At 39.4% G+C, this 288358-nt stretch overlaps 1 protein-coding gene across 14 annotated transcripts; it reads right to left on the minus strand.

Annotated features, from left to right (window-relative positions):
- Nucleotides 1-29179: 29179 nt before the first annotated feature.
- Nucleotides 29180-185562, minus strand: THRB (thyroid hormone receptor beta). 14 transcript variants are annotated; one of them, XM_058832717.1, is made up of 11 exons: nucleotides 185248-185428; nucleotides 184556-184820; nucleotides 155079-155108; nucleotides 114090-114160; nucleotides 79064-79128; nucleotides 48909-49009; nucleotides 44942-45089; nucleotides 43337-43542; nucleotides 40441-40587; nucleotides 36091-36349; nucleotides 29180-34656 (listed from the first exon to the last, which is right to left on the minus strand). In XM_058832717.1, exons 5-11 carry the CDS (start codon nucleotides 79068-79070, stop codon nucleotides 34415-34417), a joined length of 1110 nt encoding a protein of 369 aa, XP_058688700.1. In that variant the 5' UTR covers nucleotides 79071-79128; nucleotides 114090-114160; nucleotides 155079-155108; nucleotides 184556-184820; nucleotides 185248-185428; the 3' UTR covers nucleotides 29180-34414. The 14 variants fall into 14 exon arrangements, with proteins under 14 accessions (XP_058688700.1, XP_058688701.1, XP_058688696.1 ...); XM_058832718.1 differs by lacking the exons at nucleotides 184556-184820; nucleotides 185248-185428 and adding an exon at nucleotides 185471-185491; XM_058832713.1 differs by lacking the exon at nucleotides 184556-184820.
- Nucleotides 185563-288358: the final 102796 nt, after the last annotated feature.

Consider the following 288358-nt stretch of genomic DNA (forward strand, 5'->3'; position numbering starts at 1 on the left):
GCTGGGTTTGCTCAGCCTGGAGGAAAGAAGGCTCAGGGGAGACCTTGTCACTCTCTGCAGATACCTGACAGGATGGTGTAGCCTAGTGGGGGTTGGTCTCTTCTCCCATGTAACAACAGGACAAGAGGAAATGGCCTCAAATTGTGCCAGAGGAGGTTTAGATTGGATATTAGGAAAAATTTCTTCACTGAAAGGCTGCCCAGGGAAGTGGTGGAATCATAATTTCTGAAAGTGTTCAAAAAACATGTTGATGTGACACCTAGGGACATGGTTTAGTGGTGGACTTAGCAGTGTTGGCCTTGATGATCTTGGAGGTCTTTTCCAACACAAATGATTCTTTGAGTCTATAATTATTTACAATCATTTGCCCTGTGCCTCACAGAAGCTCTGTGCTACAATGCCAACATATCAGGAAGCCCAGTACTACCACTCAATGGCTGCTTGGTTTTAATACATCTGCATGCAGCAAATGCTGTGATAATCCTGGGCACAAAAGGACCATTTTTCATATGCTTCACCTGTGGAGAGGTCCTCATTGTTTTCTGAGGCAAAGTGGGGTGTCACTTCTTAACTTCACACATCACTTTTTAACTTCACCATAAAAAAGCCTTTTTTGGTAGCTAAATTCATGTAAGCTCTGCACAGGGCTGTTCTTGCACAGGATCCTCGCTTGAGCATAGGTGGGCTGAATTAAAGCACTGCTGCAAATAGCTAGGGGGATTGCCTGCCAGCAATACCAGGAATTAACTTACACCTGCAGCCAAAATTCCTTGGCATGAATGAGCAGGCTGTGGGCTCAGCCTTTGCTGCTTTGTAGGTGTCAGCCTCCCCTAGCTGCCCCAGGCACCACAGCTTCTGATCCACGCTCAGACTGAAAATCTGGCTCTGAGAAACCTCCTAATGCACTGAAGCCAAGACAAGAGTGTGCCTCATTTGGGGGGTTGGAGGAGATGACAAACATGGGATGGGCCAGGATAATAAGGCTTGGTGACTGCATTCACAGCTAATAATTATTTTCAAATCATGGAGAAGGTCCCTATGTTTGCCTCTTCCCACCCGCCAGGTGTCTGCAGGTCTGTAACCAGGTCAGGATCTTTAAAAATAGTTCTGGGCCTGAAGAGCAAAGTGCTTGCTGGCTCTGATGTCCATACTGTGCTTGTCTGTGTGAGGCTTTCCAGTTGTGTCTTGGCCTTCAAACAGGCTCAGCACAACCCCTGTATGGCAGCTGTGGTATTTGCTTTGCCTCTTCACCCATCTTAGCCCCCAAAATGGTCAGAAACAGTTACAACAGAGTTAAGTTTGCCTTAATGCCACAAATTTCCTTGTTTAGCCCTATTGCTTCATTAGAAATAAGAGAAATAAAACTGTAAGACCCTCAGAACCAGGACAGAGCTTTGTGTGCCTATTCACATATGTCTGCAGACATGCATACATACCCTCACTGTCATGTAGTTACTGATCACAGAATCACAGAATCATAATCATAGAATCATAGAATGGTTTGGGTCGGAAGGCACCTTAAAGATCACCTCAATGCGTGGGCAAAGACGCCTTTCACTAGAACAGGTTACTCAAAGCCCCATCCAACCTGGCCTTGTACACTTCTAGAGATGGAGCACCCACGACTTCCAGGGCTGGGACATCCTGTTCCAGTGCCTCACCACCCTCACAGTAAAGAATTTCTTCCTAACATCCAGTCTAAACCTACCCTCTTTCAACTTAAAGACATTAACCCTTGTCCTGTCACAACACACCCTTGTGAAAAATCCCTCTCCAGCTCTCCTGTAGGCTCCCTCTAGGTACTGGAAGTCTGCTGTAAGGTCTCCCCAGAGTCTTCTCTTCCCCATCCCCAGCTGTCTCAGCCTGTCTTCACAGGAGAGGTAGCTGTTTTACCACCTTTGTGGCCCTCCTCTGGACTCACTTCAACAGGTTTATGTCTTGGATGCAGTACTCCAGGTGGAGTCTCATGAGTGCAGAGCAGAAGGAGAGAATCTCCTCCCTTGACCTGTTGTCCATGATGCTTTTGATGCAGCCCCGGTGCAGTGACTGCCTCTTGGCTCACAAACTGGCACAGTTTAGGCTCAGTAGCTAGTTCAGCCCCGTGACCCAACCACAGTACTTTGCACTGCACAAATCACCTGATGTCTGCCAGCTGCTGAGGTTTCCACAGAGGGGAGATCAGCTTCAGCCTCATCCTGCTGGGGTGCAGCCGTATTTCTGTGCCGGTGCTCTCCCAGCACAGCACGTGTGCATTCCTGCGTGCTCCTGAGGCTGGCTCCGGGACAGGAAGGTGCCCTCAGTCAGGAGTGTGCATCCCTTGGGAGCGTGCATCCCTCAGGACTGCACATCCCCACCTGAGGCAGCAGCGTCAGTGCCTCAGAGCCTGCAGTGCTGCTCTGTCTGGCCAGCCTGGCAGTGGAAGAACCTGAATGAAGGCAACTGCATGGCTGTGGGTCACATTCCTGGTGTTACTGCAGCTATGGCTTCAAATGATAAACTGGCATGGTGAAGGCAAGGCCTAGAGAGGAGCAGCTTTAGTCCCTAGTCTGTCCTTTACTCCCTGTGTTCTCTTGGACACGTTGTGTTCCCTCGCTCTTCCCTCGCTTCCCCGGCTGCATAGCACAGTGCTTACCATGTCAGGATACCATGGCCTCCCATCCCATAATGATGGGACAGCTCTGACAGGAGCCTACATCCTTCCCAAAGTGCTGAGGAGCTGACATGCATTAGCAAGTGAACTTCCCACCCTGAAACTTAAACATGCAGCTGCCAGGGGAGGTTTTGTCTTCTTTGGAGTGTCTTAAAATATACAAGATACAAGACACAAGAAAGAGAAAGACTCCAGGGGCTTGTTAATACAAGAGGACTTTATTGAAGTCTAAAAGGAGTGCCTTGAAGGAAAATGGTTTTTCTTATATTAATAAAGTTTAATAGCAATAAGAAGAGTATTTGAAAAGGATTGCATACATTTCCCTTACACCTGGTGTTACAGTTTCAGACTAACCATGTGTGTTCATGCCTCCCTGGAATGAAGTGTGGACAGTATGTTTCCTTCACATTTCTCTTGATGCAGGTACGACCCCAGCCTCCTCTGTGTTGAGAAGAGTTTTAATGTGAAGGTCTGTCTTAGTCTCTGTGTTCTAGCTTCAAATGGACAAATGTTTTCAGCACAAGCACTCCAGAGAGACCTGTATACACTGAGCTGCTGGGGTCAATTCAGAGTTCAAGCCATATTTCAAGGTCTAAGTCATTTTGTTGCTGCGAAAACAAACCATTTGTGACATTAGAGTGGTGACAAGGTAAGCACTATTCAGCCCCCAAAAAAGGCAGGTTAATAAAGTATCATATTCCTCTGTTCCACTCACCTCTCCACCCAGCAGTATCCACCCTGTGTCTCCCCCAGAAAACACTGGGAGGCAATGGCTGGCTGTGCCACCCCACTTCTGCACAAAGGCTAGCAGCTCCCTCAAAATCCATCTTTACCAATCCCTTTAAACTGAGCTGCCAGATTTTGGTCCACAGCAGCCAGAGACCAGAGACAAGGCCCCTGAATCCTTCCATTCATGCCACCTTGCTGATCCAAAAGGTGTAAGAATCACAGAATCGTAGAATCATTAAGGTTGGAAAAGATCTTTAAGGTTAAAAGTTCAACCACTGACCTAACCCTGCCAAGTCCACCATTAAACCACGTCCCCACGTGCCGTATACACAGTTTTGTGAGCATATCTGGGATGCTGATTCCACCACTTCCCTGGGCTTCCTGGTCAAATGCCAGATCACACTTTCAGCAGAGGAATTTTTCCTAATATCCAATCTAAACCTCCTCTGGTGCTACTTGAGGCCACTCCCTCAAGAAGAGACTAATTCCCACCTGTCTACAACTTCCTTTCAGGCAACAAGGTCCCCCCTGAGCCTCTTTTCCTCCAGAGATGCTGCAAGAGAGGCTGTTCCCTCTGTAAGGGACTGGACTGGCTAGCTGAGAGCAGTCTTAAACCACAGAGTGAAATTTGTCAGTGTCTGCCCAAGCCCAAAGCCCAAAGCCTTGACCAAACAGAAGCCACCTGCTTGGGGTGGAATTAGCTACTGCAAAGGGAAAAAATGCTGTCCTGCAGGAGGGTCACCTCCTCATGCACAGCCTGAGCATGCAGAAGAACTCTGTCCCCAGCCCACCACCATTGCAGACCCTTACTCTGAGCTCTTAGCTGGAAGGATCAAAGTGCAAGTTTGAAAGAGACAAAAAGAAGCACCTGAAGGAGAGAGAAGCGAAAAATCCAGTGGATAAAGGGCATTCCCTCAGCCTAGGAATGTACTCCAGAAAACTTCACTTCCTTACACATCATTTACAGCAGCATCCTTTTAGTTAATCTCATTTAAATACCTGAATATTAACCTGTGGCTAGACCCCGAGCCGCAGTCCTGCCTGGCTGTGCTTTTTCCCCTAAAGGGAGCTGTGTTATTCCTCAGTATTTCTGGAAGGGGGCACTCTGTCTCCAGGATTGCAGCCCAGCGCGCTGCTCTCTGCTGCTGGTTGTTGCTCAGCCCAGAAGGGACACTGTTAGGAAAAAATAAACAGTTCATATCCAGCTTTGAGACAGAGACATTAGAAAGAGAGGGATAAACTGCTGCTCTAGGGACAAAGATAATGTAGAAGAGAATTTATTGAAATGTCAGGGAAAATGGGAATGACATAACCAAATAATCAAAAGGGGGAAAGAAAAGAAAGTATCTGAGATGATAAAAAATTAAAATGGCAAACACAGCACGACAAGGAGCAATTACCCTAGGCTGGAAGCAAAGAAAATGTACAGCACAGAGATATACAGAGAGTAGTGGTAGAGCGCAGCTCAAAATGAAAACAATAAAACAAAAATATAATTAAGAACAATTCAAGCCACCCAGATGCATTTGTAGTTCAGCTCAGATGCCAAATTCAGTTAATAACTGCTTCCAGCTGCTCAGCAATGCACAGCCATTTCTCACCGCAGCCTCTGCATCTGAGCTGGGCAGAGCATCAGCCCCACAAACAGGCACAAGCCCTGGAACACAGCAAGGCAGCAGGAGGGAATTAGGAGATGGGAAGAGCCCCAAATCACTGCTGAGCATAATTGGGATGCAGTGTGGTCTACTGAACTCCTCTTGTGGTGAGCATTTGGTGAGGGGAAGCGGGAGGTGTTGCAGCACTGGAGCTGGAGCATCAAAGTGATGTCTCTGTAGGGTCTCTGCCTTTGCCTGTTGTTCCTGCCCCACATCTCCCCTCTTGGCTACTGTTTTTCTGGTGAAAGATAGAGGCTGGTGTTGAGTCCTGTTCTGTACAGGGCTGCTTGCTCTTAAGGCTCACTCCCGCATCTATGCTTCCTCTGGGACCTGGAAATAATACCAGACACCTTTACCTTTTCTCCTTTTCAGTTACTGGTTTTGTTTTTCTTTTTTATTTTCCTTTTCCTGATTTTCTTTTTTTTTCTTCCTAAACCCAGGAGGGCACACAAGTTAGCTTTCTCCTGTTTAAACATAGAGATTCTACCTGGCCAGCCACTGAGTGCTCCTGCACACACACACACACACACACACACACACACACACAGATACAAACCCTCATGTGTGCACATGCACACACAAACACAGTTCCAGCACCTGGGATTTGATGGAGACCCTCAGCTGCAGGCATGCAGGCATGGACTTGCAGCATGAGCACCTCCTAAGTTTCCCAGAGGATGATGTTGTTGTTGTGTAAGACAAAACAGTCTTCATATAATCAAATAACCTTTAAATCACTTCTGGGAGACATGGAGACCGCCAGCAAAACTGAGAACAAAACAAAGAGGCACAAGGGGGAGCTGGAAAACATTTTTTTCCCTCTCCATCCCCTTTTTTAATTACCATCAAGCCTAGTCTGTGATGCTTGAAATGCCTGTGTTTGTTAATCACAGCTCATTTGGTTGTGTAGGAAGGTATAAATAGAGTTTCATGTGTGACTGATGGGAGCTGTGAGCCAGCCCCCTGGGTTGTTTGCACTGCTCCCATGAATAGCAGCTCTTAATGTGTTTATATGCCAAGCCTCAACTCCAGAGGATTCTGCTGGAGTCTGCTGTGGTTGGGCTTCAGCTGAGAGAAAGGAATCCAGCTCTGCTATGCTTCTTCTCAGGTCCCATCTCCAGCAAAACCTCCTGTCCCTGCCAGATGAGGTAACATCAAGGTTTACGTGGGGTCTTCTACAGCTCACTTTGTTCCTGCTCTGCCACTTGCCGACCAAGGGGCAGAGACCCCTGCTCTGATCTTCTAGCACCTCCAGCCACACATATCCCCTCCTTTCCTGAGACCCCTCCTCACCTCTAGTAGCCAGCTGGCAGGTGTGCAGCCAGCTTCAGACTCTCCCCCACGTCCTGCTGTGTCCTGCCTGCCTTTTGGGGCTGCCTTCTTCAGTTCAGCTTGCCTGATTCAGGGCTGTTGGAGCTTCCCTGCTCTCACTGACACTTCCCTGCTTGTTGCTGATCATCTCTCCTTCCCCTCCTTAATGAAAGTGTTCCCTTGCAGCCTCACCCACCCCACCACCTCATGACACCCTCAAGAATTGGCCACAAAGACAGCTTGAATTTGCACTGAGAGCCTGATTTCTGCCTGGGAAGCCCAGTAGCGATCAATAGCATTTTATTAAACACAGAGTGATCAAGAAGGAGAAAAGAATCAAGGGGTGATCTGCCATAAGACCAGAAAAATGGTTACCATCCACTGAACAGCATATGACTGACAGCTCAGTAATGCCAGAGACGCAGCTGTGTCAGCCACAGCTTTCAAGCTATTTAAGCTGTCAACCATTTGAAGTATTTTGGTTTCTCTACCTATTGACTCAACACCAGGCTACTGTACCAGAGATCTCAAAGATTATCTGTTCAGGTGGGAGGGCAAGAACCCAGCTCTGCTCCATTTAACTCCTGCCAAGACAGCAACTCTGAACCATGGCAGGCTTTTAGAAAAAGGTTGTAAGTGCATTTTCAGGACCAGTCTTGCATTTAAAATCTTCAGACTACATTGATCTTTAGCTGTGGGGAAACCCAGGTCCTTTTCTTCCTTGTTTACATATACCCTGATTCAGCTTTGAGATGAACAGTAAGTGCATAGCTAAGCCTGGCCCTCAGACACTCTGTGTGTCCCTGCTAAACTATTTGCACCACTTTGCTGCTGGTGGTGAGTGAGCCACGATAATGGCATTTTCATCATCTCTCATCTAAAGATGGAGAAGGAACTGAATAAACCCTGGCTGTAAATTTCTATTTCTCTGTCTCTGTCATATCTGAGCCCACAAGAAAGACGCTTGGCTGCTGTGGGAGAGCTGGGGAGCAGCCACTGAACAACGGACAGGTTATGAATATAATGACACACAAGGCAGCCTTTGCTGAGAACTTTACTGCTTGCACCCTTCCCTCCTGGCATGGGATCTCCAGGCTGCACTGTTGTGTCCTTGTGGCTGCAGAAGCCTCCGTGGTCTCTTGGAGCCTGGCTGCTGCTGTGTGGCCAGGGGGACAGCATCCCACAGTGAGCAGTGTGAGCTGTTATCTACGGTCAAAAAGAGGGATACTTAAATTCAGCCTCATTGCATGATTGTAGATGAGTATAAGAAAGCCACCAAGGGTTTGGAGCTTACGTGTTCTCCATCTGCACTGTGCTGATTGACAATATCATACCCTAATCCTGTGCCTGACAGAGGTTTTACATCAACAGGAAGGATTTTTTTCTCCATCATGCCAAAACTATTGTGGACTACCTCAGATATTTCAACGCCCTCAGTGATAAATGTCCAAGTCATGGAGATGCTCAACTATTTAGCAATATGTGTATGTGGCAATAAAGTTGTACAAGGCTAAGAATTCCTGCCATGTGCTTTTCATCAGTGTAATAGGAAGAATTATGTAGTCAATCAAGACTAATAGTGATTATGCATCTAATTTTTGTTCAGCCAAAACAACATCAAGGACAAGTTTTTCAAGAGCTCTTGACTATGGCAAAGAAGTGCCAGCTCCTTTTTTTTTTTTTTTTGGCTGCTACTCTCATTAATTAACATGATTTGTGCTTGCATTGTGATGAGAAGCACTTCAGAAAGATGCCAAATATAAATATAAAAATTAACAGCAAAGTGAGATCAAACTAGAAGGCACTGGTTGAGGGAGACACAGCTAAGTTTCCCCACACCATTTTTTATTTAGTTGACCCTTCTCTAGGGTCATAAATCCCTCAGAGAAGAGTAAGCCTTACTGCTGAAGCTGCTGTTGTGCATGAAGGTTGCTGAATTATCCCTCAGCCTCCTTCCTTATCTGCAGAATATGTAGAACACTTTGAGGGCTGGGGTAGACTATGAAAAAAGAAAATGCACCTGACAGTTTGGTTTTAAGCCTCTTCAAAGGTAATCTGTTTCTCTGAACTTTCTGAAACAACAGAACTGTGCAGGAATAATATTAAAACATGGTTCAAAAGCATCCAAATCCCTCTTCAGACTCCAAAGGCCTCTTCAGACTACTGCTTGCATGCCACATATCCCTGAAAACCACTACATAGCTGCACAGGATCACATGCCCCTTGGCATATCCTGCAGCTCATAGTTTGAACCTTCGGAGCTGTAACTCATCCATGAAGCAGTCTTTTTTCTAAGCCTTCCTGGCAGCCCTTCTGTGTGGCACCCCTGACTAATGTAAGCAACCTTCATTATCTTTATCAAGAAATAATATATATAAAAAATTAACAAATTTTACTAATTTTATTAATTAAAGTTTAATAATAAATTTTAAAAATTAAAAATTAAATTTAGTTTAAATTTAAATAATTCAAATAGCTTGTTAATATCCTTTTCCTGTTCTCATTCTCTTCCCCCTCAGAAGTTCATATCTTCATCTTTTCAGTCCAGCAGCCTTAGAATAGTTGTGTGTGTACATTTTTTCAGACCTTATTCATTGCTGCTAAAGAGCATATTTTGTGTTTGATAATAAGAACATAACAAGGGGTGCAAAAACTGTTGAGAATGTTGATAATAATTAACTGTGACTCCACGTAATCTTGAAATGATGCACTTCCACAATGTGGGCATTCATCCTCTTTCTCCCTTTTTTCTCTCTGTCCCACATGGAACCTTTTCTGTGGAATAAGCACTGAGCTTGTTTTTTGCCATAGTAAGGGGAACAGGACCTCTCCTTTGACCTGAGGCCTCTTATCCAGCACTCTTGAGATTTCAGTTCCTCGAGAAAACACCAAGAGTCAAAACTTACTGATGAGAGGAAAGAGTAAAATCAGTGGGGGTACATAAAAACAGAGAGAGAGAGAGAGAGAGAGAGAGAGAATGAAAGCATGTCTACAGGCATCTTAAGAAACTGGCATTTAAAGCAATAGTGTCTGTACATTTCCTTGTCCTTCTTCATTTATTCATGATGCCTCCATCATATTCCTGGTGTTTTCAGGGAATTAATTTTGCTGTCCCTTTCTGGACACTAGTAGAAATCAGAGAATGGCTCTGGGCTGACACACACCCAATTCCCATCAACACTCCACCTTCCATATTTTTTGCCTTCCACCATCTCCATGTGCTATATCTCACATCGGGCATGAAGATGCCAGTCTCTTAAGGAGGCTAATCTTCTCCTGAGGTAAAACCTGTGACCACAACTTACCCAGGCTCCTGAATGGTTGAACAGTAAACTTGTCCTTGGACTGAACTGGAGAGGTTATCCTTCCAATTACTGCAATGAGATCCTGAACCTACAACTCATAAGTATTTCTTCCTCAGTGTAAATTCATATCCATTAATGCAACACCCAAAGAAATCACAGACAAAATATAAGTGGAATTTATGTTACTTGACCTGTGGAAGAAAATACCAAGTGTAGCAGAGCAGGAGCAAGCTTTCTGTTCCACATGGCTCACTTTCATGTCCTACCTGCCAGGAGGATACTGAGAAGGCAGAATTGGAGGGGTTCAAGACACTTCTGTCTGCCACAGACATAAAAAAGTGAATGGAGAATGAGGACCAGGCTGTTCTTTGTCTGGAAACCAGCAGGTTTTTTACTTCATTGCTTTTGCTCCTCTGTCAGAACATCACACCCACTTGCAAAATACCTGTTCTTGGCAGAAGGAAAGGTCTTGCAAGTCCTGGGATTCTTTTCACTCTGTTCAATTAATTTTATTAACACCCTATAGACTCAGTCCTCAGGACTTCAGGTGAAAATGTTTCATCATTACAAGTGTTTCACAATAAGAGCCCCACAAAACCTACCAATGTTGTGTGTGTGTTACTATTAATTACCCTGTCAGAAAGCCTAGGAAGGCTTGATAAAACGAACTGCATTAAATCCACCATCCAGAGGCATTCATTCAAACAAGCAAAAGTGACTCAGGCAATTGCCAGCAGTGTTGTATACAAAGGGTGACATTCAATATGACGTGTATGGAAGAGATCAGACTGTCCTGCACTGCTCTAAAAGGTGCAAATATGACTCTAATTATTGTGCTATTTCTGTATCATCAGTGCTGTAGGAAGGCAGAGTTATGTTAATTCCTTTTTGCAGACAATTTATCTCAACACTTATGCCCGAGATCACGTGGGGGATCCTGGGCTAAGGTGGGAATGTGTTTTGGATCTCCTGAGCTTCAGTTCCATCTTCATCAACCCCTTTCTTGTCTCATTCTCAATGGTGAGCAGGGTCTATACACAAATGGCAACTACAGTGTACCACATAACTCAAGCCAGAAGTCAGAACAAGATGAGGGACAAGTGGCTAAGAGGTGACACAGGCTTTAGCCCTGAGTGTGCCTCCAGAAATGCAGGCAGAGAAGCTGGAGCTCTGGGAACAGAATTCACTTGGGCTGGTTGAGTCCCAGGAACTGAATGAGATGCACATGAAGAAATCCCTATCCAAGGAACCTCCCACTGAACTACACTTCTAGATTCCCATTTACAAACCATATATTTGAGACAGAACAAATATTTCTGTCCTCCCCCTTCAGCGCTCATTTTGTGACAAGCAGGTAAGCAGGGAAATGAGCAAGGTCAGCTTGGGAAGTGCAGTGCTGTGGGGAGAATACCTGATACAGGATGCAGTAATGAACATGTACTAAGCACACAATGTGCTGTAAGACTCAAGTGCTCAGCTGATGTTCAAAATCTTTGTGGTGTAGGACTCTAAATTTTCATAACTCTCTACTACTAAAAAGTACCAGAGAGATACCAAAAATGTCATGGGAAAAATTTCTCTATTTAATCTAGCAAATCTTGTGAAATCAGAGGGATAAATATGAAGAAGTAATTTCTGAAACCTGTTCACCATATAGTCTGGCAAGTTCCTTAGCTTGGAGTTTGGAGTAATTTAGATTAGCTTGAGCCCTGAAGATCCAAAGAAAACAACATAAAAACTCTATGAGCTTCTCAGAGCATTTCGGGAGTCCTCAGAGGGACAACTGCGGGCTTCATCCTACAGCCCCTGTCTAGAGACTGTCATTTTTCTCCTTGTTACATCTTGGCTGAGTAACAAGAAGATTTCCAAGATGAGTCAGTAAAATACACAGAGCATTTTGAAGCAGGGCAATCAATCTGTTAAGGGAAATGTAACCAACATTTGTGTCACGAATACTGATGATAGGCTGACAGGGAGATGCTGATACCATCAGTCCTGGAACAGATACCAACATGGTGATGATGGGATGCTCAATTTGTCCATCCTGGGTGTTCTCGTGCTGGCAACTGAATGCACACTGAGCCTCCTGGAAACAAGTTAGACATGCAAGGTGTGATCCCAACAGCAGGCTTGGCTAATTGTCCTGCTTCAGGCTGTAGTGATAAAGGGCAGGTACCCATGGACAGCTGTGCTTACGTCATTATCATCTATTAGGCCTTTTCCCATGTTTCAATCCTCCTTTCTCCACCCTAGTCTCCTCCCAAACAAACAAGAAAACCCTAATTACTTTTTAATTTTCAATCATAATCTGGCTGGATCCATATCCAAATTATGTACTTCTGATAATGATATGTAGATATTCTTAATCTTGCATGTCTCACCTTGAGTCGTGTGTGCAGTTTTGGGCACTATAACATAAAAAAGATATAAAGCTATTAGGGAACATACAAAGTAGGGCAACAAAGATGGTGAAGGGCCTGGGAAGGAGGTCTTATGAGGAGTGGCTAAGGCCACTTGGCTTGTTCAGCCTGGAGGAGACTGAGGGGAGACCTCGTTGTGGCTTTCAGCATCCTCATGAGGGGAAGCGGAGGGGCAGATACAGATCTCCTCACTCCCTGACAATGCTTGTCATGCCAGGCCTTTGCTCATGTCATGCCCAGTGGTTTCTGATGACCTGCTCAGTCACTTCAAAGGCAGGTAAGAGTACAGTCATCTGCCTGCAGATTTAGAAAACACTACGTGATTTTCAGGCAGCCCATGCTGTCCACACCAGCTTGTGTGCTGCAAGAAACATGTACCAGTATGAAATAATCCAGAGAGAATTGGACTGATATCACTCTGGACTTACAGAAGTTCTGACAGGAGACCAGGTGTGTTAGGACTCATAGCCAGGCTGTATTTCAAAGCAGAGGGACTTGAGGTTATAAATGGTTCCCCGCATCAATGTACTGGTATGTCTGCCACAAAAGCTATTGTTTGTGCTGCACAGGTGCAGAAAAACACTCCCAGCTCAGTGAACCGACCATTTGATGGAGAAGGATACTCTGAATGATGGAGGTGCAAATGTTCTGCCCCACAGATGCCATGGTCTGATTAAGCACCCAGCCTTCTAGTCACAAATCACACCTTTGAGACAAGGGCAAAGTTGGACTTTCCCAACATCCACACTTCCACTTCCTTTGCCTTTTCTGTAAAAGCAACAGACAAACTTTACCTGACGAAGAACACAAATTTTTGCAATTGCAGTACTTTTATAGCAAGGATGGATCCAGGAAAGACATCAATTAGAGCAAGTCCAGAGGAGGGCCACCAAGCTGATTATAGGTGTGGAGCATCTCTGCTGTGAGCATCATCTAAGTCTCCTTTGAAACTCACAGAGAAAAAAAGATGTTTTCTTTACTTTATCAGTAAAATCAGGGGAATTGCAAAACTAGTCCTGAAATAGCCCTTTAAAAGTGCAGCACTGCAGTTGCTGGCTCATGAAAACAATTCTGAAACCTGTATTATTAGTCCATCCTCTTCTCCTGGCCTAGACACCTATCTTGTCTTGACATCTCCGGGTTAAAATCCTTATTACTGACTTCCACAAAAAAAGAAAACATGGGGAATATTGCTAGCATGTTCTAGAGCTGAAAACACTGTCATCATGACCAGTTCAGCAAGAACCACACTCATGGGAAAGACGGAGTGCAGGTGCTGTCTGAAGCCAAGGCTAGAGGCAAATCTGATCAGATCAGCACAGCTAGAAATGTGACAAGCCATCATTAGCATTAGGTGATCCCCTAGTTTCACTGCTGATTTCTTTAACAGAACTTGAAATAAAAATGAAATTAAGGAGAATCCCACACCTCACACCCCAAGCGGGCTCGGTGTCCTTTTCTGCCCTGGGTTCAGACCAGCAGCCAAGCCCTGGTGCTGGAGCTGGAGCTGGAGTGCAGTTCCAGCAGCTCCAGGCTCACAGGGCTGTGTGCCTGGCAGCTGCTCGAGGCACGTGCTGATTTCACCATGGCTATTCCCAGCCCAGTGTGTTCCCTTGCTCTCAGCACAGGGCAGCCCAGGACTTGATGCCATCCTTGGCTCCCAAAATGGAACTGACCCAGAGGACCTTTGATTTAAAGGGCAATGAGGAAAGCCTGGGGGATGCTAGCTACTGCTGGTCAAACCAACAGTGCTCCATTAGCTGCCCACTGTGTCCCTCTTCTGTGTGCCCTTCAAAATGTCCCAAGCCTCACAACACTTTCTGATGTCCCAGGCTGCCCTTACAGTCAGCAGAGTTAAGTGTGGGATGGGACTAACTCTGCTGTAAAACCTGATATACACAATCCAAGTGCAGGCTGTAGTTCTTTCCCCACACTTTTGCCAGCCCTTTCAAGTGCCTTTTTGCTGCACGGTGGTCTGGCAGACTTGCTCTGTCACATTCTGGAAGCCCCTGCAGACATCCTTATGCTATTTTTAAAAAAACACAGACTTCACTGCTACAAATGAAAGCTGAAAATGTTATACCCAGAGCACTGGCATCTGTGGGAGCAGAACTATTTCTTCACATCCAGTAAACAAGTTCTTACACACCAGATTAATTCCTCACTCCAGAGCTGCTCTCTCGGTGCTAACCCAGCAGAGGTTTCCCCACGCAGGAGCCTGAACTGGAGAGCTTGAAGGGATTCCATTTAAGGCACAGCAGGGATTTCACGCTTTCCCTCTGACTCCTCACATACAGCTCCTGCCTTTGAAGACAGCCCCTCTTCCCACAGGCCACGGGGGGAACAAACCCTGGAGGTGCTGCCACAGCACTCCCCAGGGACAGGAAGGCCGGTGTCAGGAATGCGCTCCCAGGGGTGCAGACACAGGGAGCTGAGGGAGATCAGCATCCCTCGGGAAGCTGCCAGCACCTCCTGTGGAAGGGGACCAGGAGCAGGAGCTGGCAGCCAGCCAGTAAATGCCTGTGGGAATCACCGTGAAACAAGAGCCCAAAGCAGGTTTGCCATCTGGGACAGGCCAAGAAATTGTTTTGGATCCAGGCAATAGGCCTGGCTTTATTTCCTGACGAAAATGGAGAATGATTCAGAATTGCAAAGGAATATGGGAACAGAGATAGCATCTGAATGAGGAGACCTTTTCCATAGGTAGTGCATCATGAAACACATTTGGCAATGCAGGAAGTCTTTTTCTACTTGAACTCTTTTGTATTACCCTTACCCAATCCTTCTGTAAAGGTTTTAATTAAGAATATATTTTTCATATATAAATACCTCTTCATCCAAGACTGCATTTAAAGGTAGCCTGATGCACTTAATTTTCAGCTTAATTTCACTAAGTAGCTTTCCTTCAATACTTGCCTCTTGAGAGATGGCAAGTGCACAATTCACATGCCTTTTGGAGCTGCTGGGTCTTCACTTTCAGGGACAATTATGTGCATTCAGTGTGCTGCGATGATGAAGCACTTTTGACAACACCAGCAAGTGGCTCAGAAGTTTCTCCTGTTTAAAAACGTAAGGTGTGATGGATCATTATGCACTTAGGATGATTCAGGCCAACAAGGATCTGAACAGATTATGTCTGTGAAGGTGCCAGACAGAAACCTCCAGCTGTGTGTCACAGAGGCAACTTTCAATTAAGATTAAATAAACATTTACACGGACACTCTTAAGATCTATTAATCTGCCCTTCCAGTTGCCTCATCCTGGGTATATCTTGGGAAAATACTGGAGTTACATTTCCTACAGTGCCCTTCTCTAGCCCTTCCAGTCCAATTGCCTGCCATTTACACAACTCTCCCATTGAATCTGCTGTCTTTTAGTGGTCCATGACACACCCATCAAGTGCATCCTGAGTTCAGGGATCCTTTAAACAGCAATGCGCAGTGCACATGTTTTTTGGTAACACACTGTAAATTGGCCTCTTTTCACTTGAAAAAAGTACCTCCCAGCTCTGACACTATTTTGTCCACACAAGAACCTGCAGCACACACTTACAAAAGAAAACAAGCCAAAAAAAAAAATAAAAATAATGTTTTGATCATATTTGGAATCTGTAAACAACTAGAGTGTTTGTTGGGAGCTTTCTAGAAAGGCTTGGATGGGCCAACATATAGTTACCAAATAATCTCTGTTTAAGCCATCCTTCAGAAACGAACTCATGAATGTATTGCTGATTGAGAATTCCTCCAAACTACAGCAGTTTGGGAATTTTAGCTGCAGGCCACATCTGTTTTCTAAATAGGTTTTCTGAATCTTTTACTTTGTAACAGCTGTTGATTACATAAATGCTAGTCACACCACTGAACAATAGTTGTCTCTATTGAACTGCTCAGTAGATAATGAAAATAGACTGCAGATCTAAGAAACCTCATCTTCAAAATCTTCTGTTCTGCTAGGCATCTCCATTCAAAAGGTCTATCCTTTACTGACATTAATGTACCCTTTTTATGATAATAAGTGAAAATTGCTTCATGATTACTTCAAAAGCAGTAATTATGTTGTAGAAACAATGCCTAATTTCTACTTAGACTTGTTTACTTTTGTCTGGAGCCATTTTCATTATGGAAACAGCATTGTCAGACTCTGGCAGACCTCTGAAATAAAAGGAGAAGGCTCATTTCTGTTACTATCAACCTTGGATTTCACATCCAAATGTTTCACCATCTTCAGCAGTAGACAGTGGAAATTCTCCAAGGAAAAAAGTTAGAATTTAATGAATAGCAACATTTTTAGGGCAGTAAACAAGTTGTATTGCAATCAGAAGGATAAGTATATTGTGTAGAATTTTCAAATATAAATACAGGTTAATAAAAGGTACTTACACAAAACATGGGATGACAGAATCATAGAAGAGTTTAGGTTGCAAGTCCCACTCTCTGCTGTGGGCAGGGACATATTTCAAACTAGACAAGCCTCTCATGCATTGAGAAGGGAAACAGCAGTTATTTATGTGGACTCAGTCCTTGGAAGGGCTATATTCTATATTTTTTGTTTCTTCAGCTCAAAATCACTGCCACTGTCTGCATAGCTTTTGCAATGGTGTAAATTAATTTATTTTGTTTAACTTATTCTTGATTTACATAAAAAAGTTGGGATTCATTTTCCTTCTGTCAAGTTTCTGTGGGAACACATTTCATTAATCCAGTGTAAAGATCCCCCTTTGAAATACATGATGATACCATAAAGAGTAACAATCTCTTAAGCCTTCAATATGAAAAATGATGAGCAAATTAATTAGTTAAATCCTCTGCTTTAGCTCCTAATGTCACAGAAAGCCAAAACAGCATTTCAGTTTCTCTTCTTTCCCCTGCTCTTCCTTCTGTCCCCCTGCTCATTCTTCCTAACTCCTCCAAACATGTACCAGCCTCCTCCTAAACACAAAAAGCACCACAGGCTTGGGGAAAAGAAAGGTTCTGCTGGATGCTACAGAACAAGTGCCCAGCACAGTAAGGGTTTTATGATACCGTGCCATTACCTTCATCATAACACCTCCTAAACCCTCCACTGTTTTTTACCACAACAATTGGGCATATCCCCCCAAACAGTCGATACTTTCAGCTCAAGTGACTCTCTACTGTAAGCCGATTTTTTTTCTCTAAGAAGATGGTGCTATATTGTATCTGTATTCTGGAACTCAAGCTACATGCTGTTGTGTGACACATGGTGCACAGGTGTGTATATATATATATATACATTACAGGTGTATATATATATATAGCACCTCCATGGACTGTATGGAGTGCTTTCAAGTCAGAAACTTTATTTTCCCAGCTGAGCAACGAGCTGGATCTGAAGTGTCCTGTCCAATGTTAATCACCTGCTTTTGTTGCTCCCATGATCAAATTCTTTGGATTATAACTGGAATGAAAGCATTTCTGTTGGATCTTTGTAACAGGAATTAGTAACACAGTCCTTTGTAGAAAAAGATACAGAGATTTTTACTACTTTTGGTTATTCACCAGTTTAGTGTAAATAGGTAAGTAAAAGATTAATAAACTTTCTCATCTATTTATGGAGGAAATTCAAAATAAGAAAATACATGCAGGGGTTATTACATAGATCAGAAACTGTTGTTTCTTCTACAAAAATTTCTTCTACAAAATTTATTATTAATGTTTTAGCATATGTTTGTCTAAGTTCAGGAAAAAGCTAGAATGCCACAGATATATCCTCATCACATGGCACTGTTTATATCTATATCTATATCAATATATCTATATCTATATATCTATATATATATCTATATATCTATATATATATATACACCCATTAACAACATTGATACTGTGAGTAATTCAGTAGTAACATGTATAGTGTTATTTTATATAGATATATATATATATGTATATATGTATGTATGTATGTATGTATGTATGTATGTATGTGGAGTGAAGAGAGAAACATAGACAACAAAATGTATATTTGCACTTCACTTTTTCTGGACTCCTCCATGGAATGTATATCTTTAAATTATCCATTAGGGATGCACACAGAAACCTGGATGCTGGAGGCACAGTGCAGTGCAACAAAGACCAAGAATATCAGTGACAATGCTCTGTGTCCACATTGGCATCATATGAGTTAAACGAAATCCTACAGCCTAAAACTGCTGGAGTTGGAAGTTCTCCAATGACAGTTTGATGCACTGGATTTTTGTGGGACCCAGTGCCAGATTTGTATTATTTTAGCTGCAGGTGCAGACCAGCAATCACAACAATTGTCACTTGGTGGAGCTAGATTTCTCTGCAAAGGGACAACACAAGCGGAAAAGCTCTCCAAGACAGGATTTTTAAACAACAGATTGGAGAAAGAAAGATGGGAATCAGAGGACTTAAATGTTTTGAGAAGTCAAAATTGTTACAGTTCTGCTCTTGGTTACCCTGTCATAGCCTTGCCAGCTGAGGAAACAGTCACTACTAGGCAGTGAAATAGGACAGAAATGAAGTTGAGATACATTTGGGAATTTATGTGCAAACATGTAAGATGCAGCCAAAAGCTGTCACTTTTTGGTTTTGTACAGTTTAAACAAGTTCAGAATGTTGATGTTAAACTGTTGCTAAACTGATGCTAAACTGATGAAATCCTGCTAGGTTTTTAAAATACATCTACGATTCTTTCCCATTTCTCTCTTAATTTTTCTTAATACAAGTAAGAAAGGACAGAAGGCATTTTTAGTATAACAGACAGAACAACCTAAGAGGAAAAAATGAGAGGATACTAAACTATAAACATCTTCTCTACACTGTGCTCACATTAGCATGTTTCTTTTCTTGACCACATGTATGGGACATTTTAATTAAAGAAGTGTGATTAAGCAAAAGCTTCTCTGGCTTCCGATTTTCTGTTATATTTATTGTAATTTCTGTAACAGAGCTCAGGGAACTTGCATTACTCTCTGCCATCTTGCTTTTCAATGATCAGGAGATCATTTTATGATCTTTACCAAGAATGGCCTGTGTTGAATGGGTCCTTAAAGATCCAACCCCCTTGCTGTGGGCAGGGACACCTTTCACTAGACCAGGTTGCTCAGAGCCCCATCCAACCCGGCCTTGAATACTTCCAAGGGTGGGGCAGCCACAATTTCTTTGGGTAAACTGTTCCAGAGTATATGTTGTCTCTAGCATGTTTGTATCTTCTCATTACATAATTTTTCTCTGCACTGAATTGCTCCAAACCAGTGAGATAAGGATAGATGACAGGTCTGCTTTTGTGGGCTTGTCCTGACTGGCACATAAGCAAAGTCTTACCTGTTTTTCCATACCTTTTCCAGACCTGTCAGATCCCACACATTGGGAACAGACTATCAGTTGGCTCCAGCCTGCTGGTTGTCTTCAAAATATATTGAAAATATATTGAAAGAATAAAATAGAGCTTTTGGTAAGTGACCTTACCTGCCAGAAAAGGCTGGCTCAGTCTGCCCGTTGGTGTATCTTACAAGCAGCACAGAGAAGAGAGGTCAGGGTCCCCCACAGAGCACTGGGGACTGTGGTTTGGTGCTGACCTGGAAAGCCATCTGCTCCATGACACACTGGAGAAAATGATGGTCATGATTTTCAGACATTGGCCAGCCTGGTACACAGTCTGGTTGTAACAGGTGCTATTCTGTCCTACAAAAAGGTGAGAAAGAACAAGAATTGCTTGTGTTACAGATACTAAATTTCAAGTATACAAGAATATTGGACATTATTAAGTCCTACCTTTGCTTTCCTAGGTAGTTAATTTACTCAATTATTTCTGCATAAGTCCCACTCTTTCAAGCTGGATGAGCACATGATCATAAAAACAAATTATATGTGATGAGAAATTTAATTTATTACTATGGGTAGCAACAGGACTTGTATGAAGAATTAAAAACTACTGTGTTGCCTTTGTCAAGGAAACCAAATAGAACAAGTGAAAGTTAAACAACACACCACATTTTAGAGAAAAGCAGAATTGAGTTAGAGATGAAAATTAGCAAAGATCAAAAAATGTGACTATGTGAAATAAGGGTGTGACTTTTCCATGCGCAGAAGGGCAGCATCATCTCTCTTAATGCTGGAAGGAGGAGTAGAGGCAAGATGAAAATGGATCATTGGTTCTGCATACCTGAAATAGCTGGAAAGGTGCCCTGTGATGGCACAAAGTAGGAATTAGTATTTTTAACCAGCAAGCTGATGGTTTTACTCTCCCATCACGTGTGGCTGGAGCTGACAACAGGGTGGGGATCTGTGCCCTGGATAGGAGGAACAGTCCCACAATTGGCCATGGAGGCCAGGGAGCCTCACAGAGTCGCCGTTCAAGTCGGAGAGGTCTCCTATTTGTGCTAGGCCTGTTTGGGCTCCCCCACAATTTGGGGAATGTATTTGTGTCTTGGTGGCATTTTCAGAATTGAATTTGTTAAAGGGGGAATTGATGAACAATATTCCTGTGTGGTCCCATGGAGCTGACCACGCCAGGATCTGGTGCAGGAACTCCAGACTGTCTCTGTCTCTTAGGTGCAGTGATGGAACGGGGTCAGTGGTGTCAGGTCATGCAGCACATTGAGTTTGGGCTTCAGGTGGGCTCATCTGTTGGACCTGATGATCTTGGAGGCCTTTTCCAACCTCAGGATTCTGTGATTCTATGTCACTCTCTTCTCCCAGCTAACAAGCAACAGGACAATAGGAGATGGCTTTGTGTTGCACCAGGGGAGGTTTGGACTGGACATTAGGTAAAATTCCTTCACTGAAGGGGTGGTCAGGCACTGGAACAAGCTGCCCAGGAAAGCAGCAGAATCACCATTCTTGTGGTCAAAAGACATGTAGAAATGGCATTTTGGGATGGGTTTAATGATGGCCTTGGCAGGGTTAACAGCTGGACTTGATGGTCTTAGAGGTCTTTTGCAACATTAATGATTCTAAGATCCAAGAGCTGGAGACCTAGGAATGGTTGTGTGTCCCAGCCTTCAACCTGGCTTTGGAAGGTTTCTAAAACCCAGAAAACAATGATGTGTGGCAGTCACTCCTTTCCCAACTCTCCTGCTGCTCCTGCTGCCCCTGCCCATTTCAGTTGTCTTGACCAAGCTGGCCAAGTGCAAACATTCTTGGCCACGGGGAGGGGACGAAGGTGTTGCTCCTTCCAGGGCAATGCCAGGTCCTTGCCTCCAGGCTGTGCAAGAACTCGGTAGGAGCCTTTGTTCCTGGAAACCAGAGCCCTCGTGCTGAGGCTCAGCCAGCCCCTGCTGAACAGCCAGGTGGGCACCGTGTGGGGCTGGGCAAAGAGCTCAGGGCTGCCCACCACAGAGCCCTCAGCTTGGCCTGAGGGATGACCAGGGAGGAGGCAGCAAAGACCGAGGCTGTGACAGGTCTATTCCTGTGTCTGGAGGGTCTGTTTAATATTCAGAATTCAGTAAATGAACATTTTCTGGCCCTTTGGGAACAACTTTGCCATTCCTTTTTCAAGCTTTAGAGGTCATATTAAACTCAGTATGCCATGGAGTTCCTTAGCTTGTGAAGCCTTAAACACTTTTCCTAGGGTTTTTGCATAGTTACATAATTTTAGATTTCTCCTCCCAAAGTGCAAAATAAGACTTTCAGCTGGACTTCTTATCTTTTCTTTTTTTTTTTTTTTCTTTCTTTAAATGGATCTTACATTCTCCTTTCTGAACATTCATCATTCTTATTGCCCTCAAGTCAATATTTAGCGTTTTCCAATCAGTGAATCCTCTTTAAACTGAACATTCAGGATTCCTGTGGTGTAGAAGCTTCCTGTTTTTCACTTTAGGCTCTCCGGTACTTTTTGCTACTGGTTTGGGCAAAGCTCCTGTATTTAATCTACAATCTCCCTAGCAAAACTTGTGAAATCAAATGATTGAGGGGAGGAGGCAGAAGGCTAAATATAAGTCAGTAATTTGTGTAACCTGTTCATCAGTCTGGCAAGCTCCTTGACTGGAGATTCGCTATAGTTTAGATTAGCTGTATTTTTCTTCTTTCTCTGACTTTTGCAGTTTTGGCAAAGCACTTTGAGAAAGAAAATAGTCGAAAGAGAAGCTTTAATTTGGTCTCCCAAAGTTAATCAGGAATGGCAGAGATGCTTTCTAAAAGCATGTGCTGTGGATTCTGTCTCTCCATTCTCCTGCAGGGGAGGGGTCTTCAGAGTTTGGAGCTCATTACACATTGGCATTGTGCATAGAAGCCAGGTGATAAGGAATTGGAGGCAGCCTGGCTAGGGAGATAAGCTTTGGAATGTATGGCTAGATTTCCAAAGGCCGTTTCGTGTTGTTCCAGCTGAAGGTGTTAGTTTCTGAGGTTTCACACCCATGCTGAAGTCCCAGGATAAACTGCAATCCTATATCTGAAGAAGAATACCTGAACTGCAGAATCAATGAAGTTGATGGAAAGAAGAATGCTTTTACAAAACATCTAATTTAGTTGGAAAACCAGCTTTGTCTCTAAACCAGTTTGAAATGCAGTCTTCCAAACAGCCCAGTGTGCATTCACAAGTGAAAATCCAAAGGAAACAACCACCTGTGCTTTCAATGCACTTCTCTGCCCAGACTCCTCAAAGGTACGAGCTCAACCTGTCTTCATGGCCCGGTTACAAAGAGTGTAAATGGTGCTGGTGTTGTGAATAGGATATGATTTTCAGGCAGAAAAATTTCCTCCCTCCCTCATGCATGTGCTCACCAGCTGCGTGCTGTAAGAACCATGGAGCAGCTCAAAGAAGAGTGTGCAGAATCAGACCAAAACCACCCTGGTGCTTACAAAAGCTCTGACAGCAATCCTGGTCCCTCCAGACTGACAGCCAGGGGATATTTCTCAGCAGAGACATTTTAGATGACAAATGGCTCCCTGAATCTGTTCATCAGCATCTCTGTCACACAAGCTACCACTTATTGTCTAGCTGCAAAATCAGCATTGACAGCATAATGCACCACCTTTTCCATGTGGGAAGAGTCCTGACATTTTAAACAACAGAGGTGCCAACACTCTGCCCTGCTCTACAGCTGGCAGGGTTTGACCAGGCACTCAGAGTGCTAGGCTGCTGTCACAAAATCAGGGCTCAGGAAAAAGCACTTTATTTTGTAGCTTCATTTGTGTATGTGCATTGAACCTATGGTTGGAATGTGGTGTTTCAAACTGGATTAGCTAGAAAGTTGGCTTTCCAACCAAATGAGATGCTTTGCAAAGCCCAGTTCCTTTGGGATTTTCCCCCCTTACACAGGCTCTGAGCAGAGCAAAACTGGCAAAAAATGCCAAAGTTCCCTCACTTTTTGTTAGAAAAGTATACCACTTCTCAATGCTGTTATTCTCACTTTAGGAAAAAAAAAAATAGATGTTTTAATCAGAAAGATTATTACTAAAATATATTTGGGGATCACTAACTTACATGCAGTATTTCTTTCTATATCCACTTGATCTCTGAACAGCTTTAACAGCTTTTGGGTCTGAATCCAAACACATCATCATCAGTTAGATCAGCTCTTTAAATAAAACAAACCTTAAGCTATCCCTTCTCTCTCTGCTTACTTGTAGTAGGCTATAGTTGTCATATTTTGGTTACCCCATTTGCACTTAAAAATCATACTGATGCTCCAATGCAGAAGCAGTAGGAAATATTTCTGTATTGGACAAGGCATTTTATACAGAGAAGAGAAATAGAGGGGTTTTCTTCAAGATGTGGAATTTCAAAAGCAGCTTTAAATCTTGGGTCTTATTAGTCACCAGTTTGCATTGTGCAAAAATTATTCCATCCAGTGGGTCTGAAGTGACAGAGTGAAAAAAGAAGGGGAAAACTCAGTACAGACTAGTCAGCACCCATTTCAGGAACATGATGGATGCTTAGAGGGAAGGCAACAGATTCCTAAATACAATGATAATAGGCCAGCTTCTAAAACAAGTGCCAAGTGAATTAAAGCTCAGAATATGTTCTTATGGTCAGCACTAGACCACTCCAAATATGGTCCAAGAATAATGCAGTCCTGAGCTATCTCACAGCTTGTAAAAGGAAAGAACAGCAAGGTTTTCGTAACTGACCCTTAACTCATGCAACAGGAAAAATCTGCACCCTCTCACAAAGAATATAAGCCTTTGCAGTACTTTCAGAGTGATGGCATTTCCAATCTACAGAGAGCACTGGCAACCACCCAGAGCAACACTCCTTCTTACAAGCTCTTGGCACCTGACCTCTGATCCAAGGGCAGCAGCTACTATGGCACACTGGAAAGGAAAAGGCCCAGGAGTCAGCGTGTGCACGTGGGTGACATGTAGGAACGACCATCAAATGGCCAGTGCAGACAAGTATTCCCTATTGATCAACCTTTCTACTTAAAATTTACTTTGAATAGGAATAGAACTTCATCTGCAGCAGAGATAAACATCAACAGCTGAGAGGGGCTCCTTTGACATTGAAGAAGTCAAGCATCTTGGCTCTGAGGAAGGCAAACATCTCCTAAGTCTCTTCTGGAGGCCCAGAAGAAGGGAAAAAAATCTTACCTCCTTGATGAAAATGAAAATCTTACTGGGGTCAATCTTCTGGAGCTATGGATGGATAAAAGTGCAGCATCACAGGTTATACAAATGATTTTGAAGCCTGGCTTATTAGTCCAGCCTCTTCTCCTGGCCTAGACACCTATCTTGTCTTGACATCTCTTGTGTAAAATCTTTATAAACATTTTCCACCATTAAAAAGGAATGGATATTGCAAAGTTTATTTTGAAATTAAAAACACTGTCATCATGCCCAGTTCAGGAAGAAACTTGTGTGGTAATAATGGAGTGTAGGTGCATTCAACTGCCTGAAGCCAAGGCTAGAGGCAAATCTGATCAGATCAGCACAGCTAGAAATGTGACAAGCCATCATTAGCATTAGGTGATTCCCTAGTTTCACTCCTGATTTCTTTAACAGAACTTGAAATAAAAATGAAATTAAGGAGAATCCCACACCTCACACCCCAAGCGGGCTCGGTGTCCTTTTCTGCCCTGGGTTCAGACCAGCAGCCAAGCCCTGGTGCTAGAGCTGGAGCTGGAGTGCAGTTCCAGCAGCTCCAGGCTCACAGGGCTGTGTGCCTGGCAGCTGCTCGAGGCACGTGCTGATTTCACCATGGCTATTCCCAGCCCAGTGTGTTCCCTTGCTCTCAGCACAGGGCAGCCCAGGACTTGATGCCATCCTTGGCTCCCAAAATGGAACTGACCCAGAGGACCTTTGATTTAAAGGGCAATCATCACCTCCGTTTGAACACAGGGCTTTAGGGATATAGCCAGGAAATGGCTTGGCCTTGTTTTGCTTTTTAGCCCTGTGTTGAGTGCAAAGTTGAGCATATGCACAGAGTCACAGTCTGCAGGGAGCTCAACCCCCTGTGTTTCTGGATGGAAGAACTTCCTCCCCTCATAATCTCAGTTTTCCCTTGGGCCCTGGCAGCAATGCAAACTTAAAACTTCAGTGACAGGATACTTCTGATGGGAACAAACAAGTGAATATTGGAATTTTAGAACCAACAGATGCCTATTTTATCACTACAGAGTTCTGTCAAAGAGTACTCTGCTCCTGAGCTTTGCAACAGGCTTTGAAGGCCACAGATCTGTTCCTGTTGTCACCACCCATTTCCTCCAGGGAGACCTTTGTGATGATCACTCCATCCCTGTAGCTCAGTACCTGGTGAGTAGAAGTCTGTTCTGGTGTCATTCACCCCATGTCTGGTGTCTGCAGGACTTCCAGAGGAGTCTCATGCCTCTGGGGTACATTCCTTCTCCACACATGCTGCTGTGGAATGCTGGATGGATGTCAGGACCTGCCTTCACAGGCCATTAGTGGGAGCTCTGGGAGAGCTCTCTGTTCTCTCTGGAAGAGAACAGTGTCTAGGACCGAGGTGATCAACACATGATAGACAAAGCAGGCACTGACTGAATGGAAAAGTGCCTTGTTCACTGTCCAGGCAGTCACAAAGACAGGCTTCACCTCCAAGGGTCCCAGCTGAGTCAGCTCAGAGCGTGCTCAGCTGTTTCACTTCACGTGGGAGTCTCAGGGCTAGAGCCAGGACTGTGGGCACAGAGAGCAAGGAGTTCACTTTGGCAAGAGGGAGAGGTCAGCAGTTTTGGTGTGTGCTCTGGCATTCAGGAGAAAAACTTACCCTGCTTGCCCCACCATTTTTTGGGAAGTCTGAAAAATTTCCCACCACAGTCACAGAGCAGCCAGGCAAAGCCACCACACTTGTTCCCTAGGCAGGAGGGGAGTAGAGCAGTGGGAGGGCAAGAAGACATCCAGGTTATCCCACCTCATCATGGAGGCTTTAAGGCACTGGTACCTAATGTCTGTCAGATCCCTCTGAGTCTGGACTTCCTGCCCAGAAGAAGTAAAGGAACTCCTGGCAACACAGTCACATTGAGTTAGATGTTTCCAACTCCTCCCTGACTCAGTCCTCTGGGATGTTCATGGTTATGCCTCTTGCAGGCTCTCTGCTCCTCACGGTCATGGGTTCTGACCCACTTCACCAAGAAGGGCTGGTTTTAACGTGTGGGTTATGTTTCTGTCTCAGGTGCCAAACACTTCCTTGTGCCTTTTGTGAAAGCAACAGACAATACCTGTGAATCCTCCTACACTTTACTGGAGCAAGGAACAACTTCCCTCCCTTCCTCCCTCCCTCTCTCCCTCTCTGAGATTTTACCTGGGACATGTTTTCAGCCCTAACCAACTCCTGTTGCAACTTCATATGCACACAAAGATGTGACCCAGCTTTCCTTTCCATTTTAAACATTACATCAGGCAGTGAAGCTCTTTGCCTCTATGGTTATCCCAGCAAAGACTTCTTCCCCTTTTTGTTCCTATCTCTGAGCAAGGAAATACCAAAGGCCTTGCAGCCACATATAACATTTTTTCCCCTTTAAATATGGCTTGTGTTTGGATTTTGCAAAACTTCTTTTATTTCTTGTAACTAGAATATTTCTGTTCAGAGAAACACTGCTTGAAGCTAACCCCATACTCACTCAGACAGCCTTTTGCAAATTCAAATTCCAATGAAATTCAGAAAAGGACTCATTCTGGGTTTTCTTTTGATTTGCTGATGTCCGTCTCTATTTTTTACACAGTGTTTTCCAAATACAATCCACTAAGGATTGTCTTGTTTTCCCTGTAGGTTCCCCTCCAGTTCTGCACAGCAGGGTACAGAGATCAGACCACTTTTCCAAGTTTGTAATTTTTCAAGGCATCGCAAGATCAGGATGACCCAGGAGACATTTCATTTCTCCCTTAGGGACCTCTGACTCAGAGACCCCACAAACCTTTCAATATTCCTTGACCGTAGCAGTCTCAAAGCTCTCTCAAATGACACAAAGGAGCTTCCTCTGTTTTTTTTTCTAGTTTTTCTAAGGGACTTCAGGCATATCATTGTGTATACCAAGGCAGCTTGTACCTGCAGGGTCAGTGCTTCCACCAGGCATAGGCATGAGAGGAGAGATGCTCTGTGATTCAGTCTGGAAAGGAGTTTCCTCTACCTGGTAAACAGTAAGGAGGGCTGCAATACGAGAAAACAGAATGGAGGGACTTTTGTATGTACCCTTTTACTTACTTCAAAGGCGATGTGTTTGCAGTCATTTTTAATATGCAAATTTTCATTTTGGAACTACTGATGCTATGGGGAATACCACACAGCACATGTGACCATGAGTATGACACACATTTGTTTGTTGTTAGATTCCCAAGTTCATGGAGAAAATCCTTCAGACATGGCTCAGTTTTCAAAGACAGAAAACCCTCACCACTGTCACCAAGTGGGCAAACTGCACATGTGTTCACCAACAGGCTCAGGATGCAAGAGGCAGGCCACAGGGCAAAAACACACTCCTGCTTTAGTGCCAGAGCTCCAGGGGAAGAGCTACCATCTCTTACATTGTTCCCTGCAGTGATAAACAGTGATAAATATGTACTGAAGCAAATTTGTGTGGCTCTCAGAATTCACAGATATCACACTACTTTTTGAAAAACAGATTTCACCACTACAAATGAAGCCTGAAAATGTTATACCCAGAGCACTGGCATCTGTGGGAGCAGAACTATTTCTTCACATCCAGTAAACAAGTTCTTACACACCAGATTAATTCCTCACTCCAGAGCTGGTCCTGGGGGCCAGAGCAATCCATGTTGCTGCTCGCTTGGTGCTAACCCAGCAGAGGCTTTGGCAAGGCTTCCCCACGCAGGAGCCTGAACTGGAGAGCTTGAAGGGATTCCATTTAAGGCACAGCAGGGATTTCACGCTTTCCCTCTGGCTCCTCACATACAGCTCCTGCCTTTGAAGGCAGCCCCTCTTCCCACAGGCCACGGGGGGAACAAACCCTGGAGGTGCTGCCACAGCACTCCCCAGGGACAGGAAGGCCGGTGTCAGGAATGCGCTCCCAGGGGTGCAGACACAGGGAGCTGAGGGAGATCAGCATCCCTCGGGAAGCTGCCAGCACCTCCTGTGGAAGGGGAGCAGGAGCAGGAGCTGGCAGCCAGCCAGAAAATGCCTGTGGGAATCACCGTGAAACAAGAGCCCAAAGCAGGTTTGCCATCTGGGACAGGCCAAGAAATTGTTTTGGATCCAGGCAATAGGTCTGTCTTCTTCCAGGAGGGAGTGAAAGAACTGGAGGAGAAATAAGAACTGCAATGGAAAGTAAGACTAGAGAAAATATCTGAATGAGATCTTCTCCAATAGGTAGGAGACCAAGGTATGGAAAGTATGAAAAGATGGGAAGCGTATTGCTCCTGTCACACCATCCCTGTTTAGACGGGGAGTGGAGAAGGAAAGAAAGGGCGTTCCCTTAAAAAATATAATTGAGTGAGACATAAATCAAGAGTCGGTTCACTGGAGTAAATTAAGGTTGGCTGCTGTGAAGAGTGAGGAAGTGAAAACCTTTGGTTGGCTGCCCAAGGGAAGGGAGGAAAGGAGATAAGATATGAGGTAAGTGATGAAAGGGATGCAGAAGCACAGAAATGTGAACAGGTTAGAGCTGATAAAACATTGTGCTCTAGGTCTAACTTTTCCCATTCCAGTGGCTTGGAAGTGTGAGACAGAGCTGACAAAAGATCCTGCAACAAAGAGACAGAGACACCAGGACCACTTTTCAGTTATAAGCTTTTTCTTTTTTAGAATTCAAGCTTACACAGTTATCTATGCCCACTATATTCATAATTACATTTTAATATCTGCATACAAAAGCTATGTAAAAATTATTTTCTTCCCCAAATATACAAATTTTCTCTTTAGATAGTTTAAAACATTTGTGATCACAGATTTTTTTTTTAATATATTTTAGGCTGAAAAAATATTACCAATCTAGCATAACTCTTAACACTGTTTGCAAAAAAATACATCATCCAAGGTACTTTGTTTTTTACTGTACGGTGTAATGTTTGCCTTACCCTCAGGGCATGAAACTGATATAAAAAAATAAAACAAATAAGCAAAACCCACAAACCTCACAGACAAAGTAGAAAGTCCTCCCAACCAATTTCATAAAAACAAATAAACAACCCAAACCACCCTCCTCTTTAAAAAAATTATGAATGACTAATTTGATGTATTTATGAGCAAACTGAAACTGTAGAGTGCTAAGGAAGTAGAAAAAGAGAAAAAGAAATTACAGTATGTCAGCTAGTTCATGCCCTGATACTATCTTTACCAACATTAAATGTGTAATTAAATAAAGTGTCTTTTAATGTTTTATATTGTGCTCAGTAATTTACATAAATTTAATCCACACCTGGGTGCTGATGTAGATTTACATTTGATTGTCTTGTGCATAAACAAGGTTAGCTTTTAAAGAAGGTAAACTGTGCAATGGACAGTCACAAACAACTTATTACCTGCACAATATTGCTTTTTGAAGGCGACATCAGTCAATGTGGATACACACAAATAATGCATACTCTTTGCATTTGCTAACATCTATACTAAAACTTTGTGATAAGGCCAAACCTTTTTTTGTTTTGTTTTTAATTTTAAAGCAAAAATATACCATAGTAAAAAAAAAACAAAACCAAAAATGTTCTCACACCATTTTGAGTCTTTAAGTGGAAAATAAATCTCTATCACACTAGAATAAAATTCTCTCTATAAAATTCAAATACAGATCACTTCATTACTATATCAAAAGGAAAAGTCTGGCAATCATTTCCAGATGATCACAATAACAAGACACATTAAGAGGTTCTGTTGCCTCTTCCTTTGTGAAAAGATAAATGTTGAACACTTTCAATTGCTCTCACAGTGAGAGGAAAACCTTCCTTGGTTATGGACTTTGATTCTGTCAATGAAAAAGGTTTAGCCTTAGGAATGCTGGCTACATCTCAAAACCATAAGACTGATTTTTAAAATTTATGATTCATGCAGCAAGAAGTCAATATGACACATACAGATTAGAGTTCCATAGCATAAAAATACATCACTAGCAATGACATGCTCTGCTTGTGATTAACAGCTCTCTCTTGGCAGATTTCTGATATAAATGGTCTTTCTGGACAGTTTTTTTCTCTTTCTAATACCTGCCTCTGAAGAAGCAAGCAGTCTGCTCAAGGATGATTTTGGACCTGGGAGGTCTAACTCTAACGTCTACATTTTGGCAGAATGTAAACAAAAATCATTAGCACACACTATATATGTTATAATAAATATCACAACTTAACTGAGATTACACATGAAATGAGTATCTAAATGCACATGTTACTCAGGGCAATACCATGAATGGTGACAATCAGGTTTGACAGAAAACCTTCTGTGTAAGACCCACATGTAGACCACAAAGCAAACACAAAAGAGCCATGTGGCACCAGCAGAAACAAGACTCTGGACTGCACTGGAAAGCACAAGTTTGTTATTTCACTCAGGAGTTACTACAAAGGGTGCTCCCTGTGACACTGGTGTCTGCCACTGAGGTGGTCCCTCAATGGCTTGAGACCACCGATATTTAGAAGTACATCTTTGCAGAGCTAAGGTCAGTTAGTTTTGCTCTCACGATCACATAACTCAGCAGTTCGTACTGAGGAAGTAAAGGAAGTGACACAAAGTAAGACTGGTAGGAGATCAGAGGCCATTAGATGTCAGTACATCAGATCTGTCCAACTACGAGCTTGGCCTTAATTTTCAGATAGGGAATACTACTAACTCAGTCTGTTAGTTACTACTAGACTCCAACTTAACCTGAAAAGCTAGAAAAACATATTGATGTATGTCCTTTCTGCTTAGAGCACTGCCAGAACTAAGTCAGTTGCCTGAATTTAGGCACTTCAGTCCATCTGCAATCACCTAAGGAAGGAGGCCTGATTTTCTGAACCCTGACTAAGCACAGCTCCAATCTGCGTTGGTATTTTGGAACAAGAAGAGATGTGATGCTTCCTCTCCTGGGTCTCACCTGCAACACAGTCAAAAGCTTGAATGCTTACTCAAACTCACATTAAGCAAAGAGGTAAGGTACTTGCACTGGCTTCAGAAGGAATTTCATGCTCAGATCCATGGCAGAACAGAGCTTCAAAAGACACGCACATTTCTCTTTTCTTTGCAAGTCACTGTGGGCACAGGCACTGATGCCTAAGCTTTTCATATATTTGTCATAGATTTGTAGCTTTGTAGATTTCTAATACATGGCTGTAGCTCCCAGTACTTTTCCTGTCCCTTTTCCCCTACATTTTAGACCAATAAGACCAATAAGATAACCTTCTAAGACATATCATGCTACATTCCTGAAATATTATTTAGTCTTGCCTCTTTAGTCAAGGATTAAAAAGTATTAAGCCAAGGATTAAAAGGAGTCTTATTTCCTTTTACCATGTATCCTAGACATAATAAATATGGGGCTAGAAACTCAGAGTGGCTCCAAACCACTTGGTTTGGTTGGGCAGAACCAAAAGGGGGGATTACTTAAATAAATGCTCTTCGAATTGGACATTATTGTTAAAAATGCTAATTTGTTAAACTTATAAAAATTGTAGAATTTATAAAACTTATAAAATTGTAGAAATCCCGTATCATGTGAACATGTTGCCATATTCACACCTGGAGACCTCTAATTCTGCTTTTATATTCCTTGCTATATTAATATTGTCTCAAAAGTGTGTTGTTTTGTTTCTAGATTGTGAAGGTATCAGTGTAAGTATGGGATCAGCTGCTTTTCTGAGTTCTCTATTACATGCTTTAAGTCCTCCATCAAGTCACCCCAAATCACCTATCCAAAAAGCCAGTTTCTGACTCTTTGTCCCCAGGACAGTGCTCTACAAGGAATTTGGATAGAGGTGTTGTTTAGACACATGCCTTAAGATGGAGCCAACACAGCCAATAAAAAAGGTTCTACACCAAATATTTAAGAATTTATCTAGCTGCAAAAGCACTCCTAAGCACGCCAATGTGTTTCATGTTCTGACAAAAAAAACCCTAAGTGATAACATTAGTGCTCATAGCTCATCACAGGTGCATATGATATCAAACAACAGGGAGAACAAGATTCCACATCCCTAAAAACATGCCCAGTATCACTCTAAATGCTTTACCAATGATGTAGAGAAAGAAGGGTAGAAAGAATTTAACTCCTGACACACATAAATCGTGTCCCATCTACAAGTTTTCCTGAGTATCCTGTTTTTATGAGGGGATAAACACATAAGACATGGGTTCAGATATGGGCCATGAGCTTTGAAAGCCAACACATCCACTCTAACAATGCCCACAATTTGCCAGGCAAATGGGTCAATAAATAGCAGAGAAAGAAACTGGTACAAATCAATGCACAACATGAAAGAATATAGGGTATGAGGCAGTGCAAAAAACATGAACTAAGTCTCTGGTGCCCAGGAAGAACAGAAAGATGTTTTAGATGTGTCATACAAATTCAGAGGATGGTTTAATATCAAGTTTATAAAACCCAGGGACAGCATCCCTGAATGGAGATGGTGACAGAGAGGAACCTCTACCTACAATGTCCTCATCACTGGCCTCCAAACATTTCAGGACCGTGAGAACTGGCTTGCAGACTTTGGCAGCAGGACATTTTGTCATTGCTCAGTTTGGTTCCTGCTAGTGCAGTTAGTGGAAATAAATTAAAAGAATCAAGAGAGCATCTAGCCTAATGAAACATATACAGACACACCAGTAGGAAGGGAGAACTCAGCTGATTCATGCACACACACACAGGGCAGAGTCAGAGAAAAAGAGAGAGAGAAGATAAAAATATGGAAATATGTTTAAGACATCTGCTGAAGATTTGTAATTATATATATATAAAATTATATATATGTGCATATAAACTTTATATATATATATATATATATATATATATATATATATAAAAAACAAAGAATTACTGCTGAGCAACACTATCTGTATTACTGGGATAAAGCTCTACAGTCTTGAGTGTTGTTAATAACGTAGTTGGTTTCTGTCCCATCTGAAGATCACCCTGTATGTTTCATTCTCCTTATCCTCATTCTATATGAGCCCTCATATCCCTGAATAACTCTGAGACACTGCCTGCTATCCTGATAGAGAGCCTTCTCCCTCAGAGTGATGGATTTTCCACACACCTTGGAAAAAACAGACCCCTCCACCATCAGGAGAAGCACCTCAGATCAAATTTCCCTCCTCACTCCAACAAACCTTCCAGTGAAGTTTACCTGGAGTCCAAATTTAGTAACTTAAGATGTTAATATCTTGTACACATGGAAAAAAACCACTCAGTCCCTTCTAACACTCTGCATTATCTTAAGTACTTGATTTATGGGGCACAGTTAAACTCATCTGCAACTGCATCAGAGAATGATGGGAACATGATGATGATGAAGACCCTAAATCATAGTGGTAATTGTTACAAGAGAAACAATCACAAATACCAGAAATTTCATATTATGATTTGGTCAGTTGTACCCTGCAAAAGGAGGTAATACAAGACAGAATTGTCAGTGTCAAATTAACAGCTGTTTTATCGTGAAGGCAAGTTTATTTTTCTGCCACTTCAATCTCTCTCCCCTGTTTTCCAGGCAATAATGGGTGTGAGCTGGTGACCACACAAATGCTGGTGAATGAGATTGGTCTGTTCCTATTTTCACTGTTAAGCTGTCAAAGCACTCACATCAAAAGACTGAAGAACAAATTGCAATAGTCACAAGTACCCGCATTAAAGGGATGTTTTCATCCATGTGTATACAATTGCCCCCCAGTAACCCCAAAAGAAACCCCAAACAAAACCCCAGCCCCGTCTCAAGAAACAGAAGACCACGAAAGAAGAAGAACAAACAGGTGAGAAGAGCTGGGCAACGGGATGAAATGACAGCCAGTAGTGCGACGGGGGTGTAGAGAACCACTTCAGTCTCTCTAATCCTCAAACACTTCCAGGAACAACGGAGGGAACAGTTCTGTGGGGCACTCCACCTTCATGTGCAGGAAGCGGCTGGCATGGCAGGCTCCGATCATTCGCAGGTCTGTCACTTTCATCAGCAGTTTTGGCCAAAAGTGTGCAACATGGTGTTTTCTGTAATTAATGTAGTGTTCGAACGCCAGGAGGAAACCCTCTTGACACTTCTCTATTCTCTCGACGCAAACAAGGCCTGGGCGATCTGTAGATACAAAGCAGCAGAATTATCATTTTTATTTGCTTTAGCAAATGCCTGATTATAAATCAGGAAAAATAGGATGATTCTGATGCTAGGACAGAAAGGAGAGAGACCAGGGGCATCTGTGGCTCTGCCAAAAACTTCTTTCACTCCAGTCAACTCACTTGTTAGTTCAATCCCTGTTAAAAGAAGATAATCCTTCCTTTCTTCATCCTTTGCCTGCTTTCCTCACTTAGAGTGTAGCTGTTTGGGAAGTGCTTCCTTACAGTGACTAGAGCATCAGATCCCTGATTTCAGCTAAGGCTTCTATCTACGTTTTTCTGTAAAACAACTAATAAAGAAACAAAAAAATATTTCCTTGTTAGATATCTAAATTACAGTCACTTTCTATCTGTTTTCCTACAATCTGACCAATGGTTTGATCATGATTTGATGCCAGGTGGGCTGTTATGGAGCATCAAGGAACAACAAAGGCCAAAAATCTGGCTGTCTCAACTGGCACCCAGACAGGGACTGCGAAAGCCCCTTTCAAAAGCCACTTCTCAGGAGACACTTCTGGGAAAGCAGGTCCTTTTTGAACTGCCTTCTGAAAGCCCTGCTCCTGTATCACTGTGTAGGGACCTAAAAATAAATCAAAATATTTTGATAGGGAAGATGAAGTGCTGTGTTATGATTAATGTGGAAACCTGTTTATCTCAGATGAAGTTAATGTTGTAAATTACTGATTGTGTATTGTTATTCAGTGCCCAATGTTCAAAGCCATCTTAAAATAAAATCTTGCCAAATCTGCCACTGCCCAAGAATGGAATTTCCTCTTTGGGCTGGCACAATCACTGGAAGCAAATTTAAAAACATACTCAAATTGAGAAGGTTAGAAACTCTTTGGAAATCATAGGAAGTTGTCTGTGCTGCTTTTGTATCATGACCAGTTGCAAATGGTCCCATCACAGGGAAACAGCACAACTCGTAAATGCCCATTAGGTAGCAATGGTGCTGTTAAATATGAAAACAAGAGGGCAAGTCAAACTAAACATGAGACTGGTGGAAATGTCTATGAACGCTCAGTGCATGACATTACTCAGGGGAAGAGGGAACTTATCATAAGGACCAATGTTGCCAAATTATCCATTTTACATTTAAGGCAAACTGTCTCAGAATCAGAACTGATTTTTTCTTGATGATCATCCCTGGCTCATTCCTAAGTATCAAATTAAGCAAGGTGTGTTACCAAAATCACTTTTATGTCCATATCTCCGAACACCCTGAATTTTTTTCCTAGTATTCACCAAAATGAGGGGTTTTGAGAGAAAATTTCTCACACATTACTCTAGTCAGCACTACAAGATTTAACCTACCTTATTTCTTCTACAAAGACGCTTGTGACAAAGACCAAAGAGTTTCAAAATTGTTTGGATCTCAGTATATTTCTGTTCTCACCTGATGACATGAGCAGAACAGCCTGAAGAAGGGCAACCTCGGTGTCATCCAGGTTAAATGAAGAAAGAGACATGCCCAGGTCAAAAATGGCATCAGACACTACGCCAAGACCCCCATTTTTCAGCTGGCCCCTTGTCACTGCCATCTCCCCATTTAGCGTTAAAGTCTCACTCTCGGGGTCATAGCGAACTGCTGCTCGGAGGGACATGATCTCCATACAGCAGCCTTTCAGAAGGATGATCTGGTCTTCACATGGCAGCTGCATAAATTATAAACAGCAAAGAAAAATGCATGTTTGTCAAACTGAGTGGCTTTTACAACTACAGTAAATCCACAAGCATGAAGTTGCAGTTCACAGCCCAGGACACTGCCCCACAAAGTACAGCTCCCCTCCAAACATGCTGTTCTGCACAAACCCCCAGGATCTTTGTTCCTGCCCTCAGGAACTGCCAGCAGGTTAACATTCCCTGGTTAGCATCCCCAGACACCCTCAGGAAATCTAGAATAACACAGCTATTGGCTCCCTCAGCTTACAACTTATCACAGCAGAAAAAACTATAACTGGGGCTGGTGCAGACCCAATGGCTGGTGCCATCCCAGTTAAGTTTACTACCAGCCATAGTTATTTCTTACCTGACCAGAGGAAAAGAAAAACTTTTGGGAGGGTCTTTAAGAATGGACTGTGTTTTAAATAAAAGGAATTAAATATAGGTTTATATTTAGAGGATATACCTAAATCAGTGAAGCAGTAATTCTCACTGCCCATTTTAACAACAGAGAATTTATTAATCCATTCTTAATCTAGTAAGGCTGTTCTCCCTGAGCTCCCTACATTATTGCTGGACAGACAGAAAATCTGTGGTATAGCTACAGCTTTAATGCTGGTGTATAAGCTGTGATCTTCAGGGCACGTGTCATTTCCATGCCATTTAACAAAGGCAAGCTGTCCAAATTGTTAGATGTATGTTCTGTATTTACAGCGTATAACCAGGATGATGACACATGAGCAGAACGTGTTCTATAAAGCATGTCTTTATGTTTTCATAGATTATTCAATGATAACAAAACACACCAAGACAATTTTGAGACTGTTCACATACATGAACAGCAAGGGTCCCACATATGAAAGAGGAACACGCTTCTACTTGGCTTGAAAGGAGGCAAAAAGCCATTTATTTTTGATTTATATAGAATTATTATACTTACCTGTTTTGCAATTCAAAATGAAAACCCCTATGAACTATAGGTTCACATGGCAACAGTGTTCTTGCAAAGCAAGTGCATTGATTTGGTGGGAAATGATGCAGAGCTACCTAATGCAAGTGGAAAGCAGTTCCCTGTTAGAGAAGAGTTTTAAGCACAAAGCTAGCCATGGTCAGGAAAATGAATTGAGTCATGCAGCTACTTTTCCAGCAATGCCAGCTTCAGGTGTGAATTGTTTAATACACAAGAAAATTGACTCATCCTGTTGAGGACAAATCAGTTTCCCTACAGATGACCCTCAGCTCAGCAGCAGTGTGGGGAAGACTGCACAGGCACAGCGGCAGTCTTGCTACCCAATGACAATTCCACTATTTGGCAGCAGAGACTGAAGTAGGGAAAGAAACAGAGTTTAAAAAAAACTGAAACGAGAATAGATATGTGAGAGGAACCATGAAGAGATACTGGAATAAGCAATGGCAGTGAAAGAAAGGACATAAAAGAAAGGAAGTGAGAAGGGATAAGAAAAGAGAAATAAAAAAAACCACCAAGCCTATAAATAGAAGGATAAATAGTAGAAAAGAAACAGATAATAGTAGAGAAGATATTTTGTGATGTTTCACCTGTTTTGCTAGTAAGCCACAAAACTAATGAGGATTTCTCTTTCTACTTGATCCTTCTTGAAACTTCTTTGTGGTAGTGGTGGTCTGACTATGCCTGTCCTTCACCTGCTTTTCTAATTCTGACGGATGCATGGGACAACTGTTTCACAGATGCCAGGCCCCAGGTCTTATCTGCCAGCAGCAGGAGTTACCAGAGACAGAAGGCTTGAACATCAGCTCTACTCCCAACTGTGCAGATTTTAATGCCAACTACACTCATCACTTGACTGTTGCTACCAGAGCATCTTCCAGTAGCTGGATCAACAAATGTGACTGAAACTCTGCCCTGTGTTGTCCTTTCTTCTTTCTCTGCAGGGAGAAAAAGCACAAGGCAGGAATCTGAGGTGCTCACCCCTGCAGGACACATGTGCAGTGCAGCACCATGGAATTGAGCTGAGCTAAGCGACCTCACAGAGTATTTACACAGCTGCACTCACTGTGGAACCACTGATGTCTTGACATTTAAAACTCACATCAAACTTAATTACATTCTCCTCAATCTTCATCTTCTAAGTAGAAAGAAAAGCAGGAAGGAAACAACAGGAGAAATGCCGAAAAGCAAATGAAGTTTTCCTTATAGGTTGATTACTCTGGAACTGGATACTTGTTTTGAGGTAGGGGTCAGTGGGTGCACACACACTAAGCTGGGCACTCACAGTGCTTTTCTGGCTTCTACATGTGTCCAAAGATGTGAAAAAAAAGGAAAAGTAGCCATGAAAATGTAAGTGACCATGGATGTTCCCTGTCATGTCCCTCTTTCATAGAAATTTACTTCCTTGTCAGACAGCTTCTGGAATTAGGAACTGAGTTAATGTTCTGCAGGTCCTATGGAAAAAAAGGAGTGCTTTTTTCTTGTACAAAAATCTACAGCCCACACAGTTTTGCTTCTGAGAAAAAGATATGGGTTAAAAATCATAATGAAAACAAAGTCAACAAGAGGATGCCCCTTCAAAAAGGAGCAAACATTTGTCATTTCCTTCATGTTACAGCAAATGCTATATGACAATTTGGAGGAGAGCTGTCCTATTCTTTTGTGTTCATGAGGAGTTGTCCCTCACCCTGCCATCAGATCTTGCTGTATATGGGCAGGTGTCAGATTTACACAGTGGCTCAGCTGCAAACAAAGCCTGTCCAGCTGAGCCACATAACATACAGAGGTCATGCTCAGTGATGAATTGAATTCTTCATCCATGATTCCATCCTAGCTCTGACACAAGTGGGCCCATAGTAGTCAGGAGGGGTAGATGTCAGATGGGCACTGAAGTCTGTGTGTGACTGGCAGAGCTTTCTAAATTAAAAAGACTATCTTGGTATGTCACTGCAATTTCCCACCAACAAATGCCAGATCAGAGGAGACAGATTCTCTCAGATGCTAAATGCTGTGGGTGCCTCATGATCTATGGACATATTCCTCATATTTTAAAATCTTCATGCTTGACTATTATTTCATGCTTCCTTGACTGATGGTGCCAATGCAGAGGCTGGCCAGGGTGAGATATTTACACTATGACAACTTGATATTTACCTCTTCTCATTCTGTACTTGCCAGAGGACCATATATAGCTCTCTCTGACTGACTTTAAAGAAAAGTTGCCAGCCACAGGAGAGTAAAATGTTATGGCTGCCATGCCCTTCCTTCCTAGTAGGGTGTTGACCTCAAAGGGTGCAATGGAAGGTGTTCCTGCCGAGGGTAGGATGTTGGAACCAGACGATCTTTAAGTTCCCTTCCAACCCAAACCATTCTATGATTCTATGAAAATTATTTATATTATTAAGACTGAAATATTATTTCAGGCTGCAGTAGTGACACCATTTGTTAAATTGGAGAAAAAAAAATCAGCCACTGCACCTGGTCTTTCAATGAAAATGATACCTTGGTACAAATGAGATCAGCATAAGGCCTCTGTATCCTATGTGCAACCAAGCTTTTGAGTCTATTTACTGTATATTTACATGTGATTATCTACCTGGAATGACAATCCGTTTTCATAGACTCTTTTATGCAAACATCCCCATTGAGAAAAACCAAGCCAAGGGAACCCAATGAGGTAAATGCCACTCCTGGACCAGGGGTACTTTCCTGAATTTGAAGAATTTCTTACTGCACAGACCCAACTCAACAATACTGTACCTGCCAAGGAACCAAAAGATACATAGGGAACCATGTGCTGGAAGATTTTATTAAACATATCAGCGATGCTTCTAGACAGTATATTTTTGTTCACTTGCTTGGTTCAGGGCTACCTCCAAAGTCATATCTGAGTCTCTAATAAACCACAATGACTTCCAGATTAACAAACTCAGGGTTTCAGTAATCACAGGAAAAATAAAAGTCATGAAAATCCAGGTTATTCTAGTCCCATTGATTTTGAGTGTCTTTAATTTTTTAATTTTAGACACACTGAATTTTTAAGTTTCATGCCAGAGTATTTTGACTAGCTTTTAACAACAGGCATATAAATTGAGGAGTGCAAGAAAGTCTTCTTACCTCACAAAACATAGGCAACTTTTTGGCAAAATCCACCACTCTTGTAATCGCTGGTGTGATAATTTTTGTAAACTGGCTGAAGGCTTCTAAATCCACTTTCCCACCTTCTGGGGCATTAACTATTGGTGCCTGCCCAATATCTTCTGGCTAAGGATATAAACAAAGATATTTAAAGAAGCAGTCTGTCTTAGAGCAACTATTTTATACTCTAAAAAGTCTTGCTTGGTGATGGAAGATACACTAAAATAAAAAGCAACACTATTTGCTTTATAAGTAAAGTCCATTTACATCACAAAATGTGAATTTATTTGTAAGGCATTTGTGAAAGAGGTGACTGCACAGAGAAATGGGTGACTGGTATGCTTCTACCCATTCTTCATGGACAGCTGGACTGTTGTGCACACAATTTCTTCCTTGTGTCTCTATCTATGTATTTTATGGGTGAAGCACATGCATCTTTTGCTTAAAAAACACAGGCACATTTTTCCTTACAGGAGCTTAAAGCTTCTCTAAAAGCAAAGAGCATTGGAGAGACATGTTACCCCTGAGAAGATGCTGCAAGCTTTTCAGAATTAGGCTCTTTCACCTACTCAAAGCTTGGAAAGTCTCCCCAGAACAGATTGCCAGGTATCGCAGGGCCCTCCCAGGTAATTGCCAAGGTCAATTTCCAAAAGGCTAAACCAACTTATGTGCAAAGCTAAAACAACTTATGAGCAAGAACAGGCTAACCTAAAGGTGTCGTGAATAATGCAAGTAGAACTCATCTGGGTAAAATTTTAATTGAAAATTGCCTGTTGGATGATTTCAGCTCAAGGCTTCTCCAAATGAGAAACAAATCATATTTTGAGGATTTCAATAGGGATATACAATGAAATAGTTTGAAGCAGAATCTGTAATAAGTGGTTTTTTTATTCCAACTGCACTTGAACTTGTTTACCTGGTTTTTACGCAGCTGGTCAATGTTACCATGTATTATAAAAACAGGCACATCAAAGCTGTTTTGTTTGTTAAGTGTGGCTTTGTAATTACAAAACACCTGCCAGACACCATGGAGAGTTTTTATTCTGTTCCCATTAAGGTCAAAAACTAGATAAAATCCAGAGAAGTAGACCTTTAAGACCAATGGGCCCCACGACATTTATATAAGACACTTATACAGGGGTGGTGTTGAAAGTGCTGTCTGTAATGAGAACCTGTGTTCAACCACTTTTTTGAAGAAACACATCATAAAAGATCCTTCCACAGCTCTGTAACCAATCTGAATCCAAATCTAACTTCTTATAAGAAAAAGCTCAGCAATGTGCTAATAAAGCAAGCACCAATTGTAAAGGAACAGTGAAGAAGACTGGGCTCAATAATCTGATGGTTTCTACTAAAAAAACTCAAACTAATTCTTAGGCTTTCTCCCTCCCTGAATCTTGGGTAACTAAACCACATTGTCTGTGTGCTCATGATAAACAACCTTTATCATCCAAGCAAAAAGACCAAATGCTTAAACCCACATGAACCATTGGTATGGAGAAAAAGAAAGAGCACAGCATTTTCTCAGGAAAGGCAAAACCAGTCAGGAGAGCCAGCTAAAGCTAACACACTGGAGAGGAGCCCTTTCCACCTACCTCAACAGGAGAAGAGGTGTGGACCCCAATGAAGTCCCTGTTGTCAAAGAACCAGCTCCAGCCACATAAGGACAAATCCATAGCTCCTGGGGCACTGTCAGCTTCTCCTGCTCTTCAACAGCTCATGTGCAGCCCCAACCTTGAGCTCCCTAGGTTTTATCCCAAACCAGCTAATACCCAAAGAACAGCACTGCTGTCTAAGGAACCAAAAGTACTACTACAGCTGCTTCTTGATCTGCTCACACCTTGCTCCAAAACACCCCTGAAAGTACGCTCTCTTGCCTCTTGTCCGTGATGACTGGCTGTGGTTTCCTGACTGTAGAGTACTATGAACATGAGCCATTCATATAGAAATTTAGATGGTATCACTGGAATTAAAAAAACCCCAACATTATAAAAGAGATCAGCTGATCTGAATACATATTTTCTTTTAGCAATTCAACAGTGAGTTGAAATTCCCATGGTGAATTACGCAGTAGGAGCCTAGGCTTGCAAAAAGATGAGTGTGCTCTATCTGATACACTGACTGTTAAAGACCCTTGTGTATTTCTGAAATGCAAAATGCTGTACAAGCACTTTGCATTCTGCACTTATTTCCTTTACAAATCAATGTATAAAATTCAAATAAATCCTTTTTTAAGGTTGAGCATCACAAATTACCAGTTATTTTCTGACCCAGAGTTATGGGATGAAAATTTAAGTTGTTTTGTAGGCTGCAATCCCAGTGGTATAGTGTATGTATCATCCTGTTATCACTGAAATTAATTTTCTTTGCCTATTTTATTTTCATTAATGTATCCACCATTAACCAAAAGAGGCAAAATCCCTGAGTTATTAACAAAAAATACCAGCTTTTATCTAGAACTTTATATTGTTTTAACATTTAACTTTCAATATGTTTTATGATAGTCCCTAATAAAGACAGCTATCCCTAGATAGAATATATTTTAAAAATACAGTATGCATTATAGACTGCTTCTGTTCTCAATCAGGAGTGAAACAATTATTCTACTCTTTCTTATCATGGCACAATAAAAGTATCCAGCTGAGTAAGCCTTAACACAGCAACACACTGATTTATCTTTTGAAATACATGGTCTGATCAAACACTCTGGTTCAGGCATGAAAAATGAAGTAATAACTATACAAAATCATCCTTTTTTCACAAACATCAGTAAACTGGAAATAAAATCCCTTTGGGGTTGCAATGCTGGGAAGGTGCTGTTGAAGAAAGAACAAAACCTAGCTCTAAGAGCAGCGTACAAGGCTACAGCCCTTACCAGAAATTTCCTTTTCTGCTTCCAGTGGCTTCCTTGTGCATTGGTGGCCACATGGGCTTCAGTAACAATTTTGATGAGCTCCCATTCCTCATCTGTTGGCTCTGGTTTGTGCCCAATGGTTTTCTGCAACTCTTCCCGACGCCTCTTCTCTCGATTTTCTTCTATCAGCTTCCTCTTTGCCAACCTCTTGCTGTCATCCAACACCACTAGCAGGGGAAAAAACACACAAAAATAGCAGGAAGCTCTTAAGACTTCAGAACTTTGGTCTTTTCTGTGCCTGAGGTATCAGTTGCTTACAAACACCTTAACTAATCAGTAAGGAAGTACCTTGGCAAGATCCGCAGTTGAGACAGTTCTCTTATTTCTCCCTTCAAACTTCTTTTTTTCAGAAGCCTGAATAGCAAGGACTGACTTATCCTCCTGGTAATGCTTTGTATACTGCCCTTGCCCTCAAGGGGTTATTCCATCAATAAAACTAATATTCAAAAGCTTTGTGAGGTGTCCAAGTGCTCCTGTAATGGACTTGGAGTACTCCATACCAGGAAAGATGCACTTCTGTTTTCTATAAAGTCTTATCAGCATGCTTACACTCACTGCTCAGAAGTGCAAAACATGTTCTTGGATGCCAGCAGAAGGTAACAAGGACTGAAGAAAGGGAGCACTTATTCACAGAAGGCTCATCTGCCTGAAGCATGACACAATCAGACCAACATGCCTTTGGCTCTTTCCTTAATCCCAACAAGTGGTGTTCCTGCAGACCCATTACTTCCAGTGGCTCCAGATACAGAGGCCCCAGAGCTGCTCTGCTCACCACTTCACTGGTATCCAGCCTCTCTCCTGAAGGTCTACCTGGCCACAGCGAAATAGTCTCCTTTATTCTATTTCCCTCTAGACAGAGGGCACTGTTATACATTATATTAACAATGAAAATAGTAAGTTAGACTATTTTTCTGCTGTTTACTGGGCCTGTTTTCCTGTCAGTTCTTCTGCAAAGGATTATAATGGCAACAACCATGAAGGCACAAAGGGGATTTATATGACTTCTGGGGGTTTTATGTGACTTCCTCCTATTTGTAGTAATTGAAGTTATTGGTGTAAATCCCTGTGCAATGGCAGGAAAAGAAGACCCCTAAGGGTTAATCTTACAGCCATATTTTCTACTTCTTTAGAATGAGAGTCGAAATCTTTGCAGCAGATAACTTCTTCAAGGCTAAAAATAAAACAAACAACTGCAGGATGACTCATACAATGACATTCAATTTCACATCCTCCAGAATTTTCTAAACAAGATGTTTTTATCTCAAGCAAAGTGTCCATCCAGATGCATTTCTCCCTCCTCTCCTCCAAAGAGTGAACATTCCTACTGTTATTCAGCTTGGTAAGGCCAGGAGAAGGTGCAGCTTGATGAAGGATAAACAAAAAATTACAGCCCTGTGAAAGTGTCTTAATGCAATGAGTGCAATTCCCTGGTACAAGTTATTAAAACCAGAAAAGGGCTGGCAGTTCTACTTGACTTTAACAAGCTTCATCAATCAACATACTTTAAGCAAACACAGACATTGAAAAAAAAAATAAAAATAAAGAAAACCAGGAAAATATACTTACAATCTGTTGCCATGCCAACAAAGATACATTTTTTGAAGCGACATTCCTGGCACTGATTTCTTGTTACTTTGTCTATCACACATTTTCCTTCATATTTACAGGAATAGGTTGGATGGAGGTTCTTCTGAATGGTTCTTCTAAAAAAACCCTAGGTTCAAGAAATAAATACATTGGAAAGCATTAACAGTGAGCAATTTTTAAAAATTGGGAGCTACTTGGTTTGTTAGGCATGTACCTAAGTATGCAAGATAACACACTTCATTCCCTGAAATTCTCAAAGCTTTCAATCCAGTTTTATAGTGTTTGGCATTTCTCTTGATTTTCTGTAATGATTAAAAACATAGAGACATTTTAGATAAGTAAAAGTGCAAGTAATGCTGTCTTGAGGCACAAATACAGATGTCCTTCTTGTGTACATGCCTTCTTGTAGTCTTACGCTTTACTATGTTAAATTTTTTTTGCATATGAAGTATTTAATTTTGAGCCTCTTATCAAGCTCTGCAATAATTTTGAAGGATATTAAAAGGCATATACATAGTTTTAATGAAAAGCAGCTTCTGCAAATAGTAAGAATGGTGGTGTGTTTGTGCTATTAAAGGCTTGAGTGCAAATAGTTCCACTCCTTTCTTTCCATAAAAGTCAAATAATCAACCAATGAACCAACCAAATCTGGTCAAGACAAAGATTTTGCAAATACAATCTACACAAACCTTTGAGTTTGGTTCTAAACTCAAAGGATCCCTAATTTATAAATTATTTGTATTCCTGAGAAGCAGATTTAATTTGTATTTACCACAGAATTTCAAAAGCCCCATCACCACCAAAGATTCATCTATTTATATATGTATGTATGTATCTATCTGTCTATCTATCTATCTATCTATCTATCTATCTATCTATCTATCTATCTATCTATCTTATCATAATACAGATCTATATGGAGAATTTAAACAGATCCTAACACCATATGAACTAATGCAATCCCACTGAATTCATTCTGAATTCATTCATTTAAACACCTCATAAAACCTCCCTGTAGGTAACAAAGTCAGATAAAATTTATCTCTGAACATTATGGACAAAATCCTGGTATTAATTTCAACATGATTTTTCTCACTGACTTTTGCAAGGGCTGGATAAACTCTCCAAGACTGCAAGAAATGAGTAAGACAGGCTGTAAAGCAGGAAATTTAGACTTCACTTTAATTTCAAGTTTCACCATTATTTGAGACTGTCTAAATTCAGCAATGCAGCTCAGGATTGACGCAGAGTGCACACTAACACCTTGGTCCTGTTTGACTGAGAATGGCTTTAGTTTTAGTCAAAACAATGGCAAAATTCAAGTGAGATTTTACCTTATGAATAGTCTCTTCAGCTTGGATTTTGTCTAATGAATAGTCTCTTCAGTAGACAAAAGTTTTCTTTTTAAATCATGTTAAATAACACCCAGTAAAATCTTACAGCAGTGCACAATTTCTTTTAACACAGAATGCTGAATTAAAATGTACAGATAAGTCTGTCTTTCAGCTTGTACTCCTAACTCCTGTGAAGACAATGAAGAGCCTTGTCCTCATTAGAGTTTTACCTTACGAGGTTCAGCTTGAGCTAAGAGTACAACTCTTTCTTCCTTAATTACGTTAAGACCTGAAATGTTAATTAAACTGAGTGGCATAAAGCTTGTGTGTGAGCCTTTGTAAGAATGGGACCAGTTGTGTTGAGATAAAATCCAGGAAATCACAGGCAAGATATCCTTGTGTGGGGTTTGGAATAAGTTTCATACTCTCATCTTCTGAGCACCCGGTTTTGTTTCTGTTCTCAACTCTGTGATGAATTCCTAGAGTCACAATCTGCTCCTCCCCTTCCTGAAGACCTAAGACGGCTGTGGACAACCAGGGTGACAGGGTTATCAGTAGTTATGGCAAGAGATGGAAAATCTCTTCTGAATGGAAAATCTACTAAATCTCAGCGAGTGAGTTTCTGTTTTCCAAACCTTGCACGGGATTTAATGTAGCTGTAGCTTTATGATGGCAAGGGTCTCCATCACCTCTGTTGGGACAGCCCATTTCACCTTCTCATTTCTTTGCATTTCTCTGAAATATTTTGCAAAAAACCTTTGTTTATCTCAAGGTACATGTTAAGGAAGCTGCTCTCTATATCTGTCCAAACACTTCACCACAGAAGTGCTATTCTCATCAATAAAAGAAAGCACATTGTATTGTAGGCAGCAACTCTTCCTAAACCCCTTTACTACGTACCTATATAGCAGTATAAGCAATGGATAAAGTCTGGAAAAACATTCTGGTGATGTCAGAACTCATTTTTATTTGTGTTTAAATTCCTCACAATTTACTCTTCAGAAATCAGGTGTGAGGATGAAAGCATTGATTATGCTTGTTACAAAACTAAAGTGACTTTGAGTGGAAGCAACTAATAAACCACAAATTAATCAAAAATTGATTATATATATATTGTGTATTGATAAAACATATAACTTAGTTGATATATCATAGAACTTGAAATGTGTATGCAGCTCCTCCAAGAAATTAATTACTTTTTGCAAATTGTTATCTCAGTTCCTTGTGCACATAAGCATTATTTTAAACTGTGCATCAGACAGAAGAACTGTATGTGAAGATAAAAGCAGATTTTTATGCTATGTCTCTAAAATAGCTGGTAGGCATAAAAAGAACTACTTGAGTTGAAGTAACAAAAACCTTAGCAGGAAAGCTGGCAAGAGATACAGCTGTTCAGCTGGGAGCTAAGCATTCTTCATAGTGCCACAGTGCTGCTTACTTTGCATTATATATAAATTAAGTTGCATCCATACATGTTATGTATTGTTATCATCTGGTATTCAGGATTCAATTGCGTAAGAATCACTTGCACAGCTCCACAGTCCTTTTTTAAAGATATATGTACTTTTTTCAGACATTGTATGTAAATATATGTATAAAACCATTATATATGTTACCATGAATCTGCTACACATAGGGTATTTAGGTCTCCGTGCATTTCATAAATATATCTTAGGACAATGATGTACAACCAAAGGAACTACTTCAACACAAGAGTTATTGTGATGAGGAGCTCTAAAGCCAATCCAAACCCAAAATCTCAGATCCAAATGTTCCAGACTTTGCAGATGAACAGAATGAGACTTTCGTGGCATAGACTCATGACATTAGTCCAAAACATGTGTGGTCCCATTTGTTTAGAAAAACAATATTTTTTTTTATTTTCTGCGAGAAAGAATAGCTTTCTTACAGAATCTCAAGCTATTCAGGCAAATTCATGGCAGGGAAATCATGTAAGATATGCCTTATTCTGTTACTCAATTTCTTTATTTACTTGCCCAAAGCAATCTCTTTTTAAATTTAATTTTGCATGTAGTCTTGGAGATGCATTTTAGGGCTGAAAGCACATTTCAATATGCTTAAGTTAAAGAAATAAAAATATTTTTGAAACTATTTTAATTGAGTGTCACTGTTTCCCAAATTGATGTATGTTACTTTAGTATGAACATGCGGACAGGATTTTGATTTTTGCTTCTTCACCAGGATAGTGAGAGGCACTGGAACACTGTTAATCACTACAGACTCTTCATGGCCATAAGCAGAATCTCAGCTATTGCATAAACAGCTTCAGTGGAGTAGCTGGGAACATGCTGATGTACTCTGGCTACAGAAACATTAAAAAATGGAAATTCAAAAGCTAACTGTTAAACAGCAACAACGACAATCTAAATTTCTTGTTTTCTTTTCAGAAGCTAACATGGCAAAAACCAGCTATATTCCTTATGCATATAAAGAACAGCAGCATGGCCAGATAGGGCTTATCATCAGTACTGGATGTTCTTATTAGCTTCTAATCTGTCTTTATTTGATTTGACAGCACAGTTCAGGAAGTCTGTATAATGGAGGAGCTGGAGAGCTATTTCTGATTCCCACTTTCCCACCGTGCCATTTACCTTGCAACCTTCGCAAGTGATGCAGCGATAATGATATCCGGTGGCTTTGTCCCCACATACTACACATAGCTCATCCTTGTCTAAGTAGCTGGGTATATACCCTGCAAAGAAAAAGAGGATGTGGCATGTAAACTCCATACAAAATTATATGATTTGATATAAAAAGATTGTATTAAAAACAACCACAGATCTTGTCTACCAGTGCCATACTTCTGAACTCACTGAATTTCCTGGATAAAAGTTTGTACTATGTTACAGAGTATTCATACTGTCTATAATATTTTATATTATAATTATAATATAAATTATATAAATTTGTATAATATAAATTATTATATAATGTATACATTTTATAACTTTATATTATAATTATAATATTTAATATTTACAGTCTATAATATTTTCTGTTCTTCAGACTGATTCAATGTCTACTGGTCAAGAGGGAAAAGTTGGAACATGATTTCTTCTGAGTGAAATACTGCTTCAGAAAATATTCATTACTTCAAAAGATTTCATGTAAAATAATAAAATAGCAGTGAAAGCATACAATATATTTCTGTTCTATATATCAGAAAAAAAACAGGTTTCAGCGTGACTTGGGGACTCAGCAGTAAGAAATATTTACTGACAGATGGTTTGTTTTAAAGCAGAGAGGTACTAGCAACATATAGTCCAAGCTGTATTGATCACACCTGACCTGGACACGTTCCTCAGAGTACTTAACATTGCCTGAATTTAAAGCAAAATATGTGGACATTCAAATATGTGTGTGTGTGTGTACATGTATGTTTTAGAATGAAATTTTCTCTTCTGAGAAAATTTTCTGGTGAAGTGGTTCACCAGATCCAGCCAGTGAAAATATTCCCACTGTGAAAAAAATTGGCAATGCTTGGTTATTTTCCCACAATGACATTTGTTTTGAAAACACAAACATATTTTCAATTTGAGCAAAAACCCAAAACAATTCTGATGGCAAGCAAAAAGTAATCGTAACTACAACTTTCAAACAGGGTAAAATACAAACCTTTCAAATCAATATTTCCATGACAAATAACTAAAGGGGTTAAGGTTCATAACTTTACCTTCTGAAAATATCTCGCTGTGAAGATAGAGATCTTAGATTCCCTTTGAGGAAAGTGCAACTATATGTATAACTGTGTAAGATTGTGGAGTGTAGTGGAGTGTAGTAAACAGAATCCCACAATGGCTGAGGCTGGAAGTCACTTTTGGAGGTCAACTGCTCCAACACCCCTGCTCAACACAGGTCCACCTAAAGCCAGCTGTCCAGGCCCATGCACAGACAGCTTTTGGGTATCTCCAGGGATGGAGACACTACAACCTTTCTGGGTAATCTGTGCAAGTGTTCTGCTTTGTCACCTAGTGAAAAGAAAATACTATTTTATTATTCTCAGAAGGAATTCCCTGTACTTCTATTTGTGCTCATTGCCTCTTGTTCTGTCACTGGGAACAGCGAGGAGTCTGGCCCTGTCTTCTACAGTATGGGGAATCAGCTGTTCACACACACTGATAGGCCCTCTTGAGCCTTCTCTGCTCCAAGCTGAAGAGTCCCAGCTTTCCCAGTTCCTCCTCATAGAAGAGATGCTTCATCATCTCTGTGGCCCTTTGCTGGGCTTACTCCAGGATGTGTGTGCCTTTATTCTATTGGGGAACCCAGAACTGGACCCAACACTGCAGATGTGTTTCACTAGATTGGAACAGAAGGGAAAGATCACATCCCTCAAGCTGCTAGTGATGACTTTCTTAAAGCAGACCAGATGCCGTTTATCTCCCTTGCTCCAAGGACACACTGCTGGCCTATATGCAACTTGCTGCCCACCAGGACCCCTCAAGTACTTCAGTGCAAAGCACTTTCCTGCCAGCTGGGCCTGCACTGCTGCATTTATTTCTCCTTCCATGGTGCAGAATTTGGCCTTTCCCTTTGATGGACTTCAAGAGATTCCTCTCATCCCATTTTTCTAGCCTTTATGGAGGCTGGTGAGTAAATCAGGAGAAAATAAAGAAGGCATAAAGTATTTGTATGGCCTAGTTTGAGTATAATTATGAGAACCTCAAATGATAGAAGAACACATATCCCTCTTCTCTGAAACAAGGAAGCAGTAGTGCTGTGAAGCCATTCATGGATACAGGCATGTCAGGTCTGCCAATATTCCTACTGACATCTGAAAGGACAGTGGGGGAACAATCTGAGATCTTAATGTTGTATCAAGCCAGTCTACCAGACAGCAAAAGACCAGTTATATTCAGGCTCCATTTCTCCATGATGAACAAGTTATGCTTGGATAGAGTAGTGGCCATGTGACATTGAGGGATGGGACACAGCAGGGTTTCAGCTCTAATTACATCACTGACTCCTAATAGACACTATGCCAGTGGGGGATTAGCAGAGGCTATTATCTCCATCCTGCCCCCACTCTGCTCACACCTGCCTCTGCAACACATACACAACACAAAGCTGACAGAGTGGGCAGAAGATGCAGCAAAGGGATACAGAATTTTCCCCTAAATTTATCATGAAGATCAATGGCTTCTTGTTATTGCTGGTAACTGGTATTCACGAAATAAAGCCTTTGCATAACATAAATAACATCCTCAAAAATTCAGTATCCCTGGTTAGCTTCCTCAAGAATTGCTTCTGAATTAAATGCCTTGATGTTTCATTAGTTATACAAGCTAGTTAGTGCTGTTTATGTAATGGCAGCTTGTTCTACTGGAGGAGCAGGAGGCCACTTGTCTAAACCGCTTCCTTAAATATATACAGTAGGTCATGCATGTGACCACTTCTGTCTACCTCCTTCCTGGAGTTTTGTGATTTTATCCAACACAATGACCAATTTCCAGTCTGGCAGAACATACAATCTCCTAGGGGCACTCCTAGTCAGAAATTAAAAATGGTGTCTTTACATTGACAATCTTATTGCATCAGATGCATTAAGTGCCACCCACCTAAACTACGCAAATATTATGTTCAGTACTTCTGCAGACTGAGTCCATATCACAAGGGAAGTACACACATGGAACTCTTCTAGTGATTGAACAGGAAACATGAATAGAAAAATCTTATTCCAAGAAATCACCGGCAACAAAAGTGTGCAATACACATATCTTTTCTATTACAGTTTTCTATATTTTTAACACTTCCAACAGCTAATGGGGTCAGAAGCAGCTAGACTGGGAAGATTGGACCTTCAGTAGTATTTTTAGCAGATATAATTCAGACAGACATCACTGCAAAAGGAGTAAGTGGATTTACATTCAGTTCTTACAAACCCTAATGTCCATTCCAAGTAATTTCTAGTAGTTGCAAATATCCTGTATGACCTCTGTATAAATTCAATACAATTTCATTTGAAAGACGTGCAGCTAAACAGACTCAGTACATTTTTTCTGCTTCTCAGAGTTAGAAACAGCATTAGCAGGAAAAAATTCAACACTGTGTTTCTAAACATGGTACCAACATGGAAGAAATTAATAGTGCAGTGGAGATTCTTGGGGAAGCCATGGATGGCAGCAGAGTTCCCAGTTGGATGTTTTGAGGAGGGGAAGAACAACAGACTTGTCTCACTCTGAAGCAAAGATAAAAATGCCTGTGTGGAAAAGCAGATGCTCTCTGGACAGAGTAACCTTGCTGCTCTCTTACTAAAGAAGAATGTCTGGTAAATCTCATGAGAACTTCAGGTAGGTGCCTATTTCAGGTGGTCATAATTTATCTTTTATTTCTTGGTCAAAATCTTTTAAGTAAATAGCTGAGAGGAGCCGTTCAAGAGCAACATCAACCTCACTGAATTGTACAAAAACAGCCAATATTGTCCCTTGCTGTTTTAAGTCTGTCTGCTGTATTCAGCATCCTCATGGATTGTCATTTGTTGCATCCCGTATGATCCTTCAAGTTTATTATCTGTCAAGAATGACCTAACATTGTTTATCGCAATGCCCACCTTGGATCTTTGTTCTGAGTGGACAATAATGGCGAATGACCTTGATCCACCATGTCTGGTGTTTCCCCTGTAGCCTAAAGTAACTCCTATGGTCCCCAGACTCCCACCTGCCAGTCTGCCTAATCTTACTGTCTTGGCAAGGCTAAGCACCCAGCAGGACCAGTTGCCCCTCTCTAGTATGCCATATAATCCATTATAGCCAATCTTGAGAGCGATTTAAATCACAACTGCAGCTTTGTAGAGGCATGGCAGAAAACAATTCCCTTCAACAGAAAAATGCACAATGCGTCTGCCCCAAGCAGCCATAAGGACGGAAGGAGATCTGCTAACCTATGCAGTCATCTGAGGTACTCCTCCATTAATACTGTATGTATGCACTCTTGAATTACCATTTGCAGGAATGATGCCTTAGAGCACCATATATGACCCTCCACAGTGTAATGGGATGGAGAGAGACATAGAAGACACTCAGTGGCTATTCCTCCATGCAACAAGGCAAAGAAAAACTATTTCAATTATAACAAACTCCAAAAAGTTGTAGTGTTTCTTTTTCCTCTGTACCTGGTACACAGTAACAACAGCAACACCTAAAAGCATATTTTGAGAAAAGCAAAAGAACCGATTTCAGTTTTGTTAAAGTATCATTGCGCATACTTTATATTTCCAGGTCTGTACAGATAATGAGATATTTGCCTAGGGAATTAAACCACACATTAAAAAAATTGTAAAACCAAATGGTATTTGACTACCAAACAGGGATATGAGTAACACCGATGCAAACAAATTATGCCTGTCTGCCAGATGTTCATTATTAGCTTGTTCCTAATCCAACACAGATTTATAGCTTGCAGGCAGAAAATGCCATTTTTTGCTATTGCAGGAGGACAGTTACATTTCAAGACCATTATTCAGTATTTAATTTTCACTACACACTGTCAGAGTCATGTATTAAATATATTTCCTGAAATCTTGCTTTCCCCCATCTGGTAGGGTTTGCATGACTAGAGACCACTCACGAAAATGAGGAGCTAGGATTTATCAGTAAGCTGGTATTCACTTACTAGACACTGCAGTACGAAAATGAAAAAGATTAAATTAATTACTACCTTGAGAATCCTCAACTATATAAAAACTGAAATGTAAATTTGTACTGCTGTTCTACTGCTTTCATAGTCACATTGAACTCTTTACTAATTATAAAAAATTACAAAGACTAGCCATACATCATCCTTGACATACTTGTGCAGAAAAAGCTTAAATGGAGTGTTTGCTGGTGAAAGCATAGAGCCAACAGAGAAAAAGCATACTCCATTCTTATTTGTGTTATTATCAACATTGATCTGAAAGGCTGGGCAGATACACTGATCCTTGTTTCCCACTTTCTTTAAATTACTCCCACTGAGAAAAATGGCTTACTTCTCCTTTGAACTTGGAAGCACTGAGAATGTTGCTGAGCAGATTCACACTTTTCTCGTTAGCTAATTGGCTTGCATGTCCTCAATTTTGATCTTTGTTGACATTCTTTGATTTATGAAGTTACTAAAATTTGGCAAAAGATTCTGCAAAGATCAAATCTAAAACATTTTATAGTCCCTTTTCTCTCAATGACTTTTCAGTTCATTTGCTGTGTTCCTTCAGCTGAGTCAGAAACCTCATCAACAACACTGCTTTTGCAGAGAATATGCTGAAAACATTTTAGCCCAAACTATGTTGTCACTTAAACTTCTGCGATCAGTACTGTACCTGCAGCCATTACCAACTACAGGTTGAGGTTGACTTTGAGGGTCAGATCATGCAATTTTCCCAGCCCCCAAATTATTTAAATGTTTTTAGAGACAATATCTTAGTATTGAAAGAAAGTTACTTGTTTAGAAATCTAAGCTTCACTGAACAAAGCAAAGTATAACCTACTTCACTTTCTCATCCTTCATCTGATTGTGGAAAGGTGATGAAAACACATTATTTCCATTGACTTTTGTTACGAAAGAAACATAACTCCAAATGCAAAATGATTTATGCAATGGATTATGCAATTTTTTCTTAGTGCTGTTTCCTTAGATGGGTGGTCAAGAGCAAAATGAGTATTTTTAAGCCTTGAATAATCGTTAACATACTGGGAGCTGCTCTGCTGCAAAGGCCAGGATGACAAATTCTCAGTGTTTCTGTAAATTGATTATATCCATACATATTCCCTGCATTGATGAAATGACATTTTGGCATAAGCTACACCTTACTTTTTCTTAGCTATTTAGAAAGTACCCTAATGTTCTCACACTGCTGAGAATTCAGTTTGAGCTAATTCAGTTGCATACTCTAGCACTCATACACTACATACTCTCAGCTGCACGTTGATTGCCTGAGAAAATATAAGGAGAAATAATTGTGGCAAATACAGTTATAAAAACAATAACAATAATAACAGCTTTCAAAGCCCCATTCTCCCACCATACCAAGAGCCCTTCATAACATGGCATTAACCTCACTGATATCTCACTGTATATCACAGTATCTCACAGGTATCTGGGAAGGAAGGTTAGCTGCAGGGATGAGAAGCCAGCTCTGTAGCTGGCTAAACAGCCTAAACTCAAGAAATCCCCCCTGCAAACCCTTGGCTTGGGGGGCAATCTCTGCCTACTGTTCTCTGCCCCACAGAATCTGAAGTTAAAGCCTAACCTCACAGACACCTGTGGACATCTTTCATTAACATCATCCAAGAAATTACCATGCAAAAGGGAGGTGAAAGCCAACTCTCATCCCAGTGTTAACTTGCAGACATTCCTCCCATGCTGTCCAAATGTCCAAAACACTGTGCAGACGCCAAGTGTGGGGACACTGAGGTTTCTGGACTTCTGTACATATTTCTTTTGTACCTTCCTAGCTGCATTATCTCTTCCCTGTCACTGGGTACTCCTCCTCACAGTATAGATGGTGTGAGGAGATCCAGGGACATTTTTGCCTCTGCTCAGCCTCTGCATCAGGGCAGGAGGGTACAGGCTCCCCCTGAGCATCACCCATCCAGCGGGCACTGCTGCAAGCTCACCATGACTGGCAGCACTGTATGAGGGGAAAAATATTCCAGTTTAAGTTCTCTGTGACACAACTGAGAATAGCACCTCGTTCTCACGACGATGAGCCCTGTTCTGCTTATCAGGTTTCACAGCATTATGCAGAAAACAAAGTGTATCTGGCTGCCTGTTTCCTAGGGCAGGATCAGGTCCAAAAGGGCTTCCTTAATAAAATAATAAGTTCTTGCACAAATGTTGTGCTGTCACCTTTTAACAGCGTACACCAGAGAACAAAAGGTAATGGAGCAACAAGTAGATGCAAAGCTAAACCCACACCTCCACCTCTTGATTTTCTGGACTAGTATTTTTTTCTTTAAAAGTTAATTCTTTCATCAGCATTTCTGACAGTCAGGAAATAATAGTTTTTAATATACTGTAATAACAGAAGCAGCTTTCTGGTATTTAGAATAACTGGCTATGCTTTATAAATGCTTATGTTTTTTCCCTTAGCTACACATTGGTCTTTGGTTGTTGTTTTTCAAGTAATTTTCTGAATTCTTTCAAAGTGACATAAAAATGGAGAAGTAATTAAATACCCTTTCACAAATTATAAGCCTTCCAACACATAAAATGTTGATTTTTTTTCTTTCCAGAGGGAAAACAAGACTTTAACCATTTAGTAACTAGCAAAAGTTCTCATAGGAAATGAGTCCATGTGCTACTGTAAAGTACAATCTGATTTGAAGAGCATATTATTGAGATTATGACAAATTTCAGGGGACTAACAAAAATACCAACTGCAACAATCAAGACTCCTCATGAACACCTGTTTAGGGACTTAATTTTGCTTTAATGGGCTATTACCAAGGCTTCTCTAACAAACTCACTCGCTCCCCCAATCAATTCTGGATCAATACAGACACACATGCCCTGTGAAAAGCCTTCTGTTCTTAGGACAGGATTAAAAGATTCGTTAGTTTTACGATAGCTTGCTTAAAAGATAGAAATTAAAAAAAAAAAAGAAAAAAAAAAAAGAAAAGAGAAGATGCACATGTTCCACACAGTTTAGATCTCTTCTGCTTAACAAACTCAACATTTGTGAAGGTTTGACAGAAGGGAAGCCACTTTTTATTGATTATCACAGTAATAAGGCTCTAAAGAATCCCAAAACACGTTGCTCAGTCTCTGTGAATGATCAATTAAAAGCCTGCTTGAGAGCCGGCATCCACGGAAATTCACCGCCATTTCTTAGGGAAACTGAGATGGTAGGAAACAAGGGCATATGAGCTGTTTTTAAAAACAACTCTGTAGTCTTTCAAACAAACAAGTTCAAAAACTTTACACAGGGCAGATGTCAGGTGTCTGAATACTGAAATAAAGCTCTGATCTAGGTGAACCAAGTATTATTCATAACCTTTAACATTATAAAAAATGTATTCCTTCAATGACTTTGCAACAGCAAGTCTTTATTTTTTCTAATTTAAGCCTGAGATAAACTTTTTCTTTACTCAAAAATAAGACACGGAAAAGTCTACAAAGGCTATGAATTCATTAATTAAAACCCAACAACAGATAAACAGCCTTAAAAGACATTTAAAATGTTGCACAACAGAAAAACATGCTTTATCCACAACTACATTTAGCCTACAATTTGATCATGTTGTTAGAGCTTGCAAGAAGGATTTAAAAAATCATTTTCTTTGTTATGAAATATGATGCTGTTCAATGTATAAAATTAAGACATTTTTCCATCAATCACAGAGGTTTGTTGCATCAAGGGTTAGTGAATATTTTCTGCCCAAAGGAAAATACTTGAGTTTTCCATGCAGTTAATAAAAATAAACAGTATACTTTTCACTACAAAGATACTTCAAAAGTACTAAATAGTGGTTTTTTTATCTCTATAGTTACATCAGATACATCTGGATTTCAGAAAACTGCATACAGAAAATCTGGTCTGATCAGAAAAGGACATTATTTTGCTATAACATACAGTTTATTTTTCTTCTTTAATAAAGCGATTTTAAAGAAGCACAGAGAATGTATACTTTGTATGCGTCAGTTTGGTTGCTGAGTTCAAAACAAACAACACTTAAAACATTTCCAAGTGTTTGCTAGTATTTGGGGCTCTTTTTAAGTCTCCTTTGATTACTTGAAAGCAAAAGAATAAATTCTAAAAACTGTCAATGATTTAACCCCTAGGGAGTAGACACTGCACTTGTCTCACAAACATATTGATTAGATCAACCTTTCGGATGCAAAGTCATCGTTCTTGCATAGATATATTCTTGAATTTTCAGTCTTTTTTGCTCTGCATAATCAGAAACTTGTGGTTTTCACTTAGAAGACAGTAACTCAAACACAATCATTTCCCGTACATATTTAGAGTCCTATTTTCAAAATCTTTCGCCTGAGTTGCTGAGCAAACAGAGTTCACATTTACTGAAAACACTGACTTACACAGTTTGTATGTAACCAGAAACATAGCTTTAAGATGCAGAATATATAATGACGACATTTCAGGAGAGAAACTTTCTTATCGAGCTCACTGGTGAATAGCAAAGGAACTTAATAGCCCAGGAAAGCAGAAAAAAAAGCAATATACTTGCAAATGTCTCTTATAGATTAAGAAAAAGTGCTTGGAAATCCTCATCGCTCACTGAAAACCTTACAATCACCTAGCAACCTATGTTACTGCTGCTTTCAATTTTGAACAGGCAGCCTTCACATTCAAAGATGCATCTGAGCCAACTGATGCAACTGTAAGTTTAAAGCAAAACAAAAACAAAAACAGAGATTATTTTTTTTTTGTTATTTAAATAAAATGCCCCTACCTTTCTTCTGAGAGTACGATGGCGATTGCACTTGAGAAAAAGTAGGTTTTTCTTCTGTGAAAAATTCAGGTTGGTTGTACTGATTCAGGGCCATGTCCATGTCAGAGTACTCGCTTTTAAACACGTTTCCAGGGTAACTACAGGTATAAGGCTGATTCACCGCCCAGGCCTGTTCCATATATATGTTGTTACTGTGCAGGACCTGAGCATCACAACTGCTGTAACCCTGATTATCTTCGATATATGTGCAATAATCAGTGGACTGCATGTAGCAATTGCTACCAGCAGCTGGGTGCACTTCATATATTTCTTGCATACAGTAGTTCATTTTGTTAGCCTATCTCAGCTTCTACTTTACGTACACACACACATGCATACACACGCAGGCATGCATACACATGGATCGGGAGAGGAGCAATGAATATACACCAACAAAGTCGACTGCAAAACAGCCCGTTTTACTTCGGAGCAGCACCTGATGTGCTAAAATCCTATTTATATTGGGACGGCTTGTGAACTCCCCTGCCAGTCAAACATATTGGGAAGCAGATTTATGACAGTCAAAGGTCTTAATCTGTGACTGTAAGTTAATTCCAAGGGAAGATGGCAGTCAGGTAGCAATGACCACCAGACAAAGAAGCGACATCCTGACAACCCTCCTGTTCCCCCGTTTGTCTGGAATAATCATTTTATAAACCATTTCCAGCCTTTTCCAATATGATTAGAAAACGATTACTAAGGCGAGGACACAGTTATGTCACTGTAGTTGTCAACTTAAGTGTGAAGAATTATAAAGACTGCTTAAGAACTCCCAGAGGGGATACGCTGAAAATCCTAAAATCAATAATCCTGTTTTTCAGCATTAAACCATAGAAAATCCAATAGTGCTGTGCTGATGACCCAAACAGAAGTCTAGTTTTACAAAATTTAGCAACTTAATCTGTCATCAGCTTTATTGATTTTGTTTTACAGAATTACATGCATGAATCTCCCCAGCCTTCCACACATACACAATCCTCCCCACTGCCTGGTAATGAATTTACGGGAAAGAGGCTTTTCTAAACTTCAGTGATTGCAAGAAGTAATTTCTATTGAGTTCAACAGGTGGGAAACTTCAAAATAATATAATCAGCAAAAAGAACACTGCTTAAATATTATCAGTAAGCTAATTGCTTTTCTATTCTGCTTTGTTATCTTTTCTGTTTCAGTAATGAAGTATTTTTAGAAGAGCTTTTTTCTGATAACAGAGTGAGAAAAGGAAGGAACATTTTTTGCTCATTTTGGCTCACCTAGGAACTATCAACATGACAATGTCACTGCAACAAAAACTGCATCATATTTTAATAGCTTAATGCACCCCAAATTTATATGTTTAAAACACCTTCTTTAATCGGTCATTATTTTTTTATCTAAACAAATATTTTACTTTTAACTTCTATTAACTGTTTGTTTTTTTTTTTAACTAGGAAAAACATGTTTCTTCTTTACAGCACAGCAAAACAGTAACAAAATATCCCTTTCTAATATCTGTTCTTGTTATTAGCGAGCTGAGTTACTACTGATTTGATGAGAGCTTCCTTATTTCACTTATTTTAAACTATAGGATTGCCAAAATGACCGTGTAACTTGGCCCTTTTTCTTCTAGGATCTTAAGTATTCATCTAACAATCTTGATGAACATACTCTTAAATAGTCCTCAAAAGTTCAATGCAATAGGTAAGAACTGGACATGACATGTTTGGATTTTTTTCCTATCTGATATTGCTAAATATTTCAGACTAATAAAACCAGCCAACAGAGAAATGTACCTTCCTACATACACTGTATCTAACCTATCTAAATAAGCAGTTAGTGCCTAATTAACTACCAAATCCAGGACAAGTCCTTCCAATGATCAGAAAAGTTAAAATTCATACTTGGAGTTCTTCTTCCCCCTCTAACTATAAAAGAAGCATCTTTAATGTGCATTTCTTATCAACTTGCTCATAAAATAATAATACATTTAGTAAGTCAAACTGAACTCTGTTGAGATCACTGCTATGGAAGTTAATGAAGTTGCCTCTAAAATTAACTTATTCTGCTAAAACTCTAATAATTTAAACATTTTATTTCATTAAGATCACAAACAGTTATTGAAATTCAACAAATAAAACCCTAATGAACCCTCATTAATTTACCATTGTCTAACTCAACAAATACCACTGTAAAATACAGCGTGAAAAAGCACACAATAAAAGTTAATATTCGTTTTAGTTCAGGCCCATCATCTAGATTTTACAAACAGTGAGTTTGTCTGCGGTAAAAAACATGTATCATGAAGGATCTGATTTTTCAATGATGGATGTTCAGCTCTTCATAAAAAATGCCTGTTTCATTCAAGAAATTCTACAACAGTTGTTTATACCGAGACCCCCAAACCATTCCCACTAAGGTGATGGGTTGGTAATACTGTGGTGTGTGTAACACATAGAGCTTGCTGAGTTTACTTCACACTTCCAATAAAACATTCCCAAGTACAGTGCCTGGTTACTCATTGACCATAGAAAGATCCTGAGTACCGCCAACAGGAATTTATGTAGAGCTCCCACAGAGGTGAGGCTGTGTTTTACAGGTTAGCAGAGCACAATATCTTGATACTTTTACACCACTCAGAAAAGCTTTGGAGAGCTGGACTTTAAATTCTTAGTGAGAATTTTTACCATGTGGATTTGCTTTGTCAGCAAAGTCAAAATTCCCATTAATCTTTTCTTCTCTTGATTTTTCCCCCCTCTGACTGGATTTATGTTTGTTTCTGAAAAACTAAACAGAATTGAAAAATCTTGTGTAGATAGAGTTGTTCCAGCCAGGAAGGCACCTGAGGAAATAGTATTTCAACATGGCACAGCCTGTGACTTTCTGTTCCAAAATAAATCCCTCAAACATTTCTTATTTTCTATTGCTGTATCAATAATGCTTAGAAATGTGTCACATGTACTATTTTTGTCAAGAGTTCCTTTAATACCACAAGGAAATGAAATTACATGAAACTGTGAAGGATGAGGAAAAAATTAAAAATGAATGTAAGACTTTTCCAACAAACAAACAAAAAAAAAATAGAAAAAAGATGAACACTGCCAGGGAATGTGGGTTCTTTACCTGTGATATGCTAATATTAAAGAGATTTATAGTTCTGCATATTGTTCCCTTGGAAACCAATCAGTTAAAACAATACTGCAAAGATTTTAAAAACTGAAATATTCCTAAAATATTTTCATTTTAATCTTTTAGGGTCCAATCCTGTAAGTTAATTTCATGTATGCCTTTGAATTAAATTGTCTGATGTAAGACAGTCAGACAGTGTCTATATCAAAAGTCTGAAAGTGGAGTAGAATTATATTAACAGTTTTTCTTTCTTTTGTATTCCAATTTGAATATTCGTGACTTTACATCATGTCATGTTGAGCTTTTGTTGCCTCCAGCAATTTAATATCACATTTTGAATTTTATTAGTTCACACATGTCAGATTATGTGAATACATGGAGGTTAATCACCATCAGAATAAACCCTTCAAGCAAACAGGCAAACAGGGATAAACCAGAAATTTTGATACTGTAACAGCAAAGGATCCAAAGCGTGAACCTTTCACATTCTAAGGTGTTAGTCCATTGCTCTAAAAAAGGCAGGTATTCCTTTTTGAACATGTGTCTGGAATGCCCCAGAGGTTTTTATATACTCACCCTGGTGTAAATCAGAAGTCTAGCGCAGTGATATTAACTAGGTAGGCAGAAATCAGGCCGAGAATGCCTGAAAGGGGGCTTCAGCAGAAGAGACCGCCTTACGCTACACCATTCAGCCCTTCATTAACTCCCTTTTTACAAATTATGACTAAGACTTTTAATTACAAACAATGAAATACCCCCATTAAGATGCACTTACTTCTCTAGTGACTTAGCTTGGTTACAAAACCCACCAAAATGAACCCACAGAAATGTTAAGGAAAGACAAAAATCCTGTGGATGACACTACAGCCTGGACACTACAGCCCAACCAACAGAGGTCCCTGAAAAAAAGAAGTCTAATGCAGTACAATTTAATCTGCTGCGGCATATTACCTGCAAGAGTCCTATTCTCCTGACTTTTTCCAAACTGTTCACCCCTGGTCTAGAGTCCTGGGTATCTCAACGCTGCAGACAGGGCCCCTGCACGCCGTTCTAAAAGATTCGGCAGTGTCGATACGTGGGAGGTATTGCAGAGCCTTCAAATCCGTAAGGGCAGAGTGCTACTTCTGAAGGACCAAATGGAAGGATCTTATGTTGGTTGCTGTTCAGACACTTCATGGATAAAGATGAATTAAAATACAGTATTTAGTAAAAAAATTTTGCACATTTAAATGTGTAGTTGCAAAGATTAAACAATCTGTTCTGAGCTCCTCACAGTTTTGTATGCCTGTATTATCAGTTCCTAGTTGTGTAAAACAAATTTTTACACATTACAAAATAACCGTTATATTTCCTATTTATAGATTTTATTGTTGCCTGAATTGTCTCAGCCACCTTTGATGGTTTTGGGAAAGAAAAACGAAATAGATCACTGCTTTCCTGAGCAAACACAAATCTGCACTTTCATAACATGGGCTACATTCCAGACTGATCTTCCCATATCATAAGGAAAATATACTGAAAACTGCTACAGCTTTTGAGCAGAACTACTAATGTGGCTATTACAACACACGTATATTGTCAAATACCACTATCTCAGTGCCCAAACAATGAGTTACCATCTCTCTTTAATATATGTATTTGCACCACCTTATTCATTCACCTTGCACACTCTTACCAAAGATGCAAAATGGTCTCTCAGAAGTAAGGCTGTGCAAACTCACTGTTAGAGATTAAGCTAAGAAAACCTAAAACATCAGAATCCAAAATAAAAACAAGCATTTACAAAAACAGAAAATTAACTCCTCATGGTGTTCATCTTATTTTGAAAACTCTACGTGTGACTAAATCACAAGGTACGTAGGATTATGGAATTCTAGCGCTGAAAAGTCACAACAGCATTTGACAGTTCCTGGAGTATGTCTCAGTGGAAGATATTATATCACAAAAATTGTCATTTTGTCTATGCTGCACTTATAGTAGCAGTTGAAGGAAAAAAAAGATAAATTTTTCTGACATAAAATGATTTCCTTTGGTTTGAAACAGATGCAGGAAAATTCAAACTAGTGGTACAAACCACAGGAAAATCTTAGACAATAGCACACCTCTTTTCTCTACATGTACCAAGTTAGCGATTTCTCTAAAACTGTTCCTCTCGCAAACCCCAGTGCACCTCGGTTATGATATGACACTAAATTTGTCTGTGACTCATAAAATGCCAGTATGATGTGCCTTTTATTGAAATACTTCAGACTCATTAGTCTGCTTGAATAACAAAGAATGTCATAGTTTATATTTAAATGTTCAGATTCACTACAATTCCAGTTATCCCTCAAAATATTTTCGACACCTTGAATAAATTTAGTAAAAAGAGAATGGAGCTTGCTCTTTTCTGATCAGGACTCCTCCAGGGTTTGTGCTTGCTTCTTCTCGCACATGGATATGTACTGACATGGATAGGTAGCACCCAGTCTCGTCAGAAAGCGTTTGCTGGTTGAGACATCGGCCAACAAATGCGCAAACAAAATTCTTGAATAGTTTTGACAACTTTTAAGATGGTCCCTGAACAAATATTACTAAGAGTAATTATAGACCTGTGACCCAGACAACCCAGTTTGTTAAGCCTCCTCATATATCATAATTGGAAGACCCTGTTAGCAGACATCAGCTAATTATAGAGCTTATCTCTTGAGAAAGTAATGGACAATACTTAAAACATGTACCTTTTCTGAGTCATTCCCTGCCTCAACTTCACATGAAAACATCAAGTTAAGAAGTTTCATTTGCTCAGAAATAAAACCAAGCAGAAAACAGGTTAATTTAGCTTGGCATAACATAATTAGCAGGCTCCTGGATAGGACTGTCTGGGTTTGGTAGCCTCCTGATAGCCCTTAGTAAGACGTTAAAGCGATCAACACCTGACATCTGTTAGCAAAGAGGCATTCTGAGGTAAAGCACAACTAAATCTAAAGAAATCAGGTACTTAGACCAGTTTAACTTTTTCATGAGGTGATATCCTGCCTGACACTGTAATCTCTCTTCCTGGAGTGACGCAAAACTTAAGTAAAAGAAAACAACTTGTAATCCCCACCTCCCAATATAATTATTTTTTAGGCAAAGAACAATAAAGAACTATTTATCCAAGTTTAAAGAGGAATAACTTAAGCACTTCATTTGTGTTAATACCTTAGTAACTGTGATTCTTAAAAGGAATTCCTTAAATGCTGTGCTGATGTGAACAAAACAACCTACCTCAGAGAAAATGGTTTATTCTCCTGAATAGTGAGGCAGAGAATATTCCTAACAAGAAGTCCCACTTGAGCGCTCTATACATGCACTTACTGAGGCTCTGGGTATGGTTAATAACAAGAAAGAAGGCAAACAACACAGTCACAGGTGAGAGCTGAACACCCTGGAAGTAGAAAAGAATACTTTCTTTTGTCTTTTCATTTTTAATATATCAAAGATATGCTGCATTAAAAAAAGGCCAGGTTCAGAAAAGATTTTTGATCAGCTTATAAAGATCATAATGAGAGGAACAAATGCTTTTTAAAAGCTCAAAAATAAGAGATATTATTTTCTATTAGGTATCACACAGAAAAGCCCAGTAAGTACTAATTGCATTGTCATAAGGGCTCTTCACAAAGCTATTAAATTTAATAGAAAACTAAAAACCACAATTACCACTGATGAAAAAAAAAAATTTAAAAAAGATTGGTAGCACGAAAACATCCCCACATAATAATGCTTTTACCAATGGCCAAACCCCTGACAGTAAACAAAGACATAACCTGGTTTTGCTTTGTCTTGTTTTTTTTCTAAATACAGCATTTTCTGTGCTCTGCATGACAATGTCAGTTACCTTTACACTTTTTTTCTTCTTTTTGGTATTCCTGGGCACTTGACATGATTTGAAAGTTTGCTTTTGTATGGCCTGGCTGTAAAATTGTACTAGTCCAAGTTGAAGCATGTAGACATTGCGGAAGCTGCTGTCCATTCCTCTGGATATCATAATTTTTGAAGTGTCTTTTCCTACAGAAACGATTTTCTGTGCCCACTACATTCCATTTCTGATTTCTGTCAGGAAGGTGAATCAGTCTGTCCCACAACAGGAGGCCACGTCCTGGATGTTTGGCAAATACTGCAGGGCTACGAACTGTAGGCTTTGCCAAAATCTTGCTCAGGTGTGGAGTTTTGGAATGCAAGTGGTTCCCCAGCTCTCTTGATGCTGTGGTATTCTCGCGCATCTCCACTGGACTGCACTGATACGATGCAGAACCTTTCAGCCATGCCCATTCAGCCACCATAGTTCCCCTTCGGTAAAAGTGAATATAAAATTTTCCTGTCTGAGAATCCTGAAAAAGCAGGCAGATCTATATGGACAGGCTAACACTAGATGTAACTTTCACAACATCGCAACTACAACGTGGGCCCCAGGGCAAGTTACCACAATTTATTGCCTTGCTCATATGATCATTTGAGGTCTTGTAGGTCGAGGCTGGTCGTGAACAATTTTCAGATACTTAAAACACAAAACATCAAGGATTCAGCCTTGTTTGACTTTGCTCTTATCGTAGGCTGACCTGAGGGACACTCTGTTACCTAAGTGTGACATTCTTATGTGGGCATGCTTAGCAGTTCCGCTTTTGCTACCTACTGCCTTTCTCTGCCTCTGGTCACAGTGGAGTATCAGAGATGCTAATTTTATCACAGGAGCACGGACACTTGGCTCCAGTGTGGATAATGAACACTACCAAAGCTGCATGATTTTATCTAATTGGTCATTGCTTATTCTTTGGTATAGAAGAAACTGAGATACCACTAGCTGACAAATTTGTAAAACTAACACAGCCCAATTTTTGTTTCTGGGCAGCAAAACTAAGTCAGTAGAAATTATCCATTAAAGATCATATTTTGTATTGAAATAAATTATTTTATTTTGTATTATATGTAACAAAATTCAAATACAAAACAGCTGTTTAACTTCTATAAAGAAAATAGCAAATTCCAGACATTTGTTGAAAGATATCCACAGTAGTTTTAATCATAGTAAGATTCTGCTGTTCTAATCAACCTAAGAATTTTACATACATTTCACTCAGTAAAGTAACATATTAGTAAGTAGGTGCATATTAAGTCATTAATTTCCAAAAAAAAAAAAGGATTCAAAGTAAATTTGGATTTCAGTTACCAGATCTATCATAATATTGCTGTTTCTGAATCCTTTGTCTTAGGATTTCTCTTAAGTGGAATATTGTTAGTACAGGATAAATTCAGAAAACTTAATCATGGTTAGTTTAAAATACTGTTATCCTATGTTAATTCCTGCATGTATAGGATATATATATATGTTATTTAATTTTAGATGTAAACACCTTTTTTCTGCTAGGAATACAAGCTCACCTGACATTGGAAGCTACAATTCCATTTCTTCTACTCTGTTTCAGCTGGACATGAATAACAAAAAATTTGAGAAAGTACCTGGCATCATGGACTTCAATGTAAAGGGCGGGTAAGTTACCTACATAATTTGCCCATACTACTTCCTTCTAGTTTTATAGATCTGCTTTTAGTTCAGACTTGATTTTCTAAGTAAAATTAAAAACTAATTCTAAATGCAGGTAACATGGCAAGAGAATATCACCTGTAGGAGGATAATCAGTTTAAAATAGAATACTGAAAGTAACCCAGAAGTACGAGGCAATTTTAAAAAATATATAAAAGAACAGAATAAAAAACTTTTGTTCATAATTTGAACACTGATATTCTCTTGACTTCACAAACTTAAGCTCAGAGGGAGAGATAGGATTTCTTTGGTAAGACCCTCTGGGAACTGAGAACTTCCCTCTAAGATCTGAACTTAGATAACTCATTTTTTGTGGCACGAAGGGGAACTATGCACTACAACCCACCCTTCCTCTAGACTTTGCACAACCTCGAACAGCGTACCTGGCTCAGTACAACGCTACTCTCCCTTGAGTTCCTTCACAGCCTAATTATCTCCCTGCATGGATGATAATTCATCTTCACAAAATGTAAGTCAGGCATGTGAAATATATATATTAAAAATATAGGTATTTCTATAATACACTTATAAATAGATCCATGCTTTATCAGCTCCTTGAGCAGGCCAGTGATGCAACACAATTCTTGATCTTGTTTAGAAAAGTCAGTTATATATCCTCAGTTACTCAGGTCTTGCTATTAGTCCTCAAGATCAGAGATTCATAATCCAGGCTGTTCAACATCATCAGGCAAAAATATCTATATCTTTCCCCAAATTTATCTTTGATATTAAGGGCCATCTTTGCTGTCTTTTAGCCCATGAGGATGCGTGTTACCTTTGATTTTAATTAAAACCCATACATTCATGACTATGGTAAAAATTCTGTTCCCCTAGAATTCAGACAGGGTGTCACACAAGGTTTACAGATTTTCACCTTTAACAAGGAATTTCAAAACCCTTCATAATTTAAAAAATAAAATCAAAACATATTTTCCAATTTCTTTGTTTGCAAAGCATCTGCGGGATGTTGAAATATTATTATACACACATTTAAACTATGAGGAGAAATTGATTCTATTACAGTTTCCATCATTTGGAATTTACCCAAGCAGAGTTTACCAAGGCTAGCCAAACATCAAGAAGCTGTATCTCTCCTTTCCTTTTAGTTCCCTCTGAAATTTGTCTCACTATTTTGTCTGCCATGTTAGCTACAGTTAATTTATTTTTACAAGTTTCCATTTTATTTCACAAATTCTCCTCAGTCACCCGGGGCATTTCACATTCAAGTTTTGCTAGTCAAAGATTAAATTGCAAGGAACTACCACTGAGGGCTTGTATATTTTGTGTCCTTTTCTTGCACTTCATATACTGTGGCACAGCATATGTTTATGTCTTAAATTACCATTAATCTTATTATAATGTTAAATTAGTTTCATGACAGGACTACATTATTTATTCTACTCCATTGGTTTTAAGATATACTGCCTGAATTTCTCAAAGTATTTTTAAATTTTTTTTAAAAAATTATTTTTAAATTTTTTTTAACGAAAAGCACAGTTGAAATCTCCTGCATCTGCTCTTGGTCTTGTCAACGCAAAATCTTTGATAAAGGATGGTAATGTAATTTTGTCTCCACTCCTTACTTGTAGGAGAAGCGTCTCTCTCTCCCTCTAGATACTGTTAAAATGTCTATAATCAAGGCAGGAAGCAGTACAGCCTACTGGGTTGAACCATGACTAAAACCACAGGCCCTGTTTCAGTTAAGAGGGACTAACAAGCTGAGCCAGAGCTCTTCTCATCAAAGAATCATCAAGCAACTTCAAAATGTGCATTGTAGAAATAACAGGCATCCCAGCAGTCAACAGGTCAAAAGATTTCCTCAATCTCCCATCAGAAGGTTTTTTTAAAGGGAACTTTGTTTTTATAGAAGGAGAAAGGTTTTAGCAGATGAACTGCCCATTAAGCTTTAACTAAAAGGATAACCAGAATTCTTTTATTGCAGGCCAAAGCAAATAGTCCTTAATGGGTTGGCCTGTTCTCAGACATGCAGTGTTATCTGAATGTGAGTATATAAAGGACTATAAAAAAATATGGAACAATCCATTTTTCATCTCAGTTATATGGGTTCTTTTCCCAATACTCTACTAATATCTGCCTTCAGCAATCAAAGGAACAAGATATAAAAAGCTCTCCCATTTTTAGCACAACTCAAGTGGAGAGAGGCATTAAGTTGTTTCTCCAGAAAGATATAAGTTGGTGGCCAGCCAGCCAGGAGGACAGTGCTTCCTGCTGGAATGAGCTGTATACTAACACTGAACTCTAATCCTGATAAAAACTCGGACTGCACGAAATAGGACAAAAACCACCCTGAAAGAGTGCCTCTTCCCCATGCTCACAACAACCTTAGAGGCATTGCATTAAATTCCCACTGCTGTGCCCTGAGAGCTACACTGATTTTCCTTGCTTGGGATCTGCCCTGTTGCAGTCAAGGCTGGATTTGCATTACCATTATTACTATTACTGCTTTATACCACAGTAGCTCCAGTTAACAGCTAGATCCATAGGTGATGAAAGCTGCTGTGACCACACAGGCAATCAGTCCCTGCTCCTCAGAGACTGACTACAATTGCTCACACTTTTTGGGGGAGTGAAAACATTTATTTTTCACCCTCAGCAACAGGCTGTCACTTAGGCAAAAGGTAAATTAACAATTCTGGGATGTCAGAGGATTGCTGTTTTCCCAGTTACAACGACACTTCCTCTAACAACAAAAAGTTATTTTACCTTCCAAAACTGCTCACAGCAGAATTTCCACTGAAATTTCTCTCTATACAGTATTTCAATTTGCAGCTGATCAAAACAGTGGCAAGTGGGAAAGCAACTTAAGAGATCTCTGAACTGTCATTAACTTACTTGATTGCAAAACGTACATAATAAAGTTTTGCTTTTTGGATATTTGAGGTTTACTAAAAAAAAAAAAAGAACAGCAAAGACAAAAGCACTTTACTTGTTTGGGGTTTTTGTTTTTCCATTGAAGTATGCAAGCATATAAGGACACTGAAGTGGGTTGGCTTCAGAGAGATCAACTAAGGCAAATGTAATCAGGATTAGGACTGAGGGGTGCACAGTAGGTTGATGAACCAGCCTTGCTTTGTATGGACCCAGTAAAATAACACAAGAGGATTTTTACTTGATGATTTGATGAGAGGAAAAAAGCAAAAAGCAACCAAGCTACAATTAAAGGACATGTCCCCAGTAAAGTTAACACCTAATTCATACTTTGTTCCAGCATTTTAAACCACACAAAGTAACTATAAGTAAAAGCACATAAAGTTTTCATGTGTGTTTGTGCTGGGAAAGACAAAACCATCTGTGCAAGACAAGGTTAAGGTTTCATTTCTTCTCATTAATCTTGCTGTCAGTTCACAGCATTTTATTTTTCTCTCATTTATTTTGCTTCTTCTCTCCTACCCCTCCATTTTCTCCCCAAAAAAAGCACAGCATTTTCTCCTTACGCTTCCTTAAAAAAAGAGGCAAACACTTCACAATCGAGTTTCACAACTTTTAAACTAGGCTCATATGATCACTGAATAAGCAGAAGGATGGAGCCCAGCTCACACAGACTAGCCAGACTCTTCTTAAATATGCAAATTCTGCCTCTGTAAATGTGCTAAATGAAACCTTTGAGAACGTGTGTTTTCTTTCCTAAATTTTTAAAATATAAAAATTACAGTGCCTATAAGAAAAAAATTGTAGACTGAAAGGAACTGTAGCAGGTGGAACTAGCAACGTCTACTGAAACCATTAGGTGGTTTTCAATATTTCAGAAACATATGCATATGTGTATGTTTGTGGAAGTAAACAGCCAGGGTTATTTAATCCAGGACTGTTGTCCTGCTACTTGTTTTAGCAGTGGCAATATTATAAAATATTTAAATATTACATTTAGAATATGGATTTCAAGATTAAATTTCAATATTTTCAATCTTTTGGACAAGTGTTAAATCACCATGAAAGAAGAGCACACCAATAATTACAATAAAGTTTGTAAACAGTTTCTAATGTGTAAGAAAAGGCAATATTAGGAAACTTGTAATAAACAGTGCAATAGCTTTATCCTCATTCTTAATATATCTTAATGAGCTTCTCTGTGAATCAGTGCACTTTTTAAAAACACACTAAATGTCCATTAACTTTTAAAGTAATATTACACATATCAAGAGCTGAGGTTGACATTATGCTCAAATTTCTAAACAAGAGAAAAAATTCATCAGAGAAAAAGAACACCCAGAAGAACACGAAAGTTCACCTGTAAGTTAATCAGAGGCAGGTTCTGAGCACAGAAAAGCAAATGGTTCAGAGTTCAGGGTTTTGGTATGTAAAGAGCTCTCTGAAAATCCATCCTTTGAGAGATGAACAGGAATAGTATAGACCAATATAAAATCTTGTAGCAGCAACAGATAAAACAAACTCACCAAACGAAATGAATGAACAAAGCTACATAGGGAAAAGCAGCAAAATACCAGTACACATCATGGAACTAGAACAGTAATGCTAACCAGTACAGCCACATAGATGCTAAATGCATTCTTCCCTCTCATAGTTCTGCATGACACATGGGAAGTAGTTTTTCTGAGAAGAAGCTATACCTGAACCACAGGGCTCACCTGGCTGCTGTTCTCCAACAGGAGTCATAAGTGGATACCCAGGGAAGAGAAAGAAAAAAGCAAGCACATATGAGAGTTCTCACCAAGAGTATCTCAATCCCCAGCTACTCCTCAGCCCAAGGAACTGCCTGAGCCCTTGTGGCCTTTCTAAAATGTAGCAATACCCAATAGTTCTCTCTTTGAACTACAGCCCAGTCTACTCTTGTGCACATTTCTTGTATTCACAACACTCTCTGGCAAGGAATTCCAGTCTCTGTCTCTTCATGTGCAGAACCACCTCCCTCTGTTTGTTTTAAAACAACATTGATTTAATTCCCCACAGACAGCAATCCACCTCTCCAGGGCTCATTTTGCAGACTGCTGTTTGTGTGAATACGGGAATGTTAATGGATGTTTACTCTCTTCATGTTGTGTTAGATAGTTCTTGTAATGCCTGGGAACCTACGAAAATAAATGGGAGAAGACAAACACCATTTTCAAAATATGGCTCAAAATACATAAACCAGATCTTTAAAAACAAGTAAGTTACAGTGAAACCATTTAGGAAATCACTCAAACTACTTCCACAAATCACTTCAGATCACTGCCACCTTTTTCTAAAATCCTGATTTGAATATTATTTTCCTCATGAGCTTTCAAATCAACTCACATAGTCTTCCTGTAACCTCCCATTAGACCTTCCACTTCTTCCCACTGGGGAGTGGACAGCATATTTGGCTGCTGCTTGCTAACAAAATATTGGGGATACATGCACATAATTGAAGCTCTTTCTTTTTTGAAAGTGGTGAAACAGTTTAAGCTATTTTGTTTCTAAAACAGCTTACAGAGATAGCCAGTATCTTGAAATAACACCTCCCAATGAAGGACTGAGGTTTGAGTAATGGGCAGGTAAAACAAACAAAGGTACTAAGCTAGCAGTCTTTACAAATATGTAATTTGTTAAAGACAAAAAAAGGTAAACAAACAAATTTTGCACAAACAATGCAGTCAAAGCTTCTTCAGAAAGAAAGACAAACTTGGATGTGAGGAGAGAATTATTTTAACTTCAAATAAATTCAAGCTTGGTACAGGTCTAAACCATTTTCAGAAACACAACAAAGCAATAGTGAAAGATGTTTGTGTACAGCAACATTTACACATTTCCTTAAATATTTGTCTTCTTTTACAATAAGCACTCTAGCAAATCTGATGTTTTTAAAGAACATAATGAGAAGTGCATTTAGTGAATGTAAAATGTATTTTTATATGGAAATAACTGGAAAATGCCTGATTGGATTGATCCCACAGTTTACCCACAGCTTTACAAAAATTTTTTTTCCCCAAAAAAATTACAGTCCTTTCTATAAAGCCTCTATATAGGGATCAATAGCAAGGACAAGCATTGTAAGCTCATTGTTCTGACATACAGTTATTAGAACTAAACAGCAGCTGTGGTCAGCTTTTGAAGATCATAAAATGGCAGACTGCAACTCCTGTTGGCAAGCAGAGCCAAGAGCTTTATTTTATAGGTTATTGGAGAAGACTTAGGAAAAACAGAAGGACATTTTACTCCTTCTAAATAACTACTCTAAAAGCCTCTTGCCTGCAAAATGAACAAGTATGTTTTATGTTGACAACACTTTGCAGTCCTCCTAACCTGATGCCAGTACACAGCTACACAGTCTAAGAAATACACTCAAAATTTCAAAAACAACAGTCTGCTCCCACCAGAAATAAATATCAGAAAAATGAGTTAACCACAGAAACAGGTCTGGCTTAAAACTACTATAGAAAGGGACTAAATATACTGTTAGATAATCAAAAACAAAATAGAAAAAAACATATCAGCATTAACGTAATGAAATGTACCTAAAATTACTAGCAAATGCTACAAAACTAAAAAAATACTGCTACTACAAAAAAAAAAAAAGCTTTTTCTCTCTGTTCTTTGTGAAATGTAATCATAACCCCCCTTTTTTTTCTTTTTTTAATGTGTCATCTTTTGTGAAAAAAACAGCAGGTATTCAAAAGTTGGAAAGAAAACATAATATATTAAAGAATAGCATAAAATTTGAAACATTACGAGAAGTCTCCTAGACTACTTGACTTTTGTATTTATATAGCACTTTTACAAAGCACTTTCAAAAATATTAAATTTTGAACAAAAAAAAAAAGGTAAAATTAACCCAGTGTCTGTAACCTAGAACTTAGCAAGTGCGATATTTTTAACTGCATATTCAGAAATACGCTTCTAAGTAATAAGAGCCATCATGGAGTGATTCATAGCTTCATGCAAAAACATCCCACAATATAAATCTTGTTAACCTTTTGAAAATCCCCAAAAGCTCATTACAAAGCTGCTGAATCCTGGCATAACAAAACCTTATATTAAAGTATTTACTGTCCTCCTAAAAAGTCCATTACTTAAAAGAAATAATACACTTGAGTTAGTCGGATTTTATCATGGTCTGGCAGGCAAAGAAGTGTCAGACAGTGATGTATGGCAAATTAAATTATCCTAGGAAAATCATTATAGAAATTCAAGAGAAATAATTTCTCAGCTGATGTAAAAAAATAAACTGTTCTCCACCTGAATTAATGTCAAGTTTACAGGGTAATGAGCATTACAGTGAAAAGACTCATGAAGAAAATGTGGTACCTTTCCTATTCTATTACTTTTCCCAGTTCTTGGAAACTACGTGCAACACCCTTGGAGACACTGGCTTTCAAATGGATTTGTTGCACGAAAGCTGATTAATTTTCTTCTCCAAATGAGGAACCTGTTTCAAGAAATGTTGCATATTAAATTCTACTTACTGAAAATATGCATTTATGACATTTAAATTATATTCCCCAATGTAAGCACTTAATTTTATTATAATTCCTATCTTGATCTAACTTTATAGTCATTACCAAATAGAACAATGTGGATATTTGAGTAGAAGCACAATGACTGAGTTGATTTTGAAGCTCCCAAGTAAAAGCAGAGTAAAACCCCAGCCTTACTGAAATCAGTGAAAGAATTGCTGCAGTTTTTACTGGAACCACTATTACACTCTTTACCTTCTCTCTTCATCCGCCATGAAGGAAAAAATTATGAGATTTACTGAATTCTACAAACACTATTTTCTAGATTCTAAAAACCACTCTTGAATTTCCTCTTCGGTTTTCACTCTAGTAAATAAAGTAAGATGAAAATATGACTCAAGGTTTGTCCTGCATTTTGGGAGCAAATATTCAGAAGGGAGCCTTCAGTGATAGATATGGCCAAGTGAATAGTGATGCTAAACCAGAAGCTTAATTACAGTGCTAAAATAGAAAGAAACTTTTAAAATCATTTTACATATTTATTAATTTGGAAGTACTATTTTTCTCAGTGAGAAAATAATATTACTATTCTATTGTGCAAATGTATGCACATGAAAGAACTTGATTTATTGCTAAGATAGTGCTAATTTTATAATGCTGATGAAGTTCTTTTTTTCTCAGACATTACTCTGTGGACAGCAATTGTTGGTGTCAGCTGTAAAACTGCTGATGAACTGTTGTTGCAGCCCAGAAAACCAATCATACCATGGGCTGCATCCAAAGTAGTGTGGTCACCAGAGCAAGGAAGATTCTGCCCCTCTATTCCCCTCTCATGAGATCCCACCTGGAGCATCCAGCTCTGGGGTCCTCAGAACAGGAAGGACATAGATCTGCAAGTCCAAAGGAAGGCCACTAAGATGAACACAGGGATCAAGCACCTCTCCTATAACAAAAGCTTGAAAACCTTGAAACTGTTCAGCCTTGAAGAGAGAAAGCTCTGGGGAGACTTTTTTGTGGCTTTTTAGTACCTGAAGGAGGACTATAAGAAAGATGGGGACAAATATTTAGCCTCTTGCAACAGGACAAGGGGTAATTGTTTTAAGCTGAAAGAGGGTCAATTTATGTTAGACATAAGGAAGAAGTTTTTCACAATGAAGGTGTTAAAACATTGCAACAAATTGCCCAGGGAAGGGGCATCCCAGCCCTGGTAACACTCACATTAGGCTGGACGGCCATCTGAGAAACCTCATCTAGTTGAAGATGTCAAGGCTCATTGCAGGGGGGCTGGACAAGACCACTTTTAAAGGTTCTTTCTGACCCAAGCCATTCTGTGATTCTACAGAAGACAACCCACGTTTAATAAAAAAAAAATTTCAAAACAGAAAAGCTAAACTTTCAGGTTTGCTTTGTTGCATTTAAGTGTGTGATGGCTCATCTGAAAACTATTTACCAAGGTTCAGTTAATGAGAACAGAATGCATCTATCTCAGACATAATACTCAAAGACATACTATGTCCACTTCTCCTGAAGCATCCCTTTATATCAATGTTTGGTCATCATCTATGGTAGTTGTAAAAAACCAACTGGTTAGGTAAGTCTTGACACCTACAACTGGCAGAGTTGCAAAGGCAAACTGATAAAAATTGTCTACAAAGCCTGTAGGTCCAGCTTTTCACTTGTCTGCTTCTTAGGACATAAAAAACCCAATATTAGTTTGTTCAATAACTCTGTCTGTATTGCTGGATGAACTCTAACTGCATTCTCAGGAAAAGGAAGAGTAGCTTTGATTTCACTAATTTAATATTTGTGTTTCAGTCTAGCTTTTTTGCATGCAGATATTTTACCTCATACATTCACTCTGTTATTAATTTTATTAACTTTTAAGTAAGGACTTCTATAATTCTGAAACCCTTCCATAATACTCAAAACTTTGAAATTTCCAAAATAATTTTGGCAAACTAGAACCCTCTCTATTAAAACTCTATTAAAAGCTATAAGGACATAAAATAATCACATCAATATGTATTTTTAAAGATGAGATGTCAAAAGATTCAAAATATTTTTCTTATGGAAAATGCAAATGTACTAAAACCTGGCTTTACTGTCAAGGTCAAATTCTACAATTTCTCTAGATTGCACTAGAACCAGAAGGCTTTCAGGCAGTGCCTACAAGTGGAAAATACATACTGCAGTAGAAACATAACATATGGGGAGAGGAATTATCTACCAAAAATACAGAATAATACAGCCTGTTATTTTAGCCAGCTGGTTTGGTTTTGTATTAGATTCTGCTCCCATATTCCAGTGACTCAGTAGTCGAATCTAAACTTCCATTATCATTCATTAGAAAAGGACCATTGTCTAGCTCTGGATCATGGTATTTATGAAGTTTTTATAGTGTTTGAAAGATTTTCACTGCATCCATGCTTGTCTTCACATTTACACTCATGTAGGGAATGTCATTCCTATAATCAGAAACAGAAAATATGAACTGCTCATAAAAAACAGTGCTGGACATCTACAGCTGAACAGTCATCTCCATCTCAACCTTTTTCTTTTTTTTTTCCTTGACGATAATTTTCTTTCCACATTTTGTTCTGCCATCTTCTGTCAAAAGAAATTCAGAAAATATAGGTCCTTCCAATTAGGCTTTGTGTTTCTCTGAGCTTAGCAGAGCTGCTCTGCCAGGGTCAAGTCCAGGGAGACAGGACTGATTAGAGTGCTAGTGGAAAATCTCCACAAACCCACCCTCCACAGGAAGCCACAACAGATAAGGTGAGGATAAAGTGGGTACACTGCGTTTCCTTCCTCATCTCTTGCCATCACACAGCAGAAGCTGTTAACTGCTCCCTCCAAAGCCACAGCAATGTCAAGCCCTGTAGTAAAATGCCATAAAACACAGTTTAGCATGAGACAAGGGAGAGCACAACAGAGAGCTAGAAGAGACAAAGTTGCATGCCAGTGCTTTAAATTCTTCCAAAACAGGTATTTGCCAAATGAAATCACCATGCTCAGAATGCCTGCAGGACAATGCAAAACTACTCTAGCAGGGCCTGCAAATGCAGCCTAAGGACAGTAACGCCTTCCCAGTCCTCATGTGGCAGTGATGCTAAGAGCCTGGCACACCAAACAGGGGTCAGTATTCCACTTCATTCCACAAAATGCCTCAACGCTCTCTGCTTCCTTCTTATATTTGTCTCTGCTTCCATGGTTAGCAAAGAAACCATAAAAAGACATACCTTTTCATATTGTCAAATAATACATTTTACTCTGAAAGCATGTATTTACTTAATACTTTGTTTCTTCCCATGAATTTTACCCTCTACCTCTTATCTAGAAACCTAAAGTCAGAAGACCATCTTTGTGAATGCAGCTGTTACCCCTTGCTGGCCAGTACAAATGGATGGGAGCCTTCTAGGAAAAAGGAAAAGAAAATTCATCTGCATAGTCAAGTAAAAATAAAGTGTTCCTTGAGCAGAACACCAATACAGGAATACAGTCTTGTTAGTGAGGATTTTTCCTATGTAGCACATGCTGTATTTTGCAGGTTTTTAAAAAGTCCTATTTATGCGTTTGGCTCTCGATATACACATTGACAAACAGTATCAATAGAACATTTATTCAGGCAAATTGATGAATACTAAAATTCTGGAAGTCTGAAATTCTTTGGCCTTCTACATCACCTCCACATAATAAGCATGTCTTTCTAGATACCCTGTTCTGGGATTAGATACATGGGGGGTTCTGACACAGCTAATTTATGTGTAACCTTCAGATGCTTTGCAACTGGCAGGGATAAGATGGTTAAGCAGGCTTAAAATGGTTAATGGTCATGTCAACTCTGGATCTTCAGCCCACTTGCAGACCTAGTCAATAATTCTCTGAAGTGTACTTGGCAACCTATGTAAAATAAGTTTGTCTCATTTGAAGCTCAGGGGATATGTCCATGTTACAAAATAACTTAGAGCAGGAGCTGAAACTGTCCCTGTGCTGGCAGCCTCAATAGGAAGGCTGAAGTCAGAATGTGCATTCCAAACAAAACACAACTAGGTTCTGGAAGGCAAACCAAGGACAATGAAAGTTTCAAAAGTGTTGGGGAAGATTCCTATGTGTCCCATGTCTCTGTGCTCTGGATGGAGAAAAGATTTCCACTCCCAGCACCAATGAAATTGTTAAAGAAGCATTTTTCAATAAATATTTAGCAATAATCACTCCAGAAAGGCGAGAAATATTGAACAGATGTTCTTATTAAATATGATTACCTGACATACTGCTGGGAGTTATGGATATGTAATCATTCTTGTCCTTCTTCTGTCACCAATGTCACCTGCCAAAAAAAAGGAAAAAAACCCATGTAATATGTTCATAAATGCTTGTCTGCAGAATACCATTGACATTTAACCAAGACAGAACCTTCTGGATCTTGAATAGCATGGTCCATGTCTGATGGCTTAACGCATTAAATTCAAAGCACTTTCCTTAGCTACATGAGATAACAAATGTAAATCAGGTCCAAAACATGGTGAACTGGAGGGGCTGTGGTTAACAGGGACTTGGAAGCAATGTCTAAAGGCTTGTGCCTACTGATGCTGAAAGAAAAAAGCTTCTGCCCACTTCATGGAATACTTTCCATAATTTTTTTGTAGAAGTTCCTCTAAGTCTCGTATGTGACTTTAGGAGCTAACTGGTTTCTACTTTACAGTTTCTACCATTACTCTCGGGTTCAGTAAAAATTGAGGACTCAAAGGAATTAGAAATTCTCTGTCACCGTTACACTGATTCTTACTCAGTCATTTGAAACCCAAAAGTCTACTGACTTTTACAAAGTCCTGAGATGTAAATCGCAATTTTACTCATATGGTAGAAAACTAATCTACATGTACTTAACACTTAATTTTTGAACAATGACGTCTTCTATTTTATTAACAAGACATCTGCAGCTGTGAAGAACTGAATCTTCACACACACACTGATATACTACCTATACTCTTTTTCTGTTTGGTAGCAAAGATCAAAGCCCTGCAAGCTAATTTGGTGCCAGGAGAGAAAGCCATGGATACCAGTTATGACAACATCCTTTCAGCTGTGTCAGTATTTCTACCAGCACTCACGTTTTTCACACAGAGGCATCACAGGCAGCATGCCCTTGTTCAGCCATCCCTGCCCAAAACACAGTGCCCAGCTGGATGATCCCAGCTCGCTCCCTAGTTTAAGCACCAACAATCCAACCCAAGCAGAGACAATCCTATAGGTATTACTCCAGAATAGCGACAAGATCGCATTAGAATTTTTAAGTAAGAAATCCCGGGTCTACAAGTGACCCCAATAATGCCTGTGGAAAACTAGTCTGAGAAGAGTCACGCTCTCTGGAACATGGCCCTGTACTCAGCACTGGTGAGGCCACACCTCAAACACTGTGTTCAGTTTTGGGTGAGTTTTACCTCACTTAAAAAAAGAACATTGAGGTGCTGCAGCATGTCCAGAGAAGGGTAATAAGACTTGTGAAGAAAACACGTCCTAAGAGGAAGGGCTGAGGGAGCTGGGGTTGTTTAGCCTGGAGGAGGCTCAGGGGGAACCTCATCCCTCTCTACAACTCCCCAAAAGGAGAATGTAGTGAGGTGTGACTGCAGTGAGAGAGGAAATGGCCTTCAGCTGAGACAAGGGTGATTCAGATTAGATAATACATAGAATTTCTCACTGTTAGGGTGCTCAGGAATTGGAATAGGTTACCCAGAGACGTTGTGGAGTCACCATCCCTGGAGGGGTTTAAGAAGCATCTCAATCTGGTGCTGGATTATGTGGTTTGGTGGTTTAGTGGTTACTGTGGTAGTTCTGGGTTGATGTTTGGACTGGATAAACTTAAAGGTCTCTTCCAACCTTGCTGATTCTACGAACAGAAAATACCGCTCTTTTAATGTTAGTGTGGAAGTGACATTTTAGAGAGGAAGTAGAACCTCTCTTAAATTGTCCTGATCGTCATTTTATGGTAAGAAACTGGTGTTTATTAACAAAATTGTGTATTTTATTTCTCTCCATCCATTCAGTGCCACAGCCCTGACTCTGCTTCCTCTTGGCCACCATTTCCTCACACAGGGAGCCTTTCCCTTGAAATCAATATCCTCCCCTAGCAGCGGGCTGAACGTCGAGCGCATCTGCTGTGTTCAGGCAGGGGTCAGAAGGAGAGAGAGCAGGTAAGCCGCAGCACCGAGTAACTGCTGGACGTGGGATCACCCCAGCCCATCGGCCTCCGCCACACCTCAGGCCCTGCTCACGTACACGCGGCGTGGGCGGGACGCCACTCGAGACGGGGTGTGAGGCAGGGCCGTGCTCTGCGCCCACCGAGGGCTGCCTGCGGCCCGGGAGACACAGGACATTGCGGCAGGGAAGGGGCACAGGGAAGGGGCACAGGGAAGGGGCACAGGGAAGGGGCACAGGGAAGGGGCACAGGGAAGGGGCACAGGGAAGGGGCACAGGGCATTGCGGCAGGGAAGGGGCACAGGGAAGGGGCACAGGGAAGGGGCACAGGGAAGGGGCACAGGGAAGGGGCACAGGGAAGGGGCACAGGGAACCGCGGCAGGGAAAGGGCACAGGGAACCGCGGCAGAGAAGGGGCGCCGGGAGAAGCCGCGGCCTCCCCGCCCTCCCACAGGCAGAACCCGCCCGCGGCGCGGCAGCGCCCCCTGGCGGCCCCGCGGCAGCGCCATTCCCGGGCTTTTCCATTCACTCCGCGCCTCTTTGCTTAACCGGGGATATCTGCGTATCGCTTTAAATTAAATTAACTGTTACTCCAAAGGTCGTAATTCTTCATGATTAAAAAAACCCAAACAAAAACAACAACAACAACAAAAACCCTCAAAAACTAAACCGAAAAATAAAGAAAAAAGAAACTCCAGCGAACAACAACACACAAAACATCCCCACAAGACACAAACACACATACACCCCCTCTCCCAAATAAAAAAGTAAGTAAAAACCCAAAGAAATCCATAATCATAGATCCAAATCAATCCAAATCCGGAGCTGGAAGGGAGCCTCCAGGATAGTCAAGTTCCAGCTCCAGGCCAACTCCAGGAATGGGATCCTGATGGGTCCCTTCCAGCTCAGCAGGTTCTATGATTCTGTGATTCTGCGGATGGCACCACATGCCTGAGAGCATTGCCTCGGGCTCCTGGAGGCTTGGGAACGTGACCACTTCCCTGGGGAGACAATTTATTTTGTCCTTTCTAATTTCCTAGTAATCTGAAATGATTTCTCCCTCTAGTATATTATGTTGAATGGAAAGTACTGACTTCAGGATAATAACGTTCATTGTATTTGCAAAGCAAGCACAATGCAAAACTTTAGTACTAAAGTTTTACAGAAGGAACTTCTTTATATGAGGGATGCAGAGCACTGGAACATGCTACCCTGGGAAGTCATGAAGCCTCCCTCTCTGGAGACATTTAAAATATACCTGGACATGTTCCTGTGTCACCTGTAACCTGCTCTAGGTGACCCTGCCTTGGCAGGGGGGTTGGACCGGATGATCTCCAGACATCCCTTCCAACCCTAACAAGTCTGTGAACTGGAAAAATATCCTCCAGCATATTGTGACAATGTGGTTTTTTTACCTTGTCTTTTCTCCCAAGAAAGCCACCTGAGACTTCATCTGGTCTCCTAAAAAAGACGTAATCTCTCTTTAATCTTACAAGGGAAGAGCAAATACTCTGCTTGCTATTTGCCATGTACAAACCACACAACCAGATGGGACCATGCAAGGTCTTTCTTTTTGCTGCTGACATCTTGTGGAACTTCAAAATCCTTCACAGTTTGTCAATCCAGACTTGGGAGGATACAAAATTAGATCAGGCCTCCAATTAAAATCAGACTCTGACCCATCCCACCACGTCATGGGATGTCGTGAATCTCAACAATAAGCCATTTCCCAGAATTTAATTGTGGTTTGGTGACTCAGTGACATACTTGAAGCAAACAATTGAGTGTTTTAAAGAAAAATTCTGCCCCTCCTGTAAATAATTACTTACTAAACCTAAAATTATTGGTTTTGCACCAACCTATTAAAAAGGATGATTAAAAAAAGGATAAATACAATGTTCTTCAATGAATTCTGTATAAAGAGAAAAATTCTAGTTATCCTGGGAGTTTTGCCATTTTCCCTGATGAGACTAGGATTTGGCATAAAAGCAGCTGTCACTTGTGTAAAAAAACTAATTATGAAATAACTGTAAGAAAAGCTGGTCTTTTGTTTTGAAGCATTACACTAACATATCTGGCTTTGGCAGTCTTTTTGTGTGCACCAGTTTAAAATGGAGAGTGCACATCCTCTTTTTCTCCTCATACCTGCCTAGAGATAAAGTTTCTTGGAGCAGGTCTTGAAGCTGCTGTAAATGTACAGCATCTTGCCCATCTGGCATCTCCACTAGGTCAATTTAGCATCCGCCAAGAGATACACAGTAACTGAGCCCATTTGTAATAGCTGCTTTGAGATGATGATTTCAATTATCATTATGATGATTATTTAAACCATTAATTAAAATAATAATAAGTAATAATTAAAATCATAGTGATAATTAAAACATTTTATGATTTTAATAACCTTCCCAAATGTCTTGGGATCTTTTCTAAAGGATGCTTTTATACTGCATTTTCTATGCCAGAAGTAATTTCCTATTTTTCTTTCCAAGGAATGTGGCCCATAGATGGAAACATTGTGGAAATACAGAACTATTTATCCTTTCTGGCACATACATAGCACAGTCTTCTGAAGGCACAACACAGCTTCTGCTTCACATGAGGAAGAATATTAAGTGGCGTCTACATAAATTGTAGCCAGCTCCTCTTGAAGGCATAGTTGTGTAAGATGTGGAGGAAATTGGGTTCTTTTTAAGAGTCTACAGCTAAAAAGTCCATGAGCAGGCACAAATGGGAAGGATGCGAATGAGTCACAGATGAGTCTCCACTTCATCAGGCCGGTAATGTCAGGGGGTCTTTATTGACACTGCAGAATAAGATTCTTTCTTGCCAGAAGTGACACAGTTTTTATGGCTAAGCTTTGCTGACGTCACAGGGAGCAGGGAGCAGGCTTTGTTAGATTATCTTTTGTGTGCTGAGCACTTACTTGCCCACAAAAGAGCTACCCAAGGTCTCATGGTTCTGAGTCACAGTCCCTGAGCATGCAGCATCAATTCAGAGGGTGCTATCTCACATCCCGCATGACCTCCCTGCTAGAGTTGCAGCAGCAGACTGGGCACTGTGCTCCTTCTCCATCACTGACGTTATACCCTACTTTTTCTTTTCCTTTTTTTTGGTTTTTCTTTTTTTTTTTAGACAAGGTAGTCCTCATGATCATACTGGATATCTCAAATTAAAGCAGCAAAATGCATACTGCATCCTGATACGGAGTTTTGTTTCAGATCTACAGCCCTGCACCAGGAAAATAATATTCTTATACTGCCCCTAAATAAATTTTTAAAAAGAGACATCTTTGGAATCTTCAGCTCCTCCGGCCTAAATAGGTATTTGGAATTAATTCTCAGGCTCTGGTCTCCAATACAGAAGCACTGTCTAGCCATACTGCCAGTTGCTACACATCCTTACTTTTTCCATAATGAAAGGTAATTAACCAATTAGCATAATCAGTGTAGTTAGGTGTTTTCCCACTTTCACCAAGTGCCTCCTCCTTCACATGAATGCATCCGATTAACCAATGACTATGTAACAGGAGTTTGCTGTCCAGGGGAAGAGGGTGTTTTTGACCGTATTCTGATGCTTCAGATTTAAATGGTGGCTGCCAGTCTCCTCTGGGCCAGGGCAATTTTGTGGTTTGAATCCTGGTTCCTGTCCATACCATGAACCGCATACTTTGTGGAAGGCCTCAGGCTTCCCTTCCCACTCATCAAGCAGCTGCACAGGGTGGACAAGCACTGCTGCCTCCTGTCTCTTCTCAAGGCAAGAACAGGTGGGAAAAGCAATTTTGCACCTTTCAGGAGCACTGACAAGCTGCCCAGCTCCTTGCTGGACTGCTCTTTGACATCCCTTTTCAAAAGCCAGAGGAAGGGCCACAGGGCAAGCTGGCTCATTTGCACAAGTCCCTCCTGTAACCCTACCTGCAATTCCCCATGTCCCTGGCTTATCCCTGGCACTCTTACACAACCCTTGCCAGGAGCTGGGTTGCCTCCAGGGAGGCTGGGAAGAGGGATGGGCTGCTGACAGACCCAGGGATGGGGGGGCGGGGAATGCCTGCCCAGGTCCTGGGAGCTGACGAGGGCACTGAGCAGGATAGCAGAGCATGTAGGTTTTGGAACCGGACACAGGGGGAAAGCTCCATCACAGAGCAAGAGCCGCAGGACACCAGCCCCTCATGCCCTGCCATTCCACAAGTTTTGGCACTTCTTTTTTTTCTTGCTAGCTATCTTGGCTTGGGGGTGATGAATTATCTGAATATTTTGTTCTGTAAACTCTGTGGAAGTCGCTCTCACTTTTAAATTCATCTTTGGTGAAAAATCCAGAGTAGCAACTCCACATCAGGAAAAAATACAAAGTAGCCCACAGGCTGTTTTGATGCCTAACTGAATTTTTAAATTTGTTTCAATATTTAATATTAAACAGCAAAGCAAAATTAGTATTTTTGGAACAAGTTATACAGAGGATTTTGCAAGTTATACATATTCAGTATATAATGTACCAGACCATTGCTTATGGTACATGATATATTTATCATGAGCAAGCAGTATTTCCTCCCTTGCAAAACATAATGAACAACTGTGCATTGCATGAGAAATAAAAATCTGTCTAGTTTCCCAAATATGCTTAATGAAAAGCACCCATAAGAACTAACTTGTAAGCACAAGCTCAGAAGTGGGCTTTGACTCATGCTTTTTATTGCTAGTATATCTCAACTCACGAGGACACAAAAACATGCAGTAAAGCATAAAATCAAAACCACCGTGCACTATCTGTATAAACATTTGCAGTCTATCCTGGCACATAAGAACAAAAACGCAAAGAGCTATTGGGCTTTTTAATAGGAATGTCCAGTAATTCTGTGTAATATCCTCCTCACACAGATTCAATTCATGCTCGGCTCTGTGCAGGCATCAGCAAATTTTTTTACAGCTCAAAAGCCAGAAAATTACTTTACGCAGACAATAAGTGTCATAAAAGATAATGGTAACTTCCCTGTTTAACAAGTTTTTGAAATGTCTTGTGTTTCAATAAGCAGATCTGCAGGACAAACACTACTGAATTAGACAGACAAACTGATTCTTTCTGTAGTCTCATTGTAGTAAGGCTTTGGATCTCACATATGGTTTGCAGGACAGCCTGAATGATAAAGCTGTTCATTTGAACATAGCTATACAAAGAAAAAAAGAAAGAGACCAGCACCGCAAAATAAAGTAATGCAAGATAGAAGTTGTTTTTATGATTTCATCAAAACTTAATGGCTTACTGTACTGGGGTAAATATATCTTTATATAAGTGAAAAATATAATAATGAATTATTATGCATGGAAAATATAATAACGCATATATTCGTAGGCAAAAAGGAACAGAATTTTAGGGTGTCTGTCGGTCTCCCAGTAGCCTGAACAGATTAGAAAAGCAGTTTCATAAGTATCATTGAAAGAACACAGAGGGAGACTGTAATATTACCTTTAAACTACCTGGGCATCAAGCAGAAAATGGAATATATAATTCTCCTCTTGCCCTGCACTTACAGAAATGAGTAATTTTATCTCATTTCCAGGGTATCTCAAATCACTTATTATCACAATCTGGAGCTGCTGACTGCCTCTGAGATGTAAAGGCTCTAAGAAATCTACTTACATTCAGCTTAACAGTAGGTCAGCGTAATGGGCTGCAGCCTTCACTTTGCTTCCTCCCCTATCAGAAATGCCAGCTCTCCAGCACTTTGCTTTGACCTACTACGTGTGTACACAGGAGGGCATGAGAGGAGCACAGAACAGGAGACAGCCCTGTTGAGCCACTGTTCTCATAACCAGGGTCCTATTGCCTGTGAGTGATTTTCTTAACATGAAGCGCTACTGCCTGAGCTAGCCAGCTTTGCTAAAGAGTAGCTGATCTGTAACTGTGAATTATGTGATGTTTATATCATTAAAGATTTAAGCCTTAATCCATGAAGACCTCTACCAACTGGAATAAATATTCACTTGAGTGAGGATCCTGGAGGGCCGGGAACGATAGAAAAGCGAAGAGAGGGTTATACAAGAGATCTCTAATTTGAGTGATAATTTTGTGGTTTTGTGAGATACTTCATGGCTTTTGTGTTTTTTCTCCAGCACACGGGTGTTCCATTCAGACAACAGCTTTGACATAAAACTTTCCTTGTTTGTCTGTTCTGTTCTGTCGATTCAGGAAACATTAGCTCTCCCTGAAATTTCAACAAGGGACAGTTTATCTTCGATGCTAATTTCTCTTATTACTCACTTAGAAGTGTATATTAGATGAAGGCTGTCTTGAATTACCTACCTACTCTGCAACTGACTGATGTTAGTTAATCCCAAAGAAAATAAATTTCAAATACTTTTCCTTGAAACTCCCCTTGAATTTCCCCCCTTATGATGGAATATATAAGGAAAAGGAATATATTCTAAATGTCAAGAGGGGAGGTACCTGGATGAATCTCATTAACATGAATGCATTTTGTCAATGCATCTTATATATGCTGTACCTAAAAAAATCAGTGAAGCAGAAATTAGTATGTTCTAATCTACAAATGTCACTCTGAGTAGGGATAAGTATTACCCTAAAGATTGGTACTGAGCTATTTTCAGGGATTCAGATCTGAACAGCAGAATTAATTCAGCTTTAGGCTTTCTGCTTTTCTTTAACCAGAGCTTCAGAAAGTCACCACTTAGATGAAAAAATAAATTCTGCAATAAAAAAAAAAATCTAAATGAAAAATTGTATTGCAGGCTTCGAGTTACAGTGTGCAAATATATAGAACTTTGCAGAAAACTTTGGAAAACAAAACAAGAGATGTTTTTACAGCTATGGATTTAGGCTCATGGGTTTTGTCTATTGTGACTTGATGAGTTTCCAAATTTGATTCTATTTTCCTAAAAACTGATAGCTGAATTGCCAAACCACTGAATTCTGAAATGTTAGACACAGATTCCAGACCTGAAATATATGGCTTAAACTCAATTATAATTGGAAAAAATTTTGGAGTTGATTTTCAACAAAATCAAAGTAACAGACTAGAGCAAGAAGTAAGTTGTTTTCTGAAATCTATATCCCTAGCCAGCAAGAACTATGGTGGGTGAATAAAGTCTAGCTAAGAATCTGTGCAAGATCCTTTCCACGAGTCAGACTGGCAGACCTGGAGCCTTTGCCTGCCACTGCAGAAGTGGCTCAAGGGACAAGGGCATCAGAGGGTTGCTGACACTGTGACACACACCAAAAGAGGACAGTGCATCCCTGGATGTGTAGGTTCAGGCTTTATAATCAAGCAATAAAGCAGAAAACATCCCTGAGGCACACTGAAAGCACACCAGAGACATAAAAATGTATGGCTAATAGAAAGGGAGGGACAAACATGTAAAGTTAAATGATTATGGGGCTGAACTGACAGATATCTGTTGGGAGTTAACTATGGCTTGGTGAAATGATGAGGAAGTGAACACAGGATAGCCATGCTCAAAAGAGAGCAAGGAATGATGAAAGAATGTGACTGCTATGGGAAGTTTGGTCAAATTACACTAATGGTTACTGGTGACATGTAATTAGGTTAGCAGGCAGCTATATTTAAAAAGAAAAAAATCATGCCTGGTTTTAATTGATATTTTGAAATGGAAAACTTCATATTGCTATTTCTGAGGTTCACCCAAAAGCTTATTTTTCAAAAGAAAAAATTCAATGACTTCAGTAAAAATTAGACTCAAATTGGAGAAAGCTTTCTGCAAACATTCTCTCTGAAATTTCAAAATACAAACCACATGTTTCATAGATACAAAAATACATTTATAATTATTATAAATAAATAAAGAGTTTCAAGTTACCTGGCAATAAGCTAGTGGTCATAAAATATGACTATATTAAAACTATGTAAATGACCATTTGCTTCTGGTTTTGGGCAGACAAAAGTCATGGAGAGAAGGAATACTGTTTGTAAAAATGAAGCAGAAGCTCTTGTTTCACTTTTTTTTTTAAACAGAAAATTGCTTGTACCCTCTGTAATGGCTTTGTCTGTATAACCAGCACTGCATGTAGTTAACTGGATTTCAGCTGAGGATTTTCACAGCTCAGAAGTTACCGTATTCAAAGTCCTATTCCCTTTGAACTTTTTCTTTCTTTTTTCTTTTTTCTTTTTTTTTTTTTTTTGTGAGCAAACACATTATGGCATATTCCCAACTAAATAATTCACTGATTTAATCCTTAAGGCAGGCAGAGTTTCCTAAGAGGTGTGTTCTAATCTCTATCACGTCTTATACCCTTTTTCCAGACCTCACTGGGGGCCCAGTGCAGAACGGAGAGGACAACTACTTCTTCTCCAAAGAGGTATATATATTTACATTAAGTACAAACATCATAGATGTGTGCCTGCTTTTGTGTGCAGATTGGAAATAAATCACATAGCCTAAGTGTTAACAATAGCCTTTCAGTATGTCTGATAAAACAGAGATTTCTTCTTATTTTTTTAGACCTCTCTTCTTGTTTGCTGCCTCATTTACAGCTAACAATAATAGAATTAGGCCCAGAAATTAAAAGAAAAAGTTTAATCGCTGATGATTTTGCTATCTCTCCCAAGCAAACAACAAAAGTCCACAACCTTTTAACCTTTTCCATCCTATTTGCTAATTACTTATTTTCTAATTAACCCATTATGCATCTGTCAGTGTGTTTTAAATTAAATCACTTTAATTGCTAGTAAGTAGGGTTTATTTAGTTCCTGGTATGGCTGTACGGGGTCATGAGTGGGGAGCTGTTGAACCACTCTGAGTTACAGGTGGCTCTGCAAAACTGCTGAAGTTGCTGAAGATAAAGAGGAGTTAAGCTGCTTTCCTTAGGTGATCTGATTTTAATGTCTAGTGGCATATTTCTAATGGATGAAAGTTTACTGCAAATACAGGAGGGCATTTTTTATTCCTAGTATGTAGATCACATTGGACATTAATTTGTTGCTTGAAATAATTTTTAATAAAGGAATAATTATGCTAATAGTTCTTGAAAATGCCAATACCACAATGCTTACTTTGCTGTATAGCACAACTCTTTGAAATGCAACACAACTATATATTAACAACCAAATTTCAAAGTAAGAGAATAAAGAAGGCCTAATACATGGGATACAGGGAGTTTTGAGTATGAGGCTAACAGTCAACCCATTAAAAACCTTCATGCAAAACACTATAAAAACTGGTGATAGCTTTAAGGATAGACATAATGTTTAATTAGGACAGACATAAAAGATTTTGTTCTCAGTAGCACAGCCCCCTTCTACCCCTTGCATGACCTGACTCGCTTCACTGACCCTGCAGAAAACACCCACTTTTTGCTGGGTTAGTTTTGTGCTGGGTTAGGGAGCTGAATTATCTCTGTGAGGTGGCTGGTGACCACCACAGCTGGCACCAAGTGGCAGGAGAGCTGCTTGGAGGCAAGGGGAGGGAGATGAGGTTCAACCTGCCTCAAAATGGCATGTCAGAGGAACATAGGATGGATTGATGTCTTCTGTAATAAACTAGGGTATTTATGACTCCATGCATTGAAATCATTTTTTAATTGTTCAATTATTTCTGAAGCTTTATGAAACACCTTTGAAGACTGTTAAGTCTTGCACTGTGAAAAGAAAACCCCTGAAGACAATGTAATTCATTAGAACACTTTCTGTGTTTAGATCCTTATACACAGAAGAAAGGCACTTTTTAAAAAGTGCTAGTTGTATGTTCTGGAGAATGACAGTACGAACTGGTAAGGTCAGTATTTCCTTCAGCACTAAGTAAAGCCATGAATCTAGTGCTACTGAGACATGAGAACAAACTTCCGTCAAGAACCCAAGTCCACATCATTGCTAAGTTACCTAAATGTAACAGTGGGTCAAATAAATAATAAAGACCACACACAGGAAAGACTTATCTTACAGAGTTAGCTAGCTGAACTTGCCACACAAGCTTTGTTCTGAAAATTTGTGAACACCAAAATCCATGACCACCCTAGGTGTTTTCTTCAGTGTTTCTACCAGAAAAAAGAAAGTGTATGAAATCAGGAATAAAATTAATAAAAGAATAGAATAAATAAAGTAGCTTATGGACACACCTGAATAGTAACCCATCCAAAAGACAATCTTTCTGAGCAGTGAGGAAGCTGCACTTTACCTCTTCAGCTTGCTATGTCATCTATGTATTTCACCTTTGGCTACAGGCTACCAAGACATGGCTGGAAGATTCTGGTGCAGCATTTTGTTGCTGCCAGATTTCTACTACTGCATTGACCCTGATGCCCTCCTCGCTGATCTCAGTAGCTCCACACCTCCACAGGCAGCCTGCCTGGAAAGCTCGCCTTGCCAGCCCCCAGTCTTTGTGCCACTCCTCAGCAGAATACCCCATCCCTGCACTTGCTGTGACAGCACTTCCACTGTGAGACAGCTCACAGGTGCAGAGGAGCAACATGAAGGGCTGCAGAATGATGTAAACAAAAACAGGAGACTTTTAATTTTTAACAAGGAGCTTTTGGATGGCCTTCAGGGACAGCAAAGCCTGTCTGAAAGAAGCCAGGAAAAGCTCCACAAAATAATCTGCTGTACAGAGTGAGGATACAATCAGAAAGCTTACATTTGCTTATAAAAGGTAAAGAATCAAAGATGCAGCAATAGAAGTGCAGTAAGACTCAGAAAGCTATTTCTAACAGCTGATTCTGAACATGCTTTAATATTATATGACCCATCATAAAATGATCCATATTGACCTGTCCTGAGGTGATGAGCCTTTGGGCAGGTATTCTAGAAGCTTAGACTGATAGAGAAAGCCAAACCACTGAAAGAAATGACAGCTTTAAGGGCGGCCTGCTTGGAGGTGCACAGAAGCATAGGCCCATGCTGGAGACAACACAGAAGGAGTCCGAGCCTCTGGAAGCATGGAAAAATCAAGCAGGGGAAATTCCATTGTAAGGCTCTGTTCAGCACCACCTGCTTCCCCTGAGCTGTGAGTTGCACATTTGAAGCTATTTTGCTTTCCCTGGTTTGTCAGTAGTTGGCTTAGATTTTCCAGTTTCACTATTGCCTGAATTCAACCCCTATTTATGACTTAGAGCATGTATTTATCAAAGCAGTAAAATTAGGGGTCTTTAAAGGCCAGAGGGAGGTCAGTATGGAAGCAGCATCCTCCCAGTGTTTGAAGCAAAACCCTCGTTTGAGCAGATGCACTTTTCCCAGAAAGCGCACTAAAAATCACATGCAGAAATCTTATCCACCTCTTTTATTAAGTTCATGAAACTCTCAATACTACAGTGCTCCATGATGGCTCTGTGACTGATACACCAAGGTATCAATCCTGAGTTTGTTTGCTCTCCTGAGATAGTGGGATGAGCCAGGCTTTTCTTTGAATATATAATTCTCTCCTTTCTCCTCCTTTCCAATTTTCCAATTAATCTCCCCTTCTGTTCTAATTTCACATCTTGTTTGTGTAACTGTGCAACAGGAAAACTGGATGTTGCATTTCATTCCTGAGGGGCTCCACTACCAAATGCCAAAGCCATGGCCCTGATGACTCCATCTCTGTGCTGCTCCTGTGCATCTGCTGCCTGACAAACAAACAGATCTTGAAGAACATAGCTGCAAGCAGGGGAAATCACCATTCAAGGAAAACTTTGTTTTAAGACACCCAGCAGAGATGACTTCAAAGGCTAGCAGGAAGATGCTGAATCCCACCTGGTATGGAGTGCCAGGGGCAAGACCGTGATGAAGCAGGGAGTGCTCGCAGAGGTGCAGCACACTGAACAGTTCCAAGGAACTGAAGAGTTTTCTGGTTAAAGCTCTACATAAACACACTGTAGTGGTAAGGGATGGAAGATACAAAGGACTGAGGATTACCCAAGTCACGTTACCAGATGAATTTTTTCTGCTTATCTCAGGAAAGATTTCCCTGAAAATAAAGACAATAAGGAAGCCAAAGAGAGTCAAGGGAGAAGCCACAAGCAAAATGAGTCCCAAACACAAGACAGATGCAAATCACTACTTTTTCAGTAGATTTCAGTCCTCCATTTACCACCATTTCTATTTAACTAATACACAGTTTGATTTTAGCCAGACACTCAGAGACAGTTTTTATGCCACTCACATCAATCAGGAGAAGCAGAATGGGAAATCATCCTTGTATTGCTGATACTGAGGCTTCCCATGATTTATCTTAGCAGCATCACATGGATATTAAAAAGGACAGTGAAAATACATGATCTTAGAAGTGATATTCCACATACTTCCCACCAGGCTTATCTGGAAACATGCTAAAATAAGCATCAGAGACATTATTTTCCTGTTGCTTTCCATAGTGTCTCAAGCAGAAAAAAATTGTGAAAAGCAACACACCAGTCTAAATTAAGGATGTGGGCATTTTCCCATCCAGTAATGGGAAGGAGCTATCCTATCACAGCAATTTTAGAATTAATAAGTTTCATAAGTATTAATAGATGGATCTAATCTACGTTCAATGTTATCCAAATTACCTTGTGCTGAAAGAACAAGTTCTGTATAATGAAGAGAAACAAACAAAGCTCACAGAAAAATAATTAAAGCTGGGGAGTTGCAACGGGAATTGGAGTCAGCACTGCCTCATGTTCCGTGTTGAAAATTCATTCTTACGGTTACCCAGCTTCCTCACCCATAAGGTGGAGATGATAATACTCGCTTCAGTTCCAACAGTATGCCAGTAAGATCTACAGATAAGCCATCAGAACTGCTATTATTAATATCATATATGCTTGGCATGCATTTTTTACTTCAAACATGCATTTCTAGTCTACTCTCAGTGTTTACTTTTTTAGACTTCAGGAAAGTTATTCTCAATTTATTTACAACACTTGAGCATATTTCTTGCCCTTGACTTTAATTCTGTTTTACAGCTTATTAGTTTTATGGGATTCTGTTCTCTGTACGATGTGAGAACACAGGAGCAGAATGATTCAACTAACATCAGTTTTACCAACCAGCCAGATTTAACAGGCTATTTCTTGTTGTATCCTATAAACACAGTGAGCAGCCAATCTGATAGTTAATGATGCAAACCATAAGCAGAGGTAGTGTTTTGTGCCAAGTTACAATATGTGGAGATTGCAAAAGCTCATAGTGAAATTTCTGTGGAAAAAAAAAAACCCAGCATGGATGATTCTGTTATTTTGTGCAATTCAAAACAGAGTATCTCTGCTATGAAAACCAGATAGATTAATTTAAAAAACCCAAAGATATTGACAGAATGAGAGAACACTTTATATTGTTCATGGAAGGTATCCGCAACCAGCTGCAGGAAAACTTCATCAGACCAGGATCCCCAGATTTATTTTCATGCTGTGCCATCCACTAAGAGACTTTGGTCTAAATGACAAAGCAGTTTGCGTATATGGGAAGCACAAAATGTACTAGGGCTTATTTTTTAGTATCTGTGAAGTTGTTGGAGAATCTTACATAAGAAGTTATTTATAATGACTTAAAAATAGAATTTTCTTTGAGGTATCCTATCCAAATTATAGAAAAAAAAAAAGACTTAAGAAACAGGATGAGATGTGTTTTTAAACCAGCCTTCTTTTTTTTTTAAAAAAAGAAACAAACATCTTTGTAAGGCTCTCAGAAGGGAGACCGGTATACTATCAGCATTTTCTGAACTGGCACAGAAGCTACAGGGGATAGTGGACTATAAAATGCTGTCCTTGACTACATACAGACAATAAAATGAAAAAAGAAAAGTCTTAAAAATTCAGAATGAAATAGCAGAGCTGGCAGTAATGACCTGATTCACAGTTCCTGAGTGCTGGAATTTCACAGTACTGGATCATTAGAAATGCCTCAGTAACACAGACATTTCTCCTGAACAAACTGACATCGCTACAATCCATAAATTTGCTGGAATTTCATAACCTCACTGGGCTTTATTTCTCAGGTATTGTGGTCAACAGCTATAGCCAAAATACGTGTGTCTCTTCCAGTTATGTTTTTTTCAATCATATATCCTTTTGTTACATTTTACAAGTATTTCTTCATTTTGATTTTATTCATCCTTACACTTTTTTATAGAATAATGGGCTATAATTCATGAAAAATCTGCTCAGCTGTAGAAATAAGTATTCTGTTCGATCCTTTATGACAGGTTTAAGATGTCATTGTCAGCTTTAGGATATCTGTCTGTATTAGTCATCCTGCCAGCATTAAGACAGTAAGAGAAAAGGGTCTGGTGGAAGGCCCATGAAGCCAAGGGAGTCTTTCTACTGACATCAGCTATTTTGTACCATGTTCCTCTAGCAAGGGATTAGGACACAAAGAAGAGCTTCTCATGCCAAATTCTGTACTTCTTCATTTACACTCATTTCCATTGAGCAGGCTCAATAAAGTCTACTGGGACTGTCACTCCTGCGCCCTTTATACAGGTTTCAATGATTTCACTGATGGGAGAAGGGGAGCTTGCCAAGAGATAGCCAAAGACGGGGAAAGGGGAGGGCAGAGGACCTGCTGGGGCATACAGCCACACATGGCCATCAGGAACAATCATGTCACCTGAGGCCTGGTTTACAGGGTTGAGATGGATGTGGAAAAAATGGGATCAAAGTGGGAAGAAAAGCAATTAAGGGTTGGTTGTTTATTGGGGAGGAGACTGGACTGGAGAAAAAGAGGTACAAGGGCAGCAAAAAGGAGGGTCAAGAAATGGCAGAAGTAGTAACAGCAAACTCAAATGACATTAACCAGGGCTGCTTGGGGGTAACAACGAAGTGGGGGGTGCACTTGAGTACTGCAGCCTGTTGTCCCAAATTGGAACAACCAACCAAGCCTGTTGTTCTGAGCACATCATATGTGCCGACCTGCTGGCGCACTCAGGAGGACTGAGTGGGATGGGCGCAGGGGAACATCCAAGGCGGATGGATCGAGCATTCAGTGTCGTTGTGGTGGTGCATGTACCAAGCCTGAAAGCATCAGCCTCTTCTTGACCTTCTCCTCACATGCACACCAGCAGAAGGAAACCCTCTCCCACCAACACTGCGTCATCTCCCCGAAATGGCATCAGCTAAATTGATAAAGGCGGCGGCACTTTTCCATTGGCATAGCTTTGTATGTATTAGGGGCTTTGCCAGGATAATTTCACCAGCTAGGAGGGGAGGATTATTTTTAGATGTCTCTACACAACATATGCATGCTGGAAAAATCATCTGAAGTCATTTCACTGCTTGCCTAGTCCCAAAGAAGGAGTTAATGTCTTCAAATTCAGTAAGTGGAAGAGCAGGTAATGAAACTGAATTGCCCATTTCTTCACAAAAATGCTACATGAAATTATTGAATTCTTACATTGAAAGAATTATTTTGGAGATAATAGGGACTTAGCTAGAAAAGTAGGCAAAAGTATCTTCCTTCCAAATTGTTTTTTTCCCTGGTGCTTTTCTAAAATAGCCTTTAGATATTTTTTCAGTTTGTTTCATACAGAAAAAAATTTCCTGTAAGTATTACTGCCTTTAGATATAGCACAAATTATCCTTAAAAGGAGTATATAGTGTATTAACCTCACAGATAGCAAATCCAAATACCTCCAGAGTGTAAACTACTGATGTTGAAATAACAACAGCTTAGTTTTCCAGCAGACAGATGCTCTGTCTTTGGGTGCCAGCTGTGCTTCTGAAGTTTAGTTCAAATTCTGAAGTGAGATGCCACAGAGCAAACAGAAATCATATATGAGAGTCATTACCCTCAGAAACAAAAGGGAACTCTACAACTCTCAAAGAGAACTAGACAAAAAGAAGAAAAAGGGGCTTGCTCATTGAGAAGACTTAATAAAATTCAGAGACCAGTCTGCAGAAAGAAATCTGATTGGCTCCATACCATGACATCTCTACCTACAGTAGAGATAAACCCAGAAATGTCACTAAATATATTAACTCTTACTAATGACAAGGTTTTTTTATTAAAATCTGTTCCATTTTTCAGACAGTGACTGAATGTCTAATGAATAACCACTGAAAAATGTCCACTTGCATTCATAACACATTCACAACTGAGCAAAAGCACTGTTCAATGCTACAAAATGCAAACAATTGCACAAAGATCAGCATAATACTGGAGAATCCAGGCACTCCTAGGAGGAATCAGATTTGGGATGTTAGTCATTGCCAGCATATTTCTTGCTTGGTTTAGCTACTAGAATATTTAACAGTACCATACATTTTTTATTAATGTTCTCTCAGGAAGACCAGTATTTTATACATAATGTGTTTGTTAATAGGGAGAAGATTTTAAGCTGCTAAACAAAAAGTTTTATTTGTTAGGATTTGTTCATCACTGAAATAGCCAAGAGTTTGGAAATAGATCAACCTGCATGCAGTGTCAAAAATCACATTTACAAGGTAAGTAACAAAAGAAGATGTATGCTTTTTTTGTTGTTACTGCTCAGTGGGGAAAACTTCTAATGTGCAGGTAAAACTGGGGTTTTTTTCTTAATTAAAAGCTATTGTAATTCCCAACAAATTTTAAAATAATTAAATCAGATGGAAAGAACTTGCACCAGTTTTATTTTTTAAAAAATTATGATGAATATATGGGCAGATGACTTTCTTAGGTAGTGGTAATCACAGTTCTCCTGGTCTTTGGTGTAATACTCATTTTATTTGAGGCCCAGATACAACATTTGGCAGCTGTACACAAGAACGATCTCAAGTGAAACCCTTTTTACAATTATCGTCAGTTCCCTGTTTCAGGTGGTTGAATAAAGATGACATTCACCTGAAATACTTTGACTTTGCAAAAACCAAAAAAACAACAAGCAGTCTGATCCTGATCCTGTTCTCTTTTCACTCGAGAGAATTTTTCTCTACCCACTGCTTATATTCTTTCATGGAAAAGCAGAGATAGCTCGAGGCAGCAGGCAAGGTAGGCAGCAGCCTGGAGCAGAAAGCTGCCTACACCACCCTGGAGAAGAGGAGCGCGGTGCTCATTTGCAATTCCACAGCCCTCACTGGTGCACTGTCTCACAACTCAGATGCACTGCCTGAGATCAAGGCTTTCAGTATTTCACCAGTGTATGAGTACCCACTGTTTGTAAGTATCAGGTGCTCTGGAGCTGGACAGCCGATTCCTGAAATATTCTTCTTTCTTACAAAATTAGTACTATCATGTAAATCATCTGAAGAAATCTATGTTTTTACATCCTCACCAAATGAGCCCTCACTTGATGCTGGGCAGTGCTTGCTTCTCTCAGTACTTTTTCACAGCTGGTAGATGTTTTGTTTTGTCTTGGTTTGTTTTCTAAATCCATGTAAAACAACTCCAGACAGATTTCAGTTCCACGCTGCACAGATTTCTCACAGAAAAGACTGATAATTTTCTTTCTGTGTTTTCAGGGAATATTTAAATATTTTATATAAAAAGAAAAACTGCTTCAGCAGAGAGACCCACACTCTGGCTAATTCTACTTACCTACCAAGGAAGCTCAGAGTCAGAGATCAAATCAGACAAGATGAGAGACAGAAATAGGAAAGCCTCAGTGCTGCCAACCTGCTCTGTTTTATATCAGGCATTTCCTCCTGGTTTTGGGAGACAGGGAGGGATACAACTTGCCTGGCTCTAGAACTGAGCACTGCCAGCCCCAACTCACCAGCTTAGGGTAAGACTTTGCTTCCATTCCTCTCCAAGGCATGTCTCACTGGGGGCAGCTGGAAGGGGTTTGTGTATCAGTGCAATAAGGAACACCAAGAATTAAGCCTGAAATAACCTTCATAATCTGAGAAATAGGTGTCACAAAGCAAAACCTTCATGTATTTACCTACACAGTAGGCCTGTACTGCACTAAGCTTTTTGATCTCAAATGAACTCTCTGGTCTCTCCAGTGTGCGGGTGCTCATCTCCTTGAAGGAAGGTAGGTTAAAGCACATACTCAGTTTGTTAGTCTTCTTTCATCCCACTTCATTCAGCCTCCTAACATTTAATCTTTCTGGTCTTCCTTAAGAGTCAGGAAATATAAGAAATCAGTGGGTGTTTTAAAGCACTTTAGATGCCAAATTATGAGTTGAATGGTTATAATATGTGATTCAATTCAAATGAGTCTCTTTGTGTCCTCACACTCTCAAGATTATCCAAAAGATTACACTTCCTTAGAGCTGTCTGTATCACAAAATCAGAAACTTTAGATGAAAATCAGGTATTTGCAAAGTATTAGTCAGAAAGTATTCCAAGTGTCATTAGCTTTCCAAACTAAAGCATTTAAAAAACAATTTCACCATTACAGAGGAAAACTCAGCAGGAATCTATTGATTAGAAAACATCAGAATTAGTATTATTTAGTTCAGGGGGCTTGTGTGATAATGTTTTCTTGTTAAAATGAGGTAGATTGTTAAAGATCAGAAAATTACTGACAGGGACTTAAACAAGGACAAAATACCCTTTTATGTTGCCGAGTGAACTGGGAACAGTTTTGGAGGGGAGCATATTCTGATCTGTTTTCCTATATGGGAATATTTTCCCAAAACAAGGTCAATGGCAAATTCCCCCTTTAGGGCTTCAGTCTGATAACAATGATCAGTCCCCAGTGATTTGCAAAAATCCTGATTTGCAAATAGAAACCTGAAGTTTTTTTCACATCTATTCCTGTGGCTGGTTGCACAGGATTTTCCTATCAGTACAAAGGTGCATTGCAGACTATGTGCTAATGCTCTCCCTCCTTCTCTATGCTGTTCTGACAAGGCAGTGTGCTGGTAAGGAAATCTGGGCTCGTTAATCTTGCCAATACTCTGCACCATGTCATGCGCTGCTCATTAGGAGCTACAGGCACCCAGATTGTCTCAGCCCATCAGTTACAGAAGTTACAGGAGCCTTTCCCATCTTGCTGGTAATAAAGACATGAAGTCTGCCACTATCACAATTGTCTTCAGAAGAAGAAAAGCAGCAAGTGCTAATTAAAGGAGGTGCCACAGTAGGCTGTACATTAAACATCATTCAGAATGAACACTGGAGTGTGAAGGATGGAAAGCTTGCCTCCTTTTTTCAAGACACATAGCTGAAAGTTAGACACCGAATGACCTCTCTGAAACAATCTGCATCTATTTTCCCAATTTCTGTACAGTAATGAAAAATCCTTAAGCCATGCATTAAGAAATTAATTGCAGCGTTCAACAGGCTTTTAGCATTTCAACAAGTTCAAAGTTTGTTCTTTCAGTGCAGGATCAGCTCCAGTCCAGCAGTGGAATTACTTCATCTGTCCATATAGATTTGCTGTTGTAATTTGTGAGCAGGATTTGCTTAAGTGCAGGGTGAAATAGTGAAGGACAGTAACAATCTAAAGGGGTTTCTTCTTACAGGGGTTTATACAAATTTTGGCATACTAGAGGCTACTACTATAGCATGTCTCACCCAAGACAAAGTGAGCACCTCACCAGTTGTGATTAAAGGAGGTCTGCCAGGTGGTGTATCTCTCCTGCAAACCCAGTCCCATTTATGCCAGCTTCAAACACCACACCTACCCCAGGAAACATCTCATATTGCTCATCTCTCCCTTTCTTTCAAGTGCTTTTCCCAGTACAGGGTTGTCTTACTACAGACACAACTGTCAGTGTCCTGCTAGATCCACAAGCAATGCTGGCTCTCCTTCACAGCTAACTTCTGTCCATTTCACAAGAACTCTTATCATGATCTTCCCAACCACCTTTTCACAAAATTAAGCAACTGTGCTTTGCTAAAACCTTACTTAGAATGCAAGCTTCCCATGCCTTTGGAATTTGTTGATACTCCTGTCTAGATTGTCTCCTGTTGCACATTCTCTCTCCTACAATACTAAACTGGAGTAGGTGCTCCACCTGGAACCTCAGCAGGTCAAAGTAATTACGAACATATTTTGCAGTCATTACTTAGGGCAATCTACACATTAACTACTCCAGCTTATTCTCCCTGAAGTAAATCTGCTTTCAATTTACATTAAACTATGCAGCGATCATAACGGAAGAGAAATAAAAGCATCCATTCACGTAGCTCACCTGGAGTAGCTGCTCTGTCTCAAGTTTTGAAGTGATATTTTTCCAAACTATAATCATCAGCAGATGCACTCATGCAAATGTACACATTCCCCCATTTTAGACCTGATGTCTACATCCATCCTGCATGAGATTGTTAAACTTCCAACAATTCTGCACTTTACTGAGAGCTACCAAAGACAGAAAATGTCAGTGAGCATTTCTGAAAACAAAACTTAGCTTTGTAAGATCATCTTTTTCATCTATCTGGAAGCAATCTAGATTTATTTTATTTTTGTAATGGACATTTTTATTGTTGTAATAGAGTAGATGTCATTCTTGTTCACCAAACAATATATTTAAATGAAATATTAAATGTTATTTTACGGGACTAATCGACACATCACAGCATCAATTTTCATTCACAGTGCATAAAAGGTCAGTATGCAAATTGCAATATGCTAAAAATGGATCTGCTCTGCGTAATGCCCAATCAAGTTAGTGAAACTACATCCTGAAGACAAAGTTTGGCTTTTTGTTTTACCTCTGATATTTTGAATCTGTTCTACAGACTAATGCGGGATTCAAAATGTCAGGGAGAAAAATGAGAAATTAAGCAATGTAGAAATAACATTTTCTGTCATTATGCAGAATCTATTTATACAGTAGAAATCTTTGCATTACTTTTTCTGTGAAAAAAACACTTTTGATTATCCATTGGGTTTTCTGCTTTTAATTTCAATCTTTTTCTATTTAAATTTATGTAAATTGTAAAATTACTTATTACTCCTATATATACATATTAGATGAACCTTACAACAACATTAGCATCATTTTTTTTTCTTTTTTTAAATCAGGGAAGCAATGATAATAATCCTTTAAGCTGTTTAAATACACCTATATAATTCTGAAGAGTGGTGTGGTCAGTGTGATCTCAAGCTTTTTGTAGGTGACAAAAAATACTGTAAATTTTTTTTTTTGTCAGTAATTGTGAAATTTTAACATCATATAAAACCATAAGTAAAATGATCCAAAGACCGATGCCTTTCATGAATGCATGATTAGAATATTTTTCTTCTCTTTAATATATGAGATCTTCAGATGGATGGGGAGGGAAAAGTAGAAATCATTACTTGCGGTATGCGTCACATACTTCATGTGCAAGTTTGCAACCAAGAGAACAATTGAAATATATACAAAATATGTAGCAGTTATTGTACCTGGAAAGTACCTGGCAAACTGGTTAATTTTGCATATTTATGGCCACAATACTGGTGCTTAGTACCTAACAGGCATAATTTTTGCTGGGTAAAATTGCTCTGGAATAAATGGAGGATTTGATAGGTACATCAGTTATATATATACATACATCTGAATCCACACCTTCAAAGAGTCCTTTGGGACTAACCCATTCAAGAATAAAACATTATGGAAGACAGGCATGTTACGGCAAAGTCCCCAGCAAAACTATCTTTATTAAGGAGGGCTTCTGTTCGACATAAAGCTGTTTACATTTGTAATTTTTTCCAGCTTGAAATTTCATACAGGCTTCACTCCTTTTATTTTTCAGATATGGTCTTGGTGTTTTCCTTTCTTAATTACCAGTAGGAAACTCCTAGATGCTTCTGTCGAAGTGTGACAATGTTGGTAGGCATTAGTCTATCTTCACTTGTTTTTCATATTATAGGGTTTTTAGATCATGTCAGAAAAAACATGCATCTGAGGATGGAAAATACTGTGATGGCATACATGTTTTAATACTACAGACATGAAAATCTGACAGGTCAGAACAAAGACCATGTTACTTGGATGCAGTTCTATGTGAGTGAAACATGGAGAATATGACATTTTTTTCTGTCCCCTTCCTAAAAATTCCCATATGATGGACATTCAGCTGTTACCTTTATAAAAATATATTAGACACCAGCACTTTTTTCCTAAGTGGCCATAATCTCCTATGATTGCAATTCTTCTCCTTTTAAAGATAATAACATTTATTGTGATTGATTTCCTCTGCCATCGTATTGCTCAGTCACACTCATACTGCAAAATCCTTGTACAATTCTTCCCACTTGACTCAAGCACCACCATCAGGCTTTATTAGTTCAATATTAACCCCTTTTTCCTTATGTTGGATTGATGCCTTACAGGATTCCCCTTCTGTAAAACTTGATTATTTACTCCCTATTGTTTCCTAACTTTTAACCTGCTATTAATACACTACAAAAGTTTCCCTTTAACAGCTTTTAGCAGCTTTAATTCTTTATAAGCCTTCAGGAAAGAACCCTATTAATAACTTCTGGAAATTCAAGTAGATTAAAACTGGATCATAATTTTTACCCAAATCATTGCCTTCCCTGAAGAATTGGGTAGACCTGTGAATCTTGACCTCTTCCTGTTAAGCCAGGCTGTTTAGCCTGCCTGACAAACAACACAATCCTAAATTATAGTTGACTCCTTGTTCCCATTCATTTCATGCTGGAGCACTAAACTGTAGCTGTGGTTTGAAAGCACTCATCCTGACCAGCTCTTTATGCACACGTGACTGACAGTCTGGCTGTCAGAAAATTATAAGTTCTGAATTGTGGAAATTTTTTTTACAAGACTGTTATTAACCATATCCAATTTTCATTTTCTTTTATTTCTCCGATGCAACAAAAATGAATGAGTCTATGGGAAAGAGGAGAAAGCTCTTGAAAAGCAGAAGGTAGCTTTCCTAGAGTTCTTTGCTAAGGAAACCAAGAAGCCTAATACTAATGGAGTAGCCCAAATTGAGGGCTTCCTAGCTCAGAAGGGACCTCAAACTTTCAGGGGAGAGAGGAGAAAGACATCTCCAATGAAAGTCCCTTAGGAAACAGGTGATTTCGCTTGGTGCTCCAGCATAGTGATAAAGCAATTTTGTCACAGTGTACCTGACACTGGAGCAGTAGGTATGGGCTGATGATTTAATATTGAGCTTTTACTGCCATGTATAGAGAATTTTGGCTGTCTGGTAAAGTGGACAGCAGACACAGGCCAAAATACAGTTTTATTCACACCCAGTTTTATGGTTTGTTTTTTCTCATGTTGTGACATGAGACACAAATAGCACAAAGGTTTCAGTCTGCTTGAACTGACAAATGTAGGATTCCTAATACAGAAGAAAAAAACCCATGGTGATATTACCAAAAGTATTGCAGTGCTCGTATTTTGATATAACTATTCAAATATATTCATAGATACAGGTATATGTACACACAGAAAAAATGAGAAAACCCTTATGCTTTACTTCAGATAAAAATTACAATTAGTAAAATAGTGAAACAATAGTGAAATGGTGAAAATGGCTCACTTGCAACATCCTTTATGGAACTATGATATCCTTATAAGTGATTACTTTGTTACAGATTCATATAAATAAATTATAAACAAATGTGCTAGTGCTGCTAGAAGGAATATTTTTTTCCTGGTTTTGTAACTGTCATTTTACAATATAATTCTTATGGCTCAGTCTTGGTAAAAACACTCGGAGGCAGGGATATAAAAGCCACAGCCACCTTTCCAAAAGATGTTTTCTAAGCAAAATCCAGGCTCCTGTTCCCTGGATTCTAACACTGGCAGGCAGTTACTTTTCCTGTAACAGGCTGAGCAAGATCCCAAATCTGAAAAAATAACAAGCTCTAAGGATATTCAGGTCTAGAAATGCATGTTCCATGAGAACTTCGAACTAACCTTCAACTATACATACATTTTTAAAGAAAGTAAAAGCAAGGTCTGAGCAAATCTAAGTCCAAAATTGGAAGCAGAGGGGGAACGGAAAAGCTTCCACAAATTAAACTGTTATGCGCTACAGAATTTTGCACAGACGCCACAAATAGGTAGCTTAGAAAACAAAAGAACATGAAAACATTGAAAAGTGAAACAAAATAGGTTTAAAGAGCCAAGATTAATCATCTTGCTTTCCTTTGAAAAAGAGCATTCCAAAACGGCATCACCAAAATGCAAGTAAGATGCCACAATAAAAAGACTTATTATGTACCAACAAATACTTAGTGTTTGAAGAGACATCACAAAAACTGCATCACAGCCTTGAAATAGATACTTAATTCCACAGACAATCCTTAGTTTAAATGGGTACAACAAAAAGTGGTTTAGATGTCATTTTCTCTGTTTAACGCACAAAAATAGGCATTTAAATTTCTTTTTCTGTGGTAACAAATCTAGAAGAAATAGGGTTATGCTTTTCTTTGTACATCAATGCATACCTTTGTTACACTGACCTGAAATAATTTTTTATCCTAGATCTTTGAGCTCCATACACAAATATCAGAGAGGCAAATATCACAGATAAAAATGAACCTGGTTTAGAAACAGAACTTCTGCCATGACGTGTCACAAAGGAGAATTAACATTTTTGCTTTCCAAATAAAAAAAATTAAATACTGAAACATTCTTTGAAATGTTAATATATAATTCTTTAATAGCATCCTCAGAGACTTTCCAACTCTCACCTAATTTGAGGGTAATAGGTTACAGCAATTTTTATTGCTGCACTGGACATAATTCTTTTTTGGTGTGCTTTTATGTGATGCCAAAATTGCCTGAGTGCATATGAGTAAGTTTAGGTAGAGGGAGGGGGTTGGTTTGTTGGTTTGGTATTTTTTTTAAGAACATGTACACATTTGAAGGAATGCTTTTGCTTTCTGCTTTGGTTTTTAACAAGCAACATTTCTGGCCATGCACCATCTCACTATTGTTTCTCTCTGTACCCACTGCATCTGCTCTGCAGAACTTCCCAATTTTATTTTTTTCCTGTAAATCACATTGTATTTTGTACGCAAACCTTACACAGAACAGAAAAGAATGTAATGAAATGTCCTCCACAGCCCATCACAGAGCTCTGATCTGCATGTGAGAAGGTGGCAGTGATCTGACCCTGGCTGGGCTCTGCGTTTGCCTCTCCCTGCCCTGTTCTGGCAGAGGAGAGCCCAGAGGAAAACTGCTGGCTTCTTTCAAAAGACTCTCCAAGTGCCACATCTTGAAAAGCATAAAAAGGAAACTTACGCATTTAGAAACCCATTTACTGGCTGTAGCAGAGCCTGAAAAGCAGCAACAGAGAAAAAGCAAAGACAGGACTCACCAAGATACATCCTGATGTAGGGGGAAGAGTTTTGGTAGCAACCGTCAATAGTTTCTGCTTCTCTCCTCTTTTCCTTTCTGAGTCCCCCCCACTCCTAATTTCCCCATTTAAGGGAGAAAATAACAAGGAAGAAGAAGCCAAGAGACTTTCATGACATAAACAATAAGGCCTTCCTGTGCCAATATTTCCTTTAAAAACACTTGCCAATAAAGCTCCTGGAGGCCAGCAAGAGAAAGAAATGCCGAAACAGCCATGACATGAACTTGGCATATTTTCTGACTCACTCACTTCCCTTGAGACAATTCTTCCAAGAGAATGTTGAAGGATAATGGGAAAAGAAAATTTCTTCCAGTGAAAAGGACTTCAGCTGCCCGTGCATACAAGAAAACTGCCAATTAACTTTATTTCTGTTTACCTACAGCCTTGCTCACACAGCCACCTCCACTGACATGTTTCCTGACTCACACACTCATGTTTGTACGTTCATCTTGTGAGTCTGGTGTCTGAGACAGACAAGGAGATTTAAAAAAAAATTAAAAATCTGAGAATTCTTGACTCCAAACAATTTCTGAACAGCAGAGAGAATGATCAATAAATGATAGAGGGTAGCCAAATACTTGGCTGCTTCACATATTAAATCCATATTTCCCTTTTCTTTATCCCTGCTATTTATACTTCTTTTATAATTTCTCAGGGCCAGACACACTAGTCTATAAAACATTAAGAATGCTCATATTCAGATATCTATAATGAAAGATTGTCAAGATTATTGTGTCTCATCGACCTATCTTATTTTGAGTAATACCATGTTTTCAAAAATAAATGGCATGTTAAGAACCAGAAATTAAAATCTCCTTGGAAATCAGCATCTTGCACACACGTTCACTCACTCACTCACTCACTCACTCACTCACTCACTCACTCACTCACTCACTCACTCACTCACTCCTGGGGTGCAGCTGGCCCCCCACCTGTGTCTTGTGGGCAGGACAGGCCTTGGCTGTCTCCTCTCATGCCCTCATCTTCACTTCCAGTGCAGGGGACCTTCCCCAGGAGGCCGGAGCCCAGCTCCTGAGGGGGACCACAGGCAGGAGGCAGACCAGCCCTGTACTGATTGCAGGTTGCAGTGTGGATTCTCCTCCACCATGGCATCACAGTGGCTCCCACTCTTCCTAGGGCAGGGGAAGGCTGGCAAAACATGTCTCTGGCCCGGCTCTGCTCCAGGGCTGCCACCCCTCTAATGCCAGACCGGGCAGAAAACCCCACCTCAAGCCAGACCAAGCAGAAATTGTTGTTGCTTTGAGGGGGAGCTGTTTGATTACCAGTCCCAGTATTGCGAAGTGGGGACACCACCTCTTCCTTCCACATGTGCCTGCCTTAGGGGACCATGCAGGGACCCACCTGTCCATGCCTCTCTGGGAACCTTGCGCCCTGTCACTGCATAAGCTTGTGCTCCCTCTCTGTTTCTAGGAAGGCAGAGGGAACTGCCAAGTGCTCCTCGCTCGGCTAAGGGCTCTCATTGTTGCTGGGGTTTCTTTGGTTTCGCATTCAACTCCTTAGATTAGCATCAGAGTATCACATATCAAAATAACCACTAGTGAGGATTTGCTGGCCTGCTCAGAAGAGAGGGTTCACCATGCCTACAGCTGCATAATTTTACTGTAATGTAGTCTGATATCATACACCCCTGGTTTCTACTCTCTAATAACCTGCTTGCAGCTTTAGCACTAGCACTTATGCCACACTCGCTAAGTCCTCAGACTCTCCTCTAAGAGCCCTCCGACCCCTGAAGACGCTCAGCAATCACAGCTAAACCAGTGCCACCATACTGATTATATGTGGAATTTTTTTTTTCCCATTTTAGTAATTTTTGGGGCATTCCTAGCTAGTATGGCTCTGCTAATAAAATATATAAATGGCATAGGATGCTATAATGGATACAATCTACATTAGGAGTTACCCACTGGCTCACCTTTATTCCACCATGACTGCTGGGCACCCTGTCAAGTCACACACAGATACACACCCCATATGATTCTTTTTTTCTTAAGTATCTTTTTCTGCTCACTTACAAAGCTAACACTGGTTTGTTTTTAGGTTTGTTTTCAGCAAAACCTGAGAATGTATGTATTTTTTTTTGTAACACCACCGGGGCAAGCCATCTGTGGTTGGCTGGCAAACTCTGAAATTCAGGGCTGGGGCAGAAATATTTAGGAGTCAAAAAAAGCTGACTTGCTCAAGAAATTAAAGCCCTTCTGACAATCTTCCAGAGAGCCCCTGAGGAAAAGGGAGGGAACCAGAGAGAGACTCAAGGAAAATGGATGGGAGCCCAGCATTGAGATTCACGCCAGAATGGTTCCTGGCCAAGAAGGAAGGTTGGCAAGTAGACAAATACAGGCTTTCATAGGCAGCATTGTAAACAAGACATTAAAAATATTAATCCATTTAGATTTCAAGCACTGAGATGAGATTTACTTGAGAAGCAGAATTATGCTGCTAATGGCTCCTCAAACATTTCAGCCGAATGTCAAAATTTTTGCTCAACTGTATCAAGTGAAAATACAAGGAGCTGTTGACACTACAATATTCAAACATTCAGTCATATGGCTGGGCTGGAAAAACACAGAGAAAAGCAAAGGAATGCAGAAACTCAAGCCCTCTCAAGGAAGCTGCATCCACAAATTATTTTTACCTTCATTTCTCCATAAAAATAATAAATTGAAGGGGTGAAATGTGTTTTTTAAAACCAAACTCCCTTTCAGAAATCTTTTAAAATCAAACATAAATTACTTCTACCAAAATACTTTGCTTCCAGGTAGACATAACCATGTAGAACAGAACGTCTTTCGTGTGAAAGAAAGTTTAAGTAAACTTTGAACACCTAGACTTCAAAAAGTTTCTTCTCTCCTGCAGGAATCAGCATGTCTCCCCTTTTCCCTTTAGAAAACATACACTTATTCTAAATGATCAACTATTTGGATTTGCTTTTTAAATGTACTGGATAAATCATTTCTCACCAAAGCAAACAGGTGCTCAGGAAAACTGAAGTAAAGAAATACATGCTTTTTTGGTGGACGTGGGAAGTGTCATGTCACCTTAAGCCTGTCACCACCAGAAGATTCACAAATCTTCTTTTACTGACTGGTGAGCAGGGGACTGCATGTCAGGAGAGGCCCACAGGAAAGATCAAGTGCCTTAAACAATGAGAAATATAAGCTGCAGTTACTGTATGGGTTTCAGTAATTCAGTCAAGCATCAGAAGATTTCCGTATTGGGTTAAAGACTAATATTTGTTGAATTAATGAGGTTGATCCTGCATACAAGTCCATGTGCACTGCCTGTGCTCAAGAGAGGTCTTTTTCCCTCTCTGAGTAGCACCAACAATCATTGTAAAATGCCAGACACAGAGGAACTGAGGTATCTACACTTAAAGTATTAAGAGTTCAAAATCCCCATTACCTTTGGTCACTTAAAAAAACACCCACGTTAACTTTGTGAAAAGGACAGGAAGGAAAGCATCCCATCTCTTGCAACCTAGGATATACCATACATCTCCCAGAATTATATTTCTTATAAGGATCTTTAAAAAAAGTAAAAAGAAAAGCAAAAAGAAAAACAAAAAAAACAAATAAACCCAAACAATCCCACAAAAAAACCAAAAAACAAAACAAACAAACAAAAAACACCACAAAAACAACAAGCAAAAAACCCCCACTAAGCTCTTTCAAAATTATCTTAAGCTCTCCACACTATCTGAAATGGAAGATCTGAGCAAAGGAAAACCTCAGAATAGATTTCAACAAGGAACAATTTCATTCTGCTTAAGAATGAAAAAAAATATATTAAAGTTTAAAGAATCTTCAATTTTATAACAGTTTAAACATTTAAATGCAAATTAAAGTAGCAACACATGAATTACAGAAATTCTGTAGCACTCCTATATTATGAATCATACTATGAAATTTGCTTTCTGCACTCTCAATGGAAACAGAATGAAATACTGGCATCTCAGGGATTTTGAAATGATATACTAGCAGCACATTTAATAGCATCAATTTTAATAAGTTAGCATCCTATCTCAGATGCATATTCCAAAATGTTCTAGCTGAAGGTATTCTTATGCAAGCTATTTGCCTATTACATACCACAACTGGTGTAACTTCACCATCCAGGGAGGCATTTTCATCCCATGGAAGGAGAAGCCATTAGGGAAACGCTGTTTGGCTAACAGTAGCTCACACACTGAAGCTGCAACATTATCCTGGCTTTCCTACATATTAAGCATAGGACTATGTTCAAAGTAAACATGTGGTCATAATTAAATAATAATTATGACTAACATTTGTGTAACACCATTCATCCAAATAGTTTAAAGCATTAGGTAAATCTGTAAACAAAAGGTCTAATCCTGCACCCTTTACTCACATAATGCCATGCATCAAATGGGCTATGTAGATCTTGTCTATGCACAGACCTAATTGTTCTCAATTAACTCCATGTGTCAACACTTATTCCAGTGCGTCGTGTTCCTGTTTAGCTTAATTCTCTCACTGCTTACTACAGGTGAATGTACTGTTTCTACACTCTCACTGATTTAATATCACTTCTACAGACACTTTCCTACATGGATCCCACAGGGCTTTTAAAATATTAATGCATCTTCCCTTCTCCTACACACTTCTAACAGGACAAATACTCTTTTATAGATGAAGAAGGTCACTTTTTGCTACTACACTTCAGGGACTGACCGTCACATCTGACTTGCAACTGTAAACCCAAGACCTACAGTTGCTATTCTCCTACCTTAATCACACAAATAGCCTTCTTCATCCATCATGCTCCAGAGTAAAACCACAGGAAGTGGTAAGAACAGGGGAAAAATTTTCAGTTTCTAAAAAAAAAATATATTCACAAGCAGACGTGCTCAAACCACTTTCATGCATCTGTAGACAAATGTTGTCTGTCGCAGAGAACCAAAGTTTCTAACTGCTAAAAAAAAAATCAGGAACAACCTGCTGACAATTTTGTATCAGTCTGCCTTGACAGTCAAGCAACTGGAGAACAAGGAGAGAGATCAGGAATACCTGAGTCAGATTTCATTTTGGCCCTGCTATGGACAGTTAGTTAAGTTCTTTGCTTCAGCAGCAGTATCTGCAAGTCAAGCCAAATCATCTCTTTCCCTTATAGATCTTTTGAAATTCATGAAAATCCCTATGGCTCTTTGAAGACAAATACTGTTTACCAGCACCAGCTGTCAGTTAGCTTTTAGCATTTTTCATCTTTTATCTTAAATTTTGCATAGAAGAAAGTCACTGCCACAACCCACTCACACCACAATTTAGTGTATTTTCCTTCCAATTTTAAATCTCCTTTGCAAGACATATAATCAATTTTAGCTTTTATATGTATTCCATGTAACAGGCATAAATCTGATTTTTTTTTTTTTTTAGCACCAAACAAAAGCACTGTAAAACATCATTGACTGCTGAACTGTCAATAGAGCTCACACCACCATGGCAGTAAAGCAGGGTGTGTTTTTCCTTTTGTAATTTTCAGATGAGTTTAGACATTTCTTCAATGTGTTCATTCAAAAAAAATCCAACAAAACAATAATTGTCTCATCTAAGCATAATGTGGTTGAACCTGAAAAGAATCTAGTGTCACAACAGCAGTCCCAACTAGAATCCACAATCCTGAATTGCAGAAGGATTTCTCATGAATTCAGAAAATGCTGCACAGTAGTTAGCTAGTAGAGACACAGTTCTACAACTATGCACTCTTAGTTGCATATACAGATAACATTTGTGGACCCCATATGAGTGAAAATGTGAGTATTAATGGTTTAATCCACAATATGTTAACAGCTCTGTTTTAATAAGCAGTGAAAAGGACATGTTTATATTAAACTGCACTGTCTTCATGTGCAGGGGAGGGGATGGAAAGGTTTGCTTCTCCCATCAGTTGTACACGCAGCATCCGTCAGCAGCACAAATGAGCAGCAGGCAGGTGAGTTCTCTCAACCTGTCCAGCCAAGAAAGCAGTAGAGGTGCTATGCTGTCTCTTGCCAGGACACCCAGGGCAGTGCTTCTGCTCAACAGCACTTCCTCATCTACTTCTGCAGTGCCTAGGACAGGACAGCAGTGTGAGCCAAGCAGTCTCTCTCCCTTCCCATGGATCAGATCTCGACAGCTGTGCAGAGACCATGCTTAAGATTGAGCCAAGGCAGAGAAACCAAGGGCAACTCCATTCAAAACTGGGCTGTAGTTTCCTCTGTTCCTTATCTGCTGCCCTTCTTCTGGGGTCAAGCCAAAATGAGCCCATAACCCTGCTGGCAAGAGCACCTCTGGCACTGCTCCACATCTTCACTTACAACAGGGGCGGACAGCACAGAGCCCAGAGAGGGAAAGGATCCTGCGGGAAAATGAGTGTCATGCTGCTGGGAACCACGGGGCTGCCTATAAATACAGAGACTCCCAATGCTACCTCTTAGCAAATCTGTAATCCCGGAGAATTTGTTCACAGTAAGCTGAAAATCACGCCACACAGGATACAATTCACTGATGCACCATTAAGCACAGCACTGGAACAATTAGAGCAAGGCTTTGATAGGGGCTTCTTGTGGCACTGAATTTCAGCCAGGAGGGCTAAGAAACTATCTGAAGTGAAAATGAGCAGTACATTAAAGGAAAGCACACAGGACAAACAGGCTTGGTAGTTTGAATTTCCAGAGCTGATTATGTGTGAAAACCAATTATCAGATTTGACACAATGGCAGGCTGGCCCATGCTTTCGATTCCCTTGCAGTGGTAACTGCCACTTGCTTGGAAAACTCTTATGTTTAATGCTAGAAATGCAAAATCAACTCTGCCTGAGATACAGGGTATGACAGTTAAAACAGACAAAAAAGTTGTAGTTAACATTATGGTAGGTTATAAACTGCAGTATCTCAGGACTGTTGCTGTTAGGAAAAGCAGCAGCTCCAGAGGATAATAACCATCTCAGGCATCTTAGCTGAATGCCCATGAGTCACTATTGGCTATAAGTGCATGCAGAGAAGACAATAAAAAATGTTCAGGGACAGAAAGCAAGTCAAAACATTTTCTGAACCTAATTAGGACAAATCAAAGTACAAACTTTTATTTCCCATTAGTTTTTAAAACAGTCACTTCTTGTTCCTGTAACTGACTCTCACTATCAATTCCATCATTTATTTATCACATGACTCACAAACACACACTAGTACTATCCAGGTTTATCATACCACTGATTTTAAAATTTCATGCACTGCTATTTTGGGGCTCTTGCATTCCAGAAGACGTAATACTCCAAATGTTTGCAAGCAGAACATGAACATCCCCATGGTAGATCTTCCTGAGATGGAAGTAAATACAACAAACAGTAAATATGCAACTGATACCAAAACAGTTCTTCAGACCTGACCAAAGCACTGCTTGCACTCAACATCAAACAGGCAGAAGCCATTCTTTTAAGAGACATGACATTTCTGAGTGTAGAACACTGAACAGCTACCGCGGAGATCCTTTTCTTCGTCTAATTTCACTGGCTCTGATAGATTTTCTCTGGGCCGAATGGAAAATGACTATGGCGATTTCTTCAGGTCGCACATCTGAGCATAGCATGTTCTATACTCTTCTCAAAGTAAACTTTGAAGAAGAATTTTATTCTGGGGTGTAGCAATCAAGAGAAAAAAATCCACCAGCATCCTCAGGAAATTCCTCCATCATTAGGGTGCAGCAGAGGCCATTATCCATAAAGGAGTGGCAATTCTTGGCTATTTGTCTTTGAAATGCTGCTTACCATGACACCTCAGACCTTCACACTGAAAACTTTCATGAAGGACAATCTGATCGGTCCTTTTCATTGGATGAGTATACTTCAATTTGAAGCTGATAATAAGCTTACTTTCCATTGAGATACCCCTTTCTTTACAAAAATGTATGTAATCTAAAAAGGAAGTCTGAAAATTAGCCTAAATTTTAAATTAAAATATAAAATGTGATTTCCTACCTTATACCTTTATCACCTTCTAATAAATGCCATGCAGCTGTGGGAGGGCATTTTCAGAAGGGAGGAAAGTCCTAGGAGACAAAATGCTTTTAGTAGAATTCTGAATGGTTTCATTGAGTATTTTTAGCTTGGCCTCTTCAAAAGCTCTGCAAACATTTGCAAAACTCTAAAACAGAGCCAGGCTTATGTCACTATCTTTGGTACAAATAATTTGTTAGGAACTATTTTGTTCTGGCACAAGGATATATCAAGAGAGGATGAGAGAACTGGCTTGTTTTCTTTCGGATTAATGTTGTTTGTCAACTGAAGGTGTCTTTATGTGGAAAGAGCAAGGTGCCAAGAAGCACATTTCACCATGCCAAAATTAAAGGGAGGGGCTCAGAAACAGTCTTTTATTACCTAATTAGTTTTATCAAATGACACAGATCAACTAACAGGAGATAACTAATAGGAAGAAGGGGTCTAATGAAAAAGTAAGTTATCAGCTGGATGCTCTCCAGAAAACAATTATCTCCCCTAGGTAAACAAGTACTACTGTTGGGAGGTCAGACACAAAACACAGGGAATGGAGGTCTTCTCAGGATACCAACCCCTGGTGGAGTTGAAATGGGTGAAAAAAGTAGTGGGATAAACTAGACTGAGAAGAAGGGATGATTTGTTATTAAAGAAGCTAATATCTTCAGATAAAATTATTCCTATCTGGCCTACACATAGCCCACCAGTTGTTTTTTGTTGTTTTTTTTTTTAAACACAAATCAAGTACAGCCTGCCAAATTAATATCCTTATTCAAAATGAAAATTAGGACTACAATAAGAACACCCATGTTCACCTACTCATGAGCAAATTACCAGAATAAGTTTTTTACAGCTTACAGGGAAAATGGCAGTTCATAGATCTTATTTTTATCTTGATTAGCCCTTAAAACTGGAAAGGATTATCACAAAAAGAAATATGCAGTTTTAGATGATATTCTGCTTTATCCACAACAACCAAATGTACCACACATACTTATATTTCCTCTCCATTATTTTCCCAATTGCATGAACTAAACTAGCCAAGCAATTCAAACTCATGTGGCTCCCATTCAGATTACATCAACTTTAAATTCCTAATTTGAACCATACTTTCATGATTCCCATTATTATTTGCTTATCTAGTGTATACCTAAAATATGAAAAACTTATCTGATTATTTTAGCTGGAAAAGTAACACCAGACACATATAACAGCACAAAGACATTTGAGAAACCTTGCTAAAAAAAATATAAAACTCTAAAAATGAGAATTTAATTGATTAAAGACTTGTGTCCCCCCAGCAGCTTGAAGAGAAGCAACATCAATTTTTAGGAACATTTTAAGTGATGCAATGGGGGAGTTTTATTATACTATTCTTTCTTTTCCTCTTCCCCCTCATCCATCACCAGTTAATTTGAAAACAGACAGAGCAAGGAATTTATGGGAAAATGCTCTGTCTCTTGGGATCTTCAGTTCTACCTTTATTGCAGAGCAGTGGGAACCGCAGGAGAGTTTCATATGTACTTTTACTGTATGCTTCAGCAAGAACTGCTAGATGCAGAACTAAGAAAGGAACCTAAAAGTCAGTCCCTCTAACTGGAAATACCAACCACTGCCATCCCAGAACTACGTCAAGAGTGGGCAAAAGATGTTTAATGAGGACTTGGCACGTCCTGGACAGGGCTGAGCAGCACTGCTGGGAAAGAGCAGTCCTGTTAGCATGCCTTTCCCTGCCCGGAAACGCGGAGTTACAGAACAAGTCCCAGTTCACATAAAACACCCTGATGACCCCACATGCAACTGAGAGCACCTGCAGGAACAGAGGCTTCAGCCTAGACTTGTGTCGCTGATCCAGACTGTCATGACCCTTTCTAAGGTCATCCCCATCAGCCTGCTCACAGAACGTGTATCCCCATTCCTCTGTGTCTCAATGGACTTAGTAGGGTATTGGATTGTGGGGACCCTACAGTAAGATAGCCCAAAAAAATAAAAGAGCACATTAGAGGAATGCAAATCAGTGAGCTCATGGAGGTATAAATAGAAAACAGATTTAGTTGAGGAGTAAAATAACCAGTAAATGAACTTATTTCATCTGCCATCCAGCTTTAAAGCCCTGCAAAGAAAAGACTCTAAGATTCATAGCCTTCACAAGATTCCAAGTGACTCCGCAAAGAGTGGGGATTCTCTGCCAAAACCAGCCAGTCTTCACTTTCCTCCAGAGTCAGTCCTTGGCTGACAAGCTCTAACCACTGTGATATCCAGGCTTGCATATGGATGAGGTCACTGACCATGATCAGTATATGAGCATGTGTGTGGCAGATCTCCATACATATGAGAGCCAGCTTTTCCCCTAACGTGTGATCCTTCATTCCCACAGAACTGGGCAGTACCACTGTAATCTCTTTTTTTCTCTCCCTGCCCCACTACTGCCACCTTCTTCTTACTTTTTCCATTATTTCCATTTACTCTGAAACAGACTCCAAGGCATGGTGCCATTGTAAAATCCTCCTCAGCTCTGCCCACCTTGAAAAGACTGACAGAGGAGGAAAAACTGGCCAAGCCATGACAGCAAGCAGAACCAAAAAAGTAACCACTGCCACTCTCACCATTAGCACCTGGAGATTCAGTCAGCCACCTTCTTCTGAAAGAACCTGCCTGAACAACAAATTACTATTTTAACTGCACTTTTTTTCTCTCACAAAAGGTTTCTAGCAGACTTTGATCATATGTCCTATGCAAAGATACTGGATTTCTGAATTCTTTGCTCACTTTTTTTATTCTAACCCTTTCCCTCCTGTGTGCCCTAAGCAACAAGTACCTACCCTACCTACCAGAGAACTAAGTAGCAGAGATTCCCAGACTCAAACTCGTAACTCTTTTTACTGCTGGCCAGTGATTTTCTGGTTCAGTTAGGCCACTTAAATTTATACAGTTCTACCAATAACATTGTGAGAAGACTCCTCCCACAAATGGGTGTATATCATCCCAGGGTACAGCCAGTGCAACCTCCTGAGATCACCATTCCTCCACGCCTACAGCATTCCTGCAGATGGCTTCTCTGAAAATTATAAGCTTTAAGTTAATGTTCTCTGCACACCACCTTCCTTCTCCATGTCTCCCTGGCAAGTTTCAGCCTTCCTGCCCAAGCATCCCTTACATCAGACTTGTTCTGGTGGCACAATGTGAACCCATCAAAACAAACAAGCTGAAGGAAAGGTGTCCATGCTTGCTGCTGTTTTTCCATAGCACACTGGCATTTTCCATCTGGTCCTAGGAGTACTCAGCCTAGATGCACTGCATCGCCAGCCTGCAGCCACAGTAAATACCGAGCCTCCTCCACACACACAGAGTTGGTTTGGGAGGCATACTTGAATATAGAAAAAAAATTATTATAAGGAATGTGGGCAAGACAGGCCGTCCAAACAAGAAAGCTTCACTTGACCAGATCACTGACCTTGCCTAGGAATGCAGATACTGCATACAGGAAGAGTTTTCTGTGCTACTCAAACTGCAGTTAACACCCAGATTCATAAGCTGTCTTCCACAAGAAGCTGTGTGTAAGGTCAGAAGGCAATAAATCATGCAGCATTATGGATCAGCTTATTGTTTAGGACACACACATGCAGAAATATCAAAGGCCTTTTGAAATTAACAGTGAGTAATTATGTGAGGCAAATGTAATGAAAACACAACAGAGTTTCCTAGCTAGGGGTAGAGAATATTCAGCCAAAGGCTTCCTCTGACTCCCACTGCAAACAACGCAGTATGGAAATAAACAAAATTATGTATTAGGAGAATGAAGACTCAAGGCTTTGCACTAACTTATTGTTTTCCTGAACCATTAAATTGCTAGACAGCTTTCTGTGTCACAATAGCATTTCAATTACTGAGCTTTTATATTATAAATTTGCTGTATGTTTTTCAGGACAGACAAAAATTTTATAATAATTAAAACATGTCTAACAGGAACAATTATAATGGATAACTGAGCATTTGGTCCTCCATTTGCTGTCATAAAATGCCATCTATGCAAACAGATGATAAGCAATTAACAGGTTTAACACCACATGCGATTAGCTGCAGTCATATTTAGATAGAGTGATTCTTATACATGTTAAGTGGATTATTTATTTAAGTGATATGCATTTCAGCAAAATACACTGGATGAGAGTGTGTGCATGTTGAAAAGAAAGCAGTCTTGTGAATTCAATACACACAGGTAGGATCTGTGACACAGACGATTACTAAGGATAATCCAATATATCCTATAAATCTGATTTTCACTTGCTTATAATTTTGCCAGACTAATTGTTTGGGCTGCAACTTTCCATACTGGATGCATGGTTCAGGTTATTTTTTTCTTACACATTAACCAAAATGGTTCAATTATTTCCAAGACAGAAGCCAGGAAAAAGAAAAGGGCACTGTTTTGCAATGAGAAAATATTATCTTCAAGAATTCAAATATCCCTCTTGTTTAAAATAGAAGAGAGTATATTTTACTGGGAAGTGGCTCTTGCCAGGCCAGTTAAAATAATTTCAAATGTGATGACATGCCAAATGTCTGCAAACTTGTGAGAGGTGCTAGATACCGGGTTTAATGCTGGCTTCCAGTGGTGAGCATTATCCTCATGTGAAGACAGGAAGGTGAGATGCCTTTGCTGCCTGTGCCACAGCCCAGATGGAGGTCAGGAGTACAGAGAGTGGGACCAGGCTGACTCAAACTCCATCAGAGAAAAACTGCTGGAAAGAGGAAAAATAAGGGATATCTGGCCCATACAGACCACTTAGGCAGAAGAGAGTAGGATCCCCTGAAGAAGAGATTAAAAAGAATAAGATTGAGTTGACTGATAATGAGTTTATGATGAAAGGAAATAGGGTCATGGGTGGGGTACAGCACTTGACTTTGCAAACTCTGTTTGGTGTGTGTGTGTGCAGAACTTAAGCAAGAATAAAATGCACTTAAAAGGATATAATAACTTTTAAAGTCAGAAATGTACAACTCAAAGCTAATGTTCTCAGATATTGACTAAAACATACTTCTAAATATTTAGGTAACTCTACGCAGGTATCCTGCAATTGAAACATCCCCAAAACTGCAGCCAGAAATAAACCTCTGTTTATCAGGAAAAGATCCCTCTTTTTAACATGAATATAAAAATGCACCCCCTGTTTCCATTATTAGAAATGTACATATAAAAATGAGAAACATGGTCTGAGGTACCTCTTACAGCAATCAAGTAGATAACTTTACAGAGTTTTTTAAAGAAACATGCCTTTGAAAGTCTTCCCTGTTTCCTTACAAATCCAGCTACGTACAACTTCATTTCATCAGTCCTGTGGAGAGGACGCTGGTGCTGCTCATCACAGAACAAAACCCTTTGGAAGGTCAAACTGCGTGTTAATTTTGTAGCTACTGTGTAGCCTGGCCCACACTGCCTTTTCCCCAGCCGTAGTAGCAGCAGAGAATCCGTGTGGGCAAAACCCCTGTGCCTGTGCCTTCAGAGCAGCCACAGCTCACACCCTGCCCTGGTGAGTTTGCTCCACCACAGCTGCACCATGCCAGCACACCCAGGGTCAGAAGGCAGTGGCAAGGACACAGCAGCCCTGAACTGCTGTCCTCTGTGGGCAGAGAGTGGGATGGGTAATCTGGGAGAATTTGCGATGGTTTTCACTGATTTCTGCTGTGATTTTTGATCAGTAGCCAAGTGTTGGTTAATTATTGACATTTCTTGTGTTGGTTGCTCAACAGAGAGAGGGTATTGCGTGTACAACTACACCACAGTCTGGAGCTGAAATTGAACAAAGTAAGGCAGAAAACTTCCGTGACTGGGGGTTCAAGGTTGTACCCAGTCATTAGCCTTTGAAAGATACACAGATTTTTTTTCTTTCAATTTTCGGCTCACTCTCTATCTCCTGTTCTCCTTTCAACAGTAAATTCGACATTGCACAACTAGCTGGTTATGTGCTGAATTAGTCCTAAAGGCAGCAGATGGAGAAGAACACTGGCTGTTCAGTTGCACCCCGCTTTTCTTCCTACCCCCTACAGTATTTATTCGCACAGATAGAAACTTTAATATCCATTTATGACAACACTATTTGCATGGATTATATCCTTATCAATGCCAACTTTCCTTCAGCAAGGAAAATCACCTTCTTCCAGGAGAGACGATTTGCAATTTCATAGTAAGTGTGGCATCTCTTAAGTAGTAGTTCTAATTTTAACAGGACAAAGTACATCTTGTTTTACAAGGACAGTGGAGCCATTACATAGCACACCACTACAATCTTTTCAGAATGCAAGCATTTCCTTAGAAGAAAAACAGATCTCATTCTCTGTGAATTATTATTTTCTTATTATTTAAGAACCGAGACATATTAGAACTTGCCATCCCATGCATTTAAGAAGACAATTTCATAAAAGCAAGAGATTCTGAAAAGTTAGAACCTTGAATTACTTTCTTCCATCATTTTAATATAAACTATTAGATAACATTTGAAGAATTTTAATGGCAAAAAGGAGCACAACCAAAAATTCACAAGAGAGGTATTTGTCAAAGACAGATCATCTACTCTCCAGTCCTGTTTCTCCATTTCATAAGCCTATTTCCTTTTGAGCTGGCTGATGTGGCATATGCTCCCAATAACACAGTAGAAAAATGGCCTTGGTGGACACGTAGTTTCTCCTCCCCTCCAGTTCTGTATGTATTCAGTCTTAATACTTGTCTCTGTGATTATCCCTTCCCTACAAGATTAACTCTAGACATGACAGAGGAATTAAAATATAACTTATACAGCAACTTCGTGATTTATATATTTGATCTAATTGATCAACAGCCTGCTAGAAACTTGCTAGATCTGGTCCCAAAATTACCATCAACAAACTATGACAAAATATGTGTTGCTGCACATAAAGAGAAAAGAATTGCCTCAGAAAAGCAACACAAAGCACCAAGTGAATTGGAAAGAGTCTGTGAAAGGCAGAGGGCATGCACTGTAGCTCTTTCATGCTCTGGTTGGTTTTTGTGGACTTGATTTATGTATAATTAACCATTTTTTCCCCCGCAAACAATTTCATTTGAAGCTGTGCTATCATTTTTACCCCCCATTCTCCTGCCACAGCCACATAAAACAGTCCAGTTTAACATGATGACAACTGAAACACGCTGCCACAGCAAGAGTCCAAACTTATGTGTTTGCATAAAACCCCACTCTCATCTCCCTCCTGCTCATCCTATCATCACAAGAATGAAAGAAATTCATAAACTGTAACTCTCATCTCTAATAGAGCCTTGGCCAAAATTCAAGCTTGATAATTAATTACATTCTGTCTCTCCAAATTCCCACACTAGGCTGACTAAGAGAAATAACTCTTCCCCGCCTAGACAACAACGTTTTATATGGCTAATGGACAGAATATTTCACCTCCAAGAGAGCTGGGAAGTTAGCTAGAGAAAAACAAGAGACACTTATAACACTTGGATAAGACAACAGCAGTAGATTAAAGTACCGTCCTAAGTTTTTAGTGTATGTCAAACCAAAAGCAGTCATTGTTCTCTAATTACACTTTCTGTCAGAGAATAAAAGCACAGATGATCATACAAGACAGGCAGCTGTGAGGAAGGTGTCTGAGTGACTATAACACAAGCTGAATGATTTGGGATAGGAGCGTATTTGAGACAATTCAGTTTCAGTTATGAAAAACTGATAAATAAGTAAGGTAAAATACATTTACGTATAGCACAAGACCTCAAAACACAGAAGGCATCTAAACCATTTCATTCTGAAGAATATGAAGCATTAACACTACACCATGATCTTAGACAGCCATAAAACAAATCACCAGCTCATGCCACTATTCAGTAAATTACCAATACATCAAGAGAAAAAAACTATTATGATACCTGTACTGCACACATAACATAAACCACTCATTGCCTGGGGATTGTAATTGGACTTTTCTTCTGAGCTTGACATATGGACACTGTAACCTTAAGCAGCACTCTTACAAGATTTTATTTATTGTGTATTTCACATGTATTTGTAACGGACTTAATTAAGTTCTTTCCCTTCTGGTACAAAAGGGTGTGCATCATGATTGAAAAAAATCACAAGGCAAGGCTGGCATGAACAGTCTTGCTTGTATTGTATGCACTTCACACTGACAAAAACCAGTGCAATTCTTTCTGAGTACTGGAGGTATCATCAATAAAACCTGCATCATCCTTCCTTAGTCTGGTCTGTCTCATATTTGCTGTCCATCTCCATTCACTGTTTTAAATAATATGATATGATAATAAGATAATATGTAACTTTGAGGCTGTACCCATGCAAGAACGAGACATTAATAGATGACATAAACTACTTTTGTATTGGTCATATCACTATGGAGAATATATGCAGTGGATGAGACAAAAGCATAAGACTGTTCTCCAATTACCTGATGGTAAATCTAGACCCTGTTTCTGTTTAATTAGGGTTTCTAAAAACTTCTCTACTCCTAAACCAGAAGCAGAGTAATTTCAATCCAGTTACACTTGAAAGCTCGTGTTGGAATAAGTATTCCACTCATATTCAATATGTAGGGCATAAACCCTCCAATATTTTTATACGGATAAGGTCCAAGACACTACAAGCGTAACAACCATAACATACACTCATGTTCTGATGCACCCTGTGAATGCTCTTGAGATGAAGAGGCTCATGAGGGGAGGAGGAGGGGCAGGCACTGATCTCTTCTCTGGTGACTGGTGACAGGACCTGAGGGAATGGCCTGAAGCTGGGACAGTGGAGATTTAGGTTGGATATCAGGAAAAAGTTCCTCACCCAGAGGGTGGCTGGGCACTGGAACAGGCTCCCAGGGAAGTGGTCACAGCACCAAGCCTGACAGAATTCAAGAAGCATTTGGACAGTGCTCTCAAGCACATGGTGTGACTCTTGGAGATGGTCCTGCACAGGGCCAAGAGTTGGACCTTGTGAATCTCTTCCAACTCAGCATATTCTGTGATTTTATGAGATTTACTGCAAGCAGTTCAGGCACCTAAGCCTTGGAACCCTATCCCCACATCACCATCAATGTACTGGGCAGAGACAGAAGAAAACAGCTCAGGCAGAATAATTAATGTCATCAATTTTGCACAACAAATCAATCCTGTTCACCAGCAGAAATGCTGGGTCATTACATATTGGCTGAGTGAAGCAACGAAACCTCAAATCTTTTTGAGCACAGAAATGGTAAGCAGAATGTTTGTGTGAGTGTTTCATTTATTTTTATTTCATGTGTTGACTTGGCAGTAAGCATAGAGTTTAACATTAATCCTTAAAAAAAAAATATCAATAGCTGCATATCTTAAGCTTTCACACACACAGAGAAAAAAAAAAAAAAAAGAACCCAAACCAAGAACATATACATAAACTTGTACATCACTTTTTAGAATGGATTATCACACAACACTCTTATAAGCACGGTCATCAATGTTATGGTTTTCTTGCTCTCTCCATATTACTTTCATCTAGGGGAGATTCGCAGCACACAGTACAAGAGCCCCAATACTGATTTCAGTGTAAAAACTAATGGAAAGCATCCCAAATCTTAACACTGTAAATCATACTTCCTTCCTCCTCTTGGTCACAAAACGTAATTACAGCTGAACCCAAGCACAACACACAAATTGTTCTCACAGTGTTTTGCATGGACATCAAGCCTTTCATCTACACATCCGCTCTCCTTAGATATTTGAATTTAGGTCTGAAGCGTCCCCATAATACTCAGCTAAGAGAAATAGATTAACTATCATTGCATCAGGGGACATAAAAGTTCTTTACTTCTTTACCAGTTCTTTACCAGTTTGAAGAGGATTCATATAACTGCTTTTTCAGGCAATGTACTGAACAGCTCCCTCACTCGTATCTGACAGCTCAGAGACATCCTAAAGGGAATTTGTGCTCCTAAACTCATGATGATGAAAGTAGCCTCAAAATAAAGTGCAAAAGCTGTTAATTCACCAAGCTACCCTTAGCTCTAGCTGGATACCCTGAGCAGGAGGAAGGGAGGCAACAGGAGCAATATATGCACTTCCCTAACAAAGGCATTTAGGATAAGTCTTCTCAAGATCAGACCTATTCTCAGAGCTTATGCAAAGAAAAAAACACCTTAAAAAGGGGAAAAGAGTCTGTTACAATCCCATTTATCAGCTCTCATCTAGGTGGCCTCTTAAGAATGCTGGACTTTTACAAAGCATTTAAAGGAATGAGGGATTGGACTATCATTTCATAAGTTATGGAAGTCACATCCCTTAAATAATCAACTCATACATAGATCCTGAATGTACAGATACAATATAGATATACTTTATAGGTACATTACACCACATAGATACTCATCTACTAATCCTGACTGATTGATCCTCAGCTTCAGCATGCATCCCAAATCACTGCAGAATCCAGGACTTTATTTAGCAGTTCTCCCTACATCTCTGAAATCTTTGGTCAAAGGTCCTAGTTCTTCCCAGAGCTGGAAGCAACCCTTGAAATCTGTCACACACTTGAGGAACAAAGACCAAACTACAGCATATCCTTTGGGTATTAGAAGAACTTTTGCTAACCAGTAAATGCAATATAACTGTTTCCTTGCAATGCTTCCTTTGTTTAATTCAGTAGCAGTTTTCATGGAGGTTATAGCTTTTGAGCTTAATTTTTTTTAGCTGTTTATGAACTTTACAAAACATTGAAGATCCTCTACTTTTCTCTGAAGGTCTTGGGACTCCGCATGAATATGGTGATAATTAAGTCAATGCATTAATCTGAAATAAGAACTGAGACTTCAAAACTTTGGAAGGAAATGCATAAAAAGAGCCCAAAACATAACAATGATAACAATGAAATTCATTACAGTAAAATGGCCAATCTGCTTTTCTAAGATTTCCAGACCATCTGAGATACTGCTGAATCTTAGCAACTTAACTAGCAACAGTCTGATGTAAGTGATATGAGCAGGATTAAAAAGCTTTTTTGGTTTCAAAGAATAGACTGGAACATCATCTGGAAAAGCAACTCTTTGGTAATACAAACCTACTGATGATTTTCATTTACTATATATATTTTTAATGTGTATGATTCAGTTCTCCACTTCCTCATTAATTTTATATCCTTTGTCATGAACTGGCTGGTACCACTGTAAAGCAAAAAGAGAATCAGTTTTGCAGATTTTAACTGAAAGGCATCTAGTAATAAAATAAAATATACGAACATCTGGATCAAGAGCATCTTGAACAGGAATTTAAAAATGGCTCACACAATGGAGCCATTAAATTACAGAATTACTGAACATTACACACATTACAGAAATGTTGCTTATATTTTGCTTTACTGACATGGTAAATTACCAGCCTTGTTCACTGTAACACACACTTTTCAATTATCTGTTCAGATTTATCAGCATAACTGGATTTATTACACACATGTAGACACCTGTTTTATAAAACCAACCAACTGTGCCAAAACGACCATGCTGGAATCCTCTGGATCTCATCCAAGAGGAAACGCTTTGAAAGCGTCACTGAACTGCCCTAAGAACCCTTCAGTTTTATAATGAGGATATCAGCAGCCAAACCAGAAAATAATTTATGATTCGCTAATCTCTGCATCAAAAAGACTAAAGAAAAAATACTGTATTTTTATCATTTGGCCATTATTACACATCATGAAGACCAAGACTAACAATTCTTTCCTTGTGAGAAGTGGTTTGTATCTTTGCTGTCAATCTAGTCCTCTTCTACAGGAACACTTAAGTTCTATTTATAACAGAGAAAAAAGTGAAACGCAAAAGGCCGAAAATGGAAAAATTCTCAAATTCTCATACACATTCAAATAACTCAAGGCTCTCCTGACAGAAGGGCTTTTTTTTCAACTGCCTGTTTCTAAGTACCACCCCAACATTATGGGGTATCTCCCACAGAGATACCCTTCCTTCGAGGCCACTGCTGGAGGCCAAGGGGGACACCCTCTGTGACATCTCAAGTATCACTGGGCATCAGCGTGTTGGCAGCTGAACCGAGGCATTAATTACATCCCCAAACAAGAGGCTACAATCAATCAAAGGCACGCTTCATGATTCACATTTGGTGTTGAAAAACCTTCTCTGTCAGGACTCTTGTGGGAGTAGTTAATGACAATAACCCCTGGGGGATTCCACACATGCCACACCACCAGATTAAAGGATGCTTCCAAAAGGTTTCTGTGACTCTGCCTACTAAGATATTTGTTTTGATCATTGCCTGCTTTGGTGCTGTTGCAAATGGGCTGGCCAGGATTCTTCCAAGTGCAACAGTCCAATAAAATTAAACAAAGTTCAAAAACTGAATTAAATTTGCTTTTACTTGTTCTTAAACCCTTCTGACAGATAAAGTTTTGATCTAGGTCATCTCTGTGGTGAACAGATGACAATCCACCAGAAAAATTTCAGGTCTTCTCCAGCTTTGAAGTTCAGTTACTCCAGGTCTACAGCCAAGCTCTCACACTAACCCAGAAATTCCTTAAGAAATTTTCAGTGATTAAGAAGGGTGTGCACATGCAGAGGAGTTAATATCATTGTCTCCTGGACAAACTAGTTAAAACAGCCCCTCTTCACATTTGTAACTTTAAATATTTCACTCATATGGTACCATCACCTGTCCCAAGTCAGAATTGTTCAGATAGAGGAAAAGAGGGAAATACGGACTCATTACGGTGTGGTGCACTGGCCTTTACCACATATTCCAAATTCTTCCGGTAATGTCAAAAAAGGATGCTAAACATCCAGAAATTGTGTCAACAATGTTGTTACACTGAAGACTGAGCACATGGATTTCTCTGTAGAAGTTCACAAGCACGGAAATATATTTCCATTCCTATTGAATACGAAGATGCTTTGTTTACTTAGTGCTGAACTGAACAACGAACCAATTCAGTCTCGGGGCAAGACTGATTTCCAGAGGTCTTGAAAAAAAACACTTCAGTGGACAAGTATTTTGAGGTCTCTGTGTATGGGTGGAATAACCCCAAGCCCAGGAGAAGTTCAGAAGGAAGTGAAGACACCCCTGTGGTATAGTTATTGCAGACTGAGAAAAAAATGAGAGAAGTGGAAAAGATGATTTTGGATAAAATATTGTTGAAAGCAGGTGTAAGAAATCTCCTCTAAACAGTCCTAAAACAGGTTTAATGGTAGAGCTTTTTTTTTTTAATCCACCACATTAAGAAAATAAATCCCTCCTCCTCCTTTTTACTCAACATTTGTGAAGATTGTAAAGAGCAAATTTTGATACAAATAAACTGACCACTATAAAGAATGATTGTTACATATTAACCACTGAATAATCCACAGATAGCAGTGACATATATCTAAAAATTATATGCTTCAACCTTAAGCAAATAAATTCAAACTTCCTTTTTTTCTTTTTTTTTTACAGTGCTCACAGAGGAAATCATTACCAATCTAGATAAATATTACAAAGTCCAGTTCAGTTAAGAACTTTACTTCAATTTTAGACTTCAATTTGCTTTTAGGCTAATTTATCTTATTTCCCCCCATTCTCTTCCCAAGCAAGCCTGTATATTAAAATTTCATGTCCTTTTTATACAATAATTAACTGAAAAATAGAAAAGAAAAAGAAAAAGAAAAAGAAAAAGAAAAAGAAAAAGAAAAAGAAAAAGAAAAAGAAAAAGAAAAAGAAAAAGAAAAAGAAAAAGAAAAAGAAAAAGAAAAAGAAAAAGAAAAAGAAAAAGAAAAAGAAAAAGAAAAAGAAAAAGAAAAAGAAAGAAAAAGTGAAAAAGGAGACCAATATGATGGTAAAAGAGAAAATATGAGCAGGCTGCCTCTCACTACAGAGATTGCTTTGGAAAGCTACCATATAAGAATGAAAGAGTACCATTATTAATAAATTTAGCAATGAATAATCACAGGTCTAAGAATTATCATTATCTGGTTGTGCTTGAGCTAATAAGTAGGAGTACAAAACATATCATTTTTGAATGGCACTGTCAAACAATTTAAAAATATTTTCACGTGACTCTTAAGAGTTTTGTGGAAACTGGAAATGGGAGGATTTTCTTGTCAAGATTTTTCCTCTGTTGTGTACACGCAGTAACTACACTTCAGTAGTTCTGCTGAATAATTTCAAACCTGGTGTTTGCTATAAAACTCCAACTGCAAATCTGTGAACTTCTCAAAACATAAGAAGAAATAAGAAAACTGAAATCAGATACTTAGCAACTCCAAGGAGACCTTTTCCTATCCCAACAACTGCACCTTACATATATCATCATAGTCACAATATAATTATTGTTCATTTTGCACTTTTACACATGGGGACTATGTCAGAAGCCAATAGCCCTCACTCTCAACCTGTTTTTTGACATTCATAATCCTTATAATGTAAGCTCCTAGGACTTCCTCAAGCATAGCATAGCAAAAATTGCATTAATACCTATTAAACTAGGTAACTAAGTTCTGGTCACGACAAAGATTTTATACATATTCATAGAAATTTATATCTTTTCATAGAAAACAATTTTTTATAAAACTGTCAAAAGTTCACTGACAACAGAATTCTGCAGTTTATTTTTTTTTTCTTTTCATAAAGAAAATAATCTTTTGCAGTAAATAACAAGATAACACTGTATTAATCTGTGTTACTCAGTTTATTTACTAAGGGCTATTCAGCTATTTGTTGTGAGATGAATCTGCATCCTCATGGCAATCCAAGAGTCATGCACAACCTTGACACCTAGGAATGGTAAGTTCTAGAAAAAAGAAAACTGGAAAAAACAGCAAGATGTTCCACATTTCCAACACCATCAGGGAAAGTTAACGTAATCATAGCAAGGTCAAATATGCTCATGGTTCAAGCCTAAATCAAACCTGCAATTTAAGTAGCCCCGATCTAGATGTGTGGAAAAGGTAATAAGTGAACACTGCTCCCTTTAACTGCTTAGGGCAAAAAGTATTATTGCATTCCCATTTAATCTCATTTGTAAATAAATCAATCTCAAAAAAATTATCTCCATTTCAGCAAACTCAATTTGATTATCTTCCCAATAACAGTGAAAGCACTTTTGTCAGCTGCAACTGAAATGGCTAAAATCCAAATACTAAAAACTTCGGTAAAAAATTCAGGTTTTATATTCAATTACCTGGCAAGTATCTCAAGAGCAATAGTAGTCTGTTTCTTGCTACAGGATGCAGAAAATGTACAATCTACATAACACTATACAAAATCACACGTGCATAATTATTACTATATCTATCACAAAGCGCCTTTCAGATCACTGTAAATTTTTAATGAGGTAATGAAATTGCTTGTAGAAGTACCAACAGATGACATAATATACCATTACCCTACTGATGTATAATTTGAATGCTGTGCAACCAAAAGAGGTCTGTCATAACAATCCCACACAATACAGAATAGTCAAATGCTTTATTCTTCCTGTCAAACAATTAACTCCTTCTATTTTATTTCTGAAAATGAGCAAATAAATATTTTTGCAAACTTGCAACAAAATGACCTGGAATTCAAATTTATGCTGGACAAATTCATAGCTAACATCCATAACAATCCAAACAACTTCTGCTGTAGAATATAATAATTAATTTTGGGGAAAAATAATTATTTATTAATTATTAATTAATTTTAATTAATTTGGGGAAAAAAATTAAAAATCCCATGCCCAAATAGAAGATAGAGTCTCTGTAATGCTTGCATTGGATTTATTTTAGTCTTGTTTCCCTTGCATGAAACAGCACAGTTTCAAAAGAAAACACCAGGAAACTTCTGAGCTTCAAGGACAAAAGCTGGAATCAGAAGTAAAAACAAAAGCAGCATTTTAGTTTCAGAGCTTTTCAAGAACCGAGTTTGCTCTGTGTTTTCCTTACCAGCTGCTGACCATGGGAAACACGGTTATTTTCAACTCTGCTACTGCAGCAAACAGCTCTGGTGATTCCCTCTGAGGTGCTGCTGCCACACTGGGATGGTGTCTCCATTTTCATAAAAGTCATCTCTGACTCACCATCATCATCTTCCCAGGGGTGGCAGAGGTTGCCCCCTCTCAGCACAGCCACCAGAGCTGCCTGTGGGCTCTGTGGGATTCCTCAAGAGGATTCCAGCAGCCCCTGCTCCCCAGCCCTCCTCACCAGGGATGAACTTCCTGGAGCACATCACGCCTTGGTTTCAGCCTGACCGCCCAGGTGTACAGGAGACAAATCCAAGCCATATTCTAGCACCTAAGTCTAAAACACCCAGGTCGTGGTTCCACCACAAAGTGTAATCACACTGCTGCAGGAGGTAATCACCTCTTAACATAGGGACCCCATGGAAGTTATATAATGGAGACAAGAATCATTTCATGAAAAAATTAAGAATAAGGGGGAATTTAAAATTAACCTGTCTCTGATCACTAAAGAAATGCTGTGCTTTTGTTCTTCCTTTCCTTAAACAAAATGGCTGTGGACATAAGGACCAGCACTAGCAAGAAAAAACACCTCTTACATGATCGTGAGCAACAAAACTCTCTTGGCAGTATTTAACCAGTTCTAATCAGAAGATAAGAGTTTTAAAATACCCACAAAATCAAAAAACCAACTCGCTAAAAATCAAATTAAAAACCTACCTCAGAACCAACAGTAAGTAGTACCATCCCAGTGAAGTTCATGGTTACAGCTTTTAACTCAACTATGAACTTTCCCAATTATTTCCAGCACCGAGTAACATCCTGAACTTAGCAGCACTGATCTTCACTTCTGGTTCCCTGCTGCAATGCTGTTTTCTAGCAGAGAAGGAATCTTCAAATCGGAAGTATAGCACATACACAATGCAGACTTCAAACAAAGGACCATTGTCACAATGAGGAGCCTGTCATGAATAATCTTGTTATTGCAGTCATGAATGATCTGACTCATGGAGCGTCTGTAGCGATGTTTCAGGCTACAATCACTTGCTTTTACACAAAGCACACCTGGCTATTTCACACCCCTCCAGCAAAGAGATGCTTAGTAATGCTATTTGGTTTTATAAAAAGCCTCGAGACAGTACATCCAGAGTTAAGAGGAAATTATTTCTTCTATCATTACGTGTTTCTCTTCCCCTTCTTTGGGAAAGGGGGAGACATACCTCACATGTTTTGCTTTACACGTTAGGATAAAACTCTTCAAATACTTCAGAATACAACCAGTGCAACCTCACACAGCCCTAAGCACCTGATACTCAACTCTGGATACTCAACCCAGCTGGGTGGGCAGCACACACGGGTCACCTCCATCACCCAGGTACCCAGCAGAGCACCTGCCATGGCCACCCCTGTGACACCGCGGGCACCAGGACACAGCCACTCACACAGGGGGAGGGAGGCTGCCCCATGCCAAGGGATCTCACAGGCCCTCGGAACAATCCTGCTTAAAAAAACATGCTGGTGACACAGCGCTGCACAGGAACGAAGCTGGATGAGCCCTGCTGGGCTAACGTCAGTTTTCAGGGTCCTACCAGCTTTGGAGGGAAAATCATCATTCTCAAGGATTAATACTGGAAAGTAAACATCCAGTTACGTAAATATTCACAGAAGGGGGAGAAAAAAAATGGTGCAAGGAAGTCAAGCTACATCCTTTATAAACAAAAATTAACTGCAGAATTCAACTTACCAAACCTTTGCCAGCCCCAGGCAGCCTGGGTAGGCAGGAGTCCAAAGTGTGATAAAATTATTATTAAAAAAAAATAAAAAAATTGAAACTTATGAGAATACACAAGTGTTTCTTAATAAGGCAAATTAAGTTTCTTTATGAGGATATTCCCAAGATGAACACACATTTTAACTTGAAATAGAGGGAATGCTTTGTTAAAGCATTATGTAGATGTGAAAGCTGCTTTTACATAACTCAGTTTATCAGAGAAACATGTTGTATCTTGCTGTTAAAATATTATAGAGATAAAAGGATAATAATTGAAATATTTGCATATGATGTAGTACAAAGAAATAATGTATGTGAACAGACTATTTGTTGTCATATTAGCTTCAAGCAAATAAGGAAATAAGGGTTGATTTATTACTGTGTGTCTGGGGCTGTAGGATGGTAAAATTCTACTGACTGTAGTTTAAATAAAGGTCTAGAAAAGTAATGGAAAAAATCCTATCAATAATTCAGGACAAATTAATGGTACAACATGAGGTCTTTAAGTTTATTGAAATAATTAAATTTACTTTGTTTATTCATAGTATTTAAAGGACTGACTTCTAACTGGAATTTCTTACATCTTCACTTTAAAGAACTGTTGACATGTTGAGGGTTGCATACGGTACCCTTCATAAATAACAAACTAATTGAATCAGTTGTTCTGCAAATTTTGGCAGCACTCTGCCTCGGGAGCCTGGCGCCCAGCCTGGGGTCCTGCTGCTGCACCCAGCCACATCTCCTGGTGCTTTTCAGTTTGACTTTTGACCCCACTGTTATCACTGTGACCCCTTCCAGAATCTGACAACTCTGATTGTTATCTCCCAACCTCTACACTTCAATGAACTGAAGATGATTAGGCTCTCCCATTGCAATGCTGGCCCTCCTCAACTAAAACAATTTTCTTCCTGGTCTCGTGCCTCACTGCAGCAGGCAAGGTGAGCAAAGAGGAGAGGAGGAGGAAGGGGAAAATAAACTTCAGCATGCACAAACACATATGTGTACACACATATGCATAATTTGGTATATAAACACATACTTAAGTATATACAGTATACCTAAAATAAGGCTTACAAATATGGGATGCAAATATAACCAGGAAATAAAGGTGGAGCCCTGAATCCAGAGTCTCATCACTGCTTTGGCTAATGGCTCCAATTTTTGCTCCCTTTTTGTTGAAGCTCACTGGTAAATCATATTCAACAGCTTTGGTTTTATTCAGGAGGTTGGTTGCACCCAAAAGAGTCTTGTGACAATTCTCTCCATAGCACCCGATGCCCACCAAGGGCAGCAGGAAAGGGTGTGCCCACTGCTGGGGTCAGTGCCAGGCAGCAAATGAAACGAGACAGAAAAAATTATCATATATCCTTAGGTATATGCATAGTAGGATCATATCTGAGAGCACTTAAGAGATTTAAGGAATCGCTTTTAAAATATTTTCAGCTTTTTTTTTTTTTTTTCCAGAGATGGCAAGTAGATTAAAAGAGTGTTTATTTCAAGTTCTATAGCTAAGGCTCTACAATTCCATGTATAGATATCCCCTAGGGAAAGAATTCCCTTCTGTAATTGAAGCCAATCTACTGTAAACAGATCAGACTAAAACCAAAATGAGACATTCTCAATGAAGTATTAGACTGTCAGCATATTCCTTCATAATTCCATAGGTATTTTGGAATGACCATCCACAGATAAATAAAAGAAAAAGCAATCCTCAACTATGCATTCGTAACTATTTTCTCATTCCCTCCCAATAATAAAGTAATCTTCCATAAATGCCATGGAATTACAGCATTTTATACTTCTCAAAAATAATGGGGATGTTTCTGGGAAATAATATTTGTGGAAGTATTAGCAGGCTATTGCTGGATTCGTGTTTAACTTCAAAATGAAAAATTTCAAATTTTAAGACTTGTAGAAGTTTTGGTCTAAAGTTTCTTAATGTCATGCTACCAAGAAAAAACCTGTACACTCAAAAAAAAAAATTGCTGACATAGTCTTAAATCCCAAATAGCAGCGAAAAACCCTGAATCTAAACTAAATAATAAATTTTCTAAAAATAAAATTATTATGAGATTTCATAACTTAAGTCATAATTTGTGCTAAGATTTGCAGTGTATTATGATTATTAAGCAGAACACAATTTTATCTGAGTGTAAAAGTTTGGGACTTTCCTCATATGACCTTCCTGGCATACTGCCAAGGCTCAGCTCTTGATGACATTTAATCCGAACATAATCCCTGAAATCTCTGCGCCATTACTGGGTTGCATGGGAATGATTCCCCGACAACGTACACAGAATTGTGCCATAAATTTTATTTTCAGCTCATGGCTGTTCCCCTTCCTTACCAGCTGTTGCAAATTATTTGTTTGAATAAAACTAAATAAACTATACCTTTTATTTGCTATAGAACCACATAATACCTAACATAGAAAACAAGTCCAGCACTTCTCATTTCAGTTGGTTTTCTACTGATGACTGCCATATTTTTAAGGGAGTAAACTCCAAAAAACAAATGATGCTCAGCAGCTGATGAAAAGCCTGGGTAATGAGTTGCAGTGGCCCGAACAACCCCGTTGACTGCAAACAGGAGCAAGACCACACTGCAGCAGCGGGTTCCAGCTGAGGGTACTCACACTTGACTGCGGTTTGAATGAGCAACTGCCTTTACAAAGGAAGAATACACTTAAAAGAGCTTTTTTCATATTCCAAGATGCCTCTGATCTCTGAAGCCAACTGTCTTTTTGTCATGAATGCTGTGAAAAATCACAGTGTCCAAGATTTCCACATCTGTGATTTTTGGCACTTGTGCAAGGGTAGGAACTGAATAACTGATGTCTGAACAACACCAACAAAAATGAGACAGAACAGCAATTTGTCCCACAGGAAAGTGTAGAAAAGTCTCAAAATCACTGCAGCAAGGCAAGCATGGATCTCCTCTTTGTTTCCTGCGTGCTCGGGATTTCACAAGTATTTTTCTCCTGCATTCCCCGCAGGAAGGAGCTAGGCAGGCAAAGCAGCACTGACTTTAATCTTACTAATGCAGGTCCTAAAAGCAGTGAATCATACAGCAGTAAGAGCTCCAGTATGGGACGCAGAGACCTACCCATTGACCTGCATACTTAGTTCAGTAACAATCTAAGTGTCATTACAGTTCATGGGAGCTAACACCAGTCTGCCTACATTTGCTGTGGTCCATTTGCTGCCTGAAGCAATGATTGGCTCTTATTGAGATTTCTTGTTTACTGAGTGATCCCCAAATTCTCCCTTTCCTAAGAAAAGTAAATAAGATGAACAAGAAAAATAATTATTCCCTGAAAAAAAAAAAAACATAAAATTATAACAGATAAAGTAGTTTTATGTTTTTTAAAACTCTTAATTTTCAGCAGAAAGCTTGTTTTGTTCAGTGGGATTTTTTTTCCCTGTACATGAACCCCTTCTTAGAAACATCTTTCCTACACAGAATTGACCAAGTTACCAAGGACCATAATTCTGTTGGAAAAGAGAAAGTCCTCTAAAGCACACATAAAAGTTTATTTCATTACTTCTAAGTTACTTTTAATGCTAACCTCTTTATACATGTAAACAAGTATCCTATTTCAAAGGTATTCCTTGAGGATGGGGTGCAGAGGATCTCTCAGTTCTCCTCTTTAAGAAAGCTAAACTCCAAGGAAAAATAGGAACTAGTCCTCCAGTCCTTTGATTCCTGAAACAGAGTAGGCTTGATCCAACCAAGAGCCACTTAAATCAATGGGGAGCTGTTAATGTTTGGTTCAGGCCATGTAAGAGTGAGAAATTGAGAAACATGTTTTCACCTGGCCTTCATCCAGGCACAATGCCACCACTAATGAACGGCTGCTATTACGAGACCTTTTGAAAGGGTCATATGTGAGATGAATTAATGAACACAATGCAAAGCTCACATCCATCTCAAAGAGGGGCACAAAAATCACTGCAGTTTACCATAAATATGTTTAGGTGTTCTGCCTACTGCCAAAGGAATCCAACGACAGGGAAGGGCAAGGTCTGTTTGCAGTGCAGTCCTCCCCTGGGAGATGCATTTCACGGCTTCCAGCCAAAGCCTCCAAAACGCCTCCAGGGTAGCAGTTGGGCTGGAGCTGCCCCATCACGCCCTTCCACTGCAGCCGGATTTGCCTATTTTTGCAGCTGGCACCACCAAAGGCTACAGAAACTTGTAGTCAGCACAATCTCTTCCAGACTGACTTTTCAGTGCACCGACTGGCAACAACTGTTAACAGAGTTTACACAGGAGACCCTGCACCTCTCGCGGCCTTTCTTTTTCCTAACAATTTCTGTGACTGTCACCATCATGGCTCTCACTAGCCTCAAACCTGCCCACCACACCAGTTTGTAAAAGCACCATTTCACCCAGCACTAACACAACAAAATCCCTTTTGCTCAGTGTTTCTAATCCCCTCGATAACAGCGCTGTACACAGACTGTCACGATGAAGAAACCTACACTGGTTAGTCCAGTGACTCAGCAGTGGTTTCTTCCTTTGCTGCTCCAGTGGCACCAACAACAGGCTCAAGAGCTTAAATCTTGATGATAGATACAGGCTCACTATGCAGCTAATCCTATCATTTTCAAGACAAAAACCCAAGTCCGTGCAGCCTGTAGCTACTGTTGATGCATGTCCTACAAACATCACACCATGTACTACCTAAATAAAAAAATATTTGCAACAGTGGGCAAGAGGAAGACGATGGTTTTAATAATATCTCCATTTGCAAATGAAAATCAGGCACTAAAAATGTAGTCAGAAGGAGAGCAATTAAGGTTTATAAAGAATATTTCATACAGAGGTGCACCTTATATAGACAATTTTTGGAAAAACACATTCAGCCAAAGCATTAGCAATGCTCTGAAATTCAATGATCCCTTACATAACAAAGAATTGCAGAGGGCTTCACAAACTAGAAATCCCACAGGGGAAAGTAAACATTCCCTATTCTCATGTAAAGTGCAACAAACAAAGCCCGAAGAGTGAATTATAGGTGGGAAATTAAAAAAAAACACCTGTGTGCAAGCAAATGTACAATCTGTATGTGCAATCGTCATGACCCTGTGTGATAAGCAAATACATACATACCAGAACAGCAATTACTTATCTAACTTGCTGCTGTGGGCCTGTGACAACACTGCCTAAGTGAGCTACTGCTGTACCTCTGTGTGCAAATATGCTGCACGATGGAAGACCACTCTCTGGAAAGCTCACTCGGGTTCAGAGGGACTGCTTTTGTTGTGAACTGGCTTGACATAAAACTTGAGTTGTGCCCCTAACCTGACTCGTATTCAAAGATAAAAGATCTTATCACCATGGAAGTGTTGCTGTAAGCCTGAGCAGATGGCCCACAGGGAGAAGGAGGAGGTGGCTTGATGTTTTTGTGGATAACAGCACCTAGCGATGCAATGAGGAAGCAAAAGTTTGTATTTCAGTATCTTTTGCAAATGCTAAGATCGAGAGAGACTGGTCCTAGTGCATAAAATATATCAGAATCCAGAGGCTTGGGGAGAAAGGCAAAGCCAGTTCCAATCCACACCTTTACACCGTTTTCCCCTGCAAAACATGGTTACCTCTTCAATAATGCCTGTTGAGAACAGTCTCTCTCCCACGCCATCCTGCCACTGCTGTCATCTGGGAGTGTGCTAGTTGGCACGGACCAAAATCATGTCATGGAATGTGCTAGAAATTAAACAATATGGACAATCATAAGATACAAGTCCTGGCCCTGATTAATTTACCCATGCAGACAAAGAAGTGGTGAAGTAAAGTGGAAGTGGAGTCTTTTAAGCCCATGGCTGAAGTTAAAATACAAACATCAGAAACAGGGTGGCACAGCAGGCCCAAAGATTAAGACTCCAAAGTTTAGCCCCGTAGCCACAATGTGATCGTGTTAGTGCCATAAGAAAGCAGGAAGCACAAATAACTTCTAAACACAAAGTCAAACTTTTCTCTGAAAATAAAGAGGCCAGAAGATGAGTGCTGCAATAGATATCAGGGTGCTGGCAAAGGCAAAGTGTGAAATGGATCCTTTCCAGTATTCAGTTTAGGAAGACAAACATTGTTTCACAAATTCACTGTAGCCCTGCTTATTTTCCAAGCTCCTTAACTCATGCCAAAGGCCTGGACTTTCTGAACATCCTGTTCTGTTTCCTCCACTGCTAGTCTTAGTCCTCAGTACTAAATGTCTTTACTTCAGAGCCCCCTTTTCTATCATTTTATTCCAAACTCCTCCCTCTGTAGCTTTTGTATTTTACCTCTGGGTAAGAGTAAAGACAAGCAGATTAATGAGAAGTCTGAACAGCACATTAAATTACACCTATTTTAAGAGTCCTTCTCAATAGGCATCTCAAGGCGCTGCATAAAAATAAAATTACATCAATCGCTTTTAAAACTAACAAGAAGCTTGCAGATGCTGGCATGCCTCAAAGCATAAAGATTGATGGTTAAATGAGTCCATGATTCCCCAGAGTCTCAGAGTCCCATGAACACAGACCATTTTATCTGCCATTTGCTGGATGCAACAGCAGTCTGCTTGGATGTAAAGTTAAGGAATCTTCATGATGGCCTACTGGCAGGAAACAATATTTCTGCCTGATGAGGGCAGGAAAACAGTTTTAGTTCATAAGTAGTAGCTGGGCATTTTGGGGATTTCCTATTTGACAAGCAGCAATGCCTCCTCCACCTCTCAAAGATGAGAGAACACATTTCTGCTCCTGTCTTTGCTCCTCCAGAGCTGCAAGAAGTCCAAGGTACAGGTGGTCTCATGGCAATGACTACAGTAGCACAGGCTGGGACAGAGACAGGAACATCACCTCTCACATCTCATCACGTCAGCTCCCAGACCTGCTGCTCTTGGGACCCCACAAGGAAGGATACCAAGCACCTTGACATGTCTGAGGTACATCCTGGGCCCAGCTCATCTGTCCGTACAGACACAGCTCCTGGTTGCTGGAAAATGACGCAGGAGAAGCGTTTCTCTTGGTACAGAGCCACTGCTGCCTCAGAAGTGCCAGGAAACCTTTTGCTACTGGTGATGTGCACACAAAACTTGTCCACTTGTCCTACCTGTTTCCAACTTCTTTGCCATAAGAATTCCTATCTTGCTTCCTTCCTCTTCCTTCCCACAGCAGTGTTTCAGGCTGAGACCAAAGCATGCAGGCAGAGTTACAAGAAATCAACTGATTTCCCTTAAATAACTGCATTTCTACACTTCATCTGTCATTTCGAGCAGTGTACAGATAATCAGCAGGTCCTTACAGATATATACTTCCCTTTCTTGAGACACTTCAGGACAAAAGAACCATATGATGCCCTTGCAGCCCCTTCAAACAAGTAGTGTTGGAAGACAACTGCGGCCTGCAACCCCTAACAAACAGTAACGTGGCTTACACTACATTCAACCCTACCTTAAATTATGTATCTATTAACACACAAAAAGGGGGAGAAGGATCTAATAGCACAAATTAAAACTGCACAGGAAGCTGCAGTTTCAACACTGAAGTCAAAGCTAAGGCCTGAGGACCACCAAAACTTAAAGCTATTCCAATTACTTTGTGAGCAGCTGAGGTGATCAATAACACATCAACATAGTAAAACTAATTAAACTAGAAAAAAAAATTGTTATGGGCTGCCAACATAGTGACTTTTGTGAAGAGTATGACTTTAGTAAGTTAGCAAAACCAGAGCTACCATCTTATGAGGGGGACATAGAATAACATCAAAGAACAGGAGGTCCTGAAGGATATTGGAATCACATTTTGAAACCAGATAAGGAATATGTACACGAACTCAATCAAACAGACAAAGCTGATGCCATCAGTGAAGAAGGTCTGAACAGACATGCCTCACACTGCTCAAGTAAGGAACACTTTCCTTACCATCTGGCTTAGAAATCACTTGGATTCCACAGTGGCCATATAATGGCCAACAGGAAAGCAGGGAAACTATTTTAAGTAAGCATCACTAAAAATAAAATGGGAGATGCAATGGAAGCGGAAAAAAACAGGGGTCAGTGATAAATACAGCATAGAGATTTTTCTATTTACAGTATTAAAGCTATTTATATTTGAAAGTTTTCATTTAGAGACATGGAGGGCTTCCACATTCATCAGTCTGGTATATATTAAACTACACAGTATTTATAGAAATACGTAAAGGCCAACAAAAATAATAAGACATTAAAATTACCTATTTTCACAATTTGGGGTTGTCAATTCACATTCACATAGAGTCACACACAAAGAAAACATTTCCCAATATTACACTAACATGCATTTTGAATGCTCTGCATGAAATCCTGCCCCAGCAAGAGGGCAAACCAAGAAAAAAATAGTGCAACAGTTTGACACAGTGTGACACAACGCTCCCCAGAGACAAGCTCCTTCAGGTGAACTTGCTGTGTGGCCATGATTTCCCATGAAGCTGAACCAGGAAAGCAGCACAGCACCTGTGGTGGAGACCATGGAGAACATATACAAAATCAACTCTCAACAACCTAAAGGGCAGAACTGAAGAAGGCTCTAGGGACACCTTAGATCACCTTCCAGCACTTATAGGGGGCCTACAAGAGATCTGGAGAGGGATTTTTTACAATGACATGTAAAAAATGTATGAGGACTAGGGCTTTAAACTGAAAGAAGATAGGTGTAATTTAGGAAGAAATTCTTTACTGTGAGGATGCTGAGCACTGGAACAGGTTGTCCAGAGAAGCTATGGATGCCCCATCCCTGGAACTGTTCAAGAACAGGTTGGATGAGGTTTTGAGCAATCTGGTCTAGTGAAAGACCCAACCCAAATTACTCTATGATTCTATAATTCTGTAACTGAAGAGGAAAGGATTCATGAGTATAGGATGACTACTGAAAGACTGATGATACGCTGGAGGAGAACTGCCAAATACCCTGCTCAGTCCTTTCCAAAAAGGTTGCATTTGGCTCTTCAGAAGCTAAGGCGTCCAAAAGGAAAGTGCAAATCCTCCTGATCATCTCTGAAGCTCCTCACAAAACTGATGTTGTGCCTGGTTAAGAACAGGTCACGTTCACAAACCCATTTAGAAAATGTGAGCTGAGATGAATGCTGCTTCTATAAACATGAATGATCTAACTTTAGTTTCAGGGACAATTGACTGCTTTCTGCTAAAATTGATATCCGTTACTGACTTTGTTCACGTGTCACCACTGTTTAGTTTTATTAACCAGCCTTCCTCTGTACCAGTCCCTTCCTTATTGTATTTATCAAGGAACTATCTTATCACACTCTGGGTGTCACTTTGCTAGCCTGTTCTGCTAAGATAAAGGCTCTCAGCAATGGTTTTCTTGCTGTTCCTGTTTTAGTTTAAATCATTCCCGAATTCAAAATCCAGAACAACACATGAAATTTCATTTTGCACATTTTTCTACACTAACTGCAAAGCTTCCATGTCTCCATCACCTTTACATTACAGCTATTCCATAGATCTATAGATTCTAGATCCATATTTATCTTATCTGTTTAGGTCTGGAGATTTGCCTTGTTTTTACACATGTTTAAAGAACTTTAAAAAATATTTCCTCTACTTTTAAATTTTTGGGTTTCTTAGTCCAGCCCAAACCCTACCAACCTCACAACCTTGTTTCCTTAATTTCACAGCCTGCCCTTCTGTGAGTTGGAGTGTTATTTATGACCCATGTTTACTTATGCTTGTAGAATATTTAAATGGAAATAAGTAAATGCATGCTTGTTACAAACTTACTTTGTATCACCAACTCTTGTACAATGTCATCCTACTCTGTGAAAACAAAATCTGATGGCACATCAACATCACAGTTCAGCAACATTTTAAAGAAGAAATCATATTCGCTGCCTGTCACAGCTTGCATCAAATATTGCCGATGTCCTAAGTTTCTAAGGGATTGCATCTACTGAGCCATTTACAGCTCTATTTCTACAAGCAAAATAAACATGTCCAAGAATGTTGAGGCCAACTGGCACAGAAAGGTGCCATGCTAATAAAGTCTATCACCCTCCAAAACAGGGTGGTTGCTTTCAAACTGCCTACTGGGAACAATCCCAAGATAACTTTCAAACTTTACCTGGGAATAGTTCAGGTGAGTTCCCGTAAGTATGCACCAAACTAGGCCAGGGACAGTCAACAGTAGATACATTTAATTTCCAGGGCCAGGGACTGCTTCTAGTCTCATTTAATTTACTAGTACAGACATGTCCATTGCATGAAGACTTCTTCATGCCTGCATGACCCTGACTTGTTCATGCCTCTTGGTACATCCTCATTAGCTTGTCATTCACCCACCTTCCTTCTCAGACACCACGGTAATTCTACTAAAACCACACCAGCCACAGATTTTAGGAGAGTTTTCTCTGGCTGGATATATTAATCTTTGTTTTGTTCCAAAAGGGATTCTGACATCTTTGTCTCTAGTTTCTTCTCCAGGACTGTTTTTAGTTTTATCTTTCCATAGTGTTTCTTTGGTCTTGGAAAACAAAACACTGCTCTTTCCCCAGATAAACTCTGCTGACAGATGTGCCTTTCCACCTAAAGAAAATGAGTCTTCAGACTCACACACTTGCATCTTTCTCATGCCACTAGGAAACCCCATTTTCATGGGGTTTGGGGTTTTTTTACTTTATTCCCAGTTGCTGCCCAACTACCTTACATTTGCTGTCCTCAGTTCTTTAATCACATCCTTCTTCCTTCTCAGCCTCAAATCTCTACTTATCTCCCTCTTTTCCTCCTTTTTTTTCTGGTGTCAGTCTTCTTTCAGTCATCTGTTTCTCACTTTTTCCTCCTGAGTTCTCCATCATAACACATCAGTCTTTCACTGGATTTATCCACTGCCAATTAGTACCAGCTTCTATGCTGTGATTACAGCAACATGCAGTACGTGGTCAGCTTCCTCAAAGACCTCTCCCCTTCCATCTGCTATTTTTATATACAGCTGTGTATTCAGATCACCTCAACTGCCTCTTCTACTCCCTCGTGGCTTTTGCTCCCTGCCTCTAGCTGCATCTAAACTACTTGGATATTCTCTCTCCTGACTTCTGTCAGGTGACATTTCTATATAAAAATAGATCTATCAGGTAACACTGAAGAAAGTAAATCTCCTTCTGTTCCTGCATCCAGTCTTGGTGTCTCCTCTGCTATCCTTCATTCAGTCCTGCATCACTGCACATCCTTCCTTATCTCTGCCTTCAAGGAAAAATAAATAGCACAGACAAAACGCATCCAGACTCTAAATTTTCATTAAAAATGCTGGCTTCCTCTGGCCACTGACTGAAAGGCAGTTACTTGCCTGAACTAAGCTCTTCTAGGTGCAACTAGTTGTGGTCAAAAACAGGAAACCTCCCCCATCTTCTTCAGCTATAAGTTTAATCCACTGAAAACTGCAAATTGGTCTTGCAAACACTAGGGAAAAAAAAAAAAAAAAGAAAAAAAAAAGAAAAAATAAATAAAAGAGAGAGAGAAAGAGTAATTACAATGTAGGGCAGGGATTCTTGTACATGAAGCTTTACTAGAACTTGAAGAAAAATGGAGGCCTACCTAAGTGAAAGAAAATGGAAGAAGTTGCAAGAGGAATTTCATGTCAGAGATCACAAATGCAGTTTGAATAATCTTATTTTTCTGACACAAGGCTAGGTACTAACAAATGACTCCTCATGCTTATGAAATAGAAAAAAATAAGTTTACATGGACCTCATACAGAACATAGTATTTTGAACATAATACTCTGCAAAACTGGAAATGATTACAGAAGCATGTGGCTCAAAAGAAAATACAGTTCAAGGATTTAACAAGGATATCTTTCTGCTAATCAAAGTACAGACTCCAACCCAACTGATTATTCCCATCAAAGTATGAAATAACATTAAGGGATCACACATCCTAAAACGCCCTTTATTGTTTCTTCCCCTTTAAACAACACAGATTTAATAGGACAAATATTAAGGAGGGAGCTTCAAAGAGCATGTGGATGTGTAGGAACAGAGTACCAAGAGAAGTGCCTTCTCAAGACTTTTACTATATATAAAAAAACCAGCACTTTGTTTTCAGAATTGGAAGCTTGTCAGTCTCACTTTCAGTGCAAGACTTTCCTGCATATCCAGGCATGCAAGAGGGGACAAGCAATGAACAGCAAGTAAGCCCTGTGCCCTTAATGCTTTGGTTTATCTCCAGAACTTAAAATCCAGCAATGCTACTAAATAAACAAGGCACACTGAGACACAAACAAAGAGCATGCCAAGTGTTTTCATCTGAACAAGTAACAAGGCATCAAATTTAATTGTCAATAAGCGGGAGGATTTTCAAAGATGCAAATGGACAGTAAATGCAGAGTTCAAAAGGTATTCAGGGTTGGCCTAAATCATCTAATTGCTGCTGTAAATCTACAGTTCCTGAAAACTATGAAGTCTCCTGCACTGTTGTTCAAGATTTTGGAACATGTATCCACTATAAACACTATACTAATTACAATTAATTACATTAATTTTCACCTATAATTTACACAAAGATTCTCCTAAAATGAAGCAGGCCAAGAACACATCCAAAGAAGTATTTCCTCTACTAAGGCATAAAAGCATGCTGTGGTACCTGGCCTCTTGATTCTGGATCTTACATAAAACCTGTTAAAACCTTTCTGTCAGATCACAGTTATCTGTGGCCTCTGTTACAAAGTACAATGCAGAGTCTGATCCATAGACCCTGTGAAAATAACAAACAAACAAACCACCCCAAACCAAATAAACAAACAAACAAACCACCATGCCACCCCTGAAATATTTTAGCTGGCTTTAAATTAGGGTAATTTTTACATTAATGATGCAGGCAAAGGTGCAGTCTCTGTCTAGTGCTGCCACAAATATTTTTTAGAAGGATATATTAGAGTAAAACAAACAAGATGCATCAGAGCAAAAACCCACAACATTAATTCCATACTTGTCATAAAATGTATGGAGCTAAAACATAGCACAAGCCTTTCACAGTTCCTTCTAAAACTTCAGAAATCTTCCTCCAAATTCCCAGTGTTACTTTGACTTGCTTTGAAGACTAAATCTTTGCCAGAGGTGCTGTATAATTGTTTATGTCTCATCTAACCTGAAGTGGAAGCTGAGATTCAACAAATAAATATGTAAATATCTCCTAGTGATTTGTACTTGCTAAATATAATCCAAATGTTTATTGAGATCCTATTTAACGATTTCCCAATGGATGCATTTCTTGCAATAGATTAAATGACAATAGGATCAGAAAGCCAACAGTACAGGGCTAAGAAACAAAGTCATTCTGTTATGAAAAATATTGGAAATAGTGTGCTTAGCACAGAAATGTGACTGACTGGCTCAGTATTCAACTACTTGTCACACATTTACATCAAGGAAAAACATTTTTCCCACCAGTGGAAGAGTTTAATTACATGGAGTGCGGGAAAAAGAAAAGAAAATCTGCTGTGAAAGTCCTCCTTCACTGCTTTAAAGTGGTTATCTTAGAATATGTCAGCTGGACAAACCAAAAATACAAAAATAAGATTAAAGATAGTGTATCTTCACCTAGCAATCGGTAACTATGTGTTCCAGCCAGAGAAAACACTGGGAAAGCTACTGGAGGAGTTTTCCTTTGGCTCAGGGAACAGATGAGCAAGAGTTCTCCTAAGGCATTACTTACAAAGCCAAAAGCTGTTAAACTCGGCGGCGGCTAAAGCAAGTTACAACACAGTCTGCTCCAGACTGTGTGGACAGAGCCAAGTTGCACTATAATAACATTTAGGGGAAAAAGGGAGCAAGCAGAGAAAACATACCTTATGGTTATATCCCAAGCCTGAACCAGATTCATGGAGCTCTCTCAAGCAAGTCAGAATATGGATGTAGAAATAGGTTTTTTGCTTGAAGAGTGCTCACCTACAGAAGCACAGGTTCTACACTGCTATTTTCTAGTCTTTATGCAACCAGGTTTTCAGTTCCCAACCAAGACAGACACTTTATGTGGAAGACTATGCCACTTGCCATTGTCGAGGAAGACTTCTCCAGTCCAATAAATCACATCTTTCCTGACATGCATTCTCTCTCAATTAATCAAAATTTTTCTCTATGTCACTTTACCATCCCAAACATTTTGATCAAACCATTCTTACAGAACTGCTTTCTCTATGCCCCATTCCAATGTGAAATCTCTCACTTCATCTGTCCTCCCACATTTCTCCATGTCCATGGTTCATTTTCCTTTATTTTCTCAGAATTTCTGTTAAACCACATAAAACAGTGCATAAAGACTAGAGGGAAGTTTACAAAGCCACTGAAGTGAAAAACAGGCTGGAATTCTGAATTAAGGACTGGTTTTTGGTCAGCTGCGCAGTTCTAGCTCATTACATAAGAATGAGTGTAAAATCATTCTGCAGCTTCAAATAACTCCTATTTGTGCAATTTCCACTTCATTTAAGAATTAGTTGGAGCATCTGTACTGGCAATTTAAGGAAGGCAGAAGAAGTTAAGAGGCTCTAAAAGGTTTTGATACAATGACTGCAATATTATCAGATCCAGCATTTAGGAACCTGGTTAGGATTATTTTCTGTGAGGGTGGTGGGGCACTGGAACAGGTTGCCCAGGGAAGCTGTGAGTGTTCAAACCCTGGAAGTGCTCAAGGCCAGGCTGGATGGGGCCTTGAGCCACCTGGTCAAGTGGAAGGTGTCCTTACCTTAGGCAGGGGGTTTGGAACTAGATAACCTCTAAGGTCCCTTCCAACCCAAGCCATTCTATGATTTTATGATCCCATAAGAACAAGAAATTGCCTTTTTCTCCTCTGTTATTATTTTATGTTCCTTTAATTATTTTATTTCGAGGAAGCAAGGAAAAATAAAATTTAAACATAATTATGAATTCTAGTACATTTTTACAGCAGTCCCGTGTTTAACCTCCATATGTGAAAGCTGCAACTACAACCAGCTTTTGGAAACAAAGTACATCAAATCCTCCCACGCAGAGCTGGAGCACACCAGGGTCAGCCTGCCATTTTCCCACTGAAGACAGGACTTGCAGAAAGAAGCAAGCACTCCCTGTCATTTTCACTTAGCTTTTTCTGCCAGCAAAGCAGGAGCTCCTCCTATAAATCTAAGTATTTTCCAATCAATTTGTTTTCAGAAATGGAATTTCGGGCCAGAAAAAGCACAACATCCTGTATCTCAAGAAAATCAGAGCTGATGAACATCTGCACTGTGGTTATTTACCTGGAAAACTTCATGGGTTAGTACTGTCAATTTATTTTAAACCGGCTCTATACTGAAAATTTTACTGTCCTGTATATCTTAACATTTTGCAAACTTACTCTGTATCTGGAAACTTAAGGCTCTCTGACTCAACCCCAAGCAGGGGGTGAGACTAATAGTGTCTACAGTTAGCATCTTAATATAAAGAAAACCAGAAATGTCAAAACTTGTCATAACTGCTCAATAGTATTCTCTCTCTGTTCTCTACATCTACTACAACTAAAGGACTGTGACAAATTTTAACCTGACATCCTCAGAGTCAGCAAAAATTCAGTACTACTTTTCCTTTGTGACAGTCAGACATGGAAGGGAATACTTTCCGTAATTTCTGGGTGAACATTAGAGAAACCTGCTTCTTTTCTGTGAGGTGCACATGCATTCAAGTTTCGCTTCAGAACACACAATTTCCCTCCTGAAATTGTATTATTTTACCTTTACCTCTGTTTGTTCTTTTCTGTGATTATTAAATCAAAAAAGGATGATTGGTTTTTAAATTAATTTGTGAAAGGACAATGAAAGATGCTGATGCTAGAAGGATGGGAATGACTTTCTAACAGATCAAAAGAGAGAGAGCACTAATGAGCAGATGTGTCCTGAAAGATTTTCTTAAATGCAAGCATGATGACTGTCTCAAGACTGATCCATTGCAAACAGGTCTGCCCATCATGGTACCAGAGAAGAGCTCTTACTGACTCTGAGCAGAAAGGGAAAACAGCAGTAGGAGCTTCATTCAGTGGTTCACATTTGAAGAAAAAAATAAAGTGGGATCCATTTAGTCCTTGTTCCCTCTGCAGATATAGGAGAAGCACAAAATTCAAATGCTTGCCTCCCATTCTCCTGTCTGACAAGGACCATGAGAGCTTTCGTAGGAAGCCCACAGAGAGCTCATGTCCTCCATGGGTCAAACTCTGCTACTGCACTTGACAGAGCAGCTGTCAAGATAAGAAATATTCCCTGCACACAATATTCCTTTGTACTACAAAGTGAAGCCCCAGTGGATGACATAAGATCATGGAATTAGAAACTAACCAGTAAGTGCAAGTCTATGGAGTCACTAGACTGTTCCCTTCAGTCCCTGAGTTGGTCTGGCATGGTTGAGACAGCTTTGTGACTGTAAACAAAGCATGTCAGGCTGCCTTTCTTCTTTTTTTTCACTTTTTTTCAATGTAATTGTAACTGATGTAGTTCACCGTACAACTCAAACCAATCAAACACAGGTTCTTTTTGGGTTCTTTTCCTTTTTTGGGGATAAGGGCTTTTTAACTTTGAGATAAAATGTTCTCTGTCAGGAGCAAAATCAGCCATCAATCCTGGCTGGCTGGATCTAAAATCCATTAAAAAATCTCTCGGATATACATGCATTTTACTTTGGACTTCCTGCTAGATTCCATTTGCACTTACTTGAGTAAAAAGTTGGAACTTCTCTCCCTGCCTGAGGGAACCAAAAATATTAGCGTGGATTAAATAGTTATTTTGTAGCAACATGAAATCTATCATGCTACAAAAAATTGTTTTGAATGATACCTCTTGAGCAAGACTGCAACTTACAGCTTTTCTTTTTACTAAGCTAAACATTAAAAAAAAAAAATACAGCTGGTTCAAGAAAATTCTGCTTTGCTTTGGCAAAGCATCAGACAGCACCTTCTGGTTTGCCAACAAAGGCAGAATCTTATCTAACTGTGGGATGTGCTTGGATTTACTACCTATTAGCAAAACTCTTAAGTAGCACTGAAAGGTTCCAGCCCCTTTTACGTATTCTCAGTCAAATCTCATTAGCTTCATGCTCTCAGTTTGCACACAAAAATATAGCAGTCTTTTCCCACCTCTTAAGGAAAAAAATTAATAGGAGAGTGTTAAATCTCATGTTACAAGGACTTCATTACTTTTACAAGCTATGCTAAATAATTAAACGCGCTTGTCAAATAACTGATTAGAGAACATTTTGTGCCTCAGTGTATGTTTTTACTGCCTGTTTACCTCAGCTGACAAAATAAAATAATTCACAGGGTCTCCTGCACAACAATTGAGACCTTAAGCTTAGAGTGGAGAAGAGCTGTGGGACCATTCTACATAGGATGTGATTAAAGAAAGAGAACTGGATTAAAGACACAGATGGGGAAACTGAAACAATAGAACCAAAGCTTGGTCTGAGGATGGTGCTGAATGAGAATAACCTAGAAGCAAATCTAGCTAACACCTTCTAGATCTCTAGCAGCTTCTAGACAGGTGTTTAATCCTTGAAGCGAGGAAAAAAGGCAGGGAATACATATTGCCTAGAGAGATTAGGACTACTATTATTCAGCCAACATTGACTTTTCCAACCTTTACTCTCTTATCCATGTTTTCACAGTAATACATCATGGGGGTGGGGAGGCTTTGACTAGTGCTATTAGCAGGGTACAGCCATCTGAAATATTCTGTAGTTAACTCATCTGTTCTGTAGATGGTGGATCCCTCAGGTCTGAAATAGAGGGGCGATGTGCAAAAGGGCAAAGATCAGACAATTACACAAACTACCTACCCCTCCACCACATCCATAAGGCAAGACCATTTCTGGAATGTCAAAGACAAAGTGAATTTCTGACACAGTGCACGTTGTCCTACCTGCCTCTCTTCTCCACAGGCAGGTCTCTGGAGCCCATTCCATCCACTAAGATGATCCACACAGTCAAATGAAGCAGATGTAGTCAAATGAGCAGCTGTCTCTCCCACTGATGGGAATTAATCTGTTTGACCATCCTGGCAATCTTTCAGAAATACTGAAAACCAAAAATTGTACGGCTGCAAATCCCTTCTGGTAGCAGCCAGACATATGCTGAACCAGCCTGCTGCTACCAGAGCCTCATCCAGTCTCCCAGGGCTGCAGCAAACAGCAGGATCTGCTGTCCTGACCATCACTGGGATGTTCAAGTGGGACTCGGTCAATGAGCGCATACACGCAATCTGCTATTTTTTAAATGTACTAGTCACCAAAAGCCACACTTCCATTAAGCGGGAGAGAACATTCCTGATGCTCCCGTTCTCTCACGGCAGCAGAATTTCCCTGAACTGACACTTTCTGCAGAGCTCTGTAACACTGAGCACAGCACGCCTGACTCTCATCTGAGCAGACACTGTGAGCACAGCGTAAGCACCAGGTACTCCTTTACACACCAACTTCTGCTCCAGCCTGGCATGGGCATTTAACAAATTTTTAAAAGAGTATATTTTTTCTCTTGGAAGAGAGCAGCAAGCTACCCAGGCAAAATCATGGATTCTTGTATAGGGGTTATTAAGTAAGCAGAGTGCACGAAACAAGACTGAATAGGTTTCAAGTGCAGTAAAACTGAGCTTTTAAAGCAAGTGCAGTTCTTAGACACAAACAATGGATTTGCACTGGAGATGTGCCAAAGGAACTCCCCAGACCTCAACACAACTGCTCTTTTCTGTCTTCTGGAATGCTTTTACAGCATTAATTGCCTGAACAGAAAGAAATGCCACGGAAACCCTCGGTGATAACCAAGGTCAGTTTTGCAGACTTGTGTGCCACTGTCCAGTAGAGGCACTTCTTCTGTGGTAGAAAATAATGTTTTCTTTTACATCAAATGACTTAGCCATGAGCTTTCACATGGCAGGAAATAGCAGCAATATGATGTCTCAAATACATTATTAATGGAGAGGGCAATTTTCTTCCATGGCACTGCCTCCTCCACTCCTTTTCAGAACTGAAGTATCCATTAAGAGTGACTCACTGGTTGCAAAAACATGTGAAAAAGAGACATCCTGAAGTTTGTTTTTAAATACTCTCCACAGTCAGTATTATGGCTATCAGGAATTTGTGAAAACCATAGGCATGTAACATATTTTCAAGAGACGTGGTGCAGAAGAGAAACCTCATGCTAAAAAATCACAACTAATATTGCGTAGCAACCAAGCAAACACGTTTGATTCCTGAATAACCAAAGTCTTCTCTCCTTTCACCACAGCCATGAATCCCTAACCTACTAGCAAGGGTAATTAACCATTTTTTATCTTTTTCCAGCATCTTGTCCTCGTCTTACTTTCTCTCTTTCTTGGATGTCCATGAAAGCCAGTGGAGACTCCACGTGGAGGGACACAAACTTACTTACCTCAACCACCTTTGGTTTATCAAACACAATACTATCTCTCTTCTCTGCTTTAGTTCTACTATTGATTTAGTCCAATATTTTTCCAATTCAGGTCTAGGCTGCCATGTGTAAACCATAAGTAGATGTTGGTCCAGGGAGGGAGAGCAGTAGGGATGGTCAGGTACCAAGTGCAAACTACCTGTTGTTAGGCTGGGTATCAGGTATTCTGGGGGAAAAAATATCCTCTAATATTCCTGGGCTCACTCTTGAATTTACCCCGGATAATTTTATAGAAAAGCCTTTTCATAGATCTTTCTACAGAGACAGAATTACATGAAAACTTTCCTGACTAAGTTTTTATCCCTACATATGGCCAGGACAACTCTTAGCTGTTCTTCCTGTCATGCTGCTGTGGAATTACGCTGAACATTCCTGTAACAAAAGCTATGCAACCTAAGTACTGTAGGGTGACATAATTCTGAGCTCAAGTTGATGGATTTTTCCATTTGCAAGATTTTGCACAGTAATTCCTGATTAATTCTGAATGTTGAAATTAATGAGCTTATCAAAGTAACAAGAAGGAGCCAGGGCTATTCTTGTTCACCGCAGTGTTTTGTGTTTCTTCTAGTATAAAATTACTTTTTGATCTATTTTAATCTCTTTTCTATTAAAAGGATTTGCTGCCTCTTACCCAGAAAGACAAGAATACACCTCCCTGTAGGTGAAAAGAACTGAAAGACGAGTGTCCTCCACTCTCAGTATTCCATGGAGGTCCCAGAGCAAACATACAAGTTACTACTTTTTCAGTTTTGGGGAAAGCAGATTATTTTACCCTAGGAATTCTACATAATCTGCTAAAAATGTCCCCTGCCCTTTTACACATAGGGATATTAAGAGTGGCTATAGAAGATCTTGTGTTAAAGACAATGGAATTATGCTCACTGAGTAACTGAAGAAAATGCTGAACTCATTCAGGACTTTACTTGTATCATAGAAGGGATGCAATAAGCATCATAGAAAAATTATTGTTTTTCACTGAACTCAATAAACAAATGCAAACCACTAAACAAATCAGGTAAAATATTAGAAGATTATGCAGAAAGACGTGTTTGTGGGCTGATTAGACAAGGGCAGGAACTCGCTTAGTATTGGTCCATAGGCACACAAAAAAAAAAGCTCAGCAGCACTGAGCACCCACCACCACATCTCTGCAAGGATCTGCTCAAAGACTTTTCAACCTTTCACCACTGAAACAAGAGTGACCTGCTCCACCTCAGATTTTGGAAATTCTGTGGCAGCCTGTACCACATAAGAGCCTTTGTTGGTGGAGATGTGGATTTAAAAGGCCTGGAGGAACTCTTATGGTAATCTGGTCTGACTTCCTGCCTGGCACAGCCTGTAATACCTCATGCAGCAATTTCTTTACAAAGCACAAGAACTTGTAACTCTACTAGAAGATATTTCAGAAGCAGATCTAATCTTGATTTAATTACTCCAAGTGATCTACCACATTCCTTTCTAAGCGTTTCCAATGGTTAATTACACCCACAGTATCGTAATTCCACCGTGAACTCGTCTTCCTTATCTTGCCATGTTTTTGTCTGTTGGAGCCCTATCCCATCTCCCTACATCCCTTGATATTTTTAGATACTAACCACATCACACCTCAAAATTCTCTTACCTGAGATAAATAGTTTGCCTGCTTGGCAAACCAAAACAGGGATTCCTGAGTCAATTGCACAGCATCTGCGGTGGTGTACTAGAGATAGCTTCTGACTAAAGAGACTAAAAGAGAAAAGTCAATTCAAATGTGAGGGGAAGGCGCCGAACATCTTCTTTAACAAGCTTTTCCAGCTTCTGTAGCACCCATTTGTATGACCTGGAAATTTGGGATGAACAGCACTGTGACCTGCATAGCTTCATTTTCAACCTAACAAATTTTAGCTCAAACTGGATCAGTAGTTACTAAACACTACAATTAACTTAGAAAGAAAAAGATGCCTAATGGCAGGTTCTTTTCTACTGCCCATATGTCAAATCACATAAAAATGACCTGGTACTTCTGCAGGCACTGCCAAGGCAGAAATCCAGGAGTGAGCAATGTACACCCTAAAATACTTCCAGCTGTGACTCTGGTAAACAAAATAAGTAAATTTCCACTACTGCTGTCATGCGATATTACTTAGGCGTATTACTTAGGTATTTGTATTACTGTAGCATTCAGAGGCTCCACATAAGGCTCCCTTGTGTTAGGTGATCAACTACAGACACAGCAAGTTTAATTCATTTTTGCAACGTTTGCCCAGGGCTTGTATGGCTGAATCCTGGTAAAGAGACAGAAGGAGGACTTGTGTTCTTCCTGGATCATGGATGCTGATGAGATCAGTGTACAAAGACTGCTCAGAACTGGAATTTCTTCTGGCATTTACTAAATCCCTGCACTACCCATGTGGTTCTCAACACACTATAAAGTTCCTTAGCTTCATTAGCCCTATTCCAGAAGGGTTTTCAGTCCTTCTCACTGATTGGATGAAAAACAGCAGCATCTTGCTGTCTCAGAGATGTATTATATAAGCACACACCTTTGTAGCTGCAAATAGATGCACATAGTCTCCACGTACCAATACAAAGTAAGAATTGCAAAGATAGTCTACTATTTACACCACCATTTGTTATGACACCTCATTACTTTTTCACAACACTACTGTTTTTTCCATTAATACTTCACATTTCTACTCACTTGTGGTTTCTAGCAGTTTATATTTTGCATAGCTTAAGTGCTTTTTTTTTCAAGCTTCCATCTTCCCTATTCCATGAATGCCCCTCTGCAAACTGGGAACACAGTTTATGCAGACATATCAACTTTTACTGATGTCAACAGCTTTTAAAAAAATTTCTTTTGAACACCCTTCCTTTTGGAAGCCATTTGACTTGAAACAGGAATATGAAATCCAGCTAACAACTCTGCAAAATTTTACTTTAAGCATGGATACAAAAAACCAAACCAGGCAAATATGGGAGGAAAAAGCAATAACCAAGAACACTTCCCTTCCTTGGAATCCTGACAATGACTATTATAATTGAAATATTAACTGTGACAGAAAAGTAACTATATATTTTTGTAATACTCTGAACAGGTTCATACTTCAGCTGCCTGTCAGAATATCTTGCTATTGTACACCTGGCTTTGTTATTCGACATAGATGCTTCATTTTCTAGGTGACACACCACATGAATGTCAGCATCCTCGCTAGCAATGGAAGAAATGGAAAGATAAAACCACTTTTTTAACATCCCTTGCAGTTGGTAGTATATTGAAACACCATCTTCTGCCTTTTGCCCATCTAGCAGATGATACACAATCCATTTGCGGAAGGCAGCTGAATTATGTTTTATGTAAGGAGAAATACTCACTCTTGGAAGAGTTCACCCCTCCTTTTTTTATTTAACTACATAACTCATAAACTCCCACCACCAAATCTCAAACAACCAAAAATCTGTAACCAAGCTACTTATTTTATCAGCATATCCTCTAGTATTTCATTTTCAAACTGGAAGAAAAAGATTTCCTTGTTTGCGTAGTGAAAACTATAGCATCTGCTGAAAAACATTTACCTGTAAATTCCTTACAGGCAGTTTCCAAATCTATGAAGGCATCTTATTATGACTGAAAACCAAACGGTGGTACAGTACCAATAACAAAAAGTTAAATGCTATTAAACTCATTCTGCAATACTGTACTCTCTCTTTTTTATGCTTTGACCTACTGACCCAAACTGGCATCTACTAGTGAAATGCTAAAATCTACTGGTCCAGAATCTAGCCTAAAATGCTGAGTATACTTGTTAAAATTATCTCAAATTAACTTGAATATCTTACTAAAGTGGAATAATGAAAAAAAAAATAAAAAATCTTACCTTATTAGAGCTTCATTTTCTGTTCTTTCACTGAAAAGAGTAAAGAAATCTGTATTAAAGATCCATTTGGTAAAAAGAACCTTCTGATGTAACTATTTCAGTTTCACTCCAGTTAACACCAAAACTAAAAGGTTCTTTTTATGTAACTGTAGCAAGTATGTTATTTTGTAGAGTTAATCATTCTGAACACTCTGGAGTAGAGGTCTTTATTTATTTGCCATCTTAATTAGCTGTTCCGAACAAACATTTCAAATACTTTGGAAATAGCAATACATACAACTGATCTCATCAATTCACCACCTAAACTACAGGCTGATTAGACACATTCAGTAGGTTTATTTTCAATTGATGCTGCTCATCTCATGAACAGTATTTGTGTTTGTGTTGCCATTATTTTTATTGGAAATTTGATATTATAGATCAAATATATATCTTGATACATTAATATAATATTATATATATTTATATTTATAGCTCATTACACATTATAAGATGGGTTCGCATTGCAGTGTGCCCATTCAAAGAGTTTCTCAGCCTGGAAGTTTGGTTTTTTTAAAAGTAGCTATTTTCTGCTCAACTCCCCAAACAGGTAGGGTCAGTAGCAGTTTAGAATAATGAAAGGATCGAGCCATTTCAATAAACACCTACTTCAACTCAGCCGCTCTCTATGACACATTTGTCAACAATTTAGAAACCCACATCACAAAGTCAAAAAACAAAAAAGCTTTAAGAGTATTCTGGGAAAGTCCAGGCATAACTCAGAACAATCAATTAATGTTGAGGCCTTCAAAATTATTAATTAACCTTTCATTCCTTCATGAATGAAATTCCTTTTTTTCAGTCCTTTACAACCAGGGAGAACTACCTGCAAGCATAAGCATTTTAACTGGGAATGGGATGATGGAAACTCTGAAGTAAACGGGTATTTTTTGTCAACAATGTAAGCAAGAACAAAATCACACTTTTTCTTTTTCCATTTTTTCAATTAGCGTAATATACAGCATGAAATAGAAAACAAAAAGGCAAGTCTAATAAAATCTGACAATTATTAACGGTATTTGTTGAAAAGCAGAGAAAATCATGCTGAGTCACAGGCAAAGTATCTCAACCTCTAGCACATTCTGTACACTTCATTAGCTATCAGACAGTATGGTTAGAGATGAAGAGAAAACAAGGAGAGACCTTGTTCATCTTTGCCAAGGACAAATTCAAAGCTTGACCTCAAAGCATGCAATCAATGCAATGGTTGAAGAGATGAATTCTTTTCTCTAGAGTGAAAATACTGTGATTTGGGGGACAGCAGGGTTAAAACAGAGTCTTCTAGGAATAACTGTCAATCTGAGGGAAACAAAGCTTAGGAGAATGGCAGAAGTGCCTCTTCCCTCCATTTAGGGTATGGTCACCTGGTATTTTTGAGAGTCCTATAAAATGAGACTATTTCACAAATGGAACAGGTAAACTTAAAGAGAAACATTCCTGGAGTGCAGTAAATCATTGGATTAACCACCCATTTTGAGAAAAGCCATGAGATCCTATTTTTATGAGTCAGCTCATGAGAGCTGACATTTACAAAGTCTGATATCCTACAACAGAATACATGCACATGTGTACCTTTAAAGGAAAAAGAATAACTGTAAGGTCATTTAATTACTTAGTCAAACACAAAATCCTCATAGGCTTCATTTTTCTACAGCTCCCCCTGATAATCAGCTATTAAAAACATGTATCAGTACCAGATTAGTTCACATTTACCTGTCAGGCTTCAGGTGTGGGTCACCCACAAAAGGTAATTTAAGAAAAATTCTGCATGCGGGAATCAAGGGACAGAACCAGTAAGTATTTTATCACTGGATGCTATGCAGGGCTTCAATAGGATTGAGTGGGATTTATTACAGCACGAGCCAAATCCTTCTTACTTTTCTCATGCAAAACAGCCATTGAAGCTAGCCAGAGTGCAACTGAGGACATACTGGATCCCTGATTCTCTATTACTCACCTGTCACAATACTACTGCGGTCCCCAGCACAAAGTTTCTGGGACCAGAATGGTTCTTTCTGGGAAGGGATAGGAATATCTTACAGGCCAGCCTGTTTTAACCATAAAGCAGGTACAGAAGCAAGTCTGAAGAAGACTAAAAGTCATCCTGGACTTGTGACAAGATCCACAGTTTTAAAGTAAAGTATTTCTATGCTAGAAACACTCACAGCACAAGCTGCTTTGAAGCATATTTAACGCATCCTACATACTTTTAAAAGAAGAATGAAAGCTTACTTTGGCAGGGTTTATGACTCCCAGAAAAAAAAAACAAAACACCCTAGCATGCTTAAAAAAAATTTGCATAAATTTTCCTTATCTGATGTAGCTGTTGATAACAGGACAAGCTATAATGAGGTTCCATGAGCACCTCCTGTCACAGGTTCTCACGAGCCCTGCTGCCTGTCCAGCCCAAAGGTCTCAGCAGACATTTGTTCAAGAGGACCCATTACTATCTCCATAGTAGGGAGCAGGAAGCTTCTAGAAGATCTCAGGAGATCTGGATTTTATCCAAGTGGAGATAACCTCCACTCCAGTGTGCACAACACTGGGTAAGTGAGGTTCAAGCATTCAGTGGTCCCTGCAGAAGACTTACCAGGCTTCCTGCCTTATCTGCCTCAGATACCTGGGCAAAGAATTTAAAATTAAAATATATCTCCTGTTAGCTGCTTGCACTGCCTTCATGCTTAATGCCTGCTTCATACTTAGATGGAGAGGGAGAGTGCCACAGGAAAAAAAAAAAGCAAAAAAAAAGTAAAAAAAAAAAAAAAAAAAAAAAAAGTAAAAAAGTGAGGACATTTACATTGCAATATTCAGATGTGTCATTTTGCTAAGCATATGCCTCCTTACAGTAAAAACTATACTTGTTGCCAGTCACCAAATGTGTTAACTTTGGACAGACTTTAGGAGGATTCTACCAGACTGCCTCAAAGGCACATCAGTACCATTAAGTTAAACTAAGTAGACAACTGTCCACACTCAGTGACAAGAGGCTCTGTAAATTCAACAGTGTATTTACAATTATCCTGTCAATCCAGGTGCCATAAAAAAAAAAAAAAAAAATCATACATTTTTTTTCAAGTTCCATCTTTTTCAGAACAACTTAAGAACCTTCCCAGATTTATTATATATTTATATATTATAATATATAATATATTATTTATATATTATTATCTATTATAATTAATTAACACTAAAAAACCTACTGATAGAGATTGTTAAAACAATGTACTGTGCTACTGAAGCTTTTCATGATTTTTCTTAAGGAAGACTCACCATGGACTTGTACCACAGCAAACCAATACTGCTAAAATGATCAGACAGCAGAATAGATGTAGATGAAAATTTCCTAGTTTAACACACAGAAAATTCCTGACTGCATGGAGTTGTACAAATAAAAATGTCCCTTTTTGTTTCAGTCATTACTATTTCACCTTTTTCGTTGCATGCTGTTTAGCAGAAACTGGAAAACTGAAGGTAACTAAAATATTGGTTTAATCCCTAAAAGGAATATACCAAATTAGCTAAAACAACTCATTTCCACATGATCCAACACTTATCCAGTACATACTAGGAGAAAAGACATCCAGGTGCTCTTCAGAAAATTTAGATATAAAGTATATATTCTGCCTAAGTCTTTGAACAGATATCAGATTAGGGATGAGAGCAGTACTTTTCTTCTTATACTTTTCTTCTTATCCATCAAATCCCATTCATCCTATTAAAACTTACTTTCAAGCTCCTCACACCCATCACACACATCTTCATTTAGAAAAAAACAAAGTTACCAAAAGATGGAAATCTATTCAGTCCTCTAGACAGATTCACCACAGAATTTTTTTCAGTTTACTTTTCTAGTCCCTGCAGGATGCTCTGGTGTTCAGAGGGCCACAAAGAGACTGATTGAACAAAGTAACTACAATTTCCTTTTTCACAAAAGATCCCAGAAAGCCAAGCAGGCCTGAAAAAGCCAGAGAGTTCTTATTCCATCAGAGCCAAGGAAGGAAAAACAAAGGGGTGGGGGATGAGCAATCCTGACCAGGAGATAAATTAATTCTTAAAGCTGCTTCAGTAAGTTTGGCTTTCAGTTCTTCAGTTTAGCAGTTCCCAGTCAGAATTAAAAGCATGTCAGTGGAGGTGAAATAAAAAAAGCACAGAGGGGAAAAAAAGACAGCAGGGAAAAATCTCACTGACCTCCCTCAGCAAAGCTCTTCCTCAAGATGCAAGGAACTCTGCTGGCACAGAAAGTTAATTTAATTCTTCCTGCCCCACCAGTCTTGACTCAAGGCCATTTGATTTCACAGTTCCAGTATCTGCAGTAGTTAGCAAGTCGTGCCATGCACTTTGCAGAGTGAAAAGCCATGACTGCAGCATGCCAAAGTCTAATCTGTGACAGGCATTCCCAGTTCTAGAGCTCTACACAGCGTGCCTTGGATCGCTTGGTGCTGCGAGGCAGGAGAGAGGTCTGTGTGCACTCTGGGACCTAGGGATGCACCCTGAGAATGTTTACTACCAGTACAATGCTAAGTGTAATCAGCATGCAGGTATAGGCTCTCTGCAGGATGAAAGGGCAGAAGAAAGCCTGCGTTTAGATTGGACAGCAAGAACGAGATCATAGCTGGGAGGCAGAAAACTCATAAAATAGCTCCATTTAAAGCATACATACAGATTAAAAATTAACCACTGTTGCCAAAAGACTGCACGTAACCCCACCCACAGCTATACCTGCCTATGTAGGGGCTGCCAAATGCAAGTGGAATATGTGCTCTGCTGCCCCACCAGCATGACCAGCCAAGAGCCACCATCTCACATCTGCCCTGCTCCCCAAGAAAGTGCCCAAGAAAGAGTCACCATTTATTATTGCTCTTGATGACTGGCTGTCATAGAAATCAGGGACTTCAATGATTTTTTTTGGAAGCTAGTCGTCCTCCTGAGTCTGAGAAGTCAGCAAGGTAGCTTGACCCAACTGTTCAGAGATGAAATAATGTGGAAACAAAAATCACCATTGATAGTGCTGTATGCTTGTTGAGACCATACTAAAGAGCTCAAACATTTTACAGAAAATGCAACAAAAATGCTGTCCAGAAGCTATTATCCTCTCCAGTAAATGATGAGTCCACAGACAGTACTGTCTGCTGTTTTGCCAGCATTTTCATTACAATTCTCTGCTTTAATGAATAATTAACAAGATTAAATACACTTTGGTTAGCAGACCTTCGAGTTCTATTACAGTATATTGTATTTACATTAGAAATATTAATGTCACAATTCTTCTTGACTTTGAAAAGTACAACGATAAATTAATTTACCTTTAAAATAAAAACTGTACCAAAAATAATTATTTAAAATCTTCAAACTTATTCTACTACTTTTTTATAGAAAAATGACATTGTTTATGCCATTAATAAGTAAAGCTAATTCATTTTTGTAATGTAAGAATTAATTGAATTCAAGAGAACTAAGCAGATCCCAGAAAAGGGCAGCTATTCTCTCTGTACATAACATAATCATATGCCCTAAATCCAATTATTTTCTTCCTCTGAAACATATTTAAGGATGTCATCTCCATAGGGCCTGGTTCAGTGCCACAAAGCACAATGAAGCACGCTGTCGCTGATGAGAAGCCTTGCATTCCCCTTAGGCTTGAAAACCTTGTGTAGTACCAAAGACTCAAGCATTAAAATCATCAGGATGTTGAAAATAAGCCTTCACATGTATTTTTTTATTATTGATATTCGTCAAAACCTAAAAAAAACCCAACCAGCTAATAGTCAAATCTAAGGGGAGCCTTCAAGCTTTATATGCAACATATGATGATGGTGATGTAGGAAGTTTTGGGAATTCAGGGATATTCATCCCACGTGTGTTTAACTATATACTGCAACTATCAGTGGAAGTCACCTCTTCTGAGACTGATGGCACAAACAGCGCCCTGGAATTTTCTCCCCTCCTCTGCCAACTTACTCAAGAGGAACCCAGGGAGCAGAATAGCTGAGACAGCTGAAACAAGGTTTCTTCAGCCATTCAATCATCCTTAGGCTCTGACTGCTTTACACCAGATGCCTGATTTTAATCATTGTCCATATGTCTGAGTAAGCATAAAGAATGTACTGCAGAGACAAAACTTGGACCTTCACACTTTTTCTCAGAAAGCATATACTTTTCTGTGTACAATCATCCCACTGACAAGTGAATGATTATTATTTTCTTAATTGTCCCTGGTTTATCTTCTGTGAAATGGCCAAATTAAATAAGCTAATATCTTGAAGGACAAATGTACAATAAGTATTGCTGCAAAATATCCCCAGCCAGTAAAGTTCATTATTGAGTCCTAGAATAAAACATGACAGACTTTGTTATGTTATCTTTTCCAGGGTGTCACTACCAACCCAACACATCCTAGAACTTAATAAAGCCTGGCAGCCTCCAACTCATGATACATCCAGAACACGTATTTTTCCCCCCACTGCTTTTTTTAATAACTGGTGCTGTTCTGTTCTTCTTGGGATGGTGGATAACAATCATCACACCTGCACACTGCCATGCAGCTGTCAGGGTAATTCCATCCAAATTAAGGCAAGTCCCATGAAAGCAAAGGTTTAATACATGAGGGGGAAATATGGTGAACTGGTCTGTAGCACACTAACAGCTCTGAGTTTAGGATCTTTTTATGGTTACATTTCTTTTTTTTACTTTTTTTCTACCTGTATGGCACGTGCCCTCATTTAAGTCCTATGTATAGCATGTGTCCCAGTAAATTGTCCCAGTGCAGTTCAGAACTGTGGCACAGACTGCACGATTTGAGCAAGAAATGGCCTTAAGCCCTGTATGCTGCATACTGAGAGCTACGAAAAGGACACAAAGAGTAAATAAAATGGAAATCTGACATTTGAAAGTCACTGAAAGCAAGCTTAAAGAGAAGAGTTATTTCCTCTTATTTATGGTTCTCTAAAGATTTTAAGGTGTATTGTACAACAATGCTGTATGATCATCAGGCCCACAGTTCTGCTGGGAAGAGTTTTTCAAATGGCACTTTTGGTTGCCAATATAAGAAGCAGACAAAGAAACAAAAACAGGTATTTCTGAAAAAGAGCTTTGGAAAATGTCTCCCTGGGCCCAATATATAGAGCAAATATAAATCTTCACATAAACTGAGTTATATTTCATAAGTGTCTACACCTGCCTAACTTTTCTTCATCTGTGGAGAGGGAGCGGAAAACATTGCTAGTGACAATGACATCATCTGCTAGTGATAACCAACTACGAATAAATTCAAAATCTTGTTTAATCAAGGTTTTCTGGTTAAGCTAACAGGATAAAAGCCTTAAGAAACTATATTTGCTTTATTTTCTGGAGCTAAGGTCAAGTATGCTGAAGCTTCAGTGGTTTTTTTTTGAAAGGTGCAATAGGGCGAAACTCCAATTAAGAGACAAACTGACTAAGATATTTGTTTGGGAGCTATGTAGTAATGTATCAAAGCCAATCCATTGGAATTGTCTTTTGTGTTTATTTCTACCAAAGGAAAACAGAACAAAAAAAATCTATCAAGGTATTCAAATTCAAAACTGGATTCATGCACGTTGAAAACTTTTGAATGCACAACTAGCAGGCAAGGGGAAAGTGGAATTTCCCTCACTTTGGATGCTCCATAAAAAAGGCTTAACTTACACTTCCACATTTTCAGAAAGATGGTGGCATTTGCTTGTTTCTTCCAGTATATCACAGATAATACTCAGCTGTTGGGTTTATGAGGTACTTACAATTGTAACTCAACAGACAAATCCTTTATTATAAAGAGAGAATAATGGGGATTTACAAAGCCGTAATTATACTGAGAGGGTTTATGCTTAAGGATGTATTAAAAGAAATACTATACACAAAATAACTTATTTTAAAAGAAATCCTCTGAACATTATCACCACTTATAGTAAGGGCTCTTTTGCCATAAAAGGGATTTTAAATGTATTTTGTGCTAAAGGATGCCCGCAGAACCAGCCAAGCTTCCCTACGTAGGCTGAAGTTGGTAGCATATACCTGTTTTATGGTTAGCAAATGATGATGAATGAGCAGAGCAAACCTTGAGCCCAAAACAAACCACACTAAAGGCAGATGATGCACTCCAGCAACCAGCCAAAGCACGTCAGCTGCTGCAAGCCTTGGCAGTGAGCGGGGAGCAGAGCCCGAGAGGTGGAGTGTGCCGTGCCCAGCAGCCGCGCTCTTGGTTGCGCGACAGGCACGAGCAGGGCGAGGAGCACATCCCAGCTACACATCAGCCCCTTGTAAGGACACCAGCACGAGTGGTAACACCCCTTAAGTAACACACCACCAAGGACAAGACCATGCCTTTGCACTGGTCTGTCTGGTCATGAAAGGCACTTGGAGACCCAGGAGCAGGATGCCCTAAAACATGGGGGATGTAGCCAGTATTTTGGATCTCCTGTTTCACCAGCAGCTTCCTGAGGACAGGTGTTCCCAGTGCACCAGAGACCGGTGGCTGGTTGCACAGCATTCCACAGGAGACCCACTCCAGTTACAGCCATGCCCTGAGGACGCTTTGAAGCTGGCTGCCAGCCAGCTTGTCCCAACAGTGAGAAAACACAAAAGCAAAGATGACTTTAAGCATCCCACTGTCTGAATTAAAGATGATGTTAGGTTTCACTTCAATATATTCCGTGATCAAAACATAGCTGAGTAGTTATTTCACTGTATGGCGAACATTTATTTTTTTTTATTTAGTAATGGTCACCAGTTTCCACTCTTGTTAAGTCACAATGACTTCTACATCTCCTCACAGTAAAACATGGAACTGGGAATCACAAAATCAAAACATTTTGTATAAATTTATTCTGAGATTGTTTTGACCATACCAGCTTATTGGTAAACTAAAATGGGAGAATCTGACCATTATTCAAGAAAATACAGCAAACAAAATTGGAATTACTTTCCCAAACCTCTTCTCTAAGATCAGTGATTTATTTTCCTAGTTTAGATTTTTTAAAATAACTGATTATTGGTATCAGTAACACGCAATTCTGTATTAGATCTTTAAGGTTACACCTGAACACATTAGAACAGTTGCTAGTGCAATGTACAACCAAAAAATATCCACTACTTCATTATTAATTGCTTCTATAGAGACAGGCACTATGATTAATTAAATGGTCAAGAGAATTCCAGATCCATGCAAAAGACACCAGTTGCACTAGTAATATGTTTCCTATGTATAACCTTTTCTTTTTAATATACTAATTACAGTGTTTTGACTTCTGGCATGGATCCCTGAACCAGTCAGGGCTGCAGGAAGGCAGTGCAACAGGAATGCACAGGGAGGAATAAAGTGGTAGGAGGCACTTGGAGTAAACCCAAGGCTCAAGGGGGCTGAGTGGTCTCAATTTGACTGGAGGGAGGACAGGCAGCATCACCTCTACTATCCCTCCACATCAGCATAGAGCTGGTGGTGATAGGAGGTGCTCAAAGCCTGCACCTCTTTTGCTCCTGCAAAGAGGAGAAAGACAGGGAAAACAGGGGACAGAGGCTCATAGTCTGATCCCTCTGATACATGATTCCATGTCCATGGGCAATACTAAGGCACAAAATATCCTACTTTCTCTCTTTTCCATTTCATTCAGAAAAAGTTTTCGTAATTGTTTAGTTTCCTGTTTAAAAGGACAGAGTTCAAGAAGTGTTTGGACAACGGTTTCAGGCACATGGTGCGATTCCTGGGGCTGTCCTGTACAGGGCAAGGAATTGGAGGCCATGATCCTTGTGGGTCCATTCCAGCTCAGGATATTCTGTGATTCTATGACAAAGCAAGTGAATTTAACAGCTAAGCTACAATGGATTAGAAAGCCACATTTCCAATTTTACAAACCAGAAGAGCTTTTGCTACACATAATATTTCAACTTTGGTGTTTGACCCTGAAATCTGAAAAAACCAAACAACAATCTGTGATTTTTGTATTTGGGATCAGTCATATGGACTACGTAATGGAAAAGCTCTATAATTTATCTGAATCATTATTTTATTTTGTTCTCTCATGGTTCCAATTGTTCATTGTTAATTAGATCCAGCCACAACAACTCATTGTGCAAAAGGCATACTCTGTTTTAATCAAAATCTTGGACGGCATTTTGGATGGCATCCTTGAAAACTTGGACAGAACACTCTGTGGTTTCCTCACCGATGAAGAATCAAAATTATTAACTATGAACACATCTTCCACTGGATGCTGACACTTATTATCAGATTACTTGATGAGCAGCTCCTTGTTTCATGAAACTGTTTTAGACTTCCTTCTGTTTTGTATCTGCTTTCTTCACTCAGAACAATAATGAACTGAAAACCTGACCCATAGGACACATCCATGATGAACTCTTAAATAATATTTTAATTTCCATTTTATGCTGTGCTGAAAATGATGCTGTAAACACAAAATATGACTGACAGTCTCATCTATTTGAAATCAGATCTTTTCACCTATAATCTTCAACTTATTTTCCCAATTGTTTTAGCATTTAAGAGAAATGGCCAGTGTTTGGGAATGAAACACACCAACAAGCTCATGCTTATGGACTGTATTCATAGATGTATTTTGGGGACAATGTACTGGTTTAGACTATCCTCACAGGTAGTTACTAGTGACAAAAATCTGAACAATGTTTCCTTGGCAGAAATTAACACAGCACACCACTTTTCTCTATCAATACATAAATTGTCATTTGATGAAACTTGATTTTGGTGCTGCTGTTTTAAGAACCTTTGCTAGGTTTTACATTTTGCTCCGTAAGATTTAGTTTTTTCCTTTGTGTCAGGCTGCTCAGCAACTTCCCATCAGAGTGAGTCCAGAGGCCAAGAAAGCGATAAGAGGGCTGGAGAACCTCTCTGATGAAGACAGGCTGAGAGAGTTGAGGTTGTTCGGTCTGAAGAGGAGAAGGCTCTGGGGTGACCTTGGAGCACCTTCCAGCACCTAAAGGGAGCCTACAAGAGAGCTGGAGAGGGACTTTTAACAAGGACATGCAGAGACAGCATAATGAAGAATGGCTTGAAATAGAGTAGGCTTAGATAAGATATTAGGAGGAAATTCCTTACTATGTGGATGGTGAGGCACTGGAACAGGTTTTCCAGAGAAGTTCTGGATGCCCCAACCCTGGACATTTTCAAGGCAAGGCTGGATAAGTCTTTGAGCAACCTAATCAAGTGGAAGGCTCCTCTGCCTATGGCAGGCCCCTTCCAACCTAAACCATTCTATGATTCTGTGATTCCTTGAAACAGCCACAAAATCAGCGTTTTAAGGGCTGTAAAGAGAAAATTACAGAGGTCTGTATACTGCAGTATACAAAATTGCAGAACCTAACACGCTGTCTACTCATCAGGTATGCCTGCTTGCTTTCCCCTTGCATTAATACAGGCAATAATAACACAATTGTTTTATAATAAATGACATTCTATCATAAATTATACTATCATCACTCTGTATTACAAAATTACAGGTAGATGTAAAAATCTGTTTGATTTTAATCTTCTAACTTTTTCAAACTATTTAAAGCTTTCAAACACAGTCTGGAAGGAAATCTAGTAAGCTCAGTTTGCACAGACGAGTGGTGATTTTGGATGCCTGGGCACTTTTCTGACCAACTGAAATGTCTTTAATGAAATCTTGTTTTCAGTAAGAACTGAATACCATCTTTCAGATGTTTTAGGTTACGCACTCTAAAATGGCCTTATGCCAAATCATGAGTCATTTTTGAAAATTTAAGATCCTGTATCTAGTATCAAAATCCAGCAAAAAATAAATTCCTTAACTATTATCAGAGTAGCACCATAGTTTGGAGAAAATGAAAGACCACTTTGACTAGTTTCCTTCCTAAAGCAAAATAAAACACAACAGCCAAGGTTTTTAACTGGACAGTTAAAAACAAACAAATAAACACAAAAACAAGCCTCTTTCTTAGATGGAGGAAAAAATATTTTAGATTGTTTACAAATTAAACAACTTCTGCCTGTGTTTCAGAAGAAAATCATAATAGCAATAACAAAAGCTTGTCTCCTTTTTTTGACATGGTACGTAATGCTACATCAGCCCATTTTAAGCACTGGGCCCCAAAAATTTTAAACTAAACATATCATATTTCTACCACTGAATATAAATGCTAAGGATCAAAATTCCCCAAAATTTACCTAGTAAAATTAGCATAAGTAGCAGTTTGCCTGTACAACACTTGAAGAATTAACATTCCAAAACCCTTAAAACTTTGCTTTGCCCTGAGAAAGGACACTGAAAAGCAGAGATTGATGAAAGAGCAGCCTGCTTCCTTGTCGCACAACTTTTGTATCTGTAATTCCAAGCAAGTTCTGCGAAGTGACTGACAGACATAGAGTTTCAGGAGGAAAAAAAAAAACCAACATAGCTGAAATTGTGTTGGTTGAATGCTACGGCACAGCAGACAGCAGCTCTATATGCCAGCACAGCAGGAAAAAAACCTCAATTGCTTTTAATAGACAGGCAGTTAGTGCAGCTAGTATAATCTGGAGTGACATTTTCCCCTGACTATTATGTAAGCTGAAAGCTAAACTTGTGCTTTTATACAGTATATTGCCTATCTTCAACACACTGCCTTATCAGGTTTCTCTCAATTTTAAACGCATTTTCGTAGCAAAGAAGGGAGGACTTATCACATCTTTGAGATTCCTTCTTAATATCCTATTTTCTTCCATTCTGCGTTCATGCTGCCACACAGACAGGCTTCAACAGGAACTGTTCTTTGTTCAGTTAGCATAGTTCATATTCTATGTCTAAAAACCTCTCTGAGAATTTTAACTCTCTACAGAAAATAATATAAAAGGTAACAAAAAACCCCAGCAAATTCAAAGAAAAAAATAAATCAAAAGATGAAACAAAGAAAAGATGGAATTAAAAAACTCAAGGGCAGTCAATCCATTTTACCAGCATCATTCCCTAACACCTCTTTTTCAAAATTTCAAGAAAAGAAGAGAAAAAGCAAGGAAATGGGTAGTTAGAGACATCACCATTTTTATATCCCAGGCATCTTCTAAAATGTGTGAACGTCTACCTTCGCAACAGCAATTATCCTTGACAAGATTTTCAAAATGGCACTCAGCAGCAGCCTTAGGGAGATCAGAACTTCCCACAGAAGGAGTAAAACAGATAAGACAGACCTGTTCTGCTAAAGCAGGAGTTTATGACTCCAAGATACTTAAATTAATAATTATTTTCTAATCTTTCTGTCCATCTATCTACTGTTACTCACCTCTGTGCTGCCCCTGGATAAAGCTGATAACTTAATCAGTAGCCCTTTCAAGACAGCCAGTTCCAATAAACTGACTTGTCTTTACTGTATTTTGATAGACAAATAAAGCTGTCTAAGTGCCAAGGACTGCATATTTAAGATTCAGTTCTCAAAGAAGCGAGTGATTAAAATCTAGTGATTTTGCAAGACAAGTTCATAAGGGCTATAAATACAACACCTAAGCATCAAAAGGCCTCACCAGCCAGACATCTGAATACCAGAAAGAGACACAAGGCATAAAAGAAATCAAACCTTCAAAAACAGCGTACCAAATTGATTAGGCAACACTGGAAGAATGAGTCTTACAGGAGACACTTTATTTTGTATATGTGGCAAACATGTTTATGATTTCTCTTAAAAGACTTATCTTGCATTATCCTGGTAGTACTTCAGGAGTTCATGTCCCACCTGCCTTCCCTGTGTATCCCACAATAACAACACTGCCTCCATTAGAAGAATGTCCCTTCCAGGTGCATATCACCTCCTGAAAAGGTACTAAAAATATCCTACTGCGATGCTTTCGGAGCTGCATCATGAGCAGTAATCTCTGACTCTCACAACCTGAAGCAGGAGAACTCAGCATATATGCACAGAAAACACTGCAGAGCTTGTTGGACCACCTATGGGTGCAAGAGAGGTGCTGACCACTCACCCAGCTCTACAGACCATGATGCAGTCTGCAAATCTCCCTCTCAGTCAGAACTGCAGGTCTGCTGAACCATCCCACTGATCTGCCCCGTGCATCTGACAGAAAGCCTGCTCCATGTGAAGCCTTCTCCTGGGAGCACAGAGGGGGACATGCTCCCTCATGGCACAAAACCCTCCCATAGACAGAGCAGAGCCCATGAGCACCCCTGTGAGCCATCCAGACACAGGATCAGAAAAAAAAAGTTTGGAAAAGCCTTACAGGAGGACTAAAATCTATGAAACTGCTAACAGGTTCACTCAGAAACCTCAAGATGCTCATGCAGGAAGCAGTGAGTGGAATTTCAAATATGAAATATACCATCTACCCTATACCAGACAATGCTCTATGTTTTCTATTGAAATTTAGTACAGGGTCTAACAAGACTTCCTATGCCCACTAGCTGGAGAGGGCTGTGAAATCAGCAATGGCTCATGGTCTTCCCCTTTTCAGAAAAGAGATTCTGAATGAGACAAGCAATGGGAAAAAAACAACCTTAAGCTCAACAGAAAGGGATTTTTTTCCTCACTACAGCAGCACAAAAACCAGATGGAAGGGGCATGTTTCCATCTCGCTTTCTTTGCATTGGTTCTTCTTTTATACCAGGTGCCAAGCTGGTGAGGCTGACAGCCATCTTCATTTACCCGGCAGACCCCAGCTGCAGGTAAGGGTTTTCACATTATGACAGTCCTGCTAACATTTTCCCTCTAATTATTTTTGTTCAGTGTTCTATTCTCCAGGTCCAAAAGGAAGGAAGAGCTTCAAACACTTGGAAGAGGTGCCTGCCCCTAAAGAGAATTATCCAGAAAAACTGCAATTCAGAATTGAAAAAGCCTAATGTCTTTTCTACAGAGGTTTTTTTGAGTCCTACATGCAGAAGAGAGATTTTCATTTATCAGGCAGCAGAAAGGGAAGGGCTTTCTACCAGGGGATTTTGAAATTCTTGGTCAAAGGTTAACTTGGTTTTTAACTTCAAAGCACAGAAAAACAGGGAGGTTGAAAGAATACAGTAAAACTTCAGAGGGATATAACCAACCTGAAGCCAGGCAATGAAGGCAGGTAAAGCTGCCTTCTGTGCTACACCTTTCCTTGCTCTTGGCTTCACAGGCAGTTCCTAAGAAGGGAGAAGGCAAAGTCCGTTTGGGAAAGTTTAAAATACAATCAGATTTTTCTGGCCGGCAGCACCAAAGATGGAAAGGCAGTTTCACTAATTAAGGTCTGAACTTCTGCTTCGACTTCAGTTTTTCATAATGCTACTAGATATTTTAAAATATGGTACTCATTCATTGCAGGGTGCAGCACCCGCAGGGCAGTGAGTAATGGTTTTACTCTTGCTTCAGTACTGGCAGCAGCATGTTGGACTGGAAAACGAACCTCTATTTCCTATCTATTTTTATAATCAGTTTATCTACCATCTCCTTAATTCTTACCCCCATATGCACACTAGAAACAAAACATTTAAATCTCAGTACTACGCTGAAATACATTCACAACGCTGCCATTGACAGCTCACCGGCGACACTGACTTGTAACTGAGGACAGCATTTGGCCCCAACCAGTACATCTGTAGTCTGTATGAAAAATTCATGAGCTAAATCTTTTCACTTCTTTTATAAATAGGAGACAAAACGAGAGAGTCATCACTTAGTCAGCCAGGGAATGATTCAAAATCTAAACCTAGGATATAATGTTAAGGAAAGGAACTGGTAATAGATACAAAGTATATTTTCTTCCCACAGCAGGAAAAAAGAACAAGATTGAGTTGTTCTATTTTATGCTGGCTTTTTTGTTGCTTCCATTAATTGGAAATGTATACAATACTAACTAAACGTAGCAATAAGAGACCAGACGCAAAACACAAATCTGTAGTATTACATGCCCCGATATATTTTGCTGCAGCCCTGAAGTCATGCATGTTACTGAGTTCTGGTTTACTTGCAAGCTTTCCTATTTCTCAAAACACAAACATTACTTCTGTATTTTGTGACCAGCTCTATATTATGAGGTGATACTAGCTGAGGATGTGACAGCTGGCAGGAACTTTTGAATCGAAGGGTCTCTTTCTAACTGATACACACAGAGCTCTGTATTAGCTCTCACAAGATGCACTGTTTACTAAAGATGATTACCCATGAGTAAATAATGAGTCATGATATCCTCCAAAAAAGCAAACACACAGAGTTAAAGAATAATTTCTAACATGGGTAACCAAACAGCACTGAAAATTGAATCACTTAGGTGCATTTGTCCTAATTAAGTGTTAAAAACCAGAAAAGCTATAGAAAATAGCCATAATCACATAAAAATATGTTGGAAGATCTTGAAAAGACTGCATCTCTTTTCATACGACTGTAAAGCACCATTTACAAATGGGTGACATACAAATAGCTAAATGCAGTCTTAAATATATGCAGGTACAAACAGAAAAGGGATTTTTTATTTGGACAACAAACACAAAGAAACCACGGCAATTTTGTCATTCTTGATGGATTACTACTCTGCCCTTACAAACAATTCAGACCAAACATATTGGAATTTAGGCAAGAAAGCAGCACAAGTTTAACACCATAATTAAAAATGAGCAGTTTGCATCCCTATTACATTATGTGTTATCAAATGACTTCCCAGCACTTTGGGAATTTAACATCAGGAAATTCACTTTCAGATGATCACCAACAGTGGTGAAATAGTCTCTCCTTCATTATTGCTATTTCCATATGCATCTTATTTCTAATGCTACCTTATACATTTCTAAAACCACCACTAGGCTCCAGAAGTTCCTCAAGGGAATATGATGACAGAATGAAGATTATGAAAAATAGGTTTACATCCACTATTCACCTGTAAGGATTTTGCCTAAAACAGTTTGCTCCCACCCACTCTGCAAAGCCACCCAGACACCTGTGAAGCTCATCAGCAGTTTTAGAAGACAAATTAAATTCAATCTAGTGATCCTTCTGACTTTGCAGCAGCTAAGAGTGGTGGCTCTGGAGTAACAACAGGAGTTAAAGACCATAAACATACTCTACTGGAACTGTGACTTCTCATTTAATCTTCTGAAATGTTGCCTCGTAAGAACTATACTGTAAGAAGCTGGATTCTTAAAAATGTATTAAAAAAAAATTTAAAAAATTTAAAAATTAAGAGCAGTAAGGATTATACGAATATAGGAAAAACCAAACACCCAAATTGCTTTCTTTGTGAATACCGCCATATCAGAAAAAGATCCAGTTGAAATGGGCATTGTCCAAATGTTAAGACTAATGTTCTTTACCTGACATGCTATGTTTTGAAATTAAGGATGTCAGGATATATTTTAAAATTTCATGAGGATGAGAGAGTCCCATTAGATTTCTTCACGCTGCTCTGCCATGACACCTCTGTTCAAACCCAGGTATGACCACCCCATTTTGGGGAGTGCTGCCCAGCTGGGGTACCAAGCAACTACAGGAACAAAAAGCAGTAATTCTGACATAGAGACAGGGTGCTTTTTCCCCTTTCTTCCCTGTGTACTTCTCCTAACTCTTGAATTTTTTGACCAACCTACAATCTTCACATACTTAGTTGGATTTTCTGAGATTATGTGATTTTAAATCAAAGTTTCACAAAAGCTGTTGTAATATTTTTAACACCTTTTTTTTTTTTTTTTGGAGAAGAACCAGACAGCCAATGAGATGGCCAACCACAGCATGGATCTCACAACCTGCCCTGCAAGTTTTATAAATTACAGACACACTTTTGAATTAGGGTCGCATATAACCTGCAATTCCACAAGGTCATCCTCCTTTTCTGGCTGACTGGTGATTGTTAAGATCACTGAAAAGGCACCAAGTAGCTTTATCTGCCAATGTTCCCAATAAGAGATGGCACTTTTTCCCTGACAATCCACAAACCTCAAAATACTACCAAAAAGAAAAGGAAAAGGAAGAGAAGATCAGTGCAATCAGAGCACTTCAACTAGAATAAAGACTCCTTTAGGGCACTTTAACTTCCAGTCTGAAGCTTAAAGGGAAAATTAAATAAAATCTAAAATGTCACACAGCGCTTACAAGATTGCATATGCTTACTTTAGGCAAATACCACTGAATCCTATTTTTTTGTGCATCTTGCTTTATATTATTGCACACGTTTAACTAAAGAAAAAATCACACTTAGCTAAAGAAATACTTTAATGTATTTTCCTTTCTCCTTTCCATGATGTAAATGTCCCATAGTCTCAATGTTGTTACACTAGAGTTAAATTAGGTCAAAGGCATTTAGTGTTCAAAACCAGGACATGTCACTAATACCAAAAATGATCATACAACATAGGACTTCAGTAGTTGCCTACCCCTCATTTTACTTAAGTTTTAGCGTTCTATAAAACACAGCTGCTGGTGCTTTACACAGCTTAATTCCTATCAACCACTTCCAAGGTGTAATACCATCACACATGGACCAAAGTATAATATATAAATCCACTAGATAAATTTAAAAAACTCTTACTTTTTACAGTAACCTTCTACCATTACTTCCAGTCAATACAGACAAGGTCACTAACAGATGTATACAGACACTTCACATCACACAGTCTGTTCTAGTTTAATTCCCACTCTCTATTATTTTTCCAAATCCTGCCTGAATTCTTTCCCATTTAATCTCTTCTGGTTAGGAAAGAAAGAATAAGTAAGGAGCAGTACACAAAAGGGAATGTGGTGCTCTGGGACTGGGCTTGTATGACCTACATGAAAACAGTACAAAACTGAGAAGAGCTGGGATAGCTGTAGCATGACGCCATGACCTCTGTTTACAGCCACAAATTACATCAGCAAAGTGACAGTGTTCTGTGTGACCCTGCATTGCCTAATTTTCTCTTTTTTATCATTACTGTGCCTGTCTTCACTTTACCGATCCTAGTTACTTCCTCCAATTTGATAACGGTCTAACCAAACACATACTTCTACACGTCCAAGCAGAAGACCCAATTTTACTGTCAACACAGCCAGATCAAAGCAGCTAACCTGTTATGGAAACAGCAAGGCCAACACCCTAATAATGCCCCAATTTCTTCTGTTAACCAAAGAGATAAAATTATTCTTAATTAACAATGTGTAATTCAGCAGAAGCATAACTTGAACATAAGTGCTGAAAGAAAGTGAAATTCATTAACTGAAAAATACAATGCATTTACTCCCAGAAATTCAGCTACTGATCTACAAAATGTTCAGAAGATACACAGATACGTGCTATGCTGCACATTCAGAGATAACAAAACAGTACAGTGTCTTAATTCAGTAGGTTTTGCTCTATTTGTTGAATTACATAATGTTGATTAGAGGACATTAGCTTGGATTACAAAGGGAAGAGCATTAATTGCATTCAGTATCAATACCACTAGCTAACTGACATATAGGAGTATAAGAAGCCTTGAGCTTTCACAAACTTCCACCAAGTTTTCCGTGAAGATATCAGTGAATAAGAAATGCAATAATATTCAGCAATGAGATTCCACATTATGACAGGAAAAAAACAAAACAAAACCTAAACCTAAGGTAAGGGTCTGAAGAAAAATACATAAGAGCATAGTATAAACTTAATCCCTAAATCAACATATTAGACTTGCCATATACACAGATGCAGATGGCTGGGTAAACTGATTCCAAATTTAGCACTGTAGATAAAATTACTTCCATCTTAAAAACACCCTGTAAGCAGATCATTTTGCTCACGAAACTGTTGAGCTTTGGAAAACAGCAAGCTTGTATCACCTACAATTTTTGCTTTTCTCAATTCTCCAGCCATAATAGCCACTGAAGACAATCCCATTAAGTTTCATTTTGGAGTCCTGACCCTGACTTCAAACATTGCAGGAAGACATGCATTTATTGAACATATGTAATGTTGACCAAATTTCAAAAATCATTGTTGGGATCATGGCTTTTTTTTTTTTTTTTCTGACATATCACTTCTGGGCACTACTCAAGGTCATAACCTGCCTGTAATACTCACTGAGACTTTTTCACACAGAAATGAGGCAGTAATTCCACCTCTTTTGTATTATTTAAAAGGTAGCTTGTCCACCACTATGAACATCATTGCAGAAAACACATCCAAGTAAACCAACTGTACAGTACCACAAAGACTGCTGGCATCTGCTGGCTATAACTTAGTAGCTCAGATTTGCTATGCTGAGACAGAATATAAAAGGTATGACACCAGACATCATTTTTTCTGACTCAAAATCATTGACCAAAAAAATGCAAAAAGCATGCAACAAACACAAATCCCCGAAGATTATCCTCAATACAGATAAGCTCAGCAAAAGTTAAGCGATTAAACTCTAACTTCTGATCTGTCCATCTGCTTTCCCCACTTTGTCCTGCTCTCCATATGGGAAAACAGGTGAGGTCTTGAATTACTCATATGTAGCTCTGTAGTTTTGCCCACACCCTTCTTCCTGTTACACCATCGCCCAAGTGTTGTGAAATCTGGAGCTCCTAACAGAGATTGCAGATCTTCACACAGCAATAGGTAGAACTCAATCCTATCCTATCACATGCCTTGCAACATCTGCCAGGTTGAATCTCTCAAACTCTTCCTGCCTAATGCTCTTTCTGGGTTTAAATATTTCTTCTCTTAAAGAAGAAAAAAAAAAAAAAAAAAACTGACATTGAGGTTTCCACAATCCTAATTTGCAAATTGTTTCAAGCTCTTTTAGATTAGATTACCTTTCAAAGAAACTACTCTCATGTCCCAAACACAGACTGTGTAGGGCTCACAATGCCTTTGCTTCTTTCAGCTGCCCATGTTCACACAAATGGCTTTCACTCTCTCCAGGAGGTCTTTGAAAAAGTACAGGATGTTCCACTCATCCAGAGCTATTTAAAGGAGCAAGACCTAAAGAAATGTTGACAAGATTAGGCATGATGTGTAAGGAAACACTTAGCAAGAAAACATTAGAAAAGAAAATCAGACCGTAGATTTGATCTTGTAGATCTGTGCTTCAGTGGTAAAGGTCTCCCTTTACATATCTTCCTTGCACCATCAAATAATTAATTCAGCTACAGACTTGTGATCATCAAAACAGACTACAGCTATATTTATAGACAGACACATTTTGAAGAGGCTGAGGTCAAGTTAATTTGGCTTGGAGCTGAACTTCACAAAGAGGAGTCCAAGCTTTTTGTCTTATTGCACACTATGTTTGCACAGCCAACAAGCAATATCCTGCCAGCAATCCAATTCCCTTTTCCTTCTATCTTGATCAGAAATTGCTGATAAGCTTTCCTGCTAGTCCTAAACTAAGAAAATAAAGGATGTTAAAAATATTGAGAAATTAATTTTTTTCAGGAAAAAGGCAATGTTGATGTTGTTGTAAAACACAGGTCAAACTGATGTGAACTTATATTATAGGCATGAATTTCTAGCTGCCATTTGTGGAGGAGCTCTATCTATGAGCAAAGGTAAAGAGATGTCTGGTACACCCCTGGCTGCCAGCCAGTGTCCACACTGGTCCCCACAGGGCTGCCTCATGAGTAGGTGTAGCAGTAATGGGAGAGGGAAGAATGCTTGAGTTCAGGTTTTGCGGCTGCAGTTCTGCCACTTGCTTTCAGAATTTGGTTTTCTTACTAGAGAGACAAGTAACCCTAGAAAGAGACTTCTGAAAAAGCACAGGGAGCCAAACTGGACAGAAAAGGTCTAGGGAGAAGGGAGGGCAAAGGTTCACAGAGTAGTCTGCTTATGTAAATTTGGTCCTTTACATTTACATTCCTATGAGCAAAGTATAATCAGAAAATTACTACTAAACAGCAGGCAAGTCCTGGCTCCTTTTTAAGCCTATAATTCTTTCTATGGGATCAAAGGCAATGATCCTGAGAATTTGCCTCTTATGTGCAAAGGTGAGAGCATGAATTCTCAGATTTCTAAGTTTTAAGCAAGCTCATAGCTCTGATCTGTGCATGGAAAATGTGTTTAGAGCACCTTTTAAAGTTACAGAGATGCTTCAGTTGTTTGTGTAGAGAGAAGCAATATAATTTGTTCTGTTAATTTGGTATAAATTCATAATTTTTTTTCACTCTCCTGAATGTATTATGGGAAAGCCTGGCAGACCAGCTTACTTTGAAAGTGTGCTCTACACTTTCCATTGAATGAATCTACCTTAAATTATTTTGTATTTCGCTCAGCTTTATCAAAGTGGACTGCAATTCTCTTTGAAAACCTTTTCAGAAAGTTTCAGTCAAGGAATGCCTGAGGATGGAGAGGACCTCTGCAGACTGTCCAGTCCACCACCCTGCTCAATCAAGCAGGGTCACCTGGAGCAGGTTGCCCTTGACCACATCCACGTGTTCTTTCAGTATCTCCAAGGACAGAGATGTCACAATGTCTCTGGGCAACCTGTACCAAGAGTCCTGCTATTTCTGCAGAAGTAGCAAAGGAAATGTTTGGGGTTGGGCTTTTTTCTATATGCAAAACTTTAAATTCTTTTTCTTTCAACTACTCGAATTCTATTCCTTGGAAGAGAACCTGAAACTTGGCATGAAATGAAGAAATGAAAAGGATGAATCCTGCTGTACCTGTGAAAATAAAAATCTATTCAAAAAGGGAAAATGGGGGAGAGGGGCTTGCCTAAGTTTATTTGTGCTTCACAAACACTTCTTGCAGTATTTGAAAAAAAACACATTTCATCCAGTTCCTCGAATTTACAAGCTATCAGGTATTTCAGAAGACATGAAGACATCTGAAAACAGAAGGGAGCACACTCTATATACATATGGTTTTCCGTATACATGGTTCCATGCAAGGAAAGTGGCACCAAATAGAAGCCATTGCAGAGCAAAAGCAAGGAGACTTGTCCATGTCACTGCAAGTAGGATGGAGAGATGAGGATGGCTAGCTCAGGGAACTGCTCTATAGAGACAGCATGACCAGAGCCCTTCCTCCATTGGGAATTATAGAACCCAGCACTTTCCCCAGGTCATGCTATTCCCACTTGTGCCTAACCTCCAAGCAAGGAAAGCCCTTCCCAAAACTAAAAGAGTGCTTTGATATGAGGTTTCTTGAAGAGATAACAGTAGAAGATCCTTCTGCCTTGCAAAACACACTCCCACCATCCACCCACTGGAAAGTCATGGCCAGAATGGCTGCAAGCACATTCCCTGCATCCTACCGTGAGAGTGGCAGCGGGTGAGATTCATCTTCCCTGGGCAGAGGATGAAAGCAAACAGGCTTCCTAGGAGGCCTGACTATCAGAGCAGTCTCTGGGTTCTCCCAGAGTTCAATGCAAATGAAAACAGCTGCCATCAAGATGGTATCTTGTGCAACAACCTACTCGGCAAGAAAGAAGGCTTCGTGCATTTTGAAGGCTACAGAGGCTATCACCATTTCTGTCCAAGTCTCACAGCACATGTCAGTGCTCACATACACAGCCAGCAGAACTGCCAGGTAGGGGTGCAGGGAGGGAGATGCCAAATGGCAGCGGGACTGGGGACAAAAAAACCCCAAAGAACTCAATACTCAGAAATGCAAAAAGTCAAGAAGGCAAAAGCACAGTTCTGGGCAACACAATAGCAAGTGGGGCTCCTGTCATTAGTTTATCCCTTCTGATGGCAAGACGACCCTGTAAAAAAGAACCAGGTGCATGGCAGCTGCCTTCAACATCAGCTAGATTCAGAACTGAAGCAACTGACAGGACGTGCCAAGGGGAAAGAAGGTCAAGGATGCTATCTCCATGCATAAGACTCTTCAAAAAAATGAAATGTCTCTAGCATCCCTCTCCCATTTGTGGCAAAGGAGAAAAGTGTGAGGTGTCTGAGGCATGGGAGTGGGGGCAGGGGAAACAGGACAAGCAGGAGAAATAAAGAGAGCAAAACAGTTTGCAACAATTAAATACAATTTTGGGTAAACAGGTTAGATACCTTCATGGCGGCAGAGGTGATTTTGAGCTCAAAATTCACAACCAGTGAAAAATTACTGTTACACACGTATAACGCAAAGGCAAGGACCACATGCTCACAATATTCTACATAACCAACTGCATTCCCTGTGATCTGATTCCAAGCTTCCTGGTTTCAAATAAAGTTAAGAGGAGGTATAGTTTTCAAGGATGACAATTATTACATAGGGCTAAACACCCTGAAAAGTGAAGCAATCCCATCCATGCACTCTGAACCTCAGTCTACCTGCATATAATCAAAGACACCTGAATTAAGGCTGCATATAAAATCCTTATTCTGGTATTTCTTCTCCTTTCTTTAACCTTAATAATCAGCAACTTCTGCAGTTAAATTGTTGATCCAAGTTCTCTGGCCCAAGCTGTTTTATTCTGGTCACATAGAGAATTTCAATAAACTAAATCACTTCAGGAAGTCACATCAGTAAATCAGGCACAACACAAAATATATGCAGTTCAGCACCACATAGGAAGTACTCTGTGTTCCAGACACAATTTTCTCTGTATTTTTAGAAATAAAATTATACTTTAATATCTAATTGAAGCAATTATATTGCTTTAAAAATTAAATTTGTCACAAATACTCTACAGAGGAATATTCTTTTAGTGCATATGTGCGTGGTCATGTATATTCTGGAATTACATGGCTATAACTCTGTACAGATTCTTTTCCTGTTTATCTAACTGGATAATGCATTTCACCTTATCTTTTTTTAAAGAGAAAAAAAGCAGTATGGAAAGACACCTAACTTAAAAAAAGACTCAAGATAAACCCTTCAATTTCCTGAAGGGAGGAACACAGTTATTTTAAAGCCTTATAGATAAATGCTACAGGTCATAATTATAGATTGACGCACTTTGCATACAAACATGCCACATTTTAGAAAAAGACATATGAAATATTAAAACAGAGCCAGGGACAAGTTAATAAATCATGGGAATAAAACTATTTTAATATAAAGCTAGAAAACAGTATAAAGCCATATGAAAGCAAGCCTACTTGTCAAAAGTTGCAAGAAGCTAGGCAAATGGACCAGGAATGATTTTGTGCTAAAGATCAGAGGAAAAAACAATGTTAAAGAAGAAATAGCTTCAATTTATTAGTGCTCATTCTTTCCACTGGTAGGAAACCAAGCAGCAGCACTCCATACCTGCCAAAGTATAGCTGGGCTGGAGCACATGGCAAGGAGCTGGCATAGCAGAATCAAGAAAAAAAATGCAAAGTCATGAGTGGGAGGTGTGGAGGTAACAGGACACTAACAGGGGCCAAGGTGCAAGACCAAGTCAGTGGAAGAAAGATGTGAAGGTCTACAAATGAAAACATAAGAAAGGAAAAGGCCCACAGTTCAAGAACCTTGTATAGATGTAGATAATGACAGCAAACGTGACACACGACTCAAGGAAGCCAACTTGCAATGCTGATGAAAACAGCTCTTCTTACCCACAGAAGTATATTTTTCTTGTGAATGTTTTGAAAATGGTTCATCCATATGCATTTCACTAAGATATCAGTTAGTGAGCAATTGTTCAAGGATCCAACTACTTATGTAGTTGACAGATACTTCTAATTTTCTTCAAAGAGCTCCTTTATTTTCCTACACCACAGCTGTTGCAAAGCACATCTTACTGTCAAGCAGCACTGGTGCTGTACCTGTGGCATGCAGTTCATGCCAATCAACTCCCATAAAGTATTCAAGAAGATACTCAAACATCAGCATCAAAATAGGCAAAAAAATTAGCAGGTGAGCAGAATGAACTTTCACCCAAAATAAATCATCATTGTGTATGCAAATATCCAAGTGATTTGGTTCTATATGTATCAACTTCACTCCACCCAATAGAAGAAAGACTTACATTTAGTTTGACTCTAAATTGATGAGACATTGATCTTCTTGCTCTGTTTTCTACCTTACTATTAGGCAGCTTGACAATCAGTCCTTTTATTTGTTCCAATGGAAAAACAGAACCCTAATTTATTGGGTTAGGTTCACCAGAGGACACAGAACAGTTCTGTAGTCTAGAATGATCACACTGCTTTCATGCGTATAATCTAATTATAACATAAGAGTATTTGCCCTTTTAGTTCATCGGTAAAAATTATTACAGCTTCTCTATATTTAAGACACTTGAGGATATAAAGTATTTTTTAAACTGTGGTTTAATCCTTTATTCTTTCACTAGTTCACTAGTTTCACAGGATATTTAATTTCTAATAAGCTAAAATGGGTTAGAATAAAATGAGATTTTTTATGACCAAAAGCATTTAAAATGGAATACTCAAGTTAACTTTCGTATTTCAAAAAAATCCCATTTTATTGCTTTCAATTTACTCCTCGCTAGTTGCAGGCTTACATGCACTTTGGCATTGTGACCATACACTGAAAAGGTTAACAGCAGAAACAACTTTTCCAACCCGTCTTTTTACTTGCATTGTCCCCCTACCATGACCATATTTAAATTAAGTAGTTGTGATGAACAATGGAAACAATCTCATTCACGTGTTGTGAATTAAATGAGAGAAACAACTTATGCAAGACTCAATTACTTTATTCAAAATGTCCTCTTGGACCACATACAGCTGATGAAATAACACAGAATTAAAGAAGTACAATTCTTTAATCTTTACACAGAAATTTATAGTCTGCCCTTGATTTTAATGATGAAGGTTCTCATAACACATGCATTGTTTGTTTAGTTATCCCTGTACAATATATAAAATCCTAGCTCATCCCTAAGAAGTGAGATTATTTCTCCACTGCACCATTAATGAAACATTTAAAAAATGTCAGCAGTACTGCTGCCACACTAGCGGCCATGAGAATTATTCCACTAACTTTTTTGATGGGATAAATTAAGCCAAGGAGTTCCCTGGACTAAGACTTCCTCACCCACCCAGAGGCATTCCTTCAGTTAAGTAGATAGAAGGAAAGTGCCTTGGTAGAATTCTGCTGTCATACACCTGCAGAGCTGCCAAACAGCTTTTACTTATTTACTTAAAGGGGGCCATGCAGGAGAGAATCTAGGATTATATACATAGCCACTTCTGGTATCTGGAAAGAAGGGAGCAAAGACAAACTGTGGAAATATTAGGAAAAACCTTCCTGATTGATCCTCTAACCTTTTCCGACAGAGAATTCACATATTTAGATTCCGGCCATAATCTCTGCAAACCCATGGCATGGATGTGGTGTCTCAGTCCCTGCAGTTAGGTGGAGAGTGCCCCAGCAGTATCTCCACCTTTCCTCCAGAGGCCAGATTCTCATGTTTTGGAAATCCCACAGGAAAAAGGACAAGATGGAGAAAAGATGCAGCACTGCTACCCTGCACCTTGCAGTACAGCTCTGCTTTCTGCCATGACAGCTGTCTCTCAAATTAGTTTGGCTGAGAAAATTAGCACTTTCCAAGTCCTAGAAGGAAACCCAAGGCATGAGGGCTCACAGTAACTGTGCGCTTCTCCTGCCTTCCCTCATCTCAGCCTATTTATCTGAGCTTCTTTCACATGCATGCCTCTTTTGCCTTCTTCAACTTTCAGTAACACGCAAACTCCAAATCAGTAAACCAGAATTTGATGGTGGAGAGATAATGAGCTCCAGAGTTTCCTCTTCCAAGGAGCCAAAATTCCCGGTCTCACCCTTCCGGTAGCAAATGAGATTCTTGCTGGAGGACGTCCTCCCTCAAATCAGGTGGATTTTCTTGAGGTTTTGTCCCTTGACTCCCTTCCAAATGGAATCAAATTTCAAGACAGGCTACGCTAGACAATAAACTCTGACAAACTTCCCTGATTTAAGTTTAGCAGTCCTTCTCCTCCCTACTTTCTCTTGGCTGGGTTTTTACACATAGCCAAGAGGAAAAATCCTGCTCACCACCAACAACAGGAAAACTAGTAGAGGATATATGCCTACCACAGGTATGCGTTATTCTGCAAGGTTCTTCATAGAACACCAGTATCTGTTACCACTAACAACTTTCTCCCCTTCACATCCAAAAGGGAAAAAAAAACCAAAACAAAAGGCAGCAAACAACCATATACTGGACAAGGGAAGTACAACATGGACATCAGAGAAAGCATGTCTTACGACTTCAGATGTCCCACTACTGCAAACTCTTTGAAAAATACCTGAAGAAACCTGTCTTCAATGTAAGCAGCCTTCAACAAAAGCACTTTCACTTTTTCCAAAATCACCCATGTCATCCTCACATAACAAATGATCAGATAATAAAATTAATGTCATAGCATATAGGAGAGTGTATAAAAACACCACCACCTTCTATTAAGCAAAAGAAGATTCTCACAAAGAAAGAGACAGCACACAAAAAATTTGACTTTACATAATGACATGGATATGCAAAGAATTCCAAAAAGACTGAATAATGTGGAGTAGCCATGATGTGCTCAACACCAGCTCATACAAGACTTTATACAAAACCAGTAAAAATCAATGGCAGATTTTACATCAACTCTAAGAGACTTTGGTTTGAGCCCTTTCAGTTCTGGAAATCAGACCCCACAGAGTTAAAAGCAGATAAAAACCACAGTTAAATCCTGCCTTTTCCAACATGGAGCCATAAGACATTTGAATTTCCATCCAGCAGCAGTGCCCTTGGTTTCACAACTGGTACGTCAGGACTAGATTATTCCATCATTAGCAAGTAACAATGGAACACACCAGCTCATCCAAAGGTCACCAATTCAAATAAACTGGAAAAAGGCTGAGACTAATTTAAGGGTCCTGGGACTAATATGAAGGGTGATTTCATGCCAGTTAGTGGAAAAGAAAAAAAAGCCTTGTCAGGAAGGAAGTAGGCATACACAGTTTCATGTAACTGTTGTTGTTATTGTGCCTTAAACAACTGTTACATGAGAAAGTGAAGGGCTATACTTTCCAGTGATTTACTCCAGCTTCTTCTCTTTAAAAATGCCCATATGTTCATATAGCTGTTTTATTCAGAGTTCAAAATAAGGGAGAGAACTCAAGACTCTCTGTGAGGCAATGCAACTAACCAATGCAACTGCATTGACTATGGTAAAGTCTCCTGAAAATTACCTTGTTGTTACAGAAATTTCTTATTAAAGAGCAAACTCTTAGCTCTGTTGTTTTGGTTTTTCTTCTCAAATGTTTATTCAGAAGGGAAAACAGGAACCAGAAAATCTAGAAAATTGTTTCAACACACAAGTAGTAGTGAACTATAAAAGGAAAACAAGCCATTTTTTATATAAATATCCAGTCTATCAATTATGCAAACATATATTTATGACAGACTAAGTTTTGCAAATAAACACTAAATATGTTACTATAACTAGCAGATGGCTCAGTTCGAATGCACGAATTTTGTGTTAAGTTAAAATACTAAAGCGAACACGGCTTATACTGTAGAAAAAAAAAATGTCCCGTTTGCCTTCCTGGTCGAACCTGATATTTATTACAGGATTTTTAACCTGTGTTTCGCCTTCCTCCATCCGGATCACACGGGGGAAAACAAGGTTTCAGGGGACCACGGGGCTGTGGGGCTCCTACCACTCACCAGAACAGGTGCGATCCTTCCTTCCTACCGGCACCTGGCTTCGTGGGGCTGACAATTCTGCCTTTTCCTTTTTACTCGCGCGCTGCCTGATCAATCCACCCACTACTGCTTCCAAGCCTTCCTCGTCTATATTTAGTTAACAATTAACACATTTGGCTCTTTAACTTCGCGGATTTCTGTTGTTGTTGCTGTTGTCGCCGCCGCTTTAGAAAGTCAAATAGAAAACTTCAACGGATAAACTCTTAACGGGGAAATACCACCTATGCTGCAAACATAAATAAATCAGGAAGCGCCGGCAGCCGCCGCTCCCCGCGCCCGGCCCCGCCGCCCCCCGCGGTGATGAATACCGGCGCTGCCGCGGCTCCGTCCCTGCCCTCCCCGCCGGGCCGCGCCGCCGCTCGCCCCCCGCCGCCCCCGGATGCTGCTGCGGGCGGGCGGCGCCCCGACGGGCCGGCGGAGCTCTGTCCCCGACAGCGTTTGCGCGCCGCTGCCGCCGCTCTCTCTCCCCGCCGCTGACAGATAAATATAGTGAGCGGCCGCGGAGCGCGGCTCGGCTCCCCCGCGCTCGCCCCGCAGCTCCCCGGGGGCGCTCCGGGACGCCAACCTGCGGAGCCGGCACCCCCTGCTCGCCCACGCCCGCGGTCGGGCGCGCTGCCCGCCGAGCGGCAGCCCGGCTGGCTCGGGGGACTTACCGGCGGAGCGCCTGCCCCGCGCCGCTCGCCGCCCGCCCGGGCGCGGTGCGGTGCGGTGCCTCTCGCCGCGTCCCTCCCGCCAGCCGCCGTCTGGCTGCGGACGTGACCTGGATTCCCCCCGCCTGCGCCGCCGCCTCCCGCGGGGCCGCGCACACGCCGCGCCGCGCTGCGCCCCCCCGGCCCGGCCCGGCCCGGCCCCGCCCGCCCCGCCGCCAGCGCTCACCTCCGGCCGCGGCCACCCGACCCGCCTCGCCTCGCCGCGCCTCCCCGAGCGACGCGCGGCGGAGCGGAGCCCGGCGCCGCGTTACGCAACGCGCCCCGCGGCCCCTCCGCGCCGCGGAGAGGGTCGCCGGGAGGCGGGCGCGGGGCGGAGGGAAACCGCGGCGGAGCCGGAGCCAAAACCGCCCCCGGCGGCCACTTGTAGCGCCGCTGGAGCCGGGATCCCCCCAGCCGCGCCGCGGCCCCGCGGGCGGTGCCCGGCAGGGCGGGCCCCGGGGCGCCGGCAGCGACCGCTTCGCCCCGGGGGCTCGGGAGGAGAGGTGCGGGCGCGGCGAGCGGCTGCGGGCGGCGGGACAGCCGCTGAGCCGCGACCGCGGCGCTTTCCGCCTAGGATATTGAAATGCCGTGGCCGCGGGTCGTCCTGTCGGAGGGACGCGGGCACGGCAAAGGAGGAGGATGCCCCGTGGTCCGAGGCCGAGGACAGCGGCACCCGCTAACAACTGTGCCGCGCCTCAGCCTCTGGAGTCGGCAGCCAGGGCAGCCGCGGCTCTGCGCAAACACAAAGTTAAAAGGGCTTGTTGATGGCACGTCCTGCATCCGGCTGGATTGTCCCGCTGTTGACTCGCATGCTTTTCCCATGGGCTTTGACAGGCACACCCTGCTGCGAGGCCTCTGTCCCAAGGGTGCGGGCAGCCTCGGCGGCTGCTCGTGGCTGGCAGTCTCCTCTCTTCAGGGATGCCCAGTGAAGGCTCTCCCCTTGCCCACACATCTCTGAGCTTGGGGAGCCAAGGGGTCAGGCTTACCCAGCCGCCCTGCTGACAGCTGATCCATGCAGGAGTCAGCAGGAATGAGGTGGCTGTAACCAGCACACCGGCTCTGACAGGAAAATGAAGACTGATGGGCCTCTGGACTACTAAACCGGGGTAAATCTGGTCTCAGAAACATGATCACCCCACCTCAGGCCAGCACAAATGCTGCTCCTTGCTCTCAGCAAGGCAAGCAGGTCTGGGAGCCTGTATGTTTCCTGGCCTTCAGTCATGCTGAGAAGAATGTTCTCAGAAAAAGATGACAGTACATCCCCACCACCCATCTCTAATTCATGAGGCAGGGAAAGCAAGGAAGAAGTACCCCGAGTCTCATTAGCAGCTATCAGCTTGAGCAAGTAAGATGGCGTCTGAAGTAACAGGCGTGAAAGCAATAGCTACTTGAAAGAATAAGATCAGTTTGTTTTTCCTTAAGGAATTACAGGAATATTAAAGCCTTCTTGCAGTTATAAATCATTTAATGCAAATCATTTAATCCAAACAGAATTTTTACAGGCTCATGAGGCTCACTCATTTTGCCAAGAGTGAGTCATGTACAAATAAAATGAAACCAACAAAGAAAAGAGCTCTCATACCATGTGTATGTGGGTGATCCTTTGAAAAACTTGTAATTATTTTTTTAACTCTACCACAGCCAGGAAGACAGGTTTGTAAAGCAAGAGCAGACCTTGATAGCTGTAGCCTATCCACATGTACTTTTTCCTTCACTCAGAAAGTAACACAACAGGTCCCTTGTCAGGTTAACAACAGTAATACCTGTCTAATGTATCAGCAGTCCCTCAAACGCTGTGATTTCAAACCCAGTTGTGTGCTGACATACTAAGGCAGTGAAAGACTTTTCAAAAATATGAAAATAATGTTAAGTGATTAATACTTAGTAAAGATTGCAGTACGCAATTAATCCCTCGCTTACGGGTTAGTTAAGGACTTGAGTTAGACTTCATTCTTCACTCCCCGTGTCATAAATATGTGCTGCTAAACACAGAGCACAGCATGAGCCAGTGGGGTGGTGATGCACTGCTCTGAAATGACTAAAATGCAGGGACACAAAGCCATGTGATGGTGAGAATGGGAGCCTTAAAATGTGTCATCATCCCCATAGAATGAAACCGACACTGAATGCCATTCACTGATGGCAACAGCAAATATTTGTGGATACCAGAGAGGTACCACTTCCTCCTATATTCTGATGCCAATTCCCTGCATCTTTTGGAACAGATATGTCAAAGTATCTCAAAGTGTTTCTCTAGCCACCTACTTTGCATGAGGACAGATGCTCCTGGCTCCTCACATGACCACAGTTTCCCTTCCATCTTCTTAGGCAGAAGATGATACTTGCATATGATCTGTAAGTCCCCAGATTTGGGAAATCCAGGACCCTAAGCCCTCAGTAACTTTCAATGCACAATATCAATGGCATCCCCCAATGCCTAAAACACCACTCCTATCTGGCAAAAAGAAAGGTCCTGTTCTCTTTGAGTTTCAGGGATATGCTGTGACTACCATGCATTCACATAAATGCTTTTCTTAGCAGCCATGAAATGAGGATTCAGTACAACTGCAGGACATGCCAAAGAGCTTCTGAAACCCTGCAGTATCTGTGCTGCCTGACCTGGAGCAGGCACTAAACAGGGAGGGAGGAGCAGAGGGAGGCAGCACATATTTTGTACCAGGACAGAAATGACAGCATTTTCCCTCTCTGAGAAGCAAAGTTCAGGTCATGTACAGGCACAATTTCCCACTGCATCAGTAATGCACAGCCTGTGATTTTGTTCACAAATGCAGGAGAAAGGAGAAATTTCCCTTCAACCAAAAAGCAGCCTAACACTGACCTCATCAAATGCCTGACAGCTGGACCAGGAGTGCCTAGGATGTAATCCAGCTCTGAGATGAGCTGGAAGAGAATCTGTACACCTTTCAGGGCATAGTCAATGAAACCATATTCTTTCTTTCATATTTTAACACAACAACTTAACTTGGTACCTTGGTGGATTTCAGCTTTTATCCTTTATTGCTCTCAATTTACTTTTCCTCTTAAGTAATTTTGTCTGGCTTTCACACCTCAGGGCTGGGCAGGCAGGGAAGAGCTTTAGTTTCTTTGGGCTCTCTGATGGTAACAGACATGGTACATCTGACATCAGCTGCCAGATTTCCTTGTCACTGATTGGTTTGTTTTGCTCTACAGATCTTTGATTTTAGGGTGCTTGTTTGGCACTTCAACTCTGATAGAAATGACTTTGTGTTTTTCCTAGAAGTACTACACACCTCACCTGTTCCATTTTTAATTTGTTTGTACACAAGCAGGCAGGAAGCACAGGCAATGAAATGATTCAGCTAAGCTGAATCACTTGACCACCTAGCACACATTATCTGGTGGACAGGGGACCCTCTAATCACTTTCTGAAGGATGATCTTACAAGACATACAGGTTTTCTTTGCAATTTCCCAGGCCTCTTACTTCCTCAGTACTATGGTGCATGAGGACATGGTGATTAAAGATGAAAATAACCATGGTAAAGCAGCAGTTTAAAAATTACTCCAGTCTGCTGTTTAAATGAAAACTTCACCTTTCAGCAGACAAAGAGAGTCCAAAACATTTTGTTTCCAAAGTGTTAAAATGAATGTGAAAATCAAGAAGCATACATGCCCCTTTCATTTTTAGACTACCAGGAGTGAGTCAGCACAGCAGGAAAGCATCCTGTGTGAGTCCCTCTTTAAACGATGGATAAGCAGTGCTTATACACACAACAAACTGATGGACAGTACGTGACTACAATGACTTTAGATTAATTTCCATTTATTATTAATGCTAGCTGAGGCCAATCTTCTCTAAGTGCCATGAAACACTTCAAAACATTTTGGTGTTAACTGAAGGTATTTGGCCAACATCCTCTAGTCTTTGTCTGGGGCAAATATCCATTTCCTGAAAAAAAAAAAAAAAAAAAAAAAAAGAAAGGAAAATAAACCAGTAGTACTATATACTGTTTCTTTTCCACTTTGTTTTCCATTTTCCAATACAGTGTAATATATGTCTGTTCCAAGATTTCTGGGGAATATAAAAATAACCTCATGTAATAGTACTTTGCTTTTGTGCGTAGATCCAGTTCCATCCTACCACCAGAATTCAAGGGGAACCAGACCGGATGTGTGAGAAGAGAAATGAATGAAAATTGAGACAAATAGGAAAGAAAAATAAATAACAAGAAGGAAAGAAAAAGAGAGAGAAACTAATCTGGAGGCACACTCTAACCTCCAGCACACAGTTCATATCCATTTTTGATCTGTCATGAAAAAAAACAGCAGGGGTTTTTTTTTCAAGTTATGCAAGGTTGCACATGGCACAGGAAATTAGTGTTCAGTCCACACAACCAAATGAACACAGGCAAAAATATCAAAACTGAAAGAAAACAGTAGGATTAAATTATTATCAAGAAATTATTTTTAATATCTATATTTCTAAATTGAAGCAAGAAAGTATGGGGAAAAACAAGTCTCAGCTCTCCTAGACAGAAGCCAGCTTCCAGACTAAACAGGAATTTGTGTATGTTCTCCTTTTATTGCAAAAGCTGTTTTACTAAAAAAGGCTATTTGGACTGTTATCAAAGGATGATGTGGAGGTTCAAGAAAGTTCAAAGCAAATCAGACAATTTATGGTCGACAAGTCCATCAATGGCCAATAAACATGATGATGCAATCCAGTGAAATTTCTGGTTTAGGAAATTCCTGTATCTTCTGACTGCCAGAAGTTAGGAAATCCTACACTTGTTCTATTTCTTCCAGTCTTTCTGCAAGCTAGATAGGCTACTGGAGTAAACAAAACCAGTAGTTCATTCTTCTTATTCTCTAAACAGATCATCAAGAACATTCTCGTCCTAGTGCCATCTGTGATGACTTTTTTAGTGAGTCATGGCTCCAAATTTCATGATAGTGGACCTAGTTTGGATTTTCCAAAAATTCTATCAGAAGTAACTTCACATTAGTAAATTAATATTAATGCAAAAAGCAGATGACAAATGACTGGCTTCAGTAGCTCAGATATGTAGCTTTTCCTTCATGCCAAATGGAATGATCAAGGAGCACACTAGTAAGGACAGCCCATCAGACAAGAAGAAACAGCATTTAACTGGCCTGCAGAAAAGCCTCTAGTTTGAAGTGGTTGTGGCAGTACCAAAGGCTTGCCACACAGTTCCCTCTCAGCAGTGGACAAGAGACACCTCTTTTGAGAAGACCCAAATGAAGGGTGAACACAGCTGGGAGAGAAGGTGGAGTGGGAAGATGTGTAGAGGTCCTATTGAAACCAGATGCCTTGTTCCAAGCCGCAGAGGTTTCAGTTAAAAGATTAGGGCTTGGAAAGGCTCCTTCAGTTGGAATAATTATAACTTGGTTACTCTGAGGCAAAGCTGAAACACACTGGGGAGAGTCTTGATTTTGGAGACCTGACAGAAGCAAGAGTTTTGCAAGTTCTCTCATTCCTAATCCAAGACCATATGGAGCTCAACTACCAGGTGGGTGGGTGTATTAACTGAGGGATCGTGCAGCTTGTCCTATTCTAAATGAACTTGTTCCTCATAAGCAATCATTACTATGGAAAAGAGAGCAAGAAACATAGACATGCTGGGAAACAACCTCCACCTTAGAGTAAAAATAACAAAATCTAGGAATTGAGATTGCACCTTTCTACTAAGTTCAGAGCAGAAGGTAGAACCCTGCTATCTCTGCTCTGGAGGAGATGAGTTCATCTACTCATTTCAGTAAGTAAAAACATGCAAAATAATGCTCTATAATCTTCCCATTCATCCTCCACTCTAGCTTTAGCAGTATTTTGCTAAACTTTACTTTAGCAGGGCTAACACATGCAACAAATGAGATCACTTTACCATCTTCATCCTGAATCCATTCATAGCTGAATTTCTGGAAGATTTGGAGATATGCACAGTGTTTTCATGGAAGTATTTTGGTTCCTAAATTCTCCTAAGAGAACTGGAACACAAATATTACCCTGATGCTAGCAGTAATGCTGTAATGGATTGTGCTATAATTCTATTAGTTTAGAATGGGTTGCCATTTTTTGCCCCAAGTGTAGCACATAGTGTAGTATATATACCTGCTCAGTGTAATATGCAGGTTTTCAACAGTCATATTTCAGTAAATGCCAAATTAAACTCAATTTGCCTGACATACAAGAGGAAAGTGTCCTCTGAGTGTGATTATGGGCTTCATGTTGTGGTATTTATGCTAATAGTGTCTGCAAAAGAAGCAGCTCCTTCTCCTAGAAAAGCTGATCTGTCAGGAATCCTAGAAGATACTTTGGAGGCCAGCTTGAAAAATCTCTCTGTAGGAAGGAAGAAGGAGGAAGGAAGAGTCCTACTTCAGTCAAAACTCTGTCTTTTCAAGTGACCTTCAAGCACTGCAGCAGAGTGGCAGTGTTACCTGGTGTGCATAAAGCTTTGCAGGGGGAAGTGCCTCAGTAGAAGCTCTTGCCTGACTGCTAAAGAGTAAGTGTAGCAGCTCATGGCACAGCTATGCACAGCATAGCTACACTTGTTTTTTAGATACCCGGTCAGCTGAAACCCCGTAACACTGAGATTAAAAATTTACTTATGACCCAAATGCAATAAGAAGTAGTATGGAATCTCCTACAGGTCCTTCCTGATGTGCTCAGACCCAGGGCTATGAACTCCTGGAACAAATTAGAAACTGGCACTACCATAATAGCTGGGTACCTCATTTCTTTAGGATACATCTGAATGAGCATAACATGAACAAACAAGCAATGGATGAGACAGATAAGTTGCTAATTCCAACATGCAGGAACCTCCTGCTTGTTAACTTATCCACCCTAGTCAGTCCTCTGACTGCAGAAAAAAACAATCCTCCAAATCTATACTTTTGTACCAGGGAAATAAACAAATTATAAATGCACAGAGACAGGCTGAACCACTTGCATGTTGTTTTTAAATTATCTTTATGAAAACAAGAACCTGGGGAGGATCTGGGATGATTAGAAACTGATGATGGCATACACTACCAGCTTTTCCTTCCTCCAAACACATAATTTCTTTAAACTCACTAGGTCTTCAGACACACTAAGAGCAGTTACTTATTCTTTCTAAAGACTTTTGGAAAGCTGCTACTTAAACTTCAAGCACTGTGAAAAAGAAATAAACATTTCAGGAAATCTTACCTGTTTTAAACCGTTTTTTAAGAGTCTAATGATTTTTCAAAAATAACAATTTGAATTTTGCCAAAAGTATCACTACAAACCAGAATTAAAGTGTTTCCCTACCCTGATTATAGAATTCCTGAAATAACATAATAATAACCTGAAGGGAGGAAATTATTTTTAATAAATGTGCATTTACTGTTCACTATAGCACTGTTTTTCATCATTCAACATTGAAAATGTTCATTAATAAAGTAGAATTCATTGGTTGTATAACAATTCTAGTGTAAAATCTTCTTTTTGAAACTCTAATTGATCCTCCAAATGAGCTTTATTAATCATTGATTGAAAATTGGCAAAATCCTACCATGTACTTGGGCAACCTTTCAAAATGTCCAATTAGGTCAAATCAAGAAATTCCCAGAAACCAATTATAGCAGCACTTCTATGCCAAAAAATCTCATTGTACTCTGAAACAACTGCAACATTATAGAAAAAAAAAAATAAATCAACCAAAACAAAAGCAAAACCCCTCAGTGTTTCTCTGGTTATGCATCTGAATTACCACCTCCATAGAAATGTGCCAAACAGCCACTCCTTGAACTACATCAATTAATGATATTTGCTCACAAATTTTATTTATCAGCGCCATAAATGTCACCAAGCAGTTCACCACAAGGAACAGTGCCAGACAGCTCCTTAATCTGTCAAGCTAACATTTGCTCCCCTTCAGCATTTTTATGTACATCTCATCTCCAGTGCTCTAATTGCACGTGCATACAACGTCTCCACCTTTTTTATGAGTTTCATGTGTTCTGTATCTCACCTGCGTGTTTGTACATTAACAACTGTGTTGACAATGTGATAAAAATAATCTTGGCGGCAAGAACAATAGCGACCTTTATCTAACTTCTCAAGAATGTGATCTTTGCTTCGGCAGAACTTCTGCACGTACAGCCCTATGGTGCTGGTGGGCTGTTTGAGGTGTGTTCTGCTGCCAATCCTAATCCCACCACCCACAGTTAAGAATTAATTAGGACTTGAAGATGCCAGAGGGAGGCAAAACAAACAAAAATAGCATTTTAATTAACTGCAAACAATAATTAGGATTTTGCATTATGTTTAGCATCTGTATATTTCTGTACTTACTGCAGTGACTCTGAACCTAATGAGATCATCCATCTAAATCCCAGAGGACTGGACATATCTCAGATCCTAAGTACATCTCCTACAATATCTCAAAACAGTAAATAACTTGTTCATCCTTGCTGTGAAGACCAGTAATTAAAATTTTTTTAAAAATAACTGTAATTGAAGTTAAATCTATATAACCTGGCCAGACTAAAGGAGAACAAAATGTTCTCACATACAGTAAGTAGAGCCTGAGTTTCCATTTCTAGATGTATACCTGTCCTGCCATTTCATAATACAGTGTTCCCTACTTTACCATACTTAGTTACTTTGTTGGTTATTTATTTATTTACTTACTTATTTGCAGTCCCCTTTTTACTTTTTTATTAATCTGTCATTATCCCAACAACATTAGGAAGGTGGTGTTATATGATATATGTTTGCCAAAGTCATAAAAGTTATTTGCAACATTTTCCACTCCAATGCTCTTTAATTGCAATGTTGAGACCCAGAACCCTCTAAAAGACCTCCTATGTATTTTAGTTACTCAGTTTTCTTTGTCACTGGATCTTGAGCTGGCTAGTTTACAAACAGGGTCCCAGCAGTTGATCTCAACACCAAGTATTACATTCCCTGGACTTGTGCCTGACACAGTTAGCTGTCATTCAGAAATCAAACTTCTTAACAAAAATCTCCTTACCTTCACCAGGAGGGCAGGTAAAGTTCCTGCAGTTTTACTTTACCATGTTTTTGATAAAGGTTAACCACCAGGACCTATTCATACAGAAGAGAGTCAAGGGCTTCTCTTGCGCCTGTCTCTAGAAACCTAAAGGAAAACACCTCTCTGAAGTAACCACGTGGTTTTTGTGGGTTTTTTTTGTGTTCTGTTGTTTTCCAAAAGCAGCTAGACCAAACCTCTTAACGTATATTAATAGTGGCTAAAACCTTAATTCACCAAGGAAGAGGACAGAACTCATACTGCCATTTATATAATGCAGCCCCAATATCTCATTTGAATTATAGCCACTATATGTCAGGCAAGTGCAACATTTTAGCTAATATGTTGAAAGCTTCCTGCGGATCCTTTTCTTCCTCCCATTATTGGTTTATTAATCCACTAATATAAAAACCACTAATATAAAAATCCTGCATATCTCTGCATATCTCTATCTGTCTTTCAGCCTAAGTTTCATAGGTTGCATGTGTTCTCCCTTACATTTTGCTAAACTTGTAGGGACAGAACTGATGAGGAATATTTTTGTTTTCCCCTCCATAGCACATTTTTTGAATTGCAAATGAAATAATTGTAACAGAAGTATTAAGAACTTCATAAAGACAGTAAAAACAAACTGGCCCATATTCAGGAAGCCAAGGTCAGACCCAAGTGTAAAGTTTATGTCAGGATGTATCCTAATGTAAGATACCTTTTGTTAGAATGACTGACATTATGACTGATTGCAAATGGGGCTGAATTGCTTTGTTGACCTGGAAAGGTCAGGAATTTTACTCTGTTTTTCCTCTAATTTTATTTATGTAATGCCTTTTCTTTAGCTGTCTATATTCTTGGAACTACACCACATTGTTACATTTGTCCTCCTACAAAAGCTTTCCTTCCTTTTTATTCACGGTTTGTTTTGGTTTTTGTTGTTTCTTTTTTTCTGTCACGGTGTCAAGCACCCCATTAAAAATGCTACATTTCCTTTGGGTAGATAAAGAAATCAGTTGCCCCCTTTCTTTACATTAAATGCTGGTCTGTCATGGCCTAGAAAGCCCAGCTTGGTACAGGATAGCTATTAGGCTGTTCCTGGTCTGCAAGACATCCTGTAGCACAACATACCTCATAGTTGTGTACGTGCTGCTGTACAAGAGTGGCTGAACCTCAGCCATTATCACAATTGCCCCTTCTAGTTGTTAATACTTTCCAGGAAATCATCTCACAGTCTTTTTTCTTTCTTCCAGGTATATATAAAATCTGTATTTTCTGTCAGTACCTTTGGTTTCCAATGCCCCATAAGGGAGTTTCAGGTCTTCCTCCTTAACTTTCTTGGCCTTGCTTCTGACATGCCCCTGTCATGGCAGATACATCATCCTGTATCAGCTGTTTTCCTGCTTAGTCCTTTTTCTGGAAGTGCAACCCATAATACATGCAAGTATTTCTCAGGTTTCTCCAGAGTATCTTCATGTGCCAAGAAAATAAAAGAGTAAGTCTCAGGGTCTGGGGTTCTAGCTTTAGCTGCCATCCATGTAGCAAAATGAGCTCCCAATTCCTTAGGACAGCAGTGTGGCATCTTCACCTCACATACAAGTCTGCAGAAACACCTGTAACAGTTCAGCTATCTACCTATGCTCTGTTTCCCAATCTCTATTCCTAATCCTTTTTTACAATTTTTCTGCAAGCTACCTCTCTTTTTGTGTCTTACTTGGGTTGATCTCCAGATTGTGACAATTTGTCTGATGAAAATTAATGTAATTTATCTCCTGTTTTCAGCCTGTTTCTGAGTAATTCTATCCCATGTCCTTTTTGTTTCTCTTAAATAGTCAACTTACTCCAATATTACTTTCTGAAAATGTTTGTGTTACCTGGAGCAAGCACTTCACTTTCTATTTAATAGGATATTTCCATCATTATCAAAGACATTTCTTTTGATTTAACTTTTTTTCCTGTCCTTTAAAAAAAAAAAAATTGCTAAAATCCATTGCTGTTTTTTCCATGAAAACAAAATATTGTTGTATTAGTGGGCTCTTTTTCTTTCTTTCTTTCTTTCTTTCTTTCTTTCTTTCTTTCTTTCTTTCTTTCTTTCTTTCTTTCTTTCTTTCTTTCTTTCTTTCTTTCTTTCTTTCTTTCTTTCCTTTCTTTCCTTTCTTTCTTTCTCCATTTTTAAGATTCCTTTTTAAATCTGAGACAATACGTCTTTCTTAATTTCACTAATAAATCCTGATACCATTTCCCAAGCCTTTTTTCCTTTTTTTCCTTTTTTCCTGGCCTTCTCATTTATTCTGTTCAAGTTTTATCTCAAGTGCTCAGTATAAATTTATATTAGAATCTGTCTATTTTCAGTTTATGTTTATTGATTCAATGAGAAAGGCCAAGACCTTAAACTTTTGTAGCCAAGCACGCTGTTGTGCTTTAAATTCTTAAGCAAGTCTTACCCCTTTTGGCAACTTTGCCTGCATAGACTGATTCAACAAACTTTTTTTTTTTTTAATGATACACAGTATCTCTCTGTTTTCCTTTGCCACTGGTTTAGTGCCTCAATACCCTGCAGTATTTTCTCTCAGGTATACTTTCTGAGGGGAAAGAAAAATCTTTAACGTGGGAAAGAACTGTGATTTGAATATCGCATATGTTCTGCAAGTGCTTGCATTTTGTTGAGGCTCTTTCCGCTTTTCGCTGTCTCCTGGTTGCCCCAGGGCACGGCTGTGCCAGGCTGCAGGACCCAGCGGAGCGTCCTCCTGCCAGGCAGCGCTCACCTCGCCACGTGTTCTGCCACTGTTTTGGTGAGACGAAGCCCTACCCCTAAAGGACGAAGATTGTGCTGTGGCAGAGATGCAAGACAGAGAGCCAGGACATGCACTTTCCCCTCAGCTCCGCCACCTGTTGCTGCAGGACTTAAGCCACTCCTTATTCCATTTTCCACATGACATTGTTAGTTTGTTTACATCACTCTCGCAGAAGCATCCCACAGAGCACCCCATGCAACTTTATATTTTTTTCCATGAGGGGTATTGACTTCACTCGAGTAGGAGCACAGTAGCACCCATAAAAAAAAAAAAAATAAAAAATTAAAAATCTGGTTCAAGATCCTCTGTAGTCACAAGTACGATTAACAAACAGCCTTACTACATTCGCAGAGAGGTTCTTACAACTTGTCTCAATTTGTCAGCGGGTCACAGAGTGCAGTCTGGAATGATAACACACGGCCGCTGCCATCTGTGACCCGAACTCCCCAGGGTTTCCCAGCCTTCTCCCATCCCAGCTGAGCTCAGCGCTCCCACACGCGCCGCGCAGGGAAAGCGCCTCAATTCCCTAGGGAGCAGCACGGCCCCTCCTGCGAGGTCTGAGCAGTTCCCAGGGGTGGAATGAACTCTGCAGAAGCAGCAAACACGACGTAGCCCTTCCCGGAGCCTATTTTCTTCCCGTGGAGCCAGTAAATACGTCTGGCAAAACGCAGGGCCGGGGGACACTCGGCAGCTGACGCTGCCCTCGCCGCTCCAGCCCGGTCCTCGCCGGCGCGGGGAGCCCAGGGCCGGGAGGGGAGCCCCGGCAGTCTGGGAAGGGGAAGGAGCGGCGTAGCCCGGGCGGCGGCGGCACACCGGGGCCTCCCCGCCCCGGCGGCAGGCCGGGCCGGGCTGCGGGGGCGGCCGGCGGCGCCGCTCCCTCCCGGCGCCTCTCCATCCCCGCCGGTGCTCGGCCGCCCCAGCCCAGCGCCGGCACCGGAGCGCGGCCCGGCCCCCGGCCCGGCCCGCCTGCCGAACCCCCGCTCGGGCTTCCCGCCCCACACGCCGGCCCGGGGGAGCTCCCCCCGGCCCCGTCCTGTCGGCCGTCGGGGAGAGCGTGCGGGGCGGCCGCCGGGGGAGCGGGGAGGGACGCGGCGGGTCTCACCTGCCACAGGCGAGCGCCGAGCGGGAGGCGCCGGGGCGGCTGCGGCGCTTCCTGCGGCGGGAGGCGGGCGCTGTCCCCGGGTGACCCCGCGGGGGGGCGGCTGCGGGACGCGGGGCCGGGGGGGGGCCGGGCAGGCGTCTCTCCCTGCGGAGGGAGGCGGCAGGGAGAGCAGAGCAGAGCAGAGGAGCGGGGCCGAGCGGCGCGGCGGGCGGGGAGCGCTGCGGAGCTGCTCGCCGAGATGGCGCGGAGCTCTGGGCACGGCGGCGGGGACAGCGCACGGTCCCGGAGCTCCTCACGCCTCTCCCGAGCGCTTCCGCCGGCTTGGCCGGGGACGGGACCTGCGGCGTCCCTGTCGCTCGGCGGAGAGAGGCCCCGCCGCGCCAGCTCTCGGCGGGAATGCAGCCTTTCTGCAGCGCCAGAAGTGCTGGCGAACGAGTTGTGTTAATTCCGGCGGGCTGGAGCGGTGCGGGCGGCTCTGCGGTTAGCAGCCAAGCGCCGAGGCAGCGCTCAGGGCTATCGCCGCTCGGCGCCGAGCCCCGCTCCGCAGAGCCGCCCAGCAGGGCAGCAGAGGGTTGCGTAAGAGCGGCCGCTGCGCCCAGGCTCGTTGGACGTGGTTTTGCAAACACCTCGTGGGCACTGGCTGTCTTACAGATTGCAAAGAAGCTTATTTGTTGTGGGTTTGGTTTTTATTATTATTATTATTATTTCGTATTTGTTTTTAATTTTTTTTCCTTCGCATCACTGTTCACCGGTGGCCAGGTGTGGAGGCTGACCTACGGAGCTGCTTAAATAAAAGTCCGTTTATCTTACAGGTTTTCAATGTCTTGCTTCTTTCTGTTTTTCACTCCTCTGCCGGCAATTTTTACACGTGATAAGGTATAAAAGGAATGAAAAAGACACAAGGACGTAGTTTAGGTATCACAGTGCTGCCTGCATTAGAAATGCAGAAATAAGAGAAAGCACCTACGTGACTCCTATTAGGGAATGCAGTTAATTTGACTAGACAGCCTCATAATATCACAGCTGAGAGAGGAGAGCGGTTCAAAGGCAGTAAAAGGATTACAGCTCCATCCCAGTTAGTATTTAAGCTTGTAGAACACTATTACCCTATAACGTGATTCTGCCCTGAAAATGGGATAGCACGTGCTGACTATGTCTCAGTGCTTTCTGCATCACGTTTCTGCTCAGCTTTTATGTAAAGATGTTGTCAGTGAATTACAGTCCTGCAAAGCCAGTTGGTATTTTCTTTTCAAGTAATAGAATAACTATTTAAGTTCAGTGTGCTGAAATACATTAAAATATAACTTCTATACACAGTTCAGTATCTTCAAGTCTTCTCTAAAGAGGAACTGTACTTTTTACTCAAAGGAGTGTAAATCCTCATAATCCAGGTGAAATGTGCTATGTATTTAAACAAACATAAATTTGGTCCTGACTCCTGGCAGCACACTGCTAGAGGGTCTACCCATATCATGCTTGTGGATCTATCAAATTCAGAACCCACTGTTTCAATCAGCTGTCTAGAAAAGTTTCAATGTATTCTAGAGACCTAAAGAAGGACCATTCTTACTCTAGAGAGAAAAAAAGAATATATTTTAAAATATCTAGGGCTGATGAATTGAATTACCTTTATTCATTTTTATAGGAACTTAGAGATTTTCAGCTAGCAAAGATACATGTCCTGTAAGTCCAGTTGCTCTGTATAGAAGGAGGTCTATAGACTAGGACTGTAATAGGCCAACAAAAGATACTGCTTCATGTTTTGTTAATGAGAAAAGGCAAGGGGAGTGATGACAATAAAATCAAAAGATAAATGACAAAGGAGCAAAGTGAAGGCAAGTAAAGACATAAATTTCACCTTAACATAGCAGGTCAAGGGAATCAAGCTGGATGTTTGATAGGGGTATGTAGACAGGAGCACAAGGAGGGACAGTGACCATCAGGAAAGAAGAGTGTCTTCAAGACCTTTCCTGAGATACATTTTAAGTTCCTGGGGTTTGTTGATGTTGTTGTTGTTGTAGTTTTGGTTTGTTTTGTTTTGTTTTGTTTTGTTTAGTTTTGTTTTTGTGGAACCTCTATAATTCTATCCAGCAGCAAAAGAATGGATCTAAACTACACAGGGTTTTACTATTGATGTGGTTTTATTTTTCTCTTTGCTAAAGGACCAGATAGGATGACACAACTGGCTGGAGCAGAGAAGAACTGGGAAGCATGTTAGACTAGACAAGGCTCAGTGTAATGAACAACAGTGTCTGGAGCAGGATCTGCGATTTTGCTATTTGTGACTTTTTTTTTTCTTTCTCTCCCAGAGCAATGGAAAGAAAAAAAAAATAGTAATTGAAATAAATTGGAAGGCTTTGATGTCTTAGGATTTAAAATCCAAAACCAGCTCAGTTACATGTGGCAAATCGTTTTTGGTTTATGATGGGCTATGGATTACAATAAAATTATGTGACTAGACTGTCACACTATTTTCTATAATGAGGATTTTTTTAAAGTATACAAACAAAAATTACTAGAATTGTCTTTCTGTACTTGTTTACCAAAAAAATGATATCTTCTCCAGCAGATTTTGCCCTTAAAATTTTGAGTAGGGTGAGTCTACTGGAAAAACTCCTAAGCAGACAACGCAACCAGATGAAGCATCTGCTTGATGCACTCAGGCATTATTTGAGTTTATTTGAGCCATTGCTTTTACCCTTCTATCCAGCACACAGTAGTACCTACTTTGCTGCATCATATCAACTTGAAGGAATTCACAAATACCCTTAGTTTTCCATGACCTGAATTTCATAGAAGCCCATGTAAAAGGCAGACATTTACTTTCTGAGATGGTGGCTGTTGCTCAGTTTGGAAGCAACCACCCACAGCTTCCCCCTGCTCTGGGAGCCCTTGCTGTGGGAGGGAGACCAGGGGGGTTGGCCAGAGCTGTCCTTGGTGGGGGCCACCAGGAGCCAGGTGGCCTCCACACACAGCAACTTTTATGATCTTCATGGTGGGGAGTTCTTCAGAATGTTCAGCATAAGGTGTCCTTTTAGATCTCCCTTTTTCTTACACTTCTGTATGTACTTTTACCTAGTGCATTCTTCATGTTTATTATCAACAAGTGCCACAGAGAGAGCTTGGTGGTATTTTTTTTTGTTTTTTTTTTTTAATATCTGCTAACACATACTGTTAAATTTTGGAAAATTTGTTAGAAAATCACTTATTTTAAAAATTACTATTTTCCTAAGTTTAAGTTCTCTGAGTGTTTTATCAGACTTCTTAGATGACTGCCTATAATTCTGGTAGATTTCCAGCTTTCCCATCCATCTGTTCAGTTGAAAATAACATGAATTGAATATTCAGCTTGTTCTTTAAGTTGTAGATTTTCAAGGACTGAATCTCCTTTAAGCAGATAAATGCAGCTGCTGCCTTGCCAATTTGTGACATGATTTCATTCTGGATATCCCCACTGGTTCGCATATTACTGCCAAGGTATTGGGAGTGACTCATCTCTTGCACTCTTATGCATTCTAAAGCAAGGCTTGTATTTGAGGTTTCTTGTTGGAATTACTTTTTGCATATTATTGTTGTTAGCCCTATGTTTACTATCATGCTCAGTAGTCTTTAAGCTCACCTTTCTAGATGGTTTTACACATCTGAGTGGACAGTGAAGATCTAAGTCTCATTGCTCTTGAGCCATTTAGTGTCTAGTAGTCTGGCTGCCTAAACTTTTCTGTGAACCAGTATTAACCCCAAAGCATTTAATACTTTGCACTGTCATTTTTGTTTATGCACATTCTTATAAAAAACTCTGGCGTCTCTGTTCAATACAGTCTTGTTCAATGTTAATCACCAACAGAGTATTTTATCTCATTTCACTTATGCTTTATCTATGCATGCTGCACCTGGATATAAAGCTGATAATAATTTCCTTCTTTGATATAAAACATTTTATCAAGCTACAACAAAATAGAGCAGAGAATATCAAATTCTTCTGTAAAATGTGTGTGGTTTATATCAGTATTTTTTTGCTATTCAGTTTTCCTCTGATGATTGTTTTTAGAGTGTGCTGATACACATTCTGGAAAGTTAAAGCAACAACAAATAATAGAAAAATTATGCATGGCAGAAAAAAATAAGCATGAACAAGAGCAAGGGCCCTTTTCTACAGTAGTAAAAAAATTAAGCCAGTGTTTATATGGAAAAAGATGAACTCTGTCTTGCTAAGGTTGTGTGCTGACCAGTCACAGGTGAGATCACCACGCAGTGTATACTGGAGCTAGGAGTAAACTAGTTATCTCTAGGCCAGCAATGATCCTGTGAGGGAAATATCTCATAAAGCTCACCTGGACCAAAGTTTCTGCCATGAGCTTTGCCTCAGCCAACTCACCATATGAAAAGACTTATCCACCAAGAAGAAGTAAAGGAGCAGACAAATTTTATGTGGGTCACTTAATGGACTTTTCTGGTATTGTTACTGAAGGAATATAGGCTTAAAAGTTGAAAACATTTGGAAAGGGAAAAGCCCTCAGCTGTGCAGTGGCTCTCATCCAGAAAGTGTGGGGGCTGCCTGGACAGCTCCTGTCCTCACACAGCTCTGCCTTGGCCATTGCTTCTGTCTTCAGCCTAATAACCCTCCCTTTCACCTCTCTAGTTACCTCTTTCTCTTCATATGATCCCAAATGAAATCTAGAAGAGGTGATATTAAGAGACTAACTAAACCCCTAAGTGATCTGGCTTTTTGCACCTGCAGGAAAGCACAGCTGTTCATCTGTCAAAATACGGACTTCAGAGACTTCAGATAGTAAAGAGATGTGGGTTTGTGACGTTTCCAGTAGGAATGTATGAAGCAATTTCATTACTTCTTTCTGATCCAAAGCACACTGAATTTTCCATTGCTATCCTTCTGTGGTTTGAAATCAATATTAGGCATGTGGTGGTTGAAATGGCAAATTTATTCAAGAGTTCTTCTGTAGTAATATGATGTCATACATGTTCTGAGTGCCCACATGGCAGAAGTCCATATGGCATCCCCTTTTAAGCACATTATATATTATTATATAAGCAATTATATATAGATACAGTTCTTCTTATAAAACCCTGCAGGAACAGTAAGGAGGAAAGCCTTTCAGCAGAAACTAATTCTAGGCTCCACTGTTTTGCTGGTGGGTAAGGAATCAGATTCCCTTAAGAGAAGACTTTGTTCATTCACACTGGGACCCAGTAGGGAGGAGAGTCCTCTGTAATGGGAAGGCAGAGGCAAAAAAAAGAAAAAATCAGCTGCTCCTTGTGTTTGATTCTATTTTCTGCCCACATTAAATGACCCATGTAATGAGAAAAGAATTGTTTAAATCAAGTAGTACACAAGCAGGTTAGGTCAATAACTACTGATAGCTGGCAGTCTGAACTGGTGATGAACAAAATTGGTGCTGTCATTTCATAACTTTTTAAAAACCATTGCAGCCACAAAAGCACTTCCTAGAACAGAGCAATTCCTTTGATACCTGATGATTAACACTTTAAAGATCCAGAGAGCCTTAGTGTGGTATTTTAAGAGCCCAAATGCCTCTTGGGTTGGCCAATGGAGGATTGACAACAAATATAAGATTTTAGCAGTAGAACTTCAAGATTATTTAAAAAAAACCCAAAACTAAAAATCAGCAACAAACTATTGAGGCTTCTTGAGATGTACTTTTGATCAACTTAATTATACATGAGTGTATTCTTTTGTCCTGCCTCTCCTACTTGCTGCATTGATTTGCTGTGAGCTTTTAAATTACCTTGCAGATTCCACAGGGTGAGAGCTACGACTGGGTTTACATCACACATAGCCCAGAAGCATACACTTAGGCTTGGAAAATGGCATTTTTACAGAGTGAAAAACGATTATTAAAAAAAAAAAAAGTGAGAAATGTGCCTTGTCAACTCTTTCAAAGTATGATACAGAATTTATGGCGGTCCTGACTTCTGGTTGCAGTCACAGTCCAGCAGTCCCTGTATTTTGAAAGATGTCTTGTAAGCAAACATCAAAGGACACGGTGACACTACTCTGATTCAATGGGAATGAGATCTCTTCGGGTAGGACATCAAGGTGGTCTGTGTGCAAGAGAGGATCAAGAGAAGAAAAGGCTTTGCTATATAGCACACCATGCCTTTCTGTCTTTTCAGAATCTTCTGTTTCAGGTCATGTCTCACAAAGTGTTATTTCTTGACAGATCTTACCTTTTTTTGTTACTATTTTTACAGGCCCCACGGACAATTAGTAAATGTTTCCATGGCAATCATCGACAGCTTCTCATGGATGAAGATAGATTTTAGTATACATAGACAAAGACTCCATTCTTCCTTTCTGGTTTTAAAGTATTTTTAAGGCTAACCAAAGAGGATCATGTAGGAGTGTGCTCTGTTATGGTAACAATACCACTGTGAGGATATTTAGGGAGGTCCAAGTTAAAAGTAGTCTATTAATATCTTAAGCAGCCATGCTAAAACCACATTCAGATGAGATCAGAATGTATGCAAATCACTGGGTTTTCTGCTGTAGAGATGTCTTATATTCTTCTTTCCTCAACTGAAGCTTCAATCAGAGTAAAGTTAAGATTCCCCTGCCCTTGTAGAGCACCCAATTCTCACTGGCCCCTGATGTCTCCTGGAACCAAATAGTAACTATGAAATGGTAACCTAATAAGGGGCCAAATGTGAACCAGCAAATTATTCTAGGGTCAGAGACACTGTGAAACTATAAATTTAATTAGCTCAGTTGTTCTAGAAAAAATTCTTTGAACTGTTCATATTCTAGGATAGGAAGGCTGACTCTGGTCGGACTAGAAAAACTAACACCTCACAGGAAGAATTTCTTGTCTGTGCCAAGATCAGTGCTCTACTAGGATGGATATCTGGGATGTGGATAAAACCCCACCTCTGCCCTCCAAAATAGGATTAAATGTTGGAAATTCAAAGAGGACTAAGAGTGTGAACCCTGGTACGGTTATGGATGGACTCAATTAGTGTAAGACTCAGTAATTTCATTTATTCATTTCATTTCAGAAAAACAACATGCAGTGAGACACTGCGCAGATATACTTAGTTCTCACTTTTGAAGTGCACTTGAACAATCCACAGGATATGTCCTGGAAATGAGGGCTGCAGAAAAAAAAACAAACAAAGGAAAAGCATGTCAGGTTCCTTGACAAGTGTCAAAAATAAAAGGCCTGGTCATTCCTCTTCCACAGCAAAATCACTTGATAATAGCATCCCTTTGTGAGGAGGAGAAAAGGACAAATTGCTGACACTCACTGCAAAGTGAAATTCTGACTCCCTAACCATAATAAGCCATCCCAAACTCAGAATTTTGATTAAGTATCTATCATATTCATAAATTATTTGATTATTTATGTCTAAAAGTATGAGGTTTCTCTATCAACTTGCCTTTCTAACCATCTTATTAAGTTAGCTTTCTTTTTTTTCATTTCATGTAAATAAGAGATAACTTTTTGCAAGTACTGCATATTATAAATAGTCCTCCTTGACTGCCCTGCCAACATTCAGCACACAATCAGAAGGGAAACATAAATTATTTCTGAACCCATGGTATGGCGTGTTTTCCAGAACTACTGCATTTTTTATGATTCAGCAGGCTCTGCAAACACGCAGGAGAGTTATTTTGTCTCCCATGTCATGGGTGAGTTAAACCTTTATGTAAGATCAATTCATACTGGTTCTTTAGGCCCCAGTGTTTGCTGTTCAGGAAAGCTGAAGTGCAGCAGTTTGTTGTACTTTACCAGCAGTGACGTGGCAGAGACTGGTGCGCTAAAAACACAAATTTTGTTTGTTCTTAAAAGTGACTTAAACACAGATGAATCATGCCATGCTTTTTTAAAAATGGGATTTTTTTTCCCTGTGATAGAATGACTTTTTATTAAGGTTGCAAAACTGGTGAAACCACTTCTTCTTATAAGAACTGCTGCAGTGCACAGACTGCTGTGTAATCACAAGCACCCACCTGAAGCTTTCCAACAAAAAACTGAAGAGTCTTAAATTTGACTGCACAGGCTGTTTGACTTCTTAGACCAGTTTGTTTCCTTACTCAGAGCTGAGTATTAGAACTCTTTATATACATGAATGTATATTTATATTCATTTGAAAAGGCATGTAAAACTCTCTAAAATATACTAAATATATACATGTACATAGATATAGATATAGATAGATATAGATGTAGATGTAGATATATAGATATAGATATAGATATAGATATAGATATAGATATAGATATAGATATAGATATAGATATAGATATAGATATAGATATAGATATAGATATAGATATAGATATATGTATTTCATGAAAAGCAAATGTGTTTCATCTTCTTGCCAGAGCAGTTTACACAGGTGGACCTCTATATTGAGAGGGACTTAATATTCTAGAAATATAAATGAATAGATGTTGTAGGAAATTTACTGTGGAACAGAATATTAGCCCTCTACCAGCATGTTATAGCAAAACTACGTATCCACTGTTCAGCATCCTCCCATGTGCGTACTGGAAAGTTTGCCTTGAAAGAAAAGTATTCAAACCTGCATCACTTCCAGCCCAGTTTACAGTAGGAGGTACCTGTGGTTCTCTTGAGGTGATGCCAAGTGGCAACACAGCGAAGGCCAGTGGCATGAGATTGAGCACCAAGGGATTGAAGAAATATTGCTAGGACTGCCTTCCTCTGTGTCCTTGCACAGGCTTTTAATTCGCTCTGTTTCTTGTTTTCCCTGAGAAAGAAAGGGAAACTGTGTAAAAGCAGCATATAGAACCAAATAAATACTACCAATTTAATAAATTTAGGTGCATTTTCAGTCTGGTGCCAGAATCTAATATGTAGATAAATCACTGAATTAAAAGAGCACTCAAATGCACCACAGTATTTGCACAGCAAAGACAATTGAAACAATTTGAATTTTTGGAAGTTAACCCTACTTATAATACTACATAGTGGTGAGGAACCAAGGTAAAGTCAGCTCTGGCATCTATTACCTTACTAGACAATAAAGAAACAAAGCCTTGTAAACAATCTTATAAACACTTTAAAACAAAATACACAGAAACAGTCCTAGAACATCTGAACAGGGTGGAAACAAAAGAATTATGTAATAATTTCAACACATAATTCTCAAATTAGATCTGCATGACATGCTACTGTGGTTTTTTCACAGTAATAAACAAAGGTTAGTATTGACAGCAAATGCTTTTCCTCCATACTCAAATTAGTATTGCAATATACTGTTGCTGCATTTCCAAATTATTAAGAGTATTACTAAGAAGACTGCTACAGAACAAAGAGAAAAAAGACCAAAGGAATAATATTATTTCTATGCTATGCCCTTTTGGAGGCAGATTTTATAATTGTGACTAAGGATACAAACAATTTAGCAGTTTCCACTATTCAATTCCCTCAACTGATGTTTATTCTAAATAAATAATTCTTCAGTGTCTGTGTGTGTTTTCTTCTCAAGTGTGGGCTAAACAGAGGCGTAGTTAAAAAAATAGCTCCCACATTGACTGCAACAGGCTCGAATTTCACCCAAGTGATCTTAACCCAAGTGTGCATCTCTCTGTCTGTAAAAGCACTGCTGAAATTCCAGTTCCTTCATTTAATATTACAAACAGAAATGTAGATAGTGGGTTAAATTTCAACCCCACTGAAGTTAGCAGCAAGCCTCCTGCTAGCTTCACTTACATGTACAAAACACAAACATATGGCTGAATTAGGAACAGAGGAAAGCAAGGAGGAACAGAGGAAATTCTGTCAGTGACTGAAAGCAGAGTGGGTGGGCAGCACCCAACCCTGTCCACACAGGTTTCCATTGTAGTTTTCTGATGGACTGGAAGAGCTATTCCTTCTTCCACCAAAAGCACCAGTTTGTGTCTAACAGAGCAATTACTAGCTGCCAACATATCAAGAGAACAAGGAGCTGGAACAGCTGAAGAATACTCCAGCATGTACTGAAGGCTGTGAGAAGCCTTCAGTAAGAAGGTGAGGTGGAGAAAAACAGTGGGGTTCCTGCCTGGAATGACACAAATTCAGAGTGACAAAGCTCAGCTGATTTCCATGTTGCTGTATCTGCCCACTGCAGCAATGGCATTATCCCTAAACCTGCCCACAGTTTTTGACAGTTATGAGAGAAGAAGCCTCTTCTTCTTCTGCAGGCTTGTAAGACACACAAATATGCTATAAGAGGTCTAGTTAGAGAAATGGGTAGATAGATGTTTAATATTGCTTGTTTTAGATTATATAAGAGCTAGGGCTTCTTGGGACTCTGTTATTTTAAACAAATGGTAGATTACTTTTTTCTCTTGCATGCATAAAGCTGTGTCATGACAGAAAAATAAACACATGGTTGAGAGATTTCTTGAACTCCTGTATGGTGGTTAATTTTTCAACAGTTCTTTTAATGGCTTTGAGAGCATAATACAGCAGAATCCATGAAGAGTCAACTCTCACTGTCAGTTCTTCATCACACTATTGAAGAAAATCACATCTAACTTCCAATATTTTAATGTTTAGCTATGTTATTTCCCCATCTCTCTCTGGTCAGCTTTTGATGAATTGCAAATCTTGAATCTGTTTTTTAAAACTGTCTACAAAAGCATGTCTTTTTAAGCCATGTTTGCATAACTCTCCATCTGACTAACCTGCTAAATTCCTTGTCCCAAAAGACATACAGAAATGACCCATTTTCAGTGGTGTGCCAACAGTAGACTTAAGGACTGCATAAATTTGCCTAACAAACCACAAACAATCCCTGAACTACCTCTTGATAACCCCTGGATTTTTTTATTGTGTTGGAGTGAAGTTTTTTTTTTCTTTCTCTCCCAGAGCAATGGAAAAAAAAAAAAAAATGTAATTGAAATAAATTGGAAGGCTTGATGTCTTAGGATTTAAAATCCAAAACCAGCTCAGTTACATGTGGCAAATCATTTTTGGTTTATGATGGGCTATGGATAACAATAAAGTTTTCGTACTGCTCCCAGTGGCCAGCTATTCATATCCCAGACCCAGCAGTGTATCTGAATTACTAGCATGCTTTTTGGCAACCAGGGAAGAAAGATTGCAGGCTGAATGGGTGCCAAGATGGATGTATAATGTGGGCCAGTTCTCCAGGAAAAGTCTGCTCCAACCTCACGGAGTGGACCAGACATTCAGCAGTGCAATTTGAGGAGCTGCAAGGGGGTGAGGGGGAGACTGCCTGTGCCTTAGACAGAGCTTCCCTTTGCTTTCAAAGGCAGGGCAGCTTCCTATAGGATCCTGCAAAAGTTTGGCCATTGTTGCTGCAGCCTCGGTCCATGTGTGTTCATGTTATTTGTTTGCCTGGAGGCTTGGCAGTTTATTTTGACTCCTGCTAGCTCTGCACAGACCAGAGGAAGTGAAATGGTTTCTGTTATTTCTCTTGTACTGTGTCAGAATCCATTGTATGTGTGCGAAGCTACTGAAGACGATCTGATTGCCAAGTGTTTCTGGTGGCAGAACTGCTCATTGCAACACACTGGAAAAACAAGAGAAAGAATCCAAAATGACATTCAGCTCCTTAGCAAGTTGATAGAGCCAAGTATTGGCAAGTTAATACATTAGGATTGAAAAGGGAGATAGCTTTCCTTTCCACTTGTAAATTTGATATGTTTTGTCTGGAACAAATTAGAACAATATAAAAATATAACTGGATCGTATCAGTTTTCTAGCATCACTTTTTGGAAAATAGATTTGTAATTTAAGGTGCTTTGTAGTGTCTGGGAGCACCAGGAGCTTGCCAATTCACCATAGTTCACCATCGGGTTGCTTCACCACAACCGAAAGCTGAGGAATACAAAGTCTTGTTGATCGGGTTACCTTTTGAAGCTTTATTTATTAATCTCATTATGCAGACTTGTGAGAACATGGTGGGAGAAGATTTAGATGGGGAGGAAGCTTTTATCTGTGTAGTAAATACAAATAAGAAGATAACATTAAGCCTCTCAATGGGTCCTGCTGGGCGGGAGGGATGCTGCACCACCCCTCAGTAACAGTGCAGGCTGTGGTTGTCCTTGTGAATAGAAGCTTTGTGTTCAAAGAAAAACTGTATTTAAAACCAACTCATCAGACCCAAACAAATTATTTTACTAAACAGAGTTGTTTTGTCCTTTGTATTCTGAGGGAAATGGGTCCACAGTGACTGGTTTTCTTAAAACCGTTTCTTAATGAATATAAAAAGTGTAATTCCAAAAATGTTATGATTTCATCATCTTCCCTGCTAGAGTGCTCTTCTGGACACTGGATACTTCAGTCTGCCAGCAGATCAGTGAGCTGGACAAAGTACTGGACAATGACCCAAAGGAGAAATTTAACTGAGTTAATAAAGACAACGACTGAGAAGTTCTGGCAATAATTTATCTAGCAAGAATAAATTAATGGAAATACAAACTACACCATCAAGGTCTCCTGACACTAGTTTTTTAATGAGAAGCCATCAGAATGATAACAGGTAGAAAACAAACAAAATGTAAATTAAAACTTCAGAACTTTAAATTTCTTTGAAACTAGTATTTCCTACAGAGATTAAGTCTCTCGGGTTTAATGAATTTAACAGTGAAGAAAGAGGGTCACTCTTTTAATGAATTTTAAAACATAATGAAGTCAGGACCAGAACATGCAAGGCTAGTTATTGTAATAGGAAACATCAGAGGACATTTTGTAGCAGGAAGAAATTTACTGGTCAAAATCAAGCTTGCAAAAACCCCCCACAAAACCCAAGTCAGTTTCTGTTCCATAATGGGAATACGATTAAAGAGATGAAATTCTACAATGTATTGCATGTCCTCCTTCAAAGCTGTTGCGCATCCAGTACTCGGTGTCTTGGAAAAAATACTTCATTGCCTGTTAAATGTCTTAGGAGGGCTTTCCAGTGTTTTACTTTTTCATTTGTAGGAGGTTTTGGGGTTTCTTTCTGCTGCTCTAGAATCTTTGGAAAGTTTGGGGGTGGACTGGAACTTTCCCTGCAGGAGCAGACTGACAGCTGCTCACAGTGTCCATAACCTCTATTGATTTCAGCAGCCTGACAGCCAGGACAACCACAAAATTCTGTTCCTGTGTGTATCAGACAGCACAGGGAAGGGATGAGCGATTGCCTGGTAGCTTGATGTCATCTCTTTAGCAGATTAACTGGCATGGTGCCATTGCATCAGGACTGTGGGCAGTTCCATGCTTATCCTTGGAACACAGACCTGTCTGGTCCACACAGAGACAGCATGGGCACACAGCTTCCAGCAGGCGTGTGCATAGAGCACTGCCTCCAGAGAGATGGTTCTAAAATAAGGCACCGCTTAAACTCAGCAAAAGTAGCAGATGATGGACTTTTGTCCCTTCCCTCAATAATTCAGGGCAGGTTTGGCCAGCATATTCTGTGTGACACGTACAAGAAATGAGAGCTCTCACATGTTTGAATTGCAGTGTGGCTGAAGAATTAGACACTTGGTACCACCAAAGAGCTGAATACTTCCAGAACTCCCCAATTATTCACGGGAGAAGGTGTCAAAATTGGATTAGAGTCAGGCTGTGTTCCTCACTTCCATCTGAAGCTTTGCTGTGCAAGCGATTCTTGCAATGGGCTTTATCTCCTAAAAAATAGTACAAATAGGATTTGCCTCTGTCTTTTTCAGAGTGAGTACTAAATTTTTTAATTAAGAGAAATACAATGGTAATTGCTGAAAATTCTTTTTATTTGGTTACACTGTTTATATTTGCTCAGTCATATATTTATTTATGTTTTACACATCAGAGCAGATGAAAAGAAAGCCCATGAATGAGCTAACAATCAAAAGAACTGCAGGAAAATATTTCAAAACATGCTCTTTTTTTCTTTGTGAATTTTACAAAATTAATCTGTCCTAAGCTTAGGCATCTCAAGTGATTTAGAATTGATTTTTACATTATTTTATCCTTCCTGCTTCTGAAGCAAGAAATTTTTGTGACACTCTGCAGTGAGTCTGTGCCTAGGGACAAAGAGAATGACTTGGAAACTATCCAAAACAGGACCTCGTTGCACAAGAGATGGGTCACCATTAATTATAAATTTCATTTCTCGTACAATGACTTAGCGAGGGCTATGATAGTTATTATCTATGTCATGCTGCATTTGTGTTATTCCTACCTTTTGTAACAGGACAGGTTGCAGAAATCATGTGCTGAAATTCATTAAACAGCAGACTTTCATTCTGATATTTTTCTGCATTTACAGCTATGAGTCTTTAAATCCCCAAGAACATCTGATTCCCCAGAAGCATGATTCATTTGACAGAGCTAATAACCAAGAAGTGTAAGATTTCGCCAGACCTTGTAATTTTGTTTGTAGGACTTGGCAGGGAAGCTTCATGTACTGAACTTGGAGTGTATTGGTTATTAATAATTTTTAATTTTATATATTAAATAATTAAATCCTAATATGACAGAGGAGGAAAAAAAGTTTCAGGGAAAAAGCACAAGTCGAGGCATTAACCAAGGAAGACCCTGGTGGATTTGTCAGGGGGTTTATAGCCATCTTTCTACTGGCCCACACAAAAATCCATCTTGGATTGTTTACAGAGGGACCAGCCTCCACAGCTTCCCTATGCACTGGATTGCAGCCAGCCTTTACCAAAATCTCAGAGGCAGCAGCTTGGGCCTTTTCACACCCATTCTAGGAATAACCCCAGGACACTCAGGTAGGAGGAGCTGAGGAAAAGAGCTTATTGCTTTTCTCTAATAGAAAAGAAAAATTTGTCAGGACTTTCATTGTGGCTTTTTCCCCTCCTTTATTAAAAGAACCAGTAGGTCTTATCCTGATACCCATATTCATGGGAGCTTTGCCTAAATAAAGTTTAAATATTGGCAAGTACTTTGGCCTTACAGAAGGATAGCAAAACATACTTTGCTAGGGAAAAAAAGTAAAACAAACTTTCCTCAGTATTATAATGAGCTCATCTCTGTCCGAGGGGAATTAAAAGTTATTCTGTTGATTTAAACAGAAGCAGGATCAGGTCCTTTTTATCAGGGACTGATTCACAGCCTAGGAAAAAAGAAAAACAACCAACTAGAGAATCTTATGAATATTTTAAGATTTCCGCTGAAATGTGTACCTATGAATGAAATGAGATGTTTCAACGTAGAAGGAACCCATTACCTAAATTAAATATAGATGGATCATTTATAAATGCAAAAGTAAATATAAGGCAATAAAATTATTATATAAGAAAATCCTGCAAGGAATACTTGAGCACCAAAAGAGCATATTTAATACAACGTGACTTGGCAGCAGCATGACAATTTAAAGAAGCTGGGGAAAGGAGAGAGACATATTTCTCACACAACACCATGCCTGAAACCCAGAGTTTGGGTTCTCCAGTCACCTGAATCAGAGGTAGGACTCAGGAGTACAGTAGCACTTTTCCATTTGGTGAACCTCCATTTATTTTCCACAGAAACCTGGGCCCTGAGGCCAGGAACCATGTAGATGCACACTGGCAACTATTCTGAAAACTTCATGAATTTATCCACCTGACCCCAGGAGACTGAATACTTTCAACCAAAACATAGCCGAAGAGGAGAGGATCCTAAAACTATTTTTATTCACTCACTATTATGAATCATCCTCCATGGATGCCAATGCCTGGTTTGTCTCTCCACATAATGGGAAAAGGAAAATGACACTCCAGAAAAACAGACAAATTCAGACTTGATGTCCGCTTTTGGATTCATATGGACTTGATGATCTTAAGGGTCTTCTTCCACCTAAGAGAATCTATCATTCTATAATTCTGTTCTAAGTGATTTCCACAATAACATAGTAGATTGTTACATAAAAACTAGCATCAAACCACCATCAGCATGAAATTTGTGAATTTTCTTTTCAGATGTTCATATGGAAGCCAGTGCAAAGTTTCTTTCTTTTGAGAAAATACCGGTTTGGTTCAGGGATTTTAAATACACAGACACATGGATTAGGAGATGGTTCCATCACACAGACAGCAAACTATCACTTCAGAATTTACGAACTCATCTTACAAAGCTGAAAAATATGGTATTTAAAATACTTTCTACATAAATAGTCAAGGGGGTTATTATTTCTATTTGATTATGGGTAATATCTTGTCCCCATAGGAATTGGAAGAAATTACTCTGCAAAACTACACTTGCAGCTACATGTTTAAAGATGAGGATGAACAGTAAGTGCTGAGAAATTTTGAGAGCTGGCAATGATTCAGTGCTCCACAAAGTCTGGCCTCATGCTCAGCAAAGAGAATTCTCTCTGGGTTTTATCTTCACATGTGATGTGGTGGAAGGAGCTGAAATTTCTGAGTCTGCTTCAAACTGCTTCCAGCACTACTCTCTTTCAAACATATGAAACTACCTAAATGATTTTATGAAACAAAGCCTCTTTTTATTCCAGCTGTCTAAAGCATTAACTACAACCAACTGAAATGATGAAATTCTAAATTATAATGAGAAACCCTGAGAGAAGACTAAGCTAGGTGTAAGGGTATTAGAAGGATACTCTCAGGAACTAATACAAAGTGTATAAATTTAACAGTCTGGAATGGGAACTGTTAGAATCCAGTAAGTTTAGTGTAGGACAGTGTCATTGTGGATTTTTAAAATCAACTTCAAAAGCTGTTAAAGCCTTAATGATTCTGAAAATGACATTTATTTTTCATTTTTGAAGGTTTAATCCTATTACATGCCACATAATGAACCCAGAGATATTGTTTCTGGCTTCCACTTTCATAAGTTTCGATTAAAAAAGGGAAATAGCAATAAATGTGGCTTGCAATTACACACTGTTCAAACACATGAAATTTCACTAGAAGAGTGGTTAAGAAAGTAATCTTTCTAAATCCCTTCACAATCCTTCAGAAATACCACGCGTTTATTCAATCATGGGCTATCACATAACAAAATCTGGAGCTGAAACTCTTACAAAAGAGCAAATCTTACTGCATCTTCACTGGGCCACATTTGCAGATGATAAATTAAAGGCTGCATTCAGCAAATCTTACTGATGCAAGTAATTCTTATTTTTGTACGTCTTCTCACTCATTTCAAACCCTTCTTTATAGAAATCTTTCCATTGCCCTCAGTAGTACTAACTGGGAGAGTGAGAGTTTCCAGTACCAGTTTTTAAATTATTTGTGGGGGTTTTTCATGAACAGATGTCATAAATTCTACTGACTAAATTAGCAGTTACAGATTGTTTAAAGACTGTGTGTCAAATGATTTTTTGTTGGCACCAGAATTATTTCTTATTGTTCTTTTAGGGGGAGGGGGAGAGGGGGAAACTGGGGAGGGAGGGACTTCTCCATGTCCCTTCTCTAAAGAGCTTGATATTCATGTGGGGGGGTGGGGGAAAAACAACGGAAACCTGAACATATGTCTACAATAAATAAGATTATGTATAGTTACCACAGACAAGATAGACAAAGAAAAAATAAGACTGTTTAAATCAAGAGAGAAAATCCAATGTGAAAGCCAGAAGTGGGATTTAGCTCACCTAACTTTAGCTGTATAAAAGTAAGGCATTCAGGCTTAGACACCTGGGCTGCTGCCATAGTCCATGGAGAGTGACAGATCCATGAAATGGGCCATTCATCCAACATATTTTAGGATGTGATGAATTACTTTCTGTATGTGGTTGTGTCCATTGACTGCAGTAGGCACCTTGGTAACTGGTCTATATTTAGCCTAAATGCTTTTTAGATGACTAAATTAGGTAAGAGAACCCAGCCCAGCTGCCTTGCAAAGGTCAGGGTATACATCAGGGCGGAGGTGAGTTTTAAGGAAGGATTTACGGACAATAAATTCACTTAGATCATCAGCACAAGAAACAAGTCATGAAATGGGAATGTTCTATCTTGGGTCAATAGATCAGAGATTAAATATATCAAGCATGTATTCCCACACTCCCTGCTTCCCCTTCCATACTTGCCATTTCAAAAATATATTTAACTTTTTAAAGGTGCTTTTCTTTACCTTGCTGCTGTGTACAAGGGAGTAGAAACTGGGCTTTATACTGAGACAGTGAAACCAATGAGAAGGTGCTGCCAAATGATCTGAGCAGAAAGCTGAAGAATGTTTATTTTCTCTTTTGAAGACAATGCACAACAACAGTAGGAAGATAACTTCAAAAAATATTTCAAGAGGATGTAAAAATCTGATACTGGGAAAACAGTGAAATGCACAAAATACCAGAACTATACTAGATAAACATTATTTCTGACAGGCAACAATTTTCTGAAATATCTATTGATTTCACAGTCTCCACTCAGCTAACAAAATAATCACTGGATGTTTGTGAAATTCTTGATCACAAATAATTCTTGCATGAGGTCTGCAAGCCCTTGCAGACATAAGTTTTATGGAAGAAAAGTCAAGATAAACACAGGAAAAGTATGTGAAATGTGTTTTATATTTACAGGAAGAGAAAATGATACCCTAAGTTATATGTTGTTTTGTCAGCTGAAATTTATTTGTATTTTCATTATTTTGTTTTGTTTTTCTGTTGCCGGTGCAGTTAAGAAATCTCTAGAAAAGGTAATCTTTAAAAAAATTATGTAGTTAAAAGGAAATAGTTATTAATAGTTACTGCTGTAATTTTAATGTATAAAATGCAGTTTAATAATAAAATATTAATTAGTGAAAATATTATATAAATAGTTCTCTTATTTACAGCAAGTGAAATCCATAATGCTATGACAATCAGCAAGGAGCCAGTCTTAGAGACTATGGACTCAGCAAGAGAGCAGATAAATTAAAGCAAAGAGGACTGCCAAACTTGTACGTGACATTGAAATGAGCCTGGATACCCTTTGGGTCTTAAATCTATTTTTGTGTTTGCAGAAGCATCTCGATATTAGAACAGTTCCAATAAATCTCTCTTTCTACGTCAACCATTAATATTGCTAAACAATAATAAACCTTATGTCAATCCATAAAATGTGACAGACACAAGCCTCATAATTTTTTCCACTTTGGCTTTTCCCCTAGTGCTGATAAAAACATCTATCATCCAAGCACTAAAGCCTGGATCTCCAGTAACAAACTTTCAGACAAAAGTTGATGAGGAAAAAGTTTTGGTAGTCTGTGCTTTCTTGATCTTGTGTCACATTCAATTCAGTTTCTAGATTTGACTTCAAATTAGACATAACAATTGAATATAATCTTCACAGCATTTATTTAGTCTCTGAAATTGTATAGACTGGTATTACAGTTGAGTTTGCCTAAGTTATTTGTGAAGTACTTTATCATGAACTCCTTTGGTAGTTTCAGAACAGTGCTGGCACAGCTAAGAAAAAATTACTATAATGACCCTTGAAAACCAGCCCATTTCCTCGCAGTTTAAGTCTAGTCCATGTGCTTATGGCATGAATGGGGAATCTGAACTCCTTCTCCATACCAGCAGTGTTGCAAAATTACAGAAGAGCTCAGACTTTAGAGAAAGGATGTACACTGCTGCCCATGAAAAAATGGGAACAAGGCAAAATCTTTCCTTTATTCCCACAAATTCATAAATCCAGGGAAAAATAATCTTTGTTGTTGTTCTTGTTCAGATTACAAACACTTGGAAAGAACCAATTTCACAAGTAGTGCTTTGGAGTAGTAGTCTTGGACACAGTTACCCCAAGGAACGGGCTGGAAAACACCCAGCTCCAAACCCAGCTCTGCTGAATGCTGTGATTTGTAATGATCTGTCCTGCAGATTGGAGAGTTCCATTAAGATACTCAAGGCAGCTTTACACAAAATAGACCAGGTATCAAATACAGTCTGGGATAAGGCAGAGCAGGTCAGCAGAAGCTGATTTCACATAGCATCAGCAACCTTCTCTATGCCTTGATTTGCTCTTCAGCTGGCAGATAAATTCTGCAATGACTTTTTAAAGTGCTCAGTTTGGACTCATGTTTGTTAGTACTTGGTTTTGGCCATGCTATGTATTCCTATGTAAATATGTGAGAAAGAGTGAAGAGTAATAAAATTGCATGCAAAGTTTTTAAAATTATCAAAATCTTGTAACTACATAAAAGCAACAGGAAATAAAGCGATACAGGTACATTATCATTTCTTTCCTCTAATGCTGACAGATATTTCCTTGAGATCATCTTTCTGCATGATGCAGGGACAAGAGTATGGAAGCCATGCCACATTTCCTTTTGCTCACCTGAGTTCATCTTCAGAGCTGAGCAATGTATTTTCTAGGTGCTACCCAGAAGTATGTCTACTGAGGCAGCAATTCTCATCCATGTCCCAAACCTCTCAGTTCTAGTTAGCATTTCAGCAAGATTGCTAACGTCCTCTTTCATGCCTTTCCTTTCATTCCAGACCTTTGGTATAAAGTCTCTATAGATGTCTACTACCAAAGCACAGGCAGCTGATGGACAGGCTAGCCAGATGGGCTAGCCATAATCTTCCTGGCTGGAAGAAAAGCTGTTCCTTTTTGGGTTTCACTCAGTTTTAGGTTCCTTGGTAACCCTGAAGAAAGGGGCTGAAATGCAGCAGGGCTGCACAAACTCCTCCTGTGTTACAAGGAAGAGCAGAGTCAGTCTAACTGATTGGAACCCTAGGTTGAGACAAACCCAGGGAGAGTTTCTTCATGCCCATCCAGCTTCAGCAGGAGGTGGGCTCTGTACCACAGAGCTGATCTCTGCAGCAGACCTTGGTACCCTGTGTGCTGGTGGCATCATCAAGTGTTGAAGAAATGTCACAAGCATGGCAGCAGCCATAGTAATAGTGCCAAAACCAGGGTTCCATTCACACCCTACAGTCTGCATTAGTATTAAAAAAAAAAAAAAAAAGAGAAAATACCTTTCTCTTTAGGAGCTTCAGGACTTGCTAACTCATGCATAAGTAATTATAAAGCCATACCTTATTGAGATTCATGAGAAGAAATTAAATACAAGTTGTAACATATGCCAAACATATTAGTTTCTATCTACATATAGATAATGAATAAAAAATAGTTACCTTTATTCAATTCCTTTTTAGCTGCCTCCTAGAGATTTCCTACGATGTTTTCTATACACCAAATCAGATTTGTCCTAAACAGGAATATAGGACTGAGTCATCTAGTCCAGTTCTCTGTTATCACAGGCAGCTACATTTGGCAGGGCCAGTCACTCTTCATTGCTCAAAATAGTTTGACAGTTTTGCCTCTTTTCCTCCTAGGAAAAAAAAAACCTTCATAGATATATATACATCTGATAGCAAAGTTTTGATTTCCCTGCATAAGCAAAGTTCTATTTTTTGTGTGTGGGCTTGTTGCCACAATATCTGATTGCTCTGGAATACTGTGGGTTAGGTACAAGTGTTCAGAGAAAACATGAGGAAAAACCATATGTACTCATTAGTGAAAAAGATCATACTGACAGATTGCTCTCCATATGTAGAATTTCTGTATTGTAACCTTGCTATTTACATGACACATGAAAAATGTGTCATTTTCCAATGAAAAATTCGCTTTATGTAATATATTACTAGTCACAAGACGTGAAGAAGTTTATTTCATTTATATCTATTTCTTTGGAAGGGACCTGCCATATATTTAATGCTTTAGCATTAGTATATTTATTGATATAATTGCAAAACATGGACATTGCAATACTGGGGGAACCAACAGAAATTAAACTGGTGAGAAGAATTAGACTATAATTGATGTCATGAAACTCAGACAATTCTCCATGCTTCAGAAGTTTACCTCCAGCAGTTTTCTAATCTACAGTATGTGAGAAAAGGGAAGTATTTATTAGTCAAACAAGTCAATTACATCTTGCAATGCAAATGCCAGAATTTACTTATACTTAATTAAACTTCCCTGAGTATCTTTAATTAAATTAATAATTTGCAAAATATTAGCAATATTGAAATATTAGTCAAATAATTCCATCAGTTTTCTTCCTTGAAATTTGAATATTTTTAGATGTTAAATATTTATGAAGAAAAGTGTCATTTAGAATAAAATAAGAAGGCAGAGCAGAAGAGATTTTCATCCAGTAAGCAGATTACTCTTCCTTTAGCTCCATTATTTTTTTTTCAGGTTTGTTTAAGTACTCAGCTGTCCAGCAAAAAAATGTTAAATGGAAATCTCTTAAAATAGGCATTTTCTTAAATTCTCAGAATAGAATCATATTCTTGTAATCTTTCCTTAAGATTAAGGAACCTTAACCGGCTTGAACACAATCTGTTCCAAAACTCGTGTAATCAGTGGAAACATTTCCACTTATTTCAGTGAATTTTGGAAAAGGGAATATCACAAAAAGTAGTAGGCTGCTATTTCATGTTTTCAGACAGTAAGTACATGACATTTTGTAACTACGTCTGAACTATTTTAAACTCCAGACTATTGCACATGACATTCAGAGACCTAAAGTTTCTTTTTGAGAAGAAACTGAGACAGACTTAAAAATCAAGATTTTTCTTTTTCATTTACTTTTTTATGGGAAAAGGCAAAGGGAAGTTTCATTACTTTGAGGAACTGCCATGTAGAGCTGCTTATCTTCTGGTAGTGATTTTCCTTCATGGGGAATTCAAATATACCATAGGGACATGGAGAAATACATCTGTTTCCACACTGAAACTATTGGCAATAATAAATAATTAAGTATTTTTGGGAAAAACACTGAATATAATGGACATATTACAGTATTTTTCCATAATGATGAAATCAGAAATGTAACTGGCCTATATATTTGATTATCAGTTCAAGTCTTTTAAAGTCTAGACCTAGATTTCTTTAAATGGACAACAATTTTGCAAAGTTTGTGCATTTTTAGTTTTCTTTCATTTGCATTTTTTGTTCCCAGATAATAAAAATTATATAGAAAAGTAACTGCACTGAGAGGTGATTTCGTGTAACTTTCATTAAGGTTCTCAGATAAATATCTAAAGTGTATTAAGGATAATTTTGCCATATTACTTCATCCAACACAGTGTGCATCCAATGCAAGATTATTTTTTTCTGAATAAATGCATATATCTGTGGTAATAAATCATTTTCTGATATTAGTGAATAAGATTTTATGGCGCCATTAATTATGTAGTTCAGCTGGAGGCACTTTTGCAGGAGTTCTAGAGAGATCTGTGGCAACAGTGAATAATTCTATTAATCATATGCAGATATTATTTGTAAGGAACATGCTAGCAATTCCAAATCCTACACATAACATTCCAAAAGAACTTGATATGTACTTTTACTTGCAGCCTCTTTTTTTTCTTTTTAATTACTATTCCCTGACAATAGCAAGAGTTCACTGCATGAAACAAAGCCAAGGAGCTCTGTTTGGGAATTATTATATCCCATTTATCACTCCTATCAATGTACCTCAACTGGTATTTACTGATTTAGAAATAAGGTTGGTTCTTAGTAAAAACATCTTCATTGAGCACAGCGATGGCAACAACTACAGCAGCAGAAAGCAGAAGTGATACCATACTTCACTTGCAGAAGTCGCAGAACACCTCATCAAATTGGAAGACTTGGATCCTGGGGGTTTTCTTGTTTGTTTTTAAATTTTACTTCTGAGCTGTTAATACTTAAAGGCAATGAAGACCCCCAGTCTTTCATGCTCAGTTATCTGACTCTAGTGCTAAGCTGGCCTTGAGAAGGTATTGATGTCTTACTAGATACTCTTGACATCTTACCATTTGCTAACAACAAATTACCAACTAAACATATTCAAAAGGCTTTTTGATCTTATTAGTTATGAAATAAAATTTAAGTTCCTTATGCAGCCTCATGACAATTCATTGGGGTTTTATTTGAATATGCACATTGATTTCTCTGATGGAGAAAAAAATAGGTTGGAGTGTCAGATGGAATTTCGTCTGTTTTGGCCTAAGAACTGCACTTATTTTAAGAGGACCACACTCAGGCTTTTTGGCACAGAAATCAGAGGCAAAAAACAAAACAAAACAAAACAAAACAACCAACCCCCCCCCCCCTTTCAAACCCCAGAAATAAAATAATTCTTGTAGATTATACATAAAACAGTCTTTTCTATGCACATCAAAGAAAGACAAAGAATTAAATGTGAGAGAGTCTACTCCTGCCACTATTTGAAGGAGGAAATGGGCGCTTGGATGAGAGGTGACCAAAAGAGTGGTTCTGCCCAGAGGGGTCACCATTACTCATCACTGTGACTCATATTGCTCCATAACACGGGTAGCCTGGGCGATATTACCCTGGGAAAGCAGGCAGGCAGAGAGGGTAAGAGTATTTCACATGAGCTGGCTGCTTTTGCATGTCTTTTATCTTGCCCATGATCAGCTCTCAAGTGTCTGATATGTATGTGTGGTTTTTTTAACATCCTCTTTTGTAGCTAGTACTAATTCCATCTTAGTAATGTTTTGTTTGGCTGTAATTCTCTTTGAACAAAGACTTTCAGGAAACCCCTCCAAGCAGCTGCTGTGCTCTAAGACCGTCTGCTAACAGACTCAAAATCCCAGACAAGGTCCCTTTATTTGATTATTTTAAAATAATTATGAAAAACCGGCACCTGACAAAGTTGTATATATTGCAGGCTTGAGATAAGAACATGACTGGATGTGTCTGATGACATTCAACAGTTAAACTTTTACTGAGAAGTTTATTTCTTGGGTAATTCCAGGGGTATAAAACACAAGGATTCTGTCTGTCATCTCTTTTACTTGCTACCACTGAAGTAGAGAGAAAGAAACTGTGACCTTACTTGGCTCTTTCTGTATGTTACAGTGAAGACTCATGAGATACTTGGTTTCTCACACATTTCTGTGCATTTGAATGATCCAGGGCTCAAGGTTTTTAATCTGACTCTGAGTTATTGGGTCTTACCTATTCAGCCCAAGTAAGCCCTAAGAGTACTTGGACTTTCTGAAGGAACCCATTATTTTAAAGACACTTGATATCCACTCATAAATATGTCTATTAATCTAAACAAATGTAAATACTGTTGAATATGTGTTAGTGCATAACACAGGAAGTACAGCAGGTGTCGTTTAGTGATAAAATTCAATATAGACAGTATTTCTCACACAGACACCCAGACAAAGGAAAGAGTCTGTATAACAGTGTCAAACTTACATGAACTTGAGGAAATACATAGATTTAGATCTGCATTAAAAACAATCACAAAGGATCTGTTTTAAAAGCCACAAGGTACACGTTATAAAAGGCATAATGTCGGCATATAGGCATTAGAAATATCCACTAGTAAGAAGGTAATTTTCTGGAGAATGGTGTCTTGCAGCTTGTGCAGTTACCACAGTAATATTTTAGTTTTTCTCAGAGAGTTTCAGCATAGTATAACAAGGGAGAAAAAAAATTATTTTTCCCCATGTTGGATTTTTTTTCATGAAAAAGAGACCTTTCAGACCCTAACCATATTTCTCAGAATTCAGTTGAATTATTTTTGGAAAACCAGCAGGATTTTTTCATTGCTTTCAGACAAAGGGCAAGCAAGAAATTGAATTTTCTCATTTTTATTAACTATTTTGTATATCTACAAGGAAGACTTTATATTCTTTTGAAAACATGAGGCATTGAGCAAAAAAACCTGTGTATTGAGAGTAGTCAATCATATTGATTGTGATCAACTACACTTATAATTGAATTAATTTACCATCTTAATGTGACCATTATGGAGAAGCACAAGTTATTACTCCAGACTGGATTGAAGAAACTTTTCATTATTGGCTTGAATTTGAAATTCCTCTTATATCCCTCTCCCTAATTTTTGAATTTTTGGCTGCTTAGTTTTATTGAAGGAATAGGGCTAGTATTTGAGGGCAAAAGTAATAGCTGTCTGCCTGGAAAAATTCAGACAAGGACCAGATCTTCATCTGGTGTTAATGAATCTAGGGGTTTCAATTTCATAGGGAAAAAAAGTTATATTAACCAGATGAGGATTTGGCTCATGGAATTTTGTACATTACTTGTCATCCATTTTCCAAAACATCCCCAAATGTTTCTGTCAATCCACAAGGTCCCCACAATTGGCTTCTTCTAACCTATTTGAATTTGCTTGCTCTTTTGGCTTTACTTGAGAGAAGGATCTGTAATTATGCAGGGATATTACCCCTAGATCTAATAGTATCATGAGCTTGAGAATCATGAAAAGCATCAACAGACAACTTTGTGGAAGAGTACCCTCTACTCTTAACAACCCACACTTAATGCTTATGCAGAAGGGAAGGGAGAAAATAGATGTGCAACAACTTTGCTCCTTTTATTTTTCCTCTAACCTAATTGAAGGCTCTCTCCCCAGAGCCAGAACTGTTACAGACTTCCAATGTGTTTTGACTGCAGCAATTCCCAGCAGATCTCTCATGCAGCCAAAGCATGTGTAGAGCCCAGTAATGCTCCGATCTGATCTGTTCTCCCCATGTGCCAAAGCGAGGAGATAAAGGAGATGCCACAAACCCATTAAACTGCTCTCTTCCTCAATGGAACTCTCTGAAAACCAGTGAAATCCCCACTACCATTGCATTATAAGCTCTGTGCCTCTGGAGTAATGTAATTTGGACCACAGAAGACCCAGCTCACAAAGGCTACAGTGGTGACAAATGATAAATGTCAGCAGAGAATCATGACTCCAACAATCAATTCACAAGGTATTTATGAAACAACTTCTCCTTAGTGACTTTATTCACTGGCTTACAAGCTCAACATCAAAGTTTTCAAGCTAGTAGCACAGGACTGGATGACAATGATGAATTCAAGAAATTTATCATGGTGAGATTATGTGTAGTTTAGCACAACACTTATTCAGATAATTTAAAAAATAGATGGAACCTTAAAATAATTGTGGAAATCAAAACCAATAAGTGCATAATTTTAGATTCTAAAGTGCAGATTAGTCAGAATTTACAAGGTACTTTTTGATTTTCTGTATAATATATTATTTATATCTTTATTAAATAGCTTCAGAACCGTATGTTTCTGGAGGAATATGCTGTTTATGCATAGTTTCTGTGCAAAGCACATGATTAGGTAAACTTTTTAAGTACTGACATTAATAACACTATAAACAATTTCCAATCTATGCCAAAGCATAATGTCACTTCAAGAAAGGTGCAGAATAGTCTAGATTTCTTCTTTCCAAGATACAGATAATTATTTTTAATCTCCCACAAAGAGTGTTTACAGAAAAAAATATGCCAGCTGTTACTTCTTGGCAGGAAAGTATTGAAGAATTAGGAGAGAGGAAAAAAGATTGCAAATGTCTGGAAAAAGAGGGCCGGGGAAAGCCCTCCATCTTTCTCTTGAGAAATGGAATAGCCACAGACAAGAAGTGTCTGAGAGGAAGGAGGCATTTTCCTTTAAATGGCAAATCAGCTTGTTGAATAAAACAAGCTGGTGAGATGCTGTGCTCTGGCCTTCCACCGGAGGCCCTTTTCCAGGGACTGTTTGTGTGAGTACAAACAGATTTCCACAGCACATATTGAAAAATCTGGTGATCTACTGCTTCGTTACATCGACTACAGCAGCAGACAGCAGCTTCTACATGAGGGTGGTGATCTGGACCACAGCCAGCTCCTGGTGAGGTTCCTCTGCCATCTGTGAGGGAGGACTCTGCGATCCTTCCATTGGCAGTGGGCACTGCAGCCTCACAGGCATCACTTCCCAGCCTGTGGGGCTGCCAAAGAGATCCCTCCAAACAGATCCCTCAGACACGGCTGTCCACATACCTACCCATAGCCTGAGTGGCCTAATCAAACAAACCACTGGGGTAACAAAATGATTGCAAGCAAAACAAACACAAGTACCTTTCTGTTTTACTCAATAGCATTATTTTAACCATGGGGGCTTTTGGTATCTCTCATCCAGTTCTTTTAAGTGTCCTGCATATATAAGTAGAGCCCCAGATCGCACAGCAAAATCAGATGCTCTCCTCCTGTCCTGTGCTTGGGGTTACTTCCCTTTTCATTGACTTCCATTTGTATTCCCCTTGGACACAGTCTTTGAGGCACCAGTGTAGATTGTTCTCTCTGGACAGCATCTTGAGAGCTTTAGTGTTATTCCTCTTCTCTGCACCAGAACCACCGGTGGCTATGTGAACCATCTACATGTTCAATTCCCATTGCAGGCTTTTGCTGGGGCTGAGTCCTTGCATTGTGTGAAAGCAATTCCTTCTCTTCCTCTTGGACCAGCTAACTGCTGGGTGGCTACCCCCTCATTTTTTTACCACTGAGGATCAGTCAGGGCTGCTGGAGTGCTGGAAAAAATTGCATAAAGCAATTTTCTTTAGCATAAAACATATTTTCTTTGGAATGCTTTCTGGTGTCTCATTCAATGGAAAACATGGCACTAAGGCAAATGACAGACTCGGGCAGAAGGGCCAGTTCAAGCCCAAAAAGTCCAGTAGCTCTCTGGTCACTGCTTATCTAGAGACCAAAGGCAGCTACAGCCCCAACACAGCCGTGGTGGCTGAGCACCTGCAGATAGATTGGATGACTTCAGGCCCCATTGCTCAGCCTACACATGCCTACAACAGCAACTTCTCTATCTCCAGCTTTTGCCAGTGTTTCTGTTGGACCATAAAGATCTCAAAACATATTACAGAAGTTTTTACAGTAGGAATACAACTTTAGAGAGAAAAGTGGAGAAAAAAAAAGGACTATTAAAGCATGTGAAGGATCTCTCTCCCAGTCCCATGTCCTACACCAATGTCCTGCCCTCTTTGCTTCACTCCAGAAGCACATGTAGCCCCAAAGAAGGTGACCCTCCCTCTCCCACGGGGTTATCCAAAGTGGAGAACACGCACATAAGAGTCCATGTGGGGCTTTCATCCTCCCTTGGGAAAAGCACATCTTCTCTTTGACCTTTACTTTGTCTTTTGCACAGATGCCACAAAAATGGCAACCCAACCTATCTGCCAGAAAATGCTACATCATCCAGAAGGGCACTTATGCAGAGGGATAGAGGAGGGCAAAGGCACTTTTGGTCTGCTAGGTGATGGGCTGGCTTTGGTCTGGCAATAGCAGATATTACAGTCTGTGTCTTTTCTGACCACTAATCATCATTGCTTTTGGCCAAGTGCTTAAAGAAGCCAGCATCTTTAACCAAATTTCTTATTTCTTCCCAAAGTTTCCATGAAAGGGGTTCACACGTCTTTTGCTCATTTCAAAGGGTGGGGTAAATTCCTCACTGCAGTCAGCAATCCCGCTAGCACAGACTGGTGCCATTTGCATGCTGTGTTGCCAACAGCAAGCCCTGAGAGTGAATAAGAGCCCAAACATCACAAGACTGCCTAAACATTTTTAAAAAACAATAAAATTTAAAATTACATTTTAAAATAACAAAGGGAAGCTCTTTTCATTGCAGTTCAGACACTGGAAATTTAGATTAATTTCTTTTCCACTCCTTTTCCACTGTCTTACAGCCTGGAAATATTTTGTAGACATGAAAGCTGAGATTTACTCTCTTCTTAGTGCCAGTACATTGCAGTTTCTACCAAATTTCATGATAAGACCCTGGGAGCTGGTAAAATTATGCAAATTTCACTCAAAAAATTACTTGGACTTTGCAAATAAAGCTAGGGTAATTAACTCAACAGAGCATTTCTTACTACTTTTAAATAATTTAAATATTTTACATACATAATAGAACATGTTTTAAGTAATGCAAGGCTTAACATGATTGCTACAGTGTCTGAAAGTGAAAACATGGCTGACTTGATCCTGAATCTCTTGCTATGTGTATGTTATCAACTGGCTAATATATATCCAAACCCTGTTTTCATGTGAAACATGAATTGTATGTCCATAAAAATGCAGTAGCAAATCATGAGACTGTTTCAGAAAATGAGGTTGGTTTCCTCAGTGTTTTAAAGCAACTGGACCTTTTTCACTTCTTAACCAATATATTCACATTTGTAAACAGTACTACATACAGAAAAGCAACCTTTTTCTATATGATTCTATGAGGGAAAACTGCTGTTCATATTAGCAGCAAAGTACTTTTTTGTGCCTAAATTTGATTATGTGGTTTTTGTCTTCTCTTTATTCACACCTTCCACAAGCACAGATTTCCCATCACTATTTCAAATTTGCTGTATTTTGCACCATGTTTTGGAACACTCCAAAAAACCCCAACAAAATGCCCAAATTTTTTCAACTCTGTTTTGGAGAAGTCCCAGAAAAAAAACCAAAAACTTGTTATCACCTGAATTTTAAACGGTCTGTTTCAGGGTTGATCCAAATCAAACAATCTTCCATAAAGTGACGCCAGCTTCTATTAAAATGCCATTAGCAGCACTGAATCTTCATGCCTGTTCCACCGGAATACTTGTCAGTTTTTTAAAAAAAAACTCATCTGAATTTCAAGTTTCCAGTTTTAATGGTTTCACCGCGGCTCTCGCTTGAATCTTTGTCACCCTCTAGTGTCATGACAATGGAAGCCATAAGCAAAAAATGCAAGTTAGGGCGCACGGAGCATCCGAGAGCTGTCCCCGCAGCCCAGGGCTGCAGAAACAGCCGGGCACAGACAATGGATGCAGCGAGCGCGGTCATGCACGATGCATAACAAAGAACTCGGAGTCAGCTGTGGGTGAGGATTAGCAGGCGAGGATCATCTGTCCCCAGCGAGGCTCCAGGGACGTGGCTGCGAGCTTTGGTGCAGCTGTGTCACAAGGCGGGTGTGCTGCTGCCAAGCACGGGCGGCTGTGACACTCGCAAAGGACCTCTCAAATCCCTTCGCCCGGGCTCGTCAGTGGCTCTTAATGACGATTTTTGAAAAGCAAATGGGTTTTTGTTTGAAAGGCAGCGGCATCACATCCACATCCTGTGGTGGTATCCATCCAGCACAAGATCTGCTGGATGCCACAGACTGCAGCTTTTGTCCGTGGCTGAACATTCCTCTCCCAGCACAGGATAAGACTGTTTAGTTTATTTTTGGTGAAAGCAAATAAAATATTATTCCTACTACCCTTTCCTCACAGTTTTCCGCAATTACGAGAATGAAACAACCTTCCTGATGTGCATTAGCATGTTTGTTTCCTTCCCTCCACTCCTTACTTTCAACTCTGCCCTCATCAAAATCATCTGAACTCTCAGTCTTTGGTACCACTACTACCTTCTCTGAGGTCCTGAAGCTCCATCTCTCCCCTTCCCATGCTGACCCATGTTCTTTGATTTGGTTTGGAATATTTTTTTTTTTCCCTGCTCTGTTCTTTTTCACAATCCCTCCTGCCTTCTTTAGTGTTGCAGTGAGGTTACTCATATGCCCTTTTTGTTTCCAGAATACATCTTCTAACACTGCTGTGAGAGAGGACTCCTAGGAAGCACATCTGAAACCTGCTCCTGTGAACTGCTATCAGAAGAAGGGCCAAGTCTTGCTTGGTGGGAAGGAAGGAGGGAATAGGCAGGCATGGCATGGATGGGCCCCACCCTTAGGTGGCCATGGAAGTCAAGAAGAGGACAAGGGAGTGTAGGAGGTGGGGGACTGGCAGCAGCAGCTGGATGGGCAGAGCAGGAGTGGCAGCCTAGGGCAGGAGTTCCAGCAGGGGAGTTAGGAAGGGACAGGTCAAAGGCTACACAGAGCAAGGTGCTCTGTCACAATGGGGATTCCAGAAGTATTTCCAGGTCTCAAAGAGACATGAGCAGTTGACGATTGCTAGAAAGGTTTTTATTGTATAAAAGCATCAGTCTCAAAGGCAAAGAGTTTAGAAAGTTTAGAAACTATAAGTTTTGGTGTAAAGTCCTGAGTTCTGAGCTCAGGGGCACAAGGTCCTGATGTTCAGGGCAGCAGCTTCTTGGTGTGGAGTTCTGTTGTCCCGGGCTGTAGAAGCAATTGGTGATGATGGAGCTGCTGTTCTTCCTCAGCCCGCTGGATTGATGGGTGGATGAAGGGGGGATCCTGATCCCCAGTACAGGGATTTAAATCCATAAATCATCCAATCAGCTAAAAATACGCTTCTAAAAAAATATTTTTTTACACCAATCCGAACTTAATTTTAACATGTAAAAGCAATGTTCTCTTTACCTAAATCTTACATATAGGGTATTATCTGCCTACGTGACTAATTCTATCTGTTCTATCTAAAAATGTAAACTATATTTTCATTATGTCTAGAGCTAAGTTGAATCTGTGAAGGGTATTATCACTGAACTTTAAACTGGGTAATAAGGCTTTTCAGTAGCTAGTACAGGCACTTAAGGCATTTAAGCTATATTAAAACTTACTTAAAACTAAAACTTATACTCTATACTTATGGCTTAACATATTTAAGTTTCTCTAATGATTTTAATTCTAAAGGCTTTAACTCTAAAGATTTTAATTCAGTCTTCAGATTTCTTTTTCTCCCTGAGGGACTTAGGGGAATTTCTATTTCATGCAATCCAACATTGCTCCTCACTGGGGGGCCTGTGGGTGTTGCAGGGCTGCAGGATGAGTGTTGGAAAGTAAAAAGGAATGGAAGGCCTTCCAGTGGAAAGTTGAGTTGGGTGTAAAAACATTTGGATGAAAGGAGCAAAGGGTTTTGTAGTATTTGTATCTCACTTGGCAGTGAGATCCAGAAGGAATGGGAAGTTTAGGAGTCCTGGTCAGCAGTCAAAGAGATTGGCATCAACATTGTCTCCTGGGAGCTCACCTATACAGGCTCTTAGTTCAGAAACAGAGATATGCACAAGGTTGTCTGCAACCAGACATTTCTGGTGCTGCCAGAAATGTGATAGAGCTGCTGCACTGCTGTGTTAGGAGCTATTCCAGTGTCATGTCCACAGCACTACTCTTTCCTCCCTGAAAACCTTTCTCTGAGCAGATGACAGAGGGGTGACAGGCCCATAAACTGTCTTCATCACAGTTAGATCCATGTAATTTTGAGAGCCTCCATGGAAATGAATGTATTTCGATTTGTATTTTGTAAAGCTCCATTAAACCAATAGTAATGTTTAATCAGATGTAACAATAATTCTGTTTTCTGCAGGGTGATTGTGGACATTGCAAAACTACCCAGAACTGAGCTCACCTAGCAGCCTCAGCCATAAACAGAGTCAGGAACCAGGGGCACAAGCAAAGCTTGTAGGGAACCTGGATTACCCAGTGCTAAACTGTGATTTTTGTAATCAAAGTTAATTCTTCAGTTAAAATATTAGAATGGTACAAGGTGAGTCAAAGATTCACATCAAGGGAGATATCCCAACGGTTTCAACCTTATCCTGTGTTGGAGTGTGGGGGATTTTTTTGTTTTTTAAATCTGTCTTTAAATGGCACACAGATTTCCTGTTTGTCACTGTTTGCCATATTTCCTCCCAGAAATGTTCTACTGCTCAATGCTACAGTTTGTTTAGCACTTTGTGATACTCCAGATGAAAGGAAAAAAAAAAAAAGAAAAACCTTATGCCATTTAAAATAAGCACCTTGGGAAATGTGAAAAATATGGATTATCTCACACAGATTGGTTTACCATATAAAACTGTCTTTCTCTGGTCTGGAAAATGGTTGATTAAACGCATCCCAACGTTAAATGGTTTAATGGTTGATTAGCATATTTAATTATATGATTAAGATATTTAATGATTAAGCACAAGTACATTTTTGGATTTTGATTTCTAGGAACACAAGCACCATTTAGTTAATCCACGTCTGGTATGCAGTACAAAATGCTGCATGTTTTATTCAGAGTTGTGCCAAAGCTTTAAGTGACCAACACAAAGGGTGTCTGCAAGCTGAACACACGGGAGTGGAAATTATAATGACAAAAGACAGGAGTTTTAAGAGACCAAACACAGCATCCAGATAAAATTGGTATATTGAAGTTCAGTGCTCCAGGAGCTGAGCCTGATCCAAAATATTTTGACAGATTTGGGGGCTGCACATAAGGCAATTGAAATTTTGCAGACTCAGGGCTACAGAGAAAGAAGTTTCAATTATCTTAAAGATGTAGCTGAAGCTCCTGTCTTTAGCAATCTGATGAAACCTTGGCACATGAATGGGTTAGAATTTCCCACGGTATTATATTAATCCCTCTGCTGTTTACACAGAATTTATTTTAAAATGGTAAACTGATATGTAAATCACAAGGATCAACAGCAGGAATTTTTTGGCCATACGCATTCAAGAAAAATATCACCCTACGATGTGTTTCAGAAACATAAAATCTAACTATGACAGAAAAAGTAAGAGTTTACTATGTGTGAATTGCAGTAAGAGGTGGTGCTGATAGCATCAGCTATGAGTAAGTTTGTCTGGCACTTTCTGGGATAATACCCTATATTGTCTTGCTATAACTTCACAGTGCTTTAACAGTTTGCCTCTTTTACCATTACCGAGGGTTTGTGTCTGTTCACAACCTTTTCTCTGAACAGCTGCAGCACTTCACATCTTGGAAAATGTGAAAACTGTAAGGGGGCAATTTCTGTGCAATGAATATGACCATTGCCATGTTCAGTGAAAAGCACACCAAGTTTGAACAGGGTCTAAGACTTTGGAAGATCTCTTCATCAGTGTTCAGAAGGGACTCACACTTTTCACCTGACATTCCAAAGGCTGCAACAATATTCTCAGCTTTTCCTAACCACAGTTGATGCTTTGGGATTTTACCTATTGGGACCAAGGGATTGTTTTTCCTGGGGTTTTATCTTTTTTTTTTTTTTTTTTCTGTTACAGGTAGAGGACAAAGCTGCCTGACAGAAATGCAAGGTACAAATGGATGTAAAGCTAAAGCATAAGGTAACTGATGAGAAAACCAGGTAGAGTAGAAACTGTAAGCTTGTGGAAAGAGAGAAAAAATGGCTCAAGAATTTATAATGGGCAGGCTGTAGGATTTAGAGGTCAGGGAGAAGAGAGGGAAGATGGAATTACTAGACAAGGAACTTAGTGGGGATATCGGGACTGGAGCCAGGTATTGTGATGGGATGTGCCATGGAAATCACTGAACAAATTATAAGTCTCTGGAAAGCATTAGTAAGTGCATTGCAGTACTTGTTAGCCACTTCTAATTTTTCAGAATGTATCAGTACTCATCACATTCTCCCACATTCCTCTGCATCTCCAAAGTCACGTCTCTCCTAGGTCATGTATTCAGCTCTGAAATTCAAGTAACCATGGACACTTTTAAACTTTTTATGTCTGTTTTACACTCAAACTTACCCTTTGGCCAAAGGAAAAGTACACTGGGTCAGGGTCCCAGAACTGTTAGTTCTAGCTTCGTATGTGACTAATGCATGACTTTTTACACTTCACTGTCTTTGTTACTGTGTCTTTTCATCAGCAACTCAGCCATAGTAGAGCTATTATTGTTTTGTATATTTATCATGTGTAAATACACCCTGCAGAGATGTGCCACAAGATTTATGTTACTGCAGCATATACTACCACTCACAAAAGGCAATATCAAAAACACAATGCATCTTATTGGAACCAGTTTCTCAAACAATTGCTTTTAAAACTTTTTTGTCTGTGTACATAAAGATTTTATCTTAGAACCAATGACACAGCAAAGTATCTGCCTCTAGCTTGCAAGAGAGAAGGATTTTGAACTGTATTTGTAGTCCGTATATTTGGCTAAAGCAGATGAACATGGAAAGGCTACAAAACAATATCCTGAATAGACAAGGGCCTAAGTGAGAAGACATTTTAGTACCTGGCATGACTATGTTCTCAGTGTGTAACTTGGATAACACTGGAAATCAAGGCATTCTGGTTCCCATCCCTCTGTCCCTCTGCTTTAATAACTAATTACATCACATTGCTCTCTCTCTCTCTCTTTTTTTTTTTTTTTTTTTTTTTTTACAATGCATCCCCTCAAGAGTTTTGGCTATTTTCTGGTTTATGTTAGCAGAGTTGCCAGCTTCACTTGGCTTTCTATCAGCTTTGCACCACAGCCAAGTATTTTCCCCCACCACCAGGCATCACAGTACTGCATGAGACAGACATGGTGTGTCTGTGCTGCTTGGTCTTCCAGCTTTCTCCTCTCCAGCCAGGAAATTAGTGTGTTCAAACTCTAACATGTTTAAAATCCCACTAGCATTGCCTAATTTTTTTATTTTTTTTTTTCCTGGTAGCTAAGTTTAGAATAAGACAAGTAAATTAACTTTTACTAGTTAAATTAAATATAGTGGCTCTGCTGTGACAATAGCAGTAGGGGAAATCCCAGTTGGTCTTCTGGAACATTTCAGGCTTCCTGCCTCACTGTCTCTGCTGCAGTATCACCCCTTACATAACCCAGCAGGCAGCACTAACACACTCATCTAAGCAGGCATATTGCCAAAAATATTTGGTCTATTGAATACTCATGGTACACAGACTGAAGACTTTTGTGACTCTCTTCCACATGAACTTCAGCTTTAAATGGCAAAGGAGCATCTACACTCTTCTCCCTTGAGAAACCCAAATTTACTTTTATGAGACCATCAATATTAATGTTCATGCAGCATTCCAAAAACCTATTTTCCCCTTCCTCTTCCACTGCCAAACATGAACAATGAAGCAACTTTGTAATCAATGTCATATTTAAACTATTTATTGTTTCTTTCTCCTCCTTGCCTGTTCTCTTCTCCTATATTTTTGAGGGGTGTTTTTTTTTTTCTGACTGCTGAACCCTATCTTTACTTTTCTTTCTAATATTTCCCTTGTTTATGTGGCCTTCTTTGCTTTGGGCTTTCATGGAGTTCCTCTGTAGCATGCAATCACCTAGTTATACAATGTTCCCACAATGCTGAAATTGTTACATAGATGCCAGATGTCAAATACAAAATGCATTGGGTTTTGAGAAGCGAGATGGGGGAGGAGCAGAGCAGACTGAAGTGTATGCACTCAGGAACTGGGGATTTGGGAAGGTGCACATTCCCTGGTATGCCTTCCAGAAACACAATACTTACTGAGTGCCACACAGCCGCTCACCAGAGCAGAGCTCCTGCTGCATGGTCCTTCTCCTCAAACTATAGCTGCTCCTCAGACAAAGATGTGTTTTTCAGGGAAGAGCTCCTAAATTTTATTCAAGCACAGTTTATGCTTTACTGGAGATTGATCTTTAGGGCTAATGACAGGAACTTCTTTTGTGTCTTCAGTTTTAACCACAATTGTTTTCTACACAATCCTTATTTTAAGGCAGTAAGCAATAAGAGAGAGCTGTTTACTTTCACACAACACTTTTTAAGGAACCTACAAATTTCAGAAACTGAGCTACGTGTTCTTGAGTGCTCATTTAATGCCCATGACATTAATGTCCATCTAATGACTTTCCTGTAAATATAGATATTGAACTCATAGTGCTGCAACTGCCTCACATCAGCTGGGAAGTAAGAGCAGATGACAGCCAGCTTGTGTCAGCAGGCTGGGGAAGGGCCCTGGTCCAAGCTGTATTATGAAGGCATGTCTCTGTAGTCAGGTGGAGACAGTTGTGGAATAGCTTAGCTCATTTTCTAAGGTGCAAAATGGAAGATGCATTCAATCCAAAAGCTGTTTGGACACGCTGTTGTGGAACTGTGCCCAAGCTAATAAGTTCTGCTCAGAGGCAGGTTATTCTTTTACATAAGTTGGCTAGTCCCTTATTTGATGAGGTATATATGCTAAAGCTTGAAATAACACAGTACAGCCTTTAATATGAATGTTGGTTTCTAGACAAAGGCTGCTTAGAAAGACAGTCTTTCTTTTTCCTTTTCATGTTCATCCTTCTGAAGTTCCCAGGAAACCAGTACAGAATATATTTTGCTTGCGTGACAGAAGTAAAGGAGAAGTTAAGAAGCTAAACCTCTTAATGGTTTGTTTCTCTTTCATATTCATAGCATCTTTCACTCTGCAGGAACAAGTGAAAGGAGACAGAACGACTACCATTACATTAATCAAAACATCCCCCTTTTTCTCCTGTAGCTATGTAATGTATACATTAATTTTAATTTATAGTGGTAATATATGCCACAATACATTTGGGGTTTATAATTTTTAAAGTTAAATATTACAGTTAAATAATTTTTCCATTGAACGTCTCATTATAGCTATCAAATGTAGTATTAAAAGATGTCAACCTTAAATTAAAATGCTTGGTGTCAGCATATCATGACCTTATAAAAGTCTTTTCAGAGATTTTGATGATATTGCACTTCTATTTCCCATTTTACACACACTACAGTTTAACAGATTCATATGTAATAAGGTTTATGGCTTTACTATGTCATTAACAAAACCAGATGACCTCTCTGTGTCAGAGGGAAGCCATTTCATATACCCATCCTACTCTTACTCTGCTATCATAAGTAAGTACTTAATTATCTAGAAATCTCAGCAATAATTTATTAATCCTCTCAAATTGCTAAGAATCTGTAAAAATATAAGAAACCCCCAGGACTTAGCTTGGACATAGTTCTGGACTACTGTATCTAAAATGGTTTCTGGATTGCCTGGAACATCATGGTCACCTGCACTGATGGTGCACACATTTATTTTAATTAGTCATTGCAACCTGTACCTCATGGTCCCTAGCATTTCTTTTGACCACAGAAGAGGTTTACTCAGCAAAAGAGGAAATGCTATGCAGAAATACATATTGGGAAAACACTGGCAATTATGTTGTAGGAGCTGTTTTCACTGAAGAGTTAAATTGTAATCTACATTAACCCCTTTCATGCTGTCTTGAGCAAAAGCACCTGCAAAAAAAAGCACAGACGTATCACTTTAACTCAAGTTAGCTCCGTAGCAAAGACAGCAGGACCGTAGCACTGGTAAGACCTGAATGCTCCCTGTCTCTTGTGAGACTCCCATGCAAGGAGACAGTACCACTGGAGGTTGATAAGTCACACATCTGGCTTGTAGTTGAGCATGGGAGAAATCCTGTAGCTGGGCCTGTTTGTGCCTCTTGCATGTAGAAGGCATATTGTTCCATCTGTTGGGTGTTGAAGCTACCGTAGGCCAGATCCACCGACTTACAAATCACAAAACCTAGCTGGAACGTATCTCATTCAGAAGCAATGGTCAAGATTTTAGTGAAAATTCTCCGTGTTTTCTTAGGATAATCATAACTTCTGAGTGAGATTTGACTGCTGTAAATAAGGGGGGTTACAACTGAACAGGACAACCGATAGACTCCTTCCTTAGATGAACACAACACATCATTTCCTCAAGCCTACAGATTTCAGTCCCCTCTCACAACAGAGCTCCCTGAGCTAGTGTCTATCTCTCATGAACAACCACATTTGTTTATACTTGACTGAGGTACAGTTTAGCTCTTTATCTAATATATTTTTGTCTCCGTGGGCTTTTCCAAATCTCTGTAGAGCAGGAGTTGCTGCTGAGACAGTGGCTACTGTTTCATGGAAACTAAAAATAAAAAACTGCTCCCTTCTTTTGATTTCAAACCTACTATCTGCAAGAGGCATTTCAGAGACCCCAGTTCTTACACTGTGACAGAAATAGGAGAACCCCTTCCTACTTGTTTTTTCCATGCCACTAATGATTTCATAATCTCTGTTATTTAATATCCCAGGGAGACGTTTCTCATCCAAGTTAAAGTGCGCTTTTTCTATTATGTTCCATCTTTTGTGGTTGCCATACCTTATCTTTGGTCACACAGCCATCATCACTATATTTTTTAGTTCTACAATATTTTTAAAAATAAGCCCAACTAGAACAATGCACAGTCTTCAAAATATGGGTTAGATTTATAACTCTGGATCTGCAAATTTTATCATGCTTATGATTGCATCTTAGTTTCTATTTTATTCACCATTTCTTTCTGCTTATACTTTGGGGTTTTGTTTGTTTGCCATTACTGGATATTAATCTGACATTTGCATACAGTATCTCCTGAAGAACTCAGACACTTTCTTCTATAGTTGTTATAACCTATTTAAAGCTGATCTTGCATAAGTATAAAGAGGCTTTTTTTCTCCCCATGGGTATTATTCTGTATTTAACACTGAATTTCTTCCACCATTTATTGCCAAATTGCTCTGTCCTGAGAGAACATCCTGCATCCCATCACAAGTGGCTTTTGGTTTGCATCATCTGCTGATCTTATCACCTCCCTATTTACTTCTTTTCTAAAACATTCAAAATATAAAGTAGCCCTGGAGTGAGCATCAAATCTTGGAGAACATCTATGAGCAAACCCCTGCCATTTTGAAGATGGAAATCTACCTGTTCATTCTTTATCCTGATTTCTGAAGATTTTCTTTCAATTGCGTATGGACACCTGAGAAAACCTGCTTTATCTCATGCTTGCTTTCTTCAGCATGCTTTAATGAAGGATCTTTGCTCTGGGAAATCCATCTATGATGTAGATGGATTTATTATGGATGGATACATTATTCATAATGTATCATCCAAATCATTCTCATTCTCTTGCATGCTGAATCTTTCAAAAAACTCTAATCATTTGTGCCTTATACCACCTTTTTGAAAAAGCTTTATCAACTTGATACAGGAGGACAGGCTTATTGGGCTGTAATTCCTGAGGTCCCACCGAATTTAAGAACAAAATGTGCATCACATTTGCCACATTCCATTCCTTTGGAAAAGAGGCCAATCTACATGTCGAGTTACATCACATTAATAATTTGTCACATATATCAGACTTCCATTAGAAGTGTTTTGAAAACCTGATATAATCTACTTGATTTGTTACCATTTGGTTCTGTCTAATCTTAAATTTCTTCTCTGACATGTCAAATTCAGATAATTTCTTTGACTTGGACCCAAAAAAGGGTTTTGCTGTTGAAACCTGTCTAAGCTTGTCCATGGAGAACTTTAATGTGAAAAATTCATTTAACATTTCAGCTCTGGTCTTATCTCCTTTAAATAGTTCTTTTATAGCCCAAACATTATAGAATGCCTATAAACTGTCTGGCACAATTTGTGCTTCTGATGTGTTTCGAGCAAGTTTTATTATTCACTCTTGTGCTTATCACAAGTTATTCCTCAACATATTTTTGGCCCACTTTATAAAGGCTTTATATTAAACCTATAAGAGTTTATGTTCTTTTCTGTTTTCCTCATTTCAACACAATTTCCACTTTTTGAAGACTGACTGTTACTTCTAACAACTACTTTCACATTTCTGTTTTGTCATGCCAGCTTTCTGTGTGCGTGTGGTCCTTTTAAAATCTTTTTTGATAAGCAGTAAATGTTTGCTGTTAGTCTCTGGTACAGCATCTTTAAACAATCGGCATGCCACCTGCAAACTTTCTACTCCTTTGGCTGCTTCTTTGAATTTCTCCTTAATAGCCATGATTTGCATATTTCAATAATACATAGTCGCCTAATAATATACAGCAGAGATGTGTGCTTTGATACTGCCTTTTGGTTCCTAGGCAAATCCTCATAACATAGGAATTTATTTTTAATTACAATTTCTAATAACATCTCCGCATTGTTAGCTTCTGCCAGAATCCTGCTCTGTTTCTTGGGGAATTTGACCATCTTGTCAATGAAATGGGAATCAATCAGACCTGAGCTAAGACAGCACAGAGTGAGTCTCTCCAGCTGGCCTGAATGCTACTGAGCAGGTCAGCTGTGCTAGGACTGATGGGCTCCCCTCCTGGATTTTAGCTGCAAACTATTTGGTGAATACGTGCGAAAATGTAAAAATATTAGGAGAATCAGCAGTGCCAACAGCTGTGATTTAGACAGGTTTCCTTTGAAAACAAACAGGTTAAAAGAATGTGAAATCAGAACTGACAAAAGAGATTTATCTGTGATAGAATTACATAGTGAAGTCTTGGGGGTTTTCTAAGCAAAATGAAATAATTTCAGTCCATCAACTCTTGTCCTTCTGCTGAATGAGTCACACACAGATTTTACAACATTTTCTCTCCCCAATAACTTTCAAGAGCAGTAAAATTAATAACTCATGATATAGAAGTTTAATACAAGAAGACTGCATGGAGGGAAAACACTATTTCAGCTAGGCGCGAGCGCGGAATGATGAAAATTAATGTTTCCCATTCGTGGCCAAGGGCCAGGGAAACATTTCCTTTTTCTCTCCTGCAGCGGCACCCGGTGGCAGGATTTGGGCAGAGCCGGGGCTGGCCGGGCGGTGTGAGCCGCTCTCATCTCATGAAGAATTTTAACTTTATTCTGCCTCTCACAAGCTCACCGTGGCCACGTTTCCTGAGTAATTTGGTTGTTGTTGCTATAGACATAGAAGTTTTTAATTTTAATCCACACTAAGTCTTAGTTACATTCATTTTGCCATGGCTTGGTCTTTCTTTAGACACGCAATTACAACATTAAATAATTATTTTAGGATAATATGTGAAACCTTTATTTTTCCGTGGTAGTAACTAATTTTTTCTCTATTTTTTTTTATCCAACAAAAGAAAGCCACATATTTCAATTTATGAGAGGAAATTCCAGTCATGGTGGAACTTCTGGAAAAAATAATTTGGTTTTGGGGGACAAGAGCACAAGAACGTGGCCCAAAGTTTTTTTTATCCTGCTGGTGGAAACAGGAAAGGAAGTGTTTGTTCTGCATGCTGTGTATTACATCTCCAGGAGCAACTTACACCTGCCATCTTGCACGACTCTCAGTCCAGATGTACAGCAGCAAACAAGAAGAGAGCCTGAAGAAGTCTCACGAGACCTATAAAGTCAACAAAATGGTTTATGACCTCTTTTTTGTTCAATATTTCATGACGTATAAAAAAACCCAAAGTGCTGAGGTTTTCCATTTGATTTTCCATTTAAAAGACAGATCTTTTAAGAGTGTAAGGTTTATCACATCAGGGAAATGGGAAAAGTGTAATTCAGTTCAGATGTTTTTTCCGCTCAGGCTGTTTTCAGCTGTTTAGTTTGTTACTTTTATTTTTGAATGACTAATTCCCATACCTGGAAAGGAAATTTTGATATCCCTGTCTTCCTCAGACACAAGAATAGAGAATACTCTCATCTCAGATTTCTGAGTAACCCTGATGTGAAAATAAAGGAAAACAAGCCTTGAAAATTTCTGGTATTCAATGTAAGTAATTAGATAGGTGAGAGCATACAAATACAGTGATACTCCTTAAATCAAAGCTTTTGTTGTTTTGGTGAAAATCTGAGTGATCAGACTAATCACATTATCTCTTACCATTGTCCCATTTAGAGTCCCTGTTTTATTATCAGTCAAAATGCTGCAGGGAAATAAGGGGTTTGTATAGCCTCATCTTAAATCAACTTCTCTTTCAGATTAAGAATTACCCAAGAGCTGACCTGTTTCATCCTCTTTTTAGCTTAATTCTTTTCATTTCCATTCCATTCAACATATATTTTTGAACAGGATGTTCTGCTTCTGCCTCTTGTATTTGTAATGCTTTTATGCTCCTAATCCTTTTGTGGCACTGCTCTGTGTGTCTCTTCAGCCTAATTTAACCATAGTTTATATGGCTATAAGATAAAGATATTTTATACCTCACTAGTCAAGTGTAAACTATTACAGTAAATCGTGTTATTTTCACAAGTTTGGTAACAAGTGCTAGCTGGCATTATAAGTGTGGAAGTAACACTTTTATTTCCACATTCCTGCTTTCATCATTCACATTTATTTCTTCAGGGGAAGAACGATACTTGATGTCACATTGAGGAGTGTCTCTCTGTACTATATTTAATTCCTGGGCTGGGAAGAGATATTGCCTAAATACAAAAGGTCACAATTAAACTCTGGGGTATAAATGTACCACTCCTGATTTCTGTTTTCTTTAGCCTTAACAGCATCTGACCATAACAGAACGCTGTCCTGAGGCCACAGGGAACATTTTCTCAAGCGCTGCTTAACTCTGTTTTTCTTTGTTTTTCCCCAGTTCCTTTATGAGCTGCTACAGCAACCAGGAGTGGAGCTGTTGTGCCTGTACTTAGCTCTCCCTTGCATTGAGGCAATGTTCTAGTTCCACAATGATTTAGGTGGAAGCCGAGTAATTTCTACCCACATTTCAACCTAGCTGTGTCTCCAGCCCAGAGAGGCGTCTTCAGGTACACAAAAAATCAGACTGCAGATTTTAATTAGGAAAAGAAACAGAAGAGACTCTGTGCATGGAAAAGGGATGCTTTTCAATCAGTTTTCTTCCCCATTCATGATATAATTTCTTCAGCACAAATCTGCAACACTGTAACACAAAAAGAACAAATCATATTTGCTGTCTAAAATGTCCTTCCTCAAACATCAGCGAGCTTTTTCCTATCTGTTTGATAGGTTCCTTTTCCTTTCCTACCAGAAACCAAAAGCTGACCACTCTTCAAGTGGCATACTTGTTCACTTTTGGGATATTCCAGTATTGCTCAGCACAAAAGTTCTGCATATATTTTTGGGAATATCTGAAAATTAAAAACAGTGCCAACAGGATATGCTTCAGTGGAATATGGAGTACACAGGCTGTAGTCAGAGTGGAGGGTAAATAGGATGCAGACTGCTGTGTCACAACACTCTTTTTGTTCTTAAAACACTTTTTTAAGGTTCAGATATTGCTGTATAAATATCACTCAGAAAAATATCTTCTTAAATACATTTTGGGAAAACCACTCATTAGATTAATATCCTTCTATTACTAAATTTCAAACAGCATGTTCCATCTTTTCAAAGGCTCCACAGCTCTGTTGTTCTCCAAACACAAAGAGAATACAGTGACTAAAAAGCTATCAGACCGAAGCACAGACAGTGAATGCAGCATATTTGTGGAGTGCTTGGAGACAAATGAGGTTTTGGCGTAGTGGTGACTCATTTAATTGCACAGCTATCACAAGATAATGTGATAGTATTAACATAAGTAACTATGTGCTGCAATTATTCCTCTCAGAGTGTTATATGCTAGCATTTATAACAGTGTTCACTGCTTCTAGCTCGTAAAAGAAATCCTGAAAGTATTCTCATTGAGATTACTGTGCAAGCATTCTGAATAAGATATTAGGTTATGTGTGTCTGTGGCACTGTTAGTGCCTCTGTCCAGCACAAGTGGCACTGGATGGCACAATTCCTCTGAAAGGCAGGAGTGGGCAGGTCAGGGCTTGGACTGAACTGAACTGAGCAGAACTATGATTTGATTCTGGAAAGAAAATGGGTTTGAGAAACTGACGCCTATAATGAGATTTGTTAAATTCACATTCTCTGCTGATACATGTAATTTCTGACCCTAAAATTGCCAAGGGTCCATAAAAATAGCCACAGTAAAGCATACCCAAGCAAATAATTTCTAAGCCTGAGTGGTAGGAAAAGGACCCTGGAAGCTGATTTATTATAAAAGTAATTGTGGTGCAGGTCAGCCTTATTTTGACAACGTATGCTTTCAAATAATGTTTATTAAACTATGTTCGTTTACTCCTTGAATTATGGTTGCCCTAAACCAGGTCTTCACCTTTCCAAAATGCCATCTGAATGGTGATATTACAAATTTAAACAATCAGTCATATGTAAATCAGAGTTAATAGAGCATCCCCTTTGGTAGTTGGATATGCATTATTCAGCTCTGGGTATCTTCTTTTTTCCCTGCAGGCTGAAGCCATGATTAAAATGTTACTTTAAAATAAATGTCTCCACAGAGACAAAGACAGATTTAAAATGTAATGGATTCTCTCTCACCATGCTATTAGGGAAGAAAGTTACCTCAGCATAAAGATTTCATTATACCTCACCAAAGACTTCAGATACTCCACTTCAATCTTAAAAGATTTCACAAGGCCAAGATGGGTTAAAGCACAGGATCTAAAATTTAAAGATTTTTTTTTTTTAATGCAGAGATTTAATATTTCCCATGAAGATTTCTTTCAATGTACATGCATGCCAATAATTTTTTTAGAAAACACAGTCTATTATTATTTTTATAAAAGTGGTCTGGCATGGTGTAAAGCCTGGAAGGCCAGTATGCATGTTCAACATAAAGTTTTCTACTGCAACATTTATTTAGGAGGTCATTGTGGTTCACTGGGCACAGAGCCAGTTTCCCTTTAGGAGAACCAGAAGATTCAAAGCCCTGTGGTCACTACCACACAGTATTTGGAAGAGGCAGGATTTGGACCAGGTCACTTTGGATCAAAACTTCTATTTCAGTACCTTGTGTATGAACAATAATATATGTTCCAGAAGAGCTCCCCATGGACACTGCCTACAGAGATGGTCCAAACAGACTATGATACAATTCACTAAGATCCAAGCAGAGGGAGTCTGAGGTTAAGCAGAAATGGCATTTCTGTATGTACCCCTTATGGGTTTATGCACAGCTATTTTCCTAATCCAACCAAAGGAAAAGTAAATCCATGGCCATGTTCCTTCCATCTTTCACAGAGCTTAGCTGCCCTTATACACTACTAGACAACCACAAATAGATCAGCCTGCAGGCCTTAGGAATTGCTTGTCCCCAAATGGCAGGCACTCTTTGGCTCTTTCCTCTCTGAAGAAACTCATGCCTGCCCTATCACTTGAATCTGCACTTCACTGACACTGATTTTTCTTCAGTATCAGAAGTCAAGGCCTTTCTCTCCAGTTATCATCACTTCAAACAGCCCTAGATTAGAGCAAGAAAATATGAGTATGACACTCTGCTTAAATTTAATTCCTTGAAATCCAGGCTGCTGCCTGACTCTTCCAGTAGTTCTTGCTGCAGCGCAATCATAGCAAATTCACCGTGTCTGCAGTTTTGACATGAAATTATAACATAGCGGGTTATTTAAGAATACCCTTTTTTTTGTGCAATGGTCACACAGAAATTCTCTAGGACTGATCTTTAAAAACCCTAGTCTGTGTCAGGATTGCTGGAGTCTGTAGAGCTCATATGTAGCTTACCAAAATTGCACAAAACCAAAGCAGTGTTAAAATAACTTACTTGTGTGTGTCTTCACATCTGGAAACCTGTAAATTCTGAAGAACAACCTTGAATTATTATTGGAGAAGTCCTTATTTAGTTCTCATAGCATATGGGATCAAGCAATTCTATTGTGTTTTTGCTGAGCAGAAAGCTATGCAAGGAAAATTATCAGCCTCCAAAATAGCAAAGTTTAACAATAAAAGGCTTAAAATATTTGCAACTGTAAATAATTTGGTCAAATAAAGACTGTGGAATACAGCTGTGTTTATTTTTGTTTTTCATTCTATATTAAGTATGAGACTTTTCTGTCTTATATTTGAAGTTAAAAGGTTGTGAATGGAGCCAAGTTAATACCTGAGATGATTTTTTAACTACTGAATATGCTTTTATCTGGGTTTGCTTTCTACCAGCTTCTGCCAGTTCCCTGATGAACAAAGGTACTGGCAAAGCACAGAGGAGCATTCTTACCTCAGAATGTGTCTCACTCCCACTTAGAAGAGACAATGCAAAACCACATGAATGATGCTGACAGTCAAAATAAGGAAATCTCACTTCAAATACATAAATCTTGCAGTGATTTGCAGATGAAGAAGCAATGGAAGCACCAGTGCACAGTTCTGCTCTACAACCATTTATTTACATGCAGCAAATGTGTATGTGCATGAAGACAAGAGCAATGTTCAGCATTGTACAGTTGTAGAGATAGATCTGCAAAGAAAATGCATTAGTCAATATAGTTAAGCTTCTGATGAAACACAGCTCAGTCTTTTACCCACAGCTACAGTGCCAGGGATGTTGCAGAGGCCTGAGAGCAGAGCAGAAGTGACCCCCCCACCCCAAATGAGTGAGAGACCCAGATTAGTTAGCCACCATGCAATTAGCAAACAGCATGCATGACATGACTGAAAGATGAGCAACGCGTGAGACCAGAACAAATGGCCTGTGGGACAATATGGGGCAGCTGGGGAAGTAAGCCAGGACTTTGGGGCTGAGGCAGGTTGTGGCATCCCTCCTTCTGGGAGGGCAAAATGAATGAAACATAAAGGAAGGAGAGATCTATAGGGAAACCACAGTGAATGCACATAGATATCTGAATATGAATACATTCTCTATTCATTTTGTTTAGCTGTAAAAGAAGAGTATGTCTAAAGATAAATGAGTATTGTTGTTATAAAATTTTTCTGACACACATTCTCTGTCACAGCCAGAGAGGAAACGGATCAATAACCTTAAGTACTAATTTCCAGAGCTCCAACAAAACAGTCCTTTCAGAGCAGTAAAAACTGCAACCAAAATTCTTGAACATTGTCTAGAAATAATTTGAAGTAGTTTGATGCCTCCTAAAAATGATAAAGCTTTTCACTTACAAAACAGGAATTCTGCATGTTTGAGGTAGTGTGATTGATCAGTAATACCCTAATTCTCATCACATTTTGTTTTGCTGTAAATGTTGCTTAAAAAAAAGAAAAATAAGTCAAGCATTCTTTATCTGAAATCACATTAAGAACAAAATCTTCCATATATCAAAATTCCTAACACCACCAGCAGCCCAGCTGGATTCCTTCTGCTCCCAGAGGAAGATCAGAATTAGGATGAATTAGATCCCTTCCATACCATTATACCACTTTGCTTGTCTCAAAATGTGGGAGGAAAACTGTTAACGCTGAGGCCAATTTGTTGTTTATGTCATCTATTTGCATACTTAATTAATGTAAATTACCAGCCGCTACAGAAGTTTCAGACAATGACAACAGTTACGCTCCAGTTTTTCAAGTTAAAACCTCCAGGAGGAAAACATGGCTGGTTTATATTTTCCCTACATCAATGACAGCAATTTCCAGGTTTTATTATTTAATTCTACTTTTGGAATTAAGAGCTAGGGAATAATTACTTATGCAGGGAAAAAGAGATTATAATGAGGCTTAGGACTGGGCAGATGAGAATTACCAAAGGGAAACTGTCCATTTTCCCATACAACAAAATAAGTAGTAGTAGCTCTGGGCACGACTTGGAAAACAGTACTGTACTGTACTGTGCAAAGAAGCTGTTTCTGTGGTGTCGGCTTTTTCTGCGTTTTTTTTTCCCCCCCACTCCTTTTCTGAAAACAGTATGATGTGAAAGAATTGCATAGTACCAAAACAATAATGGAAGTTGTGAGAGGGCTTTGCAAAACAAGCTCAGTGTGAGTGCTGCTAAAATGAAGCCTACAATGATTAGACTTCTGAATAATCAGGCAAACAGCCCATATTGTAACAAGCACTGTTTATGGGGCTGAAGCAAACACAGGCAAGTTTGATTCACATGCCTCAGTAAGCGCAAAAACACTTGTAACAAGGAGCCTTGCAAAGAGAGCAATTAGGGCTATGGAACAGTCTCTGCCCTACCAAGATCACAAGCTTAGTGAAAGGTGGGAAGCGCTCAGCTAAGCTGGGATGTTCCAGAGAGATGGGCTCTCAGCTCCCACATAGGCAACGATGGCAAAACCAGCCCCTGACTGGGACTCTGTTCCCTATACATCAGCAAAACATTGCCAAAAAATGTCTGAGCAGAATGATATAAAAATCAAGCAAAACAAAGCCCTTTAAAAAAACACTCTACATTTTTGAGAATTTCTAAAACCGCTGCAAAAGGTATGATTTTGGTAAGCAGCATTTTTATTGACTTTATTACTAAAATATAGTCTAAGCAATTCCAGCTGCAGCAGCCAAGACATGGTTTTCTGCTTGCCATAACATGAATGCACAGGATTGCCTGAATCTAGAAGTACCTCACAGATATATTTACTCTGCATGAATATGATATTCTAAGTGGATGGGTCTGCTCCAAAAGCCCCCAAGAATTTTCATGCCATGATTCGGACCAGTTGTGATTGTTACTACGATTCTCCAAGGGAAAGACTCATCACCCTGCTTCAAGTGTGGATCATCAGGGTTTTGAGCTGCCCTGTAACAAAGCACATGTAGTAGTAGGAATGCCCAGCTGTCAGAGGTCTTTTCTTTTCCCATCCAGTTTTGCTACCCAGAAAGGCACCCTACTTCTGGGTGTAATTAAAGGTAGCCCTTTAACCACTACTGCTTCAGCATTTGCCTGCAACTTCCATGTCTGACAACAGCAAAGTGCTCATTTTCTAGGCCATGGAATTCATTGGCTGTAAATGATGTAGGATATTCTTTGAGTATCAACATTTTTTAATCACCTACTTTCTTATCTTTTAACAGAAGAAACAATGGCAATTTGTTGCATTAAATACACGAGAGAAGCTTCAGCAAGGTTAAATTCACTTTCCTAAAATGTGTGTGGCTTTTAGTTTTCTCCTTGTCTAGTAATGTTGATCTGGTGCAAAATGCCAGCTTTTTTCTACCAGTTCCTTTTTCTCCTCAAACCCCAGTGGCCCTGACATCTTTAGACCACTTTACAGCCTATTTCTGACCTTACTTTTACCAGTTTGGTGTCTTGTGGGAATCTGTATTAGAAACCACAAAACACAGGATGGTACAAACATAAAATTTTGAGAGAAGAGCAAAGAGACACCTACTCTTAGTTCCTTATTTTAACATCAGTAAGTCCAAAAGGACTTGGAAATACAAAATGAACACAGATTACAGTTAGCTGGACGATTCACCACTATTGTTTTTGCTTCAGCTTTGTGACAGCAGCAGGGCCACAGACCCCATGGAGATGCTCTGCTGAGCACCAGGCAATCTGTTGGTGTAATAAAGCAGATCACTGCATGTCAGAACCTCATTTCCATGTGCTTGTTGTGCGGCCTTATCATACTTGTTTGCCACTTAGGGATGCTTCTGAAATTCAATAATTATTCATGAAATGCAATAAAATATTCTAAATACGTCCAAGTCAAATCAGGCTGGTTTGCATTTTAACCACCTGAAATCTGTTATTTTTTTCCATGTTACTGTACTAGATTTCTCTGCTAGTCAAGACACGTGTCTCTTGAAAATCATTACACTTTGATTCGTATTTCTTCTGTTTACAATTAGACAAGAATTTGAAGATTAGTATACAAACCACCTCTTGAGTCCCAAAGCTTGTTCTCTTTCCAACTTATCAAAAAGTCCAAGAAAAAAAACCCCTACCTGTAAACTTTGTTATTTTAAGAATTCTAAAATATTTTAAGTATGCATTTAAATGTCTATTATATGTGTTTAAACTTTTAACACAGAGTTCCTTACTACAAGACTCTTAGGAACTGTCAAGTGAAAATCAGAACATTTAATTAATATCTCTGTTTCCTATGTTACTGCTTTCTATGAAACGCCAAGGACATAACAGCTTTCTTTCACATTAAACACATTTCAAAAAAAGGTAAAAATCAGTCCCTACATGTAAGCCCTGTAAGATTAGTACTGCTTTCCAAAAATGATATTGCCAGGAGATGGCATCTGCTATACATATTTGATGCTGCCGAAACAACAAAAATGTACAGGCTGCTCTAGAAGAAAGCAGATATGTAATTGATTTCACCCACTCTGTGTTCCAGGGTCTAGACACTGGGGGATATATTCGTTATATAATGACATTCAGTTACTTCAATAAAAGCAGAATGTAGCCTCAATCTTAAATACAATCACAAGGAAAAAAACCCAATTTTCTGTTGCACAGTAAATGTGTTTTACAGAACTACCATTTCCTCTAACCCATGATTATTCAGAATTGACACAGTTCCACTTAAAATTTTATGTTTGCATCCTCTTCCCCGCAAATTGAAATGATGTGTTTGTTCTCAACATCAAAAACTTCAACAGGAATATTTTGCCTTCTTAGGTAAAGCAGATGGTTTATTTAAAACTGAAACTGTGAATTCTGAAATATTAGGATTTTGCCTTTTCCTCTCTCGTTCTCTTTCTGCCCATTCTTTAGGTGAGAAAATCTTTCATTTTTCCCTTCTCTGTAGCATTTTGAAACATTTATTGCTGCATAGCAATCATAGTGACAAAAGCAGATGGAAATTATAAAAAATGTCAGAAACCTGGGCACTATTTGTTTTATCTCTTAGTCACACAAAAGAAGTGGGGAATTCTCTAGAATGGGTCTTTCTCTGCCCAAAGACTCAATTATCCCCATAGGCTGGTGGTGATTGTGGATCTTCATAAAAACATTCCCACATTAGCACCCATTTTTTACAAATGTTCAGGATATTCTTGGACTTTGAGACAGAACTTTTTATTGAAAAGTAGGACAAATTTCCTGTGTCTGGACAAGTCTGATTCAGCAGTGGGGCAGAAGTTCCAGGACATCAACATTTGTGAGACCTGAAGCAAAGCCAGAGTAATTAGTGATGTCCCTGTTCACTTGCATATGTCCTGCATACTGGCAAGAGCTTTCAGTAAAACAGAGGGCCATGGGCAGGTCAGAAGGCTTTGGAAAATATGATTCTTGCTAAGTGCTATCAGGAGGAGAAGAGGAACCATAAGTAAGTAATTTGGGAATACCTAAAGACCTGTGAGGGTTTTCTTGCAGAGATTCAAGTGCTTGAGTGACTCAGTCTGTGCCTTTCTGGGAAGTAGACACTGTCCACTTCTAATATTTTTTAACCTATTACTTTCTCAATGTAAGTGTTTCATGCACTATTGTATTCAGTCAGAGAAGGATAACAAAGTACTAGTGGGGAGAAAGAAAGACTTTGAGGGACCTCTTTGGACAGTACAATTTAAATCATGCACCAAGATGTGCAAGGTCTGGAAGGACTTGTTAAACTGAAGGCTCCAGAACACAGGCAAGGCAATCTCTCTTTGCCAGATGTGACTTTTTTAAAATGAGAGCAATCTACAAGAAATGCTTGTTCTCTGCTTCCTGCTGTTGCTCCCCAAAATCAGTAACTCCATCTCCCCTCTTCCAAACCATTGCTCTACCAAATCCAGATGCTATGTTTTGCCCTCTAAATTACTGCTCTCTCCAGGAATCTGAAATCTCTACATGTATTCTTGATTTCTATATATTCTACATTCTAAGATTTGATGTGACTTCTTAGATTTGCTGGGGTTTTGCACTACTGTTTAAAAAAGTTCTGCAAAATCTGAATAAGTATCCTGCCTTATTTTCATTTAAATAGTAATTCATTCCTTTTAAGTCACCACTTCTAGATGCTGGCATTTTCTCACCATATTAGGAAAATTACTTCAATGGAAAAAACCTCAGGCTCTTTTTAATGCAAGGAAAATCTGTGAACTAACAGTCAAAAGAGTTTTCATTAAAATCCATGTAGATTAAAAGGCTAAAACATTCAAATTAGTAGACAAGGCAATCTTCCTAGGGGGAAAACAGCAAGGCAAACATTGATGCTCTGAACAGCACACAAAAATGAGAAAACATTGGAGGTTTAATTCTGACAACGTTCTCAAAATAAACTCACTCAAAATGTCAAATGGTGAACAAACTTTACTTTCAAGCACTTCACTAAAACACACTATAGGCTTAGATATGGGATAAGAGTACAGAGCACTGAAGTGTGCAGTTTAATACTCTATTAAGGTCTCATATGCAATTCCTACCTGACACTACTCAAGATCACCAGCCAATTAGCAATAAGGCCAGAAAAATAGTTCAGCTATTTTGATTTCCTATCCCCCAAGCTTCTTGTTCAATCACAGTTACTTCTCAGCCCAGAGGTATTTTGTGTTTATCTCTTCCAATTTCATGCCTTCGAGAATTTTTTACAGTAACTATAGGTAGTACCTGTTATTTCCAGTTTGCCCATGGAGAAATTGAAGATATTTGTCTCAAATAATAGAATGCTCATGAACAGTTCAAAAAGTAACACTGAATCCCCATTTACAGTTGACTAACAGGTGCAGATTAAATTATCATTGATACAGGTAGGAATCTGTGCAGGACATAGACCTGCAATTTTCTACTGTGGCAATAAGTGCAAATATCAGAGCAAATTCCTTTAGCTGTTTTTTTTGTTTTTTTAAATATAAATCTGCATCCAGGTACTCTTTCTTTGGGTTGGAAGATCAATCTCCTTAAGAAAACCAGTTCCTGAAGCTCCCATATAAGGAAATATTTAATCAGTAACTTAATCTCAAGTACTAATCAGGATACTTATTTGATAATTGATTATTAAAAGTAAAACTACATCTTTATTGTCATTATAATTGAGGGTTTAATTCTATAGCAAACAGACATACAATTTGCATGTGCATAAAACTCAGTGGGTGATCTTTTAAAAGTCAACTAAATTTAATATACTTAACAAAAACTAGGTTATTAAATACAAATTAAAGCTGGAGACACACGAACTGTAATGCCACCCTGTTTTATATTCTCGGGTTACTGCATCAAGGATCATTTTTCAAAACAAGTTCACAAGACTTTTAAACAACCATCCCAGCATGTGATGGGGAAATAAGAACACCAGAGTGATAATCACTGTGCAACTTATTAGTAGAGCTCTGTGGAGTAGCTCACTTATAGCTGTAATAAACCAAATTTGCTTCTTGAAGACACTGGTGCAACTAGCTCCATACTTCAGGAATTCCCTATAGAATAACAGGTTTTTAAATAAAGAAAATCTATATATATTTGGAGTACTAGAGTTTATTATTTGACAAGAGGGAAGATCTTCTCATGGATTAATGTCAAATTAAATATTAATATCTTAAAAAATATCAGGAATAAATTACAGATGCCCGGTGGAAGAAGTCTACATGTGAGATCTGAACTATGAATAAATAATTTGCAAACCACTGTAAATCTGGAATGAGTAAAGATGCAGCTGATTCTGCTTTATTCAATGTAGTTAATCCTAAAGGTGAACATGAAAGTTATAGAAAAGGTTTTGCAGTCCTGGGTGACTGGAGAACAGCACTGCCAAATAATCATTTCTGTTTCTGGTAAGATCAGAACAAGCAGGCATGGAATGAAATTATCAGGTAACAAACTGAAAACAAAGTGAAATGCTTTTTCACAAAAGATGAAAGAAAAATATGGAATCCCATGCTATAGTAAAATCCAGACAGTAAAAAAATACAAAAGTTGTTGAGGAGGAGTTTTTTTAAATTATAGAGGATAAATACTTTAATAAATAATAGATGTGATGGTCCAACACAATCCTGAATTGTTTATGCTTGTAGGAAGTAGCAGGATTTTTATGAAATACTAGATTATGAAATAAATTGAGTAAGCTTCAGACACAGACTCAATGCATCCATCTCAACTTTGCTGAAGGCATTTGAGCCAGGCACCATACCTATCCTGGGACTGGGCCAAATTCTCCTCAAAATTACATAATGGACATGTTTTTGCCTAGAATGCAAAATTAATCAGCACTTCTCCTAGTCATTATTGGCTTAGAATGTAAAAATGCAAAGAGCAGCCATGGATCTCCTGTACCCCAAAATGCCCATATTCCTCTTATACCTTGCAGGTAAAAGAAAGGTAGGTGCTCCAGAACACCACCCTGCAATGTAGAGGCTGCAGCAACAGATCCTGTTTAACATCTTAAGTTAGAGTCCAAGCTGCACAGGAGCTAAAGCAGATTAACTCACATTAGACTCCTAAATCCTAGGAGCCTAAAAATAACGTTCTGTATGTTTGCTTTTCACAGGCACATAAAACAGGCATTGGTTTTCATTTATTCACTAGAACTTGGGCAGGATTTTATGCTAAGAGGCTGCTTACTTCCTGAATCAGCCTCTGGTTTGAATCACAGGGGCCCTTTTTTTTTTTTCTCTCATTGGATGTTTCTGTGGGGCAGCTTTTAAAGCAAGAGCATTGTGCAAACTTGGCATGTGACACACTCAGAAAGTTATAATTTTCATATTGTATCTCCTTACCAACTGTAAATCAGTCATTTTAAGGATGCTTTCCATTCTTGCTTCCCTTCAGGCATCTCTTATTTCTCTCTGGAAAAAGAAAAGATGTAGTTTATGGCTAACTGCAGGACTGAAATGACATATATAATAGCAACAGCAGGCAACAAATGTGTCCCTAAAGTGGCAATATGGTGCCTTTTGTTTTGTTTTAAGACTTTGGAGTGATAGACAATGTGTCATTTTGAGCTGCTATTTGAATAGTTACAGGGAATTTAGAAGACAACATTATACATGTTCAGTAATAAGGGCTGCATAGTCTGACCCAGGCCCTTTGAAAATTGAATAATAGAAAAAGACAACCAGGAGGACAAAATACTGATTATTATGCATAGGGTTATTAGCAATAAATCTTAATAGTAGTGTTTGGGTTTGGTTTTTTAAATTTCTTTGCAGTCTTCTTTTGTTTTCAGTTAAAAAAGACCAAACAAACACTATCTAATCATCAGATATTTTTACACAAAATTGAACTCTGGCCCCTTTGTGGGAACAAAGCCTGCATAGAACACTTTTGCTGTTAGAAAAAGAGGTGTTTTATATCTAAATATAATGGTTTACACATATGAGAAAGTCAAACTCCCTCATGCAACTATTTAAAGGACTGATATTTCCACTCTATCCACATGAGGAATCCAGCTTGCATCTTTCTGAAGGGATGCCAGGGACAGAGTATGTCCCTGACCATGTCCCGGTGTCCAGACATAGGTACAGCACAATCCCTTTGTCACACACAGGACAAACACGATTCCAGGCGCAGGAATGCAGCAGGACAGGAGATGTGGAAGCCACAATGTGTGGAGCTTTCCAGTTCTCTTTTCCTTCTCTCAGACTGAACTCGCAGAGCACCTCGCAGGGGCAGGTGTGTGGAAAAGGAAAGGGATAGGGGATGAGACAGCTGAGCACCTGCAGCAGCCACTGACTTCAGCTGCAGTTGTTTCTAAAACAACTCAGCTCACGTTTCTAAAAGCACTGTGCCAGGAAAACTGATGCCAGGGTGCAGATCTTGATGTTGGCTGATCTGAAGAATAAAGAAGACAGAAGATCTCTGTGTGAATACCTCCTGGTTAGGAATTTAAGGCCGAGAAACAACAGGCACCCAGTGGAGATCCCCTGGCATGGGGAGGGGGCAAGAGGTGCTGTGAGCAGCATGAGCAGCTGCTAGCTGAGAGCCACCCACCCATGTTTTTGTGGCTCTAGCTCATTACTCACTTGGCAGCCCCGCTACTTCTTACTTCCCTTCTATCAATGACTTCAATTTCACTTTTCTCACTGTATCATTTGCTTTCTCTCTCTTTTTCCCTCTTCCTCTTTCAAAAGTTCTGTGATGTCTCCTGACACTTCCCTTTACATATTAAAAGGAAAACCTGGGAAGATCATGCTGGTATATTATTTGGTCTTTTGAAACCTCTGCCAATTTTTCAGCACTGTCATGGGTGACATTTTATCAAAATTATTTAGTAAGATGATTTGTTTCGCTTTCTAAATGTGTTCTTAAGGGGACAACTCTCATTTAACAAAACACAAAAATTAAAATTAAAGCAATAAAATATATATTAAAACCTCATTAAAATTAATCCCTGAATACAACATATTCTAAACAAGATCATTCCAACTTTTGTCATTATTCCAGGCTCTACGTGTTTTCCTAAACTAAAATACACAAAGGTGTGGTTGATGTTAAGAATATAGATCAGTATTATTAGATTAAGATTATTCAGGTAGATTATATGTTATCCTTGTACTGGGGTCCTAAATGAGAGAAATTAACATTAAGGACTGCAATGACACATTTTAAGGATGAAAATGCCTGTCCTCCTTTGCTTTCACTACGCTATTCAATGTCTACCATAAAAATACTTCTGTATGCAATCCTAAATTAGACTAAACTGTCTTTCCCAAGCAGATTATGCTCTAATTCTTTCTGATTATTATGTCAATATAAAAGCTGGATTTATCCTCTGAATTTTGCTGTTCTCACATGCTAGTGGGGGGAGCTGAAAACCCACCACAGAGGAGTTTCTCTCTCCCGGATCTCCACTCTTTTCAGATAGGTGGGGTGAGTTTCTGGCTGTCACAGGGCCATAGGCGACAAGGCAGGACAAGGCAGCAGGGGTCCAAGTGTCTCCAGCTGAGGGCAAAGAGCGGGAGCTCCTCTCGTGGTTACCATGGCAGCCAGAGCCATCTCCACGCCAGGCTCGGGTAAGGGGCACACCGTGATTCCACACTCGCTGCCTCTTCCACTTGCCTCCCATCCAGTGATGCGCTGCTTGCTTGAGGTGCAGCTGGCAGAAATCAGTCTCCCCTTAAAGCTGCTGTGGGTCCTCCATTCAGATTCCACAATGTGTACCATGGTGTGCAATATATTCGGTATTTACTCCTGGAATGAGGTTCAAGCCGCATTTCCATTACCCACACTCAATACTAATTGTGTTACCAGTGGTTTTACAAGGCTTGGCTGTGATCCTGAGCAAACTCTTTTTACTTAAAATACTTCAATAGAATCCATCACTATCCCTTATTTTATCCAACCCTTCTCACAGGCTCAGGGAGATGATAATGACATTCTGTCATAAATACATTGATAATGTACTAATCCTTTGCTGGAATTTCACACAAGAGTGTAAACTGTTTTCACTGACCTTTTTGAGATAAATGACTGCAAAATATGATAGCATCAAAATTCCTGAAATTGTTCTGTTTTCTATATAAATGTACCAGTAGTCACTTGCTTAGTTTGTAGGCTGTGCACTGCGTGTAAGAAATCACAGAAATATTAATGTAAAACTGCTGCTTTCTCTCTTAGTGCATTATCATCACATTATGAAGCTTTCAACTGATGATCTTCCTCATGTTCTTAGACAACCTTGACCTTCAGTTTTTAGTGAGGTGAATAATATTGCATCACATCTGAAGAGAACAGTGTAATCATCTTTTCTATTTGCAGCCAAAGACAGTCAACACTATTTGATACAATCAGCATGTGTCTTGATACTGAAGGCACATGGTGACAAGTCTAACTGAATGTAGTTATTTGGCTGTCATGAAATGCACCTTATGGTGATAAACTTCAGCCATAAAATTGGAAGACTATCACATAAACATGTTTCATGAAGAAATACACTAACAGAATTCACTGCTGGTTTATAGTTGGAAAACTGTGTTCTATTTATTATGCTGCAATTTTTACAGTAAGTCAGGTTCCAAAGCTCATTACATTTTACAATGAAGTAATTATGGGGTGTTGATTGTTCTCCTTCAACCAACAGGTCTATCTAATTAGTGTACAATAAACTGAAATACCACGATTAAGGATGTGTGAAAGGATACTAAGACTGGATGCAGCTTCAGTGTACCCAGAAACAGGGAGAACTGCACAGCTAGACCCCCACCATGTGCCTGGGCCAGGTCCCGCACAGTGCATTGCTCATGGGGAAGCCTCCTCTGCCTTTGCATCCTCTCCTCTGGGAACACTTGTGCAGACACTACAATAAGCATATCAAGGCAGTTCACCTTTGTATGCATTAAATCTTGAGCTTGGTACAAAACCAGCCCTTTCTTTTCATTACTTATCAGGCATTTTATCTTTTAGATAAATTTCTTCTCTCTGTAATCTGAAAGGATATGGTGTTCATAACACTTACTGAAGGTTAAGCTATAAAACTACCCAAAACAATAGCTTCAATAAACTCAGAGACATTGTCTTATCTTCAGCATAAGTCAACCTCACTGCAGTGCAACGTTTTTAGCCTGGAATTTTATTGGTTTTGGGAGATGTTCTGAGCCACAAGGAGTCTCAGTCCTGCTGGAATTCAAAAAGAATTTGAGACTTACTCTCCATTTGTGCTTTTGAAGATTCCCACTGTGAGTTTGAAAGGTTGCCTGTGAATAATATTTGAAATATGGAGTCACTCTTCTACTGAGTTAACCAGTAGGAGGATGTGGGTATTACTGTGCTTATAGAACATTCACCCAAATAAAGTGACAATCTAAGAGAGGCTGTGATCAAGGGGTGTTCTTAGGCTGCCTAGGGAAACAGTGGAGCACAAATGGTATTTCAGGAGTATTCTCAAAGCAAGGGGTTTCTTGGTACATATTTCCCCTGCTCCACCTTGAAACGTGTAAATTGGAGAACACGCAGAGGTGCCCTGGAATGGCAGAAAGAGAAAAAGATTGATGAAAGCTATGCTTCAACTATTCAAGAGGAAAAGCAGCCTCTTTTGGGCCATTGCAACTCAGAAAAAACGTAAACTGCATAAATCTCAGCTACAGTTCACGCATCTGCTAGAAGAAGAGGAAATAATTAAAATAGTTCAGACTTTTTAGATCAGAAAGGTTAGCCTTCTCTCAAAATTATTTAATCTTTCCAGCCCTCTTGCAGCCATTCACAACATTAGACAGCCCTATGATGATAAAGATAAAATTAATGCCTCACTTTTATGTAAGAGTTATCATGCCAACATTAATCATTACTTGGTTAATTCAGCAGACAAAGAAAAATAATCACCAGGTCTTAAAGAAATGGGATGTTTTTACAGGCCCATTACATCTACACATTTGCTAACCTTGTTAGAGCTACTGAGTAGCTCTACTCAGTAGAGGTGATTAATACAACCAAAATCATATTATTCTTTGCTAAAATGCAGGCTCTAGTAGATGAAGTAAAGTTTCTGATTTCAGAGAGGCCAAGCAGGGTCTTTTGTGGTCGAGTTATGAAAAAACTGAATCTTCATCTTAGCAATAAGCTAGAAAATTCAAAGAATTCTGATGAGGAACTGATTAAAAGAAGGTAATTTCAAGATTTCTAGGAAGGCTATTTTTCTTCTTTTCCATACTTTTCTTTTTCTATTGATTAATTTCCTGATATTCGTAGAATCATAGAACCGTTTGAATTGGAAGGGGTCTTTTAAGGTCATCTAGTCCAGCCCTCCTACAATGAATAGGATCATTCTCAACTAGATCAGGCTGCTCAGAGCCCCATCCAACCAAACCCTGATGGTTTCCACACAGGGCAATATGTTTCAGTGTTTTACCACACTTTGTGAAAAACTCCTTCCTTATACCCACCTAAGTGGGGTGTACCATTGCCCCTTGTTCTATTGCAACAGGCCCTTGTAAAAAGTGTTTCACCTTTTTCATAGGTCCCCTTTAGGTCCTGAAAGGCAGCAATGAGGTCTGCCTGGAGCCTTCTCTTCTCCAGGCTGAACTCCAGCTCCCTCAGCCTGTCTTCCCTTGTATCTGAGAGCAGTTTCTCAGGAGGAAGAAGAATAACTAGAATATGCATCCATGCTGAGATGCCGTTTTATCTTTTTTCTGCCCATACTTGAAAAAATTGTACCAGTTTAATTTAAAATAAATAGAAAATCAGAAATGCCATTGTTCACACAGTAAGCAAAACCGGCAGTTTCATTTGTATCCTGTAAAGTGCAACAACAAAAAAATTAGATGGGAAAATTGAATGAAAAATTACAGTACAAGACAGTCTGACTGTAGATAAGAGTTTTAGAAATATGAGATTGCCCTCATAGAACTGGATATATTCACATGAAGAAAGTAATTAGAAAATGACAGATAAACATCAGGGTAGAGATCACTGGGGAATTATGATAAATTTCTTGTTCCTCTGATCATTAATCAAGAGATATAGGTGTTGTTGATCTCTTGAGATAGGGAATCCTGAATTTCTGTCTCTGCTCCACAAATTATTTATGTTGTCATGTTACCCACCTTTCAGTTTTACAGTATATTTGAAGCATTCCATTTAGTTAGTTAGAACAAGTTAAATGTTAAGAGATTTAAAAAATACTCAGAAATTAGAACAGTAGATGGACAAGGATGGACAAGATCCTGCATCTGGTAAAGGAATATTTTAAGCAGCAGGAAGTATTTTTTGTACAATTCCTACTGCTCCAGTGTGAAAGGCTTAACCAGGTAATAACATAGCAGGCTGACCATTTGGTAGGGTTTTTTTCAAAGTGGGCATTAGAATTTTAGACAGATTTTTGAATATTGACTTTCAATTATACGTAGTCTTAGGGGATTTCATTAAAAATATGAAATAAATGTACATTAATAGATAGGTCAGGACACAGTTTGAACCTTTTAAATACAAGATTTTAAGATTGCTGCAGTCTAGATCTGATTGTAGATGAAAAACAAGCAAGATTAAATGACCAGATCCCATCACAGTGGTGGATTAATTGCCCCAGGTGTTCCTTATGATGTGCCATGATGTTTAATGAGTTCATTAACAACTTGGAAAGGTGAAAGAATAGCATTTCAACAACATCAGTTGAGGGGACTAAGTTGTATATCGGTACAGGACCTGAGGTGACTGTAGAGAATATTAAAGAAACTTAAATAAGACTGGTGAAAAGTCAGAGTGATAACAAAAAGCATCAAAATCCAGCTGCAAAGAAAAATAACCTGGAAAGCTCTAAGCTGATTATATCATCTGAAAGAGACCTGGGACTTCACTGTACACAGATCAATGTGCAGCTGCAGTTGAAAAAGCAAATCAGCTACTGTGCAATGGCTTGTGGCAATCACGAATGTGGAGAGCAGTGGAGTGGCACTACAGGAACAGAGACGTGACACAGTGGGCTCTGTCACCCAGCCTCCACCTGGATGCTGAGGGGGAAGGAAAAGAATCTCCCCAGAGGTGATAGAGGTTGCTTACTCCACATGAGTCTGTACAATACTGAGTGTTCTGGAGCAGGCACACAGCTTGACCTTGCTTCTAAAGTCAAGGAGCCATTTGGTGCAAGCAAGCAGCAAAAAGCTCAACACTTTTCAGTATTTCAGGTGTGAAATTCACTACCATTAGAAATCATTGAGACTAAGAATTCAGTAAGATAAAAAAAAGGACTGAACGATCATATAAATATAAGACTATATGGACCTATCATAAATACTGATTTTTTTAAAATGGTAAGAAGCTATCATGTAGCATTCACTGCCTGTGAGGTTTGTACAGCTTCCTCTGAAGTTCAGGGTGATAGATGTATTATTTGGACAGCAGAAGTTGAAGACATCTTACATTTTTGAGCCCAATACAGAAAAAATATTTATAGTCCTATCATAACATATTAATAAATACAACAAATATATACCAAGATAATCTTCAAAATTACTGACCTGATCTTTAAAAATCCACTTATTTGCTTACACCTACCTAAACTCAGACAATCGCAAACAGAGCACCACCTTTCCTCAGCAGAAATGTCTCTCAAATATCAGTTCAGTTGAAAGCTAAGACATGTAATGTTTTCTTCTCTGACTTCACATTTTCTGTATTTATATTTGGTCAAGGACTATCCCTTTCCCCCATCAATATCAACATTTGACAAAATACAAAAAATTGCTTTGCAATGGTAATAAAAAACCACTCCTGCATAACCCTGTCCTGATATGAGTAGACATTTGCATGACTTCCAGCCTCATAACCTCCTCCTTAAGCACTCACCAATAGTTCCAGCAGGCTGCCAGCCACCAGGTCTCCTCACAAAACTTACAACTGGGTCAGAGAGAAACACTGATGGAGAAACCTTGGCATAATCTGGTCTTTCCAATAAAATGGGGTGCCATGTGCTCAACATTAACCAATAAAAAATTCCAAGTATGTGAAAGTGTTGGCCTTGGGGGAGGCAGAGGAGTGGTGGCTCCTGGGGAGAAAGGCACAGTGTGTCACCTCTCCTCCCAGCCACAGCCTGAGTATGGCACTGCCATGCTCCCAAATCTGGAGAAAGGTTTCCAGTGCCACTCTGCTGAAGGTGTGTGCCATGAACACTGAGATGGGGAGAGAGGGTTGTGCTGGGGGAGTTATATTTCCTGAGAATTGTATTTTGTTATGTTTTTTGATACAGCGGCTTCCTTGAGCGGCTCCATCCGGTCAGAATGCTGAAAATGTCTTCTATTCTCATCTCAGGAAAAGATGCACAGCTGAATCAAGGAATGTCTGTATAAGTGATGTTGGATTCTATGATTTGAGCCCCAAAAGGTCTTAAACAGTCAGATTTATTGTCTATTCAATTTTATGACTCTTAGTTGTATTTATTCTCTGATATTTACCATCAAATGTCTCTACGTGAGCTTTGGTTTGTAGGCTTTCATATTGCTAAATCATTTTTTAAGCTTGAGATGTAGCTTCTGTTGAACATCAATCCCTTGAGATACACCATTAACATGAATCATTTCTGAAAGTACGTCGTGCAATATGAACTTCATGTTGAGTCAATCACTCACTGTGATTGAAAGAAGAGATGACCTTCACAGAAGCAACACATCACAGCTGAATATCCCAGGACCCTCTTCTCTACTGTCAGTCGCGGCTGCTTTTGGAGCTCATGCAGACTTAATCATCACACAAAAATAGGTTGAAGATTATTTTCCTTTATGTGGTTAGGTCAGCGGAGCTTTAAATAAAGGATTGACGAAAACTGAGGCCTTTACTGAGGCACAGAGACCACTTTATCGCTTCAATGCAGGTGTCACTGTGGACTTAAAGATAAGTGTTAAGTTGTACTTTGATTAGTTTATTTACTTTTCCCTGATGTTCATTAAGTAAAATCTTTTTTAAGAGTCCTGGAAGCAGATTTTTTTTTGGTCTTCTTATTGAGCAGGCTTAGATTTGCAGAAGTACTGGGGCATCTCCCTCTGCCAGCTGTGGATCCAGACTCGAGGCCTGGATCCTACTTGCCTGAACTTGTGATGAGGAGTGAAGGCATAAACTTGATCACCTTATTAATTGGACAAGTGCTTTTAGTTGGCTGCTATTGTAGGAGACGGTATTTCACATTCCTGCACAACTGCACCCATTCCTGTACAACTACTGTAAAAGTGGATCAGGTAAAAAAATAGATTTGTGGTTAAAAGGCATAGGTTTTATAACCGATTCTGGTTTGGGTGTCCTTTGGGATCTTGGATTTGTCACTCACCCTTCCAGTACATCAGCTCTTTCTCCTGTAAATTAGCCTAATTATATGTTCCTGCTTTATAAAATCAGTGGGAGGCCTGGTTCAGCCTGGTTCAGCCTGGTTCATTCATTAATGATTTAAAAGAGCTTGGAGATTACTGGGTGTAAAGGGGCATAAAAGGGAAGTTAAATGTAAAGTAGAGATTTGAAAGAAAAGGAAGACAGAAAAAAACCAAAACTATGTCAGTTCCACCCACTTTCACAAAATTAGTTTTTCCCACTCCTCATGTGCTTCATTCCACAGTATAAAATACTACAGATATTTTCTTTTTCTCTTGGTAAGCAGCCAGAGTTTGGGGACACTCTTCTCATTTGTGAATATGCCATTTTATTCTGAAGATCATATGATTTATAAGAGTAATTATCTGCTTCCTAAGCAGCATTTCTGCTGCTGAAATAGCATATTTCAACAAATATAAGTACCTCAAGAAGACTAAATATGCAGCTTGTATTTTTCTAAGTTCATATTTGCTCTTAATTTTAAAATCAGTTACAGCAATTACTTCCTAATATTTTAATTTTAAAAAATCAGCATTTGCATACAAGATTTGACCAATATGTACAGGATACTCTCAGCAGTAGTAAGACTTATTGACCCCACAGTATTCTCTTCAATGAATTATGGCCAGTATCAAATATTGATCATGTAATTTGAAAAAATTCAAAAGGAGATGCAAAAAACTCTAAAAAGGCAATTACTGAGTACCTTCCCCATACAAAAAGTTTGATCTCAGCTCCTTCTGTTGAATAATGTGACACAACATAAGAATTTTGCAGCTCAAAAATTGAGAAAATATATTATTAACATGATTCTGAATAATCTTATCAGTTGCATAGCTTGATAAAATTGTAAAATTCATGCAAAATCTTGTTGCTGACAGTTAGGCAAATGCTAATATGTTAGGACTGCCTTTGGGAAAATATTTTTATATAGTATGTCTGATGTACTCGTGAGAAAGAGGTGAGATGGATCATAGAAAAAGCATTGACATTGTACCTAAAGAGTAATGAATTGAGGGTTGGTTGCAGCAAGAAATGCCATGCCCAAGGGTGGTGATTTCAAATTCAGAATGTTATCCTGTTCATTTCTCACTGCGCAGGATGAGCCAATGTATAGATATATCCCGCTATCAAACATATTGCTTATACTCAGAAGCAATTTAATTTTTTCCTAGTAGATATTGAAATGAAGGAATATTCTTTGTACAACATCACTTAGGACTGTGGCATTTAAAGGTCATCATGAAAAACATCTTCCAAACAACTACTATCAACATCTGAGTATTGGCTGATAATGATTATGTATTGTTAAAAGTATTTTCTCTCAAATAGAAATGAATGTTTTTCATATTGTTTCCTGCTTCTCAGAGAAAAGATAAGATTTTCAGTATTTATTCTACTGTCTGCTCATGGATGTGAACAACCCCTTCAGAGTTTAATCTTTATAGCAATATTTTCTTTATAGATATTACAACCTTGAGTTGAGATTTTAACATCAAATACAGTAAATTTTAGTGTTCAGAACTGACAACAGTGATAATAACAAAACATCCCTAAGGCTGTGTGCCAGCAAAGAAGAGCTCTTAAAGTAACAAAATACATAGCATATCATCAAAGTCAGTTGTCCCCTTTAATTTCTTGAGCCCCTGCCATGATATTTTCAGGTTGCCCATAGAAACTAAGGAGAAAGACAGGATAGCTAATTGATAGCACCTAGTTTTAGGTGCAAGGAAAAACTGAAACACAGTCCAATGCAGGGAGGTGCAGCTCTGTTAGAGGTGGGCTGGTTCCCAGAGAACATCTGTGATCTTTTGGCCATCACAAGCCTTGTGGAACCTGTAAGTATAATTGCTATTTTCAAGGCAGGTTAGATCAGGTGACAATCACATTCCTCTTCATTTTGGAACAAGATCAAACTGTGTCCTAATCACAGACCACTACACAAGTTTGGGATAAACACTGAGCTATGAGGGCTGTGGGCATCTTTTGGTATTGAGGGGTTTTTTTGGTTTTTTTCAGCAGCAGACAAAATAACCTTTTGCTCCTGTTTGTTTCTGCTCTTCCTCATCTTCTACCACCCCAAGCTGGGCAGTAAGGTTGTGTGTTAAGGCAAATCCATGAAAAAAATCCACTTGTGGTTCTTTTAAATTTTTTTAAAGGTTTGTAAATATAAGGAAAGGAATGGTTACCTTGGAGCATATCAGTGATCAAGCATACACTATAATCCCATAAACATTTGCACTGGTAATTCAGAGAGGATTTAATGCAGTGTAGAGGGGCTAAAACAGGTTAGAAACAAGTAAAAAAGTTCAGGTAGTGGAAGAATCCTTTTAAACTATATTTGTTGCTGGAGAAAATGTCTGTAGAGTACATACTTATGGGTTTTCCCTGGAGTCTGAATGGAAATACAGAGACTGAGTGCTGTTCTGACCTATTTGTAAATATATTTAAGTCAGATGCCACCACAAAGGCAGCAGGAAAGCTCAGAAGATAGCAAAGGAATCGTGGTAGTGTGGCTAAGGGACAGCATTTCAGGACCAGGTAGTGGGTAGAGAAAATTGAAATAGTGATTAGGGATTATGAGCAGTCTCCTTTGGACTGATTCCTAATGTGTTCAGACAAGCAAGAACTGATGATGAATTCTCTGAGGATAAATAGAAATATGAGGCAAATTTCTAATGATATTTAATTTTTTTCTGCTGCTGGAAAAAACTCACCAAACTCAAAGAATTTAATAGCTACTTAGCCTAAAAGATTAACAGTATTACATGCAGCAGAGCTAACACAGAAAGCATGAGTAGCCCAAGGAAGTAGCTTCAGTATTAATTACAGTAATTATTTATGATGTATTTGTTAAGCAGTGACAGTGCACTTAGGACTGTATATAGCCAAACCAATGCCTGAAGCAAGCAGGTGCTGACCATCTGCATCTTGTGTCTTTGGTGGATACTGAAAGTGTTGACAAGGGACCCTAAGCTGAAAAGGAAACTGTTCATATACTCATAGAAGATGTTTAATCTCTTGAAATACTTATATTGTTATAATACCTAATTATTTTAAAGTTTGAATGCTTTTTAATAATTTATTCTTACAAAGAAGCAACAAATAATGAGATTTGCATGACTAGGGCGTGATCATCCTCCTGTACTCAGCCCGAATCCTGTTCGCTTCTGGGCCCTTCACCAATAAAGACACTGAGGGGCCAGAGAGTGTCCAGAGGTGGGCAATGAAGCTGGTGAAGGGACTGAGCAAAAATCTGATGAGGAGTGGCTGAAGAAGCTGGGATTTATCACTCCCTACAACTGTCTGAAGGAAGGGTATAGCAAGGTGATCTCTTGGGTTGTTCTCTCAGGTAACAAGGACAAGACAGAATGGCCTCAGCTTGCCCCAGAGGTGATTTAGTATGGATATAAGGAAAAATTTCTTGAATGAAAAGGTTGTCAAGCATTGGAGAATGCTGTTCAGGGAAGTAGTTGTGTCACCATTCCTGCCTGGACGTATTTAAAAGATGTGCAGATGTGATACTTAGGGACATGGTTTAGTGGTGGGCTTGGCAGTGCCAGTTTAATTGTTGGAGTTCCAACCTAAATGGTCCTATGATGCAAAGGAAAAGAGTATAAAAATGGTATTTAGACAGATCTGTGAAGCATAAAGGTAGGAAGACAATATTGATTCTCAACTGGCAATGAATGAATGACACAGTAGATAAAATAATACGGTAATAAAATAAATATCCTGTTCACAAGCTCAACAGCTGAATTATCCCAGCTGTTTGGGATATTATATCTCAGTTGAGCCATGGTAACTGACTATCCACAAATTTTTCACTTATTTTACTTGGAGTAAAAAGTGCAGGCTTCAAACTCTGCTAGAGATTTTCAGCAGGCTCAGGAGATGCATCAGGTACGGGTATTTGGCAGCAGTTTAAGTCATCACAACTCAGTTGGATCATCCAAGTTCTTAGATACACAGGTATAGGCACAACAAATTTTGCTATTTGCTATCTTCAGAGTAGGAGAGTTTGCAGATTCGCTGTTCTGCATTAATGCTTTAAAAGACGCACATTTTTGATCAGTGATTTACTAAAAAACAAACATAGCCCAGACATCCCCAGACAAATATGTGGAGCCAAAGCAAATGTAGTGAGTTCTAACCAGAGAGCTCCCTGAGCCTCCAGGAGTGCCCTGAAAAGGCAAAAAGCCTCAGAGCTTTTTGTAAGTGCCTTGTAAGTGCCCTGCAGAGGCAAAAAGCCTCAGAGCTCTTCTGTTCGCTTGTCTGTGACGGTTTCACACCATCAAACTAAATCCAGGGAGGAGCAAGCCCCAACATTTTCATTGGCACTAGTACATTCCACATGCTTATTTACTCTGACTGTCATCAAACTAAAGATAAATCCAGCATCAATATTGCTTTTTTGAAAGGCCTACCAGACAAGATAAATTAAATACAAGCTGCAGCATTCTTTCTGAGTTCACATAATGGGGAAATTTCAAAAACTGTAACACTGCTTCTCTTACAAACAATTTGTAACCCATAATTACATTGATACATGTGCCATGTCAGCAACAGCAGTGAAATTCATAGTATTTTTTATGTGAAATGTACTGTTTTATTGCATTAATTCACATTTAATGTGTACACAGTAATAACCATAAAATATGATAACCAAAGTTATGTATTTTCTTCAGAACCTTCATTTAGAGGGCTTTCAAAAGAGTCCAAGGAAATTAAAATATCAGTCAGTTTACCTGTAGAATATAGAGCCAAAGCACTATGCACTATAATTTCTTTTACAAGCAGTCCCTTCCTCATAATATCCTTCCTCTGATAAAATACAGTAGTCATAATACTTGTACATATTGTCAAAACTGCTGTGCACAAACCTAAGATTTTAGAACTAGAGGAGTTTGCACCACTGGAGAGAGACTATGCCACCCCTAGTGGCTCAAGGAAAGGAATGAAGTAATGAAGGTATGAAATTCAACAATTTCTTGTCAATAGCATCCATAAAGCAAAGATGTCACACTTAGGAAAGAGCTCTTCTTGATAAAGTGCATAAACAAATGAATAAGGACTAAATGGAGCCAAAGTCTTCAACTCCCCTCTCTTGGAAAGAGAAACAGCAATAAAAGGGTCTATGGCAGATTAAAAAGAACCAATAATGATAATTTTGTCTTTCATTTGTCTTATTTTACCAGGTGCCAGGGCTATATTACACTAATGTCACGTAATGATCTAAATTGAATGCAAACACCTTCCTCTTTACAAAAACAAGGGGAAAAAAAAAATACGGACACAATACAGTCCAAGAAATAGACCCTTATTCAAGGAAGAAGTAAAAATAGTTACAGCTTTTTCTGACATTGGACAAAACTTTTGGTAGAGATAAAAAAGTTATTAACTTTTCTTTACAGGTGTGAAAATAAAATTTCAGGAACATTTTTATTTGTTAGTCATTTAATTTGAATTACACATGTGAAAACCAGGCAAGCAGTTGAATAGTTAAGTAATAATTGCACATAAGATTTATACTAGGTGTAAGAGCAGGAACAGAAGTACAGAATAGATCTCAATGGAATCTGAAAGATAAAAGCAGCCTCTGATAGATTATGATTCATGAGTTGGATGGATTTACTTGGAATGACAGAAGCACGCAACATTTGATGGCAAGAAACAGGCATAATCAGAGCTGGCTTTTATCAGCTTTGGGTTGCCAGAACTTTGTGCCAGTACCTGTCACAGATCAGAAAGAATTTCTCACTACTGCAGCAAAATATTCAGTAAGAAAAGCATCTTCCTGCCTTCCAACTCCTGAACGCTTAAGACTGGTGTAAAGAGAGAAGCTGACTTGGCACAGAAGCATAAGAGTTGCCCACTCTGAACAATATTAATTCTAGTGCAGGAAGGAGGTTCCACAGCAACCTCTTCTTAGGATTTTAGATATCAGCTAACTGAATATTCTCAGCTCTATAAGAAGATCACTTTTACATTACACAAGAAACTAAATGACAGGAAGAGTGCCAGAATTAAATATGCATTTAATTTGGAGAAAAGTTCCATTTGTTACTACCATTTTCACTCTACTGGATCTATAATTATACTATTATTATTATTATTTCTTCTTGTTATTTATAACCACTCCTTAAAACTGTTTTAATTTGAAATTTCTCTGGTAACTCCATAAGGTTCAAAACTTTTCTTGTGCAGAAATTCATGGTACTGTGATACTTGTGATGATTGAATGGGGTTCCTGGTATAACGTGCAGGTGGAGGTTCATGTCCACTGGTGCAAAATACCAGAAGAAAGCACTTAGTACTGCAAGGCAGTGACACAGATAAACTCCAAAGCAAAGCACTGAGATCTCTCCTGCTTCCAGAGAAGACTTTTGATTCTCTTTGGAATTTGTTAGTCACCCTTGTGTTCAGCTGATTAAATTTGTTTGTAGATGTCCTGAAGATTATATTGACAGCTATTCCTGCTTACACCTTAAGTGGCAAGAAGTTGAAGAGTATGAGTTGACATGATATGACACATGGAAAAACTACATGAGCTGTTGTGTAGCACTTACACTCATCTCCTGATCACCCCACGGCATTTTGGCTGTGTTGGGACCGGAAATCAAATGAATGGGTGACAATTGATTTTGCTAAAATAGCTGTGTTATTGCTGATTTATGGCTAAATTCCTTCATAAGTACACAGATTAGCAGGGAAGGTGAAAGTTAGCTGGTCAGAAGATTTGTAGAGTTTTTCAGCCTCACTGGTAATTTTACTGGAAAATACATTATGTAAGCCATAAATTTGAAACAATTATGAAGAAAGAAAGCAGATGGAATAAAAGCTTGATTGAAAATGACCATACAGTGCATATGTCTGCAACTATTACAAATTATAGTATCCCTTTTAGGTGTATCTGCAAATTTAAGACCTCATCTTTCTTCTACTTCAGTATAAATCAGTAAATCACCAAAATTATCAGACTAACATTTGTTTAAGGAAAGAGTAAAATTTGCAGAGTAAAATCAAGCTAAGAATTGAAATGTTATATAGCAGAGACTATAATCCACATCATATAAATTTATTGCAATTTTGGGTGGAAAAGATCTATATCTAGGTGCTTTCCTTTTTTTCCCCCCAGTAACTGTTTTTCTATTGCAAATGAAAATAGACTTTCTGAAAATAAATTAATTTATCTAGAAAATGTTATTTTTAGGCATGCTTGTTTCTGAGAGAAGATTTTTAGGTATCAGAGATGACTGGTTTATGGAGCAGCTCCCCAGGGAAGATATATCTGTCCATACAGAGTCTCCTAATAGTGACCACATTACTTATCCTCATTATTGGAAATGGAAAGGTCCCAAATGTATCACAATACCAAAGTCTTTAAAAATAGAAACCATATAAGATGGTGAAACAGTGAAATAAAAATTAAAAGCAGGCATCAGTGAAGTAAAACACTTCCAGGAAGACAATTTAGAGAGGTTCTGTATTAGAGATACAGAGAAAATATATTAAATCATTAAAAATAAAAATTAGAAACAAAAATAAAAATCACCTGGCCTATGTTAAATACTAAAGCAGAGGAAGCTGTCAGAAGTGAAGCTTGGGAGCTGCATCCAAACAAACAGAAGAGAGAGGAGTACAAATGGCAGAAAGCTGAATACAGAGATGCTGTATGACAGCCAGAAGGGATTTGAAGGAGTAACAGTAAGGACAGGTAACCTATTAATAAAACTTTTTTCAAACATACCATTACCAGGAAGCCTGACAGAGATTCAGATGGGACCAATAGGCAATCAAGGTATGAAAGGAACATTCAAGGAAGATGAGGCTATTGCTGGAAAGATATATTAATTTATTGCATCAGTGTTCATTACAGAAGAGAATGAGGTCCTGATATCAGTCATTCCTTATGGGAGATAAGGCTGAGGAACTGGCTCAAATTCAAGTGTCAATAGAAAAGGCTTTAGAGCAAATTGACACACTGAGCAGTAAGAAATCTCCAGGAACAGATGGTATTCACTGAAGATTTATAACAGAGCCCAAATATAAAATTGCTAAACTACTAACAATGGTGTCTAACCTATTGCCAGAGGAACAGAAGGTGGGAAATGTGACACCAATCTTTATGAAGGACTCCAGAGAGATCTTGGATCCATAGACTGCAAGTCTGCTTTCTGTACAGGCAAAATGGTAAAACTGTAATATAGGATGAGATTAATAGACATCTGGACAAACAAAGTATCTTGCATAATACACTGTTCTAGTAAGGCAAGATATTTCTTACAAATGTATTTGAATTTTTTAAAACTCTAAACAAGCATGTGGATTGCAGCGATCCTAATGCTATAGAATACTTCGATTTTTAAAAGGCTTTTGATACAGTTCTTCATTAAAGGTTTCTACAAAATAAATTACCACGGGGCTAACGAGAAGCTGTTGCTGTGGATTAGTAATGACCTAAAGGCAGATGACAAAGAATAGCTGTAAGCGGTCAACTTTTTCAACCAACAAGTTCCTTAAATATCTGCAGCTGCATCTGTATGTTCATCATTCTCCTGTGCTACCTGACAGAGGGACTTTCTGAGATATAAGGGAGCAGGGACTTCCAGAGCTCACTGGAAAGGACAGCAAAGTAAAATGACAAATAAAGCTCATTATCAATAAGTGCAGGATAAAGCATTTGGAATAAATCAGTCTCGATTACTAAAATAATGGGCTCTGAATGAATTATTTCTATCCTGGACAGAGAATCCAGGGTTACTGGGGTTCATTCTATAAGATAATCTGGAAGTTGATGGCATAAATGGTGTCAACTACAGTGTTAGGATTTCTTAGGAAAAGAACTGAGAGCAAAGCAGAAAACAACTTAATAAAACTCATATGTGTAACACATTTAATGCTGTATACAACTCCAGTTACGCTGTTCCAAAAACCTTTCAGTAAAGTAAACAGAGGTAATGATGGCAATAATCTTGGCAAAAAAACCTACAGCACATCTTAGGTTAAAAATATGACAGACATTTATAAAGCAAAAAATTATTTCAAGAGTGTAGGTAGTGAATTTTTATTCGCTGTTTTTCATCATGTTAAGAAATGGAGCACATTCAGATCACAGCAGTTTTAAAGCAAACAAAAGAAAATGCTTTTATACATCATATAACTGTGGAACTCGTTGCTTCAGGGTGGAGACCAAAATTAAAATGAATCAAGAAAAGGATTAGATGAGTCCCTGGGGAAGAGGTTCATTAATGAATTTAAACACAATTCTACAGATGTTGCCTGTTTCAGGAAATCCAAACAACGAACAAAAGCTGGAATAGAATAGATGGGGAAAAGATGCCTCTACATGCTTTGTTTCTTAACTACCTGTCTTTGCCTTCTGTTGGAAACCTTCATGTCACCAGGAAGGCAAGGTATTCTATAGTTAAGAATTAATCAGTAGTAGTATACATTGAAAAGCTTTTGTCCTATATTGTTAGCAGGACAACATGAATAGCGAGCTGAAATACAGCTTTAAGTCATGACTACTTGCTCTGCTGCTTTCAAAAATGTAAATTTAGCGTGTGCCTAACTGAAGAAACTTTTAAACTTTTTTTACTTTTACTACTTGCTCTCATTTATGCAGAAATGTAGACCAGTAAGATCTCTTCTGCTCTTAGATTTGGTTTAGTAGATCTGGTCTTTGGTTCTACAGAAATGTTTAAAAGAAGAAAAACTATTGATGAGCATATTTTTAAAAAAGGCCTAAAACAGGTTGGAGGGGTAAATACATGGCAGGACCTGTATCTGTTCACAAACAGACATAGACACAATGCACAGATAAAACCAGAAATGTCAATACAACAGATAAGAGTGCCAATTAATTCATTTGAGTTCCTCAAGCTGGGAAAAAAAGGGCAAAGAAAATGTACCATCTACACTTCCTAATAAGAGCTTCTAATGAGCAAGAAATGAAGATGAGAAGGTTGTTGTCTTATGCGAGTCATATTTCCAAATTCAGACTTGAGAAATGAGAAAAATTCCTTAGTTTTCCACCATTTGTCTCAGAAGTATGCAATTTTCCCCTCAGCCCAAAGCTCATCTATTAATTAGACTGCCAGGAGACTTCCTGTGCAGCAGCTTTTCCTCTATCCACAGTGGAGATAAGAGGATATAAAGAGAATCTGTTAACTTCTGTCAAAAACCTGAGATGTTTTGGCGTAACACAGACACAAATGCAGAACTGCAGAGACAGCAAACTCCTCTCAGTGTGTATCATAGATACAAATGACTAGTAGAAAGCCTGTTCAAGCAGCATCTTCCTCAAACAACTCCAGATCCTGTAGGGTTATGCTAGAAATAAAGGTTTTCTACCACTTCATGTAACTCATATGAAAGCTATTTACACACTCATGGATCAAGTTCTTAATTTTAGGCAGACACAACAGATCAGGTAAACTAAGCTACTTCCCTGGATGAAATCTCACTTGCACAGCTGGGGCAAATTGTGCCGCATGCACACAACTCCCATGTGCTCTGTAGTTAAGGGCAGCTGTGCTGGGGGGATGGCTGCTGCACAGAGACTAAAAGGGGCACAGCTGGCTGCACTCATCTCACTTCACACTACCCTATGAAAAAAAAAGTATTTCTACTCTAAGGAAGCCTTTTAGGCTGCCTCTAGAGTCTGCACATCCTCCACAGGGAGGTTCATCCTCTTTTCTCAGGTAGTATTTAGGATGGGATTAATTGGTCTGTTTTTCTCCATTGGGTATTGGAGGAAGCCTAGCTGAGGGTGTGTTTTTCTTGAATCCTACCCACAATTTTTAAAAAATAAGCATAACTTGTGTCATGGAAATTTCTGCGTGAGTGGAGTAGATACAGTTTGTACCTCAGACTTTGGCTTCCTCAGAAGATACTAAGCAAAAGATAAATGGTGCTTCTTGAACAGGGCTTGTAACCTTATAGTGTAGATGTTAAATAGAAACTGCACGGTCTCAATAAAGCTAGAGGCTGCTGTAACGAGCAATTCAATTCAGCACAGAGCCCAAAGGTAGCAATCACAGTGCACTTCAATTCTTTAGTCCCACTGCTATGTAACAGCATCAGTACTGAGTTGCCATCAGCATGTGAATGATGTTCTTCTCCCCTTATCTCTTCCTCCCCAAAACTCACTGTGACATATGAACTGTTGTACTGGCTCTGCAGAAGTCACAGAGAAGCATCTGAAAGAATACCTGAACCCTTTTATTTTATATTCTGCCTCACAAGGACTTTTCTGAAAGCTGAAATGTGTGTAACAGATAGGAAATAAACTATGACATAATCTAAGGAATTAGTAGAACTCTAACAGCTGAGAGAAATACAGGAGCAGCAGCTTGGTTTAATTTATGGGAGAGCAAAGCCAATCCCTGATACCAAATCTTCCCTAAGCTTTATTTTTTCAGTGCCAATAAACTGTGAAAATTAGTGCAATGAAGTCCAATTTAAAAATAAGCATTATTTTGCATTATTATGCAAAACATGCCTAGTGGTGTTGCATAAATATAGCATCTACTATGAGATTTACACTTTGCAACTGTGCACTTGACAAATGTTTTTCATTCTTGCTTGCAATTGATACCCTAGTATGTTTTCTGAATGTATTTTTGTCTCACAGAAGCACAGTGCCATGTCGTATTATGTTCCACATGCAAGCAGTTAGGAGAATATATGCCAGCCACCAGCATTGTACAAGTCAAAAGTGATTTACCATGGATATATGTGCCTCTTGATGAATATTTCTAAGATTATACAGCTGTTGTTTATCAAGTATCATTTATAAAGCATTATGCGACAGTAGGCTGTAAAGAATGCATGTGCAAGCTTGTAAAATGAAACATAATGCTGGGCAATTTAAAAAATATATTCATTGTAGATTTAATTGTTGAATAGTTATGTTGATTTATACCACACAAATGGGGACTTTATGATTCACAATGACTTAGCAGACAATGAACTTCATTGCACCACTAAAGTTGGTTTATGGGATTTAGTTGCAAAAAAGGTTAAGAGTGTTCGTAGGGATCAATCCTGCATTCTCTTCACTGTTGAAACTCTGCACTGTTCTTGACTCCAGTTGTTCAAACAGAAACACCACTGCAATCAGTCCACCAGCCTGACTGAGTCTAAAAATTTATGTGACAACTACTTACAGACTCAGATTGATTTGTGTAGTAACACCAGTCCTTTGTCTAATAGGTCATTAATGAAACTTTCTCTAGAAAATTATTTGGTAGTTAAAAGCAAAATGGATTGGTAGCCAAACCTCTTTCAGAAATTTATCCTTTTAGTTAACAAATAAATAATTTACCAGCAAAAAGTTCAATAGTTTGAGGGGATTAATGATATAAAAAAATGAATTTTTAATCTGGTAATTGTGATATATTTGTGCCTCACCTCTATTTTCCACTATAACTGGACTCCCCAGAGAGGGAATAACTACTGTAACTCGCATGCTACGTCAAAGTGAGACACTGCTAATATCAAACCAGTGTACCATGAGAGAAGTAGTCCAGTGAGCTGACAGATCAGGGTCATTCAGCCTTAATGTTCATAAAGCCATTGAGACAATATGGCAGTATTTCCAATTTTTAAGAATTTACTTTCAGATGGAATAGTTTTAATTTTTATGATTTTTCATAAGCTGTCGACATTTCTGAAGTAGTTCTGGTGAAATTTCTCTCCTTGACCATCTCTGACACCTCTGTGGACATCCTCACTGAGAAGCTTGTAGTTAAATGGGTATGGACAATACCGTTCCTTCCTGTTCTGTGAAAGAAAACCCATTCAGCACCTTGCCTATTGAATGGACAGAGAACCTCAATATCAAGTCTGTATTCTTCATAAATGTTAAAGTCAGTAAATGAAAAGAAAATGTTTCCTTAAAAAATTAAAGAGTAGGTCCGTAAGTGTAGTGAGCCAAAAATAATCCAATAATGTTGGATCCCAGGTGAATGTATAATTGGATGCTGTTCATCACGGTGCCTGTCTATTTTTATTTTTTTTCTCATAAGAAAGCACTGAAAAAAATCCCTGTTAGTTTTCTGAATGAGTGAACAGTAACCTTGTAAAATGTGTGTAACTGCTTGCATACACAGAAAAGTAAATACACACAGTATTCATGCATATGCTTTGTCATGTGTTTACACACCTGTGACTGCAGAAAAAAAAATAAAGCTGTATTATTTCAGGCTCAATGCTAATACAAAGTGTTTACTTACTGAATATGTGTAATACAAACTGAATCTAAAATGCCACCATAAGAAGAGTGAAATTCTTGCAAAATACATGGGTAGGAGTATTTGATCTTTCCAGCTTTGTCAGTTGCTAACCTATCTGCTTTTGACTGTTTCTTTAAGTTATGAGGATTTTTCAGTATAGAATCAATGTATGTGTAACATGCATTTTGCTATTTCTTTTGCTTGTTTATTTTGGAAGCTTGAATCTGTATTTGTGCTTAGATGTTTGAAAAATGCCAATGCCCTGCACTCACCCACAAACCAAATACTGAATGCAGCAGGAATTTCCTACAAATGTGTTGGATGATGAATATTTGGCTTTGATCTCACAGGAACACTTGGAACAGAAAAAATCAGAAGTACTGGAATTCAATTATTATGATAGTTCAATTAACCTCTATTGAACAGATGTAAAAATTATACCTAATTATACACATAGCTGACTTCAGACATGGACCTCTGCCCAATGAGGACTAATCAAAGATCACCAAATTCATTTCACTTCAGACCTTTGCTCTCAGAAATGAGAACTACAGTAAGTGATTTCACCATTAAATATCCCTCTAGCACCATAATCTTTCTAAAAGTCTGTTCAGTGTTCAATTTTATACTAAGAAACTTAATGTGATATCCCCAAGTGTTATCACAGAAATTCTAAAGGAAAGGTCACTGATAAAAAGGGGCATTTAAAGTGAGCTTAGCTAAATATTGCTGTAAGCCTTGCTCACTTTGGCTCCACAGACACCAAAATGCATGAATTTGTACCTACATTTTAAATACATCCTTATTGTGGTGACTAGAAAATGCTCTGAAGTTACTCTTTTGCATGAGCTCCAGTGCAAAACTTTATTCTGAGAACCAAAATGGTGTATATAGTGTAAGATATGCCTGTACAAAATGTATTTTCTGCATAACCATAAAGTTAATTTCTTTATTATACATCAAGTTTCTTAACTTAAAACAGCCTTTCTTTTAGACAGAGGAAAGAAAGGTTTGTCACCCATTATACAAATACGAACACAAATTCTACACTACTGTGTTCTAGGAAAATGTTACCTGCATTGTCAGGGCAATCTAATTTTACTGTTCTCATATTAAAAACACATAAGAAAAAATAAGCACAAGGTTTAAAGGAAGTGTTTCTTTCTCCCAAATATCTTTGGGTTTACCACTGTCTTACATATATTATTTGTTCACATAACTTTTCTATTGCTAGCACCATTGTTCAGGGAGGAAAAGCATTTTCCATTCCTCCATGAGATTGATTTCTGTTTCTGTCAGTTGTTGAGATTAACTACCCATCAACCGCCCAACTTCCTGTTCTCTCCTAAGCTATTTTTACGAATACCTTTATTTTCTTACAGCTACTGGTTTCCAGAGGGAATCTGTGACCTGGAATTCAGCAAGAATATCCCTGAATATTCACCACTGTCCTCTGAATGAGGAAAAAAATGACCTGCTTTGTTGTAATTTCTTGGATCCCTCTTGATGGGGAAAACTGACACGTATTGAGACTCCTTATCAGGCGCTCTCCCACTCATCTAACTTTTCTTCCTAACATTCTGGTAAATGACCGGTATTGGCTGGATCATATTGTCTTGGAAATTACATTGGAGTGGAAGTTCCTCATTTTATTCGGGACCTGTGCATCTTGGACTTCCAATGGATGCTCTCCTACATTTAAGGATACATTCCTCTTCTGGGTTCCTTTAGCCAATATCACAGAATCACAGAATATGCTGATTTAGAAGGGACCCACAAAAATCATTGAATCCAACTCCTGGCCCTGCACAGAGCACCCCCAAGAGTCATCTCATGTGTCCAAGAGTGTTGTCCAAACATTTCTTGAACTCTGTCGGGCTTGGTGCTCCTGCAGAGCCTGTTCCAGTGCCTGACCACCCTCCAGATCAAGAACCTTTTCCTAATATCTAGCCTAAATATGATGTTGCTTAGATAAAAAACAAGCAAGATGGGATGGAGGCATTTGAGTGTCAGATATCCTTCTGTGACAACACTGAAGGTCCTTTAGGACCCTTAGGACTGAATGCAATGTATTGTTCCTTAGAGCTGCCAGCACGTTACTGGTAAAGGGATCTAATCCCACTGGTAAAATTAGATACTTTTGAGGAGACAAAGTATTTATCTTGAGCTAGAGAAAGGAAAATCAAGGTACTCTAACTAAATTTATACCATTGCTGTAGAGCTATGGGTAAATGAATATTCTTCAACAGTTTATATAATAGAGAAATATCAATGTTTTCTGCTGTGCAGTTATCATTTTAATGAGACAGCATTGACTAACTAGGCTGCATTCTTTTTCAATTGTGTTTACACTGAACACCTCACCCATGTTTACTGCAGGTTAATAATCTTGTGGAAAGCCAAGCAATTTCAGTTTTTGAACACAAGGAAGTATTTAATGTAATTATAGTTCCTTTTAAAACAACTAACAGCTTGGAAACATGGGAAAACTGCAGAGTGGGTAAGTACTTGAATACTGCTGCTATGATTGTTTTTCCCATAATGTATCTCTTTTAAATAACGAAACTTCGTTATTGGCATGATAATCTAGTAAGTCATTAAACTTCAAGCCTGTTAGCGGGGAAGATATTGTCTCATATTATATATAAATTACAGTTTATGCACTACATTTCGTAATTTACATTTATTGTCTTCTATTGTCTACAAGCAATTACATGTACAGTAAGCAGGTTGTAACAACAGTACTCAGACAGCCTTGCTTCCTAGAAACTAGTGTCCTATATCTTCTCCAAAATCACCTCTGCTAGCTGGCTTACCTCTTTCTTGAATCCCTCTGCTGTTCTAGCTGTAGTTGCCTCTCCCTTATCCTACTGCCCTTATTCTTTTCAGATCATTAACTCACCCCCACAAAACCTCCCTGACGTATCCACCAGACCATCAGCTCCCTCCTGCGTTGCCTTTCTATACTTTATTTTTGCCTCCAGGTGAAGGGAAGTCTGCAAGGACTGGCTGGCAGTTGCTAAGTGGTTAGTCAGGTCGTGGGCAAGTGTGCTACCAAACATCAAATCCCACATGAACAGACTTTCCTTTACTCAGCAGCAGCAGCGAAGCCTCTGTCCTCCATCTGGCCATGAAATTCACAGAACTTGTAGCAACTTACATCTTTGAGACTTTTCACAAATTTAATTGAAGATAGCCACTGGATTAAGAACTTAATGTGGAAGGACAACCGGCAAAAAGGATAATGCAGCCATGCCAGCTTTATATGTCAAGAAAACAACTAAAATTGACTTTTATAGTTGTAAATTGAAATGTGAAACTTGAAAAGGAGGAGGAGTTTTTTTTAGTTCTCTGATTTTTTTTTAGATGCAACGAAATCTTAAATATCCAGTGTGGTCAAGATCTGTTTCCTGAAAGACTCTTGACTATTACACTGCCTGCCTCCCTGCCTGGAAATTTAGAATATAAACTTCTGAAATCTTACCATTGTTTTTCTAAGTACATTACTTGTAAGAAATTCTGAAGACATTTTCACTAGCATAGAATAAAACCAAACGGAGAAGGCAATACTATCATAAGAAAATATAGTATTTTTCATTAATTTGTGGATGTAAAAATACAAGACAGTGGAGTTGACCTCCTACTCAGGAAGGAATTTGGTCATCTGAGTGGTCAGAGAATTTTGTGGCTGTTTAGACTTAAAACACATGGTGGCAAGACAGAGAAATTGCTGGTTGCACAGTCCAGAATTTCCAAATATAAAAGGACAAATATTCAAATAATGTGTCTGTCCCCATTATTTTGTTTAAATCTTCCTGAAAATAAATACACACTCTCACAGACAAATATGCTCTATCAGACACATCAGTTGCTATTGCAGCTGGACTTTTTGAGGACAAACATGTATCATAAAACCATTTTTATATGTGGCATTTTTACTAGCATAGTCTCAGCAGAGACCCAGGATTGAATAAGCATGAAAATTGAAGAGCCATTGTATTCAAAATGGTGCTCACTCATCCTTGGTCAGAGTTGAAGGAAGGCAAGCACACAGAAGCATGCACTGATGGTAGTACTGTAACTGCCTGTAGACAAAACCCTGGATTTTTGTTTCAGACATTTGCTACCCAGCAGAGTCCAAACAAAAGCAAAATCATGGTCATTTCATTTGTGCTGTCACTGTAAGACTTTAAAGTATTGCACTATTTCCTCACGTCTTACAACAGTAACCATCATACTGTGTAATCTATGTAGTCATGATTGCATTGCAGATTGTATTGCAGAATCTGACGTATCATAAACCCGGCACTCTGAGAGCAACCAAGACATATTGAGCTGGAATAAAAAATAACCTTCAATACAGCATGAGAACAATGGAAATCTTCCGTGATATATTATAAACAAGAATAATAAGTAACACATTCCTGTAAAATATTCTAAGGCCAAAGACCAGTCAGGTCAGGACCCTTCTGTGCTATGGGCTGTGAAAGCATTTAGCAAATGCTTTCACATTTCTTTCCTTCTTTTTCACTCTTTTTTCCCTGAAGACTTAACTTGATGAACCAGTCAGTTGGGGGAAAAAGAGGAAGACATAACACCACATAAGAGGGCAGATTATTGCAAAATAGTAACACAATGTCCAACATAAATAGTTCTTTATGAAATTGTTCTTTATTCCATTTGAAAGCCAAGTGTTAAAAATTCATTCTTGTGCTTGGACTTTGTCAGATAGACAAGTAAACACCTTGTAAGCATATTGAGAGGAAAGAAGTAAATAAATTCCTTAACTAAAAAACAATCTTGTGTATTATTCCAAGAAGTATATTCCATGTTTACTAAAACTGATGATATTATAAAATAACTTTCACCAAGATCATAAAAAGCCAAAGATGCCTTCTTACAACTGGTCATGGAGAAAGCTGTTCTGAATATGTTGTACATTCCTGTTTGGTTTTTTTTTTTTTTTTACTTAAAATTGTGCCCTGATGACTGTATTATTGCACTCAGCTTATTCAGATTTTTTTCTGGAGAGGGATATCAATTTCTGTGTTAGTCAACGGAAAGCCCAAGCAATGTCACAGAGGAAAACAATAACAAGCAGTAAAAGAACAGTACAGAATAATGTTAATTTAAAATGGAAATGTAAGTTAAGTAGGGCAATGACAAAATCCAGCAGGTAAGCAGATGTTGGGGTTAAAATGACAGCATGCCCGATGATGAAAATTATCTGCAACGGAAGAGGGAGCTCTCACTGCACTGGCCCTGCCAGCCAGGAGAGGTGGGTGCTTCTTCCAACTCAGCCTCTGGAGCTGGTGGTGCCCATTCCTTTCCCCTTTATTTTCATTTCTGAATAAGATTCAATGCAATTTTCATATTAGTCTTTATAGAAAGCTATAGCAGAATGGTCCAGCAAATTACAGTCAGATATGAGCAATGGATGAAACTCAGTAGCACTTACCAAGTCTAGTGGTCAGAGAGAGATTTTCCAGAGTTAGGAAGGCACATATTATCCCCATAGCAATAAGTCTGTTTCTTCCTGTATATGTGCAAAACCAAAACACCCTGGGAAAAGTACTACAGCATAAACAATAACAAATATCAACGGTGTTTATGACAACTGAGAGTGCAGACTGAAGGCTGAACTCGCTGAATTTAATTAGAAGGCTCTGACCTCACTGGGCTGAATGAAACAGTGACAGAGTGATTTTGCAAACCTCCTCAGAGTAGCTGTTACCTCTATACATCAGCCTTTCTTGTTTAATAAGCTGTTCCATGTGACTAAGAAAGTAGTCAAAGGTTAACATAGATAAATAGCTGTGTTTTATCCTCCACAGATAAACAATTATGCCTAAGGTCTCAATTACAAACACCCTAGTGGTATTCTTGTTTGTTTGCTAACTTGTTTGTATTGTTTTGGAGATAATTATTTCCAGATAAGCAGAAAAGAATGAAATACTTAAGATTCAATGTGACCCTCTGAAAAAAAAGGGCCAGAATGCATCTAGATATTCTGTGTAAAAATTGACTCCAAGTGGGATACTCTAAAGGCTTGCTGTGATGTAGGTGTTGAGTGACAATATGAGATGCCCCAGCATATCTTTCCTAACCCTCAGACACCTCTCCAGAGGTAGAACAGAATCCTAGGTTTCAGTCCATGAGTTGTGTCCTGTGGCTCAGCAGTGCCTGCAGGACTTGCTTACAAACCTGGAGCAGATTCTGTAATGAACCAGCACCTTACAGCAGCAATGGACCTGTGGTATCTTTACCAGTCGAGTACCTGTTAATCCTTCCTTCAGCCATGCTACCCACTTGCAACATGTTCAAGATAATATTAGAGAACAATAGAATGGGGGTTCAATTGCCACTCTTGATTCCCTACTGCAGGAGATATTTGTTGCTGACAAAGGTAAAATGATTAATTTATCATTTGACCAAATGATTAATTAAATCATTTTAGTAAGTAATTAAATGATGTAAAGTCCTGGGAAAGGTAGGTGTGATATGTGCATCCATGCAGCACCCAATTTGTAAAAGACTGGAAGAAGCAACTGTTAGAATAATTCACCTAAAATTACCCTTCCATACTGTACTCCACACTATTTACTTAGAACTTAGACTATAGAAATGTAATTTCAGAAGTAATTGTAGGACTGAACATCTGCCCTAGAGGCTGAATTCAGAAAGTAGAGCCAGAGAGAAGTATGTTAAGACACTGCAAACAAGAACTTCTACATGTGCTGGTAGAAATTAACATTATTATTATAACATGTATATTTATATTTATTTTATGTTATTTTAAATTTACATATTTATTGACACACGTAACTCCCTGTGACTGTTTGCAGTGATTATTACAGCTTTTTATCTCTTGAATTTTAAAAGAATTCTAACCAGCAACACAAATTTAAATATTGTAAAAAGCCCTAAAAAGCCAAGAAGCCTACCATCTATCAAGATTATGAACGTTGTAGTTATTCTCAGTGTAGATGGACTACAATTATAGACCAATAGAGAGTACGTAACATATAGGCCAGGCCCAGTAGTTGGGCAAGTGCTATGCTGTAAACATCAATTTTTTAAAGTTCTCTTCTAGATTCTGTCTTACACTATTTGGTTGCAGCATTGTAATTATTCTTGTTGTCCTTACTTTTTTTTTTTTTTTTTTTTTTTTTTTAATCCTGTGTTTGGCATGCTTGCATTTGACTTGTATATTGGTCTGTTTTTTGAAATATTATCCCAGGTCCCTGACATAAAAAGCCCTTTGCATCTGGCACCTGTGCAGGTGCAGAAGTCTTTGCTAGTTTTTGATAAATAGGAAAGTATCTCAAGAAGCATGAATCCAAAAATAATTTTATCAGAAGAGTATTGGATTGTTGAGGGCTGAGTGGTATTACTTAAAAAGATGACACAGGGACCTTTGTAACACAGATTTGTTGTTCTTCTCTGATCAGAATTCTAAGCCTGGATCACTGATGTGATTTACAGAGTACCTCCCCACCATTGCTGGCGGGACAGACACTAGCTCATACTTGTCTGAAGATGTCTAAAGCTTTGACTTATAGCAGCCATTCGGATTCCTCTGCCGGAACACGCAGCCTGCAGGACCAAACTGTGACGCGATGTTTCACCAGCATATGTTCAACTGTCCTCACTCCTTCATCCCTTGGTGGCTGGGCTCCAAATCCTCTCACAAAGCTCACTTTGCTGTTACATACTAGCAGCAAGACTCATTTCTACTCATTGTTTCTGGTAACATCTTTCTGATGGTGCTTTGTAAAGTAGCAGGCAGAGTAATCTATGTGCTCTGTGAATTCTGTATCAGCTGTGATGAGCTGTAAGGACTTTTGCAAGACTGAAAGACTTCACTTCTACAGTCAAACACTTGGGTTCACTGTTAATTTCAGACCCTCAAAGAATGCTGATCTGCTACTAGATGCATAGAGCATTTCTGCTCTGCATAGAGCAGAAATCTTGGAGGGATTACTTTATCATAAGTGTATAGGACAAATCCAGAAATACAAACACAACTTGAATTAGACCTCTGTCTTTCTGTAACATACATTTTTATTCTTTCTCCATCCAAGTTGAGTTTCTCCTTATTAGCTAAGTCTACTAAGTACTTTAGCCAGATGTCTTTATTTACCTCCATATTTGTAACAATTTTTCTGCCCTGTAATTTTCCCTGTAATAAGGGTTCCAGCTCATTGTCACTGATTATATGCCAAGGTGACATGATTTCTTACAAATTAACATTGCTTTCTGCAACTTTACATCCTAATTCCTTAGAGACCTTTACAACCTTTTTCTACTCCCACTCAATGCTCCTCCCATGTTCTTCATATTGTCTTATCAGTACACTTGCAACCTGATACTCCCTGCCAGTCCATCCCGGGAAGAGCCGTTCTTTAAACACAATGCACCAAATTATCTCTCCCAATCTTCTCATTACCATTGAAGAGAACTCTCAGGTAACAAATGGGTTAGCTGTTCTAACGCCTTTGTGCTTTGTCTTTTATGCGTGCCCTTGTTAAGTCATTACCGAGCTCAGTAAAGGAGGTTTTACAGTATCAGTTATACTGGCTGAATTTTTCATTAGCTTTATTTTTTACTTCCTTTATCAAGCATTCAGAAATCATGGCACCCATGTGTTGCTTAGTTTAATTCCCAAGGAGATAATAGAAGACCAGATGATACACAGAAGCCCAGAGGAGTCCCAGCTGAGTATTTGTAGCTGCAGATGCTCCTATAATCTCAGCTGCCACCATCAGTTATTATTGCATGATGATCTGAGTGCACCACAGCTTTATTTTTCATCTCTAAAGGTAAAATATCATCTCTGTTACCTAGTAAGCATGGCAGACACAAAATTAATGCTCTAAATTCTGTGCACAGACTCCATGTTCCTTCCTGCCAGTATCTTGCAGAAAAAAAAAAAAATAAAAAAAAAAAATCAACAACCTATGCATATTGCTAGGGACTAAGTTATTATTATTAACACCTTGGGATTTTTATCATGTCCTTAGGTAAGTGCTGGCTGTTGCAACAAATGTTCATGTAAGTGTGTCCCAAGCTTAGTGGGATTCTGGATTTCTTGTCTGACATTTCAAATCCTGCAGGACATTTTTTCTTCCTTTCAGTAAAGGAAGCTTTTCATGAAGGAAAGCAACTTTAGGTTCTGAGTCTCAAGTATTTTGCAGTTTTATATGAGCTGATGTCTCCAGACTATATGAAAACAGATATCTGGGAGGCTCTTTATGTCAGCTTGTTTTAATAGTTGCTGATGCTGACCCTAGCTGATCAACACATCTTTATGCATAGGCAATTCTGTTTCAGATAGACGTCATTGCCTCCATACAGCCAACAAATATCACCCAGCTGGTGATCCACCTGGGAATCAGTCTCTCACCAAACTTCTTAAGGCCATGGCAAGTAACTCAGATCTTAAACTCCTCTAGTTTTTCACTCAGTTAATTAACAGTCTCTCCAAGCATGTGTCTATATGTGAGGCTGGCAATTAACAGCTGCTACTTTTAATAAGACCCTAATTTCTGCTTTCACATTTGTAAATATACAAATACATCTGCTGTAGTCTTATCCATCATGCTATTGACCTTCTCCAACAGATTGTGAAATTCTCTGTGTTAAACTCTTCTTTGACCTTCTTTTCATGAAGGATTTGCTCATTTTTTGCATAGTTTCCTCTGCTGAATTAATATTCAGTACAGAATTTGTTGTGGAATCTCCTGAACAAAAAGCAGGGAAATTGAAAAAGACTCCTTAATGTACAGAAGTACAAATTTTCCTTCCTATGGTACAGATTCTACTTCCTACGGAAGTTTTCAAAGCTGCACCTGCACCTGGTCACAGGATAGTCTTTGCTGTCTTGGGAACATCGCTTTGGTCCACAGCATTTTGATACACTTTGTTTTGAGGACTTGTTTCTTTCTTTCTTTTTTTTTTTTTTTTTTTTTTTTTTTTTTTTTTTTTTTTAAACCCCAGGTGGTTTTTCTAAGAATAATTCTGAGCCATAGGCCTAGGAATTGGCAAATAGTAGAAAAAATGTTAAATAGAATTTGACCAGAAAATCCACTTTGAACACTCTCCCCTCTTTCTATTTTCTTTCTTCTTTACAGTCTAAAGGAAGAGTCTGACTGATCTGTCATGAACTGTAGGGAAAACAGGAGAATCTTGAATAGAATTTATATAAAGTATTCAATTCCATCCTATGACAACTTAAGAGGCATAGTCATTTCACTTGAAGATGGGAGACAGGTATGAAAGGATTATCCAGAATTCTTTCAACGACTTAAGAAAGGCTGCCCTACTTAACAGGATAGTTAGCTTTTCCGCTGCTTGAACTGAGGGATATAAAAGAAAAAGTACCCGAGGAAGCCTTAGGAAGCAAGGAATTATGAGGAGTTCCAGTGGAGAGCAGCTAAGAAATAAATAAAATGTTCCAGAAGTTCCTCCAAGCTATGAGAAGGAAACTTCTGAGGCAGGAAACCAAGTGCCTAATGTTAAATATCTGACAGAAACCCAAAAGACAGCAACAGTGACTTCAGACTGTTTTGATCTGTCTACCTGACTTCTTGATAGAAAGGAGAAAATTAGGAATGCTGTCTCTGGGAGCACTAGGGAAACAGTTATACTTGGAGGTACTGAGTTAGGCACTGCTGCCATACTTGCCTGACTAGTACTTACCAGCAGAGTTGGTTTGGCAGACCAAAGCACTGTGCAGGGCGTGGGTGATGGTGGTCACCCCACAGCATTCCTGATACCATCTCTCTGCGGTTTGGGCTGGCATGGCTTCTGCCTCCAGATCTTGATTTCCTTCCTTACCTCCAAGTGACCACCAGGAAAAAGGTCTCTGGGGATTCCCTAGGACTAGAGTGCAGGGTGAGTGCTGAATCCCAAGCTGCTGTGTGATTAATGGAAGGGCTGACCTCCTGACCTGCAGAAAGGCTTTTAGGAAAGGGTGACCTGCAGAAGGCAGCATAGATGGCCCAGCTTTGTCAAAGGCTCTGTACCCCAGCACCGAATTAAGCAATGTGGGAAAGGTGGCCTTAAGCATTTTAAATAAGGCAGGAGAACAGTACTGAAGCTTTGAAACTGATTAAGCAAGTAGAATGCAGAGCTGAGTCACTCTGTATTTGTCTCTCCATGTGCGTGTGTACATATATAGATACATATTTTTGTAAGTGTGTGCGTGTGTTTGAGTGAGGATATGAAAAAAAGAGGCATTCAGTTCCAAAAGCCACTGCAATAACGAATCAAGAGCTGAAGCTGTCACATCATATGAAACAGATCCAGAGAACACGTGAAGACACAGTTTCAGATATTTTAAAACTTCTCTTCAGTGTTTTGCTCACATTTGCTAGCATTTAAATCTGATATCCTTTATGGTTTGTTTTTTTTTTTCCTGAAACCAACTCTACCCTTTTGAAGCAATGTTTGATGAAAATGCAAAAATTCTTGGCTAGCAAAAGATTTTTTTTTATCTCCCAAAGTCATATCATGCAGATTCATGCAGTGAAAAAAACACTCTGATGTTCTTATGAATAAAAGAAGGATTAGGAAGATTAAAACACACCAGACTCATTGAAAAAAGGCTCAAGTATATGATATAGCCTTCTGCACGTCTTTGCCTTGAGGAAAGATGCCTTTCACAGCTGAAACTGTTCTTGTCTTTGCTTTTGGGTATTTCAGAGAGGTGCTGGGTCTGGATCCCCCATACAGAGCTCTTCATAAAAGTCGCTGTAAAAAGGACATTGCAAAGAGAATGCTGCTGAGTGAATGATCAAATTTTATTTTATTTATTTATTTTTGTTATTACAGCCAGATGTTGCCTCAGGAAGTTGAAACAAGGAGTCAGGAACTGACAGTTTAATAATTAAATTGGGAAAGTTGGCAGGTCTCCTGCTACTTCCTCTGATACATAGCATCTTTGAATGAAAGTGTGCAGTATCCCAGTGGCACTCCTTCCGAACTGGCTCATCCATTACTGGGTAATGATTTTCCGTCGAGGCAACAGCAATGCACAGGGCCTATTACACCAGCTACATAAAGTTAAAAAGACATTATGAATAAAGCTTTCACCGTGGCTTTTACCAACATTTCTACACAAGAGTGCCTAACGCTGACATGTGTTTATTAACACTTAATAATGTTTACATAATTCTTCCTTGCGCTCATTACAGCTGTCAAAAATCTTAATAGAGGGTGTTTTTGCCTGTTTTAACTCTTGAAGACTTTGCAGTCTCTAAGCTGAGATGAACAGCAGCTGAGAGGATGCTGAAGGCCCAGCCAGTTCCTGTACTGCTGGGATGGAAGGTTTGGAGCACGTTGCCCTTCTGAGCATCATCACACCTTTTCTCCCTCTTCCGGGATTTCTTCCCTAGCAGGAATTCTTAACATTACTCACTGG

This window comes from Poecile atricapillus, chromosome 2 (assembly GCF_030490865.1).
Source record: "Poecile atricapillus isolate bPoeAtr1 chromosome 2, bPoeAtr1.hap1, whole genome shotgun sequence".
Lineage (NCBI taxonomy): Eukaryota > Metazoa > Chordata > Aves > Passeriformes > Paridae > Poecile > Poecile atricapillus.

Excerpts from the sequence above, each read along its gene's own strand:
- THRB (XM_058832706.1), bottom strand. The coding sequence starts at position 66,148 with ATGGTGGCTGAATGGGCATGGCTGAAAGGTTCTGCATCGTATCAGTGC. Across the intron at positions 49,010-65,703 it reads AGAAGAAAAAAAGTGTAAAG|GGTATATACCCAGCTACTTA; the intron begins GTAACTGACATT and ends TTTTCTTTGCAG. Across the intron at positions 40,588-43,336 it reads AGCAGAAAAGGAAATTTCTG|CCAGAAGATATTGGGCAGGC; the intron begins GTAAGGGCTGTA and ends TTATATCCTTAG.